The following is a 249,383-nucleotide window of genomic DNA, read 5'->3' as shown; positions in this document are numbered from 1 at the left end:
AAAAAAAAAAGAAGAAGAAAAGAAAGGAAAAAGTGCAACAAATTGCTCTGGTTACAGTATTAATCCTAGTGGCAAACATATACTATTTTTCATATAATAACTAATTTAATCCTCGTAAAAGTAAGTACAGCTGGACATCATGCATATAAATCCTACTTATTCAGGAGACTGAGACCCAGAGGATCGTGATTCAAAGCCAACCCAGACAGAAAAATTTGATAGGCTCCATACTAATGGGTACAAACTCTGAAATAGGGACAGTCATTCTCACTTTGCTGATGAGGTAACTGATGGACAAAAAGTTGTGCTGACTTCCCTAGGGTTGCAGAATTTGTAAATGGTACTTTAAAGTCTAACTATTGGGATGAGTCCAGACCCTTAACTACTGTATTATAGATGCCACTGCTAAATAAATAGGTACTTGGTATCATCCATGCCTCCAAAGATAGCTCAAATGAAATCACTTTGAGTTTGAAAAAAATGTTTCTTAGGTTTGTCACAGCAGGTCTATAAGATGTAACAACAGAATAATTCATAACGCATGGATGTTAGGCCAAAGTTCGTAGATAAACATCTATTTCTTTTGTGTGTGTCTGCCAGGAAAAGAGCTTGAACTCAAGGCTTCAGCACTGTATCTTAGCATTCTCATTCAAGGTTAGTGTTCGACCACTTGAGCCACAGCTCCACTTTCAGTTTTTTGGTGGTTAAATGCAGTTAAGAGTCTCATGAACTTTCCTGCCTGGGCTGACTTCTAACCATGATCCTCACATAGCCTCCTAGATAGCTAGGATTACAGGCATGAGCCCCAGTGTCTGATCATCAATTTCTTTTAATCCGTTAGCTTTATATTATGGGAAACATCATTGGAAAATAATTCCTTGTAGCTATTTCCAAATGAGTTACATTTGAGGCCTACATGGGCCTTCTGGCCTTCCTATAGTCTGCCATTATCATTTATTTCATTCACCTAGATTATCATAGTGTCTAGACAAAGTCATTTTGGATAAAGTAGAACTGCATCACAGGACCTCAGCAAGGAAACAAAACAAGAATAGAATCTCACAACCTGACTTACTCATTCCTCCTAATCAGTGAGCATTTACCATTTGCCAGTTACTGCTCAGGGCTGAACATATACATAGCTCATCAGCTCCTCTCAGTAGGTCCTATTTTTATCTCTGTTAGACAGAGAAAACATTGAAGCTCATAAAGATCTGGAGGCTTTTTCTTTTCTTTTTTTTTTGGGTCCGATCATGGGGCCTGAACTCTGGGCCTGGGCGCTGTCCCTCAGCTCTTCAGCTCAAGGCTAGCGCTCTACCACTTGAGCCACAGCACCACTTCCGGCTTTTTTCTTTTTGCTTATGTGGGTGCTGAGGAATTGAACCCAGGGCCTCGAGCATGCAAGGCAAGCGCTTTACCACTGAACCACTTTCCCAGTCCTGGAGGCTTTTTCTACTCCCAAGCTGAAATAGTCATAGACATGCAAATATCTTAAGATGGAAAGAAGCCAGGGACAACACAAAAATGAAAAACAAAGAGAAGTCAAAAATAGCCTTGATGAGACAAGGTAAACATAAACCGCATCCCTTGAATCTTACAAGGATGTTCAAAATATAATTTGGAGCTTGGAACAGGTGGCTCACACCTATAATCCCTAGCTACTCAGGAGGCTGAGCTCTGAGGATCATGGTTTAAAGCCACCCCAGGTGGGAAAGTCCTTGAGACTCTTTTCTCCAATTAACCACCATAAAAAGCTGGAAAATGGAGCTGTGGCTCAGCTGGTAGAGTGCCAGCCTTACATGGAAAAGCTAAGAGATCGCACCCAAGCCCTGAGTTCAAGTCCTAGTACCACCAAAAAAAAAATGTATCATAAGAGAAATGGAAGCTATTTGTGGCAGTCACTGTTGTCTACACAAAAGCTCACCTTCCTTGCTACCAGAAATATGATGTGTTAAAGTACTGGGCCAGTGACAAGTGCTATGGGAAAATAGGCTTATCTCCCAACACCAAGGGATAAATCACTATTGACCTAAACTAAGCATGGTAATCCCATTCCCTGCTTTGTCACTGTCTAGCATTGGTCTGGGAATGGGCATTGACCCAATTTGGGCCAATGAGATAAAAGGAGCAGTCTGCTGATGCATTCTGTTGGCCTCTGATAAAATAGAAATCAGCTAAGAATTGGGCTTTTGTTCTCTTAGCCCCTGCCCCACTTCTTGTTTGAGATGCTTTCCTATGAGAACATTATTCTTAGAGATGTGATTATTTAAAAACAAAAATAGAATCTGTCTTTGGGAGGGTAAGTGGGGGGACAGAAATGGTGGGACAAGGGTGAACAAATGCAGCAGTGGTACTCACTAGACACTATGTGTAAAATGAACTACACAACTTGTGAGCAGGGACAGGAGGGAAAAACTAGGAGGGATCAAGGGATGGGCTAACATTGTTCAAAAAGAAATGTACTCTTTATCTGACTTATATAACTGTAACCCCTCTGTACAACACCTTTACGATAACAATAAATAAATGAAAATATATCAACAGCCAGGCACCAGTGGCTCATGTTTGAAATCATAGCCGCTTAGGAATTAGAGATCTGAAAATCACACTTCAAAGCCAGCTGAAGCAGCAAAGTTCATGAGACTATCATCCACCCCAATGCCAGAAACTCAAGTGGTAGAGCACTAGCCCTGAGCAAAAAGCTAAGGGACAAGTTCTGAGTTTAAGCCCTAGCACCAACCAACTCCTCCTTTTTGTCTCTTCTAAATTCTTGACCACTTTTTTCCCTTTTATGGAAAATCTAGAGAGTAGATTCCTGAGGGAGTACAGGAGAAGAGAAAAAAGAAACATATTGTAGGCCTGCTTTGTGCCCAATACAGGTCTTTCCCACAGATCTCATCTGGTATTGCATTTATGATTTAACTTCAGGCACTTCATTAGGAGCAGGATCTATGGCTAATTATCTGTGCACCTCCTCAGAGGCCTGGCTGAGCTGTGCATTCAGCGCAAAGGACTTTGGAGATTCTATGACACATCAGGATCTGTGTGTGGTAAGGTAAGTAGAGCAGGGTCTCTTCAACTACATGACCCAGTAAATCATGACTGCACATTGTAATAAAGTGGAATGGAAGAGAGTTATTGGATAGTGAATACATGAAGCTGTATATTGAATTACCTAAAAAACCTGGATCCTAATTCTGTACCCCTTGATGTGGACCACACACAGTGGCTTTATTTTTTTATTAGAATTTTGCAGGGCAGAGGGTATAACTCAGTGGTATAATGCTTGCCTAGTATGCAGGAGGCCATAAGTTTCCATCTTCAGCACCACAGAAAAATAAAATGTGGTAAAATAACTAAGGATGACTAGCAAGATTGGGCCAGAAAGGTGTTATGGATTCCTACTTGCTTACTGTCTATCTCTGTCTGTCTTTGTCTCTGTCTGCCTCTGTCTAAATCTGTCTTATGTCTGCCTCTGTGTCTGTCTGTCTTCTCTGTGTCTGTTTTTCTCTTTCTTTTTGTGTATGGTCTTTCTCTCTCTCTCTCTCTCTCTCTCTCTCTCTCTCTCTCTCACACACACACACACACACACACACACACACACATCTTTCACTCTGGGGACTCCAAGTTTCATGGCCTGGGGAAATTCAACCTTATAGAGGGTGAGGAACTGGGGCTCTTCATGTGAATTCAACATGGTAAAGAACTGAGGCCTCCTATCAATGACCATCCAAGAACTGAGACCTCTTGCCAGGAGCTATGTGAATGAACCATCTTTCTCAGCCGGGCACTGGTAGCTCACACCTGTCATCCTAGCTTCTCAGGAGGCTGAGATCTGAGGATGAGACTCTTATTTCCAATAAACACTTGTGGGTGGGAATGTGGCTTAGTGGTAGAGTGCTTGCCTACCATGCATGAAGCCCTGGTTTCAATTTCTTAGTAGCACATAAGAGTGATAGCCTTGAGCAAAAGAAGTTCAAGGACAGTGCCCAGGCCCAGAGTACAAGCCCCAGGACTGGAAAAAAATAAACTACTCAAAAAAAAATAGAAGAGCTGGAAGTGGAGCTGTGACTCAGGTGGTAGAGTACTAGCTCTGAGCAAAGAAAACCTCAGGGATAGCACCCAGGCCCTAAGTTCAAGCCCTAGGACAAGCACACACACACACACACACACACACACACACACACACACACACACACACACACACACATACACACACACACACGAAATAGATTCTCTGACCCTAGTTAAGCTTTCAGATACCTGTAGCCCTTACCAGTGTGCTAACTGCAATTTTGTAAGACATCTTAAGCAAAAATCACCAAGTTTAGTTAATTCCAAATTCCTGACCCACTGAAAATGTGAAATAATAAATCTTTGTTGTTTGGGGCAACAAATTTGAGGTGTTCTGTTACGTAGCTCTAATAGTCATTTATTAATTAATGATTTCACCTCCATCAGAGTCAATATCAACTGGGCATTGCTGGATCATGCCTGTTGTCTAGCTACTTAGGAGGCTGAGAACTGAGTTGATGTTCATAGCCAGTCAACATAGGAAAGTCTGTGTGACTATCTACAATTAACCAGCAAACAAAAAACTGGATTGAAAGAATTTTTGGCCCAGAGTTAAAGCCCTAGTATTGGCACAGAGTTTGGAAAAATCACTCAAACAGAACAAATCTGAGTCCTTGATGACATCAGTGACATGAACCAACCATGCCACTGTTCTGTCCAATTTTTTGTCATGTGAGATTAACATACGTATAATATACCCCATGTTCCATGGAATAGCTGTTGCTTATAGCTGAAAACATTCTTGCTACACTGTTGAAGGGACTGAAGCAAAAATGGTATAATCAAGTTTACATTTTTAAAAATTCGTTGTGTTTTTTTTTTAATGAAGGTCTTACTATGTAGCCCAAGCTGGCCTAGAATTCACTATGTATCCCAAACTGGCATCAAACTCACATTCCTCCTGCCTCAGCTTCCTGAGTCATGCGATTGCAGGTATGTACCACTATGCCTGGTTGCAAAGTAAAGTTTCACCTCTACTAATCTTGGACTTAATAATCAGGACTAGTCCTCCCATGAGAAATAGTAAAATAGACACTGATGAAAGTGAAATATACAACTGGTGGGTGGAGACGGGAGGAAGGGACTGGGATGGAACAAAATGTAGTCATTACCTGGCTCATGTGATTGTCATCCCTCTGTATATCACCTTTACAATAACAATAAAGTAAATTAATTAAAAAAAGAAATAGAAAGGCTGGATAGAATTTTAAAAGCCTCCATCTGAGGTATTAAAGAGCTATCAAGGGCATTAAAACATCATGAGGCCAAGATTTTTTTAATGTTTATCATTATTGTAATGTGATATACAGAAGGGTTACAGTTACATCAATCAGGTAAAAAATGCTTTTTTGTCAGCTGGGGAGCTTGAACTCAGGGACTGGGTGCTGTCCCTGAGCTTTTTAGCTTAAGGCTAGAATTCTGCCACTTTGAGTCACAGTGGCACTTCTAGTTTTCTGGGACTTTATTGGAGATGAGAATCTAACAGACTTTCCTGTCCAGGCTGGCTTTGAACCATGATCCTCAGGCTGCTGAGCAGCTAGGATTACAGGCATGAGCCACCGGCACCCAGCAAGAGTACATTTCTTTTTGGGGGGCTTAAACTCTGGGTTTGGGTGCTGTCCCTCAGCTCTTCAGCTCAAGGCGAGTGCTCTACCACTTGAGCAACAGTGCCACTTCCAGTTTTCTGGTGGTTTATTGGAGATAAAAGTTTCACGGACTTTCTTGCCCGGGCTGGCTTCAAACTGAGATCCTCAGATCTCAGCCTCCTGAGTAGCTAGGATTACAGGTATGAGCCACCAGTGCCTGGCTTGGTTTTACCTCCTGAGTACTGGCATTACCAATGTACACCACTACACCTAGATCACTTCTATTATCATAATAGTACAGGCCATTTATTTTGTGGACACTTCCTAATTGAGTAGTTGGATCCTATTCTAGCTTAGTCTTTTGGGTAGGAATATTTTAAGTAATATATCCTTTTCAGTGAAGTTGTATTAGGAAATAATCCATTGGTTGTATTGGTAATCTGAACTTTGATCATTTGGTTATGGCAGTGTCTGGCAAGTTTCACTACCACAAGGTTACACTTCTTCCCTTTACTGTAATCAAAAATCATCTGCAGGAAGACATTGTGAATCTATATAAATATCCTTTCCCCACCCCCCATTACTGTATCCTGATGATACTAGAAATTGCATGCATTTATATGTTTTAAAACTCTAAAACTTAAACAGGGCACCAGTGGCTCATGCCTGTAACCCTAGCAGCTCAGGAGGCTGAGATATGATGATCACAGTTAAAAGCCAACATATGCAGACCAATTAACCACCCAAATGCTGGAAGTAGAGCTGTGGTTCTAGTAGAGCACTAGCCCTGATTTAAAAAAAAAAAAAGCTTAGGGCTGGGAAGGTGGCTCAGTGGTAGAGTGCTTGCCTTGTACGCATGAGACTTTGAGTTCAATTCCTTAGCACCACATAAGCAGAAAAAGCCGAAAGTGGCACTGTGGTTCAAGTGGTAGAGTGCTAACCTTGAGCTGAAGAGCTGAGGAACAGTGCCCAGGCCCAGAATTCAGGCCCCACGACTGACAAAATAAAATAAAAGTTTAGAGTATAATGCCTAGACCCTGGGTTCTAGCCCCAGAACCAACACACACACACACACATACATACACACACGCACGCACACACATACGCACTCACGCACGCACACACACACATGTGCACGTAAAAAAAGAAACATAGAAATTTCCACTAACTAGTTGGGGAAAAGGAGCTCTAATAGGCTAGTATTACATGACTCAAAACATGTCTGCCAGCTGGATGCAAGGGCTATGGGCTTGTAACCTCTGCTCTTTAGTTTGGAGTACCCATATTAAAATACAGTGTCTTAAAATAATCTCTGGTATTAGAAGTCAGGATAGTGGTTTCCTTTGAGGAGGAGAGGTAACTGAAAACACATATAAGGACTTCTACACTGCTGATAATTTCCTGTTTCTTATTCAGGTAGTGTAGGATAACTAGCTCTCTGCTTTATCCAGGACCAAAGGGTTTTATATGATATAAAACTTTCAGTGCTACCAGTCACCTGTGGCTCACACTTACAATCTTAGCTTTTTAGGAAGCTGAAATCTGAGGGGCACAATTCAAAGCCAGCCTGAGCAAGAAAATCTATGACTCTGATCTCCAATTAATCACCAAAAAAGTGAGAAGTAGAGCTGAGGTTCAAGTGGTACAGAGCTAGCCTTGAGCATAAAAGTTCAGAGACAGCACCCAAACCCTGAGTTCAAGCCCCAGGAGCAGCACTTGTGCGCGCGCGCACACACACACACACACACACACACACACACACACACACACACACACAAACTTTCAGTGCTAAAACCTGGACAATTTGGGGGAAACTGAGTCAACCTAATAGTCACATGAATGTGGTCACTTCATTGAGCTGTATATTATGAGCTATGCCCTTTTCCATACACAGGTCTGCTTAGCACATAGTACAGTACTGTTATTTGTTGTGACCTAGACTTCTATTAACTGGGCTGTCAGCATTTTCCTCAGTCATGCCACAGTGCTAAACCTTGTGGTAAATTAAACCACTCAGATTATTTTTCACATGAACTTCTATTTAGGCATTGCTCCTCTTCTCTTCCTTTATAGACATCATTTCTAAACTTAGAGGATCTTAATATTATGTCCCTATTGAAGTTCAGCCAGATTCTGCTTCTATTATATTTTACTAAAGTATATCCTTGGCTCTGGGGCATCTAATATATTACTCAGGGCATCTCATGATCTTTTTTTTTTTTGGGTCTGGTCATAGGGCCTGAACTCTGGGCCTGGGCGCTGTCCCTCAGCTCTTCAGCTCTAGGCTAGCACTCTACCACTTGAGCCACAAGGCCACTTCCGGCTTTTTTCTTTTTGATTATGGGGTGCTGAGGAATCGAACCCAGGGCCTCATGCTTGCAAGGCAAGCGCTCTGCCACTGAGCCACCTTCCCAGCCCTCATGATCTTTTCTTTATTCTTGTTTCTTTCTCTTTCTTTTGTTCTTTTTTTCTTCTTCTTTTTCTTTTCTTTTTTTCTTTCCTTTTTTTTCTTTCTTTTTTTGCAAGTCCTGGGGCTTGAACTCAGGGTCTGGGTGCTGTCCCTTAGCATTTTTTTTTCAAGGCTAGCACTTTACCACTCAAATCATATCACTACTCTCAGGGTTTTTTTTTTTTTTTTTGTCGGTCATGGGGCCTGAACTCTGGGCCTGAGCACTGTCCCTCAGCTCTTCTGCTCAAGGCTAGCATCCTACCACTTGAGCCACAGCGCCACTTCCAGCTTTTTCTGCTTATGTGGTGCTGGGGAATCGAACATGCAAGGCAAGCACTCTACCACTGAGCCACCTTCCCAGCCCCATACTCTCAGTTTTTTGATGGTTAGAGATGAGAGTCTCACAGACTTTCCTGCCCAGCATTGCTTTGAACTGTGATCCTCAGATCTTAACCTCCTGAGTAGCTAGGATTATAAGCATGAGCTACTAGCACCCAGCTCATGATCTCTTTTACTTTGTTTATTTTGTTTTTGAGTGTGTGTGTATGTGTGTATATATGTGTGTTTATGTGTGTAAGAGAGAGAGGCGAGGTTTGTACTTAGGGCCTGGGCACTGTCACTTAGCTCCTTTGCTCAAGGCTAGTGCTCTACCACTTGAGACATAGCTCTCTATTTCTGACTTTTTTTGCTGGTTAATTGAAGATAAGAATTTCACAGACTTTTCTGCCAGGGCTGTCTTCAAACCTCAAACCTCAAGTCTCAGCCTCTTGAGTAGCTAGGTTTACAGGTAAAAGCCACTGGCATCTGGCTTGTTTTGATTTTTTTGAGACAAGATCTTGTTATGTCACCTAGGCTGGCCTAGAATGCACTTCCATAGCCTCGGCTGATCTTGAACTCATGATCTCCCTGCCTCAGCCTCTTGAGTGTTGGAATTATAGGCATGTATTATCACACTCAGTTTCCATAGTATTTTTTAATGTTTTATTGTGAAAATACTGTACAGAGGAGTTACAGTTACATGAGCAAGATAATGAGTACATTTCCTATCAAACATTGTTGCTTCCTCCTTTGTTTTTCCCCTACTATCCCTTCCCTCCTCCTTTTATAAGCAACTTTGGCTTGTAAATATGGAAAGACCACTGATTTGAACCAGTGAAATGCTCCATTCCTTAACACATTCAAGTAAGGTATCAAAATAAGGGAGATAGGAAGTTTTGTTTTGTTTTATTTTTTGTTTTTGCTAGTCATGGGGCTAGAACTCAGGGCTTGAGTGCTGTCCTTGGGCTGTTTTGCTCAAGGCTAGTGCTTTACCAATTTGAGCCATAGCAACACTTCCTGTTTTCTGGTGGTTTATTAGTGGTAAGAGTCTTACAGACTTTTTTGGCCAAGCAGGCTTCAAATCCTGATCTTCATATCTCAGCCTCCTGAGTAACTAGGATTACAGGTGTGAACCACCAGTGCCTGGCTTAGATAGGAAGTTTTGAGGTATAAAAAAGTTCTGGTTTTTGGGCTGGGAAGGTGGCTCAGTGATAGAGCACTTGCCTTGCATGCCTGAGGCCCTGGGTTTGATTCCTCAGAACCACATAAGCAAAAAGAAAAAAGCCGGAAGTGGCGCTGTGGCTCAAATGGTAGAGCGCTAGCCTTGAGCTGAAGAGCTAAGGGACAGCGCCCAGGCCCAGAGTTCAGGCCCCACGACACACCCCCCCCCAAAAAAGTTCTGGTTTTTGTATCCTGGGAGGCCTTTTTTGCCATTTAATCCATCAACAGGCCCCAAAAGTTACCTCAGAAATAGATGATATCCCCAAGGACATATGAGTAAATCAGCAGAAAAAGAATAAACAAAACAAAAAAAATGCACACTATAGATGGCATCCCATACAGGGAGAAAGAAAAAGAAAAACCGGAAACAAACAGGAAATGTAACTCTGAGCCAAAGAAGACCCCAAAATTGTGAGGGAGAGGAATGAAAGATTATATAAACCCTGGGCTCCTCTATACCACTGCCCCACTAAACTTGCCATTATCTAGCTTACAGTGTGATTTCCAATACCATCTACCATTGCATCCTTTGCATCAAGCCACCATTGTACTGGAGACCATATAGAACTCCCAAGTGTTATACAGGCACAAGTCTATTCAGAGAGAGACTGTACTTGCCCATCATCCCTGCAGCTTGAAGAGACCATGTGATCAAGTTCTGGACATCCTTTGTGAGCCATTTTCTCCTTGTGAGCCTGAAGAAGATGTTCACACTGACTGTCTTCTGGCTTTCTCCCCTCCCTGCAGGCTGGGAAATGGCAACAGCTATGTCAGCCATCTTGGATTCCTTATGATCCCTCGACAAAGACTCTAATATTGTTAACACGGCAGGGAAATCAACTTCTTTTTTTCTTTTTCTTTTTTTTTTGTGCTTTTCCTGGGGCTTGAACTCAGGGCCTGGGTGCTGTTCCTGAGCCTTTTTGCTCTAGGTTAGCACTCTACCACTTGAGCCAAGCCGCAGCTCTATTTCTGGCGTTTTTGATAGTTTATTGGAGATAAGAGCCTCATGGACTTTCCTGCCCAGGCAACGATCTGATCCTCTGATCTTAGCCTTCTGAATAGTTAGGATTACAGGCATGAGCCATCCATGCCTGGCTCAACTTCTATCTTATTTCAAGTACTTGTATAAAATCTTGGGTTTCTTTGTTATAGTACCTATTTCATCTCTATTATGACCATGATGAAGTAACCTTGGATATGCAGAAACAAAGCCAGGCACTGTGGGTAAGGCCTGGGATCCTAGAGTTGATGTACATCTGTAATTTCAGCTCCATGGAAAGCCCAATGGCTGGGCACCTGTCATCCCCAGAAACACAGGGAACATTAGTGGGAGAATCATAGTCCAGGCATAAAGTGAGACTCTATCTTGAAAATAACCAATTCAAAAAAGAACTGGGAATGGAGTTTGAATGGTATGGAGCCTGCTTAGCCCTAAATTCAGTCCTAATACCATCAATAAAAGAAAGGGGAGCCAGGTGCCAATAGCTCATGCCTGTTATCCTAGCTACTCAGGAGACTTAGATCTGAGGATCACAGTTCAAATCCATCCCAGAAGAGAAGTCCATGAGACCCTTATCTCCAATAAATTACTCAAAAAACCCAGAAGTGGTGCTGTGGCTCAAGTGGTAGGATGCTCCCCTTGAGCAAAAGAAGCTCAGAGACAGCACCCAGGCCCGTAGTTCAAGCCCCAGGACCAGCAAAAAAAGGTGGGGGAGAATAAAAGAAAGAAAAGAAAAGGAAGAAGGAAGGAAGGAAGGAAAGACAGAATGAAGGCAGGAAGGAGGGAAGGAGGGAAGGAAGCAAGCAAAGTGAGCAAGCTGGGCACTGATGGCTCATACTTGTAATCCTAGCTACTCAGGAGGCTGAGATCTGATGATTGTAGTTTGAAGCCAGACCAGGCAGAAAAGTCCATGAGACTCTTATCTCCCATAAACTACTCAGAAAAATCCAGAAGTGGTGCTGTAGATCAAGTGGTAGAGTGCTGTCCTTAAGTGAAAGAAGCTCAGGGACAGCGCCCAGGCCCTGAGTTCAAGCCCCAGGACCAGCAAAAGAAAAGAGAAAGAAAATCCGGGTGCTGATGGCTCACATGTGTAATCCTAGCTACTCAGGAGGCTGACCTCTGAGGATTGAGATTCAAAGCCAGCCCAGGCAGGAAAGTCTGTGAGACTCTTATCTCCAATTAACCACCAGAAAATGCTCTTGTGACTCAAGGTTATGTTTTGCTTCTGTAACCTTGCTTGCTTGCTTTGGTAAACATCAGCTACATGAAACCCCTTCCTATGAAAATCCCCCATGAAAAGCAAATGAGGTTGTTCTCCAGCTCTGCGAACTGGGGACAGACACCACATGGCTAAATATAAAGCTTCCAGCCAGATTTACTGGGTGCTGGTGACTCCTTTCACTGATGGTGGGTTCAAGTCCCACCAGCTCCAGGGGAGATGGGCTCTATTATATGGAGGCCCCAGTGAGATAATCCAGGCTCAGACCTTGATCCCAGAAGGCCTGCTAAGGAAGGGACATATTCATCTCAGTGGGTGGCCACTGAGAAGATATCTCTTAGCCCCCAGACTTCAATAGGGCCCCTTTTGCTGCAGATACTTCTCAAGGTCAGTGTTCACAGAAGCTTTATTTGAAACCCTCCAGAGGTAAGTTTGGGGCTGGCCATTTGGTAGGCATGGTGGAAGGCTAGACACAGCCTAACTTCCCTGGCCAAGGGTAGTGGTGAGACGTTACCCCAGCATCTGGAGGTGCCTATTGGCACTCTTTGGGTCCTTCCTTCTGGGCCATCTGGAGTTGCCTTCTAGTGCCATTTGCTTAGGTCTGTCTGACCATTCAGTTTATTTGTGTGGCCACTTGTCTGTGTCTGTTTTGCTTGTCATTTCTGTCTAAATGTCTGAGAACCTTTTCTGTCTTATCGGTTTGAACTATTTATTGCCAGGACTAGTGTTATCTTTCTTCTGACTCCCTTGAGGATTTATGTTTGTGGACCACTGACTTGTTTTATTGGGGAGTTCTTCAAGATTTCTCTCCTTACAAAGTTTATCTCTACACTTATTACTTGGCTCTCTTTAGCCTCATGACAGATGTACTGTTATTGTTATTGTTTCTATCCTCACAGTCCTGATTTTCTTTTTGTGTGAGTACTATTATAATATTGACAAATTTCCAGGGGGAAGGCTTATTTGGCCCAAGCAGGAAAAGCAAGAAACAACTTCTATTTAATTCTGAGATCACTTGATTGCTTTCTTTTGAATAGAAATTCATTAAACTTCTTCATACACCCCCTTTTTGGGGGGGGGAGGTCCAGTCGTGGGGCATGAACTCTGGGCCTGGGCGCTGTCCCTCAGCTCTTCAGCTCAAAGCTAGGGCTCTACCACTTGAGCCACAGCGCTACTTCCGGCTTTTTTCTTTTTGCTTATGTGGTGCTGAGGAATCGAACCCAGGGCCTTGAGCATGCAAGGCAAGCGCTCTACCACTGAGCCACCTTCCCAGCCCCATATACCCCTTTTGGAAATGCTTTTAGATCACTTTTCTTCTTTTCAGGAAAAAGCCAGGGCATATGAGTACTCTTTTACCCAAGGTCATCACCACACTCTCGGCCAAGTGGATTGGCCCTCCCTTAATGTAAACTGGCCGCTGAAGGGCTCCTTTAAATTAACCCTTCTCTTCCAGGTTTGGAGCCAGCCCTTCTGCCCTTATGTCATCTCACTTGTTGGGGCTGGGGGTGGGGAGGGGCAAGCCACATGATATATGTTCCCTTTTCCACTACTGATTTGTATAACTGGAAACACCAGAACCCACCATTCTCTGCAAAAACCAGGCAATTATTCAATTATTAGTCTGTGTCCTTTATTTTTGTTGTTCATATGGACATCTCTGGGGGAACAAAAGTTCTAGTCTCTTTCTGGGCCCAGTCACAGACCTGTTATGTCCCTCCCCTGTGTTGAGGAAGTCAAGAGGTGGGGCAAGAGGTGGGGCATGCAAGGTTACAGGACTTGTTTGGTTCCCTACAAGTCTCAGGCTGCATCTCCCAGCAGAGGCAGCCAGAGGTGAGGGCATAAATGGCTGTGAGCCTGGTTTGGACATTTGGCTGGTCCTGACAATATAAAAAAATTGTAAAGTCCTCTTGTCTAAGATTGGAGAAAAGACAGAGTCAGGCCAGTTTAGTTCAGGTGACCCCACACCCAGCCGTCCTCCAACTGAAGTTCTTGAAAAGGCCCATTGGCAAAATGCCTTGCTAAACAAGCAAGCCCTGGAAAAATGAGGCTCAGCTAAAATGTTTTGTTAAAAAATCTTGTCTTAGGGGCTGGGAAGGTGGCTCAGTGGTAGAGCGCTTGCCTTGCATGCCTGAGACCCTGGGTTTGATTCCTCAGCACCACATAAGCAAAAAGAAAAAAAGCCAGAAGTGGCGCTGTGGCTTAAGTGGTAGAGCACTAGCCTTGAGCTGAAGAGCTGAGGGACAGCACCCAGGCCCAGAGTTCAGGTCCTACGACCAGCAAAAAAAAAAGAAAAAGAAAAAAATCTTTCTTAATTGTTTAAATAGGGATACAGGTGGACCCATTGCAACAATGAGATGTGCAAGATGTTATGTGGAAAAACAAACTTTATAACTTTGGCAGGGGCCGGGGAGGGGGGTATGGGAAGGGATGGGAAGGGGGAACAAAGGAGGAGGCAACAATGCTTGATAAGAAATGTACTCATTACCTTGCTCTTGTAATTGTAACCCCTCTGTACGGTATTTTCACAATGAAAAAATATATATAATATTAAAAAAAAACTTGTCTTAAAAATCTCTTGTCACAGGGCTGGGAAGGTAGCTCAGTGGTAGAGTGCTTGCCTAGCATGCATGAGGCCCTGGGTTTGATTCCTCAGTTCCACATAAGCAGAAAAGGCCAGAAGTGGCCCTGTGGCTTAAGTGGTAGAGTGCTAGCCTTCAGCTGAAGAGCTGAGGGACAGCGCCCAGGTGGTTAATTAGAGATAAGAGTCTCAAGGACTTTCCTGCCCAGGCTGGCTTTGAACAAGATCCTTGGATCTCAGCCTCCTGAGTAGCTAGGATTACAGGCGTGAGCCACTGGCACCCAGCTACTGGATTGTTTTAAAGAGGACTTTAGCTAAAAGGTTTTCTGTTCTTGTTAAGCATGGAGATTTTGCTAAATTCTGTGAAATCTTGAATTCTCTCTATCCTTGAGCACATGGTGGGTAATAGAAAAGTTTAACAGAGGTTGTTATGGCATGCCACATGTCTGTTTATGTCCTGGCTCCTGTCAACTGAAAAGTTTTTTGTTGGTGGTGAAGTTTTATTTTTATAACTGACCACATGGTTCAATCATAATTAGGCAAAATGATACCGGTAAAATCTAACACCAGATGCTTTGTGCACAAATGTGTCTGTCTGTCTATATGTAAAATAGGTAAAACAGTCATGGTTTCAAAGTTACCACCAAGTATTTTGCTTGCTAAAAGATCTTTGTCCATGAAAGCTGTGATTTAATCTGAGTTACCTTGAAGATTCTGAGATCACCTGACTACAAGCTAAAGAAAAAGAAAACAGGCAGTTGTGAAAGTTGTGTAAAATTGTAGGGTGTTTAAGTTTAAAATTCAAAAAGGTTAGGAGGTGTTGCTGTTACCAAAAGTCTTAAAAATTATTGCATTGTTTTAAAGGCTTTCTAAAGATTCTTTAATTTGAAAATTAGAAAATTTGATATTTTAAAATACATAAGGCTGTTTACACTCTACTCAAGTTATCTGACTTAAGAAGGTATCAGAGATTTGCGATTTATTTCTCTTGGCTAAAATTTGGGGATAAGTATTAGAAATTTAAATGTAAAGGTTTCTTTAGTACTGTCAAAGACTTTCCCTGTCCTGTCTGTACAAAACTGTGTGGGTATTTCAGTCAAGAACCAAGAGAAAAGAAAAGGGAAAAACTTAGAAGCCAATAATAAAAGCCCTATCTCTAGGGTGAGGGGTGAACAGGCAGAAGTGCAGCTCAGCCGGTCATGCTGAGGCCCTAGAGGGGAGTCCACGCATGATGGGAGAGGGCAAGCCGGCACAAAGGCAGCTCATCTAACCTTAAAGAGTTGGATGGATATATGCCCATTCTGTTGGAGGAACCGAGTAATCTATCTTTGTCCTGCCCCTTTTCCTTGCAGATCGACACTGGAAACCTGATGGTAAAATGAGTGATATGATGATGTGATTGGTATTGCTAGAACTTCCCCTTGAATGTATTAAAAATTGAAAAAGCCTTAAAAAGTTAAAAGCAGCCGGCTGCAGGTGGCTCATGCCTGTAATCCTAACTACTCAGGAGGCTGAGATCTAAGGATCATGGTTCAAAGCCAGCCCAGGCAGCAAAGTCCGTGAGACTCTTATCTCCAATAAACCACTAGAAAACCGGAAGTGATGCTGTGGCTCAAGCGGTAGAGCGCTCACTTTGAGCTGAAGAGCTGAGGGACAGCATCCAAGCCCAGAGTTCAAGCCCAAGACAGACAAAAAAAAAAGTATGCATGAGGCCCTGGGTTCGATTCCTCAGCACCACATAAGCAAAACGAAAAAAAAGCCGGAAGTGGCGCTGTGGCTCAAGTGGTAAAGCGCTAGCCTTGCATACATGAGGCCCTGGGTTCGATTCCCCAGCACCACAGAAGCAAAACGAAAAAAAAAGCCAGAAGTGGCGCTGTGGCTCAAGTGGTAGAGCGCTAGCCTTGAGCTGAAGAGCTGAGGGACAGCGCCCAGGCCCAGAGTTCAGGCCCCATGACCCGACCCAAAAAAAAAAAAGTTAAAAGCTTATCTGTATGATATGATTTGGTTTCAATGCTATTCTGCAATTGGATAAGTTTTTTAAAAGGCATAAAGATATTGAGTCTAGGTTCTTGGTACAGTGCTGGTGATTATAATACTTGCATTAAGGAAAAATTGTCACTTGAGTCAAAAGTTTTCTAAAGGGTAATTCAAACTGGAGTGTGTGTATGTGTGTGTGTGTGTGTGTGTGTGTGTGTGTGCATTGTTTTAAACAACCAGCCAAGAAACAATGGATGGTACCTAGCGTCTCAGGATTTCAAGGGATTTTCAAAATGCAAATGAGTTCCTGGAACCACTGGTAGACAAACAAATGGGAAAGAAGAGCAAGTCCACAAAAAACTAGGTAAAGAGGTAAGAATGGAATTTATTTATTTATTTATTTTGGTCAGCTGTGGGGCCTGGACTCTGGGCCTGGGCGCTGTCCCTCAGTGCTTCAGCTCAAGGCTAGCGCTCTACCACTTGAGCTACAGTGCCACTTCTGACTTTTTCTGCTTATGTGGTGCTGAGGAACCGAACCCAGGGCCTCATGCATGCAAGGCAAGCTCTCTACCACTGAGCCACTTTCCCAGCCCCAAGAATGGAATTTATTTAAAATGAATATTGCTGAGACTACTGTGTAGCTATGTAGAAAAGATTTTTTTAATCATTTTTGTTGTGTGGTGCTAATGATCAAGCCCAGGACCTCACACATTCTAGGCAAGTGTTCTACTCGAAAAGATAAAGTTCAATCTCTTCGTATAGCAGGCTAAATTCTAAGTGGAACAAAGGTATAATGCATCATCAGCTTCCCAACTGTTCATTTATTGTGAAATGTATCTGCACTATGTAGATGAGTGTATATACATTTCCCCATTGTTTGTGCTAGTGCTGAACTCAGTGCTCTGTCCCTTAGCTTTTTTGTTCAAGGCTAGCACTCTACCACTTGAGCCAGAGCTTCACTTTCAGCTCTTTGGTGGGTAATTGGAGAAAAGGATCTCAATAACTTTCCTGTCCATGTTGGCTTCCAACCACCCTCAAATCTCAGCCTCCTGAGTAGCTAGGATAATCCCCATTGTAATACCAAATGACTAGAAAAGTCCTAATCATTACATATTCCTCCTATCTTCATCTTTTCTTTGCCTTTACTTTAGTCAAATCATTAGTTTAGCTTTAATAATCAAGATTTTCACAAGCCAAGTGTAGTATGTGAGCTTGTAAGACCAGCCTTGGAAGGCTGAGGCAGGAGATCATGAGTCTCAGGCCAGCTGGGCTACTTAATAACACAGTGTTTCAAAACACTGTGCCTGGTGCTAGTGGCTCACACCTGTAATCCTAGCTACTCAGGAGGCTGAGATCTGAGGATCATGGTTCAAAAGCCAGCTGAGATCTGAGGATCATGGTTCAAAGCCAGCCCACGCAGGAAAGTTTATAAGACTCTTATCTCCAATAAACCACAAAAAAAACTGGAAGTGGCACTATGGCTCAAGTGGTAGAGTGCTTGTCTTGAGCTGAAGAGCTCAGGGACAGCACCCAGGCCCAGAGTTCAAGCCCCATGACCAACATAAATAAATAACCACACACACATACAAATATTTTTCAGGTAACAACTATTATCAACAGTAATTATATTTAAAAAATTAAAATGTAAGTGTATCAAACTGTTGACATTTGTATCATATTTTATGAAAAGTATAAAACAAACATAAATGTAGAAGTAAAAATTATGAAGTACTTAACCTTTACAATAAAATTTAAATTAAAAAGTGAAAAAATATGAAGTAAAAAAGCTGGGCATTGGTGACTCATGCCTATAATCCTAGCTTCTCAAGAGGCTGAGATCTGAGGGTTGCAGTTCAAAGTCCCCCAAGAAGAGGAAGTTCATGAAACTCATCTCCAATTAACCATCAAAAAGCAAGAAGTAGAGCTATGGCTCAAGTGGTAGAGTACTAGCCTGGAGAAAAAGGCTTAGGGACAGTATTCAGACCCTGAGTTCATGCCCTAGGATCAACATACACACACACACACACACACACACACACACACACACACACACACACACAGAGTAAGTGATTCAAAGGCATTTATGCTTTGTAAACATATGACTTTGTTTTGCCATCTAAATAGCCACAAATAATTATCAAGTTCATTTTGCATTTATATAAAGAGATTGTACACATTTTTCAAATATTCAATTTGGAATTAATACTTATACAATCTTTTTTGCTCAAGCCTAGCAATCTACAACTTGATACACAGTTTTACTTCTGGCTTTTTTGATGGTTAATTGGAGATGAGAGTCTTACAGACTTTTCTGCCCAGACTGGCTTCAGTCCTCAGATCTCAGTCTCTCCAGCAGTTAGGATTAAAGGTGTGAGCCACCAGAACCAAGTGAGATTTTTGTTTGGATGGTGCTCTGGTTTTAAATTCAAGGCCTCAGTGTTTGCTAGGCAGGCACACTTGAGCCATGTTCAAGGGGTTTGACTTTCTTTTTTCTTGTACTGAGATTTGACTTAAAGGCCTAATACTTGATTAGCATGTGTCCTATATGAGTCATTGAAATGAACTGGGTTTTTAAGGATCTTGAGGTGAGGCAAAAATCCCAGGTTTTCTGAGTAGACCCCAAATGTGAAGACTTGTGCCCTAAATACATATACAGACAGGCAGAGCGAAGCTAGAAAGAAAAAAAGGCCATGTGAAGACAGGCAGAGATTAGCCTGACCTGGCTGCAAGTTCAAAAACACCAGTAGCCACCTATGCTGGAACACAGGCACAAGACACAGAGCCTCCCTTAGATCTCTAGAGACAGCACAGCTCTGCCAATACTTGGATTTGGGATTTCTGGCCTATAGAACTGTAGGAGAATAAACTATATGTTGCCTTAAGTCACTGTGTTTGGTGTAACATTACATTAGCCACACAAAACTGGTCTATCCATTCATACCAAATTGGTCGGCTACCTATTAGGCCAGAACCAAGAGGGGGAAAGAATGCTGTAGGCACCCAGAGCTGGTGGCTCATGCCTGTAATCCTAGCTACTCAGGAGGCTGATATCTGATTTCAAGTTAGAAAACAGTGCAAGCATAAAGTCCATGAGACTCTTCTCCGATTAACCAGCAAAATGCTGGACAGAAAGGTTGGCTCAAGTGGTAGTGTCAGGCTTGAGCAAAAAAGGCAAGATGAAGAATGAAGTCTTGAGCCCAAGCTCTAGTACCAGCAACAAAAAAAAAAAAAAGAAAAAATTATTGGAGGCTCAGTGGTAGAATGCTTACCTAGCTAGTGCAATAACAGCCTGGGTTCAATTTGCATCCACAAGATGGGTGTGATTCATCATATGACCATCAGATGGCAGCAGTATGCAGTAGATAGTAAAGAAACTTAGTTCTGGATTTCATTCTCCCTGCCCCTCCCTCCCTGTTTCATTTTATTTTTTTTAACTGCACAGCAACATTTATTGTTCAGCCTGGAAAAACATCTCTTTTAAATTTCACACAGCAAAGCAAGTTAAAAACTTCACTCATCAAGCCGGGCGCTGGTGGCTCACGCCTGTAATCCTAGCTCAGATCCTGAGATCTGAGGATCGCAGTTCAAAGCCAGCCCAGGAAAGGAAAGTCTGTGAAACTCTAATCTCCAATAAACCACCAGAAAACCGGAAATGGCGCTGTAGCTCAAGTGGTAGAGCACTAGCGTTGAGTTGAAGAGCTGAGGGACAGTGTTCAGGCCCAGAGTTCAAGCCCCACAACTGACCAAAAAAAAAAAAAAAAAACTTCACTCATCAAATAAATGCTAATTTAAACAAGAACTTGCTAAAGAAACCTCATCACAACAACATTTTAGGGCCTGATCACTTTAAGTCCATGGGGCTATTAATAAATATCAACCAAGTATCTCTTTTATAATCTGCAAGTCTTTTTTTCCTACAACAAGAATTGGTCGGCTACCCATTAGGCCAGAACCATGAGAGGGAAAGAATGTTGTAGGCACCCAGAGCTGGTGCTGATGCCTGTAAGCCTAGCTACTCAGTAGGCTGAAATCTGATTTCACAGTTAGAAAACAGTGATAAAGTCCATGAGACTCTTTTCTCCGATTAACCAGCAAAATGCTGGACAGAAAGGTTGGCTCAAGTGGTAAAGTGTCAGGCTTGAGCAAAAAAGGCAAGATGAAGAATGAAGTCTTGAGCTCAAGCTCCAGTGCCAGCACTACAAAAAAAAAAATAAAAAAATAAGTGGGGGCTCAGTGATAAAATGCTTACCTAGCTAGTGCAATAATAGCCTGGGTTTAATTTGCATCCACAAGATGAGTGTGATTCATCATATGACCACCAGATGGCAGCAGTATGCAGTAGATAGTAAGGAAACTTGGTTCTGGATTTCACATTCTCCCTGCCCCTCCCTCCCTGTTTCATTTTAATTATTATTATTTTTTGTAGGTCATGGGACTTGAACTCTGGGCCTGGGCACTGTCTCTGAGCTCTTCAGCTCAAGGCGAGTGCTCTACCACTTGAGCAACAGCACCACTTCTGGTTTTCTGGTGGTTAATTGGAGATAAGAGTCTCATGGACTTTCCTGCCCTGGCTGGCTTTGAATCATGATCCTCAGATCTCAGTCTCCTGAGTAGCTAGGAGTATAGGCGTGAGCCACTGGCACCCACCAGCTCACTTTATTCATTAATTTTTTTAGTGCTAGTACTGAGAATTAAATTCAGGACTTGGGCACTGCACTATGCCTTAACATTTTCTTTTTCTTTTCTTTTCTTTCTTTCCTTATCTTTCTTTCTTTTTTCTTCCTTCCTTCCTTCTTTCTTTCTTTCTCCTTCCTTCCTTCCTTTCTTTGTCGGTCCTGGGGCTTGAAATCAGGGCCTGGGCTCTATCTCTAAGTTTTTTGCTCAAGGCTGCTGTTCTACTATTTGAGCTACAACCTCCACTTCCAGCTTTTGGTGGTTAATTGGAGATAAGAGTCTCAGAGACAAACTTTCCTGCCTGAGCTGACTTCAAACCTTGATCCTCAGATCTCAGCCTCCTGAAACACTGGAGCCCAGAATCTTTTTTTTTCTTTATTTGAAAAATACTACAGGCTAGAGCTGCAATAGTAGTGCATGAATGTAATCTCAGCACATGAGTTTGAGCAAAGCCTAGGCTACATAGTGAGATTCTAAGTGAGATTTAAAAAAAAGAAACAGAGCAAAATATTAGAGGCTGGTAGGTAAGAGTAGAGAATCCAGTAATTGCTAATGTTAAATCTTACCTAGTCTAGGAGAAGGTCTCAAAATTAGATTTAAAGAATCTGATTAACAAATGAGATAGTTCTTGTGTGTCTCATGTAGTGACGGAAGATTCATTCCTGCTGCAATATAGTATTTTTCTTTTTTTCATTTTTATTGTTATTATAAAGGTGGTGTACGGAGAGGTTACCATTACATAAATCAGGTAAAGAGTATACTTCTTTTTGGACAATGCCACTTGCTCTCTCCCAGTTTGCCCCCCATACCCACCCACAAATTGTATAGTTCATTTCCAGCATAGTGTCTAGTGAGTACCACTGCTGCATTTGTTCACCCTTTGTCCATCCATTTGTCTGCCCCCTTACCCTCCCAAAGACAGATAAATGAAGAAACAAGAGTGAAAGAAAAGAAAACAAAAACAGCAACAAAGAAAAACCAAACCTCTTATTTCCACTTTCTGGAGCTCATTTTTATAAATATTATTTTATACAATCAGATGGGCAATATATTTTAAAAATAATTTTATTGTTACTATTCATGTTCTATACAGAGGAGCTACCATTTCTTTCTTTCTTTCTTTTCTTTCTTTCTTTTTTTTTTTTTTTGTCGGTTGTGGGGCTTGAACTCTGGGCCTGGGCGCTGTCCCTCAGCTCTTCAGCTCAAGGCGAGCGCTCTACCACTTGAGCTACAGCGCCACTTCCGGTTTTCTGGTGGTTTATTGGAGATAGGAGTCTCACGGTCTCTCCTGCCCGGGCTGGCTTTGAACCGCGATCCTCAGATCTCAGCCTCCTGAGTAGCTAGGATTATAGGCGTGAGCCACCAGCGCCCAGCTAGGAGCTACCATTTCTGCAATAACATTTAACTCATAACCCGCAGCTAATGATGAGTCACAATCTCTTCACATAAAATTGACCCTTGGGTTTGGTTACTGGCAGAAGTCCTGTCCAGGGCTAGGGATATAGCTCAACACCACAGAGCTTGCCTAACATTTGCAAGGGCCTAGGGTGATCCCTAACACCACATTTAAAATTTCTTTCCCAAAATGTGCCCACCTCTGTTTTTACAGAGCCCACCTAAGTAAGTTTGTTTTTGTTTTGTCAATCATGGAGCTTGAATACAAGTCCTGGCCACTGTCACGTGAGTTCTTTACTCAAGGTTAACACTCTGCCACTTTGAGCCACAGTGCCACTTCCAGTTTTCTAAGTGATAAATGGAAAATAATAATCTCATGGACTTTCCTTCCTAGGCTGGCTTTGGACTGTGATCTTCAGATCCCAACCTCCTAAGTAGATAGGATTATCAACTGCAGTAGCCACTTGATTAAATCCTGCCCTGCAGGGGTTTTCCCTCAACTAGTATCCCCCAGAATCCTAGGGAAGTTGGGCCAGTAAGCCAGCACCAGAAGCAATTAGAAAAGGGCACTGTTGGCACCTCACCACTCCTACTTACACTGGTCTTCTCTAGGTCTCTGTAGTCCTTTCTTGCAATAAGAATTTGTGGCACTTTCCCGATGGGAAATTCCTGCCCACAAGACATTGTAGCACTTTTTCCTAATACCCAAGCTATAGTCCCTATGTTAAGGTTATTTCCAATAGTCGTTGCCTCCTGCTTGACACTGGTGGGAGATAGATGCCCAAACCTTGCAGCCATCGGAGGAGTGCACAGCCATCCATATAGCTGCCCCAAACTATTCTTCCTACACCCAACCTGGGGAACTTCCTTTAACCATCATTGCTCTGCTCCTTCATCAAGGCTATTTCCACTAACTTGAAGGATCTAACCTAGGATGCTCCTAGCTTTTGGGTTGTGACTTTAAAGGAAGGCTGACTTTTAGAGCATTATACCCCAAGTAAAAACAACTGTGTGTGTGTGTGTGTGTGTGTGTGTGTGTGTGTGTGTGTGTGTGTGTGTGTGTGTGTGTGTGTGTGTGTGTGTGTCCTGGGACTTGAACTTAGAGCTTGGGCACTGTCCCTCAGTTTTTTTGCTCAAGGCTCTACCACTTGATCCACAGCTCCACTTCTGCCTTTTTTTGGTGCTTCATTTAAGATAAGAGTATCACAGGGGCTGGGAAGTTGGCTCAGTGGTAGAGCACTTGCCTTGCATGCCTGAGGGCCTGGGTTTGATTCCTCAGCACCACATAAGCAAAATGAAAAAAGCCGGAAGTGGCGCTGTGGCTCAAGTGGTAGAGCGCTAGTCTTGAGCTGAAGAGCTGAGAGACAGCACCTAAGCCCAGAGTTCAGGCCCCACGACCAGACCCCCCCAAAAAAAAAGTATCACAGACTTTTCTGCCCAGGCTAGCTTTGAACTGTGATCATCAGACCTCAGTTTTCTGAGTAGCTAGGATTACAGTTGTGAGTCACCAGCTCCCGACCCTTTTTGTTTATGTTTTGTTTTACTTTATTTTTACTGAATCATACATATTGCATTTCTTTGGTTAGAGCTTAAGAGTACAGTTCAATCTATTCTCCTGGAAACTGATTTGGCAAACTGGCTTAAGCACATATGAGGACTCTCCTGCTCCTAGAATTTCACAAGATTGGTATCCCATGTCTACCCCTCACGAAAAGAGATAGTTTTTCCATATATATATATTGGCAATGTCAGACAGTTGATTCAAGATTAGAAGACTTCCAATTACCCAACCACTAGCTGTGCATTGTCTTTCATCACAGTTTTATTGCCCAGTGTATTTTTATTGTTTTTGGGCCCAGTGTATTTTTAATCCGAGCCCAGAAGAAGGGTCTCTCATGAGCACTGTCTGGCCATGTGATGAACGTCTTCCTGTTAACTAGTCTTCTGAGTCGGTGGTAGCTGGATAGCTTATAGTGGAAGATGCCTTCCAGGAAGATCAACACAATCACATCCTCATGGTCGTAGAACATCTTTACGCTAGCCAGCTGTACTTCCAGCTGACACCATTCGCTGTGCAGGTACTGGTTACTGACCACACACGGGATTTTCTGGCTGGTGTTGATGGCATTCTGGATATTCTCAAAGATGTCCACACCTAGTTCAAAATCCCGGTGGTGAAGACAAAGCTTAAAGATGGGCTGGCCACCTCCTTCTAGAGCTGGGACCAACTGTTCATATACCCACTGCTCATCAGAGGCAGTGCAAGAGATGATGACATCATACATGAACTCCTTCTCCACCCTGTGTCCTTTAGGCAGGTACGAAGCTCAAAATATATACAGCCCGTACCATAAAGATGAAATCATCACTAGGAAGGTGGCTCAGTGGTAGAGTGCTTGTCTTGCATGCATGAGGCCCTGGGTTTGATCCCTTAGCACCACATAAACAGAAGAAAAAAAGAAAAGAAAAGAAAAAGAAAATACTTTTGGGGCTAGGAAGGTGGCTCAGTGGTAGAGTGCTTGCCTTGCATCCATGAGGGCCTGGGTTCGATTCCTCAGCACCATATAAGCAGAAAAAGCCGGAATGGCACTGTGGCTCAAGTGGTAGGACTAGCCTTGAGCTGAAGAGCTGAGGGACAGCGCCCAGGCCCAGAGTTCAGGCCCCAGGACCAACAACAAAAAAAAAAATGATGAAATATCATCTTGACACTAAACTAAGAGAAGACCATGGTTTCGAGGACCAGACTGAAACAACAGATGAAGTAGATCTTTCCTAGGTCAAAATTACATATGGCGTCATCAAAATCAATCAACAAACGGTGGTTATCTGGCTGTGGACACAAGTAGCTCCTGAGGTAGGGGATATGGACAGCCTCCATGTGTATGGACCAGTTCTGGAACCGCATGTTGGCGCAGGTACACTTAAGTTTGTTCTCATGGACATCAAAGTACATCAAAGATTTCAGATTCGCTAGAAAGCTTTGATTGATGACTTTCAAGTTGTTGAATCTTAAGTAGAAGACCTCAAGGCTTTGTAATGTAGAGAACATGTGAGGATCCAAGGTCTCTAAGTTGTTATTTTCAAGTCGCAGGGTTTTTAGTTGTTTAAGATTTCTGAATAAGGACGTATTCAAATGGAGACTTCAGTCTCCAGATTTTATTCCTGAGATATCCAACTTAGTGAGATTCATTACGGGGTCAAATTGAAAATGGTCCAGGAATATCACGGGATTTTTTTCCCAGGAATAATTCCTCTAAGCGAGCAAGTCCTTGGAAAAAAATTGGTTGGAACAACCTGAATTCCACGTTTTTGTCCTTCTAGGTTGAGTTGTTTCAAAGACTTGAGGTGCGTGAACGGAGGAAAAGGCAAGATCCTAATGGTTTCATATGTAATGTGATTAAAGCTGAGTCCCAAAACTTCCAGATTTTCAAGGCCCCAAAACAGGTGTGCATGAAAAGCAGCCAAGCTGTTGTATATCAAGTCAAGATGATGCAGGTATGGGAGGCCAGAAAAGGCAGTGTATAACTTCCAGGTAGTTGTGGGAGAGAATCAGAACCTGGAGCTTTTTCAGATAGTGAAAGGTTCTTCAGAGTCTGAATATTGTTGTGTTCAGGATCTAATGTCTCTAAATTTGGCAATTGAGCAAAGGAATATTGGTCATTGGTGACGATCCAGCACCCAGCTAAATTGAGCTTCCTCAAGGAAGACAGCCCATGAAATGCCATGCTGAGCTGGGTGCCAGTGGCTCATGCCTGTAATCCTAGCTACTCAGGAGGCTGAGATCTGAGGATCCCAGTTCAAAGCCATCCCAGGCAGGAAAGTCCGTGAAACCACCAGAAAACCGGAAGTGGCGCTGTAGCTCAAGTGGTAGAGCGCTCGCCTTGAACTGAAGAGCTGAGGAACAGCGCTCAGGGCCAGAGTTCAAGCCCCATGACAGAAAGAAAGAAAGAAAGAAAGAAAGAAAGAAAGAAAGAAAGAAAGAAAGAAAGAAAGAAAGAAAGAAAGAAAGAAAGAAAGAAAGAAAGAAAGAAAGAAAGAAAGAAAGAAAGAAAGAAAGAAAGAAAGAAAGAAAGAAAGAAATGCCATGCTGTTTAGTTCAGTGATGAGATTTTCAGACAGAGACAGGGACTGCAAGCATGTCAAAGGGGAAAATGCAAAATCTGGAAAGCTTTTAAATTTCTTGTAGCTCAGGTCGAGGGTTGTCAAGTTCTGGAGAGAACTCCAGGTCCGGTTGTTGATAAAAGAAAGGTGGCATTTGTTTAGGTTCAGTGTCTGGAGGCTGGGCATAGCATCAAACTCGCCATCATGGAGGTCAATCAAATCACTGCTTTGGCCCAGGTCAAGGAACAAGAGTCTGGTGCACTTGGCAAGGTGTTTTATGCCCCCTGCATCAGTAACATTTTTCTGAAATACCAACCTTTCTAATATCAGCAAGTTTCTGAGGAGGTGATACACTGTATTCAAGTTTAAATGACCACTTCTAAGCTCCCAGTTACTGAGGTCCATTTCCTGTAGGTTCTGCAGGTATTTGGTTGGAAGCATGTCCAGTTTCATGATTGTTCCACTCAGATTCAGGCTCTTGAGTTGGGGCAGAGTTTCTAGATGCACATCGTAGATGACTCCATGGTGATTCTGGGAGACATCCAGACTGGTCAGATTAGGCAGTGACAAAGCAGAGAAATTTAATTTGGTGAGTTTCTTACCACACAGGCTCAGATGGTGTTCTGGTGACCTTGGACTGTGGCCAAGGGAGAAAATACTGTTGTTCATAAGATCCAGGTATTCCAGGCATGGAAGATGGTGGACTGCTTCCAGAACACTAATGTTGGTAATAAACATTGGTAATAAAGTTTCGAGATAGGTTCAACTATTTCAATTTGACAAGAGAAGCAAAAGCATGTTTGTGAATATGAGTAATTTGATTAAGCTTCAGGAGCAAGGTCTCCAAATTGGACAAGCCCTCAAAAGAGTTGTTGCCCTTTTGAATCTTATTCTCTATTAAATTCAGAAGGGTCAGGTTTTCAAGTCCCTTAAAGGCATCCTGGCTAATTTGCCAAATGGAATTCCATTCCAATCGCAAGTCCCCCAGAGCAGACAAATTGGTGAAGCTATAGGGTGGAAGGACCTGAATTGGATTCTGGGTCAGTTTGAGGTGAGTAGTGTCGGCAGGAATGTCACTAATGGCATCTGTCAAGTTGGTAATCATCTTGTGAATGCAGAACACGTGGCAGATGTCAAATTCATACTGCGTGCATTTTCTAAACCTGTATGTTTCTGCCAAAGGCAGCAGAGAAAGCCCTATAAAAATGAGCCAGAGCTTTGGAGAAGGCACAAGGCTCTCTGTTCTCATCTTGCCAGCCCCAGGTCTCAGAATTACAATTGAAATAAAAACCAAAAACAACATTTCACATTTGTGATGCTCATGTTCAAAGGAATGGTCTTTTCCATGTTAACCTTGCTGCCAAGAAAAGAGAATTTGTTTGATTATTTTTCTATCTCCTAATAACTAATAGCTTGTTCAAAGAAATGAAATTCTGTTTTAAAGTCATCTTCCAAAACCCAGTTCCAAACCACTCTATTATCAGCAAAGAGTTCTGTTTTTTAAAATTTTTCTCCTACAAGCAAAATTGTCAGCACACAGACGCAAAGAAGGCAATTGTGTACTTGATTTAATGTAGGTGAATTAAGAAGCTCTTCCAAGCTGGGCACTGGTGGCTCACACCTGTAATTTTAGCTACCCAGGAGGCAGAGATCTGAGGATCACAGTTCAAAACAGCCTGGGCAGGAAAGTCCATGAGACTCATCTCCAGCTAACCACCAGAAAACCAGAAGAGGTGCTGTGGCTCAAAGTGGTAGAGTGGTAGCTTTGAGCAAGAGCTCAGGGACAGTGCCCAGACCCTGAGTTCAAGCCCCATGACCAACAAAAAAGAAGAAGAGGAAGAGGAAGAGGAAGAAGAAGAGGAAGAGGAAGAGGAAGAGGAAGAAGAAGAAGAAGAAGAAGAAGAAGAAGAAGAAGAAGAAGAAGAAAGAAGAAGAAGAAGAAGAAGAAGAAGAAGAAGAAGAAGAAGAAGAAGAAGAAGAAGAAGAAGAAGAAGAAGAAGAAGAAAGAAGAAGAAGAAGAAAGCAGCAGCTAGTTACCCTAAGCCTTTCTCTCACCCCTGCATAATAAAATATGTCCTTCACTGTGGGGCTGATACCTGAAACCCCACCATTGGAAGCACATTGGGGCCTATAGATCTCAGCCTAGTAAAAGGCTATCATCCCACCCTTATAGGTCACCTTTATTTCAGGAACATAGGAGTCATTGATTTAAAGCCACTCCGGTCACCGTAATTTGCACTTAAAAGTCTCAGGCAAGAAATGGAGCTGTGGCTTAAGTGGTAGAGCACTAGCCCTGAGCAAAAAAGCTCAAGGATAATGCCCAGGATAATGTGCACGTGCGCGCACGCGCGCACACACACACACACACACACACACACACACACACACACACACACACACACACACACACACACACACACACACACACACACCCCTCTCTCAGGCAGTTCTGCCTTGCATCAGTATTGTACATGATCTTCTTGGTAAGCAGTAAAATACGGTTGCAATAAACTTAGATCTTTTTTGTGTGCATGTATATGTATATGTATGTGTTAGTAGTGAGGTTTTAACTCAAGCCTTCCCTTGGCTTTTTTCCACATCGATGGCACTGTATCACTTGAACCACACCTCTACCCCAGCTTTTTACTGGTTAATTGGAGATGAAGTTGCTCAGACTTTTCTTACAGGGCTGGCTTCAAACCGCAATCCTCAGATCTCAGACTCCTAAATAGCTAGGCTTATAGGCATGAGCCACAAGCTCTTGGCTCTAAACTTAGATCTGTCCCTGTGCTTTCTGATATGTGCTGTCCAGGGTTTCTCCAGCCTTGCTTCCCTGTTCAGTCATTTGGGGTGTAGTGAATTGTGCAACAGGTCAGATATATGTAAAAAATGAGAGCCAAGCAACTGATAGGGGCTCAAGGCTTTATTGGGGGACAGACCTGCTGGACTGCTCCAAGCAGGAATAGAGCCAGTACTTCTTCTAAATGAGACAGAGCGAGAGACAAAAAAAAGTTGGCTTATGCCCACCCCCATCCTGTGTCAGCCACACAGGCCTGGCAGGCATGGGGTGAAGGTCCATAGAGGGAATTTGCTTAGAGAGAGAGACAGAGAGAAGGAGAACCAAGAAAGCCTGAATGTATGGAACCTCTGATCATTTACCATTGTGTTGGTAGAAATTGTCCAGCCCTCTGTGAGTACTGTAATGTGGCCAGCCTTAATTGCAACAACAACAAAATGAGTCATTTTGGCTTTACATAATCCTTTCGAGGGAGTCTGGTGAGAACATGGAGGGGGAGGAGTCCTCTATGGAGGGTGTTGGGGCCGTCCTCAAACTTTCTTAGTTCCCTCCCTCCCCCGATGTCAGAGGTCAACTGAGAAATAAAACAGGAATGGAAGAGAGCCATGTTCACAGGAGTGGATGGGTCAATGCGGATGAAGTAGTGGAGGGTGTTTGCTAAACAGCTCAAAAATTTACTGGAATTCTCATTGGGATGCTGAATTACCTCCCTCAATTTGTCATAGTTGGACAGACTTCTGGGCAGTCCAGTCAAGGTGATGGAGAAGGTAGAGGATTATGTCATCCCTAAGAGTCTGGTAATCAGGCTGGTAATTCCACCCTGGGTTGAAGCGAAGTACAACTTCCTGACCAACAGGTTTTGTTGTTTTTGTTGTTGTGGGGCTTGAACTCTGAGCCTGGGTGCTGTCCCTGAGCTCTTCAGCCCAAGGTGAGTGCTCTACCACTTGAACCACAGCAACATTTCTGGTTTTCTGGTGGTTAATTGGAGATAAGACTGTCACAGGTCAGGTGCTGGTGGCTCATGCCTGTAATCCTAGCTACTCAGGAGGCGAAGATCTGAGAATCGTGGTTTGCCCAGGCAAAAAAAGTTCGTGAGACCCTTATCTCCAATTAACCACTAGAAAACCAGAAGAGGTACTGTGGCTCAAGTGGTAGAGTGCTTGCCTTGAGCTGAAGAGCTCAGGGACAGCGCCTGGGCCCAGAGTTCAAGTTCCACAACCCACAGGGGGAAAAAAAAAGTCTCATGGCCTTTCCTGCATGGGCTGGCTTTGAACTGAGATCCTTAGCTCTCAGCCTCCTGAGTAGCTAGGATTACAAGCGGGAGCCACCAACAAGTTTTTGATTAAGGTCTTTAAACTTGTATTTGGGACAGGCTAGAGAGGGAGAAAGGAATGTGAACATGAACAATGCCTTTAGTGCCAGCCACTTCCTGAAGGGGGAAGAGGTGGACTGGTGCCACAGCAGATGGTTGATAGGCAGGGCAGGAACAGGTGTGAGGTAGAGAGAGAGAGAAACAGCAGTGAAGGGGGGGAGGGGTGAAGAAGGTAGAAGTTGATAGAGTGGTAGAGAGGGAGGAGGAGATCAAGATGTGGAGTTGGATGGGGAATGTGTAGGAAGGAGAATGGTCAGCAGGGTCGAACAGGCAAGGTTTGCATCAGAGAGAGGGGCCGAAAAAGCCTGAGCATAAGGGATTTCTCCAGCCTTGCCACTTCAGTGACAGAAGTTCTCCAGGTCTGTAAGGATATTAAAGGTGAAGGTATCATTCTCAGGCCATTGAGACCCATTGTCCAATTGGTATTTAGGCCATGCCATATTACAACAAAAACTGAGCCTCTTGGGTTTTATGGAGATTAATTAGCCAAGAGACAACCCAAAGGGGTGTTCCGAGTTGGATTGGATTGAGAGGTACCCATTTTGGGGGCAGAGGGTGGCAATTGAGGTCTGGTAGAGGAATTTTCTGTCGCTCTGGGCATCCCCAGGAGTCTGGAAGAATTCCTACTAGAGTAGGACAATGCCTCAAGGGCTCCCTGGTCGTTTGCTTAGGAAATGAAAGTAGGCAGGGAGGCTCATAGAGACTGGAGGTCAATGCTCACCCTTGCAGATCCAGGCGTGAGGCTTGCAGAAGTCAAATGGCTGGCCGAGGAGAGTACAGGTCGCTTGCTCCTAGGAAGTTCAGGACGGCCAGGGGCCAATCAACTCCTATAGGGGGATCCTCCAAACGCAAACCGCTCCTCCCGGCTTTCGGCACCAGGATGTAAGAAATGAGAGGTGAGCAGCCAATTTGGGCTCAAGGCTTTATTGGGGGACAGATCTGCTCCAAGCAGGAATGGAGGCAGCACTTTTCCCCTCTGCAGTCAGCAGATGTTAATCAATCAGTAGGAGTCGTTAGGGATATGACTCACCAACTCCAGGATTGCCTGGAATACAGGAGACAGGAACTAGGCAAGTCATCTAATTGTTTTTTTTCTTTTCCACACTGAACAGATGGCTGCCCTCTCTTCTGCTGTTTGTAGGTCTTCTAATAATTTTTTTCTTTTCTTTTCTTATTGTTTGGCCCCTGCCTCGTAAGACTTCTTTCAGACTTCATCCAAACATGCATACATCCGTTCAGCACCAAGGAAATTTTACTGGTGTCTTCTCCTGGACCAGATGGTATTTTCACCTTCTACCTCTAAAAACAACACCCCCAACCAGCAGGAAACCGCTAGAGAATGTCTCGCTGACCCCCCCACCATCTGCCTTTCACTTTTAAATTTACATATAAAAAAAGGATGGGAATCTTAAGGTTTCAGAGTCCGCTTGTGGATTAAGTCCTTGACCTGTGTCCCTACCTGTTTACAAAAAGCTGGTAAGTTTCCATTTCCCCTATGTTGTATTGTTTTCCTGGTGTGACATACAAATTCCTGCCTCGGTTGCAAGAGTCTCATTACACTTCTTCTCCAAATGTGACTCCGCAATTCCCGTAGCCCATGTAACACCTTCACAACACCTTTTTCATGGAACTGAGTCTTCCCCAGAATTCCAATAGTCCATGTGATCCATGTGACTGCCCCCTAAAATTTTGTTTAAATTCTGCCCATACCTGTCCCTGGCTGCTGCCTCCATTTCTGCTTGGAGCAGCCTGGCAGGTCTGTCCCCCAGTAAAGCCTTGAGCCCGTATTGATTGCTCACCTGTCATTTCTTACAATATACTTGGGCTCCACTTCCCTATCCATTATCAAATCATTTCATCTCTCTGTACTAGTTTCCCTCTCTATGCTGCAGGTTGATACTGACTCCCTCTACTAGACTTGTGAGCCACAGCAACCTCTTTTGTTGGACTTTATTCTAGTCCTTGGTATTTATTACAAGACAAGATAAGGGACAAGATAAGGGGCAAAAAATGTTTAACAATTACAAAATCTCGAGTTATGAAGCACCTTCAGATGGTTTTAGACATGAAATAATTGTTACGTATCATTTGATACAGTGGAAAAAAGGGCTTTGGAGTCTGATTGGAACCCTGGTTCTCTATAACATGCACTGGTTACCTACCCCTCAGAACTCTACTTGTGAAAAACTTTAAATTTTTTTATTGTTATTGCATCTTTGTTTTTTGGGTTTTTTTTGTGGGGGGGGGTCTGGTTGTGGGGCCTGAACTCTGGGTCTGGGTGCTGTTCCTCAGGTCTTCAGCTCAAGGCTAGCACTCTACCACTTGAGCCACAGCGCCACTTCCGGCTTTTTTTTTTTCTGCTTATGTGGTGCTGAGGAATCGAACCCAGGGCCTCATGCATGCAAGGCAAGTGCTCTACCACTGAGCCACCTTCCCAGCCTACTTTTATTGTTATTGTAAAGGTGATGTACAGAGGGGTTACAGTTACATGACTCAGATAAACAGTACATTTCTTTTTGGACAGCATCATCCCTTCTCTTGCACTCTACCAATTTTGGGGTTTCCTTTGGCAAAATTTTAAAATGAAAGTGAATAATAAGTTGCAGAGCTTCTGCAGGGCAAATGACATAGCTAGCAAGATCAATAGAAAGCCCACGGATTGGGAGAAGATCTTTACTAGCCATACAACGGACAAGGGTCTCATATCTAAAATATACTTGGAACTCAAAAAATTAACCCCCCCAACAACAAATCCTCAAAGAAACAACTGCCCAATAAATAAGTGGGCGAAAGACTTAAAGAGAAACTTCTCTGAAGAAGAAAGAAGGATGGCCAATAGACACATGAAGAAATGTTCAACATAAAAGAAATGCAAATCAAAACAACATTGAGATATCACCTCACAAAGTTAGAACGGCAAAAATCAAGAACTCTAACAACAACAGATGCTGGAGGGGATGTGGACAGAAAGGAACCTTACTTCATTGTTGGTGGGAATGTAAACTTGTTCAACCACTTTGGAAAGCAGTATGCAGGTTCCTCAAAAGACTTCACATAGAACTCCCCTATGACCCAGCAATCCCACTTTTGGGAATTTACCCAAATGTTTACAAACAAGACCACACTAAAGCTACCAGCACAACTATGTTTATTGCAGCATTATTTACCATAGCTAAGATATGGAACCAACCCAGAGGCCCCTCAGGAGATGAATGGATCAAGAAAATGTGGTATATATACACAATGGAATTCTATGCCTCCATCAGAAAGAATGACATTTCCCCATTTGTTAGGAAATGGAAAAACTTGGAAAAAATTATATTAAGTGAAGTAAGCCAGGCCCAAAGAAACATAGGTCCCATGCTTTCCCTTATTTGCAATATCTAGTATATGTATGAGTCAAGCGGAAAAGGTCAGATAATGTGATGTCAGGAAAATGAACCCTTAGATATGTATTTTAATGTTTTTTTCTTTCATGCATGTGTTTCTAATGCATTTATAAGATTATCTCTTTGTTGCTTTGTATGTCCCTCCCCTACAGTATAACCCCTGCTTTCACTATATTTGATGTCAGTATAACTTGTGGAGGAGATGGGGAAAAACCAGTTGTTTAAGGATACAGGTGGACCTGTTGCAACAATGAGAAGTACAAGTTGTCATGTCCAAAACGAGCTTTACAACGTCGGTGGGGGGGGGGGGAGGGGGGGGGGAAGGAGAAGGATTGGGATTGTGGGGGGAGGGGGGAGGCTGGGAAGGGATGTGAAGGGTAAACAAAGGAGGAGGCTGCAATGCTTGGTAAGAAATGTACGCATTATCATGCCCATGTAATTGTAACCCCTCTGTACAGTATGTTCACAAATAAAATTAAATTAAATTAAAAAAAAAATCTGTACTTACCAAGCTTATTTGAGGTACCAAATGACATAATATTGGGGAAACTGTCTGACTTAGGGCTTGACATGGAAGTTCTTATTTGGAATTGAGGCGCACGTGTGTGTGTGTGTGTGTGTGTGTGTGTGCGCGCGCGCGCGCACACACATGCATGTGGTTGCTGGAACTTGAACTCAGAGCCTAAGGGATGTTCCTTAGCCTTTTTTGGTCAAGGATAGTGCTGTACCACTTGAGCAACAACATCACTTTCAGCTGTTTGGTGGTTTATTGGAAATAAGAATCTCATACTTTCTTGCCCAAGCTGACTTCAAACCATGATGCTCAGATCTCAGCCTCCTGAATAGGATTACAAGTGATCCCATTAATTTTCCCAGCATCCTTTAAATGCATTGTGAAAAGGGGCAGAGGCTAAGGGATTGTGGACAGGAGTCTTGGGTAAGGGTTTAAAAAAAATTTTCATGACTCTTAGGAAATTCAACTGTTAAAAGTCCTGACACATTCGTGAGGATATGGGCCTTCAAACCAGGCCCCATCTGTGAAAAGACACTCTGTCTCAGTGGACAGCTTGCTGTAAGTCAAAGTATTCACTTTTGGTTTTGTTTTTAATTACTGTAGGTTGTCTTTGTGGAATTGAAAGAACTGGATGCTTTTACTGCTACCCTTAGAGATCTCTCTTTTTTTGGGGCTTCCAGTCAGGGCCTGGATGCTGTCCCTAAGCTTTTTTTTTTTTTTTTGTCGGTCATGGGGCCTGAACTCTGGGCCTGGGTGCTGTCCCTCAGCTCTTCAGCTCAAGGCGAGCGCTCTACCACTTGAGCTACAGCGCCACTTCCGGTTTTCTGGTGGTTTATTGGAGATAGGAGTCTCACGGTCTCTCCTGCCCCGGCTGGCTTTGAACCGCGATCCTCAGATCTCAGCCTCCTGAGTAGCTAGGATTACAGGCGTGAGCCACCAGCGCCCAGCATGCTTTTTTTTTTTTTTTTTGCTCAAAGCTAACGCTCTACCAATTGAGCCATAGCTCCACTTCCAGCTTTTGGTGGTTAGTTGGAGATAAGAGTCTCACAGACTTTCCTGCCTAGGCTGGTTTTGAACCTCAATCCTCAGATCCTTCATGAGTAGCTGAGATTGCAGACGTGATGCACCAGCATCCTGATGAAGTGAGATTAAAAAAATTTTGACCTTCACCCCCCCCCACCCCCCAGTTCCTAGCAATGCTATCTGCTATATATACTATCACTACTGGAAAGCAATGAGTTCTTCTAATGTTTCCTGGGTAATGCTGAGATGCAATCAAGAGTCAAAGAAAAGAGAATCATGGGTTCAGATTCCTCTTGCTCATTTTCTCATAATCATATTTTCTCTAAAATAAGGACCTTTCCTCTTGACAACAGGCAAAACCTCAAGATGATTGCTGTAAGCTCATAGGGCAAGTGACCCAAAGCCAAAGACCCTCTCTTCCCTTTAAATCTCCACTTTCTTGGCAGGCCCAGGAAGTAAGAAAGAGGTGGGCGGGGAGGGGGGGGGGGTTGGTGTTAGTCATTCTGCAGAAGTGCCCAGATCTTGTTTGGTATATAGTGCAAAAGAAAGGAGATTTCTAGAGAAAAGACTTCCCCTTCTAGTCACCACAATTTTCTCCTGATTTCTTGCTGTCTGGGAGCTCTTTGGCTTGCTCAGCTGGTTCCAGCCCTGGGTGAACTTCCACACAGAGTGCCTGAAATAGCTAAAGTAGCAGTGGGGAGCATGTTTCCTTCCTTTCCTGGAACTAGCATGCTTTGCTTTCATCTAGGTTCCAACTGTGAGCATGCCTCATGATCAGGATGTCTAGGGTGTTTCCTTCCTCTTTCACTTCCTCTTTCAGTCTATTATAAACTTCCTTGTGTGTTTGATGGAATTTCCCAAATTGTCCCACATTTACTTCAGTGGAAGGCTCAGTATTTTGTTTTGTCTTTCAGACTGTTGTCCAAACCAGGCACCAGTGGTTTACACCTGTAATACTAACTACTCAGGAGGCTGAGATCTGAGGAGCAGGGTTTAAAGCCAACCAGGGCAGGAAAGTTCATGAGACTCATCTCCAATTAGCCACCAGAAAAACATAAGTGGAGTTGTGACTCAAGTGGTAGAGCCCTAATCTAGAGCATAAAAGTTCAGAGACAGTTCTCAGGTACTGAGTTCAAGCCTCAGCATGTGCACATGTGTGAGTGTGTGTGTATGTGTGTGTGCGTGTGCACGCATGTGCACACACAAATGTTGGCCAAGAGAAGCTTGTGAGAAGACAGAATCCTGAAGTACCCTACCATCAAGAACTGATCCAAGGTCGAATCACTACTAAATATCCCCATGCTGCTGATCACTATATGGTATATATGTGCACACCGGAGGGAAACCAGGAGGACGACACAGAACTAGAGAGAATCAGGGGAAAACATACAACAGCAGGACCCATCAGCTGCACTGGACATTGATCAAAATGAACTAAGCAACTCAATGGCAGCGATGGGAGGGAGGGAATGACTGGGAAAGAGGGAACAGCTGATGCTATGCAAAACAAAAGAAATGTACATATCACCCAATGTGGAAGAAATAACTGTATTGCAAAGCTCATAGAACTCATAAATGTTATAGACCACGATAGACAATTTGCCCCATGAAAGTTAGAATGTGTTTGTGACTTTAACTAAGCATCACTATCCCACAATACTGTGAAATTTGGGAAATTATGTAACCACTTAATCACAATAAAGAATTTGAAGGAAAAAAAAAGAACTGATCCAAGGCAACTCCTGGTGGATGAGAAGAAAACACCCCAAAACCCATTCATGGGCCCACCTTTGGCAGACCTAGAAGTCGCTAGATAAACCATACTGCTGTGTCTCGTCTCTGAGAGTATTGAGGTCAAGATTGCCTTCTGCCTGGAGACACACCTTCCTTTCACAGCCTTGCATTTAATCCCTGGAACCACAAGCAGAGGCAGACTGTAGAAAAAGATCTGAGAAGCTGGGCGCCAGTGGCTCAAGCCTGTAATCCTAGCTACTCAGGAGGCTGAGACCTGAGGATCACTTTCCAGCCTAGGCAGGAAAGTCCCTGAGACTCTTTTTTTTTTTTTTTTTTTTTTTTTTTTTTTTTTGAGTCCGGTCGTGGGGCCTGAACTCTGGGCTTGGGTACTGTCCCTCAGCTCTTCAGCTCAAGGCTAGTGCTCTACCACTTGAGCCACAGCACCGCTTCCGGCTTTTTTCTTATGTGGTGCTGAGGAATCGAACCCAGGGCCTTGAGCATGCAAGGCAAGCGCTCTACCACTGAGCCACCTTCCCAGCCCCATTCCCTGAGACTCTTATCTCCAATAAACCATTGGAAAACTGGAAGTGGTGCTGTGGCTCAAGTGGTAGAGCACTCACCTTGAGCTGAAGAGCTCAGGGACAGCACCCAAGCCCAGAGTTCAAGCCCCACAACCTACCAAAAAAAAAAAAAAATCAGAGAAGATCCCTATATTCTGCAGTAACTTCATAAGGGGGGAAGGCTAGTCTTACGAGTGGGGAAAGCACCTTCTACCAGGGGTCCTGAAGTTAGAGCAGTGTCTTCAGGGAAGGATATCTTTTAACTTTTTGAATACTCTCATACTATACACACTCTGTTTTTGTTTTTGTTTGGTTTGGTTGATCATGGGGCTTGAATTCAGGGCCTGGGTGCTGTCCCTGAGCTCTTTTGCTCCAGGCTCGTGCTCTTTGACTCACAGACCCACATTTCATTTTCATTAATTGGAGATAAGAGTCTCTTGGGGACTGGGAAGGTGGCTCAGTGGTAGAGCGCTTGCCTTGCATGCATGAGGCCCAGGGTTCGATTCCTCAGTACCACATAAGCAAAAAGAAAAAAGCTGGAAGTGGCGCTGTGGCTCAAGTGGTAGAGTGTTAGCCTTGTGCTGAAGAGCTGAGGGACAGCGCCCAGGCCCAGAGTTCAGGCCCCACGACCGGACCCCCCCCAAAACAAACAAACAAACAAACAAACAAAGAGTCTCTTGGACTTTCCTGCCTGGGATAATTTTGAACTGCAACTCTCAGATCTCAGCCTTCTGGCATGCTAGGATTACAGGCATGGGCCACTGGCACCTGGCTTAATGCACATTCTTGTGAACTTTATTTTTCTTTTTGTATATTACTGGGGTTTGAACTCAGGGCCTTGTGCTTGTTAGACAGACACTTTACTACTTGAGCCATACCTTCAGCTCTTTTTGCTCGTGCTATTTTTTTAGAGAGGGCCTTACTTTTTTGCCCAGGCTAGCTTGTGATCCTCATTTATATTTCCCATGATAGTTGGTATAACAGGTATGCACCAGCAAACCCAGCTATTTTTGTAGACAAGGTCTTGCTATGTCGCTCTGGCTTGCATATCCTATGTAGCCGCAGCCGCTCCTGAGCTTTCTTGCTGCTCTTGCCTCCACCTCTCAAGTGTTCTTGTAACAATAATAATAAGCAATGGCAAGAATTATAGTGCCTTTATCATGTGCTACACATAGTAATGAGTGCTTTCTCTGTGCTCACGTGGATAAGGAAAAATGAATATTATCATTATTATCCCAGGTTTTAGATACAGCAGCTGAATTACAGAATGACTAAACAAGTATCTAAGGTCAGTGAAGATGCAGAACTGTTGCAGGTTGCTCTGTTACCCTGACTACTTTGTGGCTCATTAGAATCCCAAATTTCTCTCGCCCAGGGAACTGCTTATTCTTCTGAATACTCCATGTTGCTATGAGGCTAGGCCTTTTTTATTTTTATTATTTATTTATTTATTTATTACCAATCCTGAGGCTTAAACTCTGGACCTGGGCACTGTCCCTGAGCTTCTTTTTGCTCAAGACTAGCACTCTACCACTTGAACCACAGTGGTACTTCCAGGTTTTCTGTGTATGTGATACTGAGGAATCGAACCCAGGGTTTCATGCATGTAGGGCAAGCACTCTACCACTAAGCCAAACTCCTAGGCCCATTTTATTTATTTATTTATTTATTTTTATTGTGAGAATACCGTACGGAGGAGTTACAATTACATGGGCAAGATAACAAGTACATTTCTTATCAAGCATTGTTGCCTCCTCTTTGTTTCCCCTTCCCATCCCTTCCCATACACCCCCCTTTTCCCCCACCCGATCCTCCCCCACCCCACACCAAAGTTGTAAAGTTCGTTTTTCTTTTTTTTCTTTTCTTTTTTTTTTTTGGGTCTGGTTGTGGGGCCTGAACTCTGGGCCTGGGCGCTGTCCCTCAGCTCTTCAGCTCAAGGCTAGCGCTCTACCACTTGAGCACAACGCCACTTCCGGCTTTTTTCTTTTTGCTTATGTGGTGCTGAGGAATCAAACCCAGGGCCTTAGGCATGCAAGGCAAGCACTCTACCACTGAGCCACCTTCCCAGCCTTAGGCATGCAAGGCAAGCACTCTACCACTGAGCCACCTTCCCAGCCCTAAAGTTGTTTTTCGACATAACGATTTGTACATCTCATTGTTGCAATGGGTCCACCTGTATCTCTAGTTAAATTATTTGTTTTTTCCCTTCTCCTCCACAAATTATACCATCAAATACAATGAAAGCCAGGGTTATACCATGGGGGAGGGACATACAAAGCAACAAAGAAATCATCTTATAAATATGTTAGAAACAATTGCATGAAAGGAAAAAAAAACAAAAAAACATTTGAATATTTACCTTAGGGTTTATTCCCCTAACATCAACAGCCCCATTTTTTTTTAAATCGTTTCTTTACAGACTTCTTTCCAGAAACCATCTGTGATTGATTCTGCCAACTATGTACAAGCAAGGATCTGGAAAGTCAATGTAAAAGTCAGTCTAACTCATCATGTAATTTGTAGAACAAACATCTCCGCTAATAAGGGCTATTTTGGGAGGAAAATATACCAGAACACTGATCTATACACTTACAGAATTAGACCAGCTCTCCAATTGAGCATAGCCTAGAAATCAATGAACTATACACAATGCTACAATAAACATTTGTTTACACTCATTTGGTGGGGGGGGGGTTATTTTGCAGTGCTGAGAAAGTTCAGGCTTCATGTATGCTAGGTAAGTGCATTAACATTGAGCTAAACCCCTAGCCATCTTGCCCCCGTTTTTATTATATTTTTTATCGTAAAGATTCTGTAATGAGTACATTTCCTATCAAGCATTGTTATCCCTCTTTTATTTTTCCCCTACTATTCCTTCCCTCCGCACCTCTCCAATTCTTCCTCCCCCATAAAGTTGTAAAGTTCATTTTCTTTTTTTTTGTTTGTTTGTTTGTTGTACTTTTTTATTGTAATTATAAGGGTGATGTACACAAGGGTTATAGTTACCTAAGTCAGGTAAAGAGTACATTTGGTTTTTTGTGGTCTGTTGTGGGGCCTGAACTCTGGACCTGGGCGCTGTCCCTTAGCTCTTCAGTTCAAGGCTAGTGCTCTACCACTTGAGCCACAGCACCACTTCCAGCTTTTTCTGCTTATGTGGTGCTGAAGAATCGAACCCAGAGCCTCTTGCATGCAAGGCAAGCACTCTACCGCTGAGCCACCTTCCCAGCCCGTAAAGTTCATTTTCAACATAGTGTCTTGTGGGCTGGGAAGGTGCCTGGCTTCGAACTGTGATCCCCATATCTCAGCCTCCTGAGTTGCTAGATTTACAGGTGAGAGCCACCAGCACCTAGCTTAGATACTTTTCTTAAATTAGTGCATAACTCCTTTCCACCTCTCCTGGGTCTGAACACAAGGTCATTCCATTTTTCAGTCTGCACTAGTGAGAAATTGCAGAGGAAAAAGGGGAAAATGTCAGTAAAAGGGCTAGTTACAGTATTGTGATAGCTCCTTGTGGAAACAGGGAGAGACACCTGTGGCCTGTCCTTTAGCTGTCCCCTACAGAACACAGAGTACAGGTCTGTGCATGGTCTTTCAAGAACATGGTCAAGGCTAGGGAATTCTAAGAGGTAATGCCTTTTTTAAAGTTTCATGAGTAAATAAGGAGAAGGTATAAAAAGATAATATAGCCTTTGCATTGGGAAATATCAAGAAGAGAACAGGCACTCTGAATGATGAATAGGTCTTTCCGCCCTCCCCTCCTCCTTCCTCCTGCTTGAGATTGGTTTAAGAAAAGACATGGCATAATTCTGACCAAAAAGACATAGAATGGATCCAGCTTGTGGGAGCATTTCCCCACTCTTAAAAGTGGGAAAATAAGATATTATCGTGCACCTATTTAAAACAGTCCAGTCTGGGCAGCAGTGTTTCATGGCTACTTGGGAAGCCAAGATTTGAGGATCAAAGTTCAAAGCGAACCCATGCAGGAGAGTCCGAGAAACTCCTATGTCCGTCCAATTAACCACCAAAAAGCTAAAAGTGGAACTGTAGCTCAAGTGATAGAGCTAAAGCCTTGAGAGAAAAATCTCAGGGACAGAGCCCAGTCCTTGAGTTCAAGTCCCAGGACTGGCACCAGGAAAAAAGATGTTCTATTACCCTGTAGGGAGGAGGCATCTCCTTCAGCTCATGGAGGTCAGGACTTGATATATTTTGCTAACTACTGAGTTCTCAGCATTCAGAAATATATCTTTTTTTTTTTTTTTTTTTGGTCCAGTCATGGGGCCTGAACTCTGGGCCTGGGCGCTGTCCCTCAGCTCTTCAGCTCAAGGCTAGCGCTCTACCACTTGAGCCACAGCACCACTTCCGGCTTTTTTCTTTTTGCTTATGTGGTGCTGAGGAATCGAACCAGGGCCTCAGGCACACAAGGCAAGCGCTCTACCACTGAGCCACCTTCCCAGCCCCAGAACTATATCTTACATACAGTGGGTACTCAACATATATTTGTGGAGGGAACCAAATATTAGTTGAGCAAGGAATAAATGACAGTGATAGGTTATTAGCTTAGGAGATCCACCAGCCTCTATCCATTTCCAGTCTTCATATAAGGCAGAAGAAACCTGAACTATGTAGCAATTTGTTCCTGAAATTCTGAGGATGAAATTGGTTAAAATAATGACGTGGCTGTTTTTGCACACTTCCAAATGTCAAAAGAGAGAGGAAGATCTGAACAGTAAAGAACTAGTTACACAGATAGGGTGAAAAAAAAAAACAATAACAAAGGCAGGCACCTATGGCCTATGCCTGTAATCTTTAATACTCAGGTGGCTGAAATCTGAGGATTGTGGTTCAAAGCCAGACCGGGAAAGGAAAGTCTGTGAGATTCTTATCTCCAAGAAACTACTCAGAAAAAGTCAGAAGTGGCACTATGACTCAAGTGATAGAGTGCTAGCCTTCAGTACAAAAGTTCAGAGTGTCAAGTCCAAAGTTTAAGCCCCAGCAAACCCCCCCCCACATACACAAACATACCAAAGAATATGAAATATTTTTAAAATCTGAAATATAGAATAGAATAAATTGTAATGAGAAAACATAGTACATAATATCTTAAACTAATTTGCTTACCCACGTAATTCTCTGATCTGAATGGGAAAAATGAGAATAGAAAGTGAGGAGAAATGTGTAACTTATGTTAAGTGTAAAAGAACAGTGCATTGCTAGGTGACAATGGCTCACGCCTATATCCTAGATATCAGGAGGCTGAAATCTGAGGGTTGCAGCTCAAACACAGCACAGGGAGGAAAGTCTGTGAGACTCATCTTCAATTAATTACCAAAAAGCTAGAAGTGGCGCTATAGCTTGAGTGTTAGAATGCCAGCCTTGAGCAAAAAAGCTAGGGGAGAATGCCCAGTCTTTGAGTTCAAGCACCATTACTGGTGCAATTAAAAAAAAGAGGGGCTGGGAAGGTGGCTCAGTGGTAGAGCTCTTGCCTTGCATGCATGAGGCCCTGGGTTCAATTCCTTAGCACCACATAAGCAAAAAGAAAAAAGCAGGAAGTGGTGCTGTGGCTCAAGCAGTAGAGTGCTGAAGAGCTGAGGGACAGCGCCCAGGCCCAGAGTTCAGGCCCCACGACCAGACCCCCCCCCCCCCAAAAAAAAGAGGATTTCCTGATCTCTTCCTTCCAAGTAGCTGGGATTATGGTTGTGAGCCACTCTGCCTGGTAACTCATTGTCCTGTTTTATGACACGGAACCAGTTTCAAGGCACAAGGTCGGAAGTGGAAGAACTGATGAACAAGATCTGGCAGAATCCCAAAGACCATAAGCGTGCCAGTCAGTTCACCGCAGAAGGCTACCTGTATGTGCAGGAAAAAAGGCCTGCTCTGTTTGGCTCCAGTTGGGTCAAACACTACTGCATGTATCGAAAGGCAGCCAAGAAATTCAACATGATCCCATTTGAGCACAGATCTGGGGGGAAACTTGGGGATAGAGAAGTATTCTTCTTGAAGGAATGTACCAGAAGGCATACGGACTCCATCGACAGGAGGTTTTGTTTTGACATTGAAGCTGCTGACCGGCCGGGCATTTCCCTGACCCAGCAGGCATTTTCAGAAGAGGAAAGGAAGCAGTGGTTGGAAGCTCTGGGAGGAAAAGAAGCGCTGTTCCATGGTTTGAAGAGTCATAATCCCAAGACCAGAAGGAAGTGCACAGATGGATAAGATGGGGTCCACGATTCTTAGGAAATGCATCAGTGCAGTGGGAACCCGAGGTATAAATGACCAAGGATTATACAGAGTTGTGGGGGTGAGCTCAAAGGTCCAGACACTTCTGAGTATATTGACAGATGTCAAAACATGCAATGAGCTGGACCTGGAGAATTCCATAGATTGGGAAGTGAAGACAATCACAAGTGCCCTGAAGCAGTATTTGAGGAGTCTTCCAGAGCCTCTCGTGACTTATGAGCTACATGGAGATTTCATTGTTCCAGCCAAAAGTGGCAGCCCAGAATCTCGAGTAAATGCTATCCATTTCTTGGTACACAAACTGCCAGAGAAGAATAAAGAGATGTTGCATATTTTGGTGAAACACTTGACAAATGTTTCAAATCACTCCAAGCAAAATCTAATGACAGTGGCAAACTTGGGAGTGGTGTTTGCACCAACTCTAATGAGGCCACAGGAGGAAAGCGTTGCAGCCATCATGGACTTGAAGTTTCAGAATATTGTCATAGAGATCTTTTTTTTGCTGGTCATGGGGCCTGAACTCTGGGCCTGGACACTGTCCCTCAGCTCTTTAGCTCAAAGCTAGCGCTCTACCACTTGAGCCACAGCGCCACTTCTGGCTTTTTCTGTTTATGTGGTGCTGAGGAATGGAACCCAGGGCCTCATGCTTGCAAGGCAAGCGCTCTACCGCTGAGCCACCTTCCCAGCCCCATCGTGGAGATCTTAATTGAAAATCACGCAAAGATATTTTTGGACTTGCCTGATTCCACATTCCCTGAGCCTACTTGCCTGTCACCGTCATCCCCAAATGCTCCACCCAGGCAGTCAAAGAGACAAGGCCAGAGGACGAGTGACCTGTAGCTATGTACAGTCTTTGTCTGGAGCTGGAAGGTGATCTCTTTTGCAGTTGTAGAAGCCAAAAAGCTTCACCAGATCTTTTTTTTTTTTTTCACGAGATTACCACCCTATCTCAAACCACATCACTCTTCCTGAGTTCTGAGACCTCGGAAGCATACCAGCCAAGCTCATCATTTGCCTCTTCCTCCCCCTCCCCCCCATTAATAGCTAAGTCAGTCCCCCTGTTTACCTAATTTTGGTTAAAATGCACATTGTAGATAAACTTTAGTTGATAGTTTTTCAAAAATTTCTATTTTTATGAATTGGATAGAAAATGTGTATCTAACCTCTGCTCCCTTTATTCATTGTGATATAAGGTGAAACTTGACTATAGCATTTAGGAGCTGTCATACCTAGGTAGACTTGGATAAGTCAGTTGTAAAATAGCAAAATACAAATGAGGCAGGCTGGTCAATGATAAAAAGAAGATTAAGAGTGAAAGGTTTGCTTTCATTTTAGTCTCTAGTTATCCTTCTGTGTTTTTATTTCTGTAGTACTTATAGTAAAGTAATTCTAAAAGTAAAACAAACAAAAAGAACACTGCAGAGACAAATAAAATGTGCTAAAACTAAAACCCATAAAAGCAAATCTCTGACTGGGAATGTGGCTTAGTGGTAGAATGCTTGCCTAGCATGCATGAAGCCCTGGGTTCAATTCCTTAGTACCACATACACAGAAAAACAAAAACAAAAAAAACCCAGAAGTGGTGCTGTGGCTTAAGTGGTAGAGTGCTAGCCTTGAGCAAAAGAAGCTTGGGGACAGTGCCCAGGCCCTGAGTTCAAGCCCCAAGACTGGAGGAAGGAAGGAAGGAAGGAAGGAAGGAAGGAAGGAAGGAAGGAAGGGAGGGATGGAGGAAGGAAGGAAGGAAGGACAGGGCGCCTGCTAAAATCTGTTTGCAAAAGGAGAAGAGTTTTTTTTCTTTTTTGCTGTTTTTTTTTCTTTTCTTTTTGTCTTTTTTTCCCTCAATTATCTGTTGTTGGGAGGGTTAGGGGAGGCACAGAAATGTAGGAACAAAAGGTGAACAAAAAAAGTTAGTACTCTCTAGACACTATGTTGAAAATGAACTGTACAAGTTGTGCGTGGCGATGTGAAGGAAAAATTGGAGGAAAGTGAGGGAAGGGGATTGTCCCAAAAGAAAAGTACTCTTTATCTGACTATGTAACTGTAACCCCTCTGTACTTCACCTTTAAAATAACAATAAAATCTTCTAAAGGAGATAAGAAATAAGAATGAAGAATAAAGCAGTGGGGCTGGGAAGGTGGCTCAGTGGTAGAGCGCTTGCCTTGCATACCTGAGGCCCTGGGTTCGATTTCTCAGCACCATATAAGCAAAAAGAAAAAAGCCGGAAGTGGCGCTGTGGCTCAAGTGGTAGAGCGCTAGCCTTGAGCTGAAGAGCTGAGGGACAGGGCCCAGGCCCAGAGTTCAGGCCCCACGACTGGACCCCCCACCCCCCAAAAAGAATAAAGCAGTGTATTGGATCAAAGCACATTTATATATATGGAAATATATTGGGAGAGTTGAGGATGTAGACTGATAGTAGTACACTGGCTTATCATGTTATGAGATACTGGGTTCCATCCTTAGTATTAAGGAAAGAAAGAGAGAAAGAGAGAGAGAGAAAGAAGAAAGAAAGAAAAAGAAAGAAAGAAAGGCAAGAAGAGAAAGGGAAGGGAAGGAAAGGAGAGAAAGAAAAAAGAGAAAGGAAAGAGAAAAAGAAAGAAAAGAAGGGGAAGAAAGAAGAGAAATAGAGAGAGGAAAAATCACAATGAAACCTCTTTGTATACTTTATATTCGCTAATAAAAACAAAAAAATTATCAACAAACGTGATGTTTGTCATACAAGAGATTAATAGAACTCTCTGCCCTCTACAGGTGATAATAAAAGTTTTGTTTGTCTCCCCTCCTCCCTCCATCAGTTGTGGTGCTTGAACTCAGGGCCTAGGCACTGTCCCTGAGCTTTTTTGCTCTAAGGAGACTTTGGAGGTTTGATTATGTCATAGATATGGATGTGGGAAAGTTACCTCAAATTATCTGAGTAAATTCAATGTAATCCTACAGGTCAGTAAAAACAGAAGGTAATAAGTGTGAGGTAATAGTAGAAAATGTGACGATGGCATAAGAAGTTGGAGTAATTTCACGACAGATTCATGAGCCAAGGAATGGTGTAGAAGCCAATCCATCAAGGAACTAGAAACTCCCTTAGACCCGTTGGTAGGATCCCAGCTCTGCTAACACTATGGTTTTATTTCTGACACCCATTTCAGACCTTTAACCTTCACAGTAAGAAACAGTTGGGGGGGATGTTGTGGGGCTTGAACTCAGGGCCTAGGCACTATCCTTGAGCTTTTTTGCTTAAGGCTAGCACTCTACCACTTTGAGCCACAGCATCATTTCCAGTTTTCTGGTAGTTAATTGGAGATAACAGTCTCACCAACTTTCCTACCTAGGCTGGCTTTGAACTTCAATCCTCAGATCTCAGCCTCTTGAGTAGCTACATTTATAGGTGTGAGCCACCAGTACCAGCCTGAAATAGAGTATTTTGGGGGGGTGTCCGGTCGTGGTGCCTGAACTCTGGGCCTGGGCACTGTCCCTCAGCTCTTCAGCTCAAGGCTAGCACTCTACCACTTGAGCCACAGCTCCACTTCTGGCTTTTTTTTTTGCTTATGTGGTACTGAGGAATCGAACCCAGGGCCTCATGCATGCAAAGCAAGAACTCTACCACTGAGCCACCTTCCCAGCCCAGTAGAGTAGTTTTAACTCCCAAAGTTTGTTGTAATTTGTTCCCTCAGCAATATGACAGTTACCTGCACAATTAATAAATGGCAGAACTGGTATTTTGCAGAGATGGGGTGAACTCCAAAATCATACCCTTTCATTACTATGGGAAATTATGAAGCCAGGAGCTGGTGGCTCCTGCCTGTAATCCTAGCTACTCAGGAGGCTGAGATTTGAGGATTGCGGTTCAAAGACATCCCAGGCAATAAAGTTTGTGAGTCTTAACTCCACCAAAAAGTCTAAAGTGGAGTTGTGGCTCCAGTGGTAGAGCACTGGCCTCTAGCTGAAAATGCTTAGAGACAGCATCCAGTCCTTGAGTTCAAGCCTAGGACGAAAGAAAAGAAAGAAAGAAAGAAAGAGAGAGAGAGAGAGAGACAGAAAGAAAGAAAGAAAAAGAAAGAAAGAAAGAAAGAAAGAAAGAAAGAAAGAAAGAAAGAAAGAAAGAAAGAAAGAAAGGAGGGAGGGAGGGAGGGAGGGAGGGAGGGAGGGAGAGAGGGAGAGAGGGAGGGAAAGAAGGCCGAGCACTGGTGGCTCATGCCTGTAATCCTAGCTACTCAGGAGGCTGAGATCTAAGGATCATGGTTCAAAGCCAGCCCAGGCAGGAAAGTCTGTAAGACTCACCTTTAATAAACTATTCAGAAAAAGCTAGAAGTGGCACTGTGGTTCAAGTGGTAGAGCACTAGCTTTGAGCACTAGGAGGCTTGGGGATAGTGCCAAGGCCTTGAGTTCTGGCTTCTGGCTTTTTGGTAGTTTAGTAGAAAGAGTTTCACAGACTTTTCCTGCCCATGATGGTTTTGAACCTCAATCTTCAGATCTCAGCCTCCTGAGGATTTAGGATTATAGGTATGAGCCACCAGCGCCTAGCTGTCTGGTAGTTGTTTTTTTAATTTCACTAGTCATTTGGGCAAAAAGCATTCTTTTTCAAATTATGTAAAATATGGCAAGTTCTAAAGGCCACTGGCATATAAGGAGAACCTGAGTTAATCTTACTTTTCTTTTATATTTGGTGAAAATCATCATAGTGACAAAATTGGACTTTTTTGGGGGTAGGGGCGGGGCTTGAACTCAAGGCCTGGGTGCTATTCCTGAGCTTTTGTGCTTACGGCTAACAATCTACCACTTGAGCCACAGTTCTGCTTCCAGCTTTTTGGTAGTTAATTGGAGATGAGTCTTGACTGGGCTGGCTTTGAATTGTGATTGTCAGATCTCAGCTTCTTGAGTAGCTAGGATTATAGACATGGGAAACAGCACCTGGGAAAACTGAACTTTTGAGAATTTTGAAGGAATTGTAGCCCTTCAGTTTCTAGGCAGGCCTGGGGTGGCAGGAGGGCTATAAAATACTTAAGGACACAGAATGCATCATGCCGGGTGCTGGTGGCTCACGCTTGTAATCCTAGCTACTCAGGAGGCTGAGATCTGAGGATCGCGGTTCAAAGCCAGCCCGGGCAGGAGAGACCGTGAGACTCCTATCTCCAATAAACCACCAGAAAACCGGAAGTGGCGCTGTAGCTCAAGTGGTAGAGTGCTGGCCTTGAGCTGAAGAGCTGAGGGACAGCGCCCAGGCCCAGAGTTCAAGCCCCACGACCGACAAAAAAAAAAAAAGGACACAGAATGCCAGACTACTTACTGAATTTCAAGCTCTTCCAGGTTGACAATTAGCTGTGGAACTGTTCAAGATCTCTTGAACTGTGGGCATGGATGGGAAGAAAAAATGGGGAGTGAGGGAAGAGATGACACTGTCCAAAAAATGTATTTTTAGGCTGGGAAGGTGGCTCAGTGGTAGAGTGCTTGCCTTGCATGCATGAGGCTCTGGGTTCGATTCCTCAGCACCACATAAGCAGGAAAAAAAAAGCCAGAAGTGGCGCTGTAGCTCTAGAGGTAGAGCGCTAGTCTTCAGCTGAAGAGCTGAGGGACAGGGCCCAGGCCCAGAGTTCAGGCCCCACAACCAACAAAAATAAGAAGTAAAAAAAATGTATTTTTAACCTGGCTTATGTAACTGTAACTCCTCTGTACCTGTATAATTAAATTCCTTGACATTCTTCCTATTAGCAAGGTCACTTTATTGTGTGTTGTTCCTGGGGCTTGATCTCAGGGCCCTGGTGCTATCCCTTAGCTTTTTAGTTCAAGGTTACTGCTCTACAACTTGGGCCACAGATCCATTTTTTAGTTTTTGGCGGTTAATTGAAAATAAGAGTCTCATGGACTTTCCTGCCAGGGCTGGTTTCAAACCTGGATCATCAGATCTCAGCCTGAGATTATCAGATCTCAGGTGTGACCTATCAGCACCCAGCACTAACCTCATTTTAAACCTCATCTTTGAGAACCTTGCCTGTGTCTCTTAGTCATCTTCACCAGCTGAACACTTATGAACACAAATCTGTAAGGGACACAGGCAGATCCTCCACAAATCTGTGAAAAACAGTATTTTTCTGCTCTCTGAATTCTACTAAGGCCTTCGAGGCTGTAAGCTAGAAAGCACTCCCAGACAGGAAAGCTTTTGTTAGCTAGCTAATCTGGAAGGTTTAGAAACCTCACTGGCTGTGATGTTGATAGTGCTGTCACCACGCCCCTTCCGTGTCAGTCAGGCCACCAAGAAAAGAGAGAGCTGGCCTCAAGGAACTCCTACCTTACCATTCTGCACAACTTCATGGATATGGATGGAAAGGGAGCTTAGTTTTTCTTCATAAATGAGCTTAAAACCCTTTAATTCAAATTATTTTGTACATGGGAATGTATGTTGGCTGGGAGCTTCAAACTGTAATAGGGCTCCCCAAAGCAAGAAGGGCTTGGGTCATCTGTCAAGCTTACTTGGGACAGACATATTAAGAATGTATTAGAGCCAGACACACCAGTGGCTCATATCTCTAATCCTAGCTACTCAGGATGCTGAGCTCTGAGGATTACAGTTCAAAACCAGCACAGGGAAAAATATCTGTGAGAATCTCATTTCTAATTAATTACCAAAAAAGGCAGAAGTGGAGCTGTGGTTCAAGTGGTAGAGTGCTAGCCTTGAGCACAAAAGCTTAGGGATGTCATGCAGGTCCTGAGTTCAAATCCCAGTATTAGCACCAAAAAGAAAATATGTTAGATGCTACACATCAAGAAGAGGTTATATTCCTTCCTTTGTTCCTCACTAAATGATATGGCAGGTTGAGTTGAGTGTGAAGGAATAAGTTTCTTCCTTCCCAACCTTACCAGATGTGGGGGCAGCTACCAGTCCTGCCATAGCTCACATTCACAATTGAAGAAAAACCTAAAGACATAAGGGTAGTCTGCAACCGAGGGTTAGATAGGAATCAGACAATTTAACAAAAGAGATGTGAACAAGGCATTTTTTTTTTACAACACTGTAATTATAAAGTTGAAGGCACATCCTTGGCAGAAGTATGATCAATGACATGCTTAGAGAAAACAAACTATCTTGACTGCGGATGAACATTGCACAATGTTGCCCACTGCTATTTTGGGTACCAAACAATCAATGTCTTAATATTTCACTAAATATTTTCTAACTAAAAATATAAGGTTGAGACACCTGGTTTTTAGCTACAAGAGGCATTTCTTATTCATGCCATCAATAAAGATATTTTGATTTAAAGACAAGAATTCATGCTTTGGCTGGGTGCTGGTGGCTCATGCCTGTAATCCTAGCTACTGAGGTAGCTATGATCTGAAGATTACAGTTCAAAGCCAGACGAGGCAAAAAAGTTCATGAGACTCTTCTCTCCAGTTAACCAGCAAAAAGCCCAAGTGGAGCTGTAGCTCAAGTGGTGCAGCATCAGCCTTGAGGAAAAAAAAAATTAGAGTGCCTTGGCCTCAGTTCAAGCCCCAGTACTGGCACACACACATTAAAAAAAAAAAAATCATGCTTTGTGCTTTATCTTGTTTCGCAGACCACAGAGAGGGACTTTAAAAGTAAAAGTGGGTAATTTGGCATGAATCTATATTTTCATATTTGGTAAAGAAATAAGTTTTAAAATATATAGAAAAAACAAAAGGATTAATACCAAGAATATCTTTTTTATATTTTAATAACCAGTAACCAGATGTCTCACCCAAAGAAAGTAACAAAATAGAGTAAAATAAATATTAAGAAAAATTATTTTAAAGTAATGGAAAAAAATCCTTTCTTATACATTTTTGATTTTAAGCTGTGTCCAGAAAAGATATGCACACCTCAATTTTTGGAAACATTCATGGTATTATTTTCAGCACTCTGTATTTTGAATAAAGAATATTTTTTAAAAAAATTAAAGCACAATATAAAACTATTTGTTCACAAGGCATCAAATTTAACTTCCTAAAATGCTCATCCTAAACTAGGAAAATAACATTTCTATTTCCATGACTGACAGCCATACTTTTTTTGCCAGTCCTGGGGCTTGAACTCAGGGCCTGGGCACTGTCCCTGAGCTTCTTTTGCTCAAGGCTAGCACTCTACCACTGGAGCCACAGTGCCACTTCCGGGGTTTTGTTTATGTGGTACTGAGGAAGCAAACCCAGAGCTTCATGGATGCTAGGCAAGCATTCTACCACTAAGCCACTTTCACAGCCCCATACTTTCCTTAGACTATACACTAAGTGCTTTAATGGCATTGCAATCTTTGAAATTCAAAAGGCCTCTTTGGATATTTAAGTGAAAAGTGCCTCATGGCTGAGTCTGCACCAGCCCTGGATATCTAAGTCCTTCTTATCTCCAGACAGAGGGCAGGGGTGCTGTGAAGTCAGAGGAGGGATGAAAATTCAAATCATTTTAAAAGATGCAAACCATCTTCCATATACATCTATTTTCTTTCTATATGGTAATGTGGGTGTATGTGTGTACAAATACGCATATGTATGAGTATATGAATAAACATACATAGATGTATATTGATAAAATTTGTTCTTACTAGTAACTAGTTTCTTAAAGCTACTTACTAACTAAAAGCTGTAAATACAGCTTCTCTGTGAAGCTAATGAGAGTTCAAGATTACAAGAGGCTGTGGTAGAAAATTCAAGTATGGCTATTCAATAAAGTAGGCCTCTAAGTATTTTTTTTTTCTTGCTGCTTAGTTTTTTGGTATACTGGGTTTGAACTCAGGGCCTCTGGCTAGCTAGATAAGCATTCTACCACTGGAACTACAACCCCACCTGGACTTTTTCTAAACAGCAGTTTTCTGTTCTTGTAAGAAATAAGATGTTCTTCGATTATTCCCAAGACTATAAGCTGCTACTTTTACTGTCCTATGATATGTATATAGAGCCAAGAGGAAAGGAGGAGGATGTAAGAAGGGAAAAGGAATAAAGTAGGAAAGAAGAGAGCGACTTCTTTCCTCAATGGCTCGAGGGAGAAAAAAAAAATCTATTAACATTTGGGATAGTACTTGTTTTTTTTTCCTAGAAAAAAAAGGAGTTGTGTTGTGATGGGCTATTAGAATTCGGTTAACAACCAAACATTAAAACTCCATCTGTGAGTATGGAAGATGGCATAGGCACTGTTCTAAAAAAGAGCCTAAACATATATACTCATTCGTGCGTTATTAAAATAGGTTTGCCTTTCTAGATTAATAGCACCTTCATCAAAAAGTTTCAGTTCTCTCCGTAAGATAGCTAAGATAGAAATCAAACCCTTTCCAAATCTGAAGAGACAGCATGGAATGTTATAAATGTGGGGTACTTGTATAAAGAGAAAAGGAGTACAAAAGGAAGAGTCCCATTCCTCCCAGCTGATTCTAGACTCTTCCCTGGAAAAATCTTTGTTTTTATATTTAGCACTAATCTCAAAAAAAAACCCTAAATCTATAAATTCTATGTTATGTGTAGTGCTAGTAACTTAATGTATAGCAATGGAAAGAAAATGTTAGGAATTTTCTCAGGACCCTCCTCATTTACATGGTCTGCATATGAACTCCTTTGGCTTAACAAGGAAATGCAACTAGTCATTGAAGTACTATCTCCATCCACTGTACTAGCTTCCCAGCACTCACAGGGAAATTTCTAAATCCATAATGGCAACTGGAAGTCACAAGTCCTTAAATTTGCCAACCTTACAAACTAGGCAAGTGCAAATGTTTTTTAACAAGAGAGAATCTATTATTTGCCTATAAGGTATCAAAATCTGTGAAAATTCTAATTTTTGTGTTACAATTTACTGGGCTTTGTTTTTGGTAAAAAGCAACTTTTTATTATTTTAAAATGTCATTTTGACAAGTAATCTACTAAATCATTTATACTAACTAGGTGATTATGTTCTACCTAAAAAGATTAAAATTTAGTGAATTCAGGTTAATTTTATATAACCTGTATATGTTAAAGATAGTAGTGTTAATTTTTAAAAGTCTTTTTGAGTGAAAGAGGCTTAAAGTGTTAACTTTCTGGAGTGAAACCGATGGACAGACAACACTAAAAATAACTTAGCCTTGAACTCAGCAGGAGTGAAGCAAAAGCTAGCGCAAAGGTAGGGAAGATTAGAGGAACATTGATAAATCTTTACCACAAAGAAATATGGGAGGCAAGGAACCCTTCAGATCCTTAAAATCTTTGGAGCTGCAAAAATGTTAAAAAAAGGAAAAGATACTGGACACATGGTCAGTTTTGAGGGGTTCTGTTTATATGTTCTTTTGAGGCAGGGTGTTGCTCTATAGCCTCAAACTCATGATCTTTCTGCCTCAATCTCTGGAGTGATTATTGTCAGTTATTTTTAATCAATGAAAAAAAAACATCTAACTTGGCTCACTTGAAGGAAGATAACAAAAGACAACATCTTAAGAAACTGCAAGATCAAGGACACAGAAAGAATAAAATGGAAAGAAACCCTACAATAAATAAGGCACATCTACTTTCTAACAGTTTTAACTATTTCCCTTCTAAAACTATATGTTTTCAACAGTGCTTTCAAAGGCATTGCTCCAGTGGGCAGGGATACAGGCTCAAGAATATCCCTAAGGTTTATTCTTTCAAATCTTCAGATTTCAAAAAACCCTGTCTTTGGGCTTTTTATTTTGGTCAAGAAGAAAAAAGAATCTATTACCTTAGCAGCCACTGGGCAATCTCTAATGGAAGATCTTGTTTTCAATTGCACTGCTCTACCCTTAGTCTGTCATTAGTGAAAACAAAACATGCTGGTCACTCATTTTGATAAAGCTAGGTTCAGAACTTGTGTCCTGATGGTGATATTTCCCCGCCATGTAACAATTGCAATCAAAATTGATTCTGTTATATAAGAGCCAGAAACCAACATAAAGTCTTTCCATAAGAGTTTGAAAATTCAAGATGATGTGCTGAATGTCAGTGCATAACAATTTCAACAGCAGCCTCCTCTGGCGCTTTCTATAACGTGGTGTCGTCATCTTCCCTGAAGTCCCCCACCAGAAGGGAGTGCTTGTCTGCTTCACTCGTCCCCACGCTGTTTAGGGAACGTTTATCAGACAGTAGTGAGTTTATGGAGGCTCTGCTGTAATTAACAATCCGGTCTAGTAAACCCAGTTTAGGAGAATTTCTTGAAGCGTCATCTATCCCAACGTGAATGCTGATTTCCGAAGGGCTCTTCTGTCCTAATTGGCTCCGGGCAGGCAGTACATAGTTCTCATAAGTTGGTTTCCGGTATCTGGGCACATATAAAAGGACACTAGTTTAAACAAAGCAAATGTGAAACATATGCTTGCTATATGTAAATGAAAAAGATTTGTCTGGGATGAAATGAAGAAAGGTGGTCACTATGAGGGAAATAGCTTGAAATGTATTGTGTGGAGTTGCAATGATCTGAAATCCTACTTCTCAGTCAGACACCAATGGCTCACGTCTGTAATCCTAGCTCCTCAGGAGGCTGAAATCTGAGGATTAGGGTTGAAAGCCAGCCTGGGCAGAAAAGTCTATGAGATTCTTATCTCCAATTAACCACCAGAAAACTGGTGGCACTGTGACTCAAAGTGGTAGAGCACCAGCCTTGAGCAAAAAAACCCAGACAGTACCCAGGCTCATACTCCAAGCCCCATGACCACCACTACTACCACTAACAAAAAAGCACACAACAGAAATCCTACTTCTCAGCCAGGTGCCGGTGGCTCACACCTATAATCCTAGCTAATCAGGAGGCTGAGATCTGAGGATCATAGTTCAAAGCGAGCCTGGGCAAGAAAGTCCGTGAGACTCTCATCCCCAATAAACCACTAGAAAACCAGAAGTGGCACTGTGGCTCAAGTGGTAGAGCACTCACCTTGAGCTGAAGAGCTGAGACAGTGCCCAGGCCCAGAGTTCAAGCCCCATGACCAACAAAAAAAAAAAAAAAAAAAGAAGGAAAGAAAGAAAAAGAAATCCTACTTCTCAGAGCCAGAGGAAAAGATGCTGCTCACTTATGTTGTGGTGGCTATGCATAAACTATATGAGAGGACAACCACATAGCTCAATTGTTGTCAGGAGCTAACAATCGCTCATATTAATAATAGTTTGGGCTTACTGTTTTATACCAGTCCTAGGGACTGAACTCAGGGCCTAGAGGCTGAACCTGAGCCTCTTTTGCTGAAGGCTTGGGCTCTACCATTTGAACGACACCTCCACTTCTTTCTTTTTGGTGGTTAATTGGAATTAAGAGTCTTATATATTTTCCTGCCCAGGCTGTCTTCAAACCGTGATTCTCAGATATCAACCTCCTGAACAGCTATGATTAAAGGTGTCAGCCACCAATTCCCAATATGGACTTATTACTAATCAAAACAAAAATAAAATATACCAAGTCCAATTGTGGATGAATAAAGCATATAAAAGCTGAGCTTGGTGGCACAGGTCTATAATCCCAGCACTGGGGAAGGCTGAGGCAGAATTGAGTTTGAGGCCAGCCTGGGGTACACAGTGCAATCCTGTCTCCAAAAAATTAGCAACATGAGCAAATCATCATACTTACAGTTTGAGGAAGAGAGAAGAAAGAACCACAGAAACAGATGATGCGGCCATTGCTGCAGATCCCATCCAGGGTTGCAAAACCAAACCAATGGGCATAAAAACTCCTAGGAAACAAGCGTGGATTAGCTAGAGTAAGCAGTATTAAAGAATGACCAGTGTCTTTCTAATGTAAACAAATAATTTCTTCAGTATTTTATTCTCTTGGTTGAGATGTGTGTTGCTGCCAATTTTTCCACTAATAAAGTACAGCCATAAACATTCTGGTATGCATCTCTCTAAACCTACATTTTTAGAATTTCTCTAGGGTGTATGCTAGGGGTGAAACTGCCAAATCACAATAATGTGATTACATGTTCAATGCACATGTAATCCCTCAGTTCCCAAAAAGCAACCAGAGTAATTCACAATTCTACCAACAGTATACTGGAGTTCATGTTCTACAAACTCATCCACACATGGTTTTGGCATTTTAATATTTTCTCATATAATGGAGATGAAATATAGGCTTTTTGTACTTTTTCCTTTCTTTTTTTTTTATAGTTTAGGAAATTGAACTCAGTGCTGTGTTCTGAGCTTGCTTGCTTGTGGCTCGTACTCAACCACTTGAGCCATGTATCTAACCCAGTTTTTTGCTAGTTAATTAGAAATGAAGTCTCTCAGACTTCTCTGCCTTGGCTGGCTTTAAATCATGATCTTCCAGGTTTCAGACTCTTAAGTAGTGAAGAGTGTAGACATAAGCCACCCGTGCCTAGCTGGTAATTCTTGTACGTTGAATTTTATAAGTTCATCTGGACATTTCTATTTTTCTACAATAATCATATATTACTTGTATAGTTTCTTTAAAAGTCACTTGTTCAGCTGAGTATGGTTTGTACTCAGGAGGCTCAGGAGTACTGAGAGTTGAAGGCCAGGCTAGGTACACAGCAAGTTCGAAGGGCAGTCTGGATTACACAGCATGAATTCAAGGCCAGACTGGAGTACATAGGGAGACTGTCTCAAAAAACAATAAAATTTTAAAAAATCACGTGGTGGCTGGGCACTAGTGGGTGATGAGTTGTATTCCTAGCTACTCAGGCTGAGATCCAAGGATCGTGGTTTGAAGTCAGCCTGGAAAATAAAGGTTATGAGACTCTTATTTCCAATTAACTATTCAGAAAAAGCCAGAACTGGTGCTGTGGCACAAGTGGTAGAGCACTATCCTTGAGCACAAAGAAGCTCAGGGATGGCACCTTGGGCCTGAGTTCAAGCTGCAGTACTCACACAAAAACAACAGACAATAACAACCAAAAAATCACTTGGTCCACCAATGAGTCTTACTAGATTTAGACTGGGTTTTTTTTTTGCTCTTTTTCCTCTTAGTATTTATGTTTATCTTTATTAACAGTTTTGTAACTATTTTCATGTCATTTTGTGTGTTTCTGTGGCCCTCAAGCCAGAGAAAATAAGATGAAATTGGTAACTATTTCTCTGGTTATTAATCTTTTGCTCAGTGTCTAAATTCAAGGGACTCTCAGATACTTAATGAACAATTCTAAGTATTATAAATAAATATAAATATTTATAAATTATAAATATAAATAAATATTATTTATTGTCTATATTCCTTTATACAATGCCTCTTATTTTTCCTTCAGCCTAAAAGAATACCTGTTGATTATGACAGATATTAAGAGAGAACAGAAAATACTTTGTGTGCTATAGTCACAAGTACATAGCAAGATACAAGCTAACACAGCAAAGAAGACTGGAAGAAATATATAATACTAATAATGATTGTGTTTGGATAGTGAAGTTAAAGGTAACTTCTGTTCAGCAAAATGTGAACTAGTAAGTAAATATACACATGCACGTATGTATATGGAGAAACAAAGCAATGTAGCAAAATACTGACTGGTAAATTTAGGTGAAGGGTAGACAGATTTTTTTTTTTTGTCGGTCGTGGGGCTTGAACTCTGGGCCTGGGCACTGTCCCTCAGCTCTTCAGCTCAAGGCGAGTGCTCTACCACTTGAGCTACAGCACCACTTCCGGTTTCCTGGTGGTTTATTGGAGATAGGAGTCTCACCGTCTCTCCTGCCCCGGCTGGCTTTGAACTGCGATCCTCAGATCTCAGCCTCCTGAGTAGCTAGGATTACAGGCATGAGCCACCAGCGCCCAGCGGGTAGACAGATTTCTATAGCACCTTTTAATTTTTTGGCAGTATTGATGTTTGAACTGAATGCCTTGTACTTGCTAGGCAAGTGCTCTATCACTTGGGTCATGCCCCAGTCCCTTTTGTATCTCTTTTGATGTAGGTTTGACATTTGTCAAAATATATATTGGAGGGAAAAAGAAGAAAGGCCTATCAGAATACTTATACATTCTTAGGCTGTAATGAGGCACTGCTGAAAATGAAAATGATTGGTTTTACCATTACTTCTCATCATATCCATATCAGCATGCTCTACACAAAACTAAAAGTTTACACAAAACTCAAATGAAAATGAACGCTTCCAATATGATTTGCTTCTCATGACTTCAATGAACAAAACAATAAGGGTTATGAGTCACATACCAGCAGCTATGGGAATTCCAATCAGATTATAAATTAGAGCAAAGACAAAATTTATCCGAATTCTCTTGACAGTCTTTCTTGATAAGTCAATACTCGCCACAACATCCAGAAGATCATTCTAAGAACAGAAATATTTGTGGTATTAATGACTCCACCTTTATAGGAACCTTGAGGACTTTTGTGTACTTTAGGGGAATATGTGAACTCACTGAAATCTCAGATATTGCTAAAACATTGATCAGTCTTGAAGAGAAATTCTCAGAAATTTTCCTCAGCATTCTGAAAACACTTTTAGGGTTGTTGGCTGGTACAAGGATTAAATCTGATTAACATAACCTCGGCAAATACTTGTCCCAGATGATTATATTATAAATACATTCCTAACTCTTATTCTTCACATGGTTAGCCTGGGATTTCTTTTTTTGTCAGTCATGGTACTTGAACTCAGGGCCTGGGCACTGTCCCTGAGCATTTTCACTCAAAGCTAGTGCTCTACCACTTTGAGCCACAGCACCACTTTTGGTTTTCTGGAGGTTAATTGGGCACAAGGGTCTCATGGACTTTTCTGCCCAAGCTGGCTTTGAACCATGATCCTCAGATCTCAGCCTCCTGAGTAACTAAGATTATAAGCATGAGCCACCAGTGCCCAGCAAGCATGGGATTCTTATCTGTACTGCTGAATTGAAGTCCTAAGACTTTTTCATACTCTTTTTCATACACAACATCTCTTCTTTGCAGCTAGAAACATGTGAATTAGAGTAGAATCAGTTACAAAGCTGTCACTGACTACAGTGGGCAGTCTCATCATACTCCTCAGAGGTAAGGCTGTAAGACTTACCCTTATCAAAACCACATCAGCTGCTTCGATGGCTACATCTGTGCCTGTGCCAATGGCAATTCCAACATTTGCCATGGCCAGAGCTGGGGAGTCATTAATTCCATCTCCAACCATTGCTACCCGCTTGCCTTCCTCTTGAAGTTGCTTCACCTTAGCCACTTTGTGGGAAGGCAGAACTTCAGCAAACACCTTGGTAATCCCAACCTAGATGAAGAAAGCAAGCTTAATTCAAGAAATAAGACTGGAGGGCTGGGAAGGTGGCTCAGTGGTAGAGCGCTTGCCTTGCATGCTCGAGGCCCTGGGTTCAATTCCTCAGCACCCACATAAGCAAAAAGAAAAAAGCCGGAAGTGGTGCTGTGGCTCAAGTGGTAGAGCGCTAGCCTTGAGCTGAAGAGCTGAGGGACAGCGCACAGGCCCAGAGTTCAGGCCCCACTACCGGACAAAAAAAAAAAAAAAAAGAAATAAGACTGGGCACCTGAAACATAACTGAACAGTAACAAACCATCCTTTTTTCTATTCTTTTCTCCTTCCTTCCTTCCTTCCCTCCTCCTTCCCTTCCTTCCTTCCTTCCTTCCTTTCTTCCTTCCTTCTTCCTCTGCTTCTTTTTCTCCCTCCATCCTTCCTTCCTTTCCTATCTCTGTCCCTCCTTCCTTCCCTCCCTACCTCTCTTCCTTCCCTTTTTTGTGCTAGTACTGGGGCTTGAACTCAGGGCCTGAGTGCTATCCCTGAGCTTTTTCTGCTCAAGGCTAGCCCTCTCCACTTAAGCCACAGCTCCACTTTGGGCTTTTTGGTGGTTAATTGGAGATCAAAGTTTCATGGACTTCCCTGCCCTGGCTAGCTTTGAACCATGATTCTCAGATCTCAGCCTCCTGAGTTACTAGGATTACAGGCATGAGCCATCAGTGCCCAGATGAGCTATCATTTCTTAATCTACTACGTGTCTACATTTTAAGAGACTAACAAAATCCAGTGATAATGTGGAAGAATGAGCTTTTTGTACACTGTGGCTGAGTGTGAAAATTGACACTATATTTTTGGAGGACATTTAGCAGTGGTCTAGCAATTCTACTTTTAACTATTTTAGACAGTTTTTCATGTACAAGAATGAAGATATTAATTATTGCCTACTTGCAACCACAAAAATGTCAAAAACACCTAAATATCTCACTGGAAAATGGTCCAACAAATTATGATACACCCATACCATAAAATTCCATCCAGCAGTGTAGAAAGAAAGAAATAACCTTATAGGTAAACAAAGCTCAGGAATATTGTTATGTTAAAAAAAATAAGACTACTAGCAGAGTGTCAGTGGCATGCACCTCCTGTACTTAGCTTCCCAGAAGGCTGAAATATAAGGATAAGGGTTTGAAGTCAGCTTGGGCTGGAAAGTCTATGAGACTCTTATCTGTAATTAATCACCAAGAAGCCAAAAGTAGAACTGTGTCTTATATGGTAAAGCAGTAGCCATGAGCAAAAAAGCTCATAAGCAGTGCCCATATTCTGAGTTGAAGCCCCAATATCAGCATAAAAATAAAAAATAAAGCTACTGAATAATCTGTACAAAATTATCCATTTGAAGTTGAAAATACTAGGAATGAAACATTTGTATATGAACACATACACACACATATGAAAAAGTGAGTTTTTTGATTTTGCAGGTCCTGGGGTCTGAACTCTGGGCTTGGGTGCTGTCCTAGCTTCTTTGTGCTCAAGGCTAATGGTCTACCACTTGAGCCACAGTACCACTTCCAGATTTTTTGAGTAGTTTATTAGATAAGAGTCTCACAGACTTTCCTGTCTAGGCTGGCTTTCAAACTGCAGTCCTCAGCTGGGAAGGTGGCTCAGTGGTAGAGCACTTGCCTTGCATGCCTGAGGCCCTGGGTTCGATTCCTCAGCACCACATAAGCAAAAAGAAAAAAGCCAGAAGTGGCGCTGTGGCTCAAGTGGTAGAGCGCTAGCCTTGAGCTGAAGAGCTGAGGGACAGTGCCCAAGCCCAGAGTTCAGGCTCCACGACCGGACCCCCCTCCCGCCCCCCCCCCCCAAAAGAAATGGAAACTGCAGTCCTCAGATCTCAGCATCCTAAGTAGCTAGGATTACAGGTGTGAGCCAAAGGTTCCTGGTTCCATCTGTGTTTTTATATAAAAATGTATTCATAAAGATTCCTTGTGCAGCCAGGTACTAGTGGACCACACCTGTAATCCTACCTACTCAGTAGGCTGAGATATGATAATCATGTTCAAAGCCAGCCAGGGCAGAAAAGTCTGTGAGACTTATCTCTAATAAACTACTCAGAAAAAGCTGGAAATAGTGCTGTTGCTCAAGTGGTAGAGCAGTAGCCTTGAGCACAAAGAGGCTGAGGGATAGTGCCCAGGCCCTGAGTTCAAGTCCCAGGACAAGCAAAAAAAGGATTCCTTGTGCACTTTACTAGAAGGGAGAAGGCATTCTAAAGTTTAAAAAAAAAGACTGAAAAATATTAGCAACAAGGCAAATGTGCAGTGAGCAGAAATGTGGTATGTTGTAGGAAAATGGGCCTATGGCAGGGATCAAGATGAACTAAAGAGGAACCTGCTTGGAGTTTTTTCCGTGATGGTGAGCACCCAGCTTGGGCTGGTGAAGAATACAAGCAACATTTCAAAGGACGTAGCAACAGACATCAGTGTGTATAGGATCATGCAAGCATCCCACAAACTAAGCAAATACCTTCTTTTACTTATACCAGTAACACCCAAATCCTAAAGTCCTCCCAGCACAGTATGCTAATTCTTCTTTAAGGAAACGGGTATAACTATTTAGTGGTAATGAAAACAGTATTATCTATTGTGAATAACTTAGCATCTAAATGCAAGAAATAAAATATACATGAAGAATTAGAGGTTAGCCAGGCACTGGCGGTTCACACCTGTAATCCTATCTACTCAGGAGGCTGAGACATAAGGATCACGGTTCAAAGCCAGCCCAGGCAGGAAAGTCCGTAAGACTCTCATAAAAAGTCCGTACGACTCCAATAAACTAAGAAAAAGCTAGAAGTGGTGTTGTGGCTCAAGTAGTAGAGTTCTAGCCTTGAGAACAAAGAGGCTCAATCAAGGTCAACACCCAGGCCCTGAGTGAAAGCCCAAGACTGGCAAAAAAAAAAAGAATTAGAAGTTACCACATGCCCACCCCTCACTCCAACAAGAAATAAGTATCATTTACCTGAGAAGCAATTGATCTAGCAGTTTTGCTGTTGTCTCCAGTCATCAAAACTACTTCTAAGCCCATAGACTTCAGAATATGGACAGCCAATTCTGCCTCGGGCTTCACTGTGTCAGCAATGGCGATTAAGCCACATAGTTCATCTAATGAAGGAACAGCAAAAGAGAAGAAGGCTTGGAATATGGTGAAAGCAGAACAATACAGTAGATAACAAAAAAGCGGTTCAGGGCTTGAGCCTGACAAGTTTTGCACAAATTTCCATATTTGGTTATGAAAATTCTACCAGGTAACTGGTGAAAGCATTACTAACTCATAAGAAAGACCCTGCTGGATACTAGTAGCTCACATCTGTAATCATTGCTACTCAGGAGACTGAGATAAGCCGGCTGGGCAATAAAGCCTAGAGACTCTTATCTTCAGTTAACTACCAAGAAAAGCCAGTAGTGGAAGTGTAGCTGAAATGGTAGAACACTATTCTGGAGGACAAAAGATCAGGGATAGTGCCCAGGCCCACAGTTCAAGCCCCAAGACTGGCACAAAAATAAGTGCGCACAAGAGAGAAAGGCTGGGGGGAGACACCTTACTAAATATCTAAAGACTTCTTTTCTTAGATAGGCATTTGCCAATAGCCACAATACTTCTAGATAATTTAAATGCAAATTTAACAAGAAAACTAATATTTTTTTCTTTTGAAGGTAAAGAAGAATGAATGGAGATAAAACTGACATTTTATATAGGGAAAATTTATTGAAAGGTATTTACTTTATTTCAACAAACAAAAATAAAATATTGTCTATATTTCTTACTGACTTCAAAAGGCCACAGAAAATATTGTCTTCATACTTCGCAAGGATTATAAATGAATTAAGCTCACAACTAGATATCTACCTTAAGAAATAACAACAAATGAAAGCTCATAAGACATCAAGTATGTTTATTGTAGTGTTATATAATACTATAATATTACAAATACCCTACATATTCAACAACAGTGAAATATGTAAGTATACTAAGTGATACAGTATTAAAATAAAATTAAAGGACTTGGGATGTAGCTCAGTGGTAGAGCACTTGCCTAGGTCCTGGGTCCAAACCCAACACTGTGAAAATTAATAAGAATAAAAAGTTAATTAGCTGATATGGGTGACTCATGTTTGCAATCCTAGTTACTCAGAAGAATGAGATCCAGAGGACTGAATTTCAAACTAGCCAAAAAGAAATGTCCTCCATAGTCTTTAACTCCAAAATAGCCAGCAAAAAAAACAAGGTTGTAGGTATGCTCAAGTGGTAGAGTGCAAACAGTGAGCAAGCAAGCTAAGCAAACATGAAATATTGAGTTTAATTTAGTAAAATAAAACATAATGAAACAATGTACAAGGAATTTTAATTTGGGTTTTTTGTTTTTGAGATGGTAGGGTTCTTGCTATGTAGCCCAGGCTGGCCTTGATGCTCAATCCTCCTGCTTCAGCCTCCCAAGTGCTGAGGTTAAAGGAGTGTGCCAACACTAACTTTTTTAAGGTGCTAAGGCTTAACTCAGGGCCTTGTGCATACCCATGGCAGATAGTGTATATATACTAATATACTTCTCTCTATGCATATATATATATATATATATATATATACACATATGTATCATATATATAATATACACCTATCATATTTATCATATATATTTATATACAACAAAATATATTAAATTAAAATGTGTTAGGATGAGAATAATGAATGCTATTTTTACTCTGCAGGGTTTGTTTGGGGTTTTTTTGGTGACAGTGATGGTACTGGGGCTTGAACTCAAGGCTTAGGCAATGTCCTGAAGCTTTTTTGCTTAAACCTGGCAATCTATTGCTTGAGCCATAGCTTCACTTCTGACTTCTTCATGGTTAATTGGAGATAAAGAGTCTCACTGACTTTCTTGCCTAGGCTGGTTTTGAACTGTGAACCTCAGACTTCTGAGTAGCTAGGATTATAGGTGTGAACCACTGGCACCTGGCTTTGACTCTATTATTATTGTTGTTGTTGTTATCATCATTATTATTATTTTGCCAGTCCTGGGCTTGAGCTCAGGACCTGGGCACTGTTCCTGAGCTGCTTTTGCTCAAGACTAGCAATCTACCTCTTGAGTCACAGTGCCACTTCCAACTTTTTCTGTTTATGTGGTACTGAGGAATCAAACCCAGAGTTTCATGCATGCTAGGCAAGCACTCTACCCCTAAGCCACATTCCCAGCCCTCCTATTATTTTAATGTCAAGTTACTTTTAGATTTTTAATTGCCAGGCACAGTGGTTCAAATCTATAATTTTAGTTACTTGGTAGGTGGAGATTGGAGAATCACAGTTTAGGGATAGCCCAAGCAAAAAAAAATATGAAGTTCAGGAGATTCAGGTAATACATTCCTATTAAACAGCTATGGGGAAGAACAATGGTTGGGCATAGCAATTCATGCTAGTCATCCAGCCTCTTGGGGAAGCACAAATAGAAGGAATCTTGTCCAAACTGGCCCTGGCATAAAGTGAGACCCTATCTCAAGAACAACTAATGTGATGTGGGTGATGGTGGCTCAGGCCTGAAATCCTAGCTACTCAGGAAGCTGAGATCTGAGTATTAAGGTTTGAAGGCCAGAAGGAAAGTCCATGACACTCTTAGTAGAGTACTGGGCTTAAGCAAAAAAGTTAAGGGACAGTATCCAGTTCCTGCGTTTCAAGCCCAGCAGTAGCATTAAAAAAAAAAGGCAAACAATATAAAACAGGACTGGAAGATGGATACAAAGTCTGCTTAGTAACTGTTAGGATCTGGTTTAAATTTAGTATCAAAAAAGGAGTTTTTTTACTTAAAACAAGATAGATAAGAAAATAATACAGGTAAGCATATACAAAAGAATTTCTAAAGAGCTGTTTTTTTCTTTTGTGGTTCTGGAGACTGAATTTGGAGCCCCATCCCAACTGGGTTTTTGTTGTTGTTTTGTAGGTTTTTTTTTCTTTTTAGGTTAGTCCTGGGGCTTGAACTATGGGCCTGGGCGTTGACCCTCAGCTCTTCAGCTCAAGGAGAGTGCTCTACCACAGAGCCACATAACTACTTCTAGTTTTCTAGTGGTTATTTGGAGATAAGAGTCTCAGACTTTCCTGCCCGGGCTGGATTTGAACCTCAATCCACAGATCTCAACCTCCTGAGTAGCTAGGATTACAGGCATGAGTCACTGGTGTTGGTCTGGCTGTTGTTGTTTTGTTTTGAGACAGGGTCTTGTTATATGTAGCCCAGCCTCACCTTGAATCCAAGATCTTGTATCAACCTCCTGGCAAGATAAGTTTTAACTAATTGTGACCCAGAATATGCTGCTAATATTTTCACTTTGCATTCAAGTTACTTTTGAATAACCTTCATAGTTCAGAAGGCTGTCCAAAATACACATTAAACAATATCAGGTCACAACAGTGAGTCACAGCACACTATGGGAAATCTTACCATCCACTGCCACCAATACAGCAGTCCGACCTCTCCTTTCATGTTCAATCATGTAATCATCAACATCATTACTAATAACAAGACCATTTCTAATCATCCACTCCCGATTGCCAATGAGGACTTTGTACTGCTGTGTATTAACAGTATCTGAAAGAAAACACAGAAATAACATTGAACTCATTTATCCCCTACAGCCACCCTATGAAGGCAAGTTCCTATCTAACCTTGTAGTCACTACACTGTATTTTTTTTTTGTAAATAACTGTGACTCTCAACTTTTCTAGGAACAGACTCAGAGCACACAGAGCTGCCTTCACCTGAAATGCCCTTAGCACTGTCCCCATGTTCTTCAAGAACCAGTTCAGATGTCACTTTCTGCTGGCTGCCAGTGGCTCACATCTGCAATCCTAACTACTCAGAAGGCTGCTATGTGAGGATCATTGATTGGAGCCAGCACAGACAAGAAAATCTTTAAGACTCTTATTTACAGTTGACCACCTCCACTAAAAAAATGAAAACACCAAAAGTGCTAGATACCAGTGGCTCATGCCTATAGTCTTAGCTACTAAGGAGGCCGAGATCTGAGATTCACAGTTTGAAGCCAGATTGGGCAGGAAAAGTTTGTAAGACTCTTTTTTAATTTTACTTTTTATTATCTTTAAGTAATTGCACAAAGGAATTGCCATTTGACAAGGCAGTTTATGACTACAATTCATCTTGATCAGTATCACCCCTTTCAACATTCTTTCCCGTCCCTCCCATCCCACCCTTCTCTTCACTTTTTAAAAATTTTGTAGGATATACATTGAATTCTTGACTGCAGTCTCCATCTCTTACCTCCAATTAACTACAAAAAAAAAAAAAAAGAGATATAAGTGGAGCTGTGGCTCAAGCGGTAGAGTGCTAGCTAGCCTTGAGCACAAAAACTCAGGGACAGTGCCCAGACTCTGAGTTCAAGCACCAGGACAGGCACAAAAAATAAAATGTCACTTTCTTCTTAAGGTTCTCCTTTGTCCTTTCATAGTAATAGAAGCAACTGAATATTCAATTCCAGTTGGTTGCAATATTAATTCAATTTGCAATTACACAGCAATTCAATTAAGTTGAAAATTACTTGTTGTCTACCAGTAGCCTAATGTGGTTAGGGGTAAACATGCAATCATACTGATGTTTCTCTCTGAGTCAAGGCTGACTACACACACACATCCTGTCCTGGTGCTTGAACTCTTGAGCCTGGGCACTGTCCCTGGGTTCCTTTTGCTGAAGGCTTGTGCTCTACCAGTTGAGTCATAGAGTCACTTCCAGGTTTTTCTGTGATTAATTGGAGATAAGAGTCTCACTGGGTGGCCTATTATCCTAGCTATCCAAGAGGCTGAGATCTGAGGATCATTATTCAAAGCCAGCCTGAGCAGGAAAGTCCATGAGACTTAAAAAAAAAAATAGAGCGGCTGGGGGGTTTAGCCCAGCTGAAGGGCGCCTGCCCGGCGTGTGCAAGGCCCTGGGTTCGGTCCTCAGCCCTGGGGGAAAAAAAAAAAAAAAGAAAAAAAAAATATATATATAATACTGGAGTCTTTATTATACAGTTAACAGGCTGCAGGCCACCAGTTGTTACAAAGGCCTGCTGCATGCAAATACACATAACACAGCCAGGAAACATGCTAAAGAGGAAAGAAATAACAAGAACAATACCAGCAAGCCAATTCAGCTCTTGAGCTGAATTGGGACGCCATGATAACTGGAGACGAACCAGGAAACTGGACACAGGACATGATCACAGGGACACACATGGCATGGAGTCCAGCAGCTAGGCTGGTCTGGGCCTAAATAGGTCGTTGCAGGAGGCAGATCCTCAGGAAATTCCTAGTCCCAGGCACTAGACTGACAGATGTCCAGAGACTCCAATAAACCACTCAGAAAACCAGAAGTGGTGCTATGGCTCAAGTACTGAGTGTTCACCTTGAGCTGAAGAGCTGAGGAACAGTGCCCAGGCCCAGAATTCAAACCCCATGACTAAAAAAAAAAAAGTCTCATGGACTTTCCTGCCTAGGCTGGCTTTGAACCACAATCCTCAGATCTCAGCTTTCTCAGTAGCTAGGATTACAACAGGTGTGGGCCACTGGCACCCAGGATGATGGACTTTAAGTGAGGCTTTGATGCTCTGACTATTCACTACACTTCACTAGTCTACCAGTTCTGTGTATCTTCTAGATGACTATGTCAAATCTCTCCTTTCCAGTCCTTAACTTCTCCTTCATTCTCATGCCAGAAAACAAAAATCAAGTCATCTCCCAGGCTACCTGTGTTTTCTGTATCCTTACATCCCACAGCCCCTTCTACTACATATTGACCCTGCTCCTTCTTTAATTACCAAAATGATTTTATTTTTGTCAATAACAACATGCATGACACTAAATTATATCATTGTGTTAGTTTTGTTTTCATCAGTCTTGGGGCTTGAACTCAGGGCCTACGTACTGTCCCTAAGCTTTTGTGCTCAAGGCTAGCACTCTACCATTTTGAGCCACAACTCCACTTCTGGTTTTCTGGTGGTTCACTGGAGATAAGAGTCTCATGGATTTTCCTGCACAGGCTGGCTTTGAATTGTGATCCTCAGATCTCAGCCTCCTGAATAGCTAGGATTATGGGCATGAGCCACCATGCCCGGCTTGTTGGTTTCTTAAATATTTCTTAGGTATACATTAAAAATATATATGTTGGAGCGGGGCGCCGGTGGCTCACGCCTGTAATCCTAGCTACTCATGAGGCTGAGATCTGAGGATCGCGGTTCAAAGCCAGCCTGGGCAGGAAAGTTCGTGAGACTCTTATCTTCCGCTAGAAAACCGTAAGTGGTGCTGTGGCTCAAGCAGTAGAGCACTCGCCTTGAGCTGAAGAGCACAAGGGCAGCGCCCAAGCCCAGAGTTCAAGCCCCACGACAAAAAAATAAATAAATAAATTATACATATATATATATATATATGTTGGGCTGGGAATTTGGCTTGGTAGTAGAGTACTTGCCTAGCACACATGAAGCCTTGGGTTCAATTTCTCAGCACCACATAAACAGAAAAGGACAGAAGTAGCCCTGTGGTTCAATGATAGAGCACTAGCCTTGAGCTGAAGAGCTGAGGGACAGCACCCAGGCCTCTAGTTCAAGCCCCACCACCGACAAAAAAAAAAACAAACATTTTTTTTTTTGCCAGTCCTGGAGCTTGAACTCAGGGCCTGGGTACTGTTCCTGAGCTGTTTTTGCTCAAGGCTAGCACTCTACCACTTGAGCCACAGTGCCACTTCCAACTTTTTCTGTTTATGTGGTACTGAGGAATTGAACCTAGGGCTTCATGCATGCAAGGCAAACACTCTACCACTGAGCCTCATTCCCAGCCTGTGATCTTTCATTTGGAATATGGCAACAGTCCACTCATCTCTCTGCCACTTCCCTTGCCCTCAGTTCCTACTTCCTCAGAGAACACAGAATAATATTTGAAAAACATTAAGTCAAGCTGAGCGCTGGTGGCTCACATCTGTATCTGAGCTATTCAAGAAGCTGAGATATGATGATCACAGTTCAACCAGCCTGGGTAGGAAAATCTATGAGACTCTTTAGTTAATCACCAGTAAAGCTGGAAGTGGAGCACTAGCCTTAAAGGAAAAAAAAAAAAGCTCAAGGACAGCACTCAGGTCAAGTTCAAGTCCCAGGACAAGCACAAAAATGATAACAGGGCTAGGAAGGTAGATCAATGGTAGAGTGCTTGCCTCGCATGCATGAGGCCCTGGTTTCGATTCCTCAGCACAACATAAGCAGAAGAAGCTGGGAGTGGCGTGTGGCTCAAGTGGTAGAGTGCTAGCCTTGAGCCCAAGAGCTGAGGGACAGTGCCAAGGCCAGAGTTCAGATCCCATGACTGGCAAAAAAAAAAAAAAAAAGAAAACAGAAACAAAACCATCCAGTCAAATACCAGCCCTCCACTATTCAAAACCCTGAAGTAGCTTCCCATCTCAGGGTAAAAAATTCAAAAATTCTCGCTGGACATCTAGCTTACAACAGAGCACTTGCTTAGTATATGCTAGGTTTTGGATTTGATCCCTAGCACTGAAAACCAACCAAAGAAAAAGACCAACTATTTTCAACGTCCTTGCATGAGACCTAGATCAGCAATATGTGTGTCACATCATCTCTTCCTTTTCCTCCTCACTTAAGTCTGTTCTGGCCATGAAGTTCTTGCTGAGCCAGACTAGCACTCTACCGCTTGAGCCTTTTCTGTTTATATGGTACCGAGGAGTTGAAACCAGGGCCTCATGAATGCTAGGCAAGTACTCTACCACTAAGCCACATTCCTAGCCCCATAATCAATTATTACATAGCATGCCTAGTAAATCACACAGATATATTACATAGTGTGCCTAGTAAATCACACAGATAAAGTACAGCTATTATTGAAGATAAGTAACTACCTCTACCAGTTTACCACAGTCAGTGAACATGTCACTGAAGAGAGATGGAAGCTGGTTCTGGATAGATAGCACAAGGGTTCACGAGGTAGATGTAACTTGTGGATAAGGGCATTATACAGGGAAGCAGTAAATGGAATGATCTAATGGACAGGAAATAATGTACTATAAGGAGGAACTGTACATAGGAAGGTATGGATGGGACATACAACACAATACACATTGAGCACTGGAAAAAGACAAAACCGATACAGGGAGGCAGGAAATATAACTTGAGGAAGAGATTTTGGACCAAGCTCTGAAGGAGAAAGAGACCCATTAAATTGGGATTTTTTAACCAAGATCCATGGATGTGCTTCAGGACAGATGTCCTAAGACAAACATTTCATAAGTAGGCTCATAATTTTCAGCCCATTTCTCCAAAGGATCCATGATTCCAACATCGATTAAAATACACTATAAAATAAAGTCACTGATGAAGTACCATGACTGAATTTACCAGGTAACAAGATCACTCAGACACAGATGGGTGGGTCCATTGTATTCTGGGATGATAGGTCAGCATGGGGCCTATAAAACAGTCATTGCCTAGAGCTATAGATTCTGGAGTGGTAGCAGAAGGATTTGTGGGAGGACAAGTGATGAGCATGAATGGAATTGAATAGAGGGTGAGTACATAAAATGAGAAAAAAGATCAAAAGCAGATTCCTGAGGATATACAATATTTGAGAGAAGTAAAAAGGAACTGAGTAAGAACTAAGGCCAGGTACTAGTGGCTCATGCCTATAACTCTAGCTACTCAGGAGAGTGAGATCTGAAGGTCCCCAATTCAATCCCAACCCAAGCAGACAAATCCTCAAAAAAAAAAACTAAGCAAAGAGCTCCAGACCCTGAGTTCAAGCCCCAGTACTGGCCCAAGAATGTTTTTGAAGGGAAGAGAATCAAATGCTAAGGGTGCAGACTAAAAAATGACCAGTAGAGGGGGCACTGAGGGCACAGTTCAGTAACAGAAAGAACAGCTTCAGTGGTGTGGATGGGTTAGAAGCCAGACTGCATGAACGGAAATGAGTGTGTAGCAACTAAGTGAATTTAATAACTTTAGAATATGCTATCTTGAATCTTAGAGACAAAGGAAAAGAAAGAAAAGAAAGGCTGAGTTTAGATGGGAATTAATGATTTCGGTGGAAGAAATATTCAGAAGAAGCTGCTACAAAAAGAGAACTCTGACAATCAAGAAGCAAGGAGCCGGTCGCTGGTGGCTCATGCCTGTAATCCTAGCTACTCAGGAGGCTGAGATCTGAGGATCGTGGTTCAAAGCCAGCCCAGGAAGGAAAGTCTGTGAGACTCTTATCTCCAATAAACCACCCAGAAAAATGGAAGTGGTGCTATGGCTCAAGAGGTAGAGTGCTAGCCTTGAGCTGAAGAGCTGAGGGACAGTGCCCAGGCCCAGAGTTCAAGCCCCACGACCAATAACAACAACAACAAAAAAGCAAGGAGACAGGACAGAGGGAGGGAGGTCCCTGAGCAACTGAGAGAGGGTGGGGCTGGAGCAAACATGGAGAGGTGTGCCACGCAAGATGGGGGATACCTCTTCCCATGGAGAAGGAATGACTAAACATAGAAAGAACACATGTGTGAGAAGTATAAATTTCTATATGAGAAGGTGATTTGCAGAGGGGCCTTGAGAGAGGTACACAGGATCTCTTGAAAGATACAAAAGGTTGAGAAGTTAGCTTGGTGCTGGTGGCTCACGTCTATAATCCTAGGTATTCACGAAGCTGAGATTTGAGGATCACGGTACAAAGCCAGCCCGAGCAGGAAAGTCAATGCAACTCTTATCTCCAAGTAATCACCAGAAAACCAGAAATACAGTTGTGACATAAAATGGTAGAGCACTAGTCTTAAGCAAAAAAGCTTAGAGACAGTACCCAGGTCTTGAGTGCAAGCCCTAGGACTGGCACCAAAGTTAATTAATGAATGAAAATTAAAAAATAACAGAGTGAGAGTTGTAGAGAGAAATACGAAATCATGAAGCATCTGCTAAGGGCAGCTCCCATCACTCTATGGTGGTATGGGTGAGCACAGCTGGCAAATATTCCTGAGAAGTCATCAGGCAGCCTTGAATAAACCTGATTTGAGAGAATAAAATCAGGATGGCAAGTTTTGTTTCTTCTATTACAGTCCAGGTTATCAAGTTAGCTGATGATTCACAATTGGCACTACAAAGAAAATTAGCTTACTTGAGTATTGGGCATCAATGATCATAGAAGACGAAGTTGGCAGTTCATTACTTGAATCAATGTCAACAAGGGATGCATTTTTAATGTTATTTTCCTCTATCTTCCAGTTGTTCTTATGGATCAAGCCTTCAATATTGGTGACTTTGCAGCTAATGCCACAGCCTGGGACAACCTGGAAATCTGTACAGGTACCCAAGGTTTCAGTGTCCAGCTCCTAACAAACAGAAACAAATGGGAGTAAGACTTCCTATGCTGCTCTGAAAATCCAAGGGCATCTATCAGCAAGATCACAGATTGGATTACTTCTAGTGAACAGGAAACTTTAAACAAAATTATCACTAACCACTGCCCACTTGACAGTGGATGACTATAAAGAAACAGAGTGAGCATAACATTCAAAGTCATAGGACAGCCCCAGAAGCCTTTGTTTTGATCTTACTCTCTCAATTTTGGGGGGGGGGTCTGGTTGTGGGGCTTGAACTCTGAGCCTGGGTGCTATCCCTCAGCTCTTCAGTTCATTGCTAGCGCACTACCACTTGAGCCACAGCACCACTTCCGGCTTTTTTCTTTTTGCTTATGTGGTGCTGAGGAATCGAATCAAGGGCCTCATACATGCAAGGCAAGCACTCTACCACTGAGCCACCTTCCCAGCCCTTACTCTCTCAATTTTATAAGATTATGGATATTTTCTGCCCTTTCAAGTATGGAACCACAAGTCTATTTTTGTTCTTGCTTTTTTGTTTTTGTTTTTTAGTCAGTTGTAGGGCTTGAACTCAAGGCTTGGGCACTGGTCCTGGAGGTCTTTTGCTCAACACTAGTGCTCTACCACGTTGAGCCACAGCTCTACTTCTGGCTTTCTTGTAGTTAATTGGAGATGAGTCTCACAGACTTCCTTGCCTCAGTTGGCTTTGAACTGAGATCCTCCTGAGAGAATTCTTGGGGCATTAGGGTTAGGGTTAAGGTTAGAGGGAGTTCTTGAGTTCAGGTGAGGGTTAGGGGATGGATCAGCTTTAGGGACAAAATGAGTAACTAAGATTACAACCAGCCGTGGTGGCACATACTGGTAATCGATGAGGAAGATAAGGCAGGAGGATCACAAGTTTGAGACAGCCTGGGCTACACCTTAGGGTTGGGGATTTAGCTCAGTGGAAAGCACTTGCCTGGTAAGTGCAGGGCCTTGAGTTCAGTCCTCAGCATTGGGGGGAGGGAGAACTAAGACTACAGGCATGAGCCACTGGCCCCAGTCAAATTGCTATATTTTAGTGTTAAATTAATGTGAAATAATTAAGAATTTACACAGTTGGAAACAGTGGTTTGCACCTGTAATTGCCAGAGATACAGGGAAACACAAGTAGAAGGATCGTATCCCAGGACAGCCTGGGCATAAGCAGAGACTAGACATAAAAAATAACCAATAAAAAAAGGGACTGAAGTATAGTTCAAGTAGTAGGAAATCTGCCTAGTAAGCTCAGGGTTTGGAGTTCAAGCCCTAGTACTGCAAAAGAGAGGGGAGAGAGAGAGAGAGAGAGAGAGAGAGAGAAGGGGGAAGAAGAGGAGAGAGAAGAAAGAACTTATATAAATCAATGAGAAACACACACACACACACACACACACACACACAAGAACCTTGTGAACAAACAAAGGATACTAATTAGTTGGAGAAAAAACAAATACAAATGTCAATCAATACATTAAAAGAAATTCAGGCCAAATGCTGGTACTCACACCTATAATCTTAGCTACTCAGGAGACTGAGATCTGAGACTCACGACTTGAAGTAAGCCAGGATAGACAAAACTGTGAGACATACTTGTCTCCAATTAACCAGAAAAAAAGCCAGAAATGGAACTATGAATTAAGTGGTAGAGTGCCAACCCTGAGCAAAAAAAAGCCAAGCAAAAGTTCCAGAGTTCAAGCCCCAGGATAAAAGAAAAAAATACTCAAGGGCTGGGAATGTGGCCTAGTGGTTGAATGCTTGCCTAGCATGCATGAAGCCCTGGGTTCAATTCCTTAGTACCACATACACAGAAAAAGCTGGAAGTGGCCCTGTGGCTCAAGTGGTAGTGCACTAACCTTGAGCTGAAGAGCTCAGGGACAGCACCCAGGCCCAGAGTTCAAGCCCTACAACCAACAAAAAAATTCAATTTTACTCATAATTAAGGAAGTGCAAAGCAACTGTCAAAAGTAATTAAAAATAGCTGGGCACCAGTGGCTCATGCCTGTAATCCTAGCTACTCAGGAGGCTGAGATCTGAGGATCACAGTTCAAAGCCAGCTCGGGCAGGAAAGTCCGTGAGACTCTTATCTCCAATAAACTACTAAGAAAATCGGAACTAGTGCTGTGGCTCAAGTGGTAAAGCATTAGCTTTGAGCTGAAGAGCTGAGGGAAAGCACCGAGGCCTAGAGTTCAAGCCCCACAACTGACCAAAAAAAGAAAAAGTAATGGGTTGGGAAGGTAGCTCAGTGGTAGAGCGCTTGCCTTGCATGCATGAGGCCCTGGGTTCAATTCCTCAGCACCACATAAGCAGATAAAAGCTGGAAGTGGCACTGTGGCTCAAGTGGCAGAGCACTAGCCTTGAGCTAAAGAGCTGAGCGACAATGCCCAAGCCCAGAGTTCAGGCCTCATGACTGACCAAATGTAAAAAAAGAAAAAGTAATTAAAAATAAAGTGTTGAGAGAACAACAAGGGAAGGGGTAATAATGCTCAACAAGAAATGTATGCATTGCAAGTACAAGTCATTATGTTGAAAATGAACTTTACAACTTTGGTGGGGGGGTGGGGAGGATTGGGGGGGCGGGAGGGGAGGATGGGAAGGGATGGGAAGGGGAAACAAAGGAGGAGGCTACCATGCTTGGTAAGAAATGTACTCATTATCTTGCCCATGTAATTGTAACCCCTCTGTACAGTATGTTTACAAAAAATAAAAATAAAAATGAAAAAAAAAGAAATGTACTCATTAGCTTACCCATGTAATTGTAACCCCTCTGTACAGTATTTTCACAATAAAAAAATTTTTTAAAAAGATAATAAAAGAATAAAATTAAAAGGAAGAAAAAAAAAGCAATGTACTCATTGCCTTACATAACTATAACTCATCTATACAACATCTTTATAATAAAATAAAATTTTAAAAAACAATGTAGAGGGCTGGGAAGGTGGCTCAGTGGTAGAGCACTTGCCTTGCATGCATGAGGCCCTGGGTTCGATTCCTCAGTACCACATAAGCAAAAAGAAAAAAAAGCCGGAAATGGCGCTGTGGCTCAAGTGGTAGAGTGCTAGCCTTGAGCTAAAGAGTTGAGGGCCCAGAGTTCAGGACCCACCACCGGACCCAAAAAAAAAAGAATGTAGAGAAATGAGCTGGGAACAAGAAATGAGCGGGTTACTACTGGCTCACCTCTGTATTCCTAAATACACAAGAGGCTGAGATCTGTGGTTTAAGGTTCAAAAGCAACCAAGGCAGAAATGTCTACAAAACTCTATCTCCAATGAGCAAAAAAACTGGGCTGGAGGCATGGCTAAAGTGGTATACTGCCCTCCATGAGCAAAAAAGCTGAGTGAGAGTGTGAGACCCTGAGTTGAAGCCCCAAGACCAGAATGTGGAGAAATGGACTCTCATGGCATTGGATGAAGGTACAAACTGGTGCACCCTCTGCATGGATGCTGGTGATAGTCATCAAAAGTTAACCACAGCTGGGAGCTGGTGGCTCACGCCTATAATCCTAGCTTCTTAGGAGGCTGAGACCTGAGGATCACCGTTCAAAACCAGCTCAGGCAGCAAAGTCCATAAGACTCTTATCTCCAGTTAACCACCAGAAAACCAGAAGTGGCACTGTGGCTCAAGAGGTAGACCACTTGCCTTGAGCCCAAGAGCTCAGGGACAGTGTCCAGGCCCAGAATTCAAGCCCCACAACAAACCAAAAACCCCCAAAAAACAAAACAACAAACAAAAAAGTTAACCACAACATCATTTGATGAAACAATTGCATCAATAAATATGTAACGGTGATAGATTTGCAAAAGCTAATAGAGACATTTAATGTATATTGTAAAAGCCAAAAAATTATAAAACAAGAATACAAACAATGGGGGAAGGACTGGAGGCATGACTAAATTGGTATAGCACCAGCCATAATCAAAAAAGCCAAAAAAGCCCTGAGAGCAAGGTGCCCTGGGTTAAGCCCAGTACCAGAACAAAAATAAAAGCAAATAAACAACAATAACAGTACAAAAAAATGAATGGGGCAAAGCTGTATTTCCTGATATAAAGATTTCACTTAATAAAAAGCAAGGTACTAAGATTAGTCATTGTATGACATTTCTATGTAAAGTTTAAAAATTATATAAAGATATATCTATAGCTATCAATAGACACTGATATAGATATACAGACATATGCGTATATCTATATCTGCCAATAATTTATCTGTATAGTTGATGGAAGGCTAAAAAGAATTATCCTTTCTTATCAACTCATAGATGACTTAATTTCTTCACAAAATTCCAACCTTTGGTGAAACTGAGATTAGAAGACTGAGACTTTGAGGCCAGCCTGGGCCATACAGCCAGGAGCTGATGATGGCTCATGCCTGTAATCCTAGCTCTTCAGGAGGCTGAAATCTGAGGATCACAGTTCAAAGCCTTGGCAGGAAATCCCTGAGACTCTTATCTTCAATTAATCACCAAAAAGCCAGAAGTAGAACTATGGTTCAAGTGGTAGAGCACTATCCTCGAGCAAAAAAACTGCTCAGGGGTGGTACCCAGGTCCTGAGTTCAAGCCCCAGGACTGGCATACAAAATAAAAGGTTAACAGTTATACTTTGTGAATATTTAAAAAATCATTGAATTGTATACTTTAAAGGGGAGGAACTAGCCAGGTGCCAGTGGCTCAGGCCTGTAATCTTAGGTAGTCAGGAGGCTAAGATCTGAGAATTGCAGTTCAAAGACAACCCAGGCAAGAAAGCTATGAGATTCTTATCTCCAATTAACTACTAAGAAAAAGCCAGAAGTGGCACTGTGGCTCAAGAGGTAGAGTGCTAGCCTTGAGCTGAAAGAGGCTCAGGGACAGAGCCCAGGCCCTGAGTTCAAGCCCCAGGATGGAAAAAAAGGAGGGAGAGATGAACTTTATATAGTTCATGAAATATATCTCAATAAAGTTGTCAGGATAACAATTGTTAAACATTGGAGAGAGGAATTATGAACTATCTGAACTATCTACATTTTTCCACCACATTCCTGTATTACTTTAGATCAACAGCAGCCATGTGTGGCAGGATCAGAATAAACTATTTTTATCTTTCTACTTGTTTTTGTGAAGAAACTAAGTCATCTAAGAGTTGATGAGAAAGGACAATTCTTTTTAGCTTTCCATTAACTATACAGATAAATTATAGGCAAAGACCAGTCTTGGTGGTGTAATTACTACAAGAGAAGATGGCATGGATAGAATCAAAGGGGAAGCATACCTGTTTGCAGTACTTGGTTACCGCTGTTCCTAGAGGGTGCTCACTGCTGCTCTCAGCAGTTCCCACAATGGCCAGGATCCTACTGCGAGGCATCCTGTTACTTTCCACTAGAATCTTTACTTGATTCACCACTGGAGTTCCATGGGTAATGGTTCCAGTCTTGTCGAAGACTACTACCTTTACCTGGAAAGAAATGAAAAATAGAATACACTTAGATGACTGGATAATTCTTACCATCAGCTTCCAAGAAATGAGAAAAAGGCATACTATGACAGATAGCCATTTTTGTCTTGTAATACACTGGCTTTTGACTTCCTTTCACTAATGAACTGATTGTCCCTGGGTGAACAAAAAGAAGGAAGAATAAGAGGAGAAGCACTCTAGTTGCAATGAAACTCTCACCTCTGCAAATGTGTAATCATTTTTTTATCCTGCTAAATGTCTGTAAATCCATATGAAGCAACTAGAGTTAATTGTTAGGGCAGTTAACAGAAGCCTCTAGTGCCTCCGGAAAAGTACAAAGGCTCTCAATGCTAATATCATTGAGAATAGCTAGGCAGTGGGCAGCTCATTCTAAGTCATTTACAGGAAATGAGTGCCATACAGGACCATCTGGGTGGTTATAGCTTGGTTGGATCTTGTTTAGGGTCTTGGACTCAGGGAACCAATGTGGGAAACTTTATACTATATAGAAAAGGGAAAAGGAAAGAATCTGGAGTTAGAGAGCACATTCACACCACTGTACATTCAGAACAAGAACCTTCAAAAATAATAGCCCCAAGGACTTGAGATAAGAAATATGAGTATTAAACACAAAGCATCAACCAGGAACTGGTGGCTGAGGCTGAGATAGGAGGATCAAGGTTTGAAGCCAGCCCAGGAAGGAAAATCAGTGAGAATATTGTAATTAACAACCAGAAAACCAGAAGTAGAGCTGTGGCTCAAAGTGATACAGTGTTAGATTAAGCAGAAAAGCTCAGGGACAGCACCCTGGCCCTGAGTTCAAGCCCTATGACCAACCAATACATACATACATACATACAAAGCATCACCCTGGACAAGAGAAAAATGTCTGTAAAGAATATTATGGAGGTGCTGGGAAGGTGGCCTAGTGGTAGAGTGCTTGCCTAGCACACATGAAGCCCTGGGTTCTATTCTTCAGCACCATATACACAGAAAAAGCTGGAAGTAGCACTGTGGCTCAAGTGGTAGAGGGCTAGCCTTGAACAAAAAGAAGCTCAAGGACAGTGCCCAGGCCCTGAGTTCAAGTCACAGGACTGGCAAAAAAAAAAAAAAAAAAATATATATATATATATATTATGGAGCCGGGTGCGGATGGCTCACGCCTGTAATCCTAGCTACTCAGAAATCTGAGATCTGAGGATTGCGGTTCAAAGCCAGCCCAGGCAAGAACATGCATGATACTCTTATCTCCAATTATCCACCAGAAAACCAGAAGTGGCACTGTGGCTCAAGTGGTAGAGCACCAGCCTTGAGCTGAAGAGATCAGGGACAGTGCCCAGGCCCAGAGTTGAAGCCCCATGACTGACCAAAAACAAAAAAACAAAAACAAAGATTATGGAGACAAAAGAGGAAACTGGAACATGGACGTTAGGTAATCTTATTATGTCATTATTCATTTCCTGACTTTGATAAACATTGTGCTGGTAGCAGAAGGAACTATCCTTATTTTTAGCAAAGGTGTCCAACAGCTACAGTATGGGGTACATTTTTCTTTTTCTTTCTTTCTTTTTTTTTTTTTTTTGGGTCCAGTCGTGGGGCCTGAACTCTGGGCCTGGGCGCTGTCCCTCAGCTCTTCAGCTCAAGGCGAACACTCTACCACTTGAGCCACAGTGCCACTTCCGGATTTTTTTCTTATGTGGTGCTGAGGAATTGAACCCAGGGCCTCGAGCATGCAAAGCAAGTGCTCTACCACTGAGCCACCTTCCCAGCCCCAGGGGGGGGTACATTTTTCTTAAGTCTGACATTTCTATAAAAATTACTAGCTAACACAAAGGTGTAATGCCTATGTGCATCTGATCATATAAAATAGTATTTATCAAAATGAACACCAGGAAATGGAAACAAGAGGCTTTTTTCTTTGTTGATGTTTTTGTTTTCCTTTCTTTCTGTCTTGTTTATACATTTATCTGTCCTTGGGAGGATAAGGGGAAACACAGAAATGGAGGGACAAAGGGTGAACAAATACAGCAGTGGTATTCACTGGACACTATGTTGAAAATGAAATGTGCAACTTGTGGTTGGGGATGGCAGGATAAAACTGGGAGAGAATGAAGGAAGGGAGGACATTGTCCAAAAAGAAATGTGCACTTTACCTGACTTATGTAATGGTAACCCTCTGTACATCACCTTTATAATAACAATAAAGAATGTTTTTTTCAAAATTATTGGCTTGTACTCATTGGCTAGATGAGGTCCCAATTTTGTTCTAATGTTGTATGTTTACTACATGTATCTGTATATATTTTCAATCCTCATATGAATGCAGTTTCAGCTGAAATTGAGGAGCCTGGATTGAAAATGTTACAAAAATCATAATTTGAAAAATATCAGGGCTAAAATTACATTTCTTATTTCATACTGTAAATTTCCAGCTGAGGACAGGAAAGGTAAACAAACCGCAGTGCCATTGCTGGGTCAGCTCTTGATGAGGAACATAAGCAAGGAATGACCTACACATAATACATTAGAAGCCTGTGACACTTTGGCAAGTACCTATTGTCTTCCTGCCAGAAGCAGTGATTCGAGCCAGTAATACTGGTTTGAGGTCAATTTGCACAAATGAACGTTCACAAGACTCCATTTCAACCAATGGCTGGGCATGGTGGTACACGCTTGTTATCTCAATTATGTGAGAAACACAAGTAGGAAGATTGCAGCCCAGATGGGCCCAGGCATAGAGACCCTACCTCAAAAATAACCAGTGTAAAAAGGGGCTGCAAGGCATGGTTCAAGTGGTAGTGTCTCCCTAGCAAGCACAAGGCCTTGAGTTTAATCCTCATCACCATCAAAAAATAAAAATAAATATCTGGTCTAGTATAAGCAAGGCTTGAAAGACAGGTTTTTTTCCACATCAAGTGTGCTCAAAACAAATTGGTCTCGAGTAATTTTTTTTTTTTTTGGGGGGGGGTCCGGTCATGGGGCCTGAACTCTGGGCCTGGGCGCTGTCCCTCAGCTCTTCAGCTCAAGGCTAGCACTCTACCACTTGAGCCACAGTGCCACTTTCAGCTTTTTTATTTTTTTTGCTTATGTGGTGCTGAGGAATCGAACCCAGGGCCTCAGGCATGCAAGGCAAGCGCTCTACCACTGAGCCACCTTCCCAGCCCCAAGGTCTCGAGTATTTTTAAAGATCTTAAGTAAAAAATGCCAATCTGGCAAACTAGAATAATAACTTTCTTATCTCAACCTTTAGGATAGTCCCAGAAAAAAAGCTGTTCATGAGTCAATCACAAGGAAACAATGCTGGCCTCTGTGTTTCTCAACAGGAGTATGTTAGCAAATTTGGATGGCACAGTTTTGGGTCCTGGGGACTCTTACCTTATGGGCCATCTCCAATGGCTCTCCACCTTTGATAAGTATGCCATTTTGAGCACCTACTCCTGTCCCCACCATCACAGCAGTTGGAGTGGCCAGTCCCAGGGAACAGGGACATGCAATACACAGAACTGTGATGGCGGCTTGGAAAGCAAAGCGTATTATTGTTTCTGTTCGGGAGATACTTCTATTGTAGCCCTTTAGAAGAAAGGCATAAATTTTGGTTATTGATTCTGTGCTGTGTAAAACAAAAGAAACAAAACTTTATCCTATTTAAATAAAACCTCATTATTAAAAGTCACATATCCTAAACCTAGCTGCCAACATACATTTTAGTTACTAATAAGAAATAATACATTTTTTTCTTTCAAAAAAAGTGAGAAGCCTAGCGGGGTGCCAGTGGCTCACGCCTGTAATCCTCAGGAGGCTGAGATCTGAGGATCCCGGTTCAAAGCCAGCCCGGGCAGGAGAGCCCGTGAGACTCATCTCCAATAAACTACTAGAAAACCGGAAGTGGCACTGTGGCTCAAGCGGCAGAGCGCTCGCCTTGAGCTGAAGAGCTGAGGGACAGCGCCCAGGCCCAGAGTTCAAGCCCCACAACCGACCAAAAAAAAGAAAAAAAAGAAAAAAAAAGTGAGAAGCCTAAAGTCAAAATTTCATTTGGGTAATTCTGGAGTTACAAACTATAGAGTGAATAGAAGCACCATAAAACTCCCCATTTGATTTTTTTGTCTTCTTCTTTGAATCTAAGGAATTTTTATTTTAGGGAAAAATAAAATTCTGACTCTCAGTATACTAACAGAATTAACCTGCCTTTCACATTATTCATAAAGATGATAAAAAAATTCATCAGGCATGCCAAGGGCTTTTGTTGTATTTTGGACATAATAATGGGAACTGAGGCTCCTAGTGGCATTGAGTGTTTGCTCAGGTATGGAAATATTATGATTGACAGTATCAGGAAAAAAATCTTCTAAGACTCATTGACCTCGTGAGAAAAATTCCTGAAGGGAACTTCCAAACTATCCCATTGTTCATTGTGTACTTCACCAACATGAATCATTTCAGTGACTTATTATACTATTAACCATAACATGAAAACAATTCACAGTTGGGATTACACTTGTTTTTTTTTTCACTTAAAAATGTAAAATATGAGATCTGAGGACTGCGGTTCAAAGCCAGCTGGAACAGTAAAGTCCCCATGAAACTCTTATCTTCAATTAACCACCAGAAAAGTGGAAGTAGCACTGTGTCTCAAAGTGGTAGAATGCTACTTTTGAGCAAAAAAGCTCAGGGACAGTGCCCAGACTCTGAGTTCAGGCCCCAGAACTGGAATAAAAGTAAAACAGTACATGGAGTATCTTTTGTGAAAACAAAATCTTTTGTGAAAATAAAATGATGCCAGAAATGAGACTAAGTGTAAAATGTAAACAGTTCAATAGTTCCTTCTGGAAAATCATGGTGAGAAAAAATTCCAAAAGGAAATATTTATCCTTATAAAAATGCAAGTGTTACTATAATTTGTGTATGTGAATATGCTGGTGCTCTACCACTTGATCCACAGCTCCACTGGCTATTTGGTGGTTCACTGGAGATCAGAATCTCATCAATTTTTCCTGCCCCAACTGGCCTGTAACTATGATCCTCAGACTGGCTTCCTGAGTAGCTAGGATTGCAGGCAGGTGTGAGCCCCAGGTGGCACAGCTGCAAGTGTCATTATTACCACTCTCTTATCCCAGCCCTTTAAAGACATAGTTACTGCTTAGCTGTAATTTCCATTACCAAGTCATCTGCGATCCAAAATACAAAGTGGAAAATTCTAGAAGTAAAATTATAAATTGTAAATTATACACCACTCTGAGTAGCATAATATAATCTTCCTCTGTCCTCCTTGGCTGAAATAGGAATCATCCCTTTGTCCAGCATATCCATGTTGTATACACCACCCACCCATTAGTAACCCAGTAGTTGTCTCTTCAGTATCCCAATAACTGTGTTCCCATGCCTGTGTTCAAGCAATGGTGATGTTACTAAATTATGTTCCCCACATGAAAGAGAAGTGATGGTGGCAATTTGGATATGACAACAAAATTCCAGTAGGTGCTTCCTTTAAAAGATGAGGTGAAAGTTTTGTAACAATTAGGAAAGAAAAATAATCACTGTGTATTGAGATAGCTAAGATCTAAAAGAATGAATCATTTGTCAATAAAACTGTAGAGGAAAAAAGGAATGTGCACTGCTTTTGCTTTCATGCCTCCCACTGCAAACGTTATCACAGTGTATGACAAGTGCTTAATTAAAATGGAAAAGGTACCAGGCATGGTAGCACATGCTTGTAATCTTCCTGGGAAGAGGAAGCAGGAAAACCTTGAATTCAGCTTGGGTAGAGATCAAGGCCTTATCACAAAACTAACAATAGAAAAGGTATCAAATTTGTGTATTTATAGAAAAGCATAGTATATATAATATTATATAATATAAAATATAAGCCAGCTGGGCGCCAGTGGCTCACGCCTGTAATCCTAGCTACTCAGAAGGCTGAGATCTAAGAATCGCGGTTCAAAGTCAGTCCCAGCAGGAAAGTCCATGAGTCTCTTATCTCCAGTAAACCACTAGAAAACCAGAAGTGGTGCTGTGGTTCAAGCAGTAGAATGCTCGCCTTGAGCTGAAGAATGTAAGGCCAGCACCTAAGCCCCACGACCAACAAAAAATAAATAAATAAATAAAATAAAATATAAGCCAGGCGCTGGTGGCTCACGGCTGTAATCCTAGCTACTGAGGAGGCTGAGATCTGAGGATTGTGGTTCAAAGTCAGCCCGGGGAGGAAAAGCCATGAAACTCTTATCTCCAACAAACCACCAGAAAACCAAAAGTGGCACTGTGACTCAAGTGGTAGAGTGCTCACCTTGAACTGAAGAGCTGAGGGACAGTGCCCAGGCCCAGAGTTCAAGCCCCATGACCCACAAAAAAAAAAAAAAAATAATACTCTCTCTCTCTATATATATATATGCAGTGTTTATATACTACTAGGTACCATCTGTGGTTGTAAACATTCATTAGGGTCTTAGAACACATTCACTAAGGACAAGGGGGAATGAGTCTTCCCCTCTCCTCCCTCCTTCTCTCCCCCCTTCCTTTCATTCCTGTATGTGCATTGCAAATTAAATCCATGGCTTCACACCCAGGCACAGAACATGCTTTGTTCTAATACTCAGCTACAATCCCCAGCCTATATTCGTAATTTAGAAAATTATTTCCACTTAATTACTTATGTGAAAGATTCATACTTTTGCCTATAGCAAACAGTTGTTACAAGTCACTTACAGGAAAGTAGGTTTCCACAATTTCGAAATTCTGAAATCCAATTATAATCCATACCACAAGGGTAGCAATGGAAACAAAGACGATAAAAGGAACAAAGTAGCCACTGAGTTTGTCTGCAAACTGCTGGATAGGAGCCTACAATTAAAACCATCATAACAAATAATAAGTAACTCAAGTCACCTTTTCTGTACAGAGTATACAGACAGAAATAAGTAAGCTCCATATTAATGTGACTAAATTGAGTCAAAGGAAAATATAAAAGCTAGATCAAGATTTACACTGAGAAGGAAGGCTTTCAAGAAAATACTTTGTGCTTTTTTTTTTAGGGAGGCTGGGTTACCTTTGATGTCTGTGCCTCCTCCACAAGTCTGACAATTTGAGAAAGGGTTGTGTCTGCTCCAACATGCGTGGCACGGATAAGTATGGACCCATTCTGGTTAATGGAACCAGCGATCACCGTGCTGCCAGGTTTTTTAGCCACAGGCATTGCCTCTCCTGGAGGAAGAAGGAGTCAAGACAGATTTAGGGAGCATCAATGATCACTATCTTGAAACTCATTTTATTCATTCATTGTCAACCAACAGTTAAAGGAGTCTTCCTCCATAAAGTAAAGACAAATGCTCCAATGAAAGCTGTTCTCCCTTTTGTTTATCTCACTTCAAGGCCAAACCCAGGGATCTAACTTTAAACTGGAAAAACCTAACATGTTAGCTCTTGTTGACAGATACTTCTGGAGTTTCACCCTAGTCCTACATCCCTGCTTCTCAACCTGTTCTCCAAGAGCATTTAGAAATGTAGGAGGAAAGGGCTGGGAAGGTGGCTCAGTGGTAGAGCGCTTGCCTTGCATGCATGAGGCCCTGGGTTCGATTCCTCAGCACCACATAAACAAAAAGAAAAAAGCCGGAAGTGGTGCTGTGGCTCAAGTGGTAGAGTGCAAGCCTTGAGCTGAAGAGCTGAGGGACAGTGCCCAGGCCCAGAGTTTAGGCCCCATGATCTGACCCAAAAAACAAACAAACAAAAAAAGAAATGTAGGAGGAAGTTTTTCTTTGTGATAAGGACTGACATGAGGACAGGCAAGTGGTGCGACAGTAACTCAGTAGCCAGGGTCAGAGAAACTAAATTGTATTTGAATGAACAAGAAATTCCCCCAGAACTAAGAAATTTCCTACCCAAACTGGCAGGAGCAATGCTTCTGAGAAATACAAAGTCTGAAATTGTTTCCATGGCTCCATCAACTGAGCCTCTTCTGGAACTATCCAGAGAAAGAAGGTAGCAAGGCGACATTTTGATTCTGCTCCACACTTTTAGGTATGCAAGAACTGTACAAATACTCCGTCTACTCTCTTAGGCAGATACTGAGAGGAAAACCTGTAGGTCTAGTCCAGCCAGGGCCAGAATAAGCTCTAGAGCAGGAAGACAGAAGACACATCTGGCCCAGGAAAACTGCCAGTCTATCTGTAGTTCTTCTACAAGAGACTGAGATAACTGATTTTGTTCTGCATTCTAGTAATCAACAATCTTTAGTGAAATGAATTTTCAATACTATAACTAAAACATGAAGGAAATTGGTCTAGTACAGCTAACGAACTCATATTTGCCAGTGCCAGGAACTCATGCCTGTAATCCCAACTACTCAGGAGGCTAAGATCTGAGGTGGTTCAAAGCTAGTCTGGGCAGGAAAGTCTGTGGGACTCATCTCCAATTAATCACTGGAAGTGGAGCTATGGCTCAAGTGATAGAGCATTAGCCTTGAACACAAAAGCTCAGGGACAGTGCCCAAGTCCTGAGTTCAAGCCCCAGGACCAGCAAACACACACACATACACACACACACACACACACACACACACACACACAATTTCTACAAAATGTAGAACCTTTTATGTCTATTTTCCTTAGCAGATTATGAGTCTCCAAAAAAACATACCTGTGATGAGAGACTCGTCAACCATAGAATGTCCTTCAATAACACGACCATCCACTGGAAATTTGCCTCCTGGAACAACCTTAATGATATCTCCACGTTGTACAAGCTCCACATCCACCTGTTCTTCACTGAATAGGAGTAATATAGTGTCATGGCAACAGCTTCCCACTCTGGTCTCCCCATACAAGCTTTGAGTTCAAGTCTATGTAATCTCATAGTAACTATAGATATACATTGGGACCACTACACTGGTCTTGGTCCCTGGTGTTGAACAATGCACTTCAGCATAAAGCAGAAACTAAATGTTCATTGAAGACTCACTAAGTAAAAACTTTCAAAGTAATGCCATGGGTTTTGTTAAACTATGTACTTATTGTGCAAGTTTGCATAAATAACTTTATGCGTATAAATAGTGAAAAATACAACAATGAAATATAAAGTCCTTAGGTCTAACTTCCAGTTTACGAGCAACACAAGTAAGAAAACTAGTTAAATGGCATCACAAGGAAGCAAAGACACAATTTCAGACAAGTTTTCTGGTGCTTGTTTTCTTGTGGTAGTAGGCATTGAACCAGTGCCACATGCATCATATAAAAATGCTCTACCACACCATGCTATATCCAAAAAAGAAACATTTAGACAGAGTATTCTCCAGAATAAACAATGGATCTTTTTCTATAAGTCAGTTATATAGAGGGATGGGTAGAAGAAGAAAGGAAGGAAAGAAGGAACAAAGAAACTATTCCAGATTAAAAGAAACCTAAAAAATCGGGTAATGATGGCTCTATGCCTGTAATCCTAGCTATTCAGGACACTAAAATCTGAGGATCAGGATTCAGAGCTATCCTGAGCAGGAAAGTCCATGTGACTCTTATCTCCAAGTAACCAGCAAAGAACTAGAACTAGAGGTATGGCTCAAGTAGTAGAGCACCAGCCTTGAAAGAAAAATCCAAGCAAGAGTGTGAGTTCAAATACCAGCATCAGCACATCAAAAAAAGAAATCTAAGACATATAACAATATATACATAAACAAAAATATTGCACTGTGCTGCATATATATGTATAATTATGAGTCAATAGAAAAATTAAATTAGGATTGGAAATGTAGCTCTATAGCACTCACAGAGCACTTGCCTAACATACTTAAAGCTCCAGGTTCAATGCTTAGCACTAAAAATTAAAGTAGATTTTTTTAATGCAATGATATACCAAATCTTGTTTGAATTCTATTCCAAACAGATTTAATACATTCTAGAGACAAAAGGAGAAAAGTAAACATGAACTGAGTATTAAATGATGTTAAAGAATTATCATTTTGTTAAGTACAATATGGTATTGTGTTATATAATAATATATCCTGAGTACAGGTGTGATGGTACACTTTGGCAACCCCAGCACTCAGTAGATTGAGGCAGGAGGGGCAGGAGTTTGAGGCCAGTCTGTATTATATAGAGAGACATTCTCTCACAGAACCAAAAGGTTATTGGCCCAGGCTGGCCTTGAACCTATGATCCTCCTCCCTCTGCCTACCCAGTGCTGGGTTCTAGTCTTGTGCCACCATACCTGTCCTTTCCTAGAGAGCTACTATAGAAATACCGGTTAAGACAGGTGCTGGTGGCTCATGCCTGTAATCCTAGCTCTTCAGGAGGCTGGGATCTGAGGATTGTGGTTTGAAGCCAGCCCAAGCAGGAAGTTCTATAAGACTCTTATCTTCAATTAACCACCAGAAAACCAGAAGTGGGGCTGTGACTCAAAGTGGTAGACTGCTAGTGGAGCAAAAGAGCTCAGGGACAGTGCCCAGGTCCTGAGTTCAAGCCCCACAAGTAACCAAAAACATTAAAAGAAATATTAGGTAAAATATATGACTGGAATTTAATTTGTACTGCAACAACAGAAAGGCAAAATGAGTAAATTAATCAAATATGACAAAATGTGGATAACTTAAATGTGTGATACTGTTGTGAGTTCATAATAATCTTCTCTCTACTTGTAGGTAGGTATATTTGAAAACTTTCATAAGAAGTTACAAAAAGAAAAGGAGGGTGAAAATAAATACCTCAGGAGGATATTTTCCGAGTTAAGAGTTACAATAGTTGCTTCTGTAGCTTGTAGTGAAATTAGCTTTGCAAGAGCCTCTGATGTTTTGCCCTATAAATTAAAACAAACACATTGACAATGCTATGAAAGAAGATGTTCAGGTCTTAACTAAAATAAAACTAGAATCTTCATGTCTAATAAACACCTTAAGAAATTAAGTTGCTCAAAATCAGAAAATTTTTCACACTAAAAATAAGCATATAAAATATAAAAATGATTAGGTATCATTTATAAAACAAATAGGAAAGTAATAAGGAAAACATCAGGAACCCAATAGATACATGGGCATAGGTCATGAATAGGCAAATTTTCCAAAAGGAAAAATAAACACAAGACACATGAAAAAAATGTTTCCCCATACTATTAATGGAAGAAATGTAAAAACAGCTCTCCAATACCATTTAATGCCTAACTAGAAATAATTTAAATAAAATGCAACACTGACACAGGGACAACAGTTTGCTGGCAAAAACTGTTGCAACCTGCAGCATGAGCCATAGAAAACGTTTAATTCCTCCTAAGATACAAGGACAATGGAAATGACTATTAGATAGGGATATAATCAATGTAGATTTATCAAAAAGGAAAAATTAGGAACATTTTAATTGAGAACAAAGCCAGGATGATTTAGTAGGTGAGAGCACCACAGACTTGAAAGACTATTATGTAGGAATATGAAATAATTATCTAGTCAGGGAAAAGGGTAAAAACCATATGGAATGCATGTATGTTATGATTGCAACAGCTAAATATAAACGTGTTGAACAGGATTAAATTACAGTATGAAAGTATGAGTAGATTTTTTTCCATCATTATTTTAAACTATGATGTCAAATTTTCAATTAATGATATGACACAAGTAAGTACATCTCATGTATCTCTCTCCTAAAATAACCATGGCATATTGTACTACTCACAACAGTAATTCTAAACATTGGGAAGTCTACTAAAGGAATATTCAATTTCAAATACTGCCGAAAGAAAAGAACTTCTTTTGAATAAATGATTAACTACATAAATCACTAATCTAGACAGTACTACAGTCGTTTATCCATTTTTTCTAACAAGTATTATCCCATCTTATATGTTACCTTTGCTATGTGTTCCAGCCACCGGCCCAGTGCAATAAATACAAAAAGCATAGGAGGGGTGTCAAAGAAGGTAATAGGGTTCACTTTGGCTCTCTCATACATGGCCACTAGGAGAATAATCAGCGAATAGGCAAATGCAATGGTGGTGGCCAGCACAATCAGCACGTCCATGTTCGCTGTCTTATGCTTCAGTGCTTTGTAAGCCTGAATGTAGAAGTACAAACCTCCACAAAACTGCAATAGAGGAATGAAAAGCAATGAAATTTCCTAAATGCTGAAATTCACATACATACCTCAGTAACCTAAAGAATTAAAATGTATTCCCTTTGCCTTTTAAGTAATCTAGAAATACTAAGGAGAGAATGTAACCCGGAGGAAATTAATACTTCAGTGGCTATGTGTGCAGAGTGAAGGCTTCAGGTTGCTCTGCACTGCATGTCTTCAAAGGCTATCTTCTGTAAACCAATAGATTTTCCATGATATTTTTAAAAAAAGCAAAAAGCCGGGCTGGGAATGTGGCTTAGTGGTAGAGTGCTTGCCTAGCATGCAGGAAGCCCTGGGTTCAATTCCTCAGTACCACATAAACAGAAAAAGCCAGAAGTGGTGCTGTGGCTTCAAGTGGTAGCATGCTAGCCTTGAGCAAAAGAAGCTCAGGGACAGTGCTCAGGCCCTGAATTCAAGTCCCAGGATTGGCAAAAAAAAAAGAAAGAAAAAGAGTTCAGACACTGAGCATGGTAGCACACAGTGATAATCCCAGAAATCAAGGGGATAAGGCGGGATGATTATGAGCTCAGGGATAGCATGGCTACATAAGGAATTTGGGGACAGTCTCAGCTATATAGCAAGTTCTCTGAAAGAAAAATTCAGATGGTTCATGGAAAAGAATTTACATTTTGTCAAGAATCTTTTTTTAAGACTTACCCCCTTCACTGTTCACTGTTTTTCCTTTTCCTTCTTTCCTTCTTTCTTTTCTTTCCTTCCTTTCTTTCCTTCTTTCTTTCTTTCTTTCTTCCTTTCTTTTTTTTGTCGGTCATGGGACTTGTATTCTGGGCTTAGGTGCTGTCCCTCAGCTCTTCAGTTCAAGCCTAGCGCTCTACCACTTGAGCCACAGTATCACTTCATGATTTTGAGTGGTTGATTAGAGATAAGAGTCTCATGCGGACTTTCTTGCCTGGGCTGGCTTCGAACTGTGATCCTCAGACCACAATAGCTAGGATTACAGGCATGAGTCACCAGCACCTGGCCCCTTTACCCTTTTCTAAGTGGTATATCACAAGCTGTTTTGTTGGTAGACCTAACTAGAAAGCTTATTTTTCAGAGTATAAGAAAATATACAAAGATATTTTAAAAATCACCACTCTGTCTTGTTTTGGTCTAGTTGGTTAGTTTTGACTTGGGCTTTATTTGCTTTTTTTGTGGCACTGGGAATGGAAGCTAGTGTTCTAAGTATGAGGAAAGTACATTACACTGAGCTACATCCCCAACTCTCAGTACTGCTTTTTACAAGGATCACATAAAGGAACCAAATTATTAAATGGAAGTGTTCCTTTCCACAGTAAAAATTTATCTCAAAACAGAGGTTGAAAACTATAGAAAGTAGGAGAATGAGAGAGAAAGAGTAATCAAGGGGGTGAATATGACCAAAACATAATATATGCATATATGGACATATCACAATGAAACCCTTCACATTGTACTTAGAAGAAAGGAAAAAAGCAATGTAATGTCAGACAGAACTATTCAAGTTATACACAGTAGTAGATATGAATACCAAATCTAAAAGGCTGGCACTCTTCTCTGATTTGTCATTAAACAAAATTCTTAGGGGTTAAATGGAATGTATTAGCTACTTTAACTATGCAATTTAAGATTTTTTAATTTTTTTATTATTAATAAGTTTTTTTATTGTGAAAATACCATACAGAAGGGTTACAATTACATGAGCAAGGTAATGAGTACATTTCTTATCAAGCATTGTTGCCTCCTCCTTTGTTTCCCCTTCCCATCCCTGCCCTCCCATCTTCCCCCCAAGATTATTTTTGTAAAAATTCAGTATAAAACGATGGAGCTTCTAGCTAATATGTTTTGCAGCTGGAATTAACAGTGCCTGAGGGTGTGTGTATGTGTGTGCTCTACCAGTTGAGCCACAGATCCACTTCTGGTTTTTTCGTGGTTAATTGGAGCAAGAATCTCACAGACTTGGGCTGGGAATATGGTTTAGTGGTAGAGTCCTTGCCTTGCATGCATGAAGCCCTCAGTACCACATAAACAGAAAATGCTGGAAGTGGCTCTTTGGCTAAAGTGTAGAGTGCTAACCTTGAGCAAAAAGAAGCTCAGGGACAGTGCCCAGGCTCAGGACTGGCAAAAAAAAGAATCTCACAGACTTTTCTTGCCCCAGCTGGCTTATAACTATGATTCTTAGACTTTGGCCTCCTGAGTAGCTAGGATTACAGGCATTAGCTAATGGTGCCTGTCACATTTTGGTTATTGTTAATCATCAACAAACAAATGTTATTAATATTTCACTTACCTGTACTGGTATGCACAATAAAAACGACAGCAAATTCATAATGGACAGTCCTGGCAGGATTTGGCGTTCCAGGAACATTGAAGAATGGATGTTGATCATTTCTTCATTGCTTATGTTCTGATTATGATGCAGAGTGGCAAGGTGGTGGTCCATAGCCATCATATATATCATCAACCCCATCACAGGAATACAGAAAAACAGGCTTACAAGGAATGATCGTCTCCATCTAATATGGGGGAGGGGAGATCATATCAGTAAGTAGCTAAAGGTTAAAGAGTCTAAATTCGATAATGAAATATAGGTTGTAACCATTCCACCAAGTACAAGGATGACAGTGTAAAAAGTGAAATATTAGCATGATGTTAAATTTGGAAGGAACAATCAAAATCTGTTGTTTACTGATAATCCAAAAGTACTTACTGTCTAATTTCTCGTTTATGGTCTAGGTGACTTGCTGACCGATCCTTCTTGACCAAAGAAGCTTCAAAACCTAAGCTCTAAGGAAATTCACAAGAAGAAATTATTTTAATGTATAAATACGTTGAGAAATTCTAAGCCATGATATTATCATTTAAAACAAGTCAGTTCAATTACTGAGTGTATGTGACTCTGGGGAATGCAAAAATCAAGAACACTTTAAGAGCCTTCTGCTCTTAATGATCTTTGTTTTTAATTTCCTGTCAAAGCAATTTGTATGTTCTTGATTCTGGCTAACATATACGCTATTGTTCTCAAACTAAAAATTTAACTCAAGTGCAGTTGTCCTCAGTATAGGTCCTTATTAACAGGCCACAAAAGCTATTACTGTATCATTGTGAGTAATGTAACACACTGAAAAGAGCAAATGTGAGCTAATGAAGATGTTGATTGTATTGTTACTTACACTAATAAGATCTTATATGAACTATTAATAGGCCTCAGATCATTAGAAGCTGATAGTACATTGGAACTTTTTTGTTGTCAGTCATGGGGCTTGAACTCTGGGCCTGGGCACTGTCCCTCAGCTCTTCAATTCAAGGCTAGTGCTCTACCACTTGAGTCACAGCACCACTTCTGGTTTTCTGGTGGTTAATTGGAGTTAAGAGTCTCAGGGACTTTCTTGCCAGGGCTGGCTTTGAACTGCAATCCTCAGAGCTCAATCTCCTAAGTAGCAAGGATTACAGGCGAGAGCCATGGTTGCGGGCTTACACTGTAACTTTTAAAGCACACACTTTTAAAGCACACACACACACACACACACACACACACACACACACACACACACACACACACACACACACACACACACACACACTACTGCTTACAACTTACTGAAGAACCTAGGGTCAATTTAGCACAAAGAAAAGGTTTGGTCTTTCAAAATTTTACTTTAATTAAAAGTCAGGGTCTCAGCCAGGCACCAGTGGCTCACGCTTGTAATCCTAGCTACTTAGGAGGCTGAGATCTGAGGATCGCAGTTCGAAGCCATCCTGGGCATGAAAGTCCCTATGAGACTCTAATCTCCAATTAACCACTCAAAAGCTGGTAGTGGTGCTGTGGTTCAAGTGGTAGAGTGGTAGAGCTCTAGCCTTGAGCACAGAGTGACTCAGGGACAGTGCCCATGCCCAGAGTTTCAGCCCCATGACCAGAAAAAAAAACTCAGAGTCTTTTGCTTTGACCTAACAAACAATACATAGATAGGGCTGGGAAGTTGGCTCAGTAGTAGAGTGCTTGCCTCGCATGCATGAGGCCCTAGGTTCGATTCCTCAGCACCACATAAGCAGAAAAAAGCCGGAAGTGGCGCTGTGGCTCAAGTGGTAAAGTGCTAGCTTTGAGCTGAAGAGCTGAGGGATAGCGCCCAGGCCCAGAGTTCAGCCCCCACGACCAGATCCAAAAAAAATAATAATAATACATAGATAGATAGCATCATGTTTCATTTTCATAGTGACTAATATAAATCTTACTCATAAAATAATTGTACTGTATAGCCGGGCGCCGGTGGCTCACGCCTGTAATCCTAGCTACTCAGGAGGCTGAGATCTGAGGATAACGGTTCAAAGCCAGCCCCGGCAGAAAAGTCTGTGAGACTCTTATCTCCAGTAAACCACTAGAAAACCGGAAGTGGTGCTGAGGCTCAAGCGATAGAGTGCTTGCCTTGAGCTGAAGAGCACAGGGACAGCACCCAAGCCCAGAGTTCAAGCCCTACGACCAAAAAAAAAAAAAATGTACTTTATGTCCATTTTGTAAATTCTTTTAAAGTGATCTATAGTTCTGTCTTCTTGTTATTAATAGTGTAAATATGCCTTTGCTTAAATTTTGTTTAAAATTTAAAAATTACACTTATATGAGCTCTACTACTTAATCCACAGCTCCATATCCAGCTTTGGGCTGTTTAATTGGAGGTAAGAGTCTTACAGACTTTCTTGCCTAGGCTAGCTTTGAACCTTAATCCTTAAAAACGAAGTTTTTAATAACATTCTTTTTGTTGTTGTTGTTATTGTTGGGCATGGGGCTTGAACTCTGGGCTTGGGCACTGTCACTCAGCTCTTCAACTCAAGGCCAGCGCTCTACCACTTGAGCCATAGCGCCACTTCCAAAACGAAGTTTTTAAAAATGGACATATTTATTCTAAATTCTGAGAGATCTTAGCTGGAATATTGAAAGGAAAGATATATTTTCATTGTCACTTTCTGATGCAAACCAGATGGAATTCAAGGGAGCTAGAATGAATTTGTAAGAATAAAGAAAGATCACATTTTCCAAAAAGAAATGTTCTCATTACCTGACTTATGTAATTGTAACCCTACTGTACATCACCTTGATAGTAATACTAAAAAGTTTTAAAAAGAAAAAAACCAAACGTATTCTGTTTTGTTTTTTAAAAAAAGAATAAAGAAATAAAGAGTCTTAGGACTTACTTCAATTGTGTGGATAATGTCTCTAGGACCAATAATTTCTGGATCATATTTAACATGTGCTTTGTTAGTTGCCAGGGCCACAGAGCAGTAGAAGATCCCTCGGTGCTTTGTAAGAGTAGATTCTATTTTATGTACACAGGAAGCACAAGTCATTCCTCTTACCTGATTAAAAACAAAGGCTTTGTTACTCCAAAATGTACTTTTTTTTCAATTAACATGAGTTAGACTCCTGGAAGTTGCCTGAAGGATATTCAACAAATTAAAAATTTATTCAAGAATACCTACTCCATGATAATGACAAATTGCCTTGTGAAGATTAAAATGTGTTTGTGACTTTAAGAATCACTATTCCACAATACTTTGAAATATGTGAAATTTGTGTAATCACCTAATCTCAATTTAAATAAAAAGTGTGAGAGAAGGGATGGGTGATAATGTTGCCAGACACCTTGTACCTTGTACTCATACTGTTTTGTAGAATGGGAAGATTTTTGTGCAACTACTTAAAGATATAATAATTAACAAATGTAAAAAAAAAGAATATCTACTGAAGGGATAACAGCAAATATGGCTAGTATAGACCCCTAAAATTCTTTCCTCCATAAAAGAAAGAAGAAAACTGGCAAAAAAAAAAAAAAATCAGAATTATTCTTTTAAAAAAATTCTGGAGCTGGGAATGTGGCTTAGTGGTAGAGTACTTGCCAAACATGCAGAAGTCCTAGGTTCGATTCCTCAGTACCACATAAACAGAAAAAAAACCAGAAATGGTGCTGTGGTTCAAGTGGTAGTGTGCTAGCCCCTGAGTTCAAGCCCCAGGACTGGCAAAAAAAAATTCTGGCTATGTGGCCTTATTTGTCTGTTCTCCTCCCATCCAGTCTTATGGACATCTCTCCCCACAGTAACAAAACTAAAAATAAAAAATTAGCTCCAGAGCAGCCAGTGGAGAGGACAGGAAAACTTAAAAGTGCTTTCAAAGTCTCATTTCCATAGTACTGTCATTATTTGACAATTAACTGTCATCTAATAGTTCCCTGAAATACCCCACGTGCAAAAGTGCCTGTGTGGCTGGGTGGTGCAGTAGCCCATGCCTATAATTCTAGCTACACAGTAGGCTGAGACCTGAGGATCATGGTTTGAAGCCAGCCCACCAAAAAAGTCTGTGATGCTTTTATCACCAATTAAGCACCAAAAAGCCAAAACTGGAGCTATAGCTCAAGTGGTAGAACACAAATATTGAACAAAAAAACTCAGGCACAGTGCCTAGGCCCTAAGTTCAAGCACAAAAATTAAAATTAAAAAAGAGACTCGAGGACTTTCCTGTCTAGGCTATCTTTGAACAATAATCCTCAGATCTTATCCTCCTGAGTTGCTAGGATTACAGGCATGAGCCACCAGTGCCCAGTTCTCTCTGTTCTTTTTATGTGACCTTCCTAAGACAATTATTGCTAATTACTATGTGTGTATCAACTAGTTGGTCCTTTAAGTATATGTGCACACAATACATATATATGTTTATACACATTCTTAATTGCATCTTTAATTAATTGAAATAACTTAAATTGGTTATAGTATCACACTACAATTTGTTTTTGTTCAAATAGTATATCATAGAGATTTACTTGTCCATCAGTATTGATCTATTTTATTCTTGAAGCAGTTATTTAAAAAAGTAGTTATATGCAATCTATAAAAATAATTTATTGGAATTGGAGCTGTGGCTCAAGTGGTGGATCACTACTAACCTTGAGCAAAAAAATAAAACTCTCAGAAACACTAAGCCCAGAGTACATACACACACACACACACACACACACACATGCACGCACGCACGCACGCACGCACGCACAGCTAATCTCCATGTTTTCACTGATTCCCAACTCTATTTTTTTTTGGTCAGTCATGGGGCTTGAACTCTGGGCCTGGGCACTGTCCCTCAGCTCTTCAGTTCAAGGCTAGCATTTTACCACTTGAGCCACAGCGCCACTTACAGCCTTTTCTGTTTATGTGGTGCTGAGGAATCGAACCCAGAGCCTCATGCATGCGAGGCAAGCACTTTACCATTGAGCCCCCTTCCCAGCGCCCCAACTCTATTTTTAGTTCTTAAAAATATATACATATATATCCATTCCATGTTGGAGGGTTACTATTAAGTTATATATTTCTATTTTTTAGTTTTCTTTATTTTCATTATATATCTTCTTTTCCAAGCCTTTAAATATCTTTACAGCTCTTTTATAAACCTCCTCCAAGTATTTTCTGGTCATCTCATTAATCACACAAAACTTCTTACTTACAACAAGTTCCAAAATACCATCTCCTTCATCGGCATTTTCAATCACAGTGGCTCCAAATCCAAGCTCTCGGATTAACTCTGCTATCATTGAGGGTTGTATAACAGTAGGATTATACCTCACTTCTGCCTTACCAGCCATCAGGGCCACAAGCACAGAATGTATTCCTGGGAGCATTGATAAGAAAAACAATACAGATAACAGTCTTTATCAAAGAGTAATGGTATAATTACTTTTTAGTATTTCTCATTTAACTGTGAAAGGACTGAGGTGAATCTGTAGAAATATATTAATTTTTATTTGAGTCTTAAGCCCAAATGATATAAAACTATTTGAAAGGTGGCCTCATTCACTTAACCTTATTATGGAAAATTTCAATTACATATATATGAGAGAAAACATAATAAGCTTGATCTATCCATCACTCATCTTTAACATTATTAATTCACTGAGTAAATCTTCTTTGTTTACTTGTTTAAGAGAGGAGAGGACCTTGCTGTTGCTCAGGCTGCCCTTGAACTTCTAAGTTTAAGTGATCCTACTGCCTCAGTCTCCCAAGTCACTGGAACTGCAAGATGTCACTGTGACAAGCTCTCATTATCTACATTCCTACTAATTCTTCTCTCTTCCTTCTACTCAAATTGTGTTGAAACAAATCCTATGATCTTACTATTTCATGTGTAAATGTTTAGGTATGTATCTCTAAAACATGTACTCTTAAAAACAGCCACAAATAGGTATGGGGATATATTTCAGTGGCATAGTAGACTTGCTTAGTATGTGTAAACTCCTAGGTTCTATCCAAACACCAAAAGGATAAAACCCTAACATTGATATCATTTTCACACCTACAATAAAGTAATTTTTCTATGCCATCAAATATGCAAGAAGTAGTCATATTTTTACAATTTTCTCATAACTGTTTCTTACTTTAATAGGTTTTTTTTTGCTTAAATTAGTATCTAAATGAATTATTAATTACAACTGGTTAAGAACATATCTTGTGGGCTGGGAATATGGCTTAGTGGTAAGAATGCTTGCCTAGCATGCATGAGACCCTGGGTTCGATTCCTCAGCACCACATAAGCAAAAAGAAAAAAGCCGAAAGAGGCGCTGTGGTTCAAGTGGTAGAACACTAGCCTTGAGCTGAAGAGCTGAGGGACAGTGCTAGGCCCAGAGTTCAGGCCCCAACCAGACCCAAAAAACAAAACAAAACAAAAAAAGAAGTTGTGAGGCAGAATAGAGTAGGGGAAATGACACATGATAAATACCAGCCAGGGAATTCAAAAACAAACATTGTAATTAATGAGTAGTTCTATTAGAAACACAAAAGGAATATATTCTTTGCTTTAACTCTCCCACTCCTTCATAAGGTGTGGTATTACTACAAGGAGAAAGAAAGAAACAAACAAACAAAGAAAGAGAGAGAGAAAGAAAGAAAGAGAGAAAGAAAGAAAGAGAAAGAAAGAAAGAGAGAGAAAGAAAGAGAAAGAAAGAAAGAGAGAGAAAGAGAGAGAGAGAGAGAGAGAAAGAAAGAGAGAAAGAAAGAAAGAAAGAAAGAAAAAGAGAGAGAAAGAAAGAAAGAGAAAGAAAAAGAAAGAAAGAGAGAAAGAAAAAGAAAGGAAGGAAGGAAGAAAGGAAGGAAGGAAGGAAGGACAAAAAACAAGAGCACCTTTCTCCATTTCTCCATCTGACCTTGCCTATTGGCCCAATATAGTGTGCTCTGAAAACTGAACAAGGACATCATAAAGAAAGATACGTATCCTAGAAAAGCAAATACTTGGGAAAACAATTCCTCCAGGCACAAAGTATTTATCTCAAGAATGGACATCTGACTTGAAAAACTGTACAGCAGAATGCATTCTTTCTTTGAAGGGATGCTCAAACATCAATGATCCAAGTTTAATGAGCAGTTGGTCTTAGAGACCCTGAGCCCAAGTGATAAAAGTGTAACACCAAGTGATTAAATTTGTGCTAGGTGTGAGAACAAAGAAAAACACTTCTCCTAGAATAACTTTATGTGAAGCCCTTATCATATATATCCCTGATGTCAAGAGTTCCCTTTGTCTCCCTTTGAGAACCCACATTCTATATCTCTTAGGAGTACCTCTGTCTTTCTGCTTGCTTACTCAATAAAGCTCTGCCAAGTTTTCTTACCCTGTGACTTGTCCTGAAATTCTTTTTTTGCCAGTCCTTGGGCTTCAAGTCAGGGCCTGAGCATTGTCCCTGAGCTTCTTGTCCTGAGTTCTACAACTTGAGCCAAAGCCCCATCTCAGGCCTTTTTGGTAGTTATTGGAGATTAGAATCTCATGAACTTCCCTGCCTGAGCACCTCAGATCTCAGCCTCCTGAGCAGCTAGGATTATAGCCATGAATTACTGGTGCCCAGCCCTGAAATTCCTATTCTGCAATCCAAGTCAAGAACCTGGTACTAAAACCCTAAGTGGAGGGTCCCTACTTCTAGGGGGAAACTTCACAAACCCTCACCTAGATAGAACTGCTGACAGTTGTACAAAGGGGTTTCAATTCTAGAAGTCAGTTATGAGTACTATGCATCTTGATTAATGTCACCCTTCCATTGTTCTCCCCTTTCCTTCTCCATCCCATCCCTACCCTCAAGTTCTGTAGTTCAATTTTCATATAGTGTATATTGGCTATAATGACTGTATTGGCTCATCCTTCTCCCCTCCATGAGTGTGTCCTTCCTCATTTCCCTCTCCTAACCAAACATGTTTCAGTTTCCTAATATTCATTTTGATAAATTGTCTGATAGTTATTCAAAGAAGTTACATTGTATAAATTTTGGTTTTAGAAGTACCTATATTGGGCTGGGAAGGTGGCTCAGTGGTAGAGCACTTGCCTCGCATGCATGAGGCCCTGGGTTCGATTCCTCAGCACCACATAAGCAAAAAAAAAGCCAGAAATGGCGCTGGAGCTCAAGTGGTAGAGCATTAGCCTTGAGCTGAAGAGCTAAGGGACAGTGCCCAGGCCCAGAGTTCAGGCGAGGAGGAGGAGGAGGAGGGGGAGGGGGAGGGGGAGGGGGAGGGGGAGGGGGAGGGGGAGGGGGAGGGGGAGGGGGAGGGGGGAGGGGGAGGGGGAGGGGGAGTATAAACGACCATAGGTGTTGCTTGCCTCGTAAAAGGGAATTTTCTGAATTGTCTAGATTTGTTCTCAAACAATAGCCTTGCAAACTTCATTTTGCTTTCATTTTCTTAGCAACTTCCCCTCTTTGCTTTTCTAATTAATCAAAGGATAATATAAGCTTGAGCCTTGACTGTATTCTAATCAGAAATAAGAGAGGTTGAAATGAACAACATAGAAATGAGAGGGGGGGGGCTGGGAAGGTGGCTCAGTGGTAGAGCGCTTGCCTTGCATGCCTGAGGACCTGGGTTCGATTCCTCAGCACCACATAAGCAAAAAAGAAAAAAGCCAGAAGTGGCGCTGTGGCTCAAGTGGTAGAGTGCTAGCCTTGAGCTGAAGAGCTGAGGGACAGCGTCCAGGCCCAGAGTTCAGGCCCCACGTCTGGACCCCCCCCCCCAAAAAAAAAAAAAAAAAGAAATGAGAGAGGGGCTGGGAAGGTGGCTCAGTGGTAGAGTGCTTGCCTTGCATGCCTGAGGCCCTGGGTTCAATTCCTCAGCACCACATAAGCAAAAAGAAAAAAGCCAGAGCCGGGCGCTGGTGGCTCACACCTGTAATCCTAGCTACTCAGGAGGCTGAGATCTGAGGATCGTGGTTCAAAGCCAGCCCGGGCAGGAGAGACCGTGAGACTCCTATCTCCAATAAACCACCAGAAAACCGGAAGTGGCGCTGTAGCTCAAGTGGTAGAGCGCTCGCCTTGAGCTGAAGAGCTGAGGGACAATGCCCAGGCCCAGAGTTCAAGCCCCACGACCGACAAAAAAAAAAAAGAAAAGAAAAGAAAAAAGCCAGAAGTGGCGCTGTGGCTCAAGTGGTAGAGTGCTAGCCTTGAGCTGAAGAGCTGAGGGACAGAGCTCAGGCCCAGAGTTCAGGCCCCATGAACAGACCCCCCCCCAAAAAAAAAGAAAAAAGAAATGAGAGAATATAGTGTATATCTGTGAGAAGCCTGGGTTCAAATCCTAACGCACGCACATATGCACACAAGCTCGTGTACACACGTACACACACACACACACACACACACACACACACACACACACACACAAAGGATAGAACACAGACTAGATAATATTAAATGAAAGATTCTTCACACCATTCGTTTTCACAAAGTAATGATCTGATCTGGCCTTAATATATAAACTGATGTATTAAATACCCTTGGAATTGTTTCCCCAGTAGCTATCACATTAATCATCACTTCTGTATTAAGTCTTTGTGAAAAATGTTTATCACTAAGACACTTTGCACAGCCTCAGTACCAAGCATAAGACTTTGATCTCATTAAACATAATTACGTTATCACTATATGATTAACATGACTATGGAGCTATCCTAGAAAGTCTGTATGAGTGCAGATGTATAAAGTTTCAAAACATTTAAGTGTAAGTCAATAATACACTATGTTTCAGCCAGTTGCTCAGGCCTGCAATTCTAGATACACAAGAGGCTGAGATCTGAGGATCGCCAATCAAAGCCAGCCTGGACAGGAAAGGTCATGAGACTCTTATCTCCAATTAACCTGAGATATGGCTCAGGGGGCAGAGTGCTAGCCTTAACCACAAAAACTCAGGGACAGCACCCAGGCCTGTGTTCAAGCTGTAGGACTAACACACACACACACACACACACACACACACACACACACACACACACACACACACACACACACACACACACACACACACACACACACACACACACACACACACACTGAATAAAAGAAATGTACTCTTTACCTGATTTATGTAACTGTATATCAACCTTTCTAATAACAATAAAAATATAAATTCAAAAACAAGAGACCAAAGGGGCAAGTATGCAAATAAATACACAAAACAACAAACTTTAAGAGTTGCTTACCTTCTTCTCGCCTTAAATTCCGTTCAATGTTTGCTACACAAGAGGCACAAGTCATGCCAGTGACCTGTATATAACACTTAGAAGAAGCCTTTGTGTCTTCCTTGTTGTGTACTGGTGTCATCATTTTATCTGATTCATTCGCTGAAGGCAAAAGTGACATTTCCGATGAGGGCTGAGCTATCACTACCAATGGCTCACTGAGGTCTGCTGAGAAGGAAAAGATGAATTTCACTTGTGGCATTATTTTCCACCTGCCACTTTGTCATGAGCCACAAACTACACTTCCAAGCACTGCTAAACCATTTCTCTAAATTCAGGAACTTCTAGCTTTAATTCAGAGATTTTCTCCACAGAAGTTAATGTGACTAATTATTTAGACCAGTGTTCTCAATCTTTAATGTACACATGAACCACCTGGAAAACTCATTACAATTAAAATATATATTTGGATTCAATAGGTCTGTATTTCTAATGACCAGCCAAGGGATACTGGTATAATTCATCTGTGAAAAGTGTTTGTTTTTGCTGGTCATGGGGCTTGAACTCTGAGCCTGGGCACTGTCCCTGAGCTTTTGTACTCAAGACTATCACTCTACCATTTTGAGCCACAGCTTCACTTCTGGTTTTCTAGTGGTTAGCTGGAGATAAGAGTCTCCCAGATTTTTGTGCACAGGCTGGCTTTGAACCCCAATCCTCAGATCTTAGCCTCCTAAGTAGCTAAGATTACAGGCGTGAGTCTCCAGCGCCTGGCTCTAACTTTTCTAATAAAGAACTACATATCTTTTTTTTTTTGTCAGTCATGGGGCCTGAACTCTGGGCCTGGGCACTGTCCCTCAGCTCTTCAGCTCAAGGCTAGCGCTCTAACACTTGAGCCACAGCACCACTTCTGGCTTTTTCTGGTTATGTGGTGCTGAGGAGTTGAACTCAGGGCCTCATGCATGCAAGGCAAGCACTCTACCACTGAGCCACATTCCCAGCCCCCTACATATTTCTTTTCAGAGGATAAGAATCTCTGTCTTTGGGCTTGGATGCGTAGCCTGGATCCTGGAGCACCAGCCACCTTGAAAGCAAGCTTCAGATACCTACTTTGAGTCTCAGTCTCTGACAAATAAAAAAGAAAATAAAAGAAAGAAAGAACTACAACAAACAAAAAAAGAATCTTGGCCTTTGAGACTGTCTACACTATAGAAAATTCACTCAAGAGGTTTACACAGAGGATTATCAGTTCAAAACCACCTTGAACTATACAATGAATTTAAAATCATCCTGGAACTAGATATTGAAATTCTGTCTCAAAAGAAATATAAATATAAAATCCGGGTGCTGGTGGCTCACACCTATAATCCTAACTACTCAGAAGGCTGAGATCTAGGATCGTGGTTCAAAGCCAGCCTGGGCAGCAAAGTCCGTGAGACTCTTATATCCAATTTTACCAGAAAACCGAAGTGGCACTGTGGTTTAAGTGGTAGAGCACTCCCTTGAGCTGAAGAGCTCAGGGACAGAGCCCAGGCCCAGAGTTCAAGCCCCACAACTGACAAAAAAAAGAAGTATTAATATAATTAAATAAAAAGTCTACACAGTTATTCTGGAAAGCCAGTCTGCCATTTCCTCAAAAAGTTAAAACAGGTGCAGTGGCTCATGCATGTAATCCCAGCTATTCAGGAGGTGAAGATCAGGAGGATCATGGATCAAGGCCAATTCAGGCATAAAAATCCATGAGATACCATTTCCATAAAAAGCAGGATGTGGTGATTTATCTGTTATCTCAACTATGCAGAAAATGTAAAAGGAGGATCAAAGTCCAAGTGAGACTGGAGAAAATTGAAAGACCCTAATATAAAAATAGCTAAGGCAGGGGCTGGAAAGCTACCATATGACTAGCAATTTTTAAAACATATATTCATGTAAAAACATGTATACTATGAATGCAGCATTTTTTTTTTTTTTTTTTGGTCGGCCGTGGGGCTTGAACTCTGGGCCTGGGCGCTGTCCCTCAGCTCTTCAGCTCAAGGCGAGGGCTCTACCACTTGAGCTACAGCGCCACTTCCGGTTTTCTGGTGGTTTATTGGAGATAGGAGTCTCACGGTCTCTCCTGCCCGGGCTGGCTTTGAACCGTGATCCTCAGATCTCAGCCTCCTGAGTAGCTAGGATTACAGGCGTGAGCCACCAGCTCCCGGCTTGCAGCATTCTTTATAAAAGCCAGAGAGTAGAAACAACTCAAAATCAAAAAAACAAGTCTGGCTCTGGTAGTTCATGCCTGTAATCCTAGCTATTCAGAGGGCTGAGATTTGAGGATTGCGTTTTTAAGCCAACCTGGACAGAAAAGACCCTGTGAAATATCAACCACTTAAAAAATGGAAGAGGCATTGTGGCTCAAGGCAGAGTTCTAGCTTTGAGCAAAAGAGCTCAGGGACAGTATCCAAGCCTTGTTTTCAAGCCCTATGACCAATCGCAACAACAAAAATGTTAATGTCTCTGGGTTGTTTCTCATGGACATTCATCCACTATAATTAGACATGTCATTAATAAAATTTTTCTTCAGCTTTGTGAGTTTAAAAAAGAACAATACTGGGTTGGGAAGGTGGCTCAGTGGTAGAGTGCTTGCTTGGCATGCATGAGGCCCTGGGTTCAATTCCTCAGCACCACATAAGCAGAAAAAAGCTGGAAGTGGCACTGTGGCTCAAGTGGTAGAGCGCTAGCCTTGAGCTGAAGAGCTGAGGGACAGCACCCAGGCCCAGAGTTCAGGCCCATGACCGACAAAAGAAAAACAATAGTATTTGATAATGGCATTCTAATTAGAATAGCAAAGGTTACACACTATGTAGCCCAGGCTGGCCTTGAACCTATGATACTCCTGTCTCTGCTTCCCAGAATTACAGATTTGCATGACTATGCCCAGAAAGACAATTCTTCTGCTTAGTTGAAGGCCAGATTCAATTCTAGCTCAAAACAACTAGTTCAGCTGGGAGCTGGTGGTTCATGCCTGCCTGATCCTAGTTACTCAGGAGGCTGAAATCTGAGAATTGTCATTCAAAGTCAGAAAAATCTGTGAGACTCTTATCTACATTTAACCAGCAAAAAGTCAGTAGTAGAACTGTGGCAAAAAAGCTAGAGGATTGTGCTTAGGCCGAGTTCAAGCTCTAGTACTGGTACAAAAGAGAGGGAGAGGGGCTGGGAAGGTGGCTCAGTGGTAGAGCATTTGCCTTGCATGCCTGAGGCCCTGGGTTCGATTCCTCAGCACCACATAAGCAAAAAGAAAAAAGCTGGAAGTAGCGCTGTGGCTCAAGTGGTAGAGCTCTAGCCTTGAGCTGAAGAGCTGAGGGACAGCGCCCAGGCCCAGAGTTCAGGCCCCACAACCAGACCCCCCCCCCCCCAAAAAAAAAGAGAGAGGGAGAGCCGGGCACCAGTGGCTCACGCCTATTAGCTACTTAGGAGGCTGAGATCTGAGGATCACTGTTCAAAGCCAGCCCGGGCAGGAAAGTCCGTGAGACTCTTATCTCCAATAAACCGCTAGAAAACTGGAAGTGGCGCTTTGGCTCAAGCAGTAGAGCACTGGTCTTGAGCTGAAGAGCTGAGGGACAGCACCCAAGCCCAGAGTTCAAGCCCCAAGACTGACAAAAAAAAAAAAGAGGAAGGAAGGAAGGAAGGGAGAGAAGGAGGGAGGGAAGGAAGGAAGGAAGGAAGGAAGGAGGGAGGGAGGGAGGGAGGGAGGGAGGGAGGGAGGGAGGAAGAACTAGCTTACATAGGCAAATTTCAGTAAATAAACATTTTTGATCCAGTTCAAAAGTAAGAGCTATAAGAGATATGAACACTTTCAGACAAATCTGAATCAGCTGAATTTGAATGCCAAAATTTAAAATCACAATTAAAATTGTATTATTTTATTTTTACCTTCCTTTTTAAAATAACATTTTCTTCCCCATTATATAAACACATACACACATGCTTGTTATAAAAACAACCTTAGCCAGGTGCCAGTGGCTTACCATGCCTATAACTCATTACTTAGGAGGCTGCAATCTGAGTACTATGGTTCAAAGCCAGCTTGGGCAGAGAAGAGTCTTCTTTCCAATTAACCAGGAAAAAGCCAGAAATGGGGGGACTGGGAAAGTGGCTCAGTGGTAGAGTGCTTGCCTTGCATCATAAGGCCCTGGGTTCATAAGCAGAAAAAAAAAGTTGGAAGTGGTGCTGTGGCTCAAGTGGTAGAGTGCTAGCCTTCAGCTGAAGAGCTGAGGGACAGCACCCAGGAGCAGAGTTCAGGCCCCACGACCGGACCCAAAACAAAAACAAAAAGCCAGAAATGGGGCTTTGGCTCAAAGTGGTAGAGCACCAGCTCTCAGCCAAAAAGCTAAGGGAGAGCACCAGGCCCTAAATTTGAATAAACCTCATTACTGGCACCAAAAGTTTTTTTTTTTTCAATCTTAAAATACACAGGAAAACACAGTAGAAACCAAAAGAACAGACTTTATCATACCACACAAAAATAATCACTATTAAAAAACTAAAACAAATTCTGCAAACATCCTTACATGAACCATACATGGATTACCTTCTTGGGACTTACTTGTAAAAAGTGGAATGAATCCTTTCTCGTTATTAAAAGCCAAAGTACCACATTGTTTTCCATCTTACTGGATGGAAATCAAAGAGCATTTGGTAAATCAAAGAGAAAAAGGGTAATTACCTGATAAGGTGGCATCAAATCCCATGTCTTCTATTGCTTCTCTCAAGGTCTCTGGAGAAGTGAGTAGAGGATCATACTCCACAGTCCCATTGCTGTTTGCTAGGGAGACGCGGATGGATTTCACACCTGGCTTTTTTGATATGACCCCCTCAATAGACTGCACACAGGAATTACAAGTCATGCCAACAATGTTTATCAGGGTTTCCTGAGTCAGAGGCTGGCTAACTGTATTCAAAGGTGTCTTTTGAGGAGAAGTGGCAGAGGGAGAGTTGGAAGTACTCTCAACTTCACTTGCAATGCTAACTCTATATTGTCCTGGTGAGACAGCCTCTATTGCTTTTCTCAGAGTTTCTGGAGTTACTGAACTTGCATTGTATTTTACAGTGGCAGACCTATTCTCTAAAGAAACGACAATGCTGCTTACATATTGGAGTGTAGAGAAAGCACTTTCGATATTTGACACACATGATTTACAATGCATGCCATCTATGATGAAAATAGCTGTAGAATCACTGGTGTGTGAGGGACTCCTTTGCTGAGATCCTTCTGGAGATTTCACTGGTGTGTTCTTTAGGCGCTCGACATCAATAGCTCCCAATTTCAGGTACTTGGGCTGTTTTTTGACAAATGCTGGGAAGCCTGCTGCTTCAATCTGTTTCTTTATTTCCTCTACAGTGATCAAATGAGGCTGATAAACAATAGTAGCTTCTTGATTGTCCAGGGAGACTAGTTAATAGAAAGAAACATAATTATTTCATTTCATATCATCCCAGGCCACTTCAGAATCATTGTCTGTCTTCACATCAGCTTTTCTTAAAATCATTTTGGATTTTTTTCATAAGACGTGAAACTAGTAAACATGCTAGAAATAGGTAAAAGGTGTGACCACTGTTCTATAGTCTCTAAGTTTCCAGTTGCCTAAGTAAAAACAAATTGAGTAAGTATCCTAGGCATGATGTGGTAAAAAGTCTGAACTCCCTGCCGGGCGCTGATGGCTCATGCCTGTAATTCTAGCTACTCAGGAGGCTGAGATCTGAGGATCATGGTTCAAAGCCAGCCTGGGCAAGAAAGCCCGTGAAACTCTTATCTCCAATAAACCACCAGAAAACCAGAACTGGCACTGTAGCTCAGGTGGTAGAGCACTATCCTTGAGCTGAAAAGCTCAGGGACAGCACTCAGGCCCAGAGTTTAAGCTCCACGACCAACAAAAAAAAGTCTGAACTCCCTAAGTCACCACCCCAGCTTTTAGCTTTTTCTGCTAAACTAAAATCCAAGACTCTCATTATAATCATTAACTTTATTGCCATTAATACTGGGAATATGCTATGCCTCAAACTCCAATAAGGCAACAAGTCCCACAAAGTTGAAACCTATACCTGGGAAGAAAGCAAAAAGTGAAAAAACAGAAAATGAAGCCAGGCAGCAGTGGCTCATGCCTGTAATCTTAGCTGGGATCTGAGGATTATGTTTTGAAGCCAGCTCAGACAGAAACACTTTTTCTTTCAGTCGTGGGGTTTGAACTGGGCCTGGGTACTGTCTCTCAGCTCTTCAGCTCAAGGCTAGCGCTCTACCACTTGAGCCACAGCACCACTTCCAGTTTTCTGGTGGTTAGTTAGAGATAAGAGTCTCTTGGACTTTCCTGCCCGGGCTGGCTTTGAACCATAATCCTCAGATCTCAACCTCCTGAGTAAGCTAGGATTACAGGCATGAGCCACCGGTGCCTGACCCAGCAGAAACTCATCTTCAGTCAACCACCAAAACCAGAAGTTGTAGGTCAGATGGCAGGGCACCAGCCTTAAGTGAAAAAGCTAATGGACAGGTACCCAGGCCCTGATTTCAAGCCTCAGTACTAACACAAAAAGAAAAACACAGAAAACAAAGCCTTACAAAACAATCGATTTAAAAAAAGCAGTGAAGAAATCACCTTTAATTCGCTGAACACCTTGCAGTTTCCCAATTTTTCCTTCAATGGTGCTTGTGCATGAGTGGCAGGTCATACCCTCCACCTTCATCTTCAGCATGACTTCACCTGCTTGAGTCATGCTGGGGTCTTCACAGATTCCTGGCTTTTTCTCCTGAGTTCCAATATCTAAACTGAGGTCAGGAACCAACTCTATTATGTGACTGGCACTCACTATAGAAGGGATTATTGTCACTACTGCAGTTCTTTGCTGAGGGGAAATTTTAATGTCAGTCACACCCTTGGTCTTGAGCAATGTACTTTGGATATGGTCCCACGGTGGAGCCAGTGGAGCAGTAACAGTCAGAAATACAGTATTAGTTAAAACTGGGAGTGGGTTAGAATTCTGGAGAATAGCATCAAAGCCCATGTCATCGATGGCTTCTTGTAGAGTCTTTGGAGTATGTATTTTAGGGTCATAAATAATAGTTGCATTCTTTTCTTCTAATGAAACCTTTCAGAAGAAAATTTCAGAAGTTAGTTTCATTAAATTATATGATACAGGAATTAAGAATACCAAATGAAGAATGACATAAATGATTCAATATCATGGAGTCTTTCTAGGGCGTTTTCATCTTCACTATTCAGAAAGAAAGAGAGAAAGAGAGGAAGGAAGGAAGGAAGGAAGGAAAGAAGGAAGGAAGGAAGGAAGGAAGAAAGAAAGAAAGAAAGAAAGAAAGAAAGAAAGAAAGAAAGAAAGAAAGAAAGAAAGAAAGAAAGAAAGAAAGAAAGAAAGAAAGAAAGAAAGATAGATAGATAGATAGATGTGTCTACCTAGAAGATAAAACAATATGTAGGCCTACGTGACTGTAGTACCAGTCAGGTATTTGCAACATGCGCATGCCAAACACACCCTAGAATTTCACAACAGAGTATACACTACTTCCCACCATCTCTATTCGAAATTTACTCCAACCCTTTACATTCCACCGACTCAGAGGTTACATAAGCCAGGCACCAATGCCTTACACCTGCAATCCTAGCTACTTAGGACACTAAGATTCAGAGGTCACAGTTTGAAGCTAGCCTGAGCAAAGTAGTCCAGGAGAGTTCATTTCCAAAACAGCAAAAGGCAGGGATGGAAACCTGAGGCATGGCATAGATGGTAGAGTGCCAGCCAATGAGTGAAAGCAAGTGTCAGATACCAAGTGCAAGTTCCAGACTCAGACAAAAAAAGAACCAACCCTTAGCCAGGTGTCAGTGTCTCACAGCTTCAGAATAAGAACCATGTTTGGACAGTGTCCATAAAAATCTTCACTGGTGCCAAGTTTCATAGCTTTTCTGTGAACAACTTCCCTTTTTCCCTTCTCAGATCAAGCATGGAAGATATTCATGGGAAAGCTTTTCTAGAGTATAGAAAAATGGACCTGGGTAGAGAGAAGGGACTAATCATTAGTAAAATGTTACTTATGTCCTTCTAAAATTAAATTCAATTAAAAGCTAGCATTATCCAGGTGCCAGAGGCTCATGCCTGTAATCCTAGCTACAGGAGGCTGAGATCTGAGAACTGGCATTGGTTCAATTGCAGCCCAGGTAGGAAAGTCAATGACACTCTAATCTCCAATTAACCACCAAAAAGCCAGAAGTGGAGCTCTGGCTCAAGTGGCAGAGCACTAGTCTTGAGCAAAAAAGCTCAGGTATAGGGCCAAGGCCCTGAGTTCAAGTACCAAGACAGTCACACACAAAAAAGTTATGAGGACTGGGGAGGTGGCTCAGTGGTAGAATGCTTGCCTTGCATGCATGAGGCCCTGGGTTCAATTCCCCAGTACCACATAAGCAGAAAAAGCTGAAAGTGGCACTGTGGCTCCAGTGGTAGAGCACTGGCCTTGAGCTAAAGAGCTCAGGGACAGTGCCCAGGCCCAGAGTTCAGGCCCCATGATTGACAAAAAAAAAAAAAGTAGGGTACTAGCCAGGCGCTGGTGGCTCACACTTATAATCCTAGCTACTCAGGAGGCTGAGATCTCAGGATAACAGTTCAAAGCCAGCCCGGGCAGGAAAGTCCTTGAGATTCTTATCTCCAATAAACCACTAGAAAACCGGAAGTGGCGCTGTGGCTCAAGCGGTAGAGCCCTTGCCTTGAGCTGCAGAGCGCAGGGACAGCACCCAAGCCCAGAGTTCAAGCCCCACGACCAACAACAACAACAAAAAAGTGAGTTGCAGCCGGGCGCTGGTGGCTCACGCCTGTAATCCTAGCTACTCAGGAGGCTGAGATCTGAGGATAGCGGTTCAAAGCCAGCCCGGGCAGGAGAGACCGTGAGACTCCTATCTCCAATAAACCACCAGAAAACCGAAAGTGGCGCTGTAGCTCAAGTGGTAGAACGCTCGCCTTGAGCTGAAGAGCTGAGGGACAACGCCCAGGCCCAGAGTTCAAGTCCCACGACCGACAAAAAAAAAAAAAGTGAGTTGCAGAGCAATAGATGTGGCGTGCTTCCAATTTTACTTTAAAAAAGACAATCAAATATATACATACACACACAGTTCTATATCCACAGTATTTATGGAAAGACTACATACATACATACATACATACACACATACATCTACATATACAGGACAACCAGTTTCTTTTGGAAGGGGGATTTTTCAATAATAATAATAATAATAAACTATTTAATATTAGCAATGAATGTATTTATTGGTCTGAAGGAGAAATTTAATTTTTTAAAAATAATAGTATCTGGGTTGGGAAGATGGCTCAGTGGTAGAGTGCTTGCCTTGCATGCATGAGGCCCTGGGTTCAATTCCTCAGCACCACATTAGCAGAAAAAGCCGGAAGTGGTGCTGTGGCTCAAGTGGTAGAGCCTTGAGCTGAAGAGCTGAGAGACAGTGCCCAGGCCCAGAGTTCAGGCCACATGACCAGAAAAAAAAATAATAACAGTATCTATAAAGAGAACAAACTGCAGTGTTTATCTGTGCAAAAGACAAAAACAGAAAAAAAAAAGATCCAGCATTGTAAGTTTCGGGAACAAAGTAATTTGTTAACACAGCATTAACCTTTGGAGTCATTTAGTACTTGGATCTAATTAAATTTGTTTTTAAATTTCCGCTTCAAAGAAGCCAACCATTCATATTATCTGCCCATTTTCTTTTTCCTTTGAACAGTCTGCTGAGATGATGAAATTAAACTTCAGGTTAATCCCTTTAATGTCTACAGTCTTAATATTAGCAGGACAAATAAGAACAGCACACCCATTCACAGCACAATTTAAGACATAATTTCCAAAGTGCATTTTAAATGGTAAAGCTGCAAAGGTAAATAATCATATTCTATTTACTCCAAAAGTAGAGACTTCTGGACACCTCTCTCTTTGTGCTTTTTACATTAAAGCTTTAATTTGCTCCACTGTTGCACTTTTCGATAAAGCAACCTCATTCAGTTCAACAGCACAATTATATCACATCATTTGTAACACTAGCAAAAGCTCCTTGACTTAGTCAAAACATGGATCGCCAAAGGTTGCTTTCTAAACTGTTTGTACATTAACCTTAATTATGATTCAGAAATTATGATCCAGAGAATTTTCATATTTGTAAGTGATCACTATTTATATATTAATAAATATATTCATGTTGAGCTACATTCTGACTACAAATTATGTTTGGACAAGACCATTTTCTAAATGGTGCCTAGAATGAGACAAATCTACATTTTTGAAATTGAATTGGAGGGACCTTAAGAAAAAAAATACAAAATTATTAATAAAAATCACAAAATTATTAATAAAAAAAATTACAGCATGGCATATTGGAGCATGGTTATAATCTCAGCACTTCTAAGGCCAAAGCAGGAGGAACTGGAGTTCAAGGTCACATAGTGAGTTTACCGCCAGTGCAGACTATATAGTGAGATCCCTACTCAAAACAGAACAAACACTGGGCACAGGTGGTCCACACCTGTAATTCTGGCTACTCAAGAAGGTGAGATCTGAGGATCACAGTTCAAGGCCAGCTCAGGCAAAAAAGTCTATGAGACTCTCATCTCCAGTTAATCACAAAAAAGAAGTAGAGCTGTGACTCAAGTGGTAGAGTACTAACCATGAGCAAAAAAGCTTAGGGGCAGCACCCAGGACCAGAGTTCAAGCCTCAGGACTAGCACCAAAAAAAAAAAAAGAAGAAAAGTCACAAACATACCAATTTCATAAAAGTTTTTGATAAGAGGAGGAAAGGCAGAGCTGGGAAAGGCAGAAGTGTGTTTCTTTTCATGTTAAGCAATCAAATTATAATGACCATGCAGTATCTCTGACATTTGTTTAAATCACTATTGGTAACACAAAGTGGTTTTACATTATATCACTGCCATTCTTCCTTTACTATTGAATCAATGTCCAATTGTATTTGTCTGACTAATCAGACCTTACTAGGTAGCAGTGAATTCTGGGAGCTGCAGTGGAAATAGCAAGTAGGCTGTTTTGGGAAATAGCAGTGTATGTACAAATAGAAAAGTAGAACATACCCCTACGGTTATAAATGTATATGTTATCACAAACATTCTCCTAAAACACTTTGCTAGGTAGGGAGCTGGTAGGTTCAGAAAATATATTAGTTAGCCGGGCGCCGGTGGCTCACGCCTGTAATCCTAGCTACTCAAGAGGCTGAGATCTGAGGATCACGGTTCAAAGCCAGCCTGGGTAGAAAGTCCGTGAAACTCTGATCTCCAACTAACCACCAGAAAACCGGAAGTGGTGCTGTGGCTCAAGCGGTAGCTTGCTCACCATGAGCTGAAGAGAATAGGGACAGTGCCCAGGCCCAGAGTTCAAGCCCCATGACCGACAAAAAAAAAAAAAAAAAGAAAGAAAGAAAATATATTAGTTGTAAGTGGACAGTAAGGAACTAAATCATTTGAAGAAAAATTATGTGAACTAATCTGGGTGTATTGTCACACAGCTGTAGTCTCTGCTACCAGGAGTTCAAGAATATTGAGTTACAAGATTATTCTAGGCTTACCAGGTGAAGGTGGCTCATGCCTGTAATCTTAGCTACTTAGGAGGCTGAGATCTGAGGATTGCAGTTCAAAGCCAGCCAGGGCAGGAAAAGTCCGTGAGACTCTTATCTCCAATAAACCACTAGAAAACCAGAAGTGGCCCTGTAGCTCACCAGGCCCAGAGTTCAAGCCCCACAACCGACAAAAAAAAAAAAAAAAGATTATTCTTGGCAAAAAGTTGACAAGACTCCTCATCTCAACAAATAAGCTGGGTATATTAGTCAATACCCGTCATCCCAGCTATGCTGAATTGTGATTCAGAACCAGTCCTGGACAAAAAATGCAAGATTGTATGAAAAAAAACTAAAGCAAGAAGAAGTTGAGGCCCAGTACTGGTGCCTCACACCTGTACTCCTACCTACTCAGGAGACTAAACACACACACACACACACACACACACACACACACACACACACACACACACACACACACACACACACACACACACACATTGGGGACATAGCTCAAGTGGTGAGAGTACCTGCTTAGCAAGCACAAGGTCCTGAGTTTACACACACACACACACACACACACACACACACATTGGGGACATAGCTCAAGTGGTGAGAGTACCTGCTTAGCAAGCACAAGGTCCTGAGTTTACACACACACACACACACACACACACACACACACACATTGGGGACATAGCTCAAGTGGTGAGAGTACCTGCTTAGCAAGCACAAGGTCCTGAGTTTAAACTCTAATGTCACCAAATTTTTTTAAAGGACAAGAAAGAAAAATTATGTGAACTATCTCCTGATAGTTATAATAGCTTTACTATAATTAGCACAGACAGTACTCTATAATTAGTAAGATTCAGCTGGTCTCTCAAACCAAGTGAGGAGGTGAATTGGTTTCATTTGAGGATAAGTACAGTTGTCACACTGTCACACAACTCATTTAAAGCTTTAGGACTGAAGGGTTCAACTCAGCTCACTCTGCAAAGAAAATTAAATAAAACCATATCTTTGCTGAGTTTGGAAATGGGGGAAGGAAGCAATGGAAGAGCTAAACCAGAGTTAGACCAAGGTAGATGATAAGTACAAAAGATTTAGTTTTAAAGCACATGAATATGTCTAAGTATATACACAAATGCCTCTGGGAGAAGGTATATTTCACCGGGTAATAAAGCTTTCCTAATCACAATGAGCAGCATCGTCTTAGCTAGTCAGAATGTACAGTAAACAAATGAGAAACACTGCCTTCCCCCAAACAAATAGGCAAATGGATCCAAAGTTAATTTTGTCCTCAATGGCCAAGGTGAATGTAAAACTCAAGACTTGGAAAAAAATTACCTACAGCTTTTTCAAAATGAACTCCAAGAAATGGAAACAGAAGTTTTTTTTTTTTTCCTTTATTGGTAGAGTACTAGCCTTAAGCAAAAAAGCTGAGGGACAATGCCCAGGCCCTGAGTTCAAGCCCCATAACTAATTACCTACAGCTGCCAATCTGGAAAAAAACTGCCCACATATGAATATCACATTTCACATGACTTTAGAATTAAGGAAAAATGTCAAACCTCAAGAATCAGATTACGTACTCACTAGACACTACATTGAAAATTTACTATACAACTTGTGGGTATAGATGGGAGGGAAAAACTGGGAGAGAGCAAGGGAAGGGTTGATACTGTCCAAAAAGATATTTACTCTTTACCTGATTTATGAAATGGTAACCTTTCTGCACATCATCTTTATAATAACAATTTTGTTTTGTCGGTCATGGGGCTTGAACTCTGAGCCTGGGCATTGTCCCTCAGCTCTTCAGCTCAAGGTGAGTGCTCTACCACTTGAGCCACGGTGCCGCTTCCAGTTTTCTGGTGGTTTATTAGCGATAAGAGTCTCAGGGACTTTCCTGCCCGGGACGGCTTTGAACCGTGATCCTCAGATCTCAGCCTCTTGAGGATTAAAGGCGTGAGCCACTGGCACCCAGCTATAACAACAATTTTTAAAAAAAGAATAAAGTTTTAAAAAATCAGATTGTGGGGGCTGGGAAGGTGGCTCAGTGGTAGAGCACTTGCCTTGCATGCCTGAGGCCCTGGGTTCGATTCCTCAGCACCACATAAGCAAAAAGAAAAAAGCCGGAAGTGGTGCTGTGGCTCAAGTGGTAGAGCGCTAGCCTTGAGCTGAAGAGCTGAGGGACAGCGCCCAGGCCCAGAGTTCAGGCCCCACAACCGGACCCAAAACAAAACAAAACAAAAAATCAGATTGTGCCAAGTAGTCAATTTTTGGCAACAGAAACAAGGCCAACTGAAGCCAATGTGTACTAGATTTAGTAAGAATTATAGATGAGAACATTATAGACACAATAAAGTATATATACAGGAAGAAATTCTATATTTCACTAAAAATCCACAAACACTTTTTGAAATCTCTAAAGAGTAAATAGGTAAAAAGTAAAGTTTAGATAAGGTAGGACTTCCATAAGAATCTAATTTAGGGCACATAAAATGTTCCAGTTCCAATATAATGAATCATACACTTAAAATATAAGGAGCAAGAATCCATTGGGTATCTAATTTTAAATACATGCTAAATCTGGTGCCCATTTGGAAAACATTCCTTTAAAATGTGGTATGTAGCCAAGCACCAATGGCTCATTCCTGTAATCCTAGTTACTCAGGAGGCTAAGATCTGAGACTTGTGGTTCGAAGCCAGCCAGGACAAAGAAAATCCCAGAGATTCTTATTTCTAATTAATTAATAAGATGACAAAAGTGTAGGTATGGTTCAAGTGGTAGAGCCTTGACTAAATAAGTTAAAGAAGAGTGTGAGGCCCTGAGCAAAAAAAAGGCACAACATTCAAAGTCAATCACAATAATGTCAAGATTACATGTTCAGATAATTTTTAAACAGGAAAACATTTTTATGAAAAATATTTTTGTACCCTTCCCTTCCCTCCTTCTCTTCCTTTCCCCCCTCTTACCCCTCCCCCCCAGCATACCCCTTCTCTCTCTCTCTCTATCTCTCTCTCTCTCTTTTTGTCCGTCATGAGGTTTTAACACTGGGCCTGAGCGCTGTACCTCATTCAGCTCAAGGCGAGAGCTCAACCACTTGAGCTACAGCACCACTTCCGGTTTTCTGGTGGTTAATTGGAAATCAGTGTCTCACAGCCTTTCCTGTCCAGGCTGGCTTTGAACCGCAATCCTCAGATCTCAGCCTTCTGAGTAGCTAGAATTACAGGCATGAGCCACCAGCGCCTGGTCCCCTTCTTTTTTTAATTCCAGGTTTAGCTATGTTTCCTGGGCTGGTCTCAATCTCCTGAATTCAAGTAATCCTCCTGGCTCAGACATGTCCAGCTTTCTTTTTCTCTTTAAAAGGGAATTAACAACCAGGCACTGGTGGCTCATACTCGCAATCCTAGATACTCAAGAGGTTGAGATCTGAGGATCACGGTTTGAAGCTCTCCATGAGACTCATCTCCAAAAAAAATACTCAAAAAACCCAGAAGTGGTGCTATAGCTCAAGTGGTAGAGCACTTGCCTTGGGCAAAAAAGTAGCTCAGGGATAGCACCCAGGCCTAGATAATAAAATAAAAATAAAAAATAAAAGGGAAGGGGCTGGGAAGGTGGCTCAGTGGTAGAGCGCTTGCCTTGCATGCATGAGGCCCTGGGTTCGATTCCTCAGTACCACATAAGCAAAAAGAAAAAAGCCAGAAGTGGCGCTCTGGCTCAAGTGGTAGAGCACTAGCCTTGAGCTGAAGAGCTGAGGGACAGCGCCCAGGTCCCCAGAGTTCAGGCCCCAAGACTGGACCCAAAAAATAAAAATAAAAGGGAATTAACAAACCAGGCACTTGTGGCTCACATCTATAATCCTAACTATTCAGGAGGCTGAGATCTGAGGATCATAGTTGGAAGCCGGCCTGGACAAGAAAGTCTGTGGGACTGTTATCTCCAATTAACCACAAAAAGCTAGAAGTCAGCCAAGAGCTGATGGCTCACACATGTAATCCTAGCTACTCAGGAGGCTGAGATCTGAGGATCATGGTTCAAAGCCAGCCCAGGCAGGAAAGTCCATGGAACTCTTATCTCCAATAAACCACCAGAAAACTGGAAGTAGAGCTGTGGCCCAAGTAGTAGAGCACTAGCCTTGAGTTGAAGAGCTGAGGGATTGTGCCCCCCCAGTGTTCAAGCCCCATGACAGACCAAAAAAAAGCTGGAAGTGGAGCTGTGGCTCAAGTGTTAGAGTGCTAGCCTTGAGCACAAAAGCTCAGAGACAGTACCCAGGCCCTGAGTTCAAGCCCCAGGTTTGGCACCAAAAAAAGGGGGGAATTAACAGGACAAACCAAAATTCTTTAGCATCAAGGTTAGGAGTGCAGCAGTCATTCTTGTCAATGTGTCAGTATGCCTGGTTCTGTTCCAATGTTAGAAGCAACCTCCTAATGGGATTCTAGTCAACGTCACTGATTTCCAGGGAAACTTACTCTGATGTGGTGAACACCATTCAGTTTCCCAAGCTGCTGCTCAATGGTCCGAACGCAGGAATTGCATGTCATACCCTCTACAGAAATGGTGACAGAACTCACACCCATGCTTGGATCCATTTCCGTTTCTTCTTTAAATTCCTGTCTTTAAAAAAAAATCTTGTTAATTTAGCCATGGAAAGAATTTTCCTCATCAATTTTTCCTCATACTTCCCCAGCTGAAAGCATGCTAGTATAAAGTATGACCACCAGGCTGGGAATGTGGCTTAGTGGTAGAGCACTTGCCTAGCATGCATGAAACCATGGGTTCAATTCCTCAGTACCACATAAACAGAAAAAGCCAGAAGTCATGCTATGGCTCAAGTGGTAGAGCACTAGCCTTGGGCAAAAGAAGCTCAGGGATAGTGCCCAGGCCTTAAGTTCAAGCCCCAGGACTGGCAAAAAAAATTAAATTAAAATATGACCAGCAATCTTTTATCCTTGCTTAGGAAAAAGTTTTACTCACCTTTGACAAAGCAAAAAATAATAACTTGTTTCTATAGCTAACTAAAATAACCCCATAACACTTAATAAAAATAACATACTTCATCAATGCTTTCCTATTCATTTCCCATACATAAATTCGCTTAATGTTGGAAGTAGATAAAATGAAGACCCAACCAAGCATGCCAAAACCTATCCAACGGCAACCAATGTCCTAGCTGATTACCTACACAAGCCCACTTGAACTTGTGTTCACTGACCTCCCATCCCATCCTTAAATCTTTCTAGGTGCCACTCATAATGTCTCCAGAGCCCTTACTCATGCCCCAGGGACTTGGCCTCAGGGCCTCTGCTTTAGCTCTTCCCCTTGTGGGGTTCTTTATCCTTCCAGAGGTCTGCTTGGCTAACTTCCTAAACTTCCAGTCTTGGGCTCTAATCTAACCTTCTTACTGAGGCCTATGTTGAACAACTTATTTAGAATTAAAATTTGGGCTGGGAAGGTGGCTCAGTAGTAGAGCGCTTGCCTTGCATGCTTGAGGCCCTGGGTTCGATTCCTCAGCACCACATAAGCAAAAAGAAAAAAGGCAGAAGTGGCGCTGTGGTTCAAGTGGTAGAGCGCTCGCCTTGAGCTGAAGAGCTGAGGGACAGCGCCCAGGCCCAGAGTTCAGGCCCCATGACCGGACCCAAAAAATTTATTAAAATTTTTAGAATTAAAATTTATAGCCCTTTGGCACACATACCCTTGACTCCTTTTGCCTTTTGCCTCTATCTTTTTAAAAATATCTTTCAGCCAGGCACTGGTGGCTCACACCTGTAAACGTAGCTACTCAGGAAGCTGAGATCAGGATGATCACGGCTCAAAGCCAGCCCAGGCAAGAATGTCCATGAGACTCATCTCCAATAAACCACCAGAAAACCAAAAGTGGCACTATAGCTCAAATGGGAGAGGGCTCGCCTTGACCTGAAGCGCTCAGGGACAGCACCTAGGTCCAGAGTTCAAGCCCCGTGACTGACAAGGAAAAAAATATCTTTCATAGCTGGGTGCTGGTGACTCAGGAGGCTGAGATCTGAGAATCACAGTTTGAAGACAGCCCAGGTAGGAAAATCCAGGACACTCATCTCCAATTAATCACCAGTAAAACCAGAAGTGGAGCTGTGGCTCAAAGTGGTAAAGAGTGCTAACCTTGAGTGAAAAGCTCAGGGACAGTGCCAAGGCCCTGAGTTTAAGCCCCAGGACAACAGTGCATGCATGCACGCACACATAAGTGCATGTGTGTGTGTGTCTGTGCATGCATGCGTGTGTCACTGAACTCACCATTTTCTAACTTTGTGCATAATTTACTTATTTATTCTGTTCACTGACTATTGTCTGTCCACTAACTTTCTCAATCTTTCTTTCAAGAAGTGGAACCCAGGGCTGGGAATGTGGCTTAGTGGTAGAGTGCTTGCCTAACATTCATGAAGCCCTGGGTTCGATTCCATAGTACCACATACACAGAAAAAACCAGAAGTGGCACTGTGGCTCAAGTGGTAGAGCCTTGAGCAAAAGAAGTTCAGGAACAGTACCCAGGCCTTGAGTTCAAGCCCCAGGACTGGCAAAAAGAAAAAAGAAAATAAAAAGAAGTGGAACTGAACTCCTTTTACCCCAGACATGCCCCAGACTTTGGAAATAGACAATGGCAGCAGTAACTCTGTTTTCTGGGATTAGGTTATGAAGAGAGAAAAGGCAGGCCTGTAGGCTGTTCCTTGTCATTAATGGCATCACCCAATTTAGTAGAAGCCATCTGCCTTGCATGGAGATAAATAAGAAGCCATATGGAGAGGTCACATGATGAGGAACTTCTGCAAAAACAACTAGGATCTGAGACCTCTACCAATAGCAGCTGAATGGAGTCTAGAAAACTCATCCTTTTAAGGCGCTACATTTCAGTGGGGTCCAGTATACTTCCAAACAGGTGCAACCATAATAACTATGTGGTTGCTCATTTCCATTTACCCCGAAAAGAAACCCATTAACTGCTCCCTATTCCCATCTACTCAGAACCTCTAGAAGACATGAATTCACATCCTATCTCTATGGATTTGTCTATACTGATGATTTCCTATAAATTAATTCATTCAAGATGTGACATTTTGTTATTGGATTTTTTCACCTAATGTTTGTAAGGTACATCAACAAGGAGAATGTATTGATACTTTTTTCATATTTTTTTCAGTTTGTATTTTTGATGGTTCTGTCTTTACCTTATGTATTGTGTATTCAAGAGTACATCTTTGGGAGCTGGGAATGTGGCTTAGTGGTAACATGCTTGCTTAGCATTCATGAAGCCCTGGGTTTGATTCCTCAGTACCAGAAAAGGCCAGAAGCAGCGCTGTGGCTCAAGTGGTAGAATGCTAGCCTTGAGCAAAAGAAGCTCAGCAGCAGTGCCGAGGCTCTGAGTTCAAGTCCCAGGACTGGCAAAAAAGTACATCTTCAGAAGATTTGCAGGGGCGGGGGGGTGGTACAGAACTCAAGGGAAACAAAGTGAAAAAATGAAGCAGTGAAACTCACTGGACACTGATAAAAGTGAACTGCACAACTCATGTGTGGAGATGGGAGGGAGGAAGGGAGGGAGGGAGGAAGAGCAAGAAGGGAGGGAGGGAGGCATTGAGAGAGAATGAGGGAACAGAAGATACTGTAGAGAAGGAAATGTACTCATTACCTGACTCATATAATTGTAGCCCCTCTGTATATCACCTCTATAACAATAAAATAAATTAATAAAATAGAAAATATTTTGATAGTACAGTTTTTTTTGTGTGTGTGTGCACATGCACCAATACTGAATCTTTTTTTTTTTTTTTTGTCGGTCGTGGGGCTTGAACTCTGGGCCTGGGCGCTGTCCCTCAGCTCTTCAGCTCAAGGCGAGCGCTCTACCACTTGAGCTACAGCGCCACTTCCGGTTTTCTGGTGGTTTATTAGAGATAGGAGTCTCACGGTCTCTCCTGCCCGGGCTGGCTTTGAACCGCGATCCTCAGATCTCAGCCTCCTGAGTAGCTAGGATTACAGGCGTGAGCCACCAGCACCCGGCTACCAATACTGAATCTTAAACTCGGAGCCTACACAGTCTCTTACCTTTTTCACTCAAGGCTGATGTTCTAACATTGGAGTCATCTCTCTACTTCTGGTTTTTTGGTAGTTATTTAGAAATACGGGTCTCACATACTTTCCTGCTGGGTCTAGCTTCAAATAACAATCCTCAGATCTCACCCTCCAAGTAGCTAAGGTTACAGTCAAGAGCCACTAGCACCCAGTGGAGTTAATGTATGTTAATATGTAACTACTTTTTTACAAATTTATGAAATATTTCAGTAATACCTAAGAGCAGAAATAGCACATTTTTGCTATATTTGCTCTATTTTTCTAAACTATTTGAATTTTAGTTTTAGAAATCATGATACTTCAGCACTCATTTCCAAAAAATAAGGACTCTTACAGAAGTACATGACTACTACCACAGGTAAGAAAATCAATGAGAGACTATGATGGTGGTACACACCTACAATTCCAGTTACATGGAAGACTTAGGAAGCATTGGTGTCTGAGGTCGTCCCTGAGTAAATGAAAAAGTACAAATTTCTAGCTGAAAAACAGCTAAAGCAAAAAAGGGCTGGGAAGTAGCAACTACTAAGCAAGCAGGAGACCTTGACTTCAAAACATAGTACTGTTTTGTTGCTGTTGTCAGTTATAGGGCTTGAACTCTGGGCCTAGACTCTGCCCCTGAGCTTTTCAGCTTAAGGCTAGCACTTTACCACATGAGCCACAGTGTCACTTGTGGTTTTCTGGTGGTTAACTGGAGATAAGAGACTTTCCTGCCTGAGCTGGCTTTGAACCTCGATCCTGAGATCTCCTCCTAAGTAGCTAGGATTACAGGCATGAGTCACCAGTGCCCAGTTCCTAGTATTGTTTTTTAAAAAAAGAATATTAAGGGGCTGGGAAGGTGGCTCAGTGGTAAAGCGATTGCCTTGCATGCATGAGGCCCTGGGTTCGATTCCTCAGTACCACATAAGCAAAAAGAAAAAAAAAGCCGGAAGTGGCACTGTGGCTCAAGTGGTAGAGCGCTAGCCTTGAGCTGAAGAGCTAAGGGACAGCGCCTTGGCCCAGAGTTCAGGCCCCACGACTGGACCCCCCAAAAAAATATATTAATGATTATATGCAATACCCATTGTGTATTGAAAATCTCCCAGATGTTCCAAGAGCAGCCTCTATTGCTTTCCTTTTCTCACATTAGGATCCAGTCAAGGTTTACAACATTGCACTTGGTTGTTCTGTATTCTATATCCTGGAACCATCTTCATCCTATCTTATTTCCCCAGTGAAGTAATTTTTTGAAGTATCCAGGCCAGTTGTCTTGGCAACCATTGTATCTTCTTTATTGTCAAATAACAACTATTTATAGGGGACCAGGCAATGTACATACACACATCTGTATTGGTTTTTTTTTTTTGGTCGGTCATAGGGCTTGAACTCTGGGCTTGGGCGCTGTCCCTGAGCTCTTCAGCTCAAGGCGAGCACTCTACCACTTGAGCTACAGTGCCACTTCCAGTTTTCTGGTGGTTTATTGGAGATAAGACTTTCACGGACTTGGGCTGGGAAGGTGGCTCAGTGGTAGAGCGCTTGCCTTGCATGCATGAGGCCCTGGGTTCGATTCCTCAGCACCACATAAGCAAAAAGAAAAAAGCCAAAAGTGGTGCTGTGGCTCAAGTGGTAGAGTGCTAGCCTTGAGCTGAAGAGCTGAGGGACAGTGCCCAGGCCCAGAGTTTAGGCTCCAGGACAGGACCCAAAAAAAAAAAGAGTTTCACGGACTTTCCTGCCTGGGCTGACTTTGAACTGTGCCCAGCATTAGCTAGTGTCTTTTAATCCCTCAGTGAGCCTGAAATATACTGCAGATACACATCCTTGCCTCATTTGGCCATTATACAATACAGATATGTGTTGCCAGGTGCCGGTGGCTCACGCCTGTAATCCTAGCTACTCAGGAGGCTGAGATCTGAGGATCGAGGTTCAAAGCCAGCCTGGGCAGAAAAGACCGTGAGACTCTTATCTCCAATTAACCACCAGAAAACTGGAAGTGGCACTGTGGCTCAAGTGACAGAGCACTGGCCTTGAGCTGAAGTGTTGAGGGACCACACCCAGGCCCAGAGTTTAAGCCCCACCACTGACAAAACAAAAACAAAAACAAAACTGAATAGTTGGAGCTGGGAAGATGGCTCAGTGGTAGAGCGCTTGCCTTGCATGCCTGAGGCCCTGGGTTCGATTCCTCAGCACCACATAAGCAAAAAGAAAAAAGCCAGAGTGGCGCTGTGGCTCAAGTGGTAGAGCGCTAGCCTTGAGCTGAAGAGCTGAGGGACAGCGCCCAGGCCCAGAGTTCAGGCCCCACATCCGGATCCAAAAAAAACTGAATAGTCATGGGCTATGGAGAGAGAGCAAGTGGTCAGGCACCTGCCTATCATGTGAGGCCCTGAGTTCAATTCTCACCACTACAAAAACAAATATATTATTAAACTGACAATTATACATTGGAGAAGGCAGAATGTCTAAACCCAGATGAAAATTACATTCAGGCCATCGTATTACCACTAAGCCTAGTTTAAGCATGTCAAATCAACTGTGAATACATAGGTATTTCCTTCCGCTTCCATAACTCGCCTGTATTGTTAGCTCAAAATCCTACTTACTTAGACTTTAACACACACACACACACACACACACACACACACACACACACACACACACACGACCTCAGAGGAATTCCATGTCACTCCTACTACTCTGTTACACAGATACATATGTATACAATTCTAATTGATTTTGTAATAGATCTTTCAAATTGTAAATGTTTAACAGACAAGTATGAAGCCAGGAACATCTAATATAACCTCACTTGGCACTTAGCAAAATGACTCATGAAACGGAATAAGAGAATAAACAACTTTAAGGAGGGGAGGGATGAAGGCTTTGGGAAATCACAATATCAAAGAGACAAGCCTGGCTTGTAGCTATTAGTAATGAGTGCCTCTGAGAGCAAGTGCATCCAACACCAAGGGAAACAACTTCGGGTGAGTAGAGTATGTTTAGCCACTCCCTAAACACAAATGAAGATCTCTGCCAAGAGGAAGAGCAGCACTGTGACCACAACCTCACCTCTGGTTTGGAAACAAACTGCACAAAGCCAGTATAAAATATGATTTGTATGAAGACTCATTTGCTCAAAACATCTTAAGGCTGATCACAGAAGCTCAAACATTAGTTTTCAATTCCCCTAAAATAATTAGTCCCCATGCTTGTGAGAGGTTCTAATTGTCACACAGTAAAAATTGAGTTCTTTTTTCAAGTGTGTGTGTGATGGGGGGGGAGGGGGGAGCTGTTCCTGGAGCTTAAATTCAGGGCCTGGGTACTTACCTTGAGCATATTTTTGTGTGCTCAAGGTGATTAATTGGAGATAAGAGTCTCTCAGATTTGTCTTCTGTGGCTGGATTTAAACTTTGATCTTCAGATCTCAAGCTCCTGACTAGGTAGGACTACAGGCCTGAGTCACCAGCATCCAGCTAAACCTTTCTTATTCGTCTGGTTATTGCAAATTAGTACAATTATGGAAACTTTTAATGTTATCTGATAAAGTAGAACTCAACATTTTCACAACTGAGCCCTTGTCACATCTGAGATGAGCAAAATGTCCAATGCAACAGTACTCTTAATAGTTAATGTTGGAAATAACCTAAATATCCATCCACAAGAAAATGGACAACTAGGTTGTGAGACAATATAGTGAATCATAATAGAGTAGTTAAAATGAATGAGCAAGGGTAGTGGTGCACACTAGGAAGAGGCATGGAACTAATTTAATACTTCTTACCCCTTTGGTTTTTGCCATGAACAGGACGTCTTACTGGTGGCTCACACCTGTATTCCCACTACTCAGGAGCCTGAGATCTGAGAATCACTCTCAGTCCAGGCAGGAAAATCTGGAGACTCTTTTTATTTTTTTTGGTCAGTCGTGGGGCTTGAACACTGGGCCTGGGCACTGTCCCTCAGCTCTTCAGCTCAAGGCTAGCACTCTACCACACTTGAGCCACAGCACCACTTCCAGCTTTTTCTGTTTATGTGGTGCTGAGGAATCGAACCCAGGGCCTCATACATGCTAGACAAGCACTCTACCACTGAGCCACCTTCCCAGCCCATCTGTGAGACTCTTATCTCCAATTAAATACAAAAAATCCAGAGGTAGAGTTGTGGCTCAAGTGGTAGAGCACTGGCCTTGAGCACAAAAGCACAAAGACAATGCTCAATCTTGAGGTCAAGCCCCAGGACTGGCACAAAAAAAAACAACAACAGGACATCTGATAAAGCCTGTAGACATTTTGAGTTGCCCTACATCAGGGTGATATCTTCATCCTGAGTGTTCCTGGCATCTAGTGAGTAGAGGCTAGAGACACTGCTACAATGGGTAAGAAAAGTTGTCATAATGAAAAATCATCTAGCCCCAAATGCCAATAGCACCAAAGCTGAGAAACACTGAACTAGAGCTACAAGCAGCAACTGGGAGAAATCCCACAGAATTGAGGAAAAATTGCAGAAGAATACAAAAGTTTAAAAACATAAAAATAACGCCTTCTGCTGTTTTTGTATGTACACATATGTAGAAATAGTACTAATCAAAATATAAAGATACTCAGGCAAATGAAAACCTCCAAATACAGGAGCTGAAAGGAAGAAGTAATGGAATGCAGTTGTAGAGCAGTAAAAGGGAAAAATCAACTACATCAGTGGCTATTATAGGCTATATTGTGCATAAATAAGAATGTTATAGGGACTGGGTACTGGTGGCTCATGCCTGTAATCCTAGCTAATCAGGAGGCTGAGATCTGAGGATCACGGTTCAAAGACAGCCCGGGCAGGGAAGTCCATGAGACTCTTATCTCCAATTAACCACCAGAAAACTGGAAGTGGCGCTGTGGCTCCAGTGGTAGAGCATTTGCCTTGAGCTGAAGAGCTCAGGGACCACATCCAGGCCCAGAGTTCAAGCCCCACAACTGACCAAAAAAAAAAAGGCTATAGGGTCCTTTCCACTATTTGTATGCCATTTATTATAATGCTTTGGTACTAGGTTTTGAACTCAGGGTCCTCATGCTTGCTAGGCAGGTGCTCTACCATTTAAGGCACATCCTCAGCCTCCAGGACTTTTTTGCTTTTAGTTATTTTTCACATATAGTTTCATAGTTTTCACCCAGACTGGCCTGGCCCACAATCCTACTTAGGCCTCATGGGTAGCTGGAATAACAGGCACCATGCCCAGATACCTTGCTGAAATGGAGTCTAATATTGTTCTCAGGTTGGCCTTGAACCATAATCCTCTTGACCTCCAGGAGTTACCAAAACTGAAATAATTCATCAAGATCAATGATAACTTTTTTTGCCAGTCCTAGGGCTTGAACTTTGGGCCTAACTGCTGTCCCTGAGCTTTTGTGCTCAAGGCTAGCACTTTACCACTTGAACCACAGCTCCACTTCTGGCTTTTTGTGACTAATAAGAGTCACAATATTAGTCACACTAATAAGAGTCTCAAAGACTTTTCTGCCCTGCCTTGCTTAAATCCGAGATTCTCAGATCTTAGCCTCCTGAATAGCTAGGATTACAGGTGTGAGCCACCAGTGCCAGGCAATGATAACATTTTAAAACAGCCTAAATACTCCAATTCTATTATACCAGGGCTACAAAAACTTGCCTATGGCTGAGAAGGTGGCTCAGTGGTAGAGTGCTTGCCTCGCATGCACGAGGCCCTGGGTTCAAGTTCCTCAGCACCACATAAACAGAAAAAGCCAGAAGTGGCGTTGTGGCTCAAGTGGTACAGAGCTAGCTAGCCTTGAGCTGAAGAACTGAGGGACAGCACCCAGGCCCAGAGTTCAAGCCCCACAACCCACAAAGAAAAAAAAAACTTGCCTGTTTTGTTAAATATATGGATCATTTCTAGGTATGCAAGCAACACTGTCCTAGCTGCCTTCAGGGCATCTACACAAGTTTTTCCATATCAATTTAATTCTACCTACTTGCTTTTTATTTAAAATCACTGCCACCTGTAAACTATAAACAAAAGGGAAAGCATTAGCTTCTCTGTTACTTGATATAATGCATTCCTTAAATTGTGTAAGCCTTTAAAATGAAAATTAATCTTATTACTTAACCTGTTTCCCAAATATTAAGTCTAATTTATTTCCTCAGACAACTGTTAATATATAAACAAAGGACTTGGATTCCTGATGAAACAGCAGGTATGGGCAGGTGTATGCTTTAAAGTATAATTGTTCCTTTCATTTGACCACTCCTAAAAGATTAACTGTTAATACTCATACCAGTAAGGTCAAAACATTCAAATTAAGGAACAACAATGTGGCTGTGGGCATGGCTCAAGTAGTAGAGTACCTGCCTATCAAGCACAAGGCCCTGAGTTCAAACCCAAGTACTACAATTTTTTTTAAAAAAGAGAAGGTAGTTGAGTGCTGGTAGCTCACACCTATAATCCCAGCCACTGAGGAGGCTAAGATCTGAGGATAATGGTTCAAAGCTAGACCAGACAGGAAAGTCTGTAAGACTTATCGCCAATTAACAACCAAAAAGCTGGAAGTAGTTGGATAGCTCAAGTGGTAGAGTGCTAGCCTTGAGCAAAAAGCTCTGGGACAGCAACTAGACTCTAAGTTCAAGTCCTTGGACTGGCATTAATTAATTAAATGGAAGCTAAAAATCAAACATATCCACTTAGGAGTCCAAAGCTAGCAACAGCCTCAAAGTATTATCTTAATAGGCAAAGTATTATCTTAATAATGGCAAAAGAGAGAAATAAAAAAAGAGCAAGGAAGGGGGCAATATGGTGAGAATGCTCAAAAATATTGATTCCATGTAAAGAACATCTATGAGGACAGGTTTCCCAGAAATGCAGAGGCATTTCTCAATCTACCTGCTTTTCCCCAGGGCTTCAGCCCCACTGCCATGGTCCATAATAGATGTTTAAACATGCTTTCAGCCATGGTCCATAATAGATGTTTAAACATGCTTTCAGTGTGTGTTTTTCCCTCTTGGGGTGTGTGTGTGTGTGTCTTGGGGTGTGTGTGTGTGTGTGTGTGTGTGTGTGTGTGTGTGTGTGTGTGTGTGTGTGTGTGTGTGTGTGTGTGTGTGTGTGTGTGTGTGTGTGTGTGTGTGTGTGTGTGTGTGTGTGTGTGTGTGTGTGTCTCCTGTGTGTGTGTGTGTGTGTGTCTCCTAGGGCTTGAATTCAGGGCCTGGGTTGTGCTCAAAGCTGGCATGCTACCACTTAAGTCATAGCTCCACTTCCAGTTTTTTGGAGTTAACTGGAGATGAGTCCCAAAGACTTTTCTTCCCAGGCTGGCTTTGAACTGCAATCCTCTCATCTCAGCCTCCTGAGTACTAGGATTACAGGTGTGAGCCACCAGATCAAGAGCTTCCATATTGTTTCAGCTTTTTTTTTTTTTTTTTTGGGGTCCGGTCCTGGGGCCTGAACTCTGGGCCTGGGTGCTGTCCCTCAGCTCTTCAGCTCAAGGCTAGTGCTCTACCACTTGAGCCACAGCACCACTTCCGGCTTTTTTCTTTTTGCTTATGTGATGCTGAGGAATCGAACCCAGGGCCTCAGGCATGCAAGGCAAGCGCTCTACCACTGAGCCACCTTCCCAGCCCTGTTTCAGCTTTTTATTAATGACAATTTAACCCCAGACCCATCAGTCTTCCCACTAGCACCAACTACAGCTTTCCCCATGGAGAAAAATGCAAAAGAATACCCCCAAACCACTCATTTAAAAATATTAAATACATATAAAAAATAAAACCAAGGGCTGGGAAGGTGGCTCAGTGGTACAATGCTTGTCTGGCATGCATGAGGCCCTGGGTTCGATTCCTCAACACCACATAAACAGAAAAAGCCAGAAGTGGCACTGTGGCTCAAGTGGTAGAGCACTAGTCTTGAGCTGAAAAGCTCAGGACAGTGCCCAGGCCCAGAGTTCAAGCTCCACGACAAAAAATAAACAAACAGGTGGACCCATTGTACAAAGGAGGAAGCAACAATCCTTGATAACAAATGTACTTATTACCTTGGCTCATGTAATGGTAACCCTTCTATACGGTATTTTCACAATTAAGAAAATTTATTTTTAAAAAAGTAGAACTTTCTAAAGGTCAGCTGGATGATATATTATCATACTCAATGAGTGGATGGCTGTGTGAAAAAAATAAAATAAAAACTAAAAACAACTACCAATATCTTACCATTTATGTAGAGAACACTGGAATATATTTATATTTGCTATAGCTGGTTAAGGAACTAAACTAGAATCCTGACTCAAGTGGTAGAGTGCCCGCCTAACAAGAGTAAGGCTCTTAAGTTCAAATTCCAGGATCCCCACCCACCCTCAAAAAAGAAGTGGTAGGGGCTGGGAAGGTGGCTCAGTGGTAGAATGCTTGCCTTGCATGCATGAGGCCCTGGGTTTGATTCCACATAAGCAGACACCACATAAGCAGAAAAAGCCAGAAGTGGCACTGTGGCTCAAGTGGTAGAGAGCTAGACTTGAGCTGAAGAGCTGAGGGACAGCGTCCAGGCCCAGAATTCAACCCCCACGACCTACAACAATAACAAAAAGAAGTGATAAACTATAAAAATGATACAAGTTTGATAAGGTTGGAAAGGATAAATGACAATGTTGAAACTCAGGCTTCATGCTCTTCCTCAGTGTTTTGGCTCATAGATGGCATTATATCCTTGAATTACACCTCTACTTCCAGCTTTTCACTAGTTAATTGGAAATAATCTGGAGAAGGAAGGAAGGGGTGACATTGATCAGGAATCATTGTACTCATAACCTGACTTATGGAATTACAACCTCTTTGTTCAACTACATCATCATCATCATCATCATCATCATCATCATCATCATATTTCATTCAGCTAAAAAAAGAATCTGTCCATTCTGTCTTCCCAGGCTGGCTTTAAACTTTGATCCTTACATTTCAGCCTCCTGAGTAGCTAGGCTTATAGGCACGAGCTTGGAAATGACAAAATTGACCAAATATTTCTGGCATGTTATCAAGTTTATAAAACCTACCACTACAAGGATAATGATGCTAATTACCCTAATAAACATACAAAAAATGTCTTTACAAGTTTTAATGATTTAAATATGCTGTTCTAAGAAACAAACTGATTAAAGAATGAGTCAATGTCCTAAACAGACAACTCATTAATGAAGATACACAGGTGGTAAGCATATAAGATACTTGAGGACAATTCTGAGTTTGAGGCCTCCATACCAAAACCCTATCAAATAAATGAAGAAAGCAAGTAAGGGGAAGAAAAAGGAAAGAAACAGGGAGATACAGGGAGGGAGAGTGGAAGGGAGGGAGAGGGAAAGAAGACCAGTCAGCTATGGCAATGCTAAAAGTCCTGAAAGCCAATGGTGGTTCCTGAGGTATGCCCTTGGCTTGTTTTAGGTTTGCTTTCCAAGCTTGACTGACATTCCTTTCTGTTGACTTTATAAACAATCTAATCATCTATAAACAATTTTCTTTTCTGTTTAGGTAAGTCAGAACTGCTTTATGTTGATGTAAACAAGAACCCAGCCAAACATTTGTATAATCAATACCAGGTAGCCATTAAAAACACTCGTAAATCTCACCTTTCAGACAGGAAAGAGGTTCAGGATACATTAAGTGAGAAAAAAAAATTTCTTCTGCAAACATTTCTCTTTTTTTGCCAGTCCTAGAGCTTGAACTAAGGGCCTGAGCATTGTCCCTGAGTCTCTCTGTGCTCAAGGCTAACTCTACCACTTGAGTCAGAGCCACTTCCAGCTATTTCTGTTTATGTAGTACCAAGGAATCAAACCCAGAGCTTCATGTATGCTAGGCTAAGCCACATTCCCAGCCCCTGCAGATAGGTCTTAAACAACCTCCCTTCTACTGCTCAATATTTAGGTTCCCCCAGCATGCTTACTACAGGTGGCTGCTATGAAATGTACACTCCCTTACTCCCACCAGGACTGTTGGCTTACTAATTACCTTTCCCCGGAAGTTCACTGTACCCACTGAATTTCTCAGAATTGTGCAATTTAATTAAGTATGTAAACATATAAGAGATGTGTTCTTTCTATAAAAAAAAAAAAGGCATGCCTTAGAAACAGCTAATAAAGATGAATCATCATAAAGTTATAGCCAAAATATGCATGAGAAGCAACTTTAAGAAATCGAGACCAGAGTTCAAGCCCCACCACTGACAAAAAAAAAAAAAATCAAGAAAGCCAGACACTATGCCTCATGTTTGTAATCCTAGCTACTCAGGAGGCTTAGATTTGAAGACTGTGGTTCAAAGTCAGCCTGGGCAGGTAAGCCCATGACTCTTGTCTCCAATTAACCACCAAAAACCTCGAAGTGGCACGGTGGCTCAAAGTGGTAGAGCACCAGCCTTGAGTAAAAATGATCAGGGATAGCACCCAGGCCTTGAGTTCAAGCCCCAGTACCAAAAAACAAGACAAGACAAAAAGAAGGGAGGGAAGAAGGAAGGAATGAAGACAGGAATGAAGGAAGGAATGAAGAAAGAAACAGAAGAGGGGGTAGGAAGGCATGTCATGCTAGACATGCAGGAGGTATAGGTTAGGAGGACTGGTGTCTGAGCTGCACCAAGCAGCCTATATACCTATACAAAAAAAAAGCATAACGAGGCTAGGGGTATGATTCAAATGGTAATGTACCTGCCTACAAGGACTAGTACCAGAAAAAAATCTGGGTGTAGTTGACACATGCCTGTCAGAACCATAATTAGCAAAATTGCTATCCAGCCCAGCCCAAGTATAAACATGATACCCTATTTCAAAAATAACTAAAGCAGGGGCTGGGAAGGTGGCTCAGTGGTAGAGTGCTTGCCTTGCATGCATGAGCCCTGGGTTCAATTCTTCAGCATCACCTAAGCAGAAAAAAAGCCGGAAGTGGCATTGTGGCTCAAGTGGTAGAGTGCTAGCCTTGAGCTGAAGAGCTGAGGGACAGTGCCCAGGCCCAGAGTTCAGGCCCCATGACCGACCAAAAAAAAAAAAGTAGGGTACTAGCCTTGAGCACAAAGCTCAGAGACAGCACCCAGGCCCCAAGTTCAAGCCCCAGACTGGCAAAAAATAAAGCAACAACAAAAGGAGAAGCTGCAGACATGGCACAAAATGGTAGAATGTCTGTCTAGCAAGTACAAGGTCCTGAGTTCAAACTTCAGTACCACCAAAATATTATATTCTTCCCCTGACCAACAAGAGAATAGTTAAGATTTCCTACCACATTTCCCTATTGTGAAGGAAGTCTATGTACTACATCACAGAAGAAAGAGGAAAAGAATATCTGATCTCCAATTTGTTCTTATCACTGAATCTATACCATATTTGTCCTATAAAACGGTGTACTAAAATAGCCTATTACTATAAGTTGATATGCCCAGTAGGTTATACTAGTATTTGTTAAATTGTTGCTATTCATTGTACTCAGTGGAAGTCAGAAGGTGATTTTCATTTCGGGTGTGTGTGTGTGTGTGTGTGTGTGTGTGTGTGTGTGTGTGTGTGTGTGTGTGTGTGTGTGTGTGTGTGTGTGTGTGTGTGTGTGTGTGTGTGTGTGTATGTGTGTGTGTGTGTCAGAGGTGATTTTCATTTCGGGTGTGTGTGTGTGTGTGTGTGTGTGTCAGAGGTGATTTTCATTTCGTGTGTGTGTGTGTGTGTGTGTGTGTGTGTGTGTGTGTCAGAGGTGATTTTCATTTCGGGTGTGTGTGTGTGTGTGTGTGTGTCAGAGGTGATTTTCATTTCGTGTGTGTGTGTGTGTGTGTGTGTGTGTGTGTGTGTGTGTGTGTCCGTGGGCGCGCATGTGCCCACGGAAGAAAAGGAAGGGGAGGGAGGGAAGTAAGGAGAGAAAGAGAGAAAGAGAGAGAAGAGAGAAGAAAGAAAGAAAGAAAGAAAGAAAGAAAGAAAGAAAGAAAGAAAAGAAAGAAAGAAAGAAAGAAAGAAAGAAAGAAAGAAAGAAAGAAAGAAAGAAAGAAAGAAAGAAAGAAAGAAAGAAAGAGGCTAGGAAGGTGGCTCAGTGGCAGAGTACTTGCCACAGCACCACATAGGCAGAAAAAGCTGGAAAGTGGTGCTGTGGCTCCAGTAGTAGAGCGCTGTCCTTGAGCTGAAGAGCTGAGGGACAGTGCCCAGGCCCCATGAAAGAAAGAAAGAAAGAAAGAAAGAAAGAAAGAAAGAAAGAAAGAAAGAAAGAAAGAAAGAAAGAAAGAAAGAAAGAAAGAAAGAAAGAAAGAAAGAAAGAAAGAAAGAAGAAAGAAAGAAAGAAAGAAAGAAAGAAAGAAAGAAAGGAAAGAAAGAAAGAGAGAAAGAGAGAAAAAAAGAAAGAGAGAGAGAGAGAGAAAAAGAAAGAGAGAGAGAGAGAAAAAGAAAGAAAGAGAGGGGGGAGGGAGGAAGGAAGGAAGGAAGGAAAGAAGGAAGGAAAAGAAGGAAGGAAGGAAGGAGGGAGGGAGGGAGGGAGGGAAGGGAGGGAGGGAGGGGAGGGAGGGAGGGAGGAAAGAAGGAAGGAAGGATCATATAGTACTGTTCCTCTTTCACTTAGCATAGCCTCACACATGCTAAGAAAATGCTCTACCATTGGGCTACACTTGTAGCCCCAAACTTCTCTTTATATTTCAGACATCTCAATAGGGACTGAAAAGTAAAAACTAAAATATGAAATAAAATATATGATGCTTCATCATCAGTCATTTCCTTACTTTAATTCACTTATAGTAGATTTTTTTTTTTTTTTTGGTCAGTCATGGGGCTTGAACTCTGGGCTTGAGCTCTGTCCCTGCCCTCTTCAGCTCAAGGCGAGCGCTCTACCACTTGAGGCACAGCACCACTTCCAGATTTCTAGTGGTTTATTGCAGATAGGAGTCTCACCGACTTTCCTGCCTGGGCTGGCTTTGAACTGTAATCCTCAGATCTCGGCCTCCTGAGTAGTTAGGATTACAGGCGTGAGCCACTGGTGCCCAGTTTAGATTCTTTTAATTTTTTTGCTGATAATTTCTCTGATATTCTGAGTTTCTAATAAGAATCAGTTTGAGTATATACTTCAAATCTGAGATATGATTGGTTTTGAATTCTACTTCATGAATTTAGAATGAGCTCAAAGGGATCAGAATAAAAAGAAGCAGCAACAGGTACAAGTGGATGCCCTAGGCTTTATTGAGTTCTTATTTTTAGAATGGATGGATATAAAAATGAAATGTTGGCTAGGAATGTGGCTTAGTGGTAGAGAGCTTGCCTAGCATGCATGAAGCCCTGGGTTCAATTTCTCAGTACCACATAAACAGAAAAAGCCAGAAGTGGCACTGTGGCTCAAGTGGTAGAGTGCTAGCCTTGAGCAAAAGAAGCTCAGGGACAATGCCTAGACCCTGAGTTCAAGCCCGAGGACTGGTAAAATAAATTAAATGTTGTTAATATCTTTATGCTAGTTCTTCAAAACCCTACTGTCCAGGTTTCGACACATTTTTTTAAACTGTCTTGTAAAAGGAGTAACAACATATTAATGATTCAATATCTTGTGCCTCAGCACTATAAATTAATAATTAGACAAGTAATGGTGACAATATGAGCTATGAGTACCACAACAAAGGAAAATGATCAGTTAAGATGATGAAAGCAATATCTAGAATCTACAAGTATATTATTATACCATCCTGAACAACATGCTATGCCTTAAAAAAAATACCAGAGGAGCCCAGGTACCAGTGGCTTATACCTGTAACCCTAACTACTCTAGAGGCTGAGATCTGAGGATCATGGTTCTAAGCCAGCTGGGACAGGACAGACTGTGAGACTTCTAATTAACCACCAAAAAAGTCAGAAGTGGCACTGTGGTTCAAATGGTAGAGTGCTTGCCTTGGAGCAAATTAGCTCAAAGACAATGCCTAGGCCGAGGGTTCAAGCCCCAGGACTGGCACAGTAATAATAATAATACCATAGGAACTGAACTCTATCATTAAATGTTACTTATTCCTTTCAGTAGTACACATTCTAAAATTGGCCAACAACAGAGAAGTTTAACATGGCCCTTGTGTAAGGATAACATGCAAAAGTTAGTTAACTGTGGAGGGGAGGGAGTTGTAGAAGTGGGAAGAAAGGGATGGTAGGGGGAAAACAAAGGAGGAGGCAACAATGCTCAATAGGAAACGTACTCATTACCTTGCTCATGTAACTGTAACCCCTCTGTACAACATTTTTACAATAAAAACGTACAAAAAAGTTAGTTAGCTACCTATTTATAAAAATGCTTCTTACATAAGAATGAAATAATTCATATTTCAAACCAGCAAAACTGCATGAAGGTCCAGATGTATCTTTTGTGAATAGCAGTGGTTTATTTTTTGTTTTGTTTATTGAATCAGGGTTTTACCAGAACAGGCTGGCTTTTAACTCATGATCCTCCTTCCTCAGCCTCCTGAGTGCTGGGATGATAGGCATGTACAACCATACCCAGGTAGTTGTTTGGGTTTTCTTTCTAAGTTTTCTTTTTTTTGGGGGGGGGGGGGGGTCCGGTCGTGGGGCCTGAACTCTGGGCCTGGGCGTTGTCCCTCAGCTCTTCAGCTCAAGGCTAGCGCTCTACCACTTGAGCCACAGCGCCACTTCCGGCTTTTTTCTTTTTGCTTATGTGGTGCTGAGGAATCGAACCCAGGGCCTCGAGCATGCAAGGCAAGCGCTCTACCACTGAGCCACCTTCCCAGCCCTTTCTAAGTTTTCTTATAGGGCTAGCATGTTAGCTCAATGGTAGAATGTATGTATAGTATATCCAAGACTGGATTCAACCTTCAGCATAATAGATCAATTAAAATTGACAAAATTAACAAAACTTAAGAAACAAAGGACTTCCACTCATCTGGTCAACTCACTACTAAATAACCCCATGCTACTGATCACCAACATATATGGTATATATGTGCACATCAGAGGGAAACCAGGAGGATGACACAGAACTAGAGGGAATCAGGGAAAAACATACAACAGCAATACCCATCAGCTGCACTGGACATTGATCAAAATGAGCTAAGCAACTCAATGGCAGCAATGGGAGGGAGGGAATGACTGGGAAAGAGGGAACAGCTGATGCTATGCAAAACAAAAGAAATGTACATATCACCCAATGTGGAAGAAATAACTGTATTGCAAAGCTCATAGAAGTCATAAATGTTATAGACCATGATAGACAATTTGCTCCATGAAAGTTAGAATGTGTTTGTGACTTGAACTAAGCATCACTATCTCACAATACTGTAAAATTTGTAAAATTATATAATCACTTAATCACAATTAAAAAATTGGGAAAAAAATGTATTGTTCAGCTGGGTGCCAGTGGCTCATTCCTATAATCCTAGCTACTCAGAAGGCTTACATCTTAGAATCACAGTTAAAAGCCAGCCCAGGGGCTGGGAAGGTGGCTCAGCGGTAGAGTGCTTGCCTTGCATGCATGAGGCCCTGGGTTCGATTCTTTAGCACCACGTAAGCAAAAAGAAAAAAACCAGAAGTGGCACTGTGCTCAAGTGGTAGAGCGCTAGCCTTGAGCTGAAGAGCTGAGGGACAGCGCCCAGGCCGAGTTCATGCCCCACAACCAGACCCAAAAAAAAAAAAAAAAGCCAGCCCAAGCAGGAAAGTCTGTGAGACACATCTATCTCCAATTAACCACCAAAAAAGTGGAAGTGGAGCTGTGGCTCAAGCCAAGAATGACAGCCTTGAGCACAAAAACTTAGGGACAGCACCCAGGCCCCGAGTTTAATCCCCAGGACCAACATAAAAAAATGCACATACACACATATACATACCCACATTTCAAATATGTAATTATTTCAAATATGTATTTATAAACTGTTTTGTTAAATTGAAACTCTTTATATACAATTACTTGAAAATACTTTTTTAAAAAAAGAAATAAGCTGGCGCTGATGGCTTACGCCTGTCAGCTATTCAGGAGGCTGAGATCTGAAGATCACAGTTTGAAGCCAGACTGGGCAGGACAGTCCATGAGACTCTTGTCTCCAATTAGGCACCAGAAAAACAGAAGTGGAACTGTGGCTCAAAGAGGGAGAGCGTTAGCCTTGAGCAGAAAAGCCCAAGGACAGTGCCCACCCAGGCTCTGGGTTCAAGCCCCATGACTGACACAAAAAAAGAACTGTATTATTCAGTGATCTTGAATGAAAAAAAAAAAATCACCATAATAAGTCTCAAGATATTCAGAAGTGGAGCTGTGGTTCAAGTGGTAGAAGATTAACTTTGAGCAAAAAAAAGAAGACAAGCAACATCATAAGGGCCTATGTTCAAGGCCCAGCACCAGGCACACACACATAAAAGACATACTATAGGACTATAGCAACCACAACAACATGTTGCTGGCGTAAAAGGCAACAGATCCATAAACACAATAGAAACCCCAGTAATAAAAATCCATACATCTTAGGCTGGGAAGGTGGCTCAGTGGTAGAGTGCTTATCTTGCATGCATGAAGCCCTGGGTTCAATTCCTCAGCACCACATAAACAGAAAAAGCATCAAGTGGATCTGTGGCTCAAGTGGCAGTGCTGAAGAGCTGAGAGACAGCACCCAGGCCCAGAGTTCAAGCCCCACGACTGACCAGAAGAAAAAAAAATCCACACATCTTTAGTCAACTGACTGGGGGTGGGTAGGGTGGCAGAAGGAGTAGGAGGAGGAAGGTAGTGCTGCAATTAGAGGTGCTTGAAAAACTGGAAGAATGAATGAAATGAACTCTCCTATCTCTCACCAGTTACAGAACTGAACTAGAATTCTTTTTTTTGTTTTGTTTTGTTTTTATTGGTCATGGGGCTTGAATTCTGGGCCTGGGTGCTGTTCCTGAGCTCTTCAGCTCTACCATTTGAGCCACAGCACCACTTCTGGTTTTCTGGTAATTAATTGGAGATATGAGTCTCATAGAGTTTCCTTGCCCAGGCTGGCTTTGAACAAAGATCATCAGATCTCAGCCTCCTGAGTAGCTAGGATTACAAGTGTGAACCACCAGCACCCAGCTAAACTAGAATTTTTATATTTAGGAAGTTTAGAATTCTAAATATTTAGGAAGATCCTACTATAATATCTAAAACCACAAAACTAATAGAAGAAAACACAGAGGAGATACTTTAAGATGACAGTATAGGTGATTATTTTGGGGATGAGACTCCAAAAGCACAGGCAACAAGAACAAAGATAAACAGATGGGTTTATATCAAAATGCTTGCTTTCTGAAACCACTGCCAGCTTTTGAAGCTTTCACTGACAAAAACATATAATTCACAATTCATTATGTCAGCGTTGACTTACTGAGTTTATTTGGCAAATTACATATCTGCTACTATTTAGTCCTGTAATTTTATTGTGTGATTCTGGCCAAATTAGTACATTTGCCTACATACATTCTGGTCTATAAATCAGTCATTGCAGAGTAATGTTAAATATACTGTAATGAGCCAAATAAGTTATCTAAATACAGGTTAAGACATTTATAAAGTAAAAAATAATTAACCTAGTACCAGGAATGACTTAATTTTCCAAAAATCTAAGTTGTTCTCAATGGCAGACTTAAGCAGTGGTCTGTTCAACCAGATAACAACAATGAGAGACCAACCTAGGAAACGGCCAGTTGTCCTAGCATCCCAACATTTGCTGAAATCTACCAGTTGGGACTTCATCTGCACCTGAAAAGATGATCAATTCATACATGATTACTTTCTTCCAAACATGTACAAGAAACTAAGAGTAGTCAGGAATTGGTGGCTCACACTTGTAATCTTAGCTACTCAGAAGGCTGAGATCTGAGGATCATAGTTTAAAGCCAGCCCAGGCAGAAAGTCCATGAGATTCTTATCTCCAATTAACCACCAGAAAACCAGAAGTGGCATTGTGGCTCAAGTGGTAGAGCACTCATCTTGAGCTGAAGAGCTCAGGGGCAGCACCCAGGCCCAGAGTTCAAGACCCACGACCAACAAAATAAATAAATAGAATGTAGTTTTTGTGGCAGGACTGGGCTTGAACTCAGGGCTGTGAGCTTGCTAGCTAGAAGTTCTACCACTTGAGCCATTCCTCCTGTTTGTGCTTAATTTTTGAATAGGGTTTCAGATTTTTGCTTTGGATCAGCCTCAGATCATAATTGTACCTCTGCTTCCCATGTAGGTAGGATCTCAGGTATAAAACACCATACTTGGCTTGTTGATTGAGATGGGGACCTCTCTAATTTTTTTGCCAGGGCTGGCCTCAAGCTACCTAGAACTAATGTCCTGAATTACCATGCCCAGGAGCAAATATGAATGTTTAATCTTCACATTCATAAAATTATTTAATAGTAAAATCAAGAGAAAGGGGGATAAGGGGGAGAAATTGAGAGAAAAAAGTTCAAATCGTTTTGTTCATTCACAGGAAAATTTTATATAGGTTTGTTTTTTTTTTTGTCGGTCGTGGGGCTTGAACTCTGGGCCTGGGCATTGTCCCTCAGCTCTTCAACTCAAGGCGAGCGCTCTACCACTTGAGCTACAGCGCCACTTCCTCACAGGAAAATTTTAAATAAGCAGCAACAACCACAAGTTTTGCTACAATTAGTGTGTGTGTGAGCACACATGCATATGTCTATATGTGTGTGAGTGTGCGTGAATGTGTTTGTGTGTGTGCTGATACTGGGGGCTTAAACTCAAGAGCCTCAGCACTGTCCATTAGCTTTTTCGCTCAAGGCTAGCACTTGAGCCACAGTTCCACTTTTGGCTTAATACTGGTTAATTGGATATAAATGTTTCATGGACTTTCTGCTATACTTAGATCTCTGTTTCCCAAGTAGCTAAGATTAAAGACATGAACCACCAGCATCTAGCTCTGTGTGTGTGTGTGTGTGTGTGTGTGTGTGTGCACGCGTGCACACACTCATGCACACACATGCAGAACCTGGGCACTGTCCCTGAGCTTTTTTTGCTCAAGGCTGGAACTCTACCACTTGAGCCACAGATAAACTTCTGGCTTTTACTTTTGGTAGCTAATTGGAGAAAAGAGTCTCACAGACTTAGGAAAGTTCTGCCTGGGCTGGCTTTGAACCTCAATTCTCAGACTTTAGGCCCCTAAGTAGCTAGGTATTACAGGTGTGAACCACCAGTGCTGTGCATGAGAGAGCATTTCTTAAACCCAATTCAACAGCAAAAATATCAATGAATCTCCGTCACACAAAATAACTTGAAAGGATTTACTATTTTGCTAACTATATGGTCGTTTCAAACACTTCTTTCTGTCCCAGAGGCTGTGACAAAGACATCTCTACCCTATCACCTCCAGTTGAATTCCTACAGGGTGACACTGCTCCCAAAGAAATTCTGTTAGTACAACATACTTAACTAATTAGCAAACAATGCTTTTATTCTCATAACCTTTTTGTATCCAATATAAAGACCTATTATATTTACATTATATAGCATGTGATATCAGTTCTCCTGAGGACTCAAAAAGTTTCCAAGAGAGGCTGGGAAGGTGGCTCAGTGGTAGAGCGCTTGCCTCGTATGCATGAGGCCCTGGGTTCGATTCCTCAGCACCACATAAGCAAAAAAGAATAAAGCCGGAAGTGGCGCTGTGGCTCAAGTGGTAGAGCGCTAGCCTTGAGCTGAAGAGCTGAGGGACAGCGCCCAGGCCCAGAGTTCAAGCCCCATGACCGGACCCAAAAAAATAAATAAATAAAGTTTCCAAGAGCCCAGGCCCAGAGTTCAAGCCCCACAACCGACCAAAAAAAAAAAAAAAATTCCAAGACAACTGGAAAGAAGAAAAGAATATATTCCTGAATGATATTCTCAAGACACAAATTAGAATTGCTTTTTTCAGTGCCTGTCTCCCCTTCTCCCTCCAAACACATTGAAACATACTGTAGGTAATTTTTTGGTAGTCCTGGGGCTTGAACTCAAGGCCTGGGCACTGTCCTGACCTTCGCTTTTTCTGTTTATGTGGTACCTAGTGCATGCTAGGCAAGCACTCTACCACTAAGCCACATTCCCAGCCCCTGCAGGTAGTATTTTATACTGTGGACTTGGTGCTTAATATATCGTGTGTGTGTGTGTGTGTGTGAGAGAGAGAGAGAGAGAGAGAGAGAGAGAGAGAGTGTATGTGTGTGTCCTGGGCTTGAACTCAGCCTGAAATTTTTTGCTCAAGGCTAGTGCTCTACCACTTAAGCCACAGTTCTACCTCTGGCTTTTTGGTGGGCGCTTCATTGGAGATAAGAGTTTCATGGACTTTCTTCTTTTTGGTGGGCGCTTCATTGGAGATAAGAGTTTCATGGACTTTCTTGCCCAAACTGGCTTTAAACCATGATCCTCAGATCAGAGTCTCCTAAATAATGAGGATTACAGGAATGAGCCACAGGCACCCTGTTGTGCTTAAGCTTATCTTGTATCAGGCTGGGAAGGTGGCTCAGTGGTAGAGTGCTTGCCTTGCATGCACCTGGGTTCGATACCTCAGTACCACATAAGCAAAAAGAAAAAAGCCAGAAATGGCACTGTGGCTCAAGTGGTAGAGCGCTAGCCTTGAGCTAGGGACAGCGCCCAGGCCCAGAGTTCAGGCCCCACGACAGGACCCAAAATAAAAAAAGATTATCTTGTATCAACAAAACTGGGGCTGTTGCTCAATGGTAGATTGCTTGTCTAACAACGTGTGGGGTCCTGGGTGTGAACCACAGCATTGTAAGTTATGGAAAAAATTACTATAAAACATATAGAGAGCTACAGCTTATAAAACTGTTATATGATATTGTGTAGCTGTGCTTTATTTTATTTTAACTTTCAATTACCATTTAAGCTGCGTTTAGTTCTTACTATTGCAAACACTGCTTCAGTGAACATCCTTATACATGATCTTTATTTCAGACAGAATTCCTAGGTCAAAGAGTATGTGCACTCAAAATTCTGATTATTAGTGCCCAATTGCCCTCCATAAAAATTACATCAATCTATGAGCTCATAAACAAACATAAAAATGGTTAGTAGCTGGGCGTGGTGATACACTCTGTATTCCCAGAAGCCATGAGGCTGAGGCAGGAGGATTGAGAGCTGGAGACTAGTCTAGGCTATGTAGTAAGACCTTGTCTCAAAAAAAAAGCAGTTGGTGCTGGGGCACTATCCCTGAGCTCCACTGCTGAAGGTTAGCCCTCTACCACTCTGCACCATAGCATCACTTGCAGTTTTCTGGTTGTTAACTGGAGCTAAGGGTCTCACAGACTTTCCTTCCCAGGCTGGCTTTGAACCACAATCCTCAGCCTCCTGAGTAGCCAGGATGACAGGCGTGAGCCACTGGCACCCAGCAAATTGGTGCTTTTGATATTATTGCCAAGTTGTCCTCCAGAAAGATAGTACTTCCTAGCAGTTTTAGAGTTTATTCAATCAGGTTTTTTGTTTCTGTTTTTGCACTGTGGGGTGGATTGAAGAGGCTGGCAATGAAGCAAGTATTATTCAATTTCTTTTGAGGGTTGAGGATGCGGCTGGATGTTAGAGCACTTGCCTACTATAGATAAGGCCAGATAGGTATCCTAGCACCATGCAACATATAAAATACATTTAAAATACATTTTGAAGCTTTGTCAATTTGTTATGTGATGAAAATCATCTATTTATTTTTGCCTCCAATAATTTAAGGCTTTCTGACCACTTGCACTTGTGTATGTATGAGAGAGAAGAGACAGAGACAGAGACAGAGAGAGAGACAGAGACAGAGAGAGTGAGTCCTGGGCACTATCCCTGAGTTGTTTTTTATTTTTTAATCATTTGTATCATTTGAGACCCTACTCCACTTCAATTTCTTTTTTTCTTTTTTCTTTTTTTTTTTGATGGTTAACTGAAGATGAGAGTCTCACAGACTGCTGCCTGGCTGTCTTTGAATGATCCTCAGATCTCAGCCTCCTGAGTAGCTAGGGTTACAGTTGTGAGCCACCAGTTCCTGGCTTTTTTTTTTTTTTCGGTCATGGGGCTTGAACTCTGGGCCTGGACACTGTCCCTGAGCTCTTCTTCAGGTCAAGGTGCACGCTCTACCACTTGAGGCACAGCACAACTTCCAGTCTCAAGGACTTTCCTGCCTGGACTGGCTTTGAGCCAAGATCCTCAGATCACAGTCTCCTGAGTAGCTAGGATTACAGGCATGAGCCACCGGTGCCCGGCAGTTCTTGGCTTTTTTATCGACAGGTTTTCCCTATGCAGAAACTTTAAAATTGTAAGTATCATTCTTTTGTATTATGCTTAGAAAAGCTTTTCTTCACCAGGCATGGTAGAACATACTTTTACACAACTATGTTTATTGCAGCATTATTTACCATAGCTAAGATATGGAACCAACCCAGACGCCCCTCAGTAGATGAATGGATCAAGAAAATGTGGTATATACACACAATGGAATTCTATACCTCCATCAGAAAGAATGACACTGCCACATTTGTTAGGAAATGGAAAAGACTTGGAAAAAATTATATTAAGTGAAGTAAGCCAGGCCCAAAGAAACATATGTCCCATGGTTTCCCTTATTTGCAATAACTAGTATATGTCTGAGACAAGCAGAAACGGTTAGATAAATTGATGGTAGGCGAAATGAACCCCAAGATAAGGACACAACTGGTTTTTTCTTTCTTGCTATTGTTTCTAACATATTTATAAGATGATTTCTTTTTTTTTTCTTTTTTTTTTTGGTACTGGGGATCGAACCCAGGACGTTGCACTTGCTAGGCAAGCGCTTTGCCACTGAGCTACATCCCAGCCCTTATAAGATGATTTCTTTGTTGCTTTTTATGTCCCTCCCACACGGTATAACCCTCTTTTTTTTTTTTACTGTATTTGATGTTGGTATACTTTGTGGAGGGGAAGGGAAAAAACAAATTGTTTAAACAGGGATACAGGTGGACCCATCGCAACAATGAGATGTACAAGACGTTATGTCGAAAAACAAACTTTACAACTTTGGTGCAAGGGGCAGGGGTGAAGGGGGTGGGGGTGGGGCGGATGGGAAGGGATGGGAAGGGGAAACAAATGAAGAGGCAACAATGCTTGATAAGAAATGTACTCATTAGCCAGCGCCAGTGGCTCACGCCTGTCATCCTAGCTACTCAGGAGGCTGAGATCTGAGGATCACGGTTCAAAGCCAGCCAGGCAGGAAAGTCCGTGAAACTCTTATCTCCAATAAAAACCACCAGAAAACTGGAAGTAGCACTGTAGCTCAAGTGGTAGAGCACTAGCCTTGAGCTGAAGAGCTGAGGAACAACGCTCAGGCCCAGAGTTCAAACCCCACAACCAACAAAAAAAAATGTACTCATTACCTTGCTCATGTAATTGTAACCCCTCTGTATGGTATTTTCACAATTAAAAAAAAAAAGAACATACTTTTAATTTCAGCACTGATAAAGGCCAACACAGGAGAATCACAAGTTTGAGGCTAGCCTGGCCTACATGGTGAGACCCTTTAGTAAAAAGAAAAAATAAATAATAAAACAAAAAGGACTTCTCTCCCTCAAGATTATATTAATATCTACCTTCTGTACCTTCTGTACTTTATATTTAAATAACGAAGTCATCCAGAACTTTATGTATTCGCCACTGCTAGGGCTTGAACTCAGACCTTAGGCACTCTTCTTGAGCTTCTTTCTGCACAAGGCTAGTGCTCTGATACAGTACCACTTCCAGCTTTTTCTGTGTATGTGGTCCTGAAGAATCAAACCCAGGCCTTATTGCATGCAAGGCATGCAATCTACCACTAAGCAACATTCCCAGTCCTATTCTATTATAAAAACTTTTTATTCCCAATTATTAACTGCTCCAATGTTATTTGTTAAGTGAGTCACTCTTTCCTCCATTCTTTTTTTTTTTTTTCTTTTTTTTTTTTTCCGGTCGTGGGGCCTGAACTCTGGGCCTGGGTGCTGTCCCTCAGCTCTTCAGCTCAAGGCTAGCGCTCTACCACTTGAGCCATAGCGCTACTTCCGGCTTTTTTCTTTTTGCTTATGTGGTGCTGGGGAATCGAACCCAGGGCCTCAGGCATGCAAGGCAAGCGCTCTACCACTGAGCCACCTTCCCAGCCCTCTTTCCTCCATTCTTGAAATTCTGTCACTATCAGATAGATGCTAAATACTTTTGTGTATGTGTACTGTTACTGGGGCTTGAACTCAAGGCCGGGGCACTGTTCCTGAGCTGTTTTGCTCAAGGCTGGCACTCTACCACTTGAGCAACAACTCCACTTCTGGACTTTTACTGATTAATTAGAGATGAGAGTCTAGTCCTAGTAAGCTGTTCCACAAGGCTCATATGACATTAATGTTTATAAAGAAATTTAAATTTATTTATTGTTATTACAAAGGTGATGTAGAGAGGTTACAGTTACATAAGTCAGGTGAAGAGTAAATTTCCTTTTGAACATCATCCCTTCCCCCTCACTCTCTCAAGAGATTTGTTTTTGTTTTTGGTCAGTTGTGGAGCTTGAACTCTAGGCCTCAGCACTGTTCCTGACCTCTTTAGCTCAAGACAAGCGCTCTACTACTTGAATCACAGCACCACTTTCCGTTTTCTGGTGGTTAATTGGAGGTAAGAGTCTCATGGACTTTCCTGCCTGAGCTGGCTTTGAACCACAATCCTCAGATCTCAGCCTCCTGAGAAGCTAGGATTACAGGAGTGAGCCACAGGCATCTGTCTTGGATTTAAATTTTTAAGAAGAAGAAATGATACTAGGACTTGGGATACAGCTCAGTGATTGAGAGCCTGCCTAGCATTTGCAAGGCCATACCTAAGTTCCATCCCCAGGTCTAAGAAAAAAAGGAGGGAAGGGGTGGGAAAAGTTAAAAAGAAAAATAATTACTAGCCAGGTGCCCAAGGCTCATGCCTGTAATCCTAGCTATTCAGGAGGCTGAGATCTGAGGATCTGGTAAAGTACTTGCCTTGAGCTGAAGAGCTGAGGGACAGTGTCCAAGCTCAGAGTTCAAGCCCCATGACCAAAAAAATAAGGCTACACATCTGTAATCCCAGGTATTCAGGAGACAAAGGGTAGGAAGATCGAAGTCTGAGGCCAGCCTAGGGAAAACCAGGAAATCCTACAAAAAAGAAACTAAAATCCAAAATGAATGATAGAATGACTCACTGGTAGAACATTTGCCTAGCAAGCAGGAGGCTATTAGTTCAATCCCTAGTACCAAAGGATAGGAGGGAGGAAATGGTGGAAGGGAAAATAAAAGAAACTAATATCTACTGATCTCTTATCATGTACTAGGGCCAATTTAAAACACTTTGCCCCTAAGCTATGGTATAGTTCAATTAATACAGTGCCTGCCTAGCAAGCATAAGACCATAAATTCAAAACAAATCTGCTTTGATCAAAACCTGCTTTGATCCTAGTAAGCACAGGAAACAACTCCTTTTAAAGAAGAGGAAATCAAATTCAGAGAGGAAATGAGGATTTCTTTGCCAACTCAAGAAGCTAATGGATGGTAGAATATGACTCTGACTCAGACCTTTGATACTCTAAAAGGTAAACTCTTTATGTTTGATGTTGTCTATGAAGAATAGTTCAGACAATAGACTTTTATCTCCAATAATCTACTCAGAAAAAGCTGAAAGTGGAGCTATGGCTCAAGGGGTACAGCACTAGCCTTGAGAAAAAGAAGCTCAAGGACAGCACCCAGAGCCGGAGATCAAGCCCCAGGACCAACACAAAAAGTAAAATCTGGTCATACAAAATAATATTTATCGCTGGGTGCTGGTGGCTCACACCTGTAATCCTAGCTACTTAGAAAACTGAGATCTGAGGATAGCAGTTCAAAGCCAGCCCGGGCAGGAAAGTCCATGAGACTCATCTCCAATTAACCACCAGAAAACTGGAAGTGGCATAGTGGCTCAAAGTGGTAGAAAACTAGCCTTGAGCTAAAGAGCTTAGGGACAGCACCCAGGCCCAGAGTTCAAGCCTTATGACCAACTAAAAAATAAGAAGGAGGAGGAGGAAGAGGAAGTGGAGGAGGAGGAAGCGGTGGTGGCGGTGGCGGCAGCTGCTCAAGGGAAGGGGCCATGAGTTCAAGCCAAACAGGTGAAAAATAAACTAATTAATTAAACAAAAATTAAAAAGTAGCCTGGCTCTAATGTTTCATGCCTGTAATCCTAGCTTCACAGGAGGCTGAGATCTGAGGATCATGGTTAAAAGCCAGCCTACACAGGAAAGTCTGTGAGACTCTTATTTCTAATTAAGCACCAGAAAATCAGAAGTGGAGCTGTGGCTCAAAGTGATAGAATGCTAGCTTGAGCAAGAGCTCAGGGACAGTGCCCAGGCCATCTTGATTTCAAGTACCATGACCAATCCAAAAAAAAAAAAAAAGGGGTGGCTCACGCTTGTAATCCTAGGTTACTTAGGAACATGAGATCTAAGGATCACGGTTTAAAGCCAGCCCAAGTAGGAAAGTCCATGAGACTCTTATCTCTAATTAATCACAGAAAAACCTGGAAGTGGGCTGTGGCTCAAGTGGTGGAGTTAGCCTTGAGCAAAAGGAGCTTGGGGACAGCACCCAGGCCAAATTCAAGCCCGAGGACTAGCAAAAAAAAAAAAAGTCTCACGAATTTTCCTTCCTGGGCTGGCTTCCACCAGAAATCCTTAAATCATCAGATTGCAGCCTCCTGAATACTAGGATTACAGGTAGGAGCCGTTGGCATCCAGATGAAAGGTCATTTTTTAAGTCAATTACAATTTCTTTTAAATATCTGTTTTTCTGTGTACTTTTTTTTTTGCGCCAGTTCTATGGCTAGAACTCAGGGACTGGGTGATGTCCCTTAGCTTTTTCACTCACGTCTAGCTCTCTAGCTCTTGAGCCACAGTTCCACTTCCAGCTTTTGGGTGGTTAACTGGAGATAAGACTCTCACTGACTTTCCTGCCTGTTCTGGCTTTGAACGGCAATCATAAAATCTCAGCCTCCTGAGTACCTAGGACTATAAGCATGAGCCACTGGTGCCTGGCAAAAATGCTTGTCTTTAAAATATGGTGCAGGGCCGGGCGCTGGTGACTCACGTCTGTAATCCTAGCTACTGAGGATCGCAGTTCAAAGCCAGCCCGGGCAGGAAAGACTGTGAGATTCCTATCTCCAATAAACCTCCAGAAAACCGGAAGTGACGCTGTAGCTCAAGTGGTAGAGCACTCGCCTTGAGCTGAAGAGCTGAGGGACAGCGCCCAGGCCCAGAGTTCAAGCCCCACGACCGACAAAAAATAAAAAATAAAATAAAATAAAATATGGTGCAGGACTGGGAAGGTGGCTCAGTGGTAGAGCGCTTGCCTTGCATGCATGAGGCCCTGGGTTCAATTCCCCAGTACCACATAAGCAAAAAAAGGAAAGAAGCTGGAAGTGGCGCTGTCGCTCAAGTGGTAGAGCGCTAGCCTTGAGCTGAAGAGCTGAGGGACAGCGCCCAGGCCCAGAGTTCAGGACCCACGACCAAGCAAAAAAAAAAAAGTCTTTCATAAATTATTTCAATCAAGGGGCTGGGAAGGTGGCTCAGTGGTACAGCGCTTGCCTTGCATGCCTGAGGCCCTGGGTTCGATTCTTCAGCACCATATAAGCAAAAAGAAAAAAGCTGGAAGTGGTGCTATAGCTCAAGTAGTAGAGAGCTAGCTTTGAGCTGAAGAGCTGAGGGACAGCACCCAGGCCCAGAGTTCAGGCCCAACTACTGGACCCAAAAAAAAAAAATTATTTCAATCAAGACAGCAAACAAGGGCTGGGAAGGTGGCTCAGTGGTAGCGCACTTGCCTTGCATGCCTGAGGCCCTGGGTTCCATTCGTCAGTACCACATAAGCAGAAAAAAGCCAGAAGTGGCCCTGTGGCTCCAGTGGTAGAGAGCTAGCCTTGAGCTGAAGAGCTGAGGGACAACGTCCAGGCCCAGAGTTCAGGCCCCACAACCAGCAAAAAAAAAAAAAAGAAAGAAAGAAAAGAAAAGAAAAGACAGCAAACAAATGTTAGACAAACCACCCATTCAATATGCAACAAAAAGAACGCTTTTGGCATCATGTACAGTTGGAGTATGAAACTAAATTCTGCCATTACAAGCTGCAAGACCCTTAGTAAAAAAATTGCTTCATCACTCTGATGCTCAGATTCCTTATCTGAGAAGCACAGATAACTCTATTCATGGACTGCTAAGGAGTTTGTGAGATAATGTATACTGCTTGATTAATTTAGGATTTTTTTTTCCTCTCTTGGGGCTTGAACTCTGGACCTAGGCGCTGTCCCTGAGCTCTTCAGCTCAAGGCAAGTGCTCTACCACTTGAGCCACAGTGCCACTTCTACTGCTTGTATATAATTCCAACTCCTCTTCAACCTTGCTAATCTTCAACCTTGCTAATATTATGAAGTGCATAGTACTTTGGGGCTCTGCACTAAGGCCAGTAGAAAATACAAAAACAAATGAACATGATATACATTTCAAGCAGTTTGGAAAAGCATGGTACATTAGTGGCCTAAATGATGAAGGAAGGGGGTTCAAGAAAATTTCACAGGAGACAAGCTTTATGCCATTTTTTAATATATATAAACAAGCTGGGCACTGGTGGGTCTCACCTGTAATCCTAGGTACTAAGGAAGATGAGACCTGAAGACTCTGGTTTGAAGCTACCTCAGCTAGTCTGTGAGACTCTCATCTCCAATTAACCACTCAAAAAGCCAGATGTGGAGCTATGGCTCCAGTGCTAGAGTGTTAGCTTTGAGCAAGAGCTTGAGGGTAACATTCAAGCCCTAGGTAGAAGTCCCAGGCATAGCATACATGCATGCATGCACACATGCACACACACACACACACCACCTTAACATTGTGGTACACAGCTGGAGTTCCAGCACAAGGGAGGCTGATGTAAGACCACCAGTTTGAAATCAGTTTGGGTTACATAGAAAGATCATGTCTTTAAAAAAAAGATAGTAGGGCGCTGGTGGCTCACCCCTGTAATAATCCTAGCTACTCAGGAGGCTGAGATCTGAGGATCACAGTTGGAAGCCAGCCTGCACAAGACAGTCCGTCAGACTCTTAGCTCCAATTAACCACCAGAAAACCAGAAGTGGCACTGTGGCACAAGTGGTAGAATGCTAGCCTTGATCTGAAGACCTCAGGGACCATGTCCAGAATCAGAGTTCAAGTCCCATAACCAAAAAATAAGCTATGGGACACTGCCAAGCTCCTAGTTCAAGACCCAGTACTGGCAAAAAAAAAAAAGCCATAAAGCTATAAAGTTGAAAATAATAGACCACATTTGATGGAGTACTGTTGGTATGCCTCTGGTGTATGGCATGACAGGGGAAAGAAAACTGAGATTGGAAAGGTAAATTAGGTCAGATTAGAATGGAAATTTTTTCTTTTCTCTTCTTTTCTTCTTTTTTTTTTGTCAATTGTGGGGCTTGAACTCAGGGCCTGGGCACTGCCCTTGAACTTTTTTGCTCAAGGCTAATGCTCTACCACTTTGAGCCACAGTGCCACTCCCAGTTTTCTGATGGTTAAATGGAGATAAGTATCTCACAGACTTTCCTTCCTGGGCTGGCTCTGAACTGTGATCCTCAGATCTCAGTCTTCAAAGTAGCTAAGATTACAGGTGTGAGCCCACCAATGGAATATTATTCAGCCATGAAAAGGAATGGAATTCCCACAGATACTGCAACATAAATAAAACTTAAGACACTATGCTAAGTGTAATAAGCTAAATGCAAAGGGAAATTATTATATGACATCATTTGTAAGTGGTACTTATCCCACACATATGTACAATCATAACATGTCAATAACAAATGCCTCAAATAGGCAAATTCACAGAGACAGAAAGCATAGATTAATTGGGCACCAATAGCCCATATCTGTAATTCTATCTACTCAGGAAGCTAAGATTTGAGGATTATAATTCAGAGCCAGGCTGGGGAGAAGTCTGCAAGACTCCATTTCCAAAAATAAAACAATAAAAAGCCAGGCTGTGGGCATGGCTCAAGTGGTAGCGTGCCAGAAATGAGACCCCTATACCAACAACAACATAAAAGAGGTTCCCAGGGGGTGGAAAGAGTAGAAATGAAAGGCTATTGTTTGGGGGTAGGGGAGTAGCTCAGTGGTAGAGTGCTTGCCTAGCATGTGTGAGGCCCTGGGTAAGATGGGAGGTAGACTATTGTTTGATGGACAGTGTTTCAATTCAGCAGGACAAAAATGTTCTGGAAATGGATGACAGTACAAGTTGGACACCACTGTAAATACACTCAATGCCACTGAACTGTACACTTTAAATGGTTAAAATTATAACATTATATCATGTACATTTTATCACAAAGGAAATGATTAGAGGCTGAGTAGGGATGGAGAAGAGTAGGTAAATCTGAGTAATATTAAGAACTTGACAACAGGACTGGGAATGTGGCTTAGTGGTAGAGTGCTTGCCTAGCATGCATGACACCCTGGGTTCAATTCCTCAGTACCACATACACAGAAAGAGCTGGAAGTGGTGCTGTGGCTCAAGTGGTAGAGTGCTAGCCTTGAGCAAAAGCAGCTCAGAGACAGTGCCCCGGGCCTGAGTTCAAGCCCCAGGACTGGCAAAAAAAAAGAACTTAACAAAATAAGACTGTTTGCAACTAAAAATATGGAACAATAAAACCTCCTGGCGATGTTTGAGGGGAAGTGATAGAGGCGTGACACTGAATGGAATGCAGCATGAAAATGTGTGGAGACCTAACAACGAAACCTCTCCCCTGTAGAACTAACATAAGCCCATTTTTATTATGAGCTTTTTGGACCTGTCCTGGGGCTTGAACTCAGGGTATGGGACTGTCCCTAAACTTTTTTGATCAAGGCTAACATTCTGCCACCTGTGTCACAGCTCCACTCATGGCTTTTGGGTGGTCAACTGGAGACAACACTCTCAGTAAAAGCCAGGCCAGAAACTCATGCCTGTAATCCTGGCTACTCAGGAGGCTAAGATCTGATCATGTTTCAAGGCCAACCAGGCCAGAAAAATCCATGACACTCATCTCCAATTAACCACCAGAAAAAACTGGTGAAGTGGAAGTTTATTTCAAATAGTAGAGCATTATTCTTGAGCAGAAAAGCTCAGGGACAGTGGCCAGGGCCTGAATTCAAGTTCCAGAACCCCCCCACACACTAACAGCCTGCAAGACAGACTGAGCAGAGACTGTCACTTTACCACCAAGTGTCCACCAAATAGAGCAAGAAAATGGATAGTTTCTAAAACCCCTATGTTTTTTGTTTGTTTTGTCGGTCGTGGGGCTTGAACTCTGGGCCTAGGCACCGTCCCTGCGCTTTTCAGCTCAAGGCGAGTGCTCGACCACTTGGGCCACAGCGTCACTTCAGGTTTTCTAGTGGTTTATTGGAGATAAGAGTCTCGGGCTTTCCTGCCAGGGTTGGCTTGGAACTGCAATCCTCAGATCTCAGGCTCCTGAGTAGCTAGGATTACAGTCATGAGCCGCCAGCGCCCAGCTCCCCTATGTTTTTTTGTTTGTTTTTATTGTGAAAATACCGTACAGAGGGGTTATAATTACATGGGCAAGGTAATGAGTACATTTCTTATCAAGCATTGTTGCCTCCTCCCTTGTTTCCCCTTCCCATTGCTGATGGATTAAAGGGGAGCTTAAGTGCTAGATGCCGGTGGCTTACTTTAAACCTAGCTATTCAGGAGGCTGAGATCTGAGAAATATAGTTCAAAGCTACAGGAAAGTCTATGAGACTCTTCTTTTGAATTAAACAGCAAAAAAAAAACAGGGGCTGGGGAGGTGGCTCAGTGGTAGAGCGCTTGCCTTGCATGCCTGAGGCCCTGGGTTCGATTCCTCAGCACCATATAAGCAGAAAAAGTCAGAAAGTAGTGCTGTGGCTCAAGTGGTAGAGTGCTAGCCTTGAGCTGAAGAGATGAGGGACAGCACCCAGGCCCAGAGTTCAGGCCTCACGACCAGCAAAATAAAAAATACAATTAAAATTACAAAAGTTACTAATCTTTATTTTTAAAAAACAAAACAAAACAGAAGTAGAGCTGTGGCTCAAGTGGTAGAGTGCTAGACTTGAGCACAAAAGCTCAGGCACAGTGAGCAAGCCCTGAGTTCAAGCCTCAGGAAAGGTGGAAAATTTTTTAAATAACAAGGAGTGAGAGCCTCAAGGTAAAAAGTAAAGAGACTTGAATAATGGGCATGAAGACGTGGGCAGTGGTTACTGAGGGAACGGACAGAAGTAGTTTGGATTATGTTTCATGACCGCCACCTTGCACAACCCCCTGTCATCACCATTTACACTGTGACTGCTGTACCCAGGATCTGTGTGAGACAACAGCCCTAGATGAGATGAAGGAGCTCCAACCTGCAGATCGGGATCAACTTGTAGCCCCAGAAACCTGCCCTTCTGCAACTCCCTGCTCCATCCCCTCCCTGTCACATGTCCCAGCTGAGATTCTCAGTGGGAGGAGAAAAAAAAAAACATGACCTGCAACTTCAGGGTCAGGATCTATGGGCCTGAATCTTAAGCACCCAAAGATGAAAAGAAGGAGGCAACGGTTGTTTTGTGGGATCCATTCTAAAATACACCAGAATACTGACAAACCTTCTTGGAACACAGTTATACTTGCATTTAAATCTAAAAGGAAGAAGACAAAAAATGCAGGTCAAGATAAACATTCGTGTGAGGCAATCTACTCATGCCTTAAGCTAACTTAGAGATGCCCAACACCAGGCACCAACAGAACTTACTTCATAAGGTTTCTGACAAAGCTGGGTTGAAGTACAACACAACTGATCTCCCAGCTATACAAGATAATCCAAACTGGAAGCCTCCAATGTAAAACTTAAGCTAAAGCAACCACTGAATAGCTCAAGGTGGGACTCAGTGGTCCAGCACTTGCCAAGGCTCTGGGTTCCGTCTCAGGACCACAAAGAAGAAATAAGTAAAAAAGAAAGGTAAGTATTAGCTGGGGTGCTGGGGGCTCATGTCTATAATGCTAGCATAGGAGGCTGAGATCTGAGGATTGCAGTTCAAAGCCAACCCCAGCAGGAAAGGCTGAGACGCTTTTTTTTTGGGGGGGGGAGGGGTTGGTCGTAGGGCCTGAACTCTGGGTGCTGTCCCTCAGCTCTTCAGCTCAAGGCTAGCTCTACCACTTGAGCCACAGCGCCACTTACAGCTTTTTCTGCTTATGTGGTGCTAAGGAATCGAAATCAGGGCCTCATGCATGCAAGGAAAGAATTCTACCACTGAGCAACCTTCTCAGCTCCAAGGCTGCAAGATTCTTATCTCCAATTAATCGCCAGAAAACTAGAAGCAGCGCTGTGGCTCAAAATGGTAGAGCGCTAACCTTGAGCGAAAAAAGTCAGGAACAGCACCCAGGCCCTGAGTTCAAACCCCATGACCAATTTAAAAAAAAAAAAAGGCATTACTTGTTATAAAATAGTCCTGTCAAATAACTGCAGTTAAGTTTCTCAACTAGTCACAGTTACAGAATCACAATTAGAAACAAAGGTTTAGGGCTGGGTGTGAAGATGTGCACCTGCAATTCCAACATTTGGGAATTTGAGGCAGGAAGCCAACCTGAGTTCAAGCCCAGCTTTGGCTATATATAGAGGGAGACTCCAATAAAAATAAATAAAAGGGGGCTGGGAAGGTGGCTCAGTGGTAGAGCGCTTGCCTTGCATGCATGAGGCCCTGGGTTCAATTCTTCAGCAGCACATAAGAAAAAAGCCGGAAGTGGCGCTGTGGCTCAAGTGGTAGAGCGCTAGCCTTGAGCTGAAGAGCTGAGGGACAGCGCCCAGGCCCAGAGTTCAGGCCCCACGACCGGACCCAATAAATAAATAAATAAATAAATAAATGAAGGTGTTGGTGGCTCAGGCCTACAGCTAGGATCACAATCCTAGCTACTCAGGAGGCTGAGATATCATGACTATTGTTCGGAAGCCAGCAGAGTGGGAAAGTCCATGAGACACTTACTGTAAATTTTAACCACCAAAAAAAGCTAAAAGTGGAACTGTGGCTCAAGTGGTAAAGCCCTAGCCTTGAAAAATGCTAACAGGGTCTGAGTTCAAGCACAGTACTGGCAAACAAAAAATAAACATACAAATAAATAAGAAGCAAAAAGTGTAGGCATATGTACTGTTTTTCTTTTCTTTTTTTGTCTGAGATTGTGACTTGAACTCAGTACCTGACACTTTCATTCACTGGCTAGAGCTCTACCAACTGAGTCACACCTCTAACTCCACTCTGTTATTCTTGAAGACATTACTCATGGAACCTTACCTACTATCAGAACACATTTGCTTTCTCTTTTGTTGCCTAATCTACTTTTGCCAATCTCTCCTCGGACTTCCTGCTAGCATTTCACCTGCACACCACTTGATCTCTCTAATGTCACTTGGTGATCCTAGGGCTAACCAACCCCAGCCGCCTGGCACAAGCATCTATGTATTGCCTGTGGAGCTGTATCACTGAGAAAACTTTCTAGGAAATGTTCAACTTAGGAAACAAATTAGAGTGGAGATGAGACCAACCCAAAGTAGAATGACTCCAAATTCAGAGCTCCTAATCTCCTTCAAAACACAACAAAAAATCCAAAGGATTTTGCCACAGACCTAAACAGCTCCTCAAATCATTCACACCTAAAACCTTCATAGCTCCTCAACATCAGATCTTTACCATACCACACCAGTCCTTTTGAGGCAGGATAAGTAAGAGAAAATGAGGCATAAGAAAGAGCAGCCAGGAATTCAGACAAACAGAATATTACCAATAGGAAGGAAGGAAGGGAGGGAGGGCAGGAGGGAGGGAGGGAGGGGGAGGAGGGAAGGAGAGAGGGAGGGAGTGAGGGAGATGAGTCTTCTCTCTTCCTGGTGCAAAAATTGTTTGCAAAGGAAAATACTTATCTCAGGGGAGGATCTGGAAGATCCAGTCTTCGCTTAAAGTGATGCTCAAACATCTGTCATAATGACTCAGTTAATGAGTATACCAACCTTAAAATCTCTAGGCCCAACTAATCAAACAATGTAACAGAAAAATGCTAGAACATGCCAGGTGTCAGATCAAAAGGCAACACTCATCCTAAGGCAAATTTAAGCTACACCTCAACCTACTCTCACATTTTGCACTTTTTATCAGATGTGCCTGCACCCATGCCTGGATAGTACTATCTATCTTCTCTTTGTTCTGCATTACCAATTAATTTCCTTGGTCTCTCTAACAACTGTTTTTTGCAGCAACATCATGAACTCGGGACATAAGGGCCAGGCAGAGACTTTCTTCCTTTTGGAGACCTCTTCCTGGCAAGTCTAGTACTACTACTCTTTTTGTGTGTGTTGGTCCTGGGGCTTGAACTCAGGACCCAGGCACTGTCCCTGAGCTGTTGTGCTCAAGACCAGCACTCTACCACTTGAGCCACAGCTCTACTTCTGGCTTTTTAGTGGTTAACTGGAGATGAGTTTCACAGACTTTCCTGACCAAGTTGGCTTCAAACTTTAATCCTCAGATCTCAGCCTCCTGAGTAGCTAGGATTACAGGCATAAGCCACTGGACCTGCTCAGTTCCACGTTTACAGAAGGCCATGCTATCCATGCTTACCTTTTTCCCAGAAACTGTTTACAATAGTCCCTCACCTATCTAACAGGGACAAATACTATGATCTCACTAATCTATAACTTCCACAAAAGCAGGATTGTCTCCAGTGTGCTCACTTATCATACCTCTAGTAAGATACTCAAGAAATCTTTTGCTGGGGCTGGGAAGGTGGCTCAGTGGTAAGAGTGCTTGCCTTGCATGCATGAAGCTCTGGGTTTGATTCCTCAGCACCACATAAGCAGAAAAAGCCAGAAGTGGCACTGTGGCTCAAGTGGTAGAGTGCTAGCCTTCACCTGAAGAGCTGAGGGACAATGCCCAGGCCCAGAGTTCAGGCCCCACAACCAACCCCCAAAAAAGAAATCTTTTGCTAAGTAAATGAGCAGAAGTCCCACCCCTTCCATGGAAAAGCATACCAAATACTCCTAAGCAGTTTTCTTTTTGAATTCCAAATACCTTCCAATAAATATCATAGTTTAGTGTCTAAAGTCTCCAGATTTGTTTACTATTTCATATTCTCCCATGGCTAGACATGGTAGCATAGGAGCATTACGCTAGTTTGTTTATGTCACAGGGGAAAGGTAAACACTGTCTATAGAATAAGCATACCACAAAGATTTACAGATTAGAGAACTAAGGAGCTTCATCAAAATTCTATTTATGGGCTGGAGATGTAGCTCAATGGATAGAAAAAACACCTGTGTAGGCCCTCTGTTCAAATCTCAGTATTGCCAACAAATATTTCCGTTTATAGAAAATGTTCTAAGAATGTAGCTAGTATGCAGAATAGGTTAGACATGCCTTTTCTCTTGCTAACATTTTCTTTTTCTTTCTTTTTTTTAATGGCAGAAATTGAGCTTCAGTTTTAGCTTTTGTGCTGGTTACCTGAAGATAAGATCAAAGTATCTTGGATTTCTATGTCCAGAATGGCTTTGAGCCACAATCCTCAAATCTCAGGCTCCAGAGTAGCTAGGATTATAAGTGTGAGCCACCAATGCCTAGCTTGCTGACATTTTTCTATTCTAAAATTCATTCAGCAGAGCTGGGCACTGGTGACTTTTACCTATAATCTTACGTAATCAGGAAGCAGAGATCTGGAGGATCTGGTTCAAAGCCAACAAGGACAATAATGTTTCCATTTCCAATTAACCAGCAAAATACTAGACTGAAGATATAGCAGTATGAGTAAGCAAGCAGAATGTGCAAGCCAAGCAAGAAGCAGAGTTCAAACCCAGATATAGGAAGGGGGGGACTCATTCAAGCAGAACTGATTCAGCACTTAGCAATTAAGGAAATAATATGGTAAATCTCAATGGCCCAGTTTGTGGCTCGCTAATTACACAACCAGATTGTTGGTAGTTTTCTTGGTGAGGAAGTAGAATCATGGTGATTCGCTTGGCTAGCTTTCATTAATGGGTTTGAGGATGTCAAGGTTAGTATAGTATAGGTGTCCTCCAGGCTCTTGAGCCTTCCTAATTTGAATTTTCCATATTTTATGTTTGGAAACTAAGCTTGACTAGTTGCAGATATTGATTACCCTATAGCTCCTGTAGTCACTAAACTGAGAGAGAATATGGAAAAACTGTAATTTGCATTTTATTGCATAGGTTGCTAAAATTACTTTTACAGTAAATAATAATAGTAGCCAGGTGCTAGTAGTTCATACATGTAATCCTAGTTACTCAAGAGGCTGAGATCTGACGCCAGACTGGACAAAGAAGGCTGTGAAAGTCTTGGCTTCTTGTTTTTTTTTTGTTTGTTTGTTTGTTTTTGGTTGGTCGTGGGGCATCAACTCTGGGCCGGGGCATTGTCCCTCAGCTCTTCAGCTCAAGGCTAGTGCTCTATCAATTGAGCCACAGTACCACTTCTGGCTTTTTCTGCTTAAGTGGTGCTGAGGAATCAAACCCAGGGCCTGATGCATACAAGGCAAGCACTCTACCACTGAGCCACCTTCCCAGCCCGACTGTGAAACTCTTATCTCCAATTAGCTACCAAAAACTAGAAGTAGAGCTGTGGCTCAAGTGGTAGAATGCTAGCCTTTAGCACAAAAGCTCAGAGACAGTGCCCAGGCCCTGAGTTCAAGCCCCAACCAACAGAAAAATATAATAATAGTAACTAAATTTTATTATATATTTACTCAAGTCAGGCATTGTTCTTACTGTTTTACATGTATGAACCCATCAACAATTCTGAGGCTGTTACTGTCCCCATTTTACAAATATGAAAAAGGGTTGGTGATGTAGCTCAGAAAGAGGACTTGAGTGATATCTGCATATCCATCCCAAAACTGCAAAAATACATAAATAAATCAGATCTTCTTAGGATCATACAAGTAGTAGGCAGAGAAGGTAGTATCCTAAATCTGCACTCGTGTGTGTATGTTGAGGGGGTTGGTAGTACTGGAGTTTGAACTGAGAGGCCTTGACAATTGCTAGGCAGGTGCTCAATCACTTGAGCCACTTCCCCAGTTATTTTCTGCTTTAGTTGTTTTTCAGGTAGGGTCTCAAGTTTTTGCTGGTCAAAGTCCCTATTCGTAATCCTATGGTATACTGCCTCTCAAAATAGCAAAATACTATCATGCAATAATGACGTAAGATTCTTGAAGTAGCAACAATAATATGTAAGAGTCCAGAAAATGTTAAGTGGCAGTGTTTGAATATAAGTTTTCTTATTAACTTGTATGCGTGTGTACGTGTGTGTGTGCACGCGCACATGCACATGCACTAGTCCTGGGGCTTGAACTCAAGGCTCTACTGCTATCCCTGAGCTTTGTCCTCAAGACTAGCTCTTTACCACTTGAGCCAGAATTGCACTTCTGGCTTTTTGGTGATTTAATTGGAGATACGGGGGCTGGGAAGGCAGCTCAGTGGTAGAGTGCATGCCTTGCAAGCATGAGGCCCTGGGTTCGATTCCTCAACACCACATAAGCAGAAAAGGCCGGAAGTGGTGCTGTGGCTCCAGTGGTAGAGCGCTAGCCTTGAGCTGAAGAGCTGAGGGACAGCGCCCAGGCCCAGAGTTCAGACCCCATGACCGGCAAAAAAAAAAAAAAAAAAATTGGAGATAACGATTCTCATAGACTTTCCTGCCCAGGCTGGCTTTGAACTATAATTCTCAGATTTCAGCTTCTTGAGTAACTAGGATTACAGGCATCAGACAACAGACCAGGCTATGCTTATTAACTTTTATTGTAATTTCTTTTAGAACAATTTAAGTTCTAAACAAGTCACAACTATCAAAGTGTAACCAAAGACATGCTTACTGTAAAGATGAGACAATACAAATGAACTATTTTTTTTTATTCCTAGAACATTGATAATAATAATAAAAAAGACCAGAAAATGAGAAGAGCCAGAAGGCGGAGGCTGATGCCTGTAATCTTAGCTATTCAGGAGGCTGAGATTTGAGTATCAAGGTTCGAAGCCAGCCCACGCAGGAAAACTGATGAGACTCATCTCCAATTGACCACTAAAAACTGGAAGTGGCTCTGTGACTCAAAGTGTTAAGAGCCCTAGCCTTGAACGAAAAAGCTCAGGGACAGTGCCCAGGCCCTGAGTTCAAGTCTCACCATGGAAAAAAAGTTCAAGGCTCACAACCAACAAAAATAAGAAAGTAGATGAGTATAGTCCAAGTACTTTATATCCATGAATAAAAGCAGAGCAATTAAATTAATTGAAATTATTCTAAGAAAGAGACAAAAGCTGGGCACTGAATGGTTCATGCCTATAATACTATATACTCAGGAGGCCGGAAGACTGAGGTTCACAGCTAGTATGGTCAGAAAAGGCTGAGAGATTTCATCTCCAATTAACAAACAAAGACCTAGGCTGGAGGTATGATACAATTGGTAGGGCAAACCAACCATAAGCAAGAAAAGTTCATTGAAAGCACAAGGTCCTGAGCTCAATCTCTAGAACCCATGTGCACATGCACATATTTATGCAAGCATGCTCAAATATGTACACACATGCATACACATACACACATAACACACAAAGGTAGGGAAGGTAAAGGAAGGTTAAAGAGAGTTTAAAGAAGCCAGGCACCGGTGGCTCACGCCTGTAATCCTAGCTACTCAGGAGGCTGAGATCTGAGGATCGAGGTTCAAAGCCAGCCCGGGCAGGAAAGTCCGTGAAACTCTTATCTCCAATAAACCACTAGAAAACCAGAAGTGGTGCTGTGGCTCAAGCGGTAGAGCACTTGCCTTGAGCTGAAGAGCCCAGGGACAGCGCCCAAGCCCAGAGTTCAAGCCCCACGACCGACCAAAAAAAAAAAAAAGAGAGAGAGTTTGAAGCTAAAAGAGGTACATTTTGTGCATGCATCTACAACTAATGTATGATCATTTTTTTTTTGGGGGGGGGGGGGGGTCTGGTCGTGGGGCCTGAACTCTGGGCCTGGGCGCTGTCCCTCAGCTCTTCAGCTCAAGGCTAGCGCTCTACCACTTGAGCCACAGTGCCACTTCCAGCTTTTTTCTTTTTGCTTATGTGGTGCTGAGGAATTGAACCCAGGTCCTCCTGCATGCAAGGCAAGCGCTCTACCACTGAGCCACCTTCCCAGCCTCTCTTTTTTTTAAGTTTTAAAATTATCATACAGGGCTGGGAAGGTGGCTCAGTGGTAGAGTGCTTGCCTCCCATGCAGGAGGCCCTAGGTTCCATTCCTCAGCACCACATAAGCAGAAAACGGTGGAAGTGGCGCTGAGGCTCTAGTGGTAGAGCGCTAGCCTTGAGCTGAAGAGCTGAGGGACAGCACCCAGGTCCAGAGTTCAGGCCCCAGGACCAAAAACAAAAACAATATAAATGCTGCGGATGCTGGTTGCTCACGTCTGTAATCCTAGCTACTCAGGAGGCTAAGATCTGAAAAATTGCTGTTCAAAGCCAGCCTGGGCAAGAAAGTCCATGAGACTCTTATCTCCAATAACCCCCAGAAAATGAGAAAGTGGTGCTGTGGCTCAAGTGGTAGAGCACTAGCCTTCAGCTGAAGAGCTGAGGGACAGTGACCAGGCCCAGAATTCAAGCCCCATGACTGACAAAAAAAAAATTAAAATATCAAAAACTTAAAGTTCCTTTATGTTAAATAAATGAGAACACAGGTTCTGAAGGCAAGACTAATTCAAACCCCAATTTATGCCACATGATATGTCTGGGAATAAAATGTGGCCATATGAAATATATCTACTCTAATCAAGTGCAAACAAAAGACAATCAGATGAAGCTGGGTATTGGTGGTTCACGCCAGTAATCCTAGCTACTCAGGAGGCTGAGGTCTGAGGATCGAGGTTCAAAGCCAGCCCAGGCAGGAAAAATTTGTGAGATTCTTATCTCCAAATAACCACCACAAAATTGGAAATGGAACTGTGGTTTAAAGCGGGGTAGAGCACTAGTCTTGAGTAAAAAAGCTCAAGAACGGCTCCCAGGCCTTGAATCAAGCCCCAGGACTGGCACAAAAAATAGTATTGTTGACTAAAAATAGTATTGCTGGGAATGGTGTATGACCCCAACACTAGAGAGTCTGACAGAATGATTACAAATTAGAGACCAACTTAAGCTATATAATAAGACTTTCTCTCAAAAATCAAAAAATAGACAAAGGTCTGGGTGCATTGTTCAATTCGTAGAGTGCCAGTTGTGGGTAAAAGTAGAGTGAGTATAAGAGGCCTTGAGTTCATGCCCAATAATGGCATTTTTGAAAAAAAAAATAAAAAACAGGGGCTGGGAAGGTGGCTCAGTGGTAGAGTGCTTGCCTTGCATGCATGAGGCCCTGGGTTCCATTCCTCAGCACCACATAACAAAAAACTGGAAGTAGCATTGAGGCTCAAGTGGTAGAGCGTTAGCCTTGAGCTGAAGAGCCAAGGGACAGCGCCCAGGCCCTGAGTTCAGGCCATGACCGAACCAAAAAAAAAAAATCAAAAACACAGCTAGGCACCGGTGGCTCACGCCTGTAATCCTAACTACTCAGGAGGCTGAGCTCTGCAAATCACAGTTCAAAGCCAGCCTGGGCAGGAAAATCCCTGAGACTCTTTTTTTTTTCTTTTGCTTGAATTCAGGGCCTGGGCACTGTCCCTGAGCTTCTTTTTGCTCAAAGCTAACACTCTATCACTGGAGCCACAGTTCTCCTTCTGGCTTTTTCTGTTTATGTGGTACTGAGGAATCAAACCCAGGGCTTCATGTATGCTAGGCAAGCACTCTACCACTAAGCCACATTCCCAAACTCCCTGAGACTATTTTTTTGTTGGTCATTGGGCTTGAACTCTAGGCCTGGGCACTGTTCTTCAGCTCTTGGCAAGTGCTCTACCACTTGAGCCACAGCACCAATAAATTACCAAATAAATTACCAATAAATTACCAAAAAACTGGAAGTGGAGCTGTGGCTCAAATGGTAGAGCACTAGCCTTGAGCAAAAGAAGCTCAGGGAAGGTACCCAGGTCCTGAGTTCAAGCCCCAGGACCAGAAAAAAAAAAAACTAAAAAAACAACCACCAGTCAGGGGAGAAAAACACAACATTCAACATCGTATGACTTCCTAGATGCTCTAAAATTAAGAAACAGGAATTTGTGGGTTATTTCTGTAATAGTCACAAACTCTTAAGCAATTCTAATCACATCCTGACATTCAGGTCAAACAGTATACTGTACTAAATAAATTATTCTTGCCAAGAGCCTGTGGCTCACACCTGTAATCCTAGCCACTCAGGAGGCTGAGATCTGAGAATTGCAGTTCTAAGCCAGCAGCAACTGCAGGAAAACCCATGAAATTCTTATCCAAATTAACCACCAAAATGCCAGAAGTGGAGCTGTGGTTTAACTGGTAAAGCAGTAGCCTTGAGTGGAAAATATGAGGGATAGCACCCAGGTCTGAGTTCAAGGTCTCAGTTCACCACCACTACTGCAAAAACATCTGGAGGTATGACTCAACAGTGGATGCCTTAACTTACAAGCCATGAGACCCCGAGTTCAAACCCCAAGACCACAAAAAAAATTACATACCTTCCTTTATTCCTACCACAACAAAGGTGATTACACTTGGAATTCTTTAATAACTAAGCTCTCTGTAAGCTTTTGTTAGCTCTCAAAGCAACTCCTTTTTTTTCTTTTTGGAGCTAGGGATTATACTCAGGGCCTCTCACATGCTAAGCACATGTTCTACCACTATACTAAACCCAAGCCCTGTTAGGTCAACTCTTACATAATCTCATGACACTAGATGTCTGCTATATGTTTATCATAAATAGTCCTGAGAACTTAATTTTCACTGTATACTTCTATTCTTATATCTTTTTTTTTTTTTTGGTCATGGGGCCTGAACTCAACCTGGGCACTGTCCCTTACCTCTTCAGCTCAAGGCTAGTGCTCTACCACTAGAGCCACAGTGCCATTTCTGGCTTTTTCTGTTTATGTGGTGCTGAGGAATCGAACCCAGGGCCTCATGCATGCAAGGCAAGCACTCTACCACTGAGTCACCTTCCCAGTCCCTATTCTTATATCTTTGTTGATGTTATCTTGGGTATTAGCAGCATCTTCTGGATGCTTTCCCTTCCTAAGAGGCAGGTAACACACTTTACGTGAACCATTTTCTTCTCAATTCCAACGGGCATACAACACTCTGAAACTTTCCAGTGGAACTGAAGAAGAGAAGTAACTAAGGCATTTGTCCTTCCCTATTTGCTTTAGTTGGGGCATTAGGTGCACATCCAAGGTCAGCAGCAATCACAATGATACATTACTTTTAAAAAGACTTCTTCATAGTCATACTTTTTTTTTGTCATTCGTGGAGCTTGAACTCTGGGCCTGGGTGCTGTCCCTGAGCTTTTCAGCTCAAGGCCAGCACTCTATCACTTGCGCCACAGCACCACTTCCAGCATTTTCTGTGTATGTGGTGCTGAGAAATCAAACCCAGGGCCTCATGCATGGGAGGCAAGCACTCTACCACTGAGCCACCTTCCCAGCCTTCATATAATTCTTTTAACTTGTCCTTGGCTTGAACTCTGTGCCTGGGCACTGTCCCGGAGCTTTTGTGCTGACAGCTAGCATTCTTTCACTTGAGCCATAGCTTCAGTCCCAACTTTTTTTGGTAATTGGAGATAAGACTGTCATGGACATTCCTGCTCAAGCTATCTTCAAACCTTGGTCCTCAGATCTCAGCCTCCTAAGTAGCTAAAATTACAGGCCTGAGCCACAAGTGCCCAGTCCCCATCATATATTTCTACAAACAAAACCAATTAATGGAAGATCTGCAGTTCAAAGCCAACCTGAGCAGGAAAGCTCCTTAAACACTTATCCCTAATAAACTAACAAAAAAAAGCCAGAAATGGGCTGTGACTGTGACTTAGTGGTAGAGTGCTTGACTAGCATGCATGAAGCTGTGAGTTCAATTCCTCAACACCATATAAACTGAAAAAGCCAGAAGTGGCACTATGGCTCAAGTGGTAGAGTATTAGCCTTGATCAAAAGAAGCTCAGAAACAGTGTCCAGCCCCTGAGCGCAAGCTCCAGGACTGGCAAAAAAAAAAAAAAAAAGCCAGAAGTGAAAATGTGGCTCAAGTGATAGAACACTAGCCTTGAATACAGAAGCTCAGGGACAGTGCTCAGGCTCTGAGTTCAAGCCCCAGCACTGACATACACACAAAAAAAGAAAAAAAAAAAAGAAATAGGGACATTGACATAAATATGCTAGTAAATATTTTGCATCTTTTGATTTCCCCAGGACTTTGCTCACAATATTTCTTCTACCTGGACTGGTCACATTTTCTTCCATTCTGCAAAGTTAAATCCTATCCATTCTTCAAGGCCCAGCTCAAATCCTTCCTTCCTGCACTCTCATGAACACTTCCTCTTTCTAGTAAGTTACAGACAGAAGACTCTCCCATGTCTTTGCTATAGACATTAGAAAGTTTCAAATGATAAAGCTAAAATCACAATTTAAAATAAACTTTAAAAGTATGAGATAGGGCTGGGAAGTTGGCTCAGTGGTAAAGTGCTTGACTTGTGTGCATGAGGCCCTGGGTTCGATTCCTCAGCACCACACAAGCAGAAAAAGCCAGAAGTGGCGCTGTGGCTCAAGTGTAGAGGCTAGCTTTGAGCTGAAGAGCTGAGGAACAGTGCCCAGGCCCAGAGTTCAGGACCCACAACCGACAAAAAAAAAAAAAAAGTATGAGATAGGTAACCCAGTTATTTGTTCAGAGGGGCTGATTTGGGACTCAATTGATTGATAAATGTTTGAGGTCAGAAGACTCAATTATTGTGTATTCCCTCCTCCCACACCTCAGTTTCACCTAATTCAATGTTCTGTACACAGTCTTAATACAAAGCCCCATTACAGTTGATGAGGAGGGTACGACTAAAACAAAATTCAGATTCTGGAGGGGGGGGTGGAAAGAGGCTTATTATTAAATAAGACAAGTGTTGTCTATGCTTAAAATAAGTTCAGTATCTACAACAGAAAAATGTCCAAAGTTAAGAGACAGCCTAGAATGCAGAAATCGCTGAGGTAGATCCCCAGCACCCGAGGGACAGAAAAGGACAGAGCGTTATAGACTGGGCTTCAGAGATACATGCCCTGAGATGGGCCAAAGGGTGCACACTGTGACTTACTGGAAAGGGGCATCGCAAAGGAATTAAACTGAAAACAAGTGTCACGTTTTTAGATTTAGCTTATGGTCTTAGAGCAAACCAAGAAGCCACATAACAATTTTGAAAAATTATTTTATCTACCATGGTGATCTTAGTACTCAGTTTCCAAAGTAGAAAGACATGTCAGGAAGCAAAGATTTCCCCCGGCTCAGATGACTTCCAACACAGGGCACAGACCTTCCGGTGCCCCCCAATTCATGAACCTAGGCCATGGATTGTAGGCTACGCTCCCCAGACTGGTACAAGAAAGTAACATGGGTCAGGACCCAAATCATCTCTTCTGTTTTTACGTTCGGGGAGGTGGACCTGAAGTGTGTGGGTCGTGAAGTAGTGTGGGGTGTGCCCCACACAAAACGACCTTCTCACCACACTTAGTAGTAGATTGACAAACACCAAATACTCCTTTGGTAATCAGGGGACGATGGGAACCAATGTAGGACTTACCTGGCTGTTCCGTGCGGTGGTTAAACCTCCGGAGCTCCGGAGACTGTGGCAGCGAGAAGTCTACACTCGCAGCCTCCAAGCTCTCACACTCTGGGAAGTCACAATAGCCGCGGCAGTGACGACGGCTAGGCGGTGGCGACGTCGACAGCTCCTCCCTCCCGGCGCTCCTTTATCCGCCCCCAGCCACCGCGGCCGCCAGCCCTGGCCCCACCCACTTCTGCTCCCCATTTCCGGGGGAGGTGCCCTGGCCGGAAGCTGGGCCTGCAAAGGAGCACGTTCCACGTCACGTGGACTCGGGAACAAAGCCTAAATCTAGCTCTCTCTCGCCCTCTGCTGCTCCCCGCCTCTGCAGTTTCGCAGCCTCAGCCCTGGGAGGGGCTGGAGTTTGGCTCTGCTGCCTCTTTCCTAGCTGCAAGCACCAAACCAAGTTAAACAAGAATAAACAATCTCTACCAAAACAGTGCCTCTTTTTAATGTACCAGGAGAATTCCGTGGGAATCATCTTCTACTATATTCTTCCTGACTCAGCATGAAATTAGCGCGGATCAGTCAGAATGGGTTAAGTTAGGGGCTGGGAAGGTGGCTCAGTGGTAGAGCCCTTGCCTTGCATGCCTGAGGCCCTGGGTTCGATTCCTCAGCACCACATAAGCAGGAAAAAAAGCCGGAAGTGGCGCTGTGGCTCAAGTGGTAGAGTGCTAGCCTTGAGCTGAAGAGCTGAGGGACAGCGCCCAGGCCCAGAGTTCAGGCCCCACCACTGGACCAAAAAAAAAAAAAAAAGAATGGGTTAAGTTACTCCAAATACTGGGTAGCCTAACTACCAATATAAATGCCAGAACCTTGGAAGATTGAATCGCTCTGGGGACGCAGATCAATGGTATTGCACTTGTCGAGCACTTGCCAGACCCGATTCGATTCCCAGAAGTCTCTACCCCCAAAATAAAATGCATATAAATTCATGATCTTTACGTGGACGAGGATGTCACCTTTCCACTTATTTTATTGCTCCATCATTTATAATACTTACGGAGTCAGGCGGTACTGGCTCACGCCTGTGAGCAAGGTTCAAAGCCAGCGCAGGCAGAAAGTATATGAGACTCTTTATCTCTAATTAACAAAGAAAACTGAAGTAGCTCTGTGGCTCAAAGTAGTAGAGTACTACAATAGCCTTGAGCACTGAGTTCAAGATCCACAACCAGCAAAACATAGAAACAGGGGCTGGGAAGGTGGCTCAGTGATAGAGTGCTTGCCTTGCATGCATAAGGCCCTGGGTTCTATTCCTCAGCACCACATCAACAGAAAAAGCTGGAAGTGGTGCTGTGGCTCAAGTGGTAGAGCACTAGCCTTGAGCTGAAGAGCTGAGGGACAGCGCCCAGGCCCAGAGTTCAGACACCATTACTGACAAAAAAAAAAAAAGAAACATCCTCCAGAAAAAAAAAAATCCCATTATGTTAGAAAACAAAGTATGATGTCCTTTTCTCAGATGTTTTAGGAACCACTTACTGTATTGTTAGCCTTTGCACCTCACTTCCTTATGAACTCACAATGATACTCTATGTTTTCCTACCCTGTAATCCCATTAAGCATTTTATTTTTATATTTTGTGTCGTGGGGTTTGAACTTGGGGCCTGCACACTCTCCCTGACCTCTTTTGTTCAAGGCTAGCATTCTAACATATGAGCCACAGTTCCACTCTGATTTTTTGGTATTTTAGTGGAGATAGGAGTCACAAATTTCCATGCCCGAGCTGGCTTCCAACTAAGTAGCTAGGTTTAGATGGGTGAGCCACCAGAGCTCGGCCCAAATTGATGGTTTGGTTTGGTTTTAATCTGAGAAAACAACATTAAGCTTTTGTATTCCAACTTGTTTGGATTTTTAAAATTATACTGTACTGTATGCATGTACACACAAAGAATACACTTAGGGGAGGAACCCAAAGATGTAATTCCCTTCAACATCTAAAATACTACTTATGAAAACAAATTCTAGTAGGGAGGGGTAAATGGGAGAAAATGAGGTAGGGGGTAACAGTGTTTAAAAAGAAATGTACTCAGCTAGGCGCCAGTGGCTCACGCCTATAATCCTAGCTACTCAGGAGGCTGAGATCTGAGGATTACCATTCAAAGCCAGCCTGGGAAGGAAAGTCTGTAAGACTCTTCCCAATTAACCAACAGAAAACTGGAAGTGGTGCTGTGGCTCAAGTAGTAGAGCACTAGCCCTGAGCAGCTCAGGGACAGTGCCCAGGCCCAGAGTTCAAACTCCACGATGGACCAAAAACAAGAAAAAAAGAAATGTACTCATTACCTTACTTATGTAACTGTAACCCACTTGTTCATCACCTTTACAATAAAGATTTTTTCAAAAAATGAATTCCAGGAAATGGGAACATAATTTTTATCGCTGCTGGTGGTTTTATTGTTAGTGGTATTGTCTGTCGTTTTTGTTCTCTTTTTAGGGGTACAAAGGGGGAGTGCAAGAATGGAGGGAAGATGAACAAATGCAATCATGGTTTTCTTTTGTCATTCATGGGGCTCAAATGCTAGACCACTAGCCTTGAGCAGAAAAGTTCAGAAACAGTGTTCAAAGTCCTGAGTTCAAGCCCCAGGACTGGCAACACGTGCATACACACACACACACAAAATTAAAAATTCTAAAATTATTACACTTATGAACATTAAAAATCTTCCTTTTGGGGGAAGGATTGGGTGGGGGGGGAGGGGGGAGGCTGGGAAGGGAGGTGAAGGGTAAACAAAGGAGGAGGCTGCAATGCTTGGTAAGAAATGTATGCATTATCTTGCCCATGTAATTGTAACCCCTCTGTACAGTATGTTCACAAATAAAATAAAATTAAAAAAAAAAAATCTTCCTTTTGTAGCAAGATGTAGTCTTTTCCCATTTCTAATGAAATAGTTCTCATGAAGGGAAACTGGTCACAAAGCTACTTCTATTTTCCTTTTTTTTTTTTTTCTTTTTGGGTACGGTTGTGGGGCCTGAACTCTGGGCCTGGGCGCTGTCCCTCAGCTCCTCACCTCAAGGCTGGCGCTCTACCACTTGAGCCACAGTACCACTTCTGACTTTTTTCTTTTTGCTTATGTGGTGCTGAGGAATCGAACCCAGGGCCTCAGGCATGCAAGGCAAGCGCTCTACCACTGAGCCAACTTCCCAGCCCCTCTATTTTCATGTAGAACCATTTCAACCCAGTTCACATGGAAGAATATCAAGCTTATTAAATTGTAGGAACTCAGTATGGCATAAAAAATACAATGTCTGATATTTGTAAAAGGCTTAGAAGTGTCTGGCACACAAAGGGCTTAAGTGTTAATATCTAGCCTACGAGTTTCCAGATTCCCACTAAGCCTCTAACTTTTGGGCCTACAAATCAGTATTTCAGAAAAAAAAAAAATACTCCCTTGTCCCCTACACCTACTCACAGAGAATTATCATCAGGACTTATCTTCTGAGACCCCCCCCCCCAAAAGTCAACCACTAGAGTCCAGAGTCAAAGCCAATCAGCAGGGGTCTTTTTATTGCGAGTTCGAACTCAGACCTCTGCGCACTCGAAATCAGTGACGCTGAGCGGCCCGAGCCTACGGTTACAAGACTTTTTATATATTCTTTGTGGTGGGGCAAGGACTTGACGGTCGTCATAACATTCGGTAGCAAATCATCACCTTTGGCCGGTAAATCATATCATAATTCTAGCGTATAATTGGAGCGCCCTAGAGCGGGAAAATATTAGGGGTAGGGGATTGGGCGGTTTAAGGGTTTAGGTGCTCTAAGCTGATTGGAGGAAAATAGCAAGTATGACTTAGGGGGATGCTTGCTAAACTACAGGGCTGGTTGCTTAGATAACAATCGCCAAGCCAGCGCCAGTGGCTCATGCCTGTAATCCTAGCTGCTCAGGAGACTGAGATCTGAGAATCGCAGTTCAAAGCCAGCCAGGGCAAGAAAGTTCATGAGACTCCAATAAACTGCTAGAAAAGTGGAAGTGGTACTGTGGCTCAAGCGGTAGAGCGTTTGCCTTGAGCTGAAGAGCTGAGGGACAGCTCCCAGGCCCAGAGTTCAAGACCCACGACCGACAAAAAAAAAAAAATCGCCAGAGCCTGAGAGGGGCTTCCTGGAATTTCTCCGGCGCCCTGTGAAAACAGGCACCATCTGTGCTGACATCCTGCCCTTGTTTAGCTGACCAGCACCATCTGCAGTTTTTAGAGTTGTGTTATACAGCATACAACTACGAAAAGTTATTTATTCTACTGTTAGGCAAAAGCGAGGTACAAAAGCAGAAGCAGGCAGTTAGTATCTATAATGTAACATTAAGTTAGTGTAACTTATTTCTTTTTTTTTTAATTTTTTATTTTTTGGTCCAGTCGTGGGGCCTGAACTCTGGGCCTGGGCGCTGTCCCTCAGCTCTTCAGCTCAAGGCTAGCGCTCTACTACTTGAACCACAGCACCACTTCCGGCTTTTTTCCTTTTGCTTATGTGGTGCTGAGGAATCGAACCCAGGGCCTCATGCATGCAAGGCAAGGCACTGAGCCACCTTCCCAGCCCCTATTGTAACTTATTTCTGATAAAAATAAAAGTAAAAGTAAAAGTAAAAGTCTTGGGTTTTTCCAGACCACAAGACGCCAGGTGGCTGTTATCTCCCAAGTGGGGGTCTGGGAATGCTTGCTTAGTCACATCCTGATTGTTAGAGTAGGGACCAGATGGTGGTTGACCCTTGCACCCAGATCCAGAGAGGAGGGTAGTTACTGAATAGCTATAGGAAGGCTGTCGGTATTTTTCCACTTTTCATTCCCCCCCTTTCCATAGGACCCGTAAGAGCCAATCTTGGCTCTTAACCTGCCCAAGTGTTTAGTTTCAAGGTCAATAGGTTGATATTGGGTTCGGAGAACCATGAGCTGCACCGTGTTGATTCTGTCTTTAACAAAAGCATCTAACCTATTAATGATACATTAATGGTCAGAGCAACCAGTAACATAACTAGGGGTCCAGTCACGGGGGATAATAGGGTGGTTAACCAAGGGGAAAAATTAAACTAGGATTCAAACCATCCTTGTTTAGACTCATACTCCTTTTTTCTTTTCTCCAGTCCTTCTCTAACCTTGGCCATATTCTCTTTTACTATACCTGAATAGTCTGCATAGAAACAGCATTCCTCTCCCAGCACTCCCTGTTGCATGAACAGGTCTAGGCCTCGTCTATTCTGGAGAACCACCTTGGATAGGGAAGTTAATGATTTTTTGGAGTTAAGACACGGACTCCTCTAATTTTTTAATGTCTTTCAATGGCCTTTCTCAAGCTATCATAGTGACCCTGTTGTTGTACCAAGGAGGCTATGCCCATTCCCAGTCCACCCAGGCTAGCCCCCAGCAAAAGGCTCAGGGTGACAGCTGTCATGGGTTCTCTTTTGGCTCTGAAGGTGAAGGCTGTGTCTTCAGGTTGGGATTGTCTCCAATTTCTCAGCCAGTGATCCGTAAATTCAGAGTCTGGGTAATAGGTAATAGGTAATAGTGGGCACCAAACGTACCAGCACACAAGGTCATTAAGATTATTTAGTATTGTCAAGTGAACGCAGGGCGTCAAGCCTGCTTTGGCACAGGCCCACCAGGCATCACTAGGGGGTATTAAATAACCTGTCTTTTTGGGCATATGAGTAGAGTCACACAGGGAGAGCATGTCCCTGTCTGTACTGCTGGAACTGTAACAGGTCCCAACTCCCGCCACCCTCACCAGGGTAAGTCCTACTTTAGATCTCCATCTGCAGGAGCCTGCCTGTTCAGAGATAGTGATGTTTCTAACTATTGCGATCCCTTCGTAATACGAGGGGCATAATGTTATAACAGAGCCAGCAGGACAAAGTCTTAGTAGGTCGAGTGGCATTTAGCACCAAAAAAAATCTCTGCATCAAAGCAAGTGGAATGTCTTGGCAGGGTAAGAAAGCAGGTGTTAATGGGGGAAAAGGGGTAGTATGGTTTGAGGCTGTGGTTGGACTGGTAGGGGCAGGTCTGCTGGTTGGCAATCTCATGATTGGTTTTAAAACTAGGTTAGGGCCCACGGCGGTCTCTGACAACAGCTTTGCAACTAATCATAACCAGAAGGTGAGTCCTGGGTCTGTTCCACCAACATAAAGCCGCAGTCCCCAGGTTCTGCCCCTCGTCCAGCCTCCAAACTTTTTCCCTTGTTCAGTAAATCTAATTGTCAGAGGATTGCACTGAAAGTTTCTACATTGCCCTTTTAAGATCTTGTTGTGGCAATCTTTATCCTTTGGCCTGCCCGTTTGATTCTTAGTAACAGTTATAAGGTCCCATTCTGAGGAGGGGTCCAGTAGACATTCCTTGTTGTCTCACAACCCCAAGCCTTACAATAAAAGTCTGCTTCACCACCGCACTCCCCTCTGCCCTGGTTCTACCATCCCCCATAAAATGACCATTTTTGCAAATAATACCTCCTCACTGGGGTTCCACAACCCCTCCCATTGGTGATACCCTAATGCTCCATCCAGCCCATAAGTTTGACAGTGGCTATTTTTGGGCCAACATGCCCACTCTGAAGGTTTGTTGGGGTCATAATGATTCTGGACATCCCACGTTCCTATGGCCAGTGTACAGAGATCTATGGTTAGGTCGGGCCACCATGTCCATATGGGAGCCTCTTTTATGGCCAGGTTAATGGGGTCCACCCACTTTGGGGTAATTTCCCAGGATAGCTGAAAGGGTCAGTAAGGATTGTGGGGCAGTTCAGTGGCAGGGGTATCTATGAAGGCATAAACTATAAACATCAAAAACAGGGAGACGTCGGGCGCTGGTGGCTCACGCCTGTAATCCTAGCTACTCAGGAGGCTGAGATCTGAGAATCGCGGTTCAAAGCCAGCCCGGGCAGGAGAGACCGTGAGACTCCTATCTCCAATAAACCACCAGAAAACCGGAAGTGGCGCTGTAGCTCAAGTGGTAGAGCGCTCGCCTTGAGCTGAAGAGCTGAGGGACAGCGCCCAGGCCCAGAGTTCAAGCTCCACGACCGACAAAAAACAAAAAAACAGGGAGACCATAGTTACAGTTTAGCTTCCTGGCGGCACAGTTTGAGCTTTAAGGGATTGTCCTTGGTCTGGTCTACTGTCCAGATGGTTTCTCCTCTTGAAGGTTCGATGAGGTCCAGGAAGGGATCCACCAGTTTGGCGTGGGTGTAGTGAATCCAGGTAGCTACTCCATCCACCTTGAGGGCCGTGGGTGTTGTTAGGATAACCTGGAATGGCCCCTTCCACCTTGGTTCCAAGTTTCCCTGCCGATGGCGCTTCACCAGAACCCAATCTCCTGGCTGGTATTGACGGGGAGTTGGGGGAGGTCTGGTTTCATACAGCTCCCTTAATTTCGGCCAGACTTCATCATGAACTCTCTGTAGAGCTCGTAGGGAAAATAGAAGTTCAAAATCATCGTCTTTTTAATTTTTAACCAGCTTTTCTTTTAGGTTAGGAATTATGGGAATTATTACATTATCTCGTAAGGAGTAAGGCCCAGCTTGTAGGGGGAGTTACGGACCCTAAACAGAGCGTAGGGGGGAAGGACTGCCCAGTTTGTGCCAGTCTCCGTGGTCAATTTGGTTAGGGTCTCTTTTAATGTCCGATTCATTCTTTCTACCTGCCCTGAACTCTGGGGTCTATATGCACAATGCAATTTCCAATCTGCCCAAGGATGGAAGCCAGTCCCTGACTTACCTTGGAGGTGAAGGCTGGTCCATTGTTTGATCCTTTCATAACCAGGAAGCCATACCTGGGTAAGATCTCTTCTAGAATCTTCTTAGCTACAATCTGCGTGGTCTCACCTTTGGTTGGAAAGGCCTCAGCCCATCCTGAAAAGGTGTCTATAAAGACTAACAGATACTTATACCCATACTTTCCTGGCTTTACTTCTGTGAAATCAATCTCCCAGTAGGTTCCCGGGTCTATTCCCTCTCTGTCTCGTCCCTCTAGCCTGAGGTTTATTCTCTGCATTGTTAAGCTGGCAGACAATGCACTTTCCCACAATTTGGTCGGTCATGTCAGAAACTCCCTTAATTCTCAGTCTGGTCTGCCTTACTATGTCTTGTATCCTTCTAGAGCCTAAGTGGGTGCTGTGATAGATCTGTTCTAGCACACGCCTGCCAAGTCTTTCAGGAAGCACAATGTGGCACTTAGAGTCTCTCCACTAACCTTCGAGCATTTGGGTCATTGGGAGTCTGTTTATCCACTGGAGGTCTTCTTCAGAGTATTCTGGTAAAGGAGGTAAGTAAGTCTTGTGGTCCTGGGTCTGGCAGCTGCAGGGCTAGTAATTGTGTTGGAGTTAGAGCTACCCCCTTAGCGGTCTGATCGGCCAAGTTGTTACCCCGAGAGACTGGATCTGTTGACTTTTGATGCCCTGGACAGTGGACAATTGCCAGTTTCTTGGGTTCCCATATGGCTGCTAATAAATCTGATTTCTTCCTTGTTTTTAATGTCCTTCCCCTCTGCTGTGAGTAGTCCCCGCTCTCTGTATATCTCCCCATGCACATGAGCAAAGGCATACCGGCTGTCAGTATATACCGTCAGCTTCCGATCTTTCTCCATCTTTAGCGCCTGGGTTAAGGCCTTTTGGGCTGATGTCCCAGGAGGCAGGGATTCCGCCCACACTACTTTGGTTTCTGACACTACCGCAGCCCCTACATATCTCTGACCTTGGTGGATGAAGCTCCCATCGGTGAACCACACGAGGTCTGCATCCGGTAGCGGTCGGTCCTGTAGGTCCTCTCTCACTCCATGTACTTGAGCCAGTATTTCAGTACAGTTGTGAAGCGGAGCTCCCATGTCTGGGTCTGGTAGCAGTGATGCCGGGTTCAGAGCTGTTGGGGGCATGAAAATCATTCTGAGGATTTAGTAGTAGTCCTTGGTAGTGGGTGAGCTGGGCATTGCTAAGCCACCAGTCGGGTGGTTGCTTGAGAATGCTGTCTATGGTGTATGGGGTGGTAACCCGCAACTCCTGTCCCATGGTCAGTTTATCAGTGTCTGTGACCATTGATGCTGTAGCTGCTATCATCCAGAGGCACAGAGGCCACCCAGCTGCTACCAAGTCCAGCTTTTTAGATAGGTGGGCAACTGGTCGTCACCAGGGGCCCAGGTGTTGGGTTAAGACTGCTTTTGCTATGCCTCAGGTCTCGTCCACAAACAATTGGAAGGGTTTAGAGATGTTAGGGAGTCCCAGAGCGGGCGCTGACAGTAAAGCCGCCTTAATCTGTTGGAAGGCTTGTTCAGCTTCCTCTGTCCAGCAACAGGGTTGCTGATCTTTGGTAGCCTGATACAGGGGCTTAGCCAGCTCTGCAAAGCCTGGAATCCACAGCCTACAGGACCCTGCTGGCCCTAAAAACTCTCTTAATTGTCGTTGTGATTGTGGCCGGGGAATGCAGAGGACTGTCTCCTTCCCAGCATGTGTCAGCTACCTTTGCCCCCCTTTCAATAGGAATCCTAAATGGGTTACCTCTGATTTGCAGATCTGAGCCTTTTTTGCTAAGGCCCAATAGCCCAGGTCTCCTAAGGCTCGCAGGAGGTCTTCCGTTCCCCGGATGCAGGCTTTGGGGGTCTGGGTGGCTATTAAGAGATCATCAATGCACTGCAGGAGGGTTAAATCAGGGTGCTGTTGTCGTACTCACTCAGGTCCTCATGAAGGGCTTCATCAAACAGAGTCAGTGAGTTTTTCAATCCTTGAGTTTTTGAATCCTCGCAGCAGTCTAGTCCACGTTAGTTGACCATTTATGCCCCTATCAGGATCAGTCCATTCAAATGCAAAGAGTTCCTGGCTCCTTGGGGCTGGGGGCAAGCTGAAGAAAGCATCTTTTAAATCCAGAACAATGTACCATTGTTTTTCTGGGTTCAGGGTACTTAGGAGGGTAAGGGTTGGGCACAGTTGGGTCTATGTCCATTACCGCTTGTTAACTTCCCTCAAGTCCTGTACTGGCCTATATTCGCCACTGTTGGGTTTGCTTATGGGCAACAGTGGAGTGTTCCAAGCTGAGTGACAGGAGCGCATGATTCTCTGGTCCAGGAGGTGATTCCCATCCGTGCTTCCATGGTCATGCAGTATTGTCGCACCTGGACGGGGTCAACTCCAGGTTTGGTCTCTATGTAAAGGGTGGTGTTTAGCCAGTCCCATTCCCCTGGTTTGTGCCCAAGCTTCTGGGAAGCATTGAAGCCAAGAGGCTATGTTCTGATCAAGCGGGACGGATTCTTGGTGAAGTCTATACTCATCCTCCAGTTAGGGTTAAAATGGATATGGGTTTGTTTTTAGTCAGTTACTTCAGGCCCATCTGGTAAGAAATGGATCTGGGCTCCCATCTTTGTCAAAAGGTCCTTTCCCAGCAAGGGGTAGGGACTTTCAGGGATGACCAAAAAGGAGTGGGTCACTTTCCCCGTTCCCAAGTCCATAGTCCTTTGGGTCGTCCAAGGGTAATCTTTAATTCCTGTGGCTCCCTGCACCCACGAGGAGTTAGCTGACAATTTTCCACCGGATTTTGTCAGGACCGAATGCTGAGCCTCAGTGTCAACGAGGAACTGAACCGGGGACCCTTCCACTTGCAGAGTTACCCTAGGTTCGGGGAGGGGATCCGAACCCCGTCTCCCCTAGGCTTTCAGGTCCTGGGTTATCAGCACATTGGAGACGGACTTCTGTTGCCACTGGCCTGTCCCCTTTTCCTTTTCGGGCATTCCCTTGCCCAGTGGCCTTTTTCCTTGCAATAAGCCCTGGCTGGCTTCAAACCACCATCCTCAGAGCTCAGCCTCCTGAGTAGCTAGCTAGGGAAACAGGCATGAGCCACTGGAGCTGGCTTTGAATTTGTATCTTAATAATATTTTGCACATTGATTGACAGCTACTGAAAAGTGGGGAAATACCTACAGCCTTCCTATAGCTATTCAGTAACTACCCCCCTCTCTGGATCTGGGTGCAAGTGTCAACAACCATCTTGTCCTGGACGTGAACAACTGGGATGTGACTAAGCCAGCATTCCCAGACCTCCACCCGGATCTGGACTTGGGAGATAACAGCCACCTAGCGTCTTGTGATCTGGAAAAACCCAGGACTTTTACGATTTATCAGAAATAAGTTCCACTAGGTCTGGAAAGGTGGCTCAGTGGTACAGCACTTGCCTTGCATGCATGAGGCCCTGGCCCGCTTGAACCACAATCCTCAGATCTCAGCCTCCTGAGTAGCTAGGATTACAGGTGTGAGCCACCAGTACCTGGCTAGTAATATTTTTTTTCCTGGCTAGTAATATTAAACGTAATACTTTTGAGCTAAACTTTTGGCTCAAGGATGCCCCAAAATAGTTGTAATTGTGTACTTATCAATTAATTGTAATTTCAGATTTCTATAAAGTTGACTTCTAGGTGATAACTGAATTTCTCTAACACTACTTCATAAAGACATTACTTACTGTAACATTAATGCAAAGACTAAATGGTGACCAGATCTGGATTCATTTAGAAAGGAAATAAGCAAAATCTACAATGGAGGTTTCAAATATATTTTATTCCTTCAATATATCACATTTTCATTAAGTATATAGGGCTTTCATTCAGCATCGATTATAAGTTGGTTTTGAAATAATTCAGTATTACAGAAGCTGGCATGATTACTGATCTCTCCATTCCTTTGGGGTGACTCTGCCAACTGGGGACAGGTTCCATTCGATTCCAACCTGTGTTGCTGTCTGTAAGAATTAAAATAGCATCAGTTATACATGTTTAAATCACAGTCTACTCTCTTTGGAGCCTATTTCTTTTGCCAGTCCTGGGGCTTGAACTCAGGGCCTGGGCACTGTCCCTGAGCTTCTTTTGCTCAAGACTAGCACTCTACCACTTAAGCCATAGTGACACTTCTGACTTTTTCTGTTTATGTGCTGAGGAATCAAATCCAGACCTTCTTGTTTGTTAGGCAAGCACTGTACAACTAAGCCACATTTCCAGACCTGAAGCCTATTTTTTTTCTTTTTTCTTTTTTTTTGGTCAGTCGTGGGGCCTGAACTTTTGGCCTGGGCACTGTCCCTAAGTTTCATCAGCTCAAGGTTAGCGCTCTATCACTTGAGCCACAGCACTACTTCTGGCCTTTTCTGCTTATGTGGTGCTGAGGAATCAAATCAGGGCCTCACGCATGCAAGGCAAGCACTCTACCCCTGAGCCACCTTCCCAGCCCATCAGTGAGACTTTTATCTCCAATGACCTACTCAAAAACAGCTCAAAATGGAGCTGTGGCTCAGCAAATAAGCTCAGAGACACCACTCAGGCCCCGAGTTTGAGCACCAGGAAGGGTACCCAACAACAACAAAAAACAAACAAAATGAAGAAACCCACCTTGACCATAGGCCCTTTATGTAAGTCAAACCTAACTGCTCTCCTAAGTCTCTAGAGCAGTGCTAGTCAACAGAGCTTCACTGTCCAATACAGTAGTCATTAGCTACACACAGCCATGAAGGATGCAGAAATATGGTTAATATAAAATAACCCAATTCTTTTTTTTTTTTTTTTTGGTCATGGTGCTTGAACTCAGGGTCTGGGCAATGTTCCTGAGCTTTTTCTTCAAGGCCAGAACTCTACCAATTGAGCCACAGCAACACTTCTGGTGTTCTGGGGGTTAACTGGAGATAAGAACCTCATAGAAATTTCCTGCCTGGGCTGGCTTCCAACCACAATCCTCAGATCTCAGCCTCCTGAGTAGCTAGGATTACAAGCATGAGCCACCAGCGCCTGGATCATACTTATATTTTAATATTTAATTGCAGGGCAACTGCTTAATAGGCACAAGACCCAAGTTTAATTCTTAGCACCACAAACAATAGTATATCTGATTTTGGGAAAATCCAAAACAAGAATAAAAGCAGTCTATTTAAATAAAGTATCTCCACTGGGCACTAAGTGGCTCATGGCTATAATCCTAGCTAGTTAGGAGGCTGAGATCTGAGGACTGCAGTTCAAAGACCACCTAGACAATGCTGAGATTACTTGCAATTAACCAGCAAAAAGCTAGAAGTGGATGAGTTGGAGTTGTTCAAGTGGTAGAGGACCAGCCATGACCAAAGAAGCCAGGCAGTTCAGAGACCCTGTGGTTCAAGTATCAGAAAAAAAAAGAATATTGTACTCAGTTTCTTTGTTATTTTTTGAGACTGGTTCTATGTAGGTCAATGTGGCCTCTGTCTGTCTTATTACCTTAGCTTCCAAAGTGCTAAGATTATATGTATACCACCAAACCCAGCTTGTGTTCAGTTCTGATTGTAGGTAGGATTTTATAAAACCTCATCATTCATGTACACACAGGAGGGTGATCCAAAGAAATTAAAAAAAAAAACAAACTGGAATCTGAGTAACAAACAAACAAAAAAAATGAAGCCAGGCGCTGGTGGCTCACGCCTGTAATCCTAGCTACTCAGGAGGCTGAGATCTGAGGATCGCGGTTCAAAGCCAGCCCGGGCAGGAGAGACCGTGAGACTCCTATCTCCAATAAACCACCAGAAAACCGGAAGTGGTGCTGTAGCTCAAGTGGTAGAGCGCTCGCCTTGAGCTGAAGAGCTGAGGGACAGTGCCCAGGCCCAGAGCTCAAGCCCCACGACCGACAAAAAAAAAACAACAACCAAAAAAAATGACTGATAAAACTAGATATGTTTAAACTCGAAAGACCAAAGATATATAGAAATTTTCTTTTCTTTTTTTTTCTGCATGAGCCTGGGCGCTATCCCTCAGCTCTTCAGCTCAAGGCTAGTGCTCTACCACTTGAGCCACAGCACCACTTCCGGTTTTCTAGTGGTTTATTGGAGATGAGTTTCATGGGCTTTCCTGCCTGGTTGGCTTTGAACTTCTTTTTTTTTTTGGGGGGGGGGGTCCAGTCGTGGAGCCTGAACTCTGGGCCTGGGCGCTGTCCCTCAGCTCTTTAGCTCAAGGCTAGCGCTCTACCACTGGAGCCACAGCGCCGCTTCCGGATTTTTTCTTTTTGCTTATGTGGTGCTGAGGAATCGAACTCAGGGCCTGATGCATGCAAGGCAAGCGCTCTACCACTGAGCCACCTTCCCAGCCCTGGATTTGAACTTCTTTCCTCAAATGTCACCCTCCCGAGTAGCTAGGATTACAGGTGTGAGCCACCGGTGCCCTGATTCATCTTTTCTTTTATTTTTTTTTTTTTTTTTTTGGGGGGGGGGGGGTCCAGTTGTGGGGCCTGATCTCTGGGCCTGGGCACTGTCCCTCAGCCCTTCACCTCAAGACTAGCGCTCTATCACTTGAGCCACAGCGCCACTTCTGGCTTTTTCTGCTTATGTGGTGCTGAGGAATTGAACCCAGGGCCTCATGCATGCAAGGCAAGCACTCTACCACTGAGCCACCTTCCCAGCCCTAAAAGCAATTTTCTTCTTCCTTTTTATGGTTTGAAGCTGTGGCTTAATCCCAGGGCCTTCATGTATGCTAAGCACATTTTTTTATCACTAAGCTACACTTCCAGCCTATGAGAGCAATTTTCTGGTATCTCATAGCTGTAATAGGAAAATGTGATAAATCAGAGCTTCTGTATTATAGGAGTCTTTAACTCCCATTTTCTGCAAATGGAGAACAGGAAATGTTTCTTTTTCTATTTCTCCTTAACTGTTATACTAAAATAAATCCTTAATAAAACTTTTTTTGTGTCACTCTTGGGACTTGAACTCAGTGCCTGGGGGCTGTCTCTTGGGCTTTCTTACTCAAGGCTAGTGCTCTACCACTTGAGCCAAAGCTCCACATCTGGTATTTTGGTGATTAATGGATTAATGGACTAGTTTCATTCACACTACAATCCTCAGATCTCAGCCTCCTGAGTAGCTAGATTGGAAGCCAGCCTGGGCAGAAAATTCTGTGAGACTCTAATCTGCAATAAACCACTCAAAAAAGCAGGAAGTGGCACTATGGATTAAGTGGTAGAGTGCTCATAGACAGTGCCCAGGCCCAAGTTCAAGCACCAGGACCAGCAAACTAAAAACCTAACTTCTGTATAAAAACTGAATGATAGGCTGGAAGGTGGCTCAGTGGTAGAGTGCTTGCTTTGCATGCAGGAGCCCTGGGTTCGATTCCTCAGCACCACATAAACAGAAAAAGCTGGAAGTGGCACTGTGGCTCAAGTGGTAGAGTGCTAGTCTTTGAGCTGAAGAGCTGAGGGACAGCACCCAGGTGCAGAGTTCAGGCCCTATGACCCCCCCCAAAAAAAGAACCCTGAATGATGGATAGGGTAAGGAAACATTTTTAAGGCAATGTAAGGTCTTTTGCTAAGTATGATACTATACACCTGTAACTGTACCACCTAGGAGGCTGAAGCAGGAAATATATACAAGTTCGAGGCCGACTTGGACATAAAATAAGATCCTAGCTGGGCACTGGTGGCTCATGCCTATAATCCTAACTACTCAGGAGGCTGAGATCTGAGGGTTACATTTTGAAGTCAGCCTAGACAAGAAAGTCTGTGAGACTTTTTTTTTTTGGCAGTTGGGCTTGAACTGTAGGCCTGGGTACTGTGCCTCAGTTCTCCAGCTGAAGGCTAGTCTACCACTTGAGCCACAGCACCACTTCCCATTTTCTGGTTGTTATTGCAGAGTCTCACGTACTTTCCTGACAAGGCTGGCTTTAAACTGCAATCCTCAGATCTATGCCTCCTGAGTAGCTAGGATTATAGGAGTGAGCCACCAGCGCCTGCTGTCTGTGAGACTCTTATATCCAGTTAACCATCAGAAAACCTGAAGTGTAGATGTGGCTCAAAGTGGTATAGCACTAGCCTGGTGCAAAAAAGACCGGGGATAGCACCCAGGTCCTGAGTTCAAGCCCTACAACAAACAAAAAAAGACGTTTAAAAAAAGCATTTTAGAGGGCTAGAAGTATGATTCAAACAATAGAGCAACAGCCTAGCAAGGACAAAGCCCTGACTTCAAACTCTAGCGTTGTCAAAAAAATATCCCCCAACGCTTTAGACAGCTTTACTCTGTAGCCCACATCACCTTCAACATCCAATCCTCCTATCTTGGCTCCTGGATCAACGTAAGACCTTTTAAGAGCACCATGATATAAAAAGGACTGCCTAGTGACCTAGTAAATAATTTGGTATTAGACATGTTAAAGAAAAGATGAGGGGCTGGGAAGGTGGCTCAGTGGTAGAGTGCTTGCCTGGCATGCATGAGGCCCTGGGTTCGATTCCTCAGCACCACATAAGCAAAAAAAAAAAAAAAAAAGCCGGAAGTGGCGCTGTGCTCAAGTGGTAGAGCACTAGCTGAAGAGCTGAGGGACAGAGTTCAGGCCCCACAACCGGACCCCCCCCCCAAAAAAAAAGATGAAGCAGGGCACCAGTGGCTCACACCGTAATCCTAGCTACTCGGGAGGCTGAGATTTGAGGATAGAGGATAGAGGTTCAAAGCCAGCCTGCGCAGGAAAGTCCATGAGACTCTTATCTACAATAAACCATCAGAAAACTGGAAGGGACACTGTGGCTCAAGTGGTAGAGCACTAGCCTTGAGCTTAGGGACAGTGCCCAGGCTCAGAGTTCAGGCTCTATGACCAACCCAAAAAAAAAAAAAAAGATGAATGGTGAATGTTGAGGAAGAAATATTTGAACTGGGGAGATGATTAGATAAGATAATCTTTCAAATTTCTTCTGTAACACAAATGACTACCATGTTAAAGCATTTTGAATATAAATGAGAATGAAAAATATCTAAAATAAGCATTATTGGGGCTGGGAGTGATACATTACTTGCCTCACATGAGTAACACTTGAGTACAATCCCTAGCACTTCAAGAAAAAAAAAGCTGAGCTGGGAAGGTGGCTCAGTGGTAGAGCGCTTGCCTTGCATGCATCAGGCCCTGGGTTCCATTCCTCAGCACCACATAAGCAAAAAGGAAAAAGCCGGAAGTGGCGCTGTGACTCAAGTGGTAGAGCGCTAGCCTTGAGCTGAAGAGCTGAGGGACAGCGCCCAGGCCCAGAGTTCAGGCCCCATGACCGGACCAAAAAAAAAGCCAACAGTACTTACTACAGTACTTACATAAGTCCATGTAGCAAGACAGAAAGCGATTCCACCAGCTAATATAGCATTACCATATTTGTCATGGAAATCAGGTGCTCTTTTCTGGTGGCTCTGCCTTGCCATTGTTTGCTGAATGCTTCGAACTTAAAGAGAAAAAATAGAAAACCATCATTATAGAGCAAATACAAAAATATAGCTATTAATTATTGGGAAAGGAAATTGATACCACAAATCATGAAAGCCAATGAGATTTACTTTACAGTATTACACACCAGTAAAAATGGTAAAACGCGATGAATATAAAAGCATAGTAACATATTTTGAAATTCACCAAAGACAAGACAGATAAGCAGATTAATACATGATAAAACAAATACAGTGCCAGGTGCTGATGGCTCAAGGCTGTAATCCTAGCTACTCAGGAGTCTGAGATGTGAGGATTTCAGTTTGAAGCCAGACCAGGAGGAAAAGTCCATGAAACTACTATCTCCAGTAAATGAGCCTCTCCCAAAAAGCCAGAAGTGGCTCAAGTGGTAGAGTGCCAGCCTGGAGAAAAATAATCAGGGACAGGGCCCAGGAACCCAGTTCAAGCCCCACAACTGGCACATGTACACACTCACACACAGAGAATTTATTCTTTTTTTTTTAATGTTGTTGTTGTTGGCTATAGGGCTTGAGCTCAAGGCCTAGACCCTATCCTTGCACTTTAGTTCTCAAGGGTAGCACTCTGCCACTTGAGCCACAGCTCCACTTCTGGCTTTTAGTGGTTAACTGGAGATAAGACTTTTTTGCCCAAACTAGCTTTGAACTGCAATCCTCAGATGTCAGCCTCCTGAGCAGCTAGGATTATAGGCATGAGCTACCAACACCCAGCAAAAAAGTTTTCAAACTGCCCCTATGTGTATTAAGGAAAAGAGTTTAAGAAAGAACCAAGAACTAAAAATATTTTTTTTCCAATACTTTTTTCTAAATTATTCCTTTCCAATTTAAGTAGCAAGTCTTTACTGTTTAAAGAACCTTGGGAAAGCCGGGCACCAGTGGCTCATGCCTGTAATCCTAGCTACTCAGGAGGCTGACATCTGAGGATCAAGATTCAAGGACAGCTTGGGCAGGAAACTCTGTGAGACTCTGATCTCCAATAAATCACCAGAAAACCTGAAGTGGCGCTGTGGCTGAAGTGGTAGAGTGCTTGCCTTGAGCTGAAGAGCACAGGGACAGTGCCCAAGCTCAGAGCTCAAGCCCACGACCCACCAAAAAAAAAAAAAAGAACCTTGGAAAGTACTTGAATGTTTGGTTTGGCTTTTGTTGGTCACGGGGCTTGAACTCAGGACCTGGGCACTGTCCCTGAGCTCTTCAGCTCAAGGCAGGTATTCTACCATTTGAGCCAAAGCACCACTTCCGGAGTCCTGGTAATTAATTGGAGGTAAGAGTCTCACACACGGACTTTGCTGCCCAGGCTGGCTTTGAACTGCGATTCTCAAATCTGTCTCCCAAGTTGCTAGGATCACAGGCGCTACCCACCAGCGCCGGGTTCCAGGTGGATTGCTTTACACTTCACAGACAAAAAATGGTGTCAATGTCTTTCGCTGGTAATGTCATATAATCTTCAACAAAGTCCCCATTTTACAAATTAGAAAGTAGGATTAGAAAAATTAAATCATTACCCAAAGTAAAAGTGGTAATCAATGCAGCTACTGGCCTAGGAAAAACTACTGTATTTTTCAATTACGTTTGAAGTACCTGGAGTGTTTAGAATACAATTTAGTAACACGCTGAAATCTTTAAAAAAATATAAACCAAAATATGAGTACAGAAGCTAATGCTACTTGAGTAAGGTCACCTTCCTTCACTTTACTCAAGGTCACCTTCCGGGGAAATCAAGTCTGGAAATCCATTTTCTTTCTCTCTCTCTCCCTCCGTCCCTCTCGCCTTCTCTCCCTCTCATCTAGTATATTATCGATATATAATGCTGGCCTGAAATGTACCTGGACCTGCCTAACTTTTAGAATTTGAAAAGAAATGAGAACGACTGCTTTCAGAGCAATTGCTTCTCTGTAGACTTAGGAGTCAATACAGTCCCAAAGATAAAATTTCGAATGTAAGGAGAAGAAAGGTATCCATGAAATGCTCTTCTTTGAGATCCTCTCCCTGAAGAATTACCTGAAGAATTAAAGTACAGTGCTCAGCTCTGGATAGCAGACAGCAATCTTGAAAGGCAACAATGAAAACAGTGGGTGACAATGGTAATGGCAAGCCTTGGCGGAAACAGACTCGGCATTTAGAATGACATGGTCAGGATTTGGAGGCGCGAAAGACCCAAAGGACAGATGTAAGGAAGCTGTAAATGACTTCCTCACAATTTTTGCTCACCTTGGAGACGGCTTATAGCGTTTTTGGCCAAGGAAAACATCGCGGACCTGTAGCTAAGACAAAAGCAACGGCGGCTGGGCTGGACCACGCGAATTCTCCTTAGGTACCCTTGCAAAGAACCCTGAAAAACAAAATGGCTTTCACTTAAGACCTGTAATGAGATTTGGCGGTATCTCGCGAGATTTTTAAGCCAGGAAACCTGCAGTACTTTATATCGCGAGAAAAGTCTTAATGCCTTTTGGGAAATGTAGTTTCAATGCTGCGTGTGTCTGTATCACTGTCTGGGTGTCACTGTCTCTGAATCTCTGTGTGTGCTAGCCCTAAGGCTAGGAACTCAGAGTTTGGGCTTGGTTTTTCTTTTTTACTCAAGGAGCCACACCTCCACTTAAGGTTTTTGTTGTTATTGTTGTTGGTTAATGGAAGATTCTCCACGGCTTTTCCGCCTGGCCTGGGCTGACTTCCAACCCAAATCCTCAGATCTCAGCTTCCTAAGTAGCGAGAATTACATTGCAGAAATGAGCCACTGGCGCCCTGGCATTTTATAAGTACCATCTGATAGAAGTCAGAAAGCTCCTAGAAGAAAGGTTTACTGATCTGTAGAGGAGAACTGCATCACTGTTCTTTCTGCTCCTTCAAAACTCATTTTCTGTCTCCACTTACCACAAACTAATTGGTCAAACTCTGTGTATGTGTGTGTGTGTGTGTGTGTGTGTGTGTGTGTACAACTGGGGCTTGAACTAAAAGCACTGAGCTCTCTCTTGAGTTTTTTACTAAAGCCTAGGGTTCTGCCACTTAAGCCACAGCTCCAGTTCCACTTTACTTTTAATTTTGAAATAATTCCAAATTTAGAAAAAGTCAGACAAGTACTGGTGGCTCAAACGTATGCTCAAGAATCTGAAATCTTAAGATCATGCTTCAAGGCCAGTCCCCACAGGAAAGTCTGTGACACCCTTAGCACCAATTAGTCACCAAAACGCCATAAGTGGAGCACCAGCCTTGAGCAAAACACACTAAAGGACAGTGCCCAGGCCCTGAATTCCAGCCTTAGATATTGCACAAAATAAGAGAAAGAAGAGAAGGAGGCAGAGAGAGGAAAAGAGATCACAGAATTGTAAGAAGCCCACCAGAGTAACCCCAAGCTGAAGCAGGAAGATTGTGAGTTCTGGGCCAGCCTGAGCTACAAAGCTAGACTCCACCTCAAATATAAGGAAAAAAGTTTTCCAAGGGACATAAAAGGAAACCCCCAATTGGAAGTATAGGAAGAAAGACTCCAGTAAAATAAGAAAGAATGAGGAGGAAGAAGAATAGGAGGAGAAGGAGGAGGAGGAGGAAGAGGAGGAGGAGGAGGAGGAGGAGGAGGAGGAGGAGGAGGAGGAGGAGGAGGAGGAGGAGGAGGAGGAGGAGGAGGAGGAGGAGGAGGAGGAGGAGGAGGAGGAGGAGGAGGAGGAGGAGGAGGAGGAGGAGGAAGAAAGAAGGAAGAAGAAGAAAGAAGAAGGAGAAGGAAACTTCAGCTCCTGAATTTTCAAAAGTCAAAACAAAAATTCCTAAGCACTCTCCCATTAAAGAGGAACCCTGTGATTCTTTATCTGAAACTGTAAGCGAGAATTGAGAAACAACAACAAAGCCTGGTTCTTCAACAGACCACCTCACCAAGACTCTCCACTCCCCAAAAAGGGACCCATTGCCCATTCTAAGGAGAAAGACTTTCACAAGTGAGATAGAAGATGTGCCATACCTTTCCACACCACAGCACTGTATTTATGTCATGGGCACTAGCCTGCCCCATCACCATTGCCACTACAAGAATCCTCTCCAGGCTGGGTGCTGGTGGCTCACACCTGTAATCCTAGCTACTCAGGAGGCTGAGATCTGAGGATCACGGTTCAAAGCCAGCCGGGGCAGGAAAGTCTGTGAGACTCTTATCTCCAATAAAAACCACTAGAAAACCGGAAGTGGTGCTGTGGCTCAAGCGGTAGAGTGCTTGCCTTGAGCTGAAGAGCGCACGGACAGCGCCCAAGCCCAGAGTTCAAGCCCCACAACCGACCAAAACAAAAAAAGAATCCTCTCCAAAGAAGGTGGCTCAGTGGTAGGGTAGAGTGCTTGCCTTGTATGCATGAGGCCCTGGGTTCGATTCCTCAGCACCACATAAACAGAAAAAGCTGGAAGTGGTGCTGTGGCTCAAGTGGTAGAATAATAGCTTGAGCTGAAGAGCTGGGAGATAGTGCCCAGGTCCAGAGTTCAGGCCCCACAACCTACCCAAAAAAAAAAAAAAAGGAGACATAGCAAATAAGGCAAAGAATACTTGCTCTTATACCCTAGTGGTGTCAATCAAGCTAATAATTGTAAAAATGCCTTTGTATTTTTAAATTATTTATTGTTATTCTAAAGGTGATATACAGAGGGGTTACAGTTACATGAGCTTGATATTTTTTTGTTTTTGTTTTTGTTTTTTTTTGTTGGTCATGAGGCTGAACTCTGGGCCTAGGCACTGTCCCTCAGCTCTTCAGCTAAAGGCTAGTGCTCTACCACTTGAGCCACAGTGCCACTTCCAGCTTTTTCTGTTTATGTGGTGCTGAGGAATTGAACCCAGGGTCTCATGCACATGAGGCAAGCGCTCTACCACTGAGCCACCTTCCCAGCCCAGCTGGTATTTTTTATTGTAAGGGTGATGTACAAAGAGGTTATGCTTATATAAGTCAGGTATTGAATATATTTCTTTTTGAAAAGTGTCATGTCCCCTGAATTTTTTAAACAATCAATCAAGCAGGGTTCTGTCTAGAATGGGTAAATTTTTATGCTGGACACCTGTGGCTCACACCTGTAATCCCAGCCCTCTCATGGACTTTTTTGCCTGGGCTGGCTTCCAACTGCAATCCTCAGATTTCAGCCTCCTGAGTAGATAGGATTATAAGCATGAGCCATTGGTGCCCAGGTTGAATAAAATATTTTTTAAAAACCCACAAAGTGGGGTTGAGAATGTGGTTTAGTGGTAGAGTGCTTGCTTAGCATGCATGAAGCCCTGGGGTTCGATTCCTCAGTACCACATACACAGAAAAAGCCAGAAGTGGCACTGTGCTAGCCTTTAGCAAAAGGTGTTTAGGTTCAGTGCTTAGACCCTGAGTTCAAACCCCAGGACTAGCAAAAACCCCACAAAGGACTAGAGGCATGGATCAACATATAGTAACCTACCTTACATGCAAGGGCCCTGAGTTCAATCCTAATACTTCCAAAAGAATGTGAAAATTAAAGTGTGGTGTTTCTTGAATATTATCAAGTTACCCTATAGAGATAGTGTATGATTTGCATTTCTTCAACAACATGTAAGAGTGCCTATTTTACCTTTGTTTATGGCTTATATTGTATAACTTTTGTATTTTTGTCAATATGATTCACGAGATATGTCTCTTTTTTATTTTTTATTGGTCCGTCATGGGCTTGAACTGTGGGCCTGGGCCCTGTCCCTGAGCTGGTTTGCTTAAGGCTAGTGTTTTACCACTTGAGCCATGGCACCACTTCTACTTCCGATTTTCTGGTGGTTTATTGGAGTCTTAAGAGTCTCACAGACTTTCTTTCCCTGGGCTGGCTTTGAACTATGATCCTCAGATCTGTCTCCATAGTAGTTAGGATTACAGGCATGAACCACCATCACCCCGACTCTCACGTTTTCTCTTTGAGACTTTAAATTTTTTAAATTTTAGGGGGGGTGGGGGAGAACTGGGGTTTGAACTCCCTTAGCTTTTCCCCTCTTTCCCCTTTGTTCTACCACTTGAACCACAGCTCCATTTCCGGTTTCTGGTGGTTAATTGGAGATTATGAATCTCATGAACTTTTCCTGCCCGGATTGGCTTCGAATCATGAGCCTCAGCTCTCAGCTTCCTGGGTAGCTAGGATCACAAGTTTGAGCCACCTGCGCCTGTTTTTTTTTTGTTGTTGTTGTTGTTGGTCGTGGGGCTTGAACTCGGGGCTTGGGCGTTGTCCCCGCACTCTTCAGCTGAAGGAGAGCACTCTACCGCTTGAACCACAGCGCTACTTCTGGTTTTCTAGTGGTTTATTGGAGATAAGAATCTCACGGAGTTTCCTGCCCGGGCTGGTTTTGAACCATGATCCTCAGATCTCAGCCTCCTGAGGATTACAGGCGTGAGCCACCGGCACCTGGCTTGACTGTTTTTTTGTTTTGTTTTGTTTTTTGGTCAGGTCTGCCTATGTAGCCCAAGCGGAAGCGGAAACTATCTCAGGCTCGAGGGCTGGCATTGCAAGTATACGCCACCACACCCTGCTTTTTCAAATTCTTACTCATATTGCACTTAAAAAAAAAATCCTCCAGTTATATTAAGTATATTTTTGTTTTTCTACTTTTTTTTCTTTTTCAAATACTTGGGATTAAATGAAATGGATTTCAAGGAATTTTAAACGAGTCTTGGGGAGAAAATTGCGTCTTAGCAACCCCAAGCTATTTTGAACTGAAAATACCCGCAGCATTCCACAACTGCGCACGCGTGTTTCACAGCCGCTCAGCTCGACATCTTTTCCCAGCACGAAAGGGGAGGCCCATAATTTTTAACGGACCAATGAAAAACCTCCAGATGATCCTCTTCCTATTGGCTAACGAAGACCAATTAGAGGCGAACTGTCTTTTAGCGGGCGTCTAGCTGTAACGCGCTGTGACGTTATGGGAGGGGTCGCCTACCAGGGCTAAGTTTAGCCAATGAGGAAAGAGAAGGGGTGGGTTTCCCAGTTCTCACGTCCGTCCCACATACCCAGCCTAAGGAAAGTTTGGCTTACCCCGGGGAGAGCAGCGAACATGGCAGCGCGTCGGTGGTTTTGGTCTATCTCTGCGACTTTGGCCATGGCGCTGCTGCTCTTGTACAAGATTCCTTCAGCTTCTGCCCAAAGAAAAAAGGAGGTGAGGACACAGTTTTTAGCACCAGAGGCTTTTCCCACTGCGAGAGGCTTGACTGGGTCTGTGGATTCCTTCCCGCTTTCCTTTCCCTGTCCCCGCCACTTTCTGGGCTTTTGGTATCTTTTAACCCCATCGTTTTCGAGTTATTGCTTTGCGAAGGAAGGAAAGGCATACTTCATGTCTTGTGAGAGTGGAGTGGCCACCTGGCTTCTACGGGCTGGGACAAGTTTGGCCACTTCTCTGTGAGTTGGGGCCCCATAGGGTGTTGGGGCTGGAGGCTAGATCCAGGGTGCAGGATATAAAGAGAGGCTTTCCGATGTTGGCAAATGTTAACTCCTCCGACATGTACAACAGCTTTGGTGCCGTTTTCAGTTCTGGATGTGGAAATGAGAGCGAAGTGAAATTAAACCAGGTTGATCAACCGCGTAGATCAGCCAACAAATATTTCGTGTGCTTGACATACACACATGAACAAAAGTGCAATTCCCTCCTGGTGGAACTTACAGGCTTTGGGAAATCCAAAAGATAGATCTATCTATCTATCTATCTACCTACCTACCTACCTACCTACCTACCTACCTACCTACCTACCTACCTACCTACCCACCTACCCACCTACCCACTTACCCACTCACCCATCCACCCACCCACCCACCTACCTATCTACTCATGCTTAAGCAAGCTAAGCAGACCAGTTTGAGCATTGTGGTTTAAAACATTTGTGACTTCCATCTTTGTACTCTCAGAACTTAAAAAAAAATCTTAGTAGGGGCTGGGAAGGTGGCTCAGTGCTAGAGTGCTTGCCTTGCATGCATGAGGCCCTGGATTCTATTCCTCAGCACCACATAAGCAGAAAAAGCCGGAAGTGGTGCTGTGGCTCAGTGGTAAAGCACTAGCCATGAGCTAAAGAGCTGAGGGACAGTGCCCAGGCCCAGAGTTAAGGCCCCACGACTGACAAAAAAAAATCTTAGTAACAATCGTTTGTACCCTCAAATTTTATTTTATTTTTTGTCCTTTCTCTTTTGGTACTGGGGATCAAACCCAGGACGTTGCACTTGCTAGGCAAGTGCTTTGCCACTGAACTACTTCCTAGCTCACCTGCTAAGTTTATATGAGAAAAACCAGTTTATACAGTTAACTAAGGCAGAACAAGGAGTAAATCAGATCAGCCATTCTAATCCTACATTCTGTTCACAAAGTCACTCAGACATTTCTTGTGTTAATTTCTGCTGAATTAAGAATGAAGCTATCTTCTGTATGCCTTTTTTCTATTTCTTTATTAAAGGGATTTATTTTTTTTGGGGGGGAGGGGTCCGTTCGTGGGGCCTGAACTCTGGGCCTGGACGCTGTCCCTCAGCTCTTCAGCTCAAGGCCAGCGCTCTACCACTTGACCCACAGCGCCACTTCTGGCTTTTTTTTCTGCTTATGTGGTGCTGAGGAATCGAACCCAAGGCCTCATGCATGGTAGGCTAGTGCTCTACCACTTGAGCTACAGCGCCACTTCTGGGTTTTTTCTTTTTGATTATGTGGTGCTGAGGAATCAAATCCAGGGCCTCAGGCATGCAAGGCAAACACTCTACCACTGAGCCACCTTCCTAGCCCCTATTAAAGGGATTTAATACGACAGAAAATCTCTACAGAGCTCTATACATCTCTTTCATAAAATTCTTTGATCAAATTCACTATTTCTATTGCTCTTATCTCCCTTCTGGAGAGATTTCTGTGTGTTTGAACTCTTCCATAAAAATCAAAGCTAAGCTAGCTAATTGAAACAATGAGTTAAGACTGGCAATGTCCCTGAGCTTCTTTTGCTCAAGGCTAGCACCCTACCACTTGAGTCACAACATCACGGCCTCTTCTGTTTATGTAGTACTGAGGAATCAAACCCAGGACTTCATGCATGCTAGGCAAGCAACTCTACCACTAAGCCACATTCCTAACCCAGTAATTTTTCTTTAACTCTCCAGCACTTTTTTTTTTTTTTTGGTCGGTCGTGGGGCTTGAACTCTGGGCCTGGGCGCTGTCCCTAGCTCTTCAGCTTAAAGCTAGCGCTCTACTACTTGACCCACAGCGCCACTTACGGCTTTTTTTTCTGCTTATGTGGTGCTGGGAATTGAACCCAGGGCCTCAGGCATGCAAGGCAAGTGCTCTACCACTGAGCCAACTTCCCAGCCCCCCCTGAGCATCTTTTGCTCAAGGCTAAAACATTCTACCACTTGAGCCATAGCTCCACTTCTGGCTTTTTTGGTGCTTACTTGGAGATAAGAGTCTCTCATAGCCAGGTGCTGGTGGCTCATGCCTGTAATCCTAGCTACTCAGAAGGCTGAGACCTGAGGATTCCAGTACGAAGACTCTTATCTCCAATTAACCACCCAAAACTAATGTGGATCTGTGGCTCAAAGTAATAGAGCACTAGCCTTGAGCGAAAAAGCTCAGGGACATTGCCCAGGCCCAGAATTCAAGCCCCCACTCCCCAAAAAAGTCTCACAAACTTTCCTGCCCTGGCTGGTTTCGAACCATGATCCTCAGATCTCAGCCTCCTGAGTAGTATTACAGGTGTGAGCCCCCAGTGTCCAGTTGTCTGTTTTTCAGACAGATGTAATATGTAGCCCAGGCTGGCCTCAAACTTGTAATCCTCCGAAAGGTGGGCACTGATGGCTCATACCTGTAATCTTAGCTTCTCAGGAGGCTAAGATCTGCAGGTTGGGGTTCAAAGCCAGCCCAAGGGAGAAAATCCCTGAGCTCTTGTATCCAATTAACCACTTGAAAAGTGGAAGTTGAGCTGTGGCTCAAAGTGGCAGCACTAGCCTTGAGCAAAAAAGCACAGAGGGCTGGGAAGATAGCTCAGTGTTAGAGTTCTTGCTTAGCATACATGAGGCCCTGGTTTCAATTCCTCAGCACCACATAAGCAGAAAAACCCAGAAGTGGTGCTGTGGCTCAAGTGGCAGAACGCTCTCCTTGAGCTGAAGAGCTGAGGGACAGTGCCCAGGCCTAGAGTTCAGGACCCAGGACTGACAAAAAAAAAAAGCACAGAGAGTGCCCAAGTCTGGAGTTGAAGCCCCACAACTGACAACAAACAAACAAAAACCTGCTGGGTGCCAGTGGCTCCTGCCTATAATCCTAGCTACTCAGGGGACTGAGATCTGAGGATCACGATTCAAAGCCAGCTCGAGTGGGAAAGATGTGAGACTCTTATCTCCAATAAACCACTCAGAAGCCGGATGTGGCACTATGGCTCAAGTGATAGAGAGCTAGCCTTGAGCTGAAGAGCTGAGGGACAGAACCCAGGCCCAGAGTTCAAGCCCCAGGACTGACCAAAAGCAAAAAAGAGGAAAAAAGAAAAAAAAAAACAAACTTGTGATCTTCCTGCCTTACTTCCCCAGATGGCAGACCTGTGTAAATCATGCCTGTCAAAATTATATTTCCTGACTTGCTTCTCGGAATCTAAATATGGAAAAGGGTGAATGCACAGAGTATTCTGAAGCATAGTAAAAATGCTTGTAGTAATGTTTACATGGCAGGTCTTCCTGCTTCTCAAGTCTCAAAAAAAAAAAAAAGTGTAGCTAGACGCTGGTAGCTCAGTGCTTGTAATCCTAGCAACTCAAGAGACTGAGATCTGAAGATTGCAATTCAAAGCCACCCTTGACAGGAAAGCCGGTGAGACTCTTAACCAGTTAACCATCAGAAAACTGGAAGTGGCACTGTGACTGAAAGTGGTAGAGCACTGTTGTTGAGCAAAAGAGCCCAGGGACAGCACCCAGGCCCTGAGTTCAAGCCCCATGACTGATAAGGAAACAAAACAAAGCAAGAACTTTAAAAAAATATGATTTACTCTAACTCAGGTAATCTTTAGCAAGTTAGCAAGTCTCATTTTCCTCAGTACAATTGAGAAAATACCTATTTCTGTGGCTGCTGTGAAAATTAAATAAGGTATAATTCCATCCAGAAGACCCTTGGCCTATGGAAAGCATTAGATGATATGGCTGATATAGTTTGCTTGCATATATGAAAGTAAAACTATGAAACCTGTTAAAATTGCTTAAAAGGCAGGAGGGATAAGGCAGAAGGTGAAGGTTTTGCTTTATTGTCATGTTACTTAAACAATATTAAATTTTTGTAAGTTTTTTTTTTTTTTGTCAGTTTTGGGGCCTGGGCTCTCAAGCCCTGAGCTCTTTTGATCAAGGCTAGTGCTCTACCACTTTGAGCCACAGTGCCACTTACAGCTTTTTCTGAGTAGTTTATTGGACATAAGAGTCTCATGGAAACCAGGTGCTGGTGGCTCACGCCTGTAATCCTAGCTACTCAGGAGGCTGAGATCTGAGGATCATAGTTCAAAGCCAGCTCAGGCACCCAAGTCTGTGAGACTCTTATCTCCAATAAACCACTCAGAAAACTGGAAGTAGCCCTCTGGCTCCAGTGGTAGAGCGCTAGCCTTGAGCTGAGGAGCTGAGAGACAGCGCTCAGGCCCAGAGTTCAAGCCCCACGACCAACCAAAAAAAAAAAAAAACCCCAAAACTAATTGATAATGCAACCCTTCACCCCAAAAAAAAACCACTTAAAAATCATCAAGCAGCCGGGCGCTGGTGGCTCACGCCTGTAATCCTAGCTACTCAGGAGGCTGAGATCTGAGGATCTCGGTTCAAAGCCAGCCCGGGCAGGAGAGACCGTGAGACTCCTATCTCCAATAAACCGGAAGTGGCACTGTAGCTCAAGTGGTAGAGCGCTCGCCTTGAGCTGAAGAGCTGAGGGATAGCGCCCAGGCCCAGAGTTCAAGCCCCACAACCGACAAAAAAAAAAAATCAAGCAAAGATACAGTGTATATTTTAACAATATCCAGGAAGTGAAGTGACTATCCAGGAATGAAACACATGGTATTTACAGATTTAAAGTGCTCTTCTCTGCTCACTGTCTGTCTCCTGAAGTAATTATCTGTCCAATTATATTTCTGTATCTGTTCAGTTTCACTCTTAATTCATGGATGGAGTTGGAAATGTATTGCTTAGCCAGAAATTTCATTTTAGTAACATCTGAAGACTGGTAAATGATTAGGAAAACTAAAAACATGAATTTTTGTTTATATTAATTGCATGTAGTAAAGGGTTTCATTATCACATTTCCACTCATAGATACAATGTACTTCGATTATATGCATCACTCCGCTGCTCTGGCTTACCTACCTGCTACTCTCCCCTCCTTCCTGGTTGTTACCTCTTCCCTCTTTTTCTCCCAGTTTCTTGTTTTAGTTTTTGTTTCCTGGTTCTGGAGCTTCGACTGTTGGCCTGAACACTGGCCCCTGAGCTTCTTTTGCTCAAAGCTAACACTCTACCACTTGATCCACAGCTCCACTTCCAGAGTTTTGTGTTTAATTGGTGATAAGAGTCTTTTGGAGCTGGGAGACAGTAGCTCACACCTATAATCTTAGCTGCTCAGGAGGTTGAGATCTGAGCATCACAGTTTGAAGCCAGCCCAGGCAGAAAAGTCGTGAGACTCTTATCTCCAATAAATTACTCAGAAAAAGCTGGAAAAGCTCATAGTGAGAGTGCTAGCCTTGAGCATAAAGAGGCTCAGGGACAGTGCCCAGGCCCTGAGTTCAAGCCCCAGGACCAGCAAAAATAACAACAACAACAACAAATCTCCTGGACTTTCCTGCCTGGACTGGCCTTGAGCTATAATCCTCAGTCCTCAGCCTCCTGAGTAGCTAGTTACACACGTGAGCCACCATTTTCTGGTTAATAATGGCTTTAAAATATAGAATATGTATTTCGAAGCTAAGAACCAACATTGTGGGGCTGGGAAGGTGGCTCATTGGTAGAGCGCTTGCCTTGCATGCCTGAGGCCCTGGGTTCGATTCCTCAGCACTACATAAGAAAAAAGCGGGAAGTAGCGCTGTGGCTCAAGTGGTAGAGTGCTAGCCTTGAGCTGAAGAGCTGAGGGACAGTGCCCAGGCCCAGAGTTCAGGCCCCACGACTGGACCCCCCCCCCCCAAAAAAAAAAAAAACCAACATTGTCTGACCTGAAGCAGAAGTGACAGTCTCTTGAGGCTGTTTTATTTTAAGTGGCAAAGCATGGAATTGAATAGAGAAATTACTTCATTAAAGGAAACTGTGGGCTAGGCCTAGGTGACTCCAGAGCTTCCTGAGGCAGTCTTGGTCAGCACTTCCCCCTTAGCCCATCTTCCCATTGATCAGTCTCTTGCTCCCTTCATTGGATGGTCTGGATGAGAAGTGTGTGTTTAGTTCCTTTTACATTTTTTTGTTGTTGGTCGTGGGGCCTGAACTCTGGGCCTGGGCACTGTCCCTCAGCTCTTCAGGTCAAAGCTAGCACTCTACCACTGAGTCACCTTCCCAGCCCTAGTTCCTTAGTTTTTAAGACACTGTGCAACCTTAAAGAGACCCAGTTTCTCCACATCCTCTTTAAGGTCATTCTAGTTTCACTTTATTAACAAACATATGTTGCTATTTCTCCTTGCTTTTTTATTTTTATGGTGCTAAGGTTCAAACTCAGGCCTTTGTGCTTACAAGGCAAGTGCTCCACCACTTGAGCCACATCCCCAGCCTAGCAGTGATATCTCATTAGATTTTTTTTTTTGCCAGTCTTGGGGCTTGAACTCAAGGCCTGGGCACTGTCCCTGTATATGTGGTACTGAGGAATCAAACCCAGGGCTTCATACATGCTAGGTAAGCACTCTACCACTGAGCCATATTCTCAGGCTGGATTGTTTTTCATAAGGTTAATACTCTACCTCTTGAGCCACTACTTCTGGCTCTTTTAGTGGTTAATTGGAAATAAGAGTCTCATGGACTTTTCTGCCTCAGATGGCTTCAAACCATGATTCTCAAATCTTAGCCTCCTTATAGCTAGGATTACAGGCGTATGAGTCACTGGCACCCTGGCTCTTACTGTGTTCTTTTTTTTTTTTGGGTCCGGTTGTGGGGCCTGAACTCTGGGCCTGGGTGCTGTCCCTCAACTCATCAGCTCAAGGCTAGCGCTCTACCACTTGGGCCACAGCGCCACTTCCGGCTTTTTTCTTTTTGCTTATGTGGTGCTGAGGAATTGAACCCAGGGCCTCATGCATGCAAGGCAAGCGCTCTACCACTGAGCCACCTTCCCAGCCCCTCTTACTGTGTTCTTAATGATGTTGAACATTTTCTTATGCTGGTAGGGATTGAACCCAGGGTCTAACTTATTGAACATCTTCCTTTGTCTATGTTTGCCATCTTTTTCTTTTTTGCTAGTCCTGGGGCCTGAACTCTGGGCCTGGGCACTGCCCCTGAGCTCTTCAGCTCAAGCCGAGCGCTCTACCACTTGAGCCACAGCACCACTTCTGTTTTTTTCATTATGTGGTGCTGAGGAATTGAACCCAGGACCTCCTGCATGCAAGGCAAACACACTAGCACTGAGCCACCTTCCCAGCCCTCATACGTTTTTTTGTTTTGTTTTGTTTTTTACTCATTTTCTAGTTTAGCTATGTGATTTTTTTTTTCTTTCAGTCCTGGGGCTTGAACTCTGGGCTTGGACGCTATCCTTGCACTCTTCAGCTCAAGGCGAGCACTCTACCGCTTGAGCCACAGTGCCACTTCTGGTTGTTTTTTTTTTTTTTTTTTGGGTCCGGTCGTGGGGCCTGAACTCTGGGCTTGGGCGCTGTCCCTCAGCTCTTCAGCTCAAGGCTAGCGCTTTACCACGTGAGCCACAGTGCCACTTCCGGCTTTTTTGTTTTTGCTTATGTGGTGCTAAGGAATGGAACCCAGGGCCTCAGGCATGCAAGGCAAGCGCTCTATCACTGAGCCACCTTCCTAGCCCCCACTTCTGGTTTTCTAGTAGTTTATTGGAGATAAGAGTCTCGCGGATGTTCCTGCCCAGGCTGGCTTTGAACTGTGATCCTCAGATCTCAGCCTCCTGAGTAGCTAGGATTACAGGTGTGAGCCACCAGCACCCGGCTGCTATGTGATTTTTTTAAAGTATTGAATTGATTTTTTCTAGCTAGTTCTGGGACTTGAACGCTGCACCTGGTTGCTGCTGTCAACTGAGCTTTTTTGCTCAAGTCTAGCTTGAGTTATTTTTTTGTGTATGTGTACCTTTGCCAGCATTGGAGCTTGACCTCAGGGCCTCTTGCTCTTGTTTAGCTTTTTCTCTAAGGGCTAGTGGTACTCTACTATTTGAACCACTTCTGGCTGTTTATTGGTTAATTGGAGATAAGATTGTCATGGAGACCAGTGTTATACGTGGCTCCCAACCATAATACTAGCTACTCATGGGGTTGAGATCTGGAGATTGCAATTTCAAAGCCAGCTGGGGAAGGAAAAATCCATGAGACTCTTATGTCCAGTGAAGTACCAAAAAGCCAGAAATGGAGTTTTGGCTTAAGTGGTAGACCACCCAGCCTTGAGCAGAAAAAGCTAAGTGAAAGCAAGAGGACCTGAGTTCAACCTTCAGTACTGGCACAAAAAATGTCTGTATATGTGAATGTGTATACACCTAGTCTGGAGGCAAGGCTCAAGTGGCAGAGCACCAGACTAGCAAGAACTACTCTGAATTCAAAGGCTCTGAGTTCAAACCTGGGTACCACTAATACATGTCTGTATATGTATATATGTACATAACATGTAAGCTATTAATCATTTTTAATATAGTTTAAAAATATTTTTTCTGGGCTGGCAGTGTGCCTTAGTGGTAGAATGCTTTCCTAGCATGCATGAAGCCCTGGGTTCGATTCCTCAGTACCATATCTACAGAAAAAGCTGGAAGTGGCGCTGTGGCTCAAGTGTTAGACCTCTAGCCTTGAACACAGAGAGGCTCAGGGATAGAGCCCAGGCCCTGAGTTCAAGCCCCAGGACTGGCAAAAAAAATTCCGTTGGGTGCTGGCGGCTCAAACCTGTAATCCTAGCTACTCAGGAGGCTGAGATCTGAGGATCAAGGGTCATAGCCAGCTGGACAAGAAAAGCCCATGAGACTCTTATCCTCCGCTAACTAGCAAAAAGAACAGAAGTGGACGTGTGGCTCAAGTGGTAGAGTGCCAGCCTTGAGTAAAAAAGAAAACAAACTATAATGGGAGGCCCTGATTTCAGGCACCACTATTATTAGCTTCTACACACACACACATGTACACATGCACACACACACACACACAAAATGGATGTGGTGGCACATGCTGGGAATTCCAGCACTTGGGAGGCTAAGGCAGGAGATCACAAATTGAGGCCACTCTGGGCTGCATAGCTAGACCCCCATCTCACAAAAGAAATTAAGTGGGGTGGATTATCAGTCCCAACTGCCTTTTTTTTGGCGGGGGGCATGGGGCTTGAACTCGGACAGGGCACTGTCTCTGAGCTTTTTCTGCTCAAGACTAGTACTCTACCACTTTTAGTCACAGAGACATTTCTGGTTTTCTGGTGGGTTTTTTTTTTGTTGTTTTGTTTTGTTTTTTGGTCAGTCGTGGGCCTGAACTCTTGGGTGCTGTCCCTCAGCTCTTCAGCTCAAGGCTAATGCTCTACCACATGAGCCACAGAGCCTCTTCCGCCTTTTTCTGCTTATGTGGTGCTGAGGAATCGAACCCAGGGCCTCATGCATGCAAGGCAAGCACTCTACCACTGAGCCACCCACCCACCCACCCACCCAGCCCTAACTTCTTATTTTGTTTTTTTTTTGTTTTTTTTTTTTACTTTTTTTGGAAACAGGGTCTTGCTATGTAGACAAGTCAACCTCGAATTCGTGATCCTTCTTCCTCCACATGAGTGCTGGGATTACAGGCATGGTCTACTGTGCCTAGTTTTAACTTTAAATGCCAAATTGAGTATATTAACATTCTTTTTTTTTTGCTGGTTGTGGGGCTTGAACTCTGGGCCTGAACTCAAGGCTAGCACTCTACCACTTGAGCCACAGCACCACTTCCAGTTTCCTGGTGCTTAATTGAAGATAAAAGTCTCAGGGCAGGCTGGGAAGGTGGCTCAGTGGTAGAGCGCTTGCCTTGCATGCATGAGGCCCTGAGTTTGATTCCTCAGCACCACATAAGCAAAAAGAAAAAAAGCCAGACGTGGCACTGTGGCTCAAGTGGTAGAGCGCTAGCCTTGAGCTGAAGAGCTGAGGGACAGCGCTCAGGCCCAGAGTTCAGGCCCCACGACCGGACCCAAAAAAAAAAAAAGTCTCATGGACTTTCCTGCCCAGGGCTGACCTTGAACTACGATCCTCAGACCTCAGCCTTCCGAGTAGCTAGGATTACAGGTGTCAGCCACCAGAGCCTGGCTATGTTAACGTTCTTACTTTGTCTTTTTTTAGATGGTGTTATCTGAAAAGGTTAGTCAGCTGATGGAATGGACCAATAAGAGACCTGTAATCCGAATGAATGGAGACAAGTTCCGCCGTCTTGTTAAAGCCCCCCCAAGAAACTACTCTGTTATTGTCATGTTCACCGCTCTACAACTCCATAGACAGTGTGTCGTTTGCAAGTATGTTCTTGCTGCTCTGCTTTAAAATTCAATACCCTACAACATTTTAACCATTTTTTTCAGTCCCAGGAGAACCAACTTAGTGCAGTGCGCACATAAATAATTAATGTGGATACCTTAATTAGAAGGTTTATAGCACCACACTTCTCCAGCTGTTCTGTTACCAATTCTTGGGGGGCATGAAAAATATCACCATCATACGAATTACTTAAAAAAAACAAAGAATTATCTTAAGTCAGTGCCAACTTATATGTAGTGAGCCAATGCTGTTGGTATAGTGCTTTATTATTTGTAAGTACTTTCAACATTATATTACTGTGTTATTACAATTCCAAAAAGTAGACAAAGCAAATTGGAGATAGAGGTGGAGAAAGGGGAGATGTTGACCAAAAGGTATATGGATTCGTGTAGATAAGATGAATGAAATTTAGTGATCTATTATATACTGTAAGGGCATAGTTGATAATAACACGCATTTTGATTTTACTAAGAATAGATTTTACATGCTTTACCACAAAACAGTATGGAGAGGTAATGCATTAGTTTAAATCAATCATTTTACAATGTATATACATATCCCAAAACATCATAAATATGTATAAAGGTATACTTATGTCTATAAATATTTATATAAACATAGAGTTATTAATCAAAAATAATTTTCACTGGGAATGGAACTCAGTAGAATGCCTATCTACCATGCATAAAACTCTAAGTTTGAAAGCCAAAAAGCTTGGGGGAGCACCTGTTTGGCAAGAAGGAAGTCCTTAACTCACACACAAATACAAAAACAGGTGCTGGCAGGGCTGGGAAGGTGGCTCAGTGGTAGAGTGCTTGCCTTGCATGCATGAGGCCCTGGGTTCGATTCCTCGGTACCACATAAGAAGAAAAAGCTGGAAGTGGTGCTGTAGCTCTAATGGTAGAGCGCTTGCCTTGAAGAACTGAGGGACAGCGCCCAGGCCCAGAGTTCAGACCCCATGACCAAAAAAAAAAAAAAAAAGTGACCCCTGTAATCCTAACTATTCAGGAGTCAGATCTGAGGATCATGGCTCAAAGCCAGCCTGAACAGGAAAATCCATGAGACTCTTCTCTCTAATTAACAACCAGAAAGCCAAAATTTGAGGTATGACTCAAGTGGCCCTGAGCAAAAAAGCTGAGACAGCACCTAAACCCCGAGTTCAAGTCCCAGTATGTAAAGAAAAAGGAAAAAGAGAACATTGAGGATTCAATCTAGATACTGTTAAAATTATACTTTTAAAAGGTAGGGAGTGGGGAAGAAAAGTGGGAGAGAATGAGGGAGGGGGTAACAATGTTCAAGAAGAAATGTAGGGCCAGGAGCGCTGGTGACTCGTGCCTGTAATCCTAGCTACACAGGGGGCTGAGATCTGAGGATCAGGGTTCAAAGCCAGCCCAGGCAGGAAAAGTCCCTTGAGACTCTTATCTCCAATAAACCATTCAGAAAACTGGAAGAAGTGACGCTGTGGCTCAAGTGGTAGAGCACTAGCCTTGAGCTAAAGAGCTGAGGGACAGGCCCCAGGCCCAGAGTTCAAGCCCCACAACCCACAAAAAAAAAAGAGGAGGAGGAGGGGCTGGGAAGGTGGCTCAGTGGCAGAGCGCTTGCCTTGCATGCCTGAGGCCCTGAGTTCCATTCCTCAGCACCACATAAGCAAAAAGAAAAAAGCCGGAAGTGGCGCTGTGGCTCAAGTGGTAGAGCGCTAGCCTTGAGCTGAAGAGCTGAGGGACAGCGTCCAGGCCCAGAGTTCAGGCCCACGACTGGACCAAAAAAAAAAAAAAAGAGGAGGAGGAGGAAGAGAAAAATAATAATAATACTAATGTAGGGCTGGAAAGTGGCTTAGAGTCTCTGGAAAGTGGCTTAGAGTCTCACAGATGCTCCTGGGGCTGGCTTTGAACTGAGATCCTCAGATCAGCCTGTTTAGTAACTAAAATTGTAGGCATGAGCTGCACCATCTCTAGAGAGTCTTATCTCTGATTAAGCACCAAAACAGCTGGAAGTGGAGCTTTGGTTCAAGTCATAGAATGCCAACCTTGAGCACAAAAGCTCAGGGACAGCGCCCAGAACCTGAGTTCAAACCTCAGGACCGGCACCAAAAAATAAATTAAAAAAAATAAAGGAAACAGATAAAACAAAACATAAGATAATAATTTACTTTAAAGCCAAAGACATATCATTGAGAGATGTTTCTTTGCTTTATATTACTTTGGAATAATTGTAAACCTTGGAGATGAATATTAATCTCACTTAAGCTTTCACCAAAGAATGGCTGACTGATTTTATTTTACTTTCTCTGAGTGATCTTAAGAATTGATTGCTGGGCTGGGAAGGTGGCTCAGTAGTAGAGTGCTTCCCTCTCATGCATGAGGCCCTGGGTTCAATTCCTCAGCACCATATAAGCAGAAAAAGCCAGAAGTGGCGCTGTAGCTCAAATGGTAGAGCGCTAGCCTTGAGCTGAAGAGCTGAGGGACAGTGCTCAGGCCCTGAATTTAAGCCTCAAGACTGTCAAAAAACAACAAAAAAAATGGAGGCTGTACAAATCCTAACAGCCTGAATCATGAGAAGGAACAAGAACAGGTGACCTTGTTTCAGATAGATATTATGCTACTCCAAGCTTTGTTAAATTTTTCTTTTCTTTTCTTTTCTTTTTGGTCAGTCGTGGGGCTTGAACTCGGCCTGAACGTTGTCCCTCAACTCTTCAGCTCAAGGCGAGCGCTCTACCACTTGAGCTACAGCGCCACTTCCGTTTTTCTGGTGGTTTATTGGAAATAAGAGTTTCAGGAGCCGGGCACTGGTGGCTCACGCCTGTAATCCTAGCTACTCAGGAGGCTGAGATCTGAGGATCGCGGTTCAAAGCCAGCCCGGGCAGGAGAGACCGTGAGACTCCTATCTCCAATAAACCACCAGAAAACCGGAAGTGGCGCTGTAGCTCAAGTGGTAGAGCGCTCGCCTTGAGCTGAAGAGCTGAGGGACAGCGCCCAGGCCCAGAGTTCAAGCCCCACGACCGACAAAAAAAAAGAGTTTCAAGGACTTTCCTGCCTGGGCTGGCTTTGAACCTGGCTTTGAACCGTGATCTTCAGATTTCAGCCTCCTCAGTAGCTAGGATTACAGGCGTGAGCCACCGGTGCCCAGCTTTGTTAAGTTTTTCTTAAATGTTTTTTTCACTGGAGATAGGAGTATAGTCAAAGTATTTAACTTTTTCTTTTCTTTTTTTTTCCCCCAGTCATGGGGCTTGAACTCTGGGCCTGAGTGCTGTCCTTCAGCTCTTCAGGTCAAGGCTAGCATTCTACCACGTGAGCCACAGCGCCACTTCCTGTTTTCTGATAGTTTATTGGAGATAAGAATCTCTCAGACTTTCCTGCCGGGGCTGGCTTTGAATGTGATCCTTAGATCTCAGCCTTCTGAGGAGCTAGGATTACAGGTTCTAGCCACCCACCCCTGACTTAACAGGATTGACTTGAAAAGTTGGTTATGTTTTCTTCACAAATTTAATTGCATTTAGGCAAGCTGATGAAGAATTCCAGATCCTGGCAAACTCTTGGCGATACTCCAATGCATTTACCAACAGGATATTTTTTGCCATGGTGGATTTTGATGAAGGTTCTGATGTATTTCAAATGGTAAGATATTTGCTTTATTCTCTGATGTAGGAATAGGTGGATTTTTTTAGTAGCTGTAGGAAATTAAGTGGGGCTACTCATGTAAGATCTAGAGTTGGTACACTGAAAACTAAATGTCACTAGCCATAAAATATAGTAATCATCTGGGTACCTGTGGCTCACACCTGTAATGCTAGCTACTCAGGATGCAGAGCTCTGAAGACCATGATTTGAAGCCAGCCTAGGCAGGAAAGTCCATGAGACTCTTATGACCAATTAAACACCAAAATACTAGAAGTAGAAATGTGGCTATGGTGGTAGAACACTACCCTTGAGTACAAAAGCTCAGGGACAGTGCAGGCCCAGAGTTCAAGCCCCAGGAGCAGCATACAATAAATAGTATTAAATGCTGATCTAGTAGAATATAGAAATTGGGTCATGAGGGGCTGGGAATGTGGCTCAATGGTAAAGCGCTTGCCTTGCATGCCTGAGGCCCTGGGTTCGATTCCTCAGCACCACATAAGCAAAAAGAAAAAATCTGGAAGTGGTACTGTGGCTCAAGTGGTAGAGCGCTAGCTTTGAGCTGAAGAGCTGAGGGACAGCGTCCAGGCCCAGAGTTCAGGGCCCACGACCGGACCCAAAAAAAAAAGAAATTGGGGTGTGTGTACATGCATACATGTGTGTGCCTGCATGTACATGCTAGTGCTTGGGCTTAAACTCAGGTCCTGGGCCCTGTCCCTGTGTTTTTTTTGCTCAAAGCTAGCTCTCTGCCACTTGAGCCACTGCTCCACTTCAGCTTTTTGCTGGATAATTGGAGATAAGTGTTTCATGGACTTTCCTACCCCAGTTAACATCGGGGTCAGTAGAAACTTAGGAAACCCTTTTAGATCTGACTGTTACTGCAATCCCTATTATTGTATTGCTTTTCACTGCAATTTTCAAGTATTATTCTGGTCTCATTTCCTAAGTCTCATGCTCTAGTGCAGTAAAATAGAGGTTGCAGAGATAGAATTTGGTGTTTTGTCAGTATCAGGGATTAGTCCGGGTCACAAGTTGACTTAGATAAATCATTTATCCTACTAAAACCTAGTCTTTGTTTTAAAAAAAAAAATCCAAGATATTATTTGCAGCCAGCACTGATGGCTCATGCCTATAATCCTAGCTACTCAGGAAGCTAAAATCTGAGGATTATGTTTCAAAACCTGCCCAAGCAGGAAAATCCATGAGATTATTATCTCTGGTTATGCATCAAAAAACTAGAAGTAGAGCTATGGCTCAAGTTGGTAGAGTGCTAACCTTGAGCAAAAAAGCTCAGGGAACAGCACCCAGGCCCTGAGTTCAAGCCTTATGTCTGGCACCAAAAAACAACAACAAAAACAGGATATTATTTGCCATTAAGATTATTTTCTTTCTTTTCTTTTTTTTTTGGGGGGGTGCAGTCATGGGGCCTGAACTCTGGGTCTGGGCGCTGTCCCTAAAGCTCTTCAGCTTAAGGCTAGTGCTCGCTAGTGCTCTACCACTTGAGCCACAGCGCCACTTCTGGTTTTTTTCTTTTTGCTTATGTGGTGCTAAGGAATCGAACCCAGGGCCTCATGCATACAAGGCAAGCGCTCTACTACTGAGCCACCTTCCCAGCCCCCCATTAAGATTATTTTCTTGCCAGGTACCAGTAGCTCATCCATGTAATCCTAACTACTCAGGAGGTTAAGATCTGAAGATCATAGTTTAAAACCAGCCCAGGCAGGAAAGTCTGTAAAACTATCTCCAATAAACCACCAAAAAGCCAGAAGTGGAGCTGTGGCTTAGATAATAGAGCACTAGCCTTGAGCACAAAGGCTCAGATACAGCACCAAGGCTTTGAGTTCAAACCCCAGGTTGGGACCAAAAAAAAGAAAAGATTAACTGAGGGATGGGAATGTGGCTTAGTGGTAGAGTGCTTGCCTAGCATGCGTGAAGCCCTGGGTCCGATTCCTCAGTACCTCATAAACAGAAAACACTGGAAGTGGCTCTGTGGCTCAATGGTGGAGTGCTAGCCTTGAGCTAAAGAAACTCAGGGACAGTGCCCTGGCCCTGAGTTCAGGCCCCAGGACTGGCCCAAAAAAAGGTTTTTTGGGTATGTGGCTCATGTCAGCCTGAGCAGGAAAGTTCATGAAACTCTTGTATCCCATAAATCAGAAAGAGCCAGAAATGGGGCGGTGGCTCAAGTGGTAGAATGCTAGTATTAGTACCTGAGCTCCTGAGTTCAATCCCCAAGACCAGTAAAAAAAAAAAAAAGATTATTTTCCTGATAATATTTCCATGGGTTATGCTTTATTCAGCTAAATATGAATTCAGCTCCAACGTTCATCAACTTTCCTGCAAAAGGAAAACCCAAACGTGGTGATACCTATGAGTTGCAGGTGCGAGGGTTTTCGGCTGAGCAGATTGCCCGGTGGATTGCAGACAGAACTGATGTCAACGTAAGTCTCCCTACTTTGTAGAAGTTATTTCCATTGCCCTCCTTGAACCATTCTGGGAGGCCATAATTGGACTTGTCTCAAATCACTCAGGTAGTAGTAGTTTGGCAGTTAACAGATTTCTCCTGATGGAGGGAGATTACAAAGCATCCTGGGCTGCCCTATTGAGCCCAGCCTGGAAACTACTCTCCTCAACTGAAGTCTACCTGTCTTTGGAAAACCCTTCTTTATCTAAAAGTTGTTAGAATTTGAGTCACCTGAATATTAGATGTATTTCTTCCCATTTTAGGATATAGACTGCTTGGATTGGAATAAGGTTGGGGAAAAAAAATGTATTTTTCCTGAAAAGAACTCTGCTTGCTTTCATTCCCTTATGATTGCTTTCTATTTCCTTATTATTTATTTAGGAAATAAATTTTATACTTTAAAATATTTTCTCTCCTTTCTATTAGATTAGAGTAATTAGACCTCCCAATTACGCTGGACCTCTTATGTTGGGATTGCTTTTGGCTGTTATTGGTGGCCTTGTGTATCTTCGAAGAAGCAATATGGAATTTCTCTTTAATAAAACTGGATGGGCCTTTGCAGCTTTGGTGAGTGAATTTTAGAAGAAAAATTAATTGCATAGAGCCGATCCTGATCCTGTGAGCCGGACGCTGGTGGCTCACGCCTGTAATCCTAGCTACTGAGGAGGCTGAGATCTGAGGATCATGGTTCAAAGTCAGCCCAGGCAAGAAAGTCCATGAGACTCTTATCTCCAATAAACCACTAGAAAACCGGAAGTGGCACTGTGGGTCAAGTGGTAGAGCGTTCGCCTTGAGCTGAAGAGTGCAGGACAGCGCCCAAGCCCAGGGTTCAAGCCCCACGACCAAACTGATGCTGTGTTTTTAGGTAATTTTTTTTGGGGGGTGGGTGTCCGGTCGTGGGCCTGAACTCTGGGCCTGGGCGCTGTCCCTCAGCTCTTCAGCTCAAGGCTAGCACTCTACCACTTGAGCCACAGCGCCACTTCCGGCTTTTTTGTTTGTTTTTAGGTAAATTTTCATTTGCATGAGGAATAGCATTTTATTTCTAATCTGAGGGAATGGATTTTGGCATATTTTTCTACCTTATTGTCAGTTCATTTCCTCCACTATCTCATTAGGATAACCAAAGCTTCCCAGAACTGATAATATCTGCTCTGAGTGTGCTCGCACGTGTGTACATGTGTCCGTGGGGGGGGGGGGGGAGGAAGGGAGAAGGGGAGAGAGAGAGAGCACGCGAGCATGCGAGCACGCACACAAGTGCGCGTGAGTGTGCATACCAGTCAGGGGCCTGAACTCAGGACCTGAGTGCTGTTCCTTTCTTTGATCAAGGCTGGCACCCTACCACTTAAGACACAGCTCCACATCTGGCTTGTGTGTGTGTGTGTGTGTGTGTTCAATTGGAGATAAGATTCTCATAGACTTTCCTGATTGGACATTGTCACCCCTTTCCTAGCTCCCTCCCACTATTTGCCTCCCCTCCCCACCCACAAGTTGTATAATTCATTTTCAACATAGTGCACGCCTGTGATCTTAGCTACTCAGGTGGCTGAGATCTGAGTATCCTAGTGAAAAGCCAACTTGGGCAGGAAAATTTGTGAGACTCTTATCTCCATTTAACCACCAAAAACCCAAAACCCGGAAGTGAGCTGTGCCTCAGGTGGTTAAGAGCATTAGCCTTGAGCACAAAATCTCACGGACAATGCCCTTACCCTTAGTTCAAGCCCTAGTACCAAAATGCAGTGCTTTTCAGTATTTAATTTTAAAACTTGTCAGCTTAGTTATACTACTTTTTTAAAATAGTGTTTACCCTTTTTTGAAGTATTGCTAAATTATGATCATCATTAATCTGAAAAAGTTACCTAAACAGTCACACCTTTCTATATATCTGTTAATATAATGGAGACAGGGCCTGAAGGACCATGAATATTTGGTTTTTGTTTTCTAGTGTTTTGTGCTTGCCATGACATCTGGTCAGATGTGGAATCATATTAGAGGACCGCCATATGCTCATAAGAATCCCCATACAGGACATGTGGTAAGGAAATCTGGGATTGTTTTTCAGGATGTACCAAAATTAACCTAAAGAATATTGCCCTAGGAGGCTGGGAAGGTGGCTCAGTGGTAGAGCTCTTGCCTTGCATGCATGAGGTGCTGGGTTCGATTCCTCAACACCACATAAGCAAAAAGAAAAAAAAGCCAGAAGTGGCGCTGTGGCTCAAGTGGTAGAGTGCTAGCCTTGAGCTGAAGAGCTGAGGGACAGCACCCAGACCCAGAGTTCAAGCCCCACGACCGGACCCCAAAAAAAAAAAAAATTGCTCTATAGGACCCAGTGCCACCATAGAAAGGATCTATAGAGGAGTTTTGTTTGTTATGTTATGTTGATCATGGGGCTTGAACTCTGGGCCTGGGCACTGTCCTTGAGCTCAAGGCTAGCACTCTACAACTTGAGCCACAACACCACTTCCGATTTTCTGGTGGTTTTTATTGGAGATAAGAGTCTCATGGCCTTTCCTGCCCCTGCTGGCTTTGAACTACGATCCTCAAATCTCAGCCTCCTGAGTAGCTAGGATTACAGGCATGAGCTACTGGAACCTGGCCAGAATGGTTTTTAAGTATAGCCCAAGCTGGTCTTGAACTTGTGATCCTCCTGCCTCATCTTCCTTGGTTGATTACTGGCCTGTGCCACCATGATCAGCAGAAGATTGGAATTTAATGTATATTTAAAGGTTTCATTTTGTCTTCTCTCCCCAGAATTATATCCATGGAAGCAGCCAAGCCCAATTTGTAGCTGAAACACACATTGTTCTTCTCTTCAGTATCCTTTTATACGAAGTCTTTGTAGGTCCATTTTAACACCTATTTTTCTCACAAGGTAGTATCCACTGCACAGCATTTGGTTGGTACTGCTTTCCTAATGCAAATCCATAATATCCTTTGGAAATCATGGTTCTTGGGTCCTCCATCTTAGCCCACTAAGCTAAAGATCACCAAGGACAAACCTAAAGTTTGATAAACGTAGGTTTGTCACTTCATTATTACACATCAGAAGTATCGATATCTTCTTTTTTTTTTCCCCAGTCTTGGGTTTTGCACTCAGGGCCTGGGCACTGTCCCTGAGCTTCTTTTGCTCAAAGCTAGCACTCTACCACTTGAGCCACAGTGCCACTTCTGGCTTTTCTGCTTATGTGGTACTGAGGAATCGAACTCAGGGCTTCCTGCATACTAAGCAAGCACTCTACCACTAAGCCACATTCCTAGCCCTTTATGTCGTATGAAGAAAAGATAAGCCTGGTGGTAAGGATTTGGAAAAAGAGTGGAGGTGAGGTAAAATATAAATGAAGGTTAGTTTTTGGGGATTTTTGTTGTGTGGTTTTTGTTTGGGATGTTTGCTTTTTTGTGTCAGTCATGGGGCTTGAACTCTGGGCCTGGGTGCTGTTCCTCAGCTCTTCAGCTCGAGATAAGTGCTCTACCACTTAAGCCATAGATCCACTTCCAGTTTTCTGGTGGTTTCTGGTGGTTTATTGGAGATGAGAGTCTTAACGGACTTTCCTGCCCTGGCTGGCTTTTTTAAATTTTTTTTTGTCGGTCAAGGGGCTTGAACTCTGGGCCTGGGCACTGTCCTTGTGCTCTTCAGCTCAAAGCGAGTGCTCTACCGCTTGAGCCACAACGCCACTTCTGGTTTTCTAGTGGTTTATTGGAGATGAGTCTCACAGACTTTACTGCCTGAGCTGCCTTTGAACCGCGATCCTTAGATCTCAGTCTCCTGAGCAGCTAGGATCACAGGCGTGAGCCACTGGCGCCCGGCCCCCTGGCTGGCTTTGAACCATGATTCTCAGATCTCAGCCTCCAGCATAGCATGAGCCACTGGTGCCTGGCTGGGAGTTTTGCTTTTTAAACAAAGTTGTATATAGCCCGGGATGAGCTGGAGCTCATAATCTTACTGTTTTGTTTTTTTTTTTTTTGGGTCCGGTCATGGGGCCTGAACTCTGGGCCTGGGCGCTGTCCCTCAGCTCTTCAGCTTAAGGCTAGCGCTCTACCACTTGAGCCACAGCGCCACTTCTGGCTTTTTTCTTTTTGCTTATGTGGTGCTGGGAATCGAACCCAGGGCCTCAGGCATGCAAGGCAAGCGTTCTACCACTGAGCCACCTTCCCAGCCCCTCATAATCTTACTGTTTCAGCCTTACCTCCAGAATGCTGGAATTATGGACCTGCACCACTATGCCTGGCTTCTTTTGTTCTTTCTATTATGTTTGTTCTTTGCAGTGCTACAGATCAAATCCAGAGTATTGTATATGAGTGTCCTACCACTTCATCCTTAGGCCCTAGTATCGTGTTTAAGCTACTAAAACAGTGCTTCAGGGGCTGGAGATAGAGCTTGGTATAAAATAAAGTAACATAAAATTTCTTAGGGCTGGGAAGGTGGCTCAGTGGTAGAGCGCTTGCCTTGCATATAAGAGGCTCTGGGTTCGATTCCTCAGCACCACATTAGCAGAAAAAGCCGTAAGTGGTGCTTTGGATCAAGTGGTAGAGCGCTAGCCTTGAGCTGAAGAGCTGAGGGACAGAGTTCAGGCCCCATGACTGACAAAAAAAAAATTCTGATCTAGACCATTATAAGTGGACCCAAAGGTCCTTAGCAAATGAAAAACTTAAGATAATTTAGATTTTGTCTTAATAAAGTTTGAGATTTGTGTTGTTTGTAATTTAGGCTCCTTAGAAATTACGCTTGTAGCCGGGTGCCAGTGGCTCATTCCTGTAATCCTAGCTACTCAGGAATCTGAGATCAGAGGATCGCTGTTGAAAGCTAGCCTGGGCAGAAAAGTGAGGCTCAATTAATCACTCAAAAACTGGAAATGGCACTGTGGCTCAAGTAGTAGAGTGCTAGCCTTGAACACAATGAGGCTCAGGGACAGTGCTCAGGCCCTGAGTGTAAGCCCCACAACCAACACACCCCCCCCACACACAGAAATTACACTTGTAAATTGAGGGGCTTAAATCCTCCAGGAAAATAAAAATGCAGAAAGGTAGAATGTTTTGTGCTTACTGATGTAATTTCAAACGATTTATGATTTTAGAGAACAGTTTTCTTTACTGCATAGTAAGAAAGCAATAGTTAATTAACAATGCAGGTGTTACCAGGCACTAGTGGCTCAAGCTTGTAATCCTAGCTCAAGAGGCTAAAACCTAGAGGAATGCAGTTGAAAGCCAGTCTGAGCAGAAAAGTACATGAAACTCTGTCTCCAATATAGCAGCTGGAGGCACAGCTCAAGTGGTAGAGTACCAGATATGAGCAAGATCACGAGGCCCTGAGTTCAAGCCCCGGTACTGGCAGAAACAAATATACCAACAAAAATACATGCATATAGTCCATGATCCGAAGACAAGCAGTTTCCAAAATAGAAGTCTTAATCATGAATCTGAGATCCTGGTAAAGAAAACCGGCAGAAATGATCCACCTTTGCTCTAATCAGGACACAAAGAACCTCAGTAAGGAAAAGAAAATCGCTGGAGAAAAGACTTGGCTGAGCAACTGAAAAGCCATGCTGAATAGGCCTCATTCCTAACAAGAGCCTATTGAAGAGAGTGGAACATGGTAACAACCAGGATGAATCATGAGGTTGTAGAGCAAATTATGTATTCAGGGCTTCTTCTGAACACCTAGTTTTGTCTTTCTCTTAATTATACTACCCGCATGCTGTGGTACACAGGGCGCATGCATGTATGCATAATTAATTTGAGGATGTTTTTGCTGCTGTTCGTGTTGCTAAATTGCAGGGTGAATTTCTTATTTCTGCTAGAAAATAATGTATTTATTTGGAACTTGATGCTCCTTATTTTTAACATCCAACCATGCAAATAGGTAGCTGCATTCTATTTTCACAAAGCTCCCATTACTAAGCTCAATAAAAGTAAGGGTTTTTTTGGTGTTAGAATAAGGCAAAATTAAGTAGCTTAGTAGTAATTTGTGCTTGAAAAGTTAGTTGTTACAATTGTGGAGAAAAATTTGAGACATTTCTTTCCTAATACAAGTGAGTTATTCTAATTGGTGTTTCTTTTTCCAGTGTACTTTTGGGAGGGGGTTAAAATGCTGAAAATGGCTATTTAATGTGTATGAGGTTAGGGCAACAATTGAATGTGATTTCAAATTCTGATTACCAAAATCCTTGTCTTTTATCTGTCAACCTATGGTGAGATGTCAGACTAAAGTATCAGTTCTCCTTTGTCCAAATGAAGTCATCTTCTAGTCTTAATTTTTATGTATTTTTTTTTGGGTCCGGTTGTGGTGCCTGAACTCTGGGCCTGGGCCCTGTCCCTTAGCTCTTCAGCTCAAGGCTAGCACTCTACCACTTGAGCCACAGCGCCACTACTGGCTTTTTTTTCTTTTTGCTTATGTGGTGCTGAGGAATTGAACCCAGGGCCTCATGCGTGCAAGGCAAATGCTCTACCACTGAGCCACCTTCCCAGCCCAATTTTTATGTATTTGTACTACATAATTTCCAAACTGTATAGATTACTAGTACGGGTTAGTTTTCTTTCTTTCTTTCTTTCTTTTTTTTTTTTGCTGGTTGTGGGGCCTGAGCTCTGGGCCTGGGCACTGTCCTCAGCTCTTCAGCTCAAGGCCAGTGCTCTACCACTTGAGCCACAGTGCCACTTTCAGCTTTTTCTGCTTATGTGGTGCTGAGGAATAAAACCCAGGGCCTCATGCATGCAAGGCAAGCGCTCTACCACTGAGCTACCTTCCCAGTCCGGGTTAATTTTCTTGAAGCTAAGTGTTGAAGACTAGTATTAATTCATTTAAATTATCTTCAGGAGAAATGGAATACTAAAGTTGGTGTATGCTTTGTGTCTATGTGAATTTCTCCTTAAACATGTTTTCCAAGATGGTGGGGTTACTTTAGGGATGGTGCTTTTATGTGAAGCTGCTACCTCTGACATGGATATTGGGAAGAGAAAGTGTAAGTCATTACCTTATGATAACATAATGATGATGATAATAGTAAACAATGAAAACAGTTCTGCCTTTACTACAGGAAAAAAAAGTAATAGCTGCCCATTTTCCCCCTTAGTTATAGAATAAGCATGCTATTTCACTCTTGTTAGTAGCTGGAATTATAGACCTGAGCTACTGTACCCATCCTTCTAAGACAACTGTTAAGATCTTAAATGAAGTTTGGGAACTGGTGATTTTGTTAATAAGACAGTTTTTGGGTGTTTTGTTTTGTGCCAGTCTTGGGGTTTGAACTCAGGTCCTGGGCACTGTCTCTGAGAATTTTTGCTCAAGGCTAGAGCTCTATCACTTCAGCCAGCTCCACATCTGGCTTTTTGGTGGTTAATTGGAAGGAAAGAGTCTCACGAGGGCTAGGTGGCTTAGTGGTAGAGTACTTGCTTAGAATGCATGTAGCCCTGGTTTCGATTCCTTAGTACCATATAAACAGAAAAAGCCAGAAGTGGTTCTGTGGCTCAAGTGGTAGAGTGCTAGCCTTGAGTAAAAGAAGCTCAGGGACAGTGTCCAGGCCCTGAATTCAAGCCCGAGGACTGGCAAAAAAAAGGGGGGGGGGACTGGGAAGGTGGCTCAGTGGTAGAGTGCTTGCCTTGCATGCATGAGGCCCTCAGTTTGATTCCTCAGCACCACATAAGCAGAAAAAGCTGGAAGTGGGGCTGAGGCTCAAGTGGTAGAGTGCTAGACTACAGCTGAAAAGCTGAGGGACAGCGCCCAGGCCCAGAGTTCAGGCCCCATGACTGACCAGAAAAAAAAAGTCTCTGGCTGGCTTTATACCTTAAAATGCTTTAAAAATCTTAAAAAAAAATACTCAGATCTCAGCCTCCTGAGTAGCGAGGATTATAGGCATGGAGCCATAATTTTTAACAATAAATTCTTGGGTGTGATCCTTTTTAAGGAATACATTATTTCCTGGTGGTGAATTACTCAAGGATATAAATGGAGTTGCTGTTATGTTGTAATGGGGCTGATTTAAAGGAAAAACACTTTCTAGAATATTAAATGGGCAAAGCTTTTGGGAAGTTATCAATACATTGCAACCCTTTTACTCTTTACAAGTATAAACTAATATTTTTGCCCTGGTTGTTTATTCCAACTGCTCATTTTGCCGTCTTTCTGCTTTTCTGCAGTAATGTGCTTAGCTGGCATTGGACTTGTTGTGCTATTCTTCAGTTGGATGCTGTCTATTTTCAGATCTAAGTATCATGGCTATCCATACAGGTATTATTCTTATTTCCATTTACATAATGATTACCTATAAATACAGTGATTAGATTTCATATAGCTTTATAGTATTTCTTTTCTTGCTTTGCTATCAAGCAGTTATGGCTTCTACAGAAAAAAATTTAATTTAGATATGTCAGCTATAACATTTTTAAATCATTTAGAGTATGATCGGCCATTGGTATATATATTGTCTGAGGACAATATGTTTATTTGTAAATTTATTCTGATGTAACCTATTTCAATCTACAAATCTGTACCATAGTGATTAGAACATATTATACCATATCCTACACAGTTTTTTTTCTGTGTACTATATATCTCCTTGAAGAAGGAATATTTTTTTGTGTGTATCAGTTCTGGGTGTTAGACACAGGGCCTGGGTATTCTCCTGTTTTTGTGCTCAAGCCTGGTGCTCTACCACTTGAGCCACAGCTCCATTTCTGGATCTATGAGACTCTTATAGTCTTTCCTGTCCCAGCTGGCTTTGAACCACAATCCTCAGAACTGAGCTTCCTGAGTAGCTAGGATTAGTAAGTGTGAGCCACTAGCACCTGGCTAAGGAATTGTGTGCGTGCGCGCGTGTGCATGTGCATGTGCGCGCACGCGTGCTAGTAATGAGGCTTGAATTCAGGGCCTGGGTACACTATCTCTTAGCTTTTTTTTTTTTGTCAGTCATGGGGCTTGAACCCAGGGCCTAGGCCCTGTTCCTGAGCTCGTCAGCTCAAGGCTTAGTGCTCTAGTCTTTTAAGCCACTGTGTCACTCTGGTTTTCTGGTGGTTAATTGGAGATAAGAGTATTCAATAAACTACTCATTAAAAGCAGCAAGTGGCCCTGTGGCTCTAGTGGAAGAGCAGTAGCCTTGAGCAAAAAGGAGCTCAGGGACAAAGTCCACAGCCAGAGTTCAAGCCCAGGCTCTGCCAAAAAATAAAAAAGAAGCTAGGCGCCTGTGGCTCATGCCTGTAATCCTAGCTACTTAGGAGGCTGAGATCTTAGGATCTCTGCTCAGAGCCAGCCCAGGCAGGAAAGTCCATGAGACTCTTTATCTCCAATAAACCACCAGAAAACCAGAAGTGGCACTGTGGCTCAAGTGGTAGAGCGCTCACCTTGAGCTGAAGAGCTGAGGGACAGCACCCAGGCCCGGAGTTCAAGACCCATGACTGACAAAAAAAATTAAAAAATAAAAAGTAAAAAAAGAATATCCTCTTTTCTTCTCACTGTGTGATGCTTAGAGTGCTGTTTAATTAATCATGTCCAAGTGTAATTATTTGTCTCCTATCCATTGGATTAACTTGTAAATTTATAGATGTATTCTAGTTATGACAAATGAGGGAAACGATGTAACCTATGTTTCTTTGGGTCTAGCTTACTTCGCTTAATGTAAATTTTTCCAGATCTTTCCATTTTCTTACGAATGGGGCAACATCATTCTTTCTGGTGGAAGCATATTATATCTAGCTATATCTATATCTATCTATATATATATATATCACATTTCTTGATCCATTCATCCACTGGGGGGCATCTAGGTTGATTCCATATCTTAGCTATGTTATATATAATGCTGCATTGAATATGGTTGTGCTGGTGGCATCAGTGCAGGCTGGTTTGTAGTCATTTGGGTAAATGTCCAGGAGTGGGACTGCTGGGTCATAGGGAAGCTCTATGTTTAGACTTTTTAGGAACCTCCATACTGCTTTCCAGAGTGGTTGAACAAGTTTACATTCCCACTAACAGTGTAGTAGCATTCCCTTTTTGCCACATTCCCTCCAGCATCTGTTATTAGTTTTCTTGATAATGGCCATGCTAACTGGGATGAGTTGGAATATCAATGTTGTTTTGATTTGCATTTCTTTTTTCTTTCTTTTTTTTTTTGCCAGTCCTGGGGTTAAACTCAGGGCCTGGGCACTGTCCCTGAGCTTCTTTTATTCAAGGCTACTAACACTCTACCACTGGAACCACAGCTCTACTTCTAGCATTTTTAATGGTTAGGAGATGAGTGTCTCATGGGCTTTTTTGCCTGGGCTGGCTTGGAAACAATCCTTAGATCTCAGCCTCCTGTGTAGCTAGTACTATAGGCATGAGTCAATGGCACTCGATGAACTTACTCATTTTAAAATACAAATTTCAAAAATAAAGAAATCTCAGCCAATGCCATTTGGTCATGCATGTAATCCCAGCTACTCAGGAGGCTGAGATCTGAGTATTGCAATTTGAAGCCAGCCTGGGCAGGAAAGTCCGTGAGACTCTATCTCCAGTTAATCCCCAGAAAACTGCAAGTGACACTGGCTCAAGTGGCAGAGCGCTAGGCTTTGAGCTGGAGAGCTCAGGGACAGCACCAGGCCCTGAGTTCAAGCCCCACAACCAACCAAGAGAAAGAAAGAAATTTAAGCCAGACGCTAGAGATGAGCCTTCTAACAGAATTAATTGAATTATTTAATTATTAGATCACTAGGGTTGATTCAGTTATGAATCAGTATTTCTATTCAAGAGACATTTTAACTTGAGGTTATGTGTAGTTTCTTTCTGTCTAATACTAGCTTATCTCTTAATGTTTCTCACTTTGTCATTTATACTCAAATTGTCTGATATATGTGTAACAGATTGTCTGATATACATTAGTCTGTTCAAATCAGCACACTACTTATTTACTAGAGGTATATTTCTTTTCCTTCAGAGACTAATAATTTGATAAATACTTTTGTTTCAGCTTTCTGATGAGTTAAAAGGATCTTAGAGCCACATAGACACTGTGCTAATGGAAACTGAACAAGAACCGTATGTTTGGAAGAAGAATGCAACCTGTGTGTTTTGTATTACCTCTTTTTTTCAGTGATTTCAATAGTTAAATCATTTAACCAAAGAAGATGTGTAGTGCCTTAACAAGCAACTTTTTTTGGTCAAAATCATGAAGTATTTGAAATGATTCTCTTCTTAACCTTCCCTTCCCAGTGAACTTGGGGAACATTTTCTTTTGTAGAATTAAATACATTATACAGTTTTGAAGTTACTACTTCATTGTAATTAGAACAAAGCTCAAAATGACTTGAGTGAGCTTTTGCTCATCTGCTTTCCTCCTATCAAAGGTGAGAAATGACAGTTCTTACCCAGTCTTCATGCAGATTGTGTTAGAGATAACTGCACAGGAATCTGCTGGTTAGTTTTCCATCTTTGCATCTGTGTGCAAACATGACAAATCTTTCCTTTGGAGCCAAGAAACTACATGTATTCGGTGGTCTTCGGAAAATGAAACATTCTTCAGAGTACAGGTCTTGTCTTTATTAAGATTAGTTAGCTACCCTTATGCATGTTTTCTACTAAAATACAGCTAGCTGTCTATGTTTCTTCACACCTGCAGACCCAAAGCAGTATCTCAGTAGACCATTAGGATTCTGCATGACTGCCATGTTAACTCCTTGTCTTTGAAAATATTTCACATTCACTCTATCGCCTTAGTTTCCTTTTATTTAAAGTTGCCATCTCTACTAATAATGTAGTTTAATGCTTAATATCACCATCACTTACAAATGGTCTCTCAAATGTCTGTGAAAGGTAGAGATTGTCACTTATTTTATTTTTACCTAACAAAATATAAGAAAAAAGAAAAGAAAATCATGAAACACTGAGTATTGGCTGTATATAGAGGTGGGATGTTTATTGAAAGCTTTTCTGGGTTTTGCTATCATTTTAGGCTTTATTCTCCATCTAAAGTTATAGATAAAGCCTGCACAGTGTCCTTTCCTGTCCCAGCTACTTGGGTGACTGAGGGAAGAGAGCATTTCCTTGAGTCCAGGAATTTGAGCCAAGCCTAGAAACATAGTAAGACCCCATCTCAGAAAGGAAAAAAATCATGCAGAGAAAGCAAAAATATGAAGGAAATTATGTTTCAGTTTTGTGTTTTTTTCTGACAGTGGAAATAACCATTCAAATCAAATTTCTGTGTAGAGCCAGGCACCTGTGGCTTATTCTCAAGGCAGAGATCAAGGTTCAAAGCCAACCTGGGCAGAAAACTCCATGAGACACTTATCTTGAATTAACCAGCAAAAAGCTGGAAGTAGAGTTTGGTTCAAGTGCTAGCCTTGAGCACAGAAGCTAAGGAACAGCATCCAGGCTGTGAGTTCAAGCTCCAGTACCAGCACCAAAAACATGTACACACAGCCGGGAGCTGGTGGCTCATGCCTGTAATCTAGCAACTCAGGAGGCTGAGATCTGAGGATCACGATTCAAAGCCAGCCCAGGGAGGAAAGTCCGTGAGACTCTTATCTCTAATAAACCACCAGAAAACCAGAAGTGGTGCTGTGGCTCAAGTAGTAGAGCACTAGCTTTGAGCTGAATTGCTGAGGGACAGTGCCCAGGCCCAGAGTTCAAGCCCCATGACTGACAAGGAAAAAAATGTACACACACACATACAATTCTGTGTGGAATATCCATCCATGGTTTCATTATTCATGTAATTAGAGCCTCCCACATAGTTATGAAGAGTAACCTGAAATGCCACTGTTGGGAAAGTGGGAGGGCTGATGTGTAGCTCATGGTAGAGGGCTTGCCTAGTATGAGTGAGGCCCTGGGTTTAATCCCCAACACCTCAAAAAGAAAAAGTATGAGAATTATAATTGTGAAAAAATAATCTTAAAGGTATTACATTAAAAACATACTGTGAGCCAGACACCTGTAGCTCATGCCTATAATTCTAGCTTCTCAGGAAACAGATCTGAGAATTGCTGTTTGAAGCAAAGACAGGAAAGTCAATCAGCCTTTTACCTTTAAATAACCACCAAAAAGCCGAAAGTGGAGCCTGAAGTGGTAGAGCACTTGCCTTGAGCACAAAAAGCTCAGGGATAGCAACCAGACTCGGGTTCAAGTTCCAGAACCTGCACAAAAACATAAGAAACACATACTGTGACTGTCTCTTGCTATTTACCATTAAACAATCCTCATATGGTAGGAGTGTCTTATGCAAGAGAGCTTTGTGGATGGAGTGGAGATAACTATATGTGGGATTCTGTAGTCGATTTGGTGGAAAGTGGGGGATACAGTTGGCCTTTTGCTCTTAAATAGAGCCATCTTCCACCTTTGTCAGTTATTCTCCTGTAATGAGGTGGTTCTCAATTTCTCATGTGCGATTCTCGTACTTGTCTCAGGCTATATTTATTTGTGCTGTTATTATTATGAGACCTGTATTAAGATGCCCTGATTGTTGGGTCCCAAGGAACATTACTACCTTGCAGTCTGTATAGCTCAGCTATTTGCCATGGTTACTGAATGAATGACAGGGTTTCTGTGTTTGTTTTGTCTCCCCTTCAAAGAGCACATTTTCTTCTGTAAGGAGAAGGGCAGCATTTTGGATGAGTCTGTACAAAAGCAGATGAACTACACTTAAAAAAAGGTGTTACTTTTGTGGAAAATTGAAAATTGGCTTTTATCTGAAGTGCCTTAAGTAGATTCTTAATTTCCTTTTTCTAGTAATGATACATTATAGTGGCAAAGATAACCAAATGTCTGGCTGTGTTCTTTTTGACTCTGTCAATAAACTTTACAACCTAATTTCTGACAGTTTTCTGTTTATTTGTCTGTCTTGGTTTGGGGTTTGTTTTGTTGTTGTTTTTCTGGTCATGGGGCTTAAACTCAGGGTCTGGGCACTATCCTGGAGTTCTTTTTGCTCAAGGCTAGTGCTCTACCACTTTGAGCCACTGTTCTACTTTCAGTTTCTGGTGGTTAATTGGAGAGAAGTGTCTCATGGGGATATTTCCTGCCCAGACTGTCTGGCTTCAAACCATGTTCCTCAGATCTTAGCCTCCTGAGTAGCTAGGATTACAGGTGTGAGCCACCACTGCCCATCTGTTCTTTTGTTTTGTTTGAGATTGGGACTTAATGTTTAGTCCAGGCAGGCCTCAAACACTATATACTCCAGGTTGGCCTTGAAATCATAATCTTCCTGCCTCAGCCTCCTGAGTGGTAGGATTTCTAGATATCTGACACCATGCCCTGCTTAAATTTGGAGTTTTTGATTATGTGTCTAATGAGAGATCTTTTAAATACTAAAGGACAGCTGGGTGCTGGTGGCTTACACCTGTAATCCTAGCTACTCAAGAGGCTGGGATCTGAGGATCACAGTTCAAAGCCAGCCTGGGCAGGAAAGTCCGTGAGACTCATCTCCAATCAACAACCAGAAAACCAGAAGTGGTGCTGTCTTCCATGGTAGAGCGCTCACACTGAGCTGAAGAGCTAAGGGACAGTTCCCAGGCCTAGAGTTCAAGCCCCATGACCGACAAAAAAATACTAAAGGAAAACCAGGTACTGCTGGCTCACACCTATAATCTTAGCTACTCTGAAGCCTGAGATCTGAAGATTATGCTTTGAAGCCAGCCCAGGCAGGAAAAAAATCCCCATGAGACTCTTATCTCCCAATTAACCACCAAAAAAGCTAGAAGTAAAACTATGGCTCAAGTGGTAGAGTGCTAGCCATGAGCAAAAACTACTCAGGTACAGTGCCCAGGCCCTTATTTCAAGCCCCAGGACTATCATGAAAGAAACAAAAAAGAAGAGAGGGAAGAAAGGAAGAAGAGAAAGAGCTAAGTGAGTGCACAAAGCCCTGAGTTTAAGACACCATGCCAGTGCACTCTAAGAAATTATAGCAACATCAAATGCCTTACAGTCCTAATGACAGTGCTTTTTGTTGTAGGTCATGGGGCTTGAATTCTGTGCACTGTCCCTGAGCTCTTCAGCTCAAGGCTAATGCTGTTATCACTTGAGCCACAGCACCACTTCTGGATTTTTCTGAGTATGTGGTACTGAGGAATCAAACCCAGGGCTTCATGCATGCTAGGCAAGCACTCTACCACTAAGTCACATTCCCAGCCCAAAATTAAAGCCGTTTTTTCTTTTTGGTGGTACTGGGGTTTGAACTCAGGGCCTTATGCTAGGATCCTAGTCAAGCACTTTACCAGTTGAGCCACACCTTTAACCTCATGATGCTATATCTCAAGTGGTAGTGTGTTAACCTTGAGAACAAAATCTCAAGAGTCAGCACCCAGGCCCTGAGTTCAAGCTCCAGGATCAGCACACGCGCGCACGCACATTGAGCCTTTTTTTTTTTTTTTTTGTCAGTTGTGGGGCCTGAACTCGGCCTGGGCACTGTCCTTCAGCTCTTCAGCTCAAGGCTAGCGCTCTAGCACTTGAGCCACAGTGCTACTTCCGGCCTTTTCTGCTTATGTGGTGCTGAGGAATTGAACCCAAGACCTCATGCATGCATGGCAAGTACTCTACCACTGAGCCACCTTCCCAGCCCACATTGAGCCTTTTTGCTCAAGGCTAGCACTCTGCCACTTGAGCCACAGCTCCACTTCTGCCTTTTTGACATTTAATTGGAGGTGAGTCTCTCATTGGCCAGGTGCTGATGGTTCAAGCCTGTAATCCTAGCTACTCAAGAAGTTGAGATCTGAGAATCACAGTTCAAAGCCATCCCAGACAGAAAAGTCCCCATGCGACTCTTATCTCCTTTTAACCACCAGAAGTGGTGGTGTGGGTCAAAGTGGTAGAGCACTAGCCTTGCGTAAAAGAGTTCAGGGCCAGTACCCAGGCCCAGAGTTCTTGCCTCAGGACCAACAAAAAAAAAAGTCTCTCATTTATCTGCATGAATGTCTTTGAACCTCAGATCCCAGCCTCCAGAGTTGGGAGGATTGCAGATATGAGTCATCAGTGCCTGGAGATAAATTTAAAATTTGAATGGGTATAATCTGTGATAGGCAGGTTTAATGTTAAGTCAAATCAATCAAAAAGGCTGTTCTGTAGGCAAGATTTCTGAAGAAGATGTAAAATGCTGTTGGAGGCATTACAACTACAAATAATTTCTTTTTGTGTTTGTGGTACTGGTGTTTAAACCCAGGGCCCTGTGCTTACTAGGAAGCACTGTATCACTTGAACCACACCTCCTGCCCCAAATCATTTCTTAGTATACATTGGAATCCTTTTTAGAAAAGATTTGCTTAGCTGGGAAGGTGGCTTAGTGGTAGAGTGCTTGCCTTGCATACAGGAGGCCCTGGGTTCAATTCCTCAGCACCACATAATCAGAAAAAGCCAGAAGTGGAGCTGTGGCTCAAGTGGTAGAGTGCTAGCCGTGAGCTGAAGAGCTGAGGGACAGCACCCAGGCTGCGTTCAGGCCCCAGACTGGCCAAAAAAAAAAAAGATTCCTTTACAATCAATATACTGAATATCTGTAATTTTAATGGCCTCTGTCCAGTGCTGAGCAAGGATGAGATAAACACTCAAACTATATGCTCAACATTATTGAAATTCAAAGCTGAAGAACTTTAGGTACCATGCAAATTAGTCTCTTCATTTTGACCGGTGATAAAAACCTGCCCTAGAAAAGTGAAGTCATTTGCCGAAGGTTATTCCAAGGAAATGCCTGTAGATTTCCCATTTGGCTGAAAATTCTCTCTGGATTCCTTTTCACTTGTAGGCACAAATTATACTGTCTGGCAAGTTGGAAACCATGGTCCACCTTGAGTGGTTCCAGACATCTAGATTGATGGAAGAAAACAGAGCAAGGGAAGAGGTAGTACTGTTCAAAAAGAAATGTACTCATTACCTGACTTATGTAACTGTAACCCTTCTCAACTTTACAATAACAATTTTAAAAAGTCTTAATGAGAGCTATTTACCTAGGGAGGCTGAGATTGGCTCAGAATTCCTAAGGAGGGAGGGTATTTGTGTTTTTGGTAGGGGGAGTTTGTAGTGGGTATTTGTTTTTTGGTTTTTTTTGCCAGTCCTGAACTCAGGGCCTGGGCACTGTCCCTGAGCCTCTTTGTGTTCAAGGCTAGTGCTCTACCACTTGAGCCACAGCCCTGCTTTCAGCTTTTTTTTTTTCTTTTTTTTTTTGGTTTGGTCGTGAGGCCTGAACTCTGGGCCTGGGCGCTGTCCCTCAGCTCTTCAGCTCCAGGCGAGCGCTCTACCACTTGAGCCACAGTGCCACTTCCGGTTTTTTTCTTTTTGCTTATGTGGTGCTGAGGAATCGAACCCAGGGCCTCAGGCATGCAAGGCAAGTGCTCTACCACTGAGCCACCTTCCCAGCCCCTGCTTTCAGCTTTTTGGAGTAGTTTATTGGAAATAAGAGTCTCACGGGGTCTTTTCTGCCTGGCTTCCAATCCTGATCCTCAGATCTCAACTTCCTGAGTAACTAGGATTACAGGTGTGAGCCACCAGCCCTCAGTTGTTATTGTTTTTGAGATAGGGTTTCAATTCATTGCCCAAAACTGGCCTCAAACTGATAGTGATCATCTAGTCTCAGCCTTATCAAGGCTTGTATTAGAGGTGTGCACCACACCTGGTAGGAAGTCATTTGTTTTTGAGTCAATATATACTTGTAACAAGGCATTTCATTGTGATTTCACCATATGTGCACACAGAGCACTTTGAACAAATACACCTAGGAGAAGAGCTTTGATCAGCCCCTTTTAAACTGTGAATGTGGAATTTAGGTGAGGAGACACTTTTATTTAGAAGGGAAGCTAGAACAATGATCTAGAAATTACATTTCCTGCCCTGACTGCCTTTGAACCATGGTCCTCAAATCTCAGCCTCTTGAGCAACTAGGATTACAGGCATGAGCCAACAACACCTGGCAATTTCAAAGGCTTCACTACTGGTCAGTTATTTTTCCAAATTGTTCCAATTAAGTTCCCCACTTGGCTAATGTTGGGATCTGCATAATGCGGTGTTTTTGTTTTTTGCAAGGGTGAGGGGAGGCTGGAACTTCACCAAGATCGCACCCAGCCAGCTATGGAGTATTTGGTCCATAGTTTAACCTTTTGTGTGCCATTCAGAGATGAGTATACCACAATGAATTATTTATTTAAGGTTTCCTTATGAAGGTATACATTTCCTTAGCTCCCTTTAGGGCAAGAAGCCAATAAGCATTTGTGTACCATCCTGTGTATGCCATAGGACCAATCTGTACCCTGTGAGGTTTTATTTTATTAAGGTGATGTACAGAGGGATTACCATTTCTTGAGTCTGGTAATAAGTACATTTGTTTTTGTGCAGTGTCACCCCTTCGCTTGCTCTCTCCCAGTTTTCCCCTCCTGTCCCATGCACGAGTTGTATAGTTCATTTTCAACATAGTGTCTAATGAGTACCATTGCCACACTTATTCACCCTTTCTCCCTCCATTTCTTTTTTTTTTGGGTCTGGTCGTGGGGCCTGAACTCGGCCTGGGCGCTGTCCCTCAGCTCTTCAGCTCAAGGCTAGCGCTCTACCACTTGAGCCACAGTGCCACTTCCGGCTTTTTTCTTTTTGCTTATGTGGTGCTGAGGAATCGAACCCAGGGCCTCATGCATGCAAGGCAAGCGCTCTACCACTGAGCCACCTTCCCAGCCCCGCTGTCCCTCCATTTCTGTGCCCCTGTTGTCTCCCCAAAAGACAGATCAGCAAACAGGCAAGACAAAAGGAACAAGAAACAAAGAAAAAAAACCCCAAAACAAACACAATGCCCTCTTGACCAACAGCAGCAGCAGCAGCAAAAAAAAAAAAAAAGCACCCTTCCATTCCTGGAATTCATTTTGATAAATATTATTTTAAATGTTCCGAGGCATTGTGCCTTTGGGTTCCTCCCCTGAGCATCCTCCTGTGTGTGCCTGTGGATTTTTTTTAACTTTTTATTTTTTTGTGCCAGTTCTGTGGCTTGAACTCAGGTCCTTGTCACTGTCCCTGAGCTTCTGTGCTCAAGGCTAGACGCTAGGACTCTACCATGTTGATTCATATCTTGCCTTTGCTAATTAATTGGAGATAAGAATCTCACAGAGTAGCTGGGAATGTGGCTTAGTGACAGAGTGTTTGCCTAGCATACATGAAGCCCTGGGTTCAATTCCTCAGTACCACAGAAACAGAAAAAGCTGAAAGTAGCACTATGGCTCAAATGGTAGAGTGCTAACCTTGAGCAAAAGAAACTCAGGGACAGTGCCTAGGCCCTGAGTTCAAGCCCCAGGACTGGCAAAAAAAAAATTAAAAAGACTCAGATTTTCCTGCCTGGGCTGGCTTTGAGCCATAATTCTCAGATCTCAGCCTCCTGGGTAGCTAGGATTACAGGAGTGAGTTGTACCATAAATCAGGCATTGAGTACAACTAGGTTTTCTTTTGTGTGTTTGTTCTGTTTTTTTTTTTTTTTGGATGGTCATGGGGCTTGAACTTTGGGCCAAGGCGTTGTCCCTTAGCTCTTCAGCTCTTCAGCCTAAGGCAGGTGCTCTACCACTTGAGCCACAGCGCCACTTCCAGTTTTCTGATGGTTAATTAGGTAGGAATCTCAGAAAGCTGGGCTCCGGTGGCTCACGCCTGTAATCCTAGCTACTGAGGAGGTGAGATCTGAGGATCATGGTTCAAAGCCAGCCCCGGCAGGAAAGTCCCGGAGACTCTTATCTCCAATAAACCACTAGAAAACCAGAAGTGGCGCTGTGGCTCAAGCGGTGGAGTGCTCACCCTGAGCTGAAGAGCTGAGAGACAACGCCTAGGCCCAGAGTTCAAGCCCCACGACCGATTCCCCCCCAAAAAAGTCTCACGGACTTTCCTGCCCGTGGTTGGCTTTGAATGCCATCCTTAGATCTCAGCCGCCTGAGCAGTGAGGATTACAGGCATGAGCCACCAGTGCCAGACCTGAGAGATAACATTCTTTCACTAGAATCACAGTACCACTTCAGGTAATTTTGGTTGTTAATTGGAGATAACAGTCTCACAGACTTTTCTACCTAGTCTTTGAACTGTGATCTTTATCCCAAACTTTTTTTTTTTGGTTGGTCGTGGGGCTTGGATTCTGGGTTGGGCGCTGTCCCTCAGCTCTTCAGCTCAAGGCTAGCGCTCTAGCACTTTAGCCACACTGCCACTTCTATGAGTACAATTGTTTTTGGACAATGTTATCCATTCCTTTGCTTTCCCCCGGTTTTTCCCTCTCCCCCCTGCCCACAAGTTGTTAAAGTTCATTTTCCAGGTAGTGTCTGCTGAATACCATAAGTGCATTTGTTTACCCTTCCTCTCTCCATTTCTGTACCCACTGCTTTACTTCCCGTGTGTGTGTGTGTGTGTGTGTGTGTGTGTGTATGTGTGTGTGTGTGTGTGTGTGTGTGTGCGCGCGCACGCGCGCGCGCTACTCCTGGAGTTTGAACTCAGGGCCTAGATGTTGAGCCTGATCTTTTTGCTCAAGGGTAGCGCCACTTGAGCCACAGCTGCACTTTTGGCTTTTTGCTGATTGAATATAAGTCATGGACTTTCCTAATAGAGCTAGCCTCGAATCGTGATCCTCAGATCTCAGCCTCCTGAGTAGCTAGGATTACAAGCATGAGCCACCAGTAGTAGGTTCCTGAGGGTTTTAATGTGACATTCAATTTAAACAGCTCACCTTTCCTAATAGTGGTGAGGGCTTATATTTGGGTCAGGAATTTTGTAGCCTTACAAAGGCAATGTATTTAACATTTGTCCAATGCTAGGTGGCACCCTTTTTATGCCAATGAATACAATAGAGCCACAGTTAAAGCCACATACAGAATGAATGCCCACCAATATCCTAAAAGACCTTAAAAGGGTTGTAAGTTTTATTCTGGAATGCAGGGAAACTCTGGATCTTATTAATTATAGTATCAGACCCATTTGTGTCTTCCCCCGCCAGACAACATCCAAGACTTTGACAGAACATCCAGATCCCTGAACTTGTGGATCATTGACAGCCCACTCCCTTTGTTCCAGGGCTGATAGAAGTGACATAGAGATGCTGGGAGCTGGTGGTTCAATCCTGTAATCCTTAGGAGGTTAAGATCTGAGGAACTTGGTTCCAAGCCAGTCTGGGCAGGAAAATCCTAGAGACTCTTATCTCTAATTAACCACCCAAAACCCGGAAGTGGCACTGTGTGGCTCAAAGTGGTAGAGTACTTGCCTTGAGCTGAAGAGTTGCTCAGGGACTGTGCCCAGGCCCAGGGAGAAGCCCAATGACCAACCAAAAAAAAAAAAAAGCAAAGATATTAGCTAAATCTGTTACATAATGGCATTGTCCTAAATGTGGAGTCCATTATCCAATATGTCCTTGGGAGCGGGCACAGTGGTGAGCAGCAGCAGTATGACTTTGTTTAGTTCCCTATGTCATATGTCATGTTTCATTTGGCTTTTGTACTGGCCACACAGGACAATTGTATGAGCTATGCACTGGACGAATCAAATATGTCATTTCCTACTCTGAAATTATTTCCATGATTTCATCATATCCTCCAGGCAATCCATAGTGACTCATATATATATATATATATATATATATATATATATATATATATATATATATATATGGATGATGTGGAAGGCCCTTTGTCACAGATATTTTTGTTGTGGATTTGGGTTTTTTTTTGCCAGTACTAGGGCTTGAACTTGGGGCCTAGGTACCGTCCCTGAGCTTCTTTGCTTGAGCCACAGTGCCCCTTCTAGCTTTTTCTGTTTATGTGGTACTGAGGATTCGAACCCAGGGCTTCATGTAAGGGAGGCAAGCACTCTACCACTAAGTCACATTCCCAGCCCCCCCAATATATATTTTGATACAGGAAATCATAAAATTAATAGGACCAGTGCACCAAATGCCCAGTTTCCAATGTCATGTGTGTCTTCATAACATATATGGACCATATCCAGCCATTGCTACAGTTTCTGGAACTTCGTAGTATTGCCACATAAAGGTATGTGTTCTGCCCCAGTATTTACCAGAGCAAGAACATTTCATATATATTTCGTATATTGTGGAGAGGAAAGCAATACACACACACACACAGAGTCCTATACAAGGCCATAAATTATGTATTCTCCTGCCCTCCTAATATGCAGGCCATCTCATCAGTTCTTTTTTTTTTTTTTTTTTTTGGGTCCGGTCGTGGGGCCTGAATTCTGGGCCTGGGTGCTGTTCCTCAGTTCTTCAGCTCAAGGCTAGAGCTCTACCACTTGAGCCACAGCGCCACTTCCGGCTTTTTTTCTTTTTGCTTATGTGGTGCTGAGGAATCGAACCCAGGGCCTCAGGCATGCAAGGCAAGCGCTCTACCACTGAGCCATCTTCCCAGCCCCCTCACCAACTCTTTATTTCTTTATTTCTGAGATCCTCAGATCTCAGCCTTTTGAGTGGCTAAGGTTACACTGGTGCCCAGCTTTCATGTCTTTTTTTTTTTTTTTTTGTCAGTTGTGGGGCTTGAACTCTGGGCCTGTGCGCTGTCCATGCACTCTTCAGCTCAAGGCGAGCGCTCTACCTCGTGAGCCACAGTGCCACTTCTAGTGGTTTATTGGAGATCAATCTCACGGACTTTTCTGCTCAGACTGGGTTTGAACTGTGATCCTCAGATCTCAGCCTCCTGAGTAGCTAGGATTACAGGCGTGAGCCACCGGCGCCCAGCTCATCAGTCTTTTTTTTTTTTAATACAACTTATAAAGTTACTGAACAGCTTTTTTGTCTTCCCCCTGGATGGCCCCTCTTTTTTGTGTTCCAGTCACAGGGCTTGAGCTCAGCCTGGGCAGTGTCCCTGGGTTTCTTTTCCTCAAAGTTACTGTTCTTTTTTTTTATCTTCCGCCAGTTGTGGGGCTTGAACTCTGGGCCTGGGCGCTGTCCCTCAGCTCTTGAGATCAAGAATAGCGCTGATCACTTGAGTCACAGTGCCACTTTTGGTTTTTTCTTTTTTTGGGGGGGGTCCGGTTGTGGGGCCTGAACTCTGGGCCTGGGCGCTGTCCCTCAGCTCTTCAGCTCAAGGCTACCACTCTACCACTTGAGCCACAGCGCCAGTTCCGGCTTTTTTTCTTTTTGCTTATGTGGTGCTGAGGAATCGAACCCAGGGCCTCATGCATGCAAGGCAAGCGTTCTACCACTGAGCCACCTTCCCAGCCCACTTTTGGTTTTTTCTGTTTAGGTGGTGCTGAGGATTGAACCCAGGGCTTCATGCATACGAGGCAAGCACTCTACTACTGAGCCACCTTCCCAGCCCTCAAAGTTAGTGTTCTACCACTTGAGCCACAGCTCCACTTCTGGCTTTTTGGTGGTTGATTGGAAATACGTCTCATAGACTTTCCTGCCTTGGCTGGCTGCAAACAGATCCTCAGATCTCAGCCTCCTGAGTAGCTAGGATTACAGGCAAGAGCCACCAGTGCCTGTCAAAAAACCAAACAAAAAAAAAACACACACCATATTTTTGTTCCAAAGAAAGGTCTTTCTACCAGAGAAAGGTCTTTCTACCATGAAAATAGGATAGCTGAAGCCAGGCGCCGGTGGCTCATGCCTGTAATCCTAGCTACTCAGGAGGCCGAGACCTAAGGATCGCGGTTCAAAGCCAGCCCGGGGAAGGAAAGTCCGTGAGACTCTTATCTCCAATAAACCACCAGAAAACTGGAAGTGGCGCTGTAGCTCAAGTGGTAGAGTGCTCGCCTTGAGCTGAAGAGCTGAGGGACAGGGCTCAGGCCCAGAGTTCAAGCCCCACAACAGACAGAACAAAACAGAAGAGAGGATAGCTGTTGATTGCCTGTCTATGTCAGCTGTGGTCACTAGATGTCCCCACATCATTAGGTGGGATACTTTTTATGGGTCCCCATAGCAGCTTGCTGTTTGTGTCCTGATTGGCTTTTATTTCTTCACCTCATTGTTTTTATGTTTTGTTAGCTTTTTTTTTTTTTTTTTTTTTTGCCGGTCCTGGGGCCTGAACTCTGGGCCTGGGCGCTGTCCCTCAGCTCTTCAGCTCAAGGCTAGCGCTCTACCACTTGAGCCACAGCGCCACTTCCGGCTTTTTTCTTTTTGCTTATGTGGTGCTGAGGAATCGAACCCAGGGCCTCATGCATGTGAGGCAAGCACTCTACCACTGAGCCACCTTCCCAGCCCTGTTAGCATTTTATATTTCATCTTTTATTAACTTCCAAAAATATTCTAACTTATCAGGAAGTAGAGGAAGAATGTGCTGACCTCCATGTGTTCATTCCTCACACTGGTGCCCATTCTTGGACTTGAACTCAGGGGCCTAGGCATAGTTCCTGAGCTTCTGTGCTCAAGAGTAGCACTCTACCACTTGCACCACAGCTCCACTTCCGGCGGTTTTTTTGTGTGTGTGTGATAAACTGAAGAGTCTCAAAGACTTCCTGCTTGGGCTGGCTTTGAACCACGATCTTAAGATCTCAGCCTTCTAAGTAGATAGGATTACGGGCATGAGCTATTTTTTTTTCTTCAATTACATTAGGTACTCTAAGGCATTTTGAGGGTTGTGCAGTGTGACAAAGGCATTGTGGTTGCCCAGAGTTCAGGCCCCACAACCAACAACAACAAAAAAAAAAAACCCGAAAAAAAAAAAAGCCATGTGCTGGTGGCTCAGGCTTGTCACCTTAGCTACTGAGGAGGCTAAGGTCTGACTCAGAGTCACCCTAGGCAGATAGATTGGAGAGACTCTTATTTCCATTAATCATCAAAATACTGGAAGGGGAGGTGTGGCTCATGAGGTAGAAAGCCAGTGGAAAGAGCTAAGTGAGGGCCCCCTGAGTTCAAGCCCCAGTACTGACACATACATTAAAAAAAAACAAAAACAAAAAAAAACAACCAACCACCTGCAGATGGGAATATGGCTTAGTAGTAGAGAGCTTGCCTAGCATACATGAAGTCCTGGTTTCGATTCCTCAGTACCACATAAACAGAAAAAGCCCAAAGTGGCGCTGTGGCTCACATGGTAGAGCACTAACTAGCCTTGAGCAAAAGAAGCTCAGGGACAGTTAGGCAGCCCTGAGTTCAAGCACCAGGACTGGCCAAAAAAAAAAAAAAAACCCAAAAAACAAAAACCAAAAAACCCCTAAAATATTGATTAGAGAAAAACAAAACAAAATAATTCTCGGGTGCCAAACCATACACATCACAAATGCCAAGGCTTTAATGCTTTATCTTTTCTGTGCATCTTGCAAATAAGAGGCAGCAGGATGACTCAGGACTCCTGGTGGTGGATGGCAATATTGAGGATGTTGAGAGACCACTTAGGCTCATTTGGTATGAGTTTAAGGACTCTCAGCTAAACCCTTTACCTGTAGCACAAGTGATGATTAGTGTATTCCAATGCATGCTTTGGAAATAATGACTCCCAGCTGGGGAAAACTTATTAGCATAACTATGTATTGGCTCCTTCCAGTATCCAGGCTCAGAAAGGATCTATTCAGTCAGAACTTACCAGCTATTAATACCTAATTATGGCTCTGTGGCCAAAAAGTATAGCTACAGAATGTAGGGTCTCAACTTCTTTTTATATTCTTCAGATAAAATGAATGAAATGCGTTCTCCTTTCCCACCCCATCCCTCAAACACCACTCCAATGTAACTTCCAGGAAACTTCACTGACTTCCCAATATGGATTCTATATTTTTATTCTGTTTAGGACAATTTTTTTTTTTGGTTATGGAGCTTGAACTCTGGGCCTGGGTGCTGTCCCTCAGCTCTTCAGCTCAAGGCGAGTGCTCTGCCACTTGAGCCACAGTGCCACTTCTGGTTTTCTGGTGGTTTATTGGACATAAGAATTTCACGGGGGCTGGGAAGGTGGCTCAGTGATAGAGTGCTTGCCTTGCATGCCTGAGGCCCTGGATTCGATTCCTCAACACCACATAAGCAAAAAGAAAAAAGCTGGAACTGGTGCTGTGGCTCAAGTGGTAGAGTGCTAGCCTTGAGCTGAAGAGCTGAGGGACAGCACCCAGCCCAGGCCCAGAGTTCAGGACCCATGACTGGACAAAAAAAAAAAAAAAAGAGCTTCACCAACTTTCCTGCCTGTGCTGGCTTTGAACCACGATCCTCAGATCTCAGCCTCCTGAGTAGCTAGGATTACAGGCGTGAGGCACCAGTGCCCGGCTAGGACAATTCTTTTTTTTTTTTTTTTGGTCGGTCGTGGGGGCTTGAACTCTGGGCCTGGGCGCTGTCCCTCAGCTCTTCAGCTCAAGGCGAGCGCTCTACCACTTGAGCTACAGCGCCACTTCCGGTTTTCTGGTGGTTTATTGGAGATAGGAGTCTCACGGTCTCTCTCTCCTGCCCGGGCTGGCTTTGAACCGCGATCCTCAGATCTCAGCCTCCTGAGTAGCAAGGATTACAGGCGTGAGCCACCAGCGCCCGGCTAGGACAATTCTTTTACTTCGCTTTCTTTTTCTTTTCCAGTCCTGGGGCTTGAATTTAGGGCCTGGGCGCTGTCCCTGAGCTTCTTTTGCTCAAGGTTAGCATTCTACCACTGGAGCCACAGCACCACTTCTGGATTTTTCTGTTTAAGTTGTACTTAGAAATCAAACCCAGAGGGGCTGGGAAGATTGCTCAGTGGTAGAGTGCTTGCCTTGCGTGCATGAGGCCCTGGGTTCAATTCCTCAGCACCACATAAGCAGAAAAAGCTGGAAGTGGCGCTGTGGCTCAAGTTGTAGGTAGAGCGCTAGCCTTGAACTGAAGAGCTGAGGGACAGTGTCCAGGCCCAGAGCTCAGGCCCCACTACTGACCAAAAAAAAAAAAAGAAATCGAACACAGGGCTTCATGCCTGCTCCTTTCCCAGCCCAGGATTATTTTTATTTTTCTACTCTCTCCCTCTGCCTTCCCCCTCTCTCTCCCTCCCTTCCTCCCTTTCTCCTTCCCTCACTTTTTTTTTCGGGGGGGTCCGGTTGTGGAGCCTGAACTCTGGGCCTTGGCACTGTCCTTCAGCTCTTCAGCTCAAGCCTAGCACTCTACCACTTGAGCCACAATGCCACTTCCTGCCTTTTCTGCTTATGTGGTGCTGAGGAATTGGACCCAGGGCCTCATGCATGCGAGGCAAGCACTCTACCACTAAGCCACCTTCCCAGCCCTTGGAATTGGTTTTGATTGAAAAAAAAATTTTTTTTTTTGGTCATGGAACTTGAACTCTGGGCCTGGGTGCTGTCCCTCAGCTCTTCAGCTCAAGGCTAGTGCTCTACCATTTGAGTCACAGTGCCACTTTCGGTTTTCTGATGGTTTATTGGAGATGAGTCTCATCGACTTTCCTGCCTGGGCTGGCTTTGAACCATGATCCTCAAATTGCAGCCTCCTGAGTACCTAGGATTACAGGTGTGAGCCACTGGCGCCTGGCTTTTGATTGAATTTTTTTTTGTTTGTTTTTTTTTTTGGGTCCGGTCCTGGGGCCTGAACTCTGGGCCTGGGCGCTGTCCCTCAGCTCTTCAGCTCAAGGCTAGCACTACCACTTGAGCCACAGCGCCACTTCCGGCTTTTTTCTTTTTTGCTTATGTGGTGCTGAGGAATCGAACCCAGGGCCTCATGCATGCAAGGCAAGCGCTCTACCACTGAGCCACCTTCCCAGCCCTGATTGAATTTTTTAAAAATCAGGTTTGAGATTTGAACTCAGGGCTTGTGCACTGTCCCTGAACTCTTTTGCTCAAAGCCAGCACTCTACCACTTTGAGCCACAATGCCACTAAGGAATTTTTTTTTTTTTTGCCAGTCCTGAGGCTTCAAGTCAGGGCCAGGCCACAGTCTCTGAGCTTCTTTTACTCAAGGCTAGCATTCTAACATTTGAATCACAGTGCCATTTCTGTTTTTTTTCGGCTTATGTGGTATTGAGGAATCCAACCAGGGCTTAGTGTATGCTAGGCAAGCACTCTACCACTAAGCCATATTCCCAGCCCCTAGGAAGTAGTTTTAATAAGCAGCTGTTTATTTATTTATTGCCAGTCCACGGGCTTAAACTCAGGGCCTGGGTACATTCTCTGAGCTGCTTTTGCTCAAGCCTAGTACTCTACCACTTGAGCCATAGCTCCACTTCTGGCCGTTTCTGTTTATGTGGTGCTGAGGAATTGAACCCAGGGCCTTATGCATGCGAGGCAAGCATTCTACCTCTGAGCCACCTTCCCAGCCCTCCTTACCTTTTTTAATCAGAATTTTCTTCCTTAATCTTTCTACTTGGAAAGACTCCAAGCTAGAAGCACAAATAGCTATCAGTCCTGATTTCTGACTCTGCCTCTTGAAGTGTAAGAGCTTTTGAAGACAAGTAGATGACTATGACAACAGTATCTCAGGAATTTGGAAAACACCAGTGTTTTGGTGGTAAGACAAATAAACACCAAAATACCAGTGTTATCATTTTACTTTGGGATCAAATATACAGAAGTCAAACAACTTAGCAAAGAAAGGAAAATTGGGGCTAGGAAGGTGGCTCAGTGATAGAGCGCTTGCCTTGCATGCATGAGACCCTGGGTTCGATTCCTCAGCACCACATAAGCAGGAAAAAAAAGCCGGAAGTGGCGCTGTGGCTCAAGTGGTAGAAGCGCTAGCCTTGAGTTGAAGAGCTGAGGGACAGCGCCCAGGCCCAGAGTTCAAGCCCCACGACCGACAAATATAAAAGATAAAAAAAAAAAAACAAGAATATGTAAGTTGAAAGATAGACCTTGTTTATAGTTTAAATTCCAGTATTTGTTTGTTGGTTGGTTAGTCATGGGGCTTGAACTCTGGGCCTGGGCACTGTCCCTCAACTCTTCAGCTCAATGCTAGTGCTCTACCACTTGAGCCACAGCTCCACTTCTGGCTTTTTCTATTTATGTGGTGCTGAGGAATCAAACCCAGGGCCTCATGCATGCCAAGCAAACACTCTACCACGGAGCCACCTTCCAAGCCCTAAAATCCAGTATTGTAAGGCTATGAATTCTCATAACAATTCTAGTCAAAAGCCCAGAAAACTTTTGCATATGTGTGAAGATTGCAATGCTGATTTTTCAATTTTATATGGAAATGTAAGGGACCAAAAATAGCCAAACAAAAATGTCAGAATAAGGAGTTCCAAGGGACTGTCCCTGAATACAAACACTGTAAAACTGAGCAAACACTGTCAGAATCAGGGAGTTGGTAGATTATGCCTATAATTCTACTTTTCAGTAGAAAAGTAGAAAAGATCTTGATACCCTTATCTACCCATAGCTGGGGAAAATGGTGCATGTATATCTACATGAAATGCTGAGATTGAGAGGACTACAGTTCTAAGCTAACACGGGGTAGAATAGTCCATGAGACTTCTTTTCCAAGGAGAGAAGCTGGATGCAGTGGCACATCATTGTGATCCCAGCTAGAAGAGGAATCCTAAAAGTAGCAGATTGTAGGCCATGCATGTCCAGGCAGGAAGGGAGACCCTCTTTAAAAATTACCCAGGGGGCTGGGCACCAGTGGCTCATGCCTGTAATCCTAGCTACTCAGAAGGCTGAGATCTGAGGATCACCATTCAAAGCCAGCCTGGGCAGGAAAGTCCATGAAACTCTTATCTCCAATAAGCTACCAGAAAACCGGAAGTGGTGCTGTGGCTCAAGTGGTAGAGTACTCGCCTTGAGCTGAAGAGCTGAGGGACAGTGCCCAGCCCAGAGTTCAAGCCCCATAACCGACAAAAAAAAAAAAAGAAAGAAAGAAAAAAAGAAAATTACCCAGGGAATCGGAGTGCCAGTATCTCATACCTGTAATCCTAGCTACACAGGAGGTTGAGATCTGAGGACCGCAGTTCAAAGCCAGACTGGGCAGGAACATCTGTGAGACTCTTATCTCCAATTAACCACCAGAAAACTGGAAGTGGCGCTGTGGCTCAAGTGGTAGAGCACTCACCTTGAGCTGAAGAGCTCAGGGACAGTGCCCAGGCCCAGAGTTCAAGCTCCATGACCCCCCCCCCCCCCACACACGCATACACATTACCCAGGGAAATCAGGTCTGGAAGTATGCAGCAGTATTATACCAGCCTGCCAGGTGTAAGACCTTGAGTTCAAATCCCAGTATTTAAAAAAAAATGTGACTGGGCTATGGGGTTAGCTAAATGGTCAAGTACTTGCCTGGCATCTCAAAGATGGCCATTTGCATACCCAGGATAGAGACCTGGTTGTAAAGAGCAGTGCAGACCCTGTTTACATTGTGTTTATCTGTGTCTATGTACCTGGGAATTTTCTGAAAGAATGATACAGGAGGCAGAACAGCAGCCATGCACATGGTTTTCCTTGCAAACATTGGAAGGTAAATAAACAAGCTGTTGTTGCTTGGGACAAAACATTGCACTAGAGAGCCATGTGCTGGTAGCTCACACCTGTACTCTTCACTATGTGGGAGGCTAAGATTGAGAATACCATGGTTCAAGACCAGCCTGGAGAGAAGCTCACCACTATAGACTCCTTCTCAATGGACACCTGGATTGCTGTCTGGAGCGTGCTATTCTAGGTTTCCTAAAGTAGACAAATCAGGCCTGGGGTCACATTCAGGGAAGAAAAGAGACTATCTAATCTTAAAAGTAAACCAATAGAGCTGGGAGCTAGTGGATCATGGTTATAATCCTAGCAATTTGGGGGGGCTGAGATCTGAGGATTGAGGTTCATAGCCAGCCCAGGCAGCAAACTCCCTGAGACTCTTATCTCCAATTAATCACCAAAAAGCCAAAAGTGTAACTGTAGCTAAAGTGGTAGAGTGTTAGCCTTGAGCACAAAAGCTCAGGGCTAGTGCGCAGGCCCTGAGTTCAAGCCCCAGAACCAAAACCAAAAATCCCTGTAATCCTGCTACTTGGGAAGCTAAGACGAGGATCAAAAGTTTGAAGCCAACCCAAGTAGGAAAGTTGGTGAGCCTCTTATCTCCATTTAAGCACCAAAAAGCTGGAAGTGGAGCTGTGGATTAAGTGGTAGAATGTTAACCTTGAGCATAAAAGCTTAGGGCCAGGCCCTGAATTCAAGTCCCAGGACTGGCACCAAAAAGCAAAACAACTGCCCCCCCTAAAAAAATACAAATAACTCAATGAGTCTTTTGACAATCCCTGCCCACCAAAAGAAAAAAAATAACCAGTGGCAAAAAGGGCTGAAGACATGGCTTAAGTGGTTTAGCACCTGCCTAGCAAGTACAAGGCCTTGAGTTCAGTCTCCTAGTACTCCTGTAAACAAAAGAAAAGCAAACAAAGTAAAATGAAGGCTCATATACCTAGGGCAGTCTGTGTCTCCATAAAGGTTTGCAAGGTCCTTCAATTTTCACCTCTAGTCTATCTTTAACTTCAATGCCAAACATAGGCAGGGAAAAGTTGTAACTGCAAAGGTTTTTGTAGTTATTAAGGGAGAATCTCCCTATGTTTAAAGAAATATCTGTCCAATCTCTAGCTGACCACTAAACTAATGGAAGAAGACTTCAGTGTCTGCATATAACAGAATACAGTCATTTCAAAAAGGAAAGTTAAGAAGTATCAAGATGCATTATACTTATAAACTGACATGTTGAATTGAAACTCCCTTGTAGAAATATTTTTTTTTAAGTCAAGACCAGGTACCTACGGCTCACAACTATAATCCTAGCTACTGAGGAGGCTGAGATCTGAGGATTGGGGTCCAAAGCCGATCCAGGCAGAAAAGTCTATGAGGCTCTTATCTCCAATTAAGCAACCAAAAAAAAAAGCCAGAAGTTGGGACTGGGAATGTGGCTTAGTGGTACAGTGCTTGCCTAGCATGCATGAGGCCCTGGGTTAGATTCCTCAGTACCACATACACAAAAAAAGCCAAAAGTGGCACGGTGGCTCAAGTGTTAGAGTGCTATCCTTGAGCACAGAGAGACTCAGGGACAGTGCCTAACCCCTGAGTTCAAGCCCAGGAATGCCAAAAAAAATCCAGAAGTGGAATTGTGGCTTAAGTGGTAGAGCACTATCCTGGTGCAAGAAAGCTCAGAGACAGTACTCAGGCCCTGAGTTCAAGCTCAAGGACTGAGGACCGGCATGCACACAAATACCCTTACTCTCTCTCTTTCTCTCTCTCTCTTTCTCACACACACACGTACACACGCACTCACACGTGCACACAAACATACACATGCACACACATCAAAAAGCAAACCTGGGTGCCCGTGATTCATGTGTGCTATCCCAGCTATTCAGAAGGCTGAGAGCTGAGGATCAAGTTTTTAAAATTGTTATTATAAAGGTTATACCTGTACATAACCTGGAAATGTGGCTTAGTGGTAGATTACTTGCCTAGCATGCATGAAGCACTAGGTTCAATTCTTCAGTACCACATAAACAAAAAAAAGCCTAAGTGGTGGGTGCTGTAGCTCAAGTAGTAGAGTGCTAGCCTTGAGCAAAAGAAGTTCAGGGACAGTGTCTAGGCCCTGAGTTCAAGCCCCAGGACTGGCAAAAAAAAAAAGGTTATTTATTTATTTATCTATTTATTTTTGTCGGTCATGGGCCTTGAACTCTGGGCCTGGGTGACTGTCCCTCAGCTCTTCAGCTCAAGTCTAGTGCTCTACCACTTGAGCTACAGCACCACTTCCAAAAAAAAGGTTATGTATGGAGGGGTTAAAATTACATAATTTAGGTTGAGGACTCAGTTTTTAAAACCAGTCCAGGGGCTGGAAGTGTACCTTAGTAGCTTAATGGTAGAGTGCTTGCCTAGCATGCATGAAGTCCTGGATTCAATTCCTCAGTACCACATAAACAGAAAAGCCCAGAAGTGGTGCTGTGGCTCAAGTGGTAGAGTGCTAACCTCGAGGAAAAGATGCTCAGGGACAGTGCGCAGGCTTTGAGTTCAAGTCCCAAAACAGGCAAAAAATAATAATAAATAAATAAACAAATGAAACTACTCCAGGCAGGAAAATCGATGAGATTCTTTTTTTTTTTTTTTTTTGGGGGGGGGGCCGGTCGTGGGGCCTGAACTCTGGGCCTGGGCTCTGTCCCTCCTCAGCTCTTCAGCTTAAGGCTAGCGCTCTACCACTTGAGCCACAGCACCACTTCCGGCTTTTTTCTTTTTGCTTATGTGGTGCTGAGGAATCGAACCCAGAGACTCATGCATGCAAGGCTCTACCACTGAGTCACCTTCCCAGCCCCCGATGAGATTCTTATGTCAAATTAGCCACCAAATAGCTGGAAGTAGAGCTGTGGCTAAAGTGGTAGAGCACCAGCCTTGAGAGAAAAAGCAAAGGGGCAGTAACTAGGCATGTGCAAAAACAAAAAAACAAAATACAATGCAGCGAAAAGTAAAAGCAAAACAAAACAACCCCCCCCCAAAAAAGTTTTGAATATGTAAGACTTGGTTACACAATACATTAGTAGGGCTGGGAAGGTGGCTCAGTGGTAGACTGCTTGCCTCGCATGCATGAGGCCCTGGGTTCCATTCCTCAGCAACACATAAACAGAAAAAGCTGGAAGTGGCACTGTAGCTCAAGTGATAGAGTAGCTAGACTTGAGCTGAAGAGCTGAGGGAAAGCGCCCAGGCCCAGAGTTCAAGACCAACTGGAAAAAAAAAAATTAATGAGATGAGGCAGGGCAAGGTGGCAGGTGAGCTGGGTGCTGGTGGTTCACACTTGTAATCCTAACTATTTAGGAGCCTGAGATCTGAGGATCATGGTTTGAAGCCAGCCCAGGCAGGAAGATCTGTGACTCTTATCTTCAATTAACCAGCAAAAAGTCAGTAGTAGAGGTATGGCTCAAATGGTAGAGCAAAAAACAATTGAGCAAGAACGAGACTCAGAGTTCAAGCCCAGTGCTGCACGTGCGCGCACACACACACACACACACACACACCACCACCACCACCACCACCAACAACAACAAAAGAAACAAACAAAAAACATGGCATCATCCTTGGATGATCTCCTCCCTCACAGGCACACCAAGTTGACCAACTAACTACACACCAAATGCCTTTACAAGAGCTGAGAAAATCAGGTGAGAGAGCATAGTTTCTGCCTCTGGTATAATAAAATGAGAAGACACTTCAAAGAAGGCCAGAAGGAAATGTCTCATGTCTCATCCACTCCAAGCCATGATAGAGAAATGCTTTCTGGTTGGGGGAAGAAGGAAGAACTAAGATGAGTCCTTAGACTTGAAATGCAAAATCAGGCCCAACATGGTGGACCCCACTACTCTTCTGCCCAAGCCAACATCTGTGGTGTTGAACACATGCCCAGACAGCTGGATCATGGCTTAGTTCTGGAGCTCAATGTTAGCCCACCACTGGGGGGGACCTGGTACCTGGGAGAAACAAATTATAATGGGGGTGTAGTTCTCATTCTTGGTTTTTTTTTTTTGTCAGTTGTGAGGCCTGAACTCTGGGCGTAGGCACTGTCCTCAGGTCTTTAGCTCAAGGCTAGCACTCTACCACTTGAGCCACAGTTGTACTTCCGGCTTTTTCTTCTTATGTGGTGCTGAGGAATCCAACCCAGGGCCTCATGCATGCAAGGAATGCACTCTGCCACTGAGCCACCTTCCAAGCCCCTCTTTTTTTTTTTTTGTCGGTCATGGGGCTTGAACTCTGGGCTTGGACACTGTCCCTCAGCTCTTCAGCTCAAGGCAAGCATTTTACCACTTGAGCCACAGCTTCACTTCCGGTTTTCTGGTGGTTTATTGGAGATAAGAGTTTCATGGACTTTCCTGCCCAGGCTGGCTTTGAGCTGGGATCCTCAGATCTCAGCCTCCTGAGTAGCTAGGATTACAGGTGTGTGCCATCAGCGCCCAGCTTTTCATTCTTTATTTTACTTATTTATTTACTTATTTTGCCAGTCCTGGGGCTTGAACTCAGGGCCTGGGCGCTGCCCCTGAACATCTTTGTGCTTAAGGCTAGTGCTCTACCACTTGAGCCATTGTACTACTTCCAACGTTTTCTGAGTAGTTTATTGGAAATAAGAGTCTTTTGGATTTTCCTACCTGAGCTGGCTTCAAACCATGATCCTCAAATCTCAGCTTCCTGTGTAGCTACAACTACAATCATGAGCCACTGGCTATTTATTTATTTAGCCAGTCCTGGGGCTTGAACTCAGGGCATGGGCACTGTCCTTGAGCTTCTTTTGCTCAAGGCTAACAATCTACCACTTGTGCCACAGTGCCACTTCCAGTTTTTTTTGTAAATAGGGTACTGAGGAATCGAACTCAGGCTTCATGCATGGTAGACAACACTCTACCACTAAGCCATATTCCCAGCCTATTTATTTTTTACATTGTTATTATAAAGGTGATATATACAGTAATTACCATTACATAAGTCGGGTAAAGATTACATTTCTTTTTGAACAATGTCACCCCTTCCCTTGCACTCTCCCAGTTTTTCCCTACTGTCCTCATCCACAAGCTATATAGTTCATTTTTAACATAGTGTCTAGTGAGTATCACTGCTACATTTGTTCACCCTTTGTCCCACCATTTCTGCCTTCCCCAAGACAGATAAACAAGACAAAAAGAAAAGAAGGGCTGGGAAGGTGGCTCAGTGGTAGAGTGCTTGTCTTGCATGCATGAGACCCTGGGTTCCATTCCTCAGCAACACATAAGCAGAAAAAGCCAGAAGTGGCACTGTGGCTCAAGTGGTAGAGCGCTAGCCTTGAGCTGAAGAGCTGAGGGACAGCGCCCAGGCCCAGATTTCAGGCCCCACAACCAACAAAAAATAAAATAATATTGCTCAAAATGTACTCCAGCAAATGGAAACAAGCGTTTTTTTTCTTTTCTTTTCTTTTCTTTTCTTTTGTTGGTTGTGGGGCCTGAACTCTCGGTCTGGATGCTGTCCCTCAGCTCTTCAGCTCAAGGATAGAGCTCTACCATTTGAGCCACAGCGCTACTTCTGGCTTTTTCTGTTTATGTGGTGGTGAGGAATTGAACCCAGGACCTCATGCATGTAAGGCAAGCGCTCTACCACTGAGCCACCTTCCCAGCCCTCAATATTATTATTATTTTTTTTTGGGTCTGGTCGTGGGGCTTGGGCACTGTCCCTCAGCTCTTCAGCTCAAGGCTAGCACTCTACCACTTGAGCCACAGCGCCACTTCCGGCTTTTTTTTTTTTCCGCTTATGTGGTGCTGAGGAATCGAACTCAGGGCCTTAGGCATGCAAGGCAAGCGCTCTACCACTGAGCCACTTTCTCAGCCCCCTCAATATTATTTTATATGATCAGACGCACTTGGGCATTGCACCTTTGTGTTCCTCCCCTATGAATATCCTCCTTTGGTTTCACTGTGTGCAAATTTCTAGAGTCTTGAATAATTTATCATGTCCCAGTGTATTTTAGATCTTGCTTCTTCATATGACAGAAAACGTGCTGATTGTCTCTTTGAGACTGGCTCACCTCATTTGACATGATTTGTTTTAGGTCCATCCATTTCCCTGCAAATTATATAATCTTCTTTCTAATGGCCATGTAACATTCTATTGTGTGTGGACTGCACATTTTTTGGATCCACTCATCTATTGTAGGGCATCTTGGCTGTTTCCATATCTTGGCAACTGTGAATAGCGCAGCAATGAACATGAATGTGCAAGTGTCTTTATGATATCCTGGCTTCTGATGTTTTGGGTAGATGCCCAGGACTAGTATGGTTGGGTCATAGGGAAGATCTTTGTTTAGTTTTTTGAGGAACCTCCAGACTGCTGTTTAGCATGGTTGTACTAGCTTATATTCCCACTAACAGTGAAGTAGAATTCCTTTTTCCCCACATCTCCACCAACATTTGTTGTTGTTCAAATTCACAATGCTGGGATGAGATGGAATCTCAGAGTTGTTTTAATTTGCATTTCCTTTATGGCTAGGGATAATGAGCATTTCCTTGTGTGTTTCTTTGCTATTTCTTACCTATTCTGAGAAGACTCTCCTTAGCTCATTTGCCCATTTAGTCATTAGATTATTAGCTTTGGGAGGGCTTGCCTTCCTTCCTTCCTTCCTTCCTTCCTTCCTTCCTTCCTTCCTTCCTTCCTTCCTTTCTTTCTTTCCTTCTTTCTTTCTTTGCCAGTCCCAGGGCTTGAACTCAGGGCCCCCTAAGGCACTATCCCTGAGCTTCTTTTGCTCAAGGCTAGCACTCTACCACTTGAGCCACAGCACCACTTCCAGCTTTTTCTGTGTATGTGGTACTGAAGAATCGAACCCAGAACTTCATGGATGCTTGGCAAGCTCTCTACCTCTAAGCCACATTCCCAGCCCTAGGGGTTAGTTTCTTAAGCTCCTGATATATTTTGGATATTTGGATGTATTGCTGGTACAGGTCTTCTCCCAGTCTGTTGGCTGTCTTTCTTGTTTAGTAACTATATCCTTTGCTGTGCAGAAACATTTTATTTTGATATAATCCCATTTGTCAAATCTCTCTCCTATCTGCTATGCTCCTGCTATGCAAAAAGTTTCTGCCTAGCCGGGCACCCGTGGCTCCCATCTGTAATCCTAGCTACTCAGGAGGCTGAGATCTGAGGATTACCTTTCAAAGCCAGCCTGGGCAGAAAAGTCCATGAGACTTTTTTTTTTGTCAGTTGTGGGGCCTGAACTCTGGGCCTGAACACTGTCCCTCAGCTCTTCAGCTCAAGGCTAGCACTCTACCACTTAAGCCAAGCATGACTTCTGGCTTTTTCTGTTTATGTGTTGCTGAGGAATGGAACCCAGGGCCTCATGCATGCAAGGCAAGCGCTCTATCACTGAGCCATTTTCCCAGCTCTATCCATAATACTCTTATCTCCAATTAACCACCAGAAAACCAGAAGTGGTGCTGTGGCTCAAGTGGTAGAGGGCTAGCCTTGAGCTGTATAGCTCAGGGACAGCACCCAGGCTCAGAGTTCAAACCTCACGACCAAGCAAAAAAAAAAAAAGGTTCCTGCCTATACCAATAAGTTCTAGTCTATCTCCTATCCGCTCTTGCACTAATTTCAAAGATTCAGGTCTAATGTAGTGGGTTTTTTTTTTTTTTTGGGGGGGGGGGGTCTGGTCGTGGGGCCTGAACTCTGGGTCTGGGCTCTGTCCCTCAGCTCTTCAGCTCAAGGCTAGCACTCTACCACTTGAGCCACAATGCCACTTCCGGCTTTTTTTTTCTGCTTATGTGGTGCTGAGGAATTGAACCCAGGGTCCCATGCATGCAAGGCAAGCACTCTACCACTGAGCCACTTTCCCAGCCCCTAATGTAGTGGTTTTTGATCCACTTTGAGTTGATAGTCATGCATGGTGTCAAACTGGTCCACTTTCCATTTTCTGCATATGGATGCTCAGTTTTCCCAACCCCAGTTATTGAAGAGGCTATCTTTGTCTCCCTTATCAAATAATAGATAACTGTAAGCATATGGTTTTATTTCTGTGTCTTCTAGTCTATTCCATTAATCTTTGCGTCTATTTTTGACATAGAAATTATTAAAAAAAATAGAATGCAGTACTATGAACTATTATACAGAGGCTGGGAAGGTGGCTCAATGGTAGAGTGCTTGCCTTGCAAGTATGAGGCCGTGGGTTCAATTCCTCAGCACCATATAAGCAGAAAAAGCCGGAAGTGGCACTGTGGCTCAAGTGGTAGAGTGCTAGCCTTGAGCTGAAGAGCTGAGGGACAGTGTTCAGGCCCAGAGTTCAGGCCCACGACTGACAAAAAAAAAAAAAAACAATTATACACCAAATAATTGTATAGGTTATATTAACAAATTCCTAAAAGTACATGTTGCCAATGCTTGCTCAAAAAGAACAAAAAAATCTGAACACACCTATAGAAAGTCAAAAGATTTAAAGAGTAAACAGAAATCTTCCAAGTAAGAAAAATTTCAGCCGGGCGCTGGTGGCTCACGCCTGTAATCCTAGCTACTCAGGAGGCTGAGATCTGAGGATCGCGGTTCAAAGCCAGCCCGGGCAGGAGAGACCGTGAGACTCCTATCTCCAATAAACCACCAGAAAACTGGAAGTGGCGCTGTAGCTCAAGTGGTAGAGCGCTCGCCTTGAGCTGAAGAGCTGAGGGACAGCACCCAGGCCCAGAGTTCAAGCCCCACGACCGACAAAAAAAAAAGAAAAATTTCAGACCAGTTGGCTTCAAGTATGAATTCTAGGAAACAACTCAATGAAAATTTACTACTAGTTCTCTTCAAAGCTTCCAGAAGATAAGAGAGAACACTTTGTATCACACTCTAAGTAGCCAGCAGTTCTTGGATACCACTGTCTGAACAAGACAGCCCAAGAAAAGGAAATTGCACTCCTGATGGAAAAATTTTGAGGGCACCAGTGGGTCACTCCTATAATATTAGCTACTTAGGAAGCTGAGAGCTGAGTATTATGGTTCAAAGCCAGCCTAGGTAGACACATCCTTGAAACTCTTTATCACCAATTAATCATCAAGAAACTAGAAGTTGAGTTGTGGCTCAAGAGGTAGAGCACCAGCCTTGACTGAAAAAACTAAGAGACAGTGCCCTAGCCAGCCGAGGCCCTGAAGTTAAGCCCCAATACTGGCACATAAAGAAAGAAAAGGAGAGAAGGAAGGCGGGAGAGAGAGAGAGAGAGAAAGAGGGAGGAAGGGAAGGAGAGAGGAAACACAGAGAAAGGAAGGAAAGAAAGAAGGAAGGAGGAAAAGAAAATAAAGTCTAAGCAAAATATAGAATTCATCAGCATATTAAAGGAAGTGAGATTTATCCCAGGAATGCAAGAGTGATAGGAAAAAAAATAAATGTAATAAGCATCCCTAATTAATTGAATAAAGAAGAAAATAACAGATTATTTCAATTTGACACTGAGAAAGCATTTGACAAAAATAGAATACCATATAATACCATAATGGGC

At 43.0% G+C, this 249,383-nt stretch overlaps 4 protein-coding genes, 2 long non-coding RNA genes and 1 pseudogene across 8 annotated transcripts; 3 read left to right on the top strand and 4 right to left on the bottom strand.

Moving 5' to 3' along the window:
• Positions 1 to 15,398: 15,398 nt before the first annotated feature.
• On the bottom strand, positions 15,399 to 27,841 carry LOC122097665 (annotated as a pseudogene).
• A 15,873-nt stretch (positions 27,842 to 43,714) lies between these two features.
• On the top strand, positions 43,715 to 45,048 carry LOC122097664 (rho GTPase-activating protein 10-like). The gene is given in 3 exon segments (XM_042668273.1): positions 43,715 to 44,151; positions 44,153 to 44,696; positions 45,016 to 45,048. Coding segments are annotated over 3 exon segments (1,014 nt in total).
• A 6,615-nt stretch (positions 45,049 to 51,663) lies between these two features.
• Positions 51,664 to 53,287, top strand: LOC122097650. Its single transcript, XR_006145557.1, has 2 exons — positions 51,664 to 52,238; positions 52,436 to 53,287. It is a non-coding gene; the product is annotated as an uncharacterized LOC122097650 (long non-coding RNA).
• Positions 53,288 to 54,842: 1,555 nt separating this feature from the next.
• Positions 54,843 to 169,043, bottom strand: Atp7a (ATPase copper transporting alpha). Of its 3 annotated transcripts, none has more exons than XM_042668248.1 (23): positions 168,878 to 169,043; positions 119,700 to 119,844; positions 110,259 to 110,748; positions 108,335 to 109,060; positions 103,651 to 103,857; positions 98,660 to 98,823; positions 96,366 to 96,527; positions 93,889 to 93,965; positions 93,469 to 93,694; positions 90,939 to 91,172; positions 89,807 to 89,898; positions 87,751 to 87,878; positions 86,165 to 86,319; positions 85,825 to 85,959; positions 82,501 to 82,695; positions 78,943 to 79,125; positions 73,481 to 73,694; positions 66,795 to 66,941; positions 63,332 to 63,474; positions 60,137 to 60,340; positions 59,299 to 59,416; positions 56,748 to 56,850; positions 54,843 to 55,454 (listed from the first exon to the last, which is right to left on the bottom strand). In XM_042668248.1, the coding sequence occupies exons 2-23, from the start codon at positions 119,817 to 119,819 to the stop codon at positions 55,178 to 55,180; spliced, it is 4,500 nt and encodes a 1,499-aa protein (XP_042524182.1). In that variant the 5' UTR covers positions 119,820 to 119,844; positions 168,878 to 169,043; the 3' UTR covers positions 54,843 to 55,177. The 3 variants fall into 3 exon arrangements, with proteins under 3 accessions (XP_042524182.1, XP_042524181.1, XP_042524184.1); XM_042668247.1 differs by having other exon boundaries at positions 119,700 to 119,840; XM_042668250.1 differs by having other exon boundaries at positions 103,651 to 103,854; positions 119,700 to 119,840.
• An 11,334-nt stretch (positions 169,044 to 180,377) lies between these two features.
• On the bottom strand, positions 180,378 to 188,407 carry LOC122097646 (cytochrome c oxidase subunit 7B, mitochondrial). Its single transcript, XM_042668244.1, has 3 exons — positions 188,257 to 188,407; positions 185,905 to 186,029; positions 180,378 to 180,579 (listed from the first exon to the last, which is right to left on the bottom strand). Exons 1-3 carry the CDS (start codon positions 188,294 to 188,296, stop codon positions 180,502 to 180,504), a joined length of 243 nt encoding a protein of 80 aa, XP_042524178.1. The 5' UTR covers positions 188,297 to 188,407; the 3' UTR covers positions 180,378 to 180,501.
• A 4,554-nt stretch (positions 188,408 to 192,961) lies between these two features.
• Magt1 (magnesium transporter 1) lies at positions 192,962 to 221,776 on the top strand. The gene is made up of 10 exons (XM_042668251.1): positions 192,962 to 193,159; positions 203,429 to 203,598; positions 207,114 to 207,231; positions 209,529 to 209,669; positions 210,119 to 210,259; positions 211,635 to 211,724; positions 212,441 to 212,504; positions 216,568 to 216,642; positions 217,817 to 217,907; positions 220,621 to 221,776. Exons 1-10 carry the CDS (start codon positions 192,962 to 192,964, stop codon positions 220,634 to 220,636), a joined length of 1,104 nt encoding a protein of 367 aa, XP_042524185.1. The 3' UTR covers positions 220,637 to 221,776.
• LOC122097652 lies at positions 220,841 to 238,728 on the bottom strand. Its single transcript, XR_006145558.1, has 3 exons — positions 238,717 to 238,728; positions 232,359 to 232,369; positions 220,841 to 220,920 (listed from the first exon to the last, which is right to left on the bottom strand). It is a non-coding gene; the product is annotated as an uncharacterized LOC122097652 (long non-coding RNA).
• Between the last annotated feature and the right edge of the window lie 10,655 nt (positions 238,729 to 249,383).

Source organism: Dipodomys spectabilis, unplaced genomic scaffold, assembly GCF_019054845.1.
Source record: "Dipodomys spectabilis isolate Male_0828 unplaced genomic scaffold, ASM1905484v1 ptg000424l, whole genome shotgun sequence".
NCBI lineage: Eukaryota > Metazoa > Chordata > Mammalia > Rodentia > Heteromyidae > Dipodomys > Dipodomys spectabilis.
This window is presented reverse-complemented; position numbering and strand designations above follow the sequence as displayed.

What these genes read in the sequence shown, in the direction of transcription:
- Atp7a (XM_042668248.1), bottom strand. Translation starts at nt 119,819, where the DNA reads ATGGATCCAAGCATGGGTGTGAGTTCTGTCACCATTTCTGTAGAGGGT. An exon ending in TGACGAGTCTCTCATCACAG is followed by an intron (nt 86,320 to 87,750) that starts GTATGTTTTTTT and finishes TTCTTCCTCCAG; the next exon opens with GAGAGGCAATGCCTGTGGCT. An exon ending in CTGATGTGGTTTTGATAAGG is followed by an intron (nt 59,417 to 60,136) that starts GTAAGTCTTACA and finishes TTCTGTTCTTAG; the next exon opens with AATGATCTTCTGGATGTTGT.
- LOC122097646 (XM_042668244.1), bottom strand. Translation starts at nt 188,296, where the DNA reads ATGTTTTCCTTGGCCAAAAACGCTATAAGCCGTCTCCAAG. An exon ending in CGCTATAAGCCGTCTCCAAG is followed by an intron (nt 186,030 to 188,256) that starts GTGAGCAAAAAT and finishes TTTCTCTTTAAG; the next exon opens with TTCGAAGCATTCAGCAAACA. An exon ending in GTCTTGCTACATGGACTTAT is followed by an intron (nt 180,580 to 185,904) that starts GTAAGTACTGTA and finishes TAATTCTTACAG; the next exon opens with ACAGCAACACAGGTTGGAAT.
- Magt1 (XM_042668251.1), top strand. Translation starts at nt 192,962, where the DNA reads ATGAGGAAAGAGAAGGGGTGGGTTTCCCAGTTCTCACGTCCGTCCCAC. An exon ending in CAGACAGAACTGATGTCAAC is followed by an intron (nt 209,670 to 210,118) that starts GTAAGTCTCCCT and finishes CCTTTCTATTAG; the next exon opens with ATTAGAGTAATTAGACCTCC. An exon ending in GATGGGCCTTTGCAGCTTTG is followed by an intron (nt 210,260 to 211,634) that starts GTGAGTGAATTT and finishes TTTGTTTTCTAG; the next exon opens with TGTTTTGTGCTTGCCATGAC.